Source organism: Corvus hawaiiensis, chromosome 27 (genome assembly GCF_020740725.1).
Source record: "Corvus hawaiiensis isolate bCorHaw1 chromosome 27, bCorHaw1.pri.cur, whole genome shotgun sequence".
Lineage (NCBI taxonomy): Eukaryota > Metazoa > Chordata > Aves > Passeriformes > Corvidae > Corvus > Corvus hawaiiensis.
Window position 1 is genome coordinate 2,834,820 of NC_063239.1, and position 269,698 is coordinate 3,104,517.

The 269,698-nt window shown below is 56.2% G+C and overlaps 19 protein-coding genes and 3 long non-coding RNA genes across 40 annotated transcripts in view; 11 read left to right on the forward strand and 11 right to left on the reverse strand.

Moving 5' to 3' along the window:
• The first annotated feature begins 42,200 nt into the window (after positions 1-42,200).
• On the forward strand, positions 42,201-51,193 carry LOC125317630. The gene is made up of 3 exons (XR_007200142.1): positions 42,201-42,637; positions 43,460-43,717; positions 50,366-51,193. It is a non-coding gene; the product is annotated as an uncharacterized LOC125317630 (long non-coding RNA).
• Positions 51,194-60,574: 9,381 nt separating this feature from the next.
• On the reverse strand, positions 60,575-63,551 carry LOC125317586. Its single transcript, XR_007200123.1, has 2 exons — positions 62,719-63,551; positions 60,575-62,147 (listed from the first exon to the last, which is right to left on the reverse strand). It is a non-coding gene; the product is annotated as an uncharacterized LOC125317586 (long non-coding RNA).
• Positions 63,552-63,894: 343 nt separating this feature from the next.
• ZNF703 (zinc finger protein 703) lies at positions 63,895-66,032 on the forward strand. Its single transcript, XM_048287442.1, has 2 exons — positions 63,895-64,122; positions 64,533-66,032. Exons 1-2 carry the CDS (start codon positions 63,910-63,912, stop codon positions 65,907-65,909), a joined length of 1,590 nt encoding a protein of 529 aa, XP_048143399.1. The 5' UTR covers positions 63,895-63,909; the 3' UTR covers positions 65,910-66,032.
• Positions 66,033-66,405: 373 nt separating this feature from the next.
• Positions 66,406-74,020, forward strand: LOC125317587. The gene is made up of 2 exons (XR_007200124.1): positions 66,406-66,671; positions 69,338-74,020. It is a non-coding gene; the product is annotated as an uncharacterized LOC125317587 (long non-coding RNA).
• A 4,240-nt stretch (positions 74,021-78,260) lies between these two features.
• On the forward strand, positions 78,261-88,763 carry ERLIN2 (ER lipid raft associated 2). The gene is made up of 11 exons (XM_048287404.1): positions 78,261-78,392; positions 78,491-78,572; positions 78,838-78,884; positions 79,136-79,197; positions 79,799-79,924; positions 81,664-81,737; positions 82,122-82,180; positions 83,160-83,251; positions 83,553-83,642; positions 85,092-85,171; positions 86,179-88,763. Exons 1-11 carry the CDS (start codon positions 78,286-78,288, stop codon positions 86,386-86,388), a joined length of 1,029 nt encoding a protein of 342 aa, XP_048143361.1. The 5' UTR covers positions 78,261-78,285; the 3' UTR covers positions 86,389-88,763.
• Positions 88,764-89,751: 988 nt separating this feature from the next.
• LOC125317556 (pyridoxal phosphate binding protein) lies at positions 89,752-94,669 on the forward strand. The gene is made up of 8 exons (XM_048287405.1): positions 89,752-89,867; positions 90,250-90,357; positions 90,803-90,838; positions 91,393-91,468; positions 91,849-91,983; positions 92,097-92,239; positions 92,709-92,807; positions 93,088-94,669. The coding sequence occupies exons 1-8, from the start codon at positions 89,772-89,774 to the stop codon at positions 93,223-93,225; spliced, it is 831 nt and encodes a 276-aa protein (XP_048143362.1). The 5' UTR covers positions 89,752-89,771; the 3' UTR covers positions 93,226-94,669.
• A 3,786-nt stretch (positions 94,670-98,455) lies between these two features.
• Positions 98,456-117,094, forward strand: ADGRA2 (adhesion G protein-coupled receptor A2). Its single transcript, XM_048287434.1, has 19 exons — positions 98,456-98,676; positions 105,824-105,895; positions 108,805-108,876; positions 108,983-109,054; positions 109,207-109,278; positions 109,387-109,550; positions 109,619-109,832; positions 110,172-110,336; positions 110,903-111,104; positions 111,190-111,339; positions 111,470-111,631; positions 111,779-111,988; positions 112,057-112,258; positions 112,449-112,657; positions 112,814-112,941; positions 113,343-113,466; positions 113,573-113,718; positions 113,856-113,945; positions 114,199-117,094. Exons 1-19 carry the CDS (start codon positions 98,456-98,458, stop codon positions 115,397-115,399), a joined length of 3,876 nt encoding a protein of 1,291 aa, XP_048143391.1. The 3' UTR covers positions 115,400-117,094.
• Positions 117,095-117,187: 93 nt separating this feature from the next.
• Positions 117,188-120,195, reverse strand: BRF2 (BRF2 RNA polymerase III transcription initiation factor subunit). The gene is made up of 4 exons (XM_048287435.1): positions 120,016-120,195; positions 119,377-119,436; positions 118,773-119,094; positions 117,188-118,232 (listed from the first exon to the last, which is right to left on the reverse strand). Exons 1-4 carry the CDS (start codon positions 120,167-120,169, stop codon positions 117,446-117,448), a joined length of 1,323 nt encoding a protein of 440 aa, XP_048143392.1. The 5' UTR covers positions 120,170-120,195; the 3' UTR covers positions 117,188-117,445.
• Positions 120,196-120,877: 682 nt separating this feature from the next.
• RAB11FIP1 (RAB11 family interacting protein 1) lies at positions 120,878-133,934 on the reverse strand. 2 transcript variants are annotated; one of them, XM_048287453.1, is made up of 6 exons: positions 133,552-133,934; positions 130,184-130,626; positions 129,203-129,995; positions 125,973-128,255; positions 124,779-124,884; positions 120,878-123,889 (listed from the first exon to the last, which is right to left on the reverse strand). In XM_048287453.1, the coding sequence occupies exons 1-6, from the start codon at positions 133,872-133,874 to the stop codon at positions 123,671-123,673; spliced, it is 4,167 nt and encodes a 1,388-aa protein (XP_048143410.1). In that variant the 5' UTR covers positions 133,875-133,934; the 3' UTR covers positions 120,878-123,670. The 2 variants fall into 2 exon arrangements, with proteins under 2 accessions (XP_048143410.1, XP_048143411.1); XM_048287454.1 differs by lacking the exon at positions 125,973-128,255.
• A 1,600-nt stretch (positions 133,935-135,534) lies between these two features.
• LOC125317634 (nucleoplasmin-like) lies at positions 135,535-137,206 on the reverse strand. The gene is made up of 5 exons (XM_048287509.1): positions 136,879-137,206; positions 136,583-136,665; positions 136,381-136,500; positions 136,196-136,289; positions 135,535-135,886 (listed from the first exon to the last, which is right to left on the reverse strand). The coding sequence occupies exons 1-5, from the start codon at positions 136,940-136,942 to the stop codon at positions 135,801-135,803; spliced, it is 447 nt and encodes a 148-aa protein (XP_048143466.1). The 5' UTR covers positions 136,943-137,206; the 3' UTR covers positions 135,535-135,800.
• A 497-nt stretch (positions 137,207-137,703) lies between these two features.
• Positions 137,704-141,102, reverse strand: ADRB3 (adrenoceptor beta 3). 3 transcript variants are annotated; one of them, XR_007200143.1, is made up of 3 exons: positions 139,769-141,102; positions 138,683-138,866; positions 137,704-138,460 (listed from the first exon to the last, which is right to left on the reverse strand). XR_007200143.1 is itself a non-coding variant. In XM_048287507.1 (2 exons), exons 1-2 carry the CDS (start codon positions 141,022-141,024, stop codon positions 138,827-138,829), a joined length of 1,296 nt encoding a protein of 431 aa, XP_048143464.1. In that variant the 5' UTR covers positions 141,025-141,102; the 3' UTR covers positions 137,704-138,826. The 3 variants fall into 3 exon arrangements, 2 of the variants coding, with proteins under 2 accessions (XP_048143464.1, XP_048143465.1); XM_048287507.1 differs by having other exon boundaries at positions 137,704-138,866; XM_048287508.1 differs by having other exon boundaries at positions 137,704-138,866; positions 139,765-141,102.
• Positions 141,103-148,848: 7,746 nt separating this feature from the next.
• Positions 148,849-153,461, forward strand: EIF4EBP1 (eukaryotic translation initiation factor 4E binding protein 1). 2 transcript variants are annotated; one of them, XM_048287498.1, is made up of 3 exons: positions 148,849-149,065; positions 151,791-151,961; positions 153,108-153,461. In XM_048287498.1, the coding sequence occupies exons 1-3, from the start codon at positions 148,918-148,920 to the stop codon at positions 153,137-153,139; spliced, it is 351 nt and encodes a 116-aa protein (XP_048143455.1). In that variant the 5' UTR covers positions 148,849-148,917; the 3' UTR covers positions 153,140-153,461. The 2 variants fall into 2 exon arrangements, with proteins under 2 accessions (XP_048143455.1, XP_048143454.1); XM_048287497.1 differs by having other exon boundaries at positions 148,850-149,065; positions 153,105-153,461.
• Positions 153,462-157,829: 4,368 nt separating this feature from the next.
• Positions 157,830-160,477, reverse strand: NODAL (nodal growth differentiation factor). The gene is made up of 3 exons (XM_048287460.1): positions 160,135-160,477; positions 158,812-159,584; positions 157,830-158,712 (listed from the first exon to the last, which is right to left on the reverse strand). The coding sequence occupies exons 1-3, from the start codon at positions 160,421-160,423 to the stop codon at positions 158,560-158,562; spliced, it is 1,215 nt and encodes a 404-aa protein (XP_048143417.1). The 5' UTR covers positions 160,424-160,477; the 3' UTR covers positions 157,830-158,559.
• An 849-nt stretch (positions 160,478-161,326) lies between these two features.
• ASH2L (ASH2 like, histone lysine methyltransferase complex subunit) lies at positions 161,327-168,935 on the forward strand. Of its 2 annotated transcripts, XM_048287458.1 has the most exons (17): positions 161,327-161,401; positions 161,638-161,707; positions 161,988-162,133; positions 162,393-162,481; positions 162,797-162,891; positions 162,979-163,074; positions 163,297-163,392; positions 163,603-163,678; positions 164,326-164,343; positions 165,674-165,767; positions 166,094-166,311; positions 166,508-166,675; positions 166,757-166,950; positions 167,301-167,393; positions 167,515-167,613; positions 167,917-167,976; positions 168,363-168,935. In XM_048287458.1, the coding sequence occupies exons 2-17, from the start codon at positions 161,651-161,653 to the stop codon at positions 168,468-168,470; spliced, it is 1,707 nt and encodes a 568-aa protein (XP_048143415.1). In that variant the 5' UTR covers positions 161,327-161,401; positions 161,638-161,650; the 3' UTR covers positions 168,471-168,935. The 2 variants fall into 2 exon arrangements, with proteins under 2 accessions (XP_048143415.1, XP_048143416.1); XM_048287459.1 differs by lacking the exon at positions 164,326-164,343 and having other exon boundaries at positions 161,328-161,401.
• A 355-nt stretch (positions 168,936-169,290) lies between these two features.
• On the reverse strand, positions 169,291-172,177 carry STAR (steroidogenic acute regulatory protein). The gene is made up of 7 exons (XM_048287461.1): positions 171,890-172,177; positions 171,290-171,403; positions 170,915-171,042; positions 170,676-170,834; positions 170,065-170,249; positions 169,776-169,869; positions 169,291-169,688 (listed from the first exon to the last, which is right to left on the reverse strand). The coding sequence occupies exons 1-7, from the start codon at positions 171,951-171,953 to the stop codon at positions 169,581-169,583; spliced, it is 852 nt and encodes a 283-aa protein (XP_048143418.1). The 5' UTR covers positions 171,954-172,177; the 3' UTR covers positions 169,291-169,580.
• Positions 172,178-175,328: 3,151 nt separating this feature from the next.
• On the reverse strand, positions 175,329-177,040 carry LSM1 (LSM1 homolog, mRNA degradation associated). Its single transcript, XM_048287501.1, has 4 exons — positions 176,923-177,040; positions 176,602-176,670; positions 175,933-176,048; positions 175,329-175,801 (listed from the first exon to the last, which is right to left on the reverse strand). The coding sequence occupies exons 1-4, from the start codon at positions 176,966-176,968 to the stop codon at positions 175,631-175,633; spliced, it is 402 nt and encodes a 133-aa protein (XP_048143458.1). The 5' UTR covers positions 176,969-177,040; the 3' UTR covers positions 175,329-175,630.
• Positions 177,041-177,176: 136 nt separating this feature from the next.
• Positions 177,177-181,230, forward strand: BAG4 (BAG cochaperone 4). 2 transcript variants are annotated; one of them, XM_048287492.1, is made up of 4 exons: positions 177,177-177,251; positions 178,370-178,609; positions 179,239-179,487; positions 179,987-181,230. In XM_048287492.1, the coding sequence occupies exons 1-4, from the start codon at positions 177,177-177,179 to the stop codon at positions 180,473-180,475; spliced, it is 1,053 nt and encodes a 350-aa protein (XP_048143449.1). In that variant the 3' UTR covers positions 180,476-181,230. The 2 variants fall into 2 exon arrangements, with proteins under 2 accessions (XP_048143449.1, XP_048143450.1); XM_048287493.1 differs by lacking the exon at positions 177,177-177,251 and adding an exon at positions 177,351-177,756.
• A 2,255-nt stretch (positions 181,231-183,485) lies between these two features.
• Positions 183,486-192,053, forward strand: DDHD2 (DDHD domain containing 2). 2 transcript variants are annotated; one of them, XM_048287457.1, is made up of 17 exons: positions 183,486-183,684; positions 184,864-185,054; positions 185,624-185,713; positions 185,997-186,117; positions 187,080-187,169; positions 187,693-187,828; positions 188,385-188,593; positions 188,952-189,022; positions 189,140-189,259; positions 189,448-189,543; positions 189,632-189,751; positions 189,845-190,000; positions 190,079-190,181; positions 190,267-190,431; positions 190,821-190,983; positions 191,272-191,383; positions 191,654-192,053. In XM_048287457.1, exons 1-16 carry the CDS (start codon positions 183,501-183,503, stop codon positions 191,360-191,362), a joined length of 2,106 nt encoding a protein of 701 aa, XP_048143414.1. In that variant the 5' UTR covers positions 183,486-183,500; the 3' UTR covers positions 191,363-191,383; positions 191,654-192,053. The 2 variants fall into 2 exon arrangements, with proteins under 2 accessions (XP_048143414.1, XP_048143412.1); XM_048287455.1 differs by having other exon boundaries at positions 188,952-189,259.
• Positions 192,054-193,749: 1,696 nt separating this feature from the next.
• PLPP5 (phospholipid phosphatase 5) lies at positions 193,750-203,294 on the reverse strand. Of its 2 annotated transcripts, none has more exons than XM_048287272.1 (7): positions 203,110-203,294; positions 197,929-198,037; positions 196,310-196,400; positions 196,136-196,199; positions 195,701-195,825; positions 194,679-194,849; positions 193,750-194,352 (listed from the first exon to the last, which is right to left on the reverse strand). In XM_048287272.1, the coding sequence occupies exons 2-7, from the start codon at positions 198,031-198,033 to the stop codon at positions 194,183-194,185; spliced, it is 726 nt and encodes a 241-aa protein (XP_048143229.1). In that variant the 5' UTR covers positions 198,034-198,037; positions 203,110-203,294; the 3' UTR covers positions 193,750-194,182. The 2 variants fall into 2 exon arrangements, with proteins under 2 accessions (XP_048143229.1, XP_048143228.1); XM_048287271.1 differs by lacking the exon at positions 203,110-203,294 and adding an exon at positions 198,112-198,493.
• A 97-nt stretch (positions 203,295-203,391) lies between these two features.
• NSD3 (nuclear receptor binding SET domain protein 3) lies at positions 203,392-235,991 on the reverse strand. Of its 5 annotated transcripts, none has more exons than XM_048287267.1 (24): positions 235,969-235,991; positions 228,634-229,361; positions 225,648-225,716; positions 225,032-225,191; positions 224,465-224,619; positions 223,693-224,199; positions 222,787-222,913; positions 219,448-219,548; positions 217,014-217,059; positions 216,356-216,486; positions 215,681-215,809; positions 214,930-215,056; positions 214,340-214,537; positions 213,536-213,706; positions 210,885-211,034; positions 208,528-208,684; positions 207,765-207,967; positions 207,195-207,307; positions 206,476-206,745; positions 205,800-205,916; positions 205,560-205,701; positions 205,190-205,296; positions 204,670-204,874; positions 203,392-203,909 (listed from the first exon to the last, which is right to left on the reverse strand). In XM_048287267.1, exons 2-24 carry the CDS (start codon positions 229,315-229,317, stop codon positions 203,668-203,670), a joined length of 4,311 nt encoding a protein of 1,436 aa, XP_048143224.1. In that variant the 5' UTR covers positions 229,318-229,361; positions 235,969-235,991; the 3' UTR covers positions 203,392-203,667. The 5 variants fall into 5 exon arrangements, with proteins under 5 accessions (XP_048143224.1, XP_048143223.1, XP_048143225.1 ...); XM_048287266.1 differs by lacking the exon at positions 235,969-235,991 and adding an exon at positions 234,978-235,140; XM_048287268.1 differs by lacking the exons at positions 225,648-225,716; positions 235,969-235,991 and adding an exon at positions 234,978-235,141.
• An 839-nt stretch (positions 235,992-236,830) lies between these two features.
• LETM2 (leucine zipper and EF-hand containing transmembrane protein 2) lies at positions 236,831-242,940 on the forward strand. 3 transcript variants are annotated; one of them, XM_048287479.1, is made up of 10 exons: positions 236,831-237,183; positions 237,499-237,934; positions 238,060-238,203; positions 238,456-238,590; positions 238,972-239,175; positions 239,763-239,882; positions 240,268-240,378; positions 240,512-240,598; positions 241,308-241,382; positions 241,640-242,940. In XM_048287479.1, exons 1-10 carry the CDS (start codon positions 237,137-237,139, stop codon positions 241,688-241,690), a joined length of 1,410 nt encoding a protein of 469 aa, XP_048143436.1. In that variant the 5' UTR covers positions 236,831-237,136; the 3' UTR covers positions 241,691-242,940. The 3 variants fall into 3 exon arrangements, 2 of the variants coding, with proteins under 2 accessions (XP_048143436.1, XP_048143434.1); XR_007200129.1 differs by lacking the exon at positions 236,831-237,183 and having other exon boundaries at positions 237,206-237,934; positions 241,640-242,429; positions 242,704-242,940; XM_048287477.1 differs by lacking the exon at positions 236,831-237,183 and having other exon boundaries at positions 237,206-237,934.
• Positions 242,941-246,106: 3,166 nt separating this feature from the next.
• FGFR1 (fibroblast growth factor receptor 1) overlaps positions 246,107-269,698 on the reverse strand; it is a 26,651-nt gene continuing 3,059 nt past the window's right edge. The window contains exons 2-19 of one of the 5 annotated variants that reach the window (XM_048287400.1): positions 267,827-267,940; positions 266,340-266,547; positions 258,009-258,272; positions 257,188-257,271; positions 256,577-256,752; positions 255,270-255,393; positions 254,288-254,478; positions 252,575-252,719; positions 251,051-251,253; positions 250,375-250,520; positions 250,155-250,276; positions 249,935-250,045; positions 249,622-249,812; positions 249,354-249,476; positions 249,133-249,203; positions 248,740-248,877; positions 248,177-248,282; positions 246,107-248,090 (exon numbers count right to left, since the gene is read on the reverse strand). In XM_048287400.1, the coding sequence (XP_048143357.1) occupies positions 247,914-248,090; positions 248,177-248,282; positions 248,740-248,877; positions 249,133-249,203; positions 249,354-249,476; positions 249,622-249,812; positions 249,935-250,045; positions 250,155-250,276; positions 250,375-250,520; positions 251,051-251,253; positions 252,575-252,719; positions 254,288-254,478; positions 255,270-255,393; positions 256,577-256,752; positions 257,188-257,271; positions 258,009-258,272; positions 266,340-266,430 (2,463 nt within the window). In that variant the 5' untranslated portion in view covers positions 266,431-266,547; positions 267,827-267,940 and the 3' untranslated portion in view covers positions 246,107-247,913. Of the gene's footprint in view, positions 248,091-248,176; positions 248,283-248,739; positions 248,878-249,132; positions 249,204-249,353; positions 249,477-249,621; positions 249,813-249,934; positions 250,046-250,154; positions 250,277-250,374; positions 250,521-251,050; positions 251,254-252,574; positions 252,720-254,287; positions 254,479-255,269; positions 255,394-256,576; positions 256,753-257,187; positions 257,272-258,008; positions 258,273-266,339; positions 266,548-267,826; positions 268,218-269,698 lie in introns of those variants that run through there. The other 4 variants (XM_048287401.1, XM_048287399.1, XM_048287403.1 and 1 more) reach the window with 4 other exon arrangements.

Below are 269,698 nucleotides of genomic sequence, written 5' to 3' on the forward strand. Positions count from 1 at the left end.
GGGCAGGGGATGGCACAGCCCTGGAGCAGGACAGGCAATGGCACAGCTCTGGGGCAGGACAGGGGATGGCACAGCCCTGGGGCAGGGCAGGGGACGGCACAGCCCTGGAGCAGGACAGGCAATGGCACACCTCTGGCACGAGGTCTGGCACAGCAGGGTGACCCCGTGTTCCTGCCAGAGGGTCACACAGCGGTGGAACAGTTGGGGGAGCAGGACTGGGTTCCCCCTCCTGTTACCCCAGGGCTCTCCCTGGGCACTGGTGCCCAGAGGGGGTCAGGTCTGAGCTGCTGCAGGTCCTTGGGGTCTGTCAGAGCAAGACCTTAAGGCTCAGCCATGGAGTTTTTAATTTGCAGATCAATAACTAGATAATACTAATGACAGTGTCAATGCAGCTCAAACCCCTCGAGGTGCAGTGGGCTCCCGGAATCACTGGGAAATGCAGAAAACACAAAACCTTCAGTTGAAACACACCTGCAACCCTAGGCCACCTCCCACCTCCCACTGAACACCCCTGGTCTGCCAGGGCCCAAGGCCAGCCTGGACCGGGGGGAAGAGCTGAAGGGTTCTCTGGTTTAAAAAAAAGATAAAGCTTTAAACAATGGCCATTTCAGATTTATAAACAAAAGCTGAAGCTGTCCAGAGCTGAGAGTCCCAAACTGGTTTGTGCTTAGAAGGACGACACCAATCCCTTGGCTGTTGTCAGCAAGCACAAATGGATGGAAAGAGCAGCTGGCTCAGGGCTCCTGACAGGGCCGGGACACCCCAGGGAGTGCAGGGGGGTGATGACAGTGGGATTAGCCCTGTCCCCTGTCCCACTGCAGGGGGGTCAGCAAGCCCGGGCTCCCACAGCGCTGGCACCGGCACAGGGTGCGTTTGGCACGGAAAGGGGAACCCCTGAAACCAAACCCTCAGCTGTGCCCGCAGCTCTGCGGGAGGGACACGGTGACAGGGGCACAGCGAGGGGTGGCACCACACTGTGACATGGGGGGGTCACAGCGAGGGTGGCACTGCTCTGTGTCACAGGGGGCACTGAGGGGGGCACTGCTCTGTGTCACGGGGGGCACTGAGGGGGGCACTGAGGGTGGCACTGCTCTGTGTCACAGGGGGCACAGTGAGGGTGCCTCACGCTGTCTCACGGGTCACCCAAGAGGTGACATTGCAGCACAGCCCAGGGCTCACAGCAGTGGGTGACACAGCGCTGTGTCCATCAGGCAGGGGCTGAAGCCGAGCTTTGGGGTGCTCTGTGTCCCCCAGCCACCAGAGCGGGGCCCCTCTGCCCCCCGGCCCAGCCTGAGTGCATTAGGTGGCCAATCACGCTGCGTTACGAGCCCAAGTAATGCTTATCATTAAACCTGTAATTTATTTCTGCTGTATTTCATAAAAAGTGAAATATTGCGGCTCGTCGGGGGCCCAGAGAGAGCGGGGATGCTCCATTAAGTTCAACACTGCTCCTCCATAAGATGCAGTAATTATATGCAGCTTTTTTTACTGCTAAGTTCCTACTTGCAGATGCTAACAAAAGAAATAAGCTTTTAATCCAAACATAATTAATATGAATTACCTCCACAGTACACCCTGGCTTTGCACCATTAAACTTAATTTTTGTTTTGCATGATAATTGTGTTATCATTACCATTTATAGGAGAACTCAGGGACCTTCACTTTGTTTCCAGCCAAGACCAAAGGCACTGGAAAGGGCTATCGACGGGCTCAGTGCCACGGAGTCCGGGGAGTTATGGGCCTTGTCTGGCCTTGGTTTGTCTTTGCCACGGTCGGTGTGGGGTCACTCTCTGCCTCATACCGTCCCTCTGGCAGGAGGGGGATCCACGTTGGACCCCCCTGAGCCATGTCAGGGCAGGAGGATGGGCAGTGGCACAGCTGGGAATGCTGCATGGACAGGGAATAAAATTCCCATCCTCAGGACACAGGAGCTGGTGCTTGGAGCATGGCCCAGGGTGTCAAAGCATCCCGAGCACACCCCAAAATCACCCAGCATGGGGTCTGGGCACTGCAAAAGCAGCACCAGTGACCCCAGAGAAGAGCAGGGTCTGTGCCCTGGGGTCCCAGGGGCCACCGTGGAGCCCCACCCTGGAGCCCATTATCTGCCTGGGCCCACGGGATGAGTTTGTGCAGTCACATTTCAGGGAAGTGGGAGATGAAATCAAGTCCTGTAATTATTTATTGAAATTACAGCCCTGTCGAGGAGGACTGAATTACTGCAGACTCCATTAGCTGGCTCGCTGTGAATGGGAGAGAGGGAATGAGAAAATGATGGATGAGAAAGACAGAGAGAAATTTTAAAAATAAAATGGAATGAAATGAGAAGAAGAAGAAGGGGCAAAGAGGGGGGAGAGAAGGGCCCTTCCCCACCCTGCTTTCTCCTTGCCAGAGCAGCTCTGGAGCCGCAGTGCCCGGGGGGTTCTGGGTCACTCTGGAGGCTCAGACCCTGCAGCAGCAGCAGCAGCAGAGCATGTGGGGCTGGGGGGAACTGGGCAGCTGGCTTGGGAAAAACCTGCGGAGCAGCCTCGCTGCCAAGGGCAGGGAGAGCCTCCTCCGAGGGGGACCTGGTCCTGCTGGCAGCTCTGGGTCTGGGGTTTAAACATGTCTGGGAAGTCGGTGGAGAATGAGACTTGTCTGAGGCAGGGGTGGGCAGGGACCCCTCTGTGCCTCTCCTCACCTGCCTGACCTCGCTCAGCACCTTCAGCACGGGCTCGGGGAGCTCAGTCAGCTTTGGGTGCTGCTGGAATGAGGGTGGTCCCTGCCAGGGAGCCCAGGAAGGGTGCTGGGAAGAAACAGGAGGGAATGGGGGATGAAGGAGGACACAGTTGATGGCACTGAAGGAGCTGACCGAGAGCAGAGATAAAACAATGAAATCCCACTACTGAGCCCTGGGAAGAGGTGGCTGCCACTGTTGAAAGTTTCCTCTGCAGTTGTTTGTGATCAGCACTTTGAATGATTGCATAAATATATTAATTACACTAATTTTCCCAGGAAAGAGGCTTCAGTAGCTGGAGACAGCAGGTATCTAAGGACGAGCACCACTTTGCAGGCTGCAAATTCCCTCATTAGGTCTGTTCCCTGCCGCTGTGCTCGGGCCAGGGACTGAGCTTGAAAACATTTTAGGAAACATGGAGAGGTCGAACAGGAGCCTCAGGATGGGGCAGTCTGGCAGCAGCTGCTGCTGCCGAGCCCATCCAGCCCGTGCTGGGTCCTGGGGTCCTGCAGGACCAGGGCACGGGGTAGCACCAGGGGTGAAGCCTCAGGGATGTGCCAAACTCCTGGTGGTCCCCTGAGCCCCCCAGCACTCGTGTCCCCAAGGTGGAGGTGCTGGGAAAGGACTTGGAAACATCCCCTGATGTCTTTGGTTCCCACAGTGTCACAAAGTCACCGTCATTCTGCACAAACCCTGCAGAGCTCTCCTGCCCTGGCTGAGGGCAAACCCAAACCCTCTGCTCCCTCCCTGCCCCCTCTGTGCCCACCTCTCTCCCCTGACTTCCTCCCCACTCCACAGCACCTTTCCAAGGGCCATTTTCAGCTGGAGCGAGCGATGCACCAGCGCCGTGCCCCTCATCCCCTTCCCAACCTGCCTCCTGATAATAATGAGCCCAGACACTTTTATTATCATTATTAATTAGCACTTTCAAGCAATGGAATTAAATCAATATGGTGGACTGAAACTAATTTTAACAAGCCATTGAGATCAATCATCAGGACTTTTATCTACATAAATGCCACTAAACTCAGCTCGTTAGTGTAACATTAGCTGGGAAAGGGGGGGCAGGGAAGGGAGACTGGCGGGGTTTTAATTAGGAAGACATAAACCATGCCACGATTTTTCTTCTTTGATTTGCTTTTAATCTCGTCCATGAGCTCTCCTGGTGCCCCAGCTGATTATCACTCTCTTCACCTCCTCTCAGGAAGGAAAGGCAGCGGGAAGGAGAACGGGGGGAGCGGGAGAGGGCAAACCCAAGGAGAGGGGCTTGGCCGTGGTGGCTCCACGGGGCCGCTCGACCCGCGTGGGATGCAGCAGGAGGAGGGATGCTGCGGGATGCAGGACACTGTGGAGCACCTGCAGCATCCCCGGCACTGGGGAGCCCCCCATGGCACTTCCCCCGACTGTCCCTTCCCTGACCCACATCTCCCCCAGCGCCTCTGGAGTGTGACTTCCATCCCCTTGCTGTCCCCTGCACCCAGGGCTTGCTCCTGATGCAGCTCCAGCCCAGGATTTTTGGGGCTGGGGAGGTCATGGGGGTCCTGTTTAAAGCCAGGGGAGGCTGACGATGCTTTGAAGGGAGGAGAGGAAGGGGAGGCACCTTGTGGAAGGGCAGATTCAAGCCCACGATCAAAGCAGCCCAGATTTCTCCACCACAGACTGATTATTGTTTTCTTCTTCCACTTAACTGTTGTTAGGAAATAAATCCAGGGTTTCTGAGATGGCAAGTGGGTTTCTGGCTTTTTAAAGCCACCTTTAGGTCATCTTTGGTCTTCCTAGGATGGCCCAACCTGCCAATCTGGGGTCTGAGGTAATGCAGGAGACCTTTGGCTCCCCAGGCCTACCTTTGCCCCTCACCTCTGGCATCGCTCCAGCCTGGCTGTGTCTGGCATGACCAAAACCATGGCTGCAAACACAGCGTGGGTGGGGGCCAGGCTTCAGAACCTCTGAAACTTGTCCTCGAGAGACTGAAGGAAGGCCCAGCCTCCAGGGGGGCTGAGCTGCTCTGCACCACACACGATCAGTCCCCCGGTGTCATCTTCCCTGATATCTCTGCCAAACCCTCCCGTGAAATAGGACAGATGCACTAGGAAATATTTCCTTTTTGTTTGCTGGATGGGTAATAACTTGCCTCGGAGACAGTCTTTATAGTCAGCACAAAAGTAATTTACCTACATGCAGCACAGCCAGGTTGCCATCAATCCTTCGCTCCCCGGTCCCGGGAACGCCACGCCCGGAGCTGTGGGTCCCGTGCCCCTCACTGTCCCCTCTGCCACTGCCCCCGGCCAGCTCCAGCTAGGGGTAATGTTTGTAAGCACCAAAAAAATAAATAACTGAGCTGGCGGTGGCAGCAGGGCCCTGAATCACAGCCCCTCGCTGTCAGCCCATTTCTCTGCAGAAAGCTCTTAGCAGTTAATTTCTGGCTAATTTATTATCCTTCGGCTTAGCCCTCCAGCACCATTAGCAGCACACTGACACAACTGAGTGAAATATTGTCTAATTTATTATCTTATTACTCCTCTGGAACAGGATCAATTAATTACCCATTAAAGTATTTCAGCTGCAGAGATTTATTAGGGGCCTCGGTGTTTTAACAGATGATTAGTTATACATGTTTGTTTGCCTGAGGAGCACAGACTGGCAAATGACTGGAGGGGAAGGGGAAAGACACCGTCGGGAGGTAGCTAATGGATCTTTTCTTGACTCTCTGAAAATGGAGCAGTCAATGACAAGAATTATCGACTCATTCACTTGCGGTTTGGAGATAACCATATGTACAGGGAGAGAGAGGGGGCGAGGGGAACCGGCAGAAAAAAAGCCTCACTCAACTGCTTTTTCCATTCAATAAATTTGCTTCAGAATATATTGGATTGGGGTTTGATGGCTATTTCGTGTTTTGCAGAGTGCTGACACTGGTATGATTCAGTAATTATTGTTTCTTTTAAGTTATTGCTGTAATTTTGCTTTCTAAGATCCCAATCAATTCCCGCCTCTCAAGGGCACGCTTGAAAAGCGATATTTGAAAACAGCCCTCTGATAGATTGTGCCGTTAGACAGTGGCTGAGACAAATAGCCTAATCTGGCACAAATTAGCTTGGCTTCCACAGATAGTTTTATACAGCAATGTAAATTATATTGTCAGGGCCAGTCACTTTCCTGCTTAGAGTGCAGCTAACAAGAAGCCATGGAGACATTACCGGGGCTGCCACGCGCTCCCGGGGCTGCTGCGGAGCCATTTGCCAGCCGGGATGTGCGGGGCAGCATTCCCTGGGCCCCTGCCCCCGGCACCACGCCCACGCCGACCCCCTCCCAGCTGGGATCCCCGTGCTGGGATGCTGGGGGGGCACAGCGTGCTGCCACTGGGCGCTGGCAGTGGCTGCTGCCACGCGCAGCCGGATCAATACTCCCTGATTTGCTTTCCACGGTTGTCTGGCCGGGCGGAGAAGGGTGTCAGCCCCAGGCAGGAGCTGATGGGATGGAGATGGGGTGCCCAGCCCCGAGGGAGGGGGGGGTCTGTCTGTCTCTTGCCTCTCCTCTGTGCCTGCCCGCAGCCCCCACGGGGCCAGGGCCTCTTGGGCATCAGTGGCTGGGGAAGGCTCTTGATGCCCATCTCCACCCTGCTCTCTCTCTCTCTCCTCAGCAGAATCAGCCCCAGAGCAGGTGACCTGGCCAGAGGGACAGCTCCAGCCACAGGCACAGGGACGGGAGGGCACATCCCTGCCCAAGCTGACCAGTGCAGGAAAGCTGCATCAGAGCTCTCCTCCTGCAAGCCCAGCACAAAGTGCCCCCCATAAGGCCACAGAACCCTTGTAGGTTCTCCACATGAGAGCCTGGGAGCATCTGTGGGAGCAGCCAAAGCCGAATTTCCCCTCTGTCAGCAGAAACTCAGTTTTGATCCTCCTGGCTCCTCAGCTTGATCCTGAATGGAATTAGGATGGGCTTAAGCGAGAGAGGAAAGCAAGCCGAGCACATCTAAATGGAGGGAGAAGGCGAGTAATCCGGAACTGCTGTCACAGCACAAGAGCCATGTCAGGTGCAAACAGGCTGAAAAGCATCACAAAAAGATGTATTTTCATGCAGCTGTTGGCTAACCCATGGAATTCATCACTGTGAGGTACCACAGGCGCCCTGAGCAGCATGAAAATGGGATGTTGAGACAAGAAGTGGGTACGGAGCCATTTAATGAGCCAGGTTCAATTTAAGCTGAGCTGTGAGGGATCAAATCTCAGTGTAAGGCAGGAGCAAACTGCAGGCAAGTGAGACAGGAGGCTCTGCCAGCTGCAGCACTCGGTCCCCAGGCCTTGCTCCCAGGGCTCCCCTCACCCCCACGGTGGGATCCTGGATTTTAAAATCCTGATGGAGAAAAGCAGATGGAAATGCAGCCTGGAAGCAGCGAGCTGAGGTGGAGAGACCTTCCCGGGCACTCGCTCCTGTCTGAGGACAGCCTTGGCCTCGGATCCTGTGTGCCACAGCCAGCCCGCGGCGTGCCCGAGCTGACCTAGAGCAGTTGTCTCATCCCGTAACAGAGAGAGGGCTGTGTCGGGAGCGAATCTGTGACTTTAGGGAAGGAAAAAGGCGAGGAACAGCTCCTGCCAGGCTCTGCGGGAGCAGATGGAGGATGCGCTCGGCCGCGGCGAGAGCCGCAGGCCCTTCTTAACCTTGCGAATGGCTCCTGCACCAGAGGAGCCTCCTGAGGAACGCCTTACCCGGGCCTGGAGGGCTCTGTATCCTGAGGAAAAGCTGCTTAATTCTCACTCCGTCCTCTTCAGACCAGCAGTTTAGCGTGGAGGCTTGGAGGCGGAGTTGAGGACTGCAGTGACGAGGCTTGGGCAGAGCAGGGGAGCAGCCACCGAGCCCATCTGGTCAGCAATTATCCCATAATATTGGAATGATGCTTATTTGGAAATACAGCCCCAAGGGCTGCAGAGGAATTCATCAAAAACAAGGAGCAGGGAGGAGAGAGTGGCTTTGGGGACCTTTTAGCTCTGCTGAGCTGCTCTGAATTCCTGCACAGTCCCATGGTTCCCTCAGTCACCCCCATGACGTGAGTTTGTGTGTGCTCAGCCCACTGCCCACAGGAGGAGGTGCTGGCTGTAGGAGACACAGCAGGATCTGTGATGGCATGTTCTGCCCGCTGAGTCCATGTGCTCCTTAAACCTCTTCCCAGAGTCTCCAGGAATGATCCAAGCTCAGCAGAGGAATGGCAGAAATGGGCTTAGTCTGGTGTCTCCTGAAAGCTCCGGTGATTTAGGAGGACAAATTACCCTCCACGGGAGGAACAGGGGACGTATCTCAGCCTCCATCCCCCGGAGTCCCCACCCTGGAGCACCCGGGGGGAAAGCCATTTTCTCCCCATTTGCTGAGGCTGTGTCTCAGCCCACTGGGACGTGCAGGCAGTGCCAGCACTAAGGACTAAGCTGGGCTTAACCCAGCACAGGGTTAGTCAGAGGCATTTGCTTTCAAGTGCTGCCAGCGTGGTGCTGTGCTGGGTGAGCCCCGGGAGAAGCTGGCGTTGCCTCCTGCCGCAAAGGGCGTTCCAGCAGTTTGGTGCCGCGTTCCTCTGGCTCTCGTGGGAACACCGTGGGTTCCTGTCGGGACAGGCACCCCCAGCCCAGAGCCTTGCTCCAAACTGCAGCCACTTGGACACCCTCAGTGAACACCTCTGGATGTGAAGCCAGTGGCAACAAGCCCTGTGCTTCCAGCTGGAGAGCAGCACAGGCCCAGGACTGTTTGCTCTGGAATGGAGCTGGGCAAGGTCCTGTTTAGCTCAGTGTCACTCGGGGGGTCGGTCTCTGCAGGTCACCTTCTCCTCCCCTCCTGGCCCTTCCAAAAATCAATGCTCTGATTTGCCAGAGCACAACAAAACTGTGATGCCTGGAACAGAAACAGGATCCCATTCCTAAAGGCTCTGTGCTGAAAGTGGTGCCAGCTGTGGCACAGAGCTTCCCTCTGGCAAGCCAGGATGCTCCTGCTCGGCTTGGGGGTGTTGCGAGGCACAGGCTGATTCTCTGTGCCCAGCCTGTGCCATGCCTGTCGCAGGGACAGCTGCTGCCTGGCAGGAGCAGCTCAGTCAGGCTGGAGGAGGGGGCCAGTGGTCCCAGCCCAGCTCCCAAACCTCATCAGGTGAGCAGCCCCTGCCCAGCACAGGCACTGCTCTGCTGGAGGTTCTGACACCGGCGTGCAGAGGTTCCCATCACACCAGACTCCCGGAGGAGGGGAGGAGCATCCTCAGCAGGAAATCAGGACACCTCATCCCCCAGAGCCTTGGCCAAGGTTGGCCCAGGAGCCGTGGCCAAGCCAGGAGTGACCCTGGACCCACCCCCACGTGCCGCCTGCTCCGCAGAGCTGTCCTCTCCTTCTGCTGGTGCAATTCTCATTCCTGTTCCAGCAGCTGAGTAATGGCTTTGGAAAGATGACACTGCACTGATTTAGGGGCTTGACCTTGGGAGGGCTCCTGAAAAGCTGCGGTTTCCTGAGCATGGCTTCACGTTGCCTTTTATGAACACTTTGCAGTCACATGGATATTTGGGTATGTAACAACCGGGTGGGAAAAAAAAATACGCATGCAGGAGAGAAAGAAGGGATGAAAAAAAATCCCTTTTATATCTCCAGGCTGCCTTCAGCAACAGCATTCCTAAATAGGAGAGGTTAAATATATTGCTGCCATTACACTCTACAAGGAACACATTCCATAAAAACGAAGGTGCCGTAAATTATACAAATATGATGCTAACAAGCCAGGAAATGCACTGCTAATGAGGTCAGCTATAGAACTCCCGCAGTGCTGCAAATCATGTGCCAATCCGGCGCAGGAGGTGCAGGAGCAGCCCTGGGTCAGCATTTTCTGAGCGCATTTGTAACCCGCTGTTCGGCGAGCAGTTATCCAGGTAGATAAAACCCTCCTCCTCTCCTTGTTTATGTGTCACGGAGCCTCGGCACCAGGCAGGCCCGCTCTGCGTTAATGCACTTCGCTGTTGTGCCCATTGTTCTGCGGCGCAGAGCGGAGAATCAGTCACTGCGATGTGCAAATATTGGTTACACTTTGGAAGTCTGCGTGCTTTTGTGTTCCTGTGAGACTCGCTCCCGGAGGAATTATACTTGCTGGCACCGGGGGTTTTTTCTTTCCCTGTTCATACTGTATTTGCTAAAGCTCTTAGAAAAGAAAATGATTCAAATAAACACGTTGGCGGCGGTGAAGTTACTCACTCATTCACCTTCCTCCCTGTTGGGCAGTGGGACAACAAACAGAACCAAGTGTTGCATTTAGGAGCCAGAGCAAGAAACCGGCACAAAACCTGTGAGCTTCAAAAACAAGCTCAAAGCCCTTTGGACTGCTTCATATTCCTTCATCAGGAAGAATTTCTTCATGGAAAGGGTGGCCAGGCCTTGGAAGGGGCTGCCCAGGGAGGTTGGGAGTGCCCATCCCTGGAGGTGTCTGAGGAAGGCCTGGACATGGCACTCAGTGCTCTGGGCTGGGTGACGAGGTGGGACACACGCTGAGGTGCTGCTCAGGGACAGGGGTCCCACCACGGGCACTGCCTGTGCCCCAGGCAGGGGCACCCACTGCAGCTCACCCAGAGGTGGGTGTCCCTAAGTGCCCAAAATGCTCCTGGGCCGGCCAGTGGGAGATGCTGGGGGGGATCAGGAGGTGCTGGAGGGGATCAGGAGGTGCTGGGGGGGGGATCAGGAGGTGCTGGGGGGGATCAGGAGGTGCTGGGGGGGGATCAGGAGGTGCTGGGGGGGGATCAGGAGGTGCTGAGGGGATCAGGAGGTGCTGGAGGGGGATCAGAAGGTGCTGGGGGGGATCAGGAGGTGCTGGGGGGGGATCAGGAGGTGCTGAGGGGATCAGGAGGTGCTGGAGGGGGATCAGAAGGTGCTGGGGGGGATCAGGAGGTGCTGGGGGATCAGGAGGTGCTGGGGGGGGATCAGGAGGTGCTGGGGGGATCAGGAGGTGCTGGAGGGGGATCAGGAGGTGCTGGGGGGGGATCAGGAGGTGCTGGGGGGATCAGGAGGTGCTGGGGGGGGATCAGGAGGTGCTGGGGGGATCAGGAGGTGCTGGGGGGGGGATCAGGAGGTGCTGGGTGGGATCAGGAGGTGCTGGGGGGATCAGGAGGTGCTGGGGGGGATCAGGAGGTGTTGGGGGGATCAGGAGGTGCTGGGGGGATCAGGAGGTGCTGGGGGGGATCAGGAGGTGTTGGGGGGATCAGGAGGTGCTGGGGGGATCAGGAGATGCTGGGGGGGATCAGGAGGTGCTGGGGGGGATCAGGAGGTGCTGGGGGGATCAGGAGGTGTTGGGGGGATCAGGTGCCTCTCACAGATGAACCCCAACGCTCCCGAGCTGTGGGCCCGGCGCAGGCACAGTGTGAAATGTGCATTTCTGCCTCCCATTTCCATATGGTTTTTATGGGTGTTCCAAGCAGAAAGAAGAGCAAACGCCTCATTCAGGAGCCTCCTGGCTCAGCAGATTTATGACCAAATTAAGGGAGGAGGAAGCACATCAGCTGCCTGGCCCAGGTGAGGGGATTAGCTCTGCTTGAGAGGAACCAGACAAAGCCACGGCTCGGACTCGGGCTCCCATCACCTCCAACGAGTGGGAAGTTTGGAGTGCCTGGGGTGAGCTCTGTGGCAGAGCAGCCTTTTTGTGCTCACAGTTTCAGTGGCCTCAGGGCCACCAGAAAGTCCCCCAGGGAGGGTCCCTGCCCTCCCACTGCTCCCAGGGCAGGCACCAGCCCATGTGGTTTCTTCTCATGCAAATAACTGCTCCGGCAGAAATGCATTTCTATATTTAATAAGCTGAATATTTACGTTAACTAAATAGCAGCTAATTATGAAAACATACTTAAGAGTCTGAGCAATTAAGCAATAATATATTACATAGTTATCAAGCCTCCAATACACATGTCCTTAATAATCAAAATATTAATATGCAGCTCCTCTTCCATTGCACAGCAACTCTGCTATTACACAGAGAGTGTCCTATTACTGCCAAATTAAATGCATAGTTAGGCGAATTTAGGACACTTAATTTAATGTGTTCCCAAGAGTTCACTGTGGCAGATTCTCCCAGACAGGCCTGTATCGAGGTAGTGCAGAATTCCTGGAACTGCTCTTTGCTCCACAGCCACATGGCTTTATTGGCTCATGGTTAACCCATTCTTGGCTGCCAATCACAGCCCCCAGCAGGAGTGAAAGGTGACATTTTTCATGGTTGCAATGGAAATGAGGTAAAGAGCCACTGGAAAGCAGAGCAGGAGCTGGAGATGGATGGTGCCCAGAGCACCTGCCTCTGTCTGGGTGTTAAACTGGTACAAACTGGTCCCTTAGCGAGCAAAGCTGGTGCTTCCAAGCTGTGTCTGAGTCCCAGGTGCCCTGTGTGGTTGTGCCTCGGTTTCCCCGTCAAGGTGGCTGTTTCTATCAGAGGTTTGAAACCATCTTTCAGAGGTTTTTCACTTCTATTCGGGAGTGAAATCCCTGGGGAGCTGCAGTCTGGCTTTTATTCCGCAGGGAGATAATTCCTGCTTCTGAGCTGCTGGCGTTGGTTTGGAAAGGCACAGAATGCCTTCTCCTCCTGCTCCCAGGCCAGCACAGACCCCACCGAGGGCAGGGGGGTGCTTGGCATGGGCAGATGTGGGACCTGCACACCCAGAGGTGTCCCCCGACAGCAAAGGTGCCCTTCTCCCCATGCCCTGCCCCAGGGGAGCTGCCTGCTCCCCCTCGTGTGTTTTTAAGGCCTTATCTGCCATATGGCCTCCAGTTGGGATGATTTATGGGGTGAGGAAAGCGCACTGATAAATTTTACAGCCGGGCCCGTGCAGACTGGGGGTATCAACAGCCCGATCCAGACAGCCCTAATGGAAAGTGCCGGCACCGCCGAGCGAGGCCTTATTTATGACTGTCTGTAATGCCACTGCTGGGGATTTATGATCCCTTCTGCCGGGCAGGCGGGAGCTGCGGCACGGCAGGGAGGAGCGGGAACGTGGGGGGAGAGGGTGGGATGGGCACCGGGGGGCACAGAGGGAACCGAGGGAGCCCAGCTGGTCCTTGGGACCAGGCAAAAGGGGGTGCAGCCAGGGCTTGGGGTGCAGGTGCCTTCCCAGCCTCTGGGAGTGTGACATTCCCATCTGGAAGAGTGCAGCCTTGGGGTGGCTGTGCCTGTCCCCTGGAAGGGGGTCTGGGGAGTGATCCCTGGTCCCCAGCCTGGCTCCGATGCTGTGAGCAGCACTGAGGGGACACCGAGGCCCAAGGTCACCCAGCAGATCCACGGGGAAAAGCAGCCCCAAGAGGAGAACTTGGAAAGCTGAACCCCTAATGGCCGCTGCTGCGCTGGAAATGCAGGGATAAATCATGGAGACAGCATGGAGAGGTGTGGGATGCTGGTCCCCCCTCTTCTCAGCCAATGCTATATTTGCTGGAGGAATGAAAAAAAATAATAAATTTTAAAAAAATTAAAAGGGAGCAGCTATAAAATCCAGATACTAATAAAATGTTCCAGGAAGATGAATTCTTCCGATATAATGGTGATCCCTGATACTGAAATGTTCCACAAATACATTTTCATAGCCCCACTCAGTATTATTTGTAGATCTTTTTGCAACCCTTGTCAACAAATTCCTGATAAAAAGGAGACACTTTGCTGTGTGCTAAAGCTATGAATTTAAGAAGTGTCAACTGGTCCTTATTTATGGCGCAATCTTTGGCTTTCTCATTTTACTGATGTGGTTTGGAGCAGACTTTCTTCCTCACTCACACGCTCTCCCTCCTCGCTCCTCACTCCGGGACATTAATCCTGCGGCTGTCTCGGGCAGAGCGCTGACTTTCTCAAGGTGCACAGAAGTTGTGCTCTGCAGACAAATCTCTCCAAGTAGGAAAATCCAGCGGGGGGGGGGGGGGGGGGGGGAGGGGGGAAGCACCACCTTGGCAAACACTGGAATTCTCCCGGTGTCGCTGGGCAATGCCGGTGTTTGCTCAAGCTGCGTCTCCCCGGGCAGGATGATCCTGGCTGGGGACACCTGGGGACAATGGGCGAGGAAAACGCTGCTAAATGGACACTAATCCCTGGGGAATGGGAAGGAGGGAGCGGGAAGGGGGAAGCAGGGAGGGGAGAGCCAGGGGCTCCTCCCCTGTGCGAGCCCAGGGCTGAGCGCTCGGTGATGCTCCCTGTGCCTTCCCTTCCGTGCCCAGGCTGGAATGGGTGAAACGGCTCGAAATCCTGCCTGGGAATGTGGGTGCTGCCCACGGGTGCTCTGGAGTGCCAGGGGAAGAAAGGAATGGGTTAGAGGGAAGCAAAAACCCCATGTGAGCAAGGTGGGAAGCAGTGGCTGCCCTGGAATTCAGTGGAGAGGAGCAGGGTAAGGGCCTTCCTAGGGGGAAAGGGCATCTCCAGCAGCACGTGGCAGAGGATGAAGTCATCACATAAACTCATTCTTTGCTGAGTTTGCCCAGAAGTTTCCAGTTCAAAACTGGGTTTGGTGCCCAGCTGACCAGCAAACACTGGTTTGTCTCAGGAGAGCCGCCTCTCCTGGCAAGAAATCCCCCTGGGAGCCCACATTTCCCATAGAAGATCCAGCTGAGGGTGGATTTTGGTTCCTCAGGTGAGGCTGAGAGGTTGAGCAATGTCTGGCACTCCCGGCTCACCCTCCCACCAGAGCTGCATCCAGAACTAATAAAGGAGCCTCTGTAAAGCCGGGGGTTCTGGGAAAATCCTTTCCGGTACAAATCCACGACAAATCAGCAACAGATTACTCCAAGTGAGTGCTTGGAGGGGTGGTGACAGTGGTGACTAAATAATGGCTAATGGCAGTTCTGCTTTGAGTTTGCCATCAGAAGGGAGGAGAGGCCATGGGGAGCAGGGCAAAGGTCTGGATCTCTGTCCCACAGCCTGGGGAGGGGGTCCTGCTGTCCCTGGCAGTCCCTGAGCCTGTGCTGGCTCCAGCTGGGGCACAGCCCTGTGCCAGTGCCCCTGTCTGTGTCCAAGGCTCCAGCTCTCCCTGCCCCAGCTGGAGAGCTAAAGGCAGGAGCCACTTGTGGAGATCAGCTCAGGGTGCCCAAGGAATGAACCTGGCTCAGGGAGGAACGTCCTACATGGAAATTGGAGACAAAAAGATCTTTTTTGGGTTGCTGGGTCCTTTGCTCTCACAAACAGCTGCTCTTTCATGCACCTCTCACTCTTCCCCAGAAGGAGACCGGTCTTTTGCTGGTCTCTGGGGTGGAGATCCCTGCTCACACTCCCTGTGCCTGCCCAAGGAGGCTCCAAGCATCCCGGGGCATGTGGAGCTGGGGCACTGCTTTCCCCACTTGCTCTGCAGCCACAGCCGTGGGCTTCGCACTCCCACAGATGAATTGGAGCACTGGGATTCCCCAGGACAAAGGACCAGTGAGCGTGGCCTGGCTTCTCCCGCGCTTGCAGAGATGCTTGGGCTCCTGAGGGACAATTAGCTCCCAGTTTGCAGATCCTGCTTTAACTATGGCACATGTTCATAATTTAAGTTCTTTACAGCGGTGCTTGGTTAAGGCCGGAGCCTGCTTCCCGCTGCCCGTCCCTTTTGTTTGGGTGATTTACTGTTCCTCTGTGCCCCTCTGCCCACCGAAATTCATAACAGCTCTCACACAGCAATCGAGAGCTCGTAATTATAGCTGTGTCTGGTAGTGCCATTGGAGCTAAAGGGCCTGCTGGCACTTTCTTTTAACAGGAATCCAGCTCCCAGCTGGAATGAAATTTGCCCTGCTGATGGGGGTTTTTTATTGGTTTGTTTGAGCCCTTATTAAAAAAATACTCCAGCTTTTGGCAGCAGTGGTTCGGTGCTCAGCACCTTCCCGTCTCCTGCGCTCAGACTCGGAGCTTTCAAAGGAGCCTTGGGAGTTGGGTTCGGCAGCGCCCGAGTGCTTCACCCCAGCCAGGAAGCCTTGCCCCGGGGCTGGGGCTGCCTGGGACAGTGACACCGTTTGTTTGGGTTTTATAAGGGAGTTTATTTTTAATTATTCAAAGTCGCCCGAGCAAATGTGCAAGAAATCAGGTATAACCCAATAAAAGCCGCGCCGGTGAGGTGCTGGTGATCCCCAGCCCTCGCCATCCACTGAGGCTTTGTTTTGCCTTCAGCTCCATTTGTGTTTCTGAAAAGGAGGCGGGAGTTCACCTTCCTGCAGTGAAATATCTCCTTGGGGTGACAGAGCTGTGGGGCACCAGTGTCCCCCAGCAGCAGGGGGGGGGTCACAAGGACACTCGCCCCTGGGAAGGGATTATCCTCTGCCCTCAGCAGCTCCTGCAAGGGGTCCCTCAAACACATGGTAGGTTTGGGGTTTTATTCCTCCCGTGCCTCTCTGAGTGTGTGGGGTGTCATGGACGGTACCTGTGTGGGGCACAGGTGTCCCACAGGGACCCTCCTGGCTTTGGGAAGAAGAAGGATCTCCTCCGGGATGTTGAGCCTCGAGATGCTGGAGGTGCCCTGTGCTCCCGTCTCCTTCCAGTCCCACATGCCCCTGCTCAGACATTCACTGGCAGCCAGAGGGTCCCCGTGCCTGAGTTCCAGCCCCTCTGTGCTGCCTCCAGCCGGTCCTTGCAGGATCCTTGGCCCAGGCACCCCCAGAGGGTTTAACTGCACCGGAGCCATCGAGCCAAGGGGACATGGAGAATCCAGTTACAGGGAATGACATGGAACCATGAGACAACTTCCAGAAATAGAGAGCAGGACTGAAATAGGGGGTCATGAATCTCAGAGGCAGAGAGCAGGCCCAGCCTCGCAGCAGGGGACACATTTCTGCTGTGCCAGCGCCGCTGCCGGCGCAGCGGGCTCAGAATGCACGGACGGGCTGCGGCCCCACTCACGGTCCCCAGCGGGTCTCGAGGTGTAAATTCCCATCAAGGGACTGGCTGAAAGGACAAACACATCACCTGATCCCTGCACAGCACAGTTACAGGGAGGGATCACACAGGCCCGGTGGGATCACTTCCCCAAGTCCAGAGGGTATTCCTGGGAGCAGGCACTCTGCCGGGAGGCAGCAGCTCCCGGGATTGCCCCTTCCCTGCTCCTGCACCACTGAGTGCTGCAGCCTTTCCTGGTGCCGTGAGGGGCAGAGGGGGGCTCCTTGTGCAGACACAGTTTCCTCATCAGCCCAGTTTGTGGAGAGTTAGTCCCAGATCATGCCCCAGGATGCCACAGACACATCACTTACAGCAGTGTTGGGACAGGGCCTTTAATCCTCGCTACCAGAGGGGTTCTTTAGCCAAAATGCTTTGTGTTTAAGAACTTGATCCTGTATTGTTTTCTCAGCTTATTTGTATACACTGAGGAAAAGCAGAGACCAATAGTTCTGTGAATTCCTCCTTGGATTGGGAATGCTGGGTCTTTGTTAGTCCTTGCAGTTGAAGGCAATTGCGATGTGTTAACCAGGGACTACAGCGAGTATTTATTTACCTCTAAAGGGTTTTATTGCTTCCACACACACATTCTTTGCTGATTTGAACATCCTGAAAGCCCAGCTATGTGTGTGCCAATGCTCTGCAAACTCCAGGGCCGGTTCTTGCAGGGTTTTCTTCAGAGGGTCAGCTCACAAAAAGAAGGTCATTCAAAAGACAAGTGATGTTTAGAAACTGATAACCACGGGTCCTGCTGAAAGGGATTTGATTTCCCCATCTAAAAGGAGATCTTTGATTAGTGACTGATGGGGCAACTTCAAAAGCTCGCGGGGTCTGGCTGAGATAAGCATTCAAACCTGGGATGCTCCTTCCCAAAGCCTCTTTGATCTGGAATTAGAGCTAGAAATCTTGCAGGCTTTATTGTGCGATTTCCAGTGGTTTTAATGATGTACCAGGCACAATAGGATCCACCTGGATTTCCCTCTCCAGCAGGGAAGGGTTTTAGCTATGGCTTTCTGGGGCTGTGGAGGACTCCAGGTCCTCACAGCATGATGAAGCCCATTCTGGAGTTGGAGGGGCAGTAAATCCACTGAACCCCCCCTGTTTTGGGGTGAACGGCACCGAGCAGGGGTCTGACCCTCGTGGCTCGTGTACGAGGTTTGCTCCCAGTCACAGCAGCGGCACAGAGGGACTTCCATGTCCTGGGTCAGTCTGAACCACGGCCTTTGCTGCTGGTCAAAGGCACTGCGTGTTACTGGGGCCCCACCAGTTTGCTGCAGCCGGCCTCAGTCAGGCAGGTCTGGAAAGGGACCCCCGCTCCTGGCTCCCCATCCAAGCATTTCCTTGGGGTCTGTTCCCACTCCCTCTGCAGCCACGGCTCCCACGGGCACGGGCTGAGAGCGGAGTGTGTTCCCACCCTGCCGAGGCAGAGGGGCACCGCCGGCCCCCTCCCGGCATTTGAGTGTAGAATGTGTCACACCTGGAAGTAATTAGAACGAATTTTTACTCATTCATAGCTAATTGCACAATTACTCTCCTATGAAAGCTTCAGCTCTCAAAAGACACTTCAACACATGAAATGAGTTTCTCTGAATCCGGCTCGAGGAATCGCATGAAAGCTTAGGCTGGAAGGCGTTAGGCTGGATCCTAAACAACCTTTTCTTTTCAGATTGAGTCATTCCTTCCCAGCACAGTTCAAAACGCTGGCGGGGAGAGTTTCCACAGTAACCCCCACAGCGGAGGGGCGAGCTGTGTCCCCAGGAGCCGCTGGCTGTCCCCAGTGTGTGACATCCCCAGCTCCACTGGACGGGCAGCAGGAGCTCTGCTTGCGCTCCCTGCTCCGTGTCGGGGACCAGCCGAGCTGCCAGGAGCCGTCCCCCTGCTGCGGGTGGTGTCCCCGTGCCCCAGGGGCCGTGGTGGGAGCCCCGGCGGGCGCAGGAGCCGTGCCTGCCTGCAAACCTCCCCGACCCACTTCGCCGAGGCGCCTGACGCGGCGTCGAAATCTCCTGCGCGCTTGCAAATGATGTTTACTATTTAATAAGATGTGATGAGACTGTTCTGATACTTCAAAGGCAGCTGACAGTTTTGTTAGAAATAATCAAGGAACTTTTGGACAATTACGGTGAAGGCTTTGACAGTGAGAAAACGCACAAGCCTTGTAACTGTAACCAGCACCAAAGTCAGAGACTCTTCCCTGGAAACAACTTGAATATTCATTTTATCCATTAGGCGTCACTTTTTTATTTATTTATTTTCATTCCATGCTTTTTATGTCACTTTGCTTCCTTCATGCCCGGGAGAGCTCTTTTCTTGTTACAAGATGTGAATCTTCCCACTCTCTTGAACCTCCTCGTCTCCAAGCAGGCAAAGGCTTTCGGAGCTCTGCTGTCTCCCTGCCTGGCCGCCGCTGCTCCGGCACATCCCTGCTCCGGTGGGGAGTGGGGGGACACACTGAGGTCCCCATTTTGCAGGTTTTTAAGGGACCAAGAAGCTCCAAGATTTCTGCAAGGTCCCCCATAGCCACGGCAGCCAGGCCATGGGCTGAGTCAAGCCAGCAGAAAAAATCCTGAACGAATTCTGAGGGATGGGGCTGGATATGGGAAATAAAAAGTATCAGAAATTCAGCCAGGGTCAGTAAAACTTAAATATCCCCTGAAAGCATCCAACAGAGCAGGTGAATAGGAATGAAAAGCAGCTGAGCTCTTCCTCTGGGTCATCCAGGATGCTGATTTCCCCTAATATTGATTGATGTTCAGCCCACAGACACATTGTCAAGCAGCCACACAGGGCTGTTCTCCAGCTGATGTGCAGGGAGAGCATTTCATTTAATCACAAACCTTCCATCACTCAAGCCAGCAAGAAGGATATTTGATAACAGGGATGTAAAACTAAAGCCTCTGATTTAATAAGACTTTTGGGTGGAATTAGCGGGGACACGCAGTGGCACCAACGTACCCGGGTGAGAATCACAGGGATGACAAGACCGCGGCAGCAGAACCAGCACCTCGTTATCCCATTAGCAAAGCTGGGAAGGCAAAATTGCTGATGGGAGAGAACTTTTGGGTGGTGTTAGATCAGCCCTGCCTGCACCCTGAGGCAGATGGACATGAGGAGAGGATGCCCTGGGGTGTCCCTGCCTCTTCCTGGGGGTCAAGCCCCATCTCCAGGTGCACTCCAAGCTGGGGGGGTTCACTGGGTGCTCTGTGCTCTGTGGAGTCCTTGGTTTTGCCAGCCCAAGTCCATTTTCCATTTCCATCCCCATCACACCCTGCACCCTGTTGAGCTGGACCCCTCCAGCCCCTCTGGCTGTCCTTGGCCCCCCTCTGCGGCTGCTCCAACCCCACACTCCTCACCACAGCCCCAGTAGTCGCTGGGAGAAGTAATTGGCCAAAGATTAGTGTGTGTAACTGAATGGCAGAGGCTTTGTGTACCAAACAGGGGCTTGTCTTTGTCAAAAAGTCTTTACAAAGTATCCGGCGCCGGGTGTCAGGGAGGACAAGTTTTTTAATCATGTTAAAATGATTTATTTAAACGTCAAGCCATGTCACCTCACTTCCTTTCATTTTTCAAACTGTTTGTGTTTTTTCTGGATGATAAATTTATCTTCAGACAGCCTCAATATGACTAATTAACTTTGAAATATAAGAACCAGATGTGTGAGCTGGAGAGCTTTCTGAACTCATGCCAGGCGTTTTTTTCCCTCTCCTCTTTCCCTCTCCTCTCCCTTTCCCTGCACCGAAATTGCTTTGCAGACACTCAGGGCACATGGGAAAACCCAGTCAGAGGGGTGGACAGGCCCTCGCCCCCCTCCTGCCCCAGCCCAGGGGATGTTTGCTGCCCGGGACAGTCCTGCCCTGGCCAGAGAGGGGCAGGACATCCCTGCCCGGGTGACCCTGGATGTGGGAATCAGGCTGCCACTGTTCCTCTGCCACATGAAAGGGAATCAAGGCTGGATGTGACACAAAGTGATTTCTTTGAAGGAAAATCCTGCCGTGTGAAGTGGGTTTTCCCCTTCTCCTCTTTTCATGCAAGGATTGCTCGGAGCCACTCGAAGAGGGAAACACTTATGTACCGATTAATTAAGCAAAGCCTCCCAGCCTAATTTCTCTCTTCATAACGCGCCTTCTCATCCCTGCTGCAGGAATCCTCCTGAGAGCAGCCCCAAACCCACAGCCAGAGCCCACGGTGCCAGAGCAGCCCCCGGTCCCGGGGAGAGGATGGATGAAGGGACAAGGACTCGGGAACAGGGAACAACGTCCCGGCCCCTCTGCTCCCCTGGGCCTGAGCAAACACTAATCAATCCCCGAGCGTGAGGAAGGCGATGGCAGCGGGGGCTGGCGAGGATCCCATCCCACACTGGGGCCTGTCCCACCTCGGGAGCAATGGACAAACACACCAGCCTTACCTGGATGCTCGTGTCACACCTCAGTGGATGGAACAAGGGGAAAGGTGCAAAGGGTGGAACGGGAATGAGCACCAGGATGAGCTCTGGATCAGGGAGAGGAAGGCCCAGCTGCCCAAGCTCTGCCCAGCTCAGGAAGGGAAATGAGTTTTCCTGGTCATGAGAAAAGCCTTCCCTGGGCTGGGGCAGCACCTGGGGCAGTTCCAAAGGGCTCTTCAACCACAGCAACAGTGTGAGATCCGCGGGACACATTGGAGAGGTGCGGGGAAAACCCCAGGATGGGCGGAAATGTCTGAGCAGCTCTGCCCAGGCACAGGGAGCCTGCAGGAGAGGCTGTCTCTGTGGGAAGCTTCTGGGTTGACATCAACCCCAGCATCTCCAGAGGAGGGAGGGTGACAGGACAGGACCTTTTCCACCCCTTTTTGTGGATCTGGTGTTTGGAGAGGCCCAACAGGAGCCACAGCTCTGCTCCCATGACCCCGCTGGGGCACAGCACCACGATCCTGCCCCACACCGGGTCCCCGTGCCAGGTCCCCACACCAGGTCCCCACGTCACTGGGGAGCGACACCGCCTGCCAAGCAAACATCAACAAACGTCTTTTCAGCCAAAACAGATTTTTCAAACAAAGTGTAAATATTCATGAAAAAATGTTGGTTTCGGTGGAGATTTTCCTGATCTTCTTGGAACTGGTAATCAAAATAATGTTTTTTAAATTGCGGGTTTTTTTAAAGAACTTCTTTTAAGTTTTCATTTCAACAACTCTAAATTTATTCCATGAAAAACCTTCAGTTAGAATTATTGGGTTGGAGTGGTGAAGGAGATGGCTGCTCTTCCTTAGCCACTTCCAGCGAGTGGCCTTTCAGGAGCTGCTCCCGCCTCATTTACAGAGCCCACGGGCTGGGAGGTCACTTCTGTTGCCTGCAGCTTTCCAGGGCTGGTTGAGCAGAGTGTGTCCGTGTGTCTGGCACCAGGTGCCATCCCTGCTCCGTCTGTCCGAGTGCAGCGCTGGGAGCGTGGGTGGTGCCGACCGAGCGTTCCCAGGGCTCCACCGGCTCAATCCCACCCGGGTTTGCACACCCAGGTCCGTGGAGACTCCACACTCTGGGCAGCATCAGGGCCCAGGCTGCAGCTGCATCACGTCCCCATGCAGGGAAGGATGGAAGGGATACCCCAGAAGGACACAGGCCGGAGCAGCGGTTCACGCAAGCAAACTCCCAAGGCCACAAGGAGAAATGCCTGGATAAAAGACATTGCCTGGTGCGGGGCAGCCCAGGGACGTTTGCTCTGGACTTCCTCCAGCCACACAAGACACTGGAGGCTCTCCAAAGGCTGTCAGGGCTGGAGAGGGGCGGGCAGGGGGTGCTGGTGGCGGGTCCCCACTCCCCTGGACAGAGCTGCCGCACACCCAGCCGGAGACCTCGCGAGGATCTCGCCTCGTTAGGGCGATAATGGAGCATTTCAAACGCTGCAGCGTTAAAACCAAGCTGAACTTTCCCCTCCCCACGCCTCACCCCTGCCCTAAATATCCACAACAAGCTGCGGAAGGCGGCGGGAGCGCCAGAGCCGTCAGCGGATGTTGACAGCCTTGATGTCTTGGCGGGCAGGATCCAGCAGCATCTCCCACTGTATGGCGCTAGATATTTAATAAAGTAAAACCCCCAGGATCAAGCAGGCTGCAATCCCTCCCAGCTTCTTTCTTCTGCCTTGCTCGAGCTCTTTCAAGCCTGCCTCCCGTCTCTCTCCAGAAAATCCTTTCATGCCTCCCTCACCAGACTGACATTTTGACAAGTTGCCATGAGTGACATCTGATTTGTACAAATTTCAAGACTAATAAATCTACCTGTCAAAGCGGAAACTTTAAAAGGAGCTAAGCCCAGCGGGTATAGTTTAACAGAACTCAAGTTGATGAAACTGTAGGATGGAGAAATTATATCTGTCACAATCCACCCACATTAGTTCTGTAAAGATGTTGGCAACTGAAACAAACGTCTTTCACAGCCTTGAAAAAAAAGGGGGAAAAAAAATAAAAGGAGACTGTTAATACTGTGAGTAACAAGTAACAGTTCTATTTGTAAACTAGCAAATTTATTTATTTAATTTTTAATTTGCCTGTAGACACGCGAGGAAGGGAGCGACCCTCCCTTACCCCACACCCCCGGCCCCCTGGCCCCTGGTCAGCCCCAGCCTGAGGTCTGGGGGCTTTGGGCCCCCCATACTCGCCAGCTGCTCACGACACTGTAGTTACGACACTGTGGGGATGTGCTGGTGCAGATGCTCAGGAGGCTGCAGCACCCACTGGGGCCGTGGGACTCGGTGCTGTCCCGCTGGATCCAGCCACAAAACCCTCTCGGTGAAACCCCCTCCTCACCCCGAGCCCGGTGGGATGTGCCACCCCCAGCCCTTTATTTTTTTTGCTGGTGTTTTGGTGGTATTTCCCCTTTTTTGCCGGTATTTTCTCCTGTTCCCTCTGCTGTGGTTCCCCCCGTGCTGGGGGCCTGGCACACCCAGGGAATGCGCTGCCTCTGCCAGACTCGCCCCCATCCACAACTCCGAAACTTCCCAAGGGCTCTGCTGGACTTTGTTCCCTGTTTGTGGCTGTTCTCCCCAGGAGCTCTGAGCACCCGTGGCCGAGCAGAGCAGGGCTCCCCTGGGGGCTCCATCCCCGTGGGGCTGTGCAGAGGCAGCCGAGGGATCGCAGGGAAGGAAACACAAACCCTTCCCGTTCCCTGACTTGGATACAGGGACTTGGACCCCTGGTTGAAACTTTTTGATGGGTGTTTGAAGAGGCGATTGGAATGGCATCCAGGGCCTCCAAGGGAAGGAGACATGGCCTTGTACCCAGCTGAATTCTCTTTTTTATTGCATCTCCTCTCTGAGACACACAGACATGAGCAGCCAGTTCATTCTGCCTGCTGGAAGGAGATTGATTTGGAAGTCACACATTGCATGAAACTCCTGTAGCCACGTTTGCAGCACTGAGAGCGTCTTCAGGTGGATCCAAAGGCTGAGTGAAACCTCGGAGCTGAAGATTTGTGACAGCTGGTGTGGTTAGAACTTGCCCATCTCCCTTCATTCCAGGGGAGGCTGCAATGTGAGCTCTTTCCATTCGATTCCCAGCTGAGGGGGACTCCCTGCCTTCTCCCCAGCCATCAGCACTGCTGCCTCACCCAGCGAGGATGTGCTGGCTCTGCAGGAGAGGAGAGCAGAGGAGGGAAGTGCCGCTGGTCTCCACTGCCTGGCGTGGGCTCAGTCCTGCTGCCCTGAGCTCTGCCCTGGTGTCACCCAAAATATCGGTGCCCTTTGGCACAGCACCATGCCAGGCAGGCCCAGGGCAGGCCCCCACCCTGCCAGAGCTCCATGAAATCCCTCTCCAAGTGATGACCAAACAGCAAAGCCAAGCCAGGCCGTGGCTCCCAGGCTTCCCAGCACAGGGCACTTGGGCCCAGGTTTGGCCCTGCTCCTGGAGAAATGAGCAGCAGCTCTCCCGTTTTGCAGACCAGCATTTCCAGAGGATGAAGGAATTACCACCCAGTTAGCAAATCCCACCCCTCATCCCCCTGACCACCGGAGCATCTCACAGCGCCGTGAATCTCTGGGAGGTTTCTGAAACCTCAGCTCTGCTCAAGTGTTTTCCAGCCCGGTAACAGCCACGCTGGGATCATCCTGGGCCATTCCTCACTTCCAACAAGTCTTATTTAGCGATGTGCTTCCATGGAGAGCCAGTCAATATATTTGTTTTCCTGTAGATGTGCAGCTGCAGCAGCGAGCTGTGCAGGAAGTTTATTAAGCTTGGTTAATTTTCTAATGGCCGCAGTGCTGATGGATGTGAGCCACGCCGGCTTCCTGCTCGACTTAAAAGTCAAATAAAAATAATCACGCTGATGGGAAAATATACTTCTTGTAGCTGCAGCAGATAATATACGAGATGTGAGTACCTGCCAAGCGTCTCGTCTCTGATAACACTCCCAGGGTCAGGGTTCGGCTTGTGCTGCTCCATCCCAGCCTCCAGATACCGGGGATTTCGGTGTAAACAACCCGCCGAGGGGGTTTTTCAACACCTGTATTGTTTCTAATGTAATTCCTACTGCGAGGCTCTGTTGTGATGAAGGTGGGACAGAGAGGGTCTCTGGCATTGGTGCCCAGGGTGGGCACCCTGTGGATGGCATTGGCTGCTGCCTGCTGGCTTTGGGGGTCTTACCTGCAGCTCTTCCACCTGGAGAGGAGGCCCCAGGGTGAGGGGCTGGGTGAGGGGCTGGGTGAGACAAGCACTGCCTGTCTGTCCCAGTCTGTCCCAGCCCTCAGAGATGGCCATGCTGGAGCCCTTGGTCCTCTCTCACTGTGGCTCAGCCCCAGTTTGAGCAGTCTCTGGAGTGGTGGGACCTGCAGCCCTCTCCCTCGGGCCAGGCCCAGCCTTCATCACCCTCCGGCCCAGAGCCACCCACTTACATCGAAAGGCATCCCAAAATCTCCTGCTCAGAAAAGCACAACAGGCAGGGATTTTCCAAGAGGAATTTAAGTCACTTCTCTGCGATAAACTCTGGCTAGGGAGATTACGACTGTTTACCCAAGAAGTAAATATTGCTCAGTGCTCAACTGCTGCCAGACACCAGGGAACGGGCTCGTGACAGGGCCAGGCTGCCGGGGATCCTGCAGCACCCCGGTCCTTCTGCACCCCAAGGACTGGTGTCAAGCACCTGTCATCCTTGTTAATTCCTGGTCACCCCTGCTCTTGGCTGCTGCACCCTTCTCCTTAGGACAGAGCTGGCACATTAACTCCACTTTGGGAGAAAAATATTGTAAACTTGTAAACTTGTGCACTGCCCCATGCCTAGAAGTGTCTAAGGCCAAGGATGGGGCCTGGAGCAGCCTGGGCTGAGGGTCGAAACGGGACGGACTTTAAGATCCCTTCCAACCCAAACCATTCCGGGGTTCTCTGATATGCTCAGAGCTTTCTGAACAAAGCCCTGTACAACTGAAAATCAGCCCAAGCTACCGCATCCAGCACTACCAACACCCCCGGTGCTGCTCTGAAGCCACCAGAGCTCCTCGGCTGTGGTGATGGGGACACACCAAGGCACGCCTTTGGTGAAGAACACTTGCAGCCCCTCAGGCCCTTCCTAGAGGACTGATGCTGGGCTTTGTCCCAGCAGGGAGTGCAGTGGGTGCTGCAGAGTGGCTGGGGGGCCCTCACAGGCAGCAGCTCTGCAGGGGTGGCAGGAAAAGACAGACCCCGTTGTCTTTCTAATTCCCCTTTTCTTTGTGCCGTGGGGGCTCCCCTCCCTGCCTGGTGTTCTTATCTCCCCTCCAGGTTTCAAAGCCCCACTAATCAGATCCATCACAGGACTCACATTAGCCAGGCCAGCTAACAGGCCAGCTCCAGGCTGTCACCGCCCCGCGTGTGCAGATGTTCCCGCGCGCGGGGCCGGGTGATTTAGAGGGGACCATTCACATTCACAGTCATCGCTTCAAATAAACAGGCTGAGAGTTTAATGATTTCAAGGTAAAGCTCTTTTATTAAGACAACACAGAGAACTTTTTTCAACCACAGCTGACATCACTATAATAAATCACCATCATGTCTTGTGGGATTGAAAAAGCCAAAATACTGTCAGAACTGATTTTTCTGGCTACTCGTGCCTCCAGAACAAACCATGTGTTTTTAATCAACAAATCTTTGTTTTGCATTTCTAAGACCCTAGCACTCTTTAAATAGTTAGCATTTACCAGAGGGATATTTTAAATTCAACACACTGCTTCCTTACTGGAGAGATTAGGAAACAGGACACCACATTACAGCCTTACCGCGCTTGTCCGGGGTTCTTGGAAATTTGTTTTTGTTACATCCATGCAGCATGGAGATGGGCTTTCCCATGCTTGTCTCTAGCTTCATTAGACCTTTTCTCTCCCCAAAATCAGGACATTTACTGCTTGTATGAACCAAACCATCTACTGAGACTTCATGAAAACCCTCTCTGTGCGAAGCTGCGAGAAAAAGTCATGGGAATACCACCAGATCCAGGGAGTCTCCAGAAGCTGGGAGCCAGCGGCAGTGAGCACCTCTTTGCCCACCATCCCTTGGGCATCCTCGCCCCTGCTACCCCTCGCCCACAAAAGCTCCTGCAGAGCAGGTTCTGGGCAGGTCTGAGCACTGCTCGGGCCATCCCCGCTGTCACCCAGCGCCAGCGCCAGCGCTGCTTGCCCGTGCCTGGGATGTGTCAGGCCTTCCCACTGTGCTTCCCCCCACACCGGCAGTGTGATCCTGAGCAGCTCAGCTCCCTGCTCTGGTTTCAAGGTCAGGCTGAAAGTGGAGACGTTGGGATCCTCTTTCACAGACCCCTCCCGCTCCAGCAATAGGGACATGCTCTGCCTGCTTGGTACAAGCGTCAGGGCTGAGAATAACCCAGGCCGGGCCCCGGGTGAAGGTGCCCACGCCAATCACAGGCAGAGGCAGCCGGCAGTGCCCACAGGGAATGACCACAACCCACAGGGAGCAGCCATCAGAGCCCTGGGGGTGCAGCAAGAGGCCAATCTGGACCCGATCCCCTGCCTGTTTCCCAGTGGGTTTGGTCTGGAATCCTGCTGGGAGGCGGCTGGGTGATCCTTGTCCCCACAGAGGACACCTCATAGTGCTGCTGCCTGCTCTCCTCCTGGTGGCACTTGGGGTCAGGGTGTGGCACTCAGGGACGTGGCTTAGGGGTGATTATGGTGGTGCTGGGGTGATGCTTGGACTGGATGATCCTGGAGATCTCCTCCAACCCTGATGATTCTGTGCCTCCAGTTGTGCCAGGCTGGTGACAAATGGCCGTGGGGCCACCGGTGCAGGCTCTCAGCAGGACAGAGAGAGCAGGGCAAGGTGGGGACACCACCCAGGGTACCCCCTTGTCTGCCCCAACCTCAGCCCACCAAGAGCCCTTTGGGCTGGAGCCGGTCAAGGGGGACAAGGTGACCTCCTCCGAGCCAGCTCCACTCGGCGGCGGTGACAGGGCCAAGCATCCCCACTGCTCTCTTGGACACTTTCCCACCAGGACAGCAGCAAGCCCCTCATGCCCCTCGGATTGGGGATGAACTTTCCCCTTCAGACGAACTCAGGTTGGCCTCGGCACCTCCTGGGCTGACCCCGGGCCGGCGGCCGAGCCCCCCTCCCACCCCACAGACCCCCTGCAGGCGGCATAAAAGCGACCTGGGCCCAGGGATTGCTCCGACACCCTCCCACGCAGCCGGGCGAGATCAAAGCCTGTGCCGGGAATCAAAGCATGTGACGGGCAGGTGTCCGTCCCCTCGACAGGGCCGCGATTAATCACAGGGTCTGTCCCACAAGGAGATCAAACCGGCCCTCCTGCGGCTGCTGGTTAAAGCCTGCCTTCAAGTTACCCTAATTAAAGTTTTCCCCCGGCCTCCCCCGTGCTCGCCCGGCTGACTGCTGTCCCATGACCGCCCCTTTCACTCCCTAAAACAAAGGCTGCACTCAGGAGCTCCGGGCAGCCGGAGCGTCCGGCCCCGGCCATGCTTGGCCGGCCCTTTCTTCTGGAGCTGCGGCAAAGCCGGAGCCTGGCAGGGGACCCTTCCCCACCGCACCGAGCCCTGCGCCCACCCGGGCACCCCGGCACAGCCAGGGCCGCCTCCCCCACCTTTAAGTTCCCGAAATTCAGACTGTTTATTCCACGTCTGGAACTCCCCGCTTTTCCTCCTGCTGAACTGGGAGAATCAGCTGAAAAGCATCATTCAAAATACTTTCAGAACCCACGGAACAGCGGTGGGACCTCATGTTCTCCCCGCCCCTCCCCGAGATTCTCCTCTTGCCATGACATCAATAGCGGCATTTTGATGAGTAGCAAAGGAATTGCTCCTCTCCAGCAAGGCTTAGCTTTGAAATGCTGCAGGGCTGCATAAAAGCAATCCAGCGGAGAACCAAACTGTTTCTGTAACCAAAAACTCGGGGGGGGGGGGGGGGGGTTAAATGCACATTTTAGACACTTCACATAATGAAGAAGTTTTCAAGTTTTGTTTTCCCCTTAAACGTGCGCATTAGTTCGCTCACGCAGGGGGAAAAAGAAAGGGGGGAATCACAGGGTTCCAGGGAGAGGCCACTCACAGCTGGGAAATCAATCATTTCCATGGCAAAAGCCGCTCCAAACAGCTCTGGCACGGCCAGGGCTCATCCCTGCCTGCACCCGGGGTTGTCCCCGCGGAAGGACCGTGCCGGCTCCGGAGGGACGGCTGTCCCTTGGCCGGCGCACCCGGGGCTGCTCGCTGGTGCTCAGCGGGGTCGCAGCCCCCCGGAGCAGCTCCTCACTCTTGCCCTCGGTGTTCGCTCCCCCCGGGGCAGCGGGGCCGGGCCGGGCTGTCGGAGCCGCGGAGATGGATGGCGATGACGCGGGGCAGGACGCGGCCGCCGGCACAGGTTGACTCTGGCAGCGGGACAAACCACCTTTCACAGCCTCCCTGCGCCCGCTCGCCCTCCCCGGCATCGCTCAAATGCCTGCCCCAAACCTGACCTTTTTTTTCCACAGGAGCGTTTCTAAAAGCAGCGTTTCTTCCCCGAGCCCCAGCACAGGAATGTCGCGGCTGTGGCGGGGACAGGGCTCGGCCCCGGTGCCGGCCGCGCTCCGCGGGGCTCCAGCGAGCCCCGGGCCGGTCTGGCGGAGCCGCGGCTCCCCAGCCCGCGCGGCTCCTCGCACGGATTTGTCAATTTGCACAGCTGCTTCTAATCCCCGCTTTGAAGTCCCCCCTCTCTGTTTTCCTGGCTGACGGCCTCGACGCGGGGTTCCCGGGGTCAGGGCAGCAAAAAGGGTTCACCGGCGGGTTCAGGGCAGCATCCGAAAGTTCAGGCTCTTCCCAGTCCCCGGCATCAGCATCCTCCTGCCACAGACTTACCAGCAAGGCCGCTTGGAAATCTGGGCAGGGGAGTCCCCTGTTAAGAAAAGCTGGGTAAACCAAGGCAGGGTTGTGGTACAGGTCCGACAGCCTCACGCACACACGCGGCCCAACGCAGTGTTGTTCTGGTCTTGGCCTTACATTGTTAATAATAATAACTGTAAAATTCTGTTACCCACAACGCGGATTTAAGTAGCCAGATAAAGGCCTGTGAGCACCACAATCTGCTGCTGGGGGAGACTGTTATCTAAATAAGATTTTTTTTTTTAAAGCCCAAGATAATAATGATAATGCTAATAATAATAATAGTAATAATTCCTCTTTTTAGCCTGCTTCAAGATCTAGATCTTATCCTAAAGAAGAAAGTCATTCTAAACCCTAGAGAATGCATTGAGAATTAATATTGATTATTAGGAATGATATTCTTACTAGGAATGGCTTTGCAGTGTCTAGGGGAAAGGATTCCTCCAGGGCCAGGTAATAATCGCAATCGTATTTAGTGCCTGCACTGTACTTTGTGTCCTCAAACCTGATTAACCTCTTCTGCATCACCTTAATTACGCAGTGTTGGAGGCAGCAGCTGTGCCACTGGAACACCTCTAACAGGAGAACCCTCCCAACTTGAAACACCTGACGCTGCCCCACACACGGCCCAGGGATGGCCGTGAGGCTCCCCAGGAGCCAGCAGGGTCCTGCTGCCCCTCCAGCCACCCCAACCCCTCCGAGCTCGGCCCCCTCCCCTGCTCCGCAGCTCCAGCTGTGCCAGGTTCTCCAGGAGACCACACAATGTGCCTGACATGCCACTTAATACAACACAATGAAATATTGAAAAGGCTTTCAAAACTCAACATGTTGAGGCAGAAATCTATGGAAGATGTTTAATACTAATTCTATTAGGCATCTGAGTTAATGAATCACAACTGTAAGAAATCATGATAATCCAGCAGGCATTAGTGACAGATTAGCTTCAAAGCTACCATAAAAGTGCCGTAATGCTTACCTAGTGGGGTGATTAATGCCAGCAATACATAATGGCATTATGAGGGATGGAGCAGCATGGGCTGACAGCCCCTCTGCTCCGGCCATCGCCCCGAGGGCTGCTTCCCCCTCACCACGCACGTCACAGCCCCAGCAGGGTCTGCCTGAAGGAGAAACCCCCCAGGTGTGGCCCTCACACCTCTGCTCTCCCCCATCCCAGTGAGGGGATGCTGCAGGCGTTGGCACTCAGGCAGTGGCAGGGAGGTCATCAACAGGAGCTCAGCAGCACCGGTCCTGGTGTGGGAGCTGCTCTGGGGCAGGGCTGGGGGGCTCTGAGGGTTGGAACTGCAGAATGGGGTAAGGGAGGTGCTTGCAGGTGGCAAGAGAAGGTCCTGTGCTGTGGGCATTTCAGCTGTTCCTTCCTCCAAGGCATTCCCAGCTGAGACTTCAAAGTTTGGATTTGATGATCTTGGAGGCCTTTTACACCCTAAATGATCCTGTGATTTGGCAAACCCTGCTGCTGCCTCCTCAGGAGCACACCTGGCCCCAGGGCTGGGGCTGCCAAACCTGGGCTCGTTCTCTACTGGGGATCACACCAGCAGAGCTTGGATGGCTGCTCTCGGCTCCACTGGCACCTGCCTGGGCACTGGACGTGCCTTCCTGGCCGGGCACTGACCGCACCGCCGTCCTGAGTGTCAGCACAAAGGTAAGAGGAACAAGTTGCTGTTGAATGGAACTCGACGTCTCATTATGGCTTTTCAGGATTGTTTTCCTACATCTTTATTGCTCAGGTTTGCTTAATTCTAGAGTGGATGTCTGCCAAATTGTCTATCAAATTACTTACTGGCAGGTAAACCAAGATTAGTTCACTTGAGTGCGGCCCTCTTATATTTGACTTATAGCCAAGCAAAATATGGGTTTAATCAAGGGATAAATTGGACATGATGTTTCAATGAAAGATAGCAGGGTACGCTCTGCTCAGCGGAAACAGGGGAAGACAGGACCTGAGGCAGGAGCAGAGGAGGCTCCACAAGAATCAGCTGAGGATGATGGCTCTGAGGCTGTGAGCAGCTTGGGGATGCTGAGAAACTCATCCCTCACCCAGCAAACTGCTCAGCTCTGTCCTTCTTCTTGCTTTCAGGAGCTCCTCTCCTTGGTGGAGATGAAATGATGTAGGGACCCCAGCTGGGCTCCCCCCTCACTTGTTCCCCACAGTCACGTGCCCTTCTGAGAGCCCTGTGATGCTGCACAGCTCCAGCTATTGCAGTTCCATCCTGTGCAGATCTGTCTTCCACAAAAAAATCCTCTTGTCCCAGAGGGAAATGGGTCGGGAGCAGATCCTGTGGCGAGTGTGGGGCTTGCACGAGGCAGAGCTCAAGCAGACAGGAGTTGGTGAACTCGCACTGACTCAGCCTCAGCTGTTGTGATTTAGTGTCTGAGGGAACAACAAACAGCTTCACCCTGTCCCTGCAGACGCAGATCCCCGGTGGGGTGGGGTTGGCTGGGAACTCAGGAGGAAGCTGGAGCTGCAGAGGTCTGTGAGGAGCAGGTATGGGCGAGCATTTGGTGTTTGCCCGGGACGTGGGGCTGGCACGTTGGCATGTTTGCGTAAAATCTCCGTCCAGTTCCTTGTGCTTCGCTTTGAGCTTCCTGGCTGGAACCAGAGTGAGGCACGGGGGTGTTTCTGTACCCCAAAAGCCGTTGGCTCTGGGATGGTTCTCGTATGGTGTCACTTTAAATGCCCAGCTCCTGGCAAGAGGAATGCAGGCACATTCCTCTTCTTTTCTTCCTCCTCCCCTCTTTAATTTTAAGCTGTTCCCAACAAGCTCAAAAATTTGATTCCTGAAGGCTAAAAACTGGAAGGTAAATAAAAATAACCCCACAGTTAATTATATTCTTAACAAGTCATGATTTTTTCAAACCCGTCCTGTTCCTTGTGGGGGTCTGACTCATGGCTCTGAGCACTTGCAGTTGGCGATAATATCTTGCTGTAATTTGAATTAAACCACTTGTAGCAGCACTCTGTTCTCTAATTTCATTTAGGCCCAGTGGGTGTCCTGTCTTCCTGGAATTTGTTGGCCATCTAATGAGAAGCAGCCCGGCAAACCCAGCTAATGAACCAAGTCAGGCGTCTCGCAGGGGGGAGAGGGATGGGCAGAGGGGCCGGTGGGGACCAATGGAGGGGTGTGTGGGGCTGTTGATGGGGGCTCCTCGGGCATCAGGTGCCGGGTGAGCTGTCCCTGCATCCCCACGGTCCCCCCAGCAACCTCTTGACCCAGTGCTGAACTCGGGCTGAGCCCCAAGCTCGTCGCTCGTGGCCCCCTGGCTCCTGAGGTGTGTTTGATCCGTGCCATCTGCCCCAGTTTCCCTGTGAAAGGGGCTCTTGGCTCTTCAGGGCCGTCCCTGCCATGGTGCCGAGGAGTCGCTGTGCCTGAGGTGCCACCAAGCCTGGGTGAGCAGGAGGGCACACGGTCCCCCCTGCCACCCCCGTGACGGGTTTGTGACGCTGTGGGAGGGGGTGTGTGACACTGTGGGACAGTGTGGGACAGGGGTGTGTGACACTGCGGGACAGTGGGGGGACAGGGGTGTGGGACAGGGGTGTGTGACACTGCGGGAGAGTGGGGGGACAGGGGTGTGGGACAGGGGTGTGTGACACTGCGGGACAGTGGGGGGACAGGGGTGTGGGAGAGGGGTGTGTGACACCATGGGACAGTGGGGGGACAGGGGTGTGTGACACTATGGGACAGTGGGGGGACAGGGGTGTGGGAGAGGGGTGTGTGACACTGCGGGACAGTGGGGGGACAGGGGTGTGGGAGAGGGGTGTGTGACACTATGGGACAGTGGGGGGACAGGGGTGTGTGACACTATGGGACAGTGGGGGGACAGGGGTGTGGGAGAGGGGTGTGTGACACCATGGGACAGTGGGGGGACAGGGGTGTGTGACAACGGTAGAACAGGGGTGTGTGATGCTGTGGGACAGTGGGGGGACAGGGGTGTGTGACAACGGTAGAACAGGGGTGTGTGACACTATGGGACAGTGAGGGGACAGGGGTGTGTGACACTGTGGGACAGTGGGGGGACAGGGGTGTGTGACAACGGTAGAACAGGGGTGTGTGATGCTGTGGGACAGTGGGGGGACAGGGGTCTGTGATGCTGTGGGACAGTGAGGGGACAGGCCTCCCTGCCCTGCCCTGCCTCCCCAGCCCTGGCTTTCCCCCACCCCACTGTGCCCCAACCCCACTGCTGAGCCCCAGCCCCGCAGTGCTGCCAGTTCCCCGTTACCTTGGAGAAAGCAAAGGGAGGCAACAGCGATACAGCCAGTGCTGTTCCTTCAGGGGGAAAAAAGGAAAAAGAAGGAAAAACATTTGGGTTTTTATATGTTAAAAAGAGCAAGGGGAAAAAAAAAAAAAAAGTAACAGGCTTCCAGAGAGTTGCTGAGTTGAATTACGGGGGCTGGGGTCGGATGATTAACAACCCTCCCGCATTTCGGCATCGCAGTCATTACTCACTCCAAACCTGAGGCTTCTCAGTTACATACCCCGGCACAGCCCGACCATTTTTTCCATTGACTGAAAACACATTCTGACTGAAAACAAACTTTCGATCCCCGAGGCTTGGCACGCTGCGGGTCCTTCACCGTGTTTAATCAACGGGAAGCTAAACACTTTCAATCTGTGATGGCTCATTTGGAGAGGGAGCTCTGGGCCCTCGGTAGGTGCCAGATATAATAACTCTCCCCTTTTCTTTTCTGAGGCCTACTTTTATAATTTTGCTATTTTTCAATGTCAGACCCATCTTTTGAAGAAATTTTATTGGATTTCCTGCTAGACTTCAGCAAGGATTTTTCTTTCTTTGGCAGAAATATCAAGCAGAACAGGGGAAAAACTCAATCATAACCTTGGAACAAGGATTATTATTAGTTGGGATTTCTTTGTCTGTTTGCACAAACACATTATTTAAGAGCCCAGCAGGTCAGCAGGCCCCCAGCCCTGGGGCTCCAGGCCCTGGTGCTGGTCTCTGCTGGCTCTCTGGGAGGGAGGCAGTGCCAGCGTGCACAGAGCACAGCAAGGGAAGGCTTGGGGGCTGTTTCCCCCCCTCAGCCAGGGTATTCCTAAAATCTTTCCAAGGCTGGAAATCTTTGCCCAGTCATTCAGGTCTTTGAAAAGCAGGCTCTGGGGGCAGCCAGGTGGCTGAGGGGCTTCTCTCTGGGCCAAACTCCAGGCAGGTCCTGGTGGGTGCAGGCTCAGCAGGTGTCTGTGCAGGAGTTGGTGCTAGCCCTCCACTCCCGAGGAGGGGATTCAGGCTGGATAAAGCACAGGGCATCTGCAGGGATGAGCTCATTTCTTCCCACACCTCTCTAGTTCTGCAAGTGCCTCTGGTGACTGGACACTTCTCTGCCTCCATCCCAGTCCCCTGCCTGCCCTGGTTCCCTGCCCATCCTGGTCTGGGGTGTCCTGGAAGTCAGGGCAGCTTTGGAACTGGAGCTGGTGTGAGTTGGCAAACGGGCACCAGCCCCATCCCTGAGCTCTGGGGGTGTGAAACCCAACATCCCACTCCTGCTCCCACCTCTTCCTGGCAAGCCCAAAGCGAGTCCCTGCTGCTGGAGAGAGCTCGTGCCCTCTGAGCTGAGCAGCTTTTGCTGCCTCAAGGTTTTCCAGGGGCTCTCAAGGCTTTCCTTCTTTTTTTCTCCCGGTGTTTGAGGTTAAGAAGAATGCTACAGGATTCAATAAATCGCCTGGCATGGCGTAGGCCAAAACAAGAAAATGTAATTCAGATTAAAGTCACCCTCTGGCTAAACTGATAGTTTATTAAATAAACTGCAGTGCTGCCAATCAACTCTGCTGGCAAGCAATCCTCTGACATTAATCTTTTTTGATGTGATTTAGGGTACACCTGGGCCTTTGTAGAGTATCTCCCATAATTTCTTTCCCATCTCTCTGGATCAAGCTGCTGTGCTTGGCTCCGTTGACAAATTCCCCAAGTAATCCCTCAAAAGATTGGAGAAATGCTCCAAACGCTCCATTAAATTTATTTTCCGTGCTTTAAGAGCCCCAAAACTATGTCCAATAAATAAGTGTTCGCAGTGATTTATTGAAATGCTGCTCTGATTTAGAGTTATAGGCGGGGGAAATATGTCACCCCTGGGAACTGGAAGCCCAGCCCTGCAAGCGAGACCAGATGTGCTGGTGCTGGGCGGGGGGAGCCGGCCAGGCCGGGGGTGCTGCACAGCCCAGAGCTGGACCCTGCTCCCAAAGCCTGGCCCAAAAGGTCCCCGGGTGAGTCTTCTTGCCTGAAAAATTTATTGTGGTTGTAGTTATTGGGGGAACCATCAAAAGAGTAATTCTGGCCCTTGTTTTTGCACAGGCCTTTTGATAAATATGATACTTAGAAATATGCCTCCCCCAAGACGGGAAAGCCATAGAGTTAAAATGAAGTAATCTGTCAGTAAACTCACTGGAATCGAGGCCAAACCGAAACCTGCGAGAGCAGGAGGGGGAGAAGGGAGCCCGTGCTCGGTGGATTTGTATCACTGCAGATAAAAGTGAGGATTTATTGCCACAGGGCTCTGTTCTGGCTGCTCTGCTGCTGCACGGGCTCGTGCTCCGCACCCTGGGGGCCCCCCAGTCCTCCCCGGATCCTCCGAGGGTTCTGGGGCACGGGGCCCCCCTGGGTGCCCCCTCACTTTGGGGGGGCTCAGCCTCGGGGATGTCCCAGCTGGGTTCCCATGCAGGGTCCAGAGCCCCCTGGACCCGGGGCAGGAGGGAGGCAGGGCCCGTCCTGCTGCCCCGCACTGGCCCGGCCGGGCTGGCTGCAGTGAGGTGCCCTGCACCAGCTGTGTTTACAGCGGGGAGCTGCAGTTCACTGGAACAAAATCATTTAATGCAGCCAGAGCGCTTTTGGCAAGGGGAGCACTGGGGAGCGGAGCTGCCTGACAGCGATGGAGCCGATAACTCCCGACAGGGCCGCTCCCAGCAGGAGGCAACACGAAAATCCAGTCTGGAGCTCCTGCTCCAGTGCTGGGAGAAGGCAGAGAGCGCCTCTGATCCACGGCCAAGCTCCCTGGGTGGGAGGCACAGGCTGCCTGGGTGCTCCCCGGGCGATGGGCTGTGCCAGGAGAGCCTGTGGCTCTGCTGTGAGAGCCGGGGTCAGGGATGTGGGATTGGCTCTCCAGGCTGGCCCCCGATGCTGCCCGGGACCCCTGGTGTGGGGCACAGTGAGGTCTGTGCCCACCTGCAGCCCCCCGTGCTCAGGAGGTGCCCCTGGGGTACCTGTCCCCCAAAATCAGTGTCGTGCCCGGCACGTGGCTTGTTCCGCTCTTCCAGCAGCCAAACCAAAGGTGACATCCACGAGTGATGAGGCCGTAGATGCAGAGGGTGACCTGACCCCAGCCTGGCACCCAAAATGCCCCCAAACGCTGCACCCCCAGGTTGTGCATCTGGCAGAACAGAGGACAGTGGGTGCTCTGGGCACCCTGACCCTGCAGAGGCCAACCAGGAAGAGGGAAGAATTTATTATCACAGGCCTGAAAGACCACAGCTGCCACATGGCCCCGGGATGCTGCAGAGCAGAGAGGGCAGGGAAGGGGACCGGGGGTTTTGTGGGGGTGCTGGGACCCTCTCCAGGGGAGAGGGGAAGGCAACCAGAGAGGGTGAGCAGGGAGAAGGGGGAAGGGAAGGAGCGAGGAGGCGTGTGTGTGACTGTTCAGAGAAACAGGATTCATGGTAATTTCCTGCCAGATGCCTGAGCTCCTCCGGCACGCAGACGTTTCACATGAGAAATATCAAAGCGTTCCCAGTAACAAATGTACTTCCTGCAGCTCCTCAGATCTGCCTCCGTGCCAGGGAGCGGGGACGCCCGAGGAGCAGCGCTGCCGCCGCGTTGGGGTCCGGCCCCACGATGGGATGTGGGTGCTCGCGGCGTGGGGGGGTGGGAAGTGCAAGCCTCGAGTTTTGGGAAGCGCTGCCTGCACCTCCCCGGGTGCTTGTGCGCAGATTGGTCCTGACAGCTCGAATTAATACGTCAGGGTGTGTGATCTGCGCTGGCGACGGCCCCTGACCCTATCAGCGCTGTGCTTCCCCGGCTGAGCGTCTCCCGGCCTCAAATTGATTCCGAGTTTTATAAACATCCTGATGTCGGGGCAGGGAAGAGAGAAGGAGGGGAAAAGAGCCCTCACCACCAAGCAGGGATGGGATGGGCTCCCCTATCCCCTCCGTGTCCCCTCAAAGCCGCCCCTGGAGCTGCGGGTGCTGCTCACTGCTCCCCACCAGCTCGGCCTCAAGATGTCATCTCTGTCCCTGCTCGCTGGGGTATTTTTCAGCAATGTCTCTCTCCCAGTTTCCCAATTTTCTTCCCAATCCTCTTTAATGCCTTCAAAAGTTGGTTCACGATCCCAGTGTATATAACCCCCACCCATGAACTTGATCCAATGCTGTTTTTCAAGCTCTTCCTAGTCACTGCTCATGAGGAAGTGGAAGATTTCATTTGATTTAACATTTTTAGTGTGTTTTAAGAGCTGGAAGATGCTTCCGGTGTTCTCCAAGCAGTCAGAGGGCCCTGCCAGGTGCCTCAGCATTTTGGACCTTGCAGCAAACCTCTCTTGCTCCTGTTTGTGTTTCTTAGAGGGAGTCTTGTGGGCACAGAGCTGCTGTGCCTGCGAGAAACTCATGGAAAAGACCCAAATAATCATAAATCAATATTAACTCTGCATTGCTTATTATTTTCTGTTTATTGTCTCTTGGCCCGAGAAGTTGGTATTGACCTGGTCAGAACAAAATGTCAATAACTGCAACCCTTGAAGGTTGGGGAAGATTGATGCCAATTAAACTCCCTGGCTACCGGTGTGGGCTGGGGCAGGGATGAGCCATGGTGGGACAGAGGCAGCTCCTGATGGGAGAGGTCCAGGCAGGGAGGAACTTGCCATGCCAGAGCCCAGGAATCCTCCTCTTGGCCCTCTTTAGCTGTTTCAGGGAAGCAGAAAACCTTCCCCGGGAGAACGCAGCAGCAAGAGCTGTTTGTGCCCCTCCTCTCCCAGAACTGTGTGGGACAAGGCCATCACCCATCACCTGCCCTGGGAGGGTGTCCCCAAGGTTCCAGCTCTCCCACGGAGACTTGGCCTGCAAAGGGCCACCAAACTGGGGGGCATTCAGGGTGAAAACTTCACTCCTTCCCTGCAGCCAGTCGTTCTTCTCCTTCCCTGCTCGCTCCTTCGTGTCCCCCTGCCCCCGCCATCCCCCTGCCAGATTTCCCAGATTTCCGCCGGTCCTCACAGCGACAGGATCACAACAAAGCGATGTGACTTCAAACGCGTCCCGCCCTCCTTCCCATTCATCCCGTCAAGCGCAGCTCCACACGGGAGCTGCCCGGGGGGCATCGCCACTGCTGGGCAGCCCCCACCCCTGTGCGGTTTCTCAGGCAGGAGCCCCCAGCCCTCCACCACCACGGGAGGGCTCAGCCGCGGGTGCATTTCCTGGTTTGACCCTGATTCCAAGCTCTGACGACAAAAGCAGGTGGCTCCCCACGGGCTCCCCACGGCCACCCGGCCCTGGCTGCGGGTCCCGGGTCCCCAGGCCGGTCCCACCGCCCCGGCACGGAGCAGAGCCCCCGGCAAAGCCTCCTGCCTTCGGCCAGCCAGAGCACGGAGCTGGCGCCGAGCCGCTCCGGGAAGGGGGGGACGTGTCCCTGAGGACTGCGGTGTCGTTCCTGGAGCCTGCCCGCTCCCTGTCACGTCTGTCACTTCTCGTTAGTGCCCGTCAGCCGGGTAACACGACCTGACTGATGTAATCGGGGCCGACACACCGGCATGGAGGGGCTCTGGAAACTTTGCACCACGCGCTTTCCCAGCCTGCGCCCGCCCGGCTCGTTCCTGGAAGCCGCGTTCGGAGGTGCCGCTCTGCCCGGCGCAGGGAGCGACGCTCAGCGATGCCACCCTCCCAAAATGGGCACCTCAGACCAGCCAAGGGCGCTTCGGCGGGGCCGGGCTGCGCTGGACTCAGCCAAGTCGCTTCTGACTCAGAGGGAAGGTGCAGGCAGAGCCCCGGCAGTGCCGGCCCCGCTGCCAGGCGGGCGGGTGCGACGGAGCTCGGAGCGCCCTTTGAAGCCGGAGCTGGGGCTCGCACCTCGCTGGCTCGCGGCGCTTTGGCCCCGGGAGCTCCTGACGCACCGTCTGCACCATCCCGGCCCCGCGGCGCACCTGGGGCTGCCAGCACGTCTGGATTTGGGGTGTTTCTAGTGCGGGTCTGGCGGGGAGGGGGGATGATAAACTGGGAGTGCTACCATCCCTCTCACCCCTTCTGCAACCCCGGGCCACGGCACCGGCTCGGACCCTGGGAACCCCAGCACTGCTTCAGCAGGATTTCGCTGGAAGGAGGAATAAAGGCATTGGGGTCTGGGCTGAGTCCCACGTGTGTGGCAAAAGAAGGTGGGAGAAAACCTCCTCCAGCTGTGCCAGGCACCATGGCAGGGCCTCCCGGCTGACTCCAGTCAGAGCCATGCACAGAGACGGGCTGGGGCCAGCACGGGCTATGGGAATGGATCTGGGGGCAGGGGGAGAAGTACAAAAAGGGGCTGAGTCACCTGAGAGTTTCTGTGGGGTGGGGAATGGCAGCGCTGAGGTCTCCCCTGCTCCCTCCTCCCCACCCAGGGCTGACAGCCGCGGTTCCCAGTGGGAGCAAAGGGCCAAAAGCCGGGATGGCAGCCAGGGTGGGTGGTGGAGACAGCACTGGCACTTCCCCCAGCCTTTCTGGATCAATTCACATCGCAGGTTTTGGTGGTTTGTTTGCCAAAAATCCTCGATCGCTGCAAGTGTCACAGGTGAGGAGCGAGCACATCCGGCACTTCGGGGAGATCGAGATCTCTGCGGTTGTAAATATCCCAGGAAATCAATGGGGGATGTAAAATGGATTTCGTCCATTTTCACTTTTAACATCTCTTTGTAATAAAAACGCTATTTTAATAAATGGAAATGGGGAGATTCACTGCTGGGCCGCTGCGGGTTTCAGCAGCGCTGGGTTTTTGTCGTTCCCACTGCCATTCCCTGAGCTCTGCCAGTGCAAAACCCCTGGATGAGGCTGAACTGTTCCATTTCATCCTCTGTGCCTCTGCTGCTCCGGGGCAGTTCTCTCCTGTGAAGCCTCCATGTTTCCAAACCTCCCAATCCCTCGGAGCAGGTATCCAGCCCCGTGCACAGATGTGTGGGAGTCAGCCCGAGGCACAGGGTGGGGTTTATTCTCTCTGATCCCACCAGCTTTTCCCTTCCTTTCCATGTGGGTCCTGACCCCACGGAATGAGGTGCACCAAGGGGGGATGGGCCTAAACAAAATTCTTGCATCCAGGATGGAAAAAAGCCCCTCACTGCACCCTGGGCAGTGCTGGAAATGGAATTTTCACCTCTTTGTGACTGCTGTGCAACAGCCACTTGTTAATTACAACATAAAACCTCTTACCATGTGAGAGACGGATTTATGGATGAAATTCCCTGATCAATATTCACAGCAGCGCCAGGAAGAAACGTGTGGGGTAGCAGGGAATATTTTTTAATTCTTTTTGGTAATTATTTCTCTCTGGTTTAATATTGGCTGACCTTGGAGAATGTAAAAGGAAAACAGAGATGCTGAACATGGAGCCTGTCCCACGGGGACCTGCTGAGGGAGATGCCAGTTGCCCGTGAAAGAACAAGACACCAAAAATCCCTTGTGGCACTGCAAAATCCTCTCTCACTGCCCAAGCACATGGGACTGTGGGAGAGCGGCCAGTGCAGGGCAGCTCCAGGGCCCAGCGGCAGCTCCAGGGTCCAGCAGCACCTGGTGTTGCCTCATTCCCTCTCCAGGAAGGATGGCAAGAGCTGTGCTCCACCACAAGGCTGGATTTGGGAGAAGAGGTCGGGAAGAAGGAATCCCAACGGAGCAGCCAGCCCTCTGGCATTGCCCAGGGTGGGTTTGGCATCGTCCCTGGCAGACCTGCCGGCGCTCTGCCGCAGGGCCGGGGCACAGCAGCCGCCGGACTGAGCCGCCGCCGCAGCTCCTGCGGTGCAGCTCCTGTTTGCCCGGATAATGGTCGGGTATTGAGCGGATCCAGGGGTTTAACCTCTTCCAAAATGTTTGTTAACCGGATTTATCCGGTGGCTCGGCGTCAGCAGAGCACGGGCAGGCTGCTGGAGCAGGGCAGGAAGCGAGGCCGGAGCGTCTCCATTTGTCTGGGAACGCGGTGCCGCTGTCCGGGCTGGTGCCCGCAGAGCCCCACCCTCCCCGGGGAGGGCACGGACGTGTCTGGGCAGGGTCCCAGACATTCCTGGGAGACGCGCACCTGAGTTCTGGGAGTTCCCAAGGCAATTAGCATCTCTGTGCTAACCGTGGTTTCTCCTCTGTCTAGGCAGCTCCTCCATCAAGGTGTGGATCTGCCGTGTCTGGGCGCTGGCGGTGACGCTCGGGGAGTTTAATTAGAGCATGGCTACGACAGCAGTGCTTGTGCAGCCATCCCACCGGCCAGGTCGGGACCCTGCACTGCCTCAGTGCTTCCTCCCCTGGAGAAGAGATCTTGGGATACCTTCAGCGTGTGCAATGTTCCCGTTCCTGCCGCTAAATCAGACAGGGATTGCTGGTGTCAGGACCGGGCTGGACGCACCCCAGGACACCGCTCCAAGCACCATCCCAGCTCTCCAGACACCAGCCAGTGGTGCAGCAGCCTGGCCCCCTTCACCGGCGAGCCAGTGGCACCTGGCAGAGACACCTTTCATGTCTCCAAGAGTGGAAGTCAGCACATGGATAATTACAAGGCAGCGCATCTCCGTGCCCTGTGACTAAGGCACCATGTAGAGCAAAGGTAGGAACAAACCACCAGAAGAGCAAATAAATAAAGAAGGCAGCTTTAATAATGGGGTAATTACCCAGCTTAAGTACACAATCATCTCGCATTTTGCTAAACTTCATGACACATGATGACAAGTTAATAAATGAGATGTCTTACCAGCAGTAAAACAGCTGTTACCAGCCACCTTGTATGTCTGGGTAGCCCAGAGCAAAAAAACCCACCAAGCCAAATGAAAAGAAACTGGTTATTTCTGTTTGTGAAATAGCCCGGGTAATAAATCACCATTAATGATGCTGTCACTTATCAAAGGGAAAGCTCTTGTTGCAAAAGCCTTTGAACTCATGGCACCTATAATTTCCTAACTATAAAAAGGTACCTTTGTGTGTGTGTCATACCTGGAACCGGCGGCAACCAGGAGGTGCCAAGAGTTCAGCACCGCCCAGCCCCACACGAGCGCGGCAGTGAGGAGGGGGTGCCCGGGCTCGGGCTGGGCTGCACAGGCCGTCATGAAGCCCCAGATCTGGCAGGGATCGATTAGTGATGGTTTAAAGGTGGTTTTCCTCTCCTCCCTGCACCTAATAGCTTGTTTGCCCAGGAATATTAGGGTGGTTAATTCATATTAATTAACAGGGATCCAATGTGGTTAAAATAATCAACTTGACATCTGCAGTGGCAGGATGGGCTGGGAGCAGGACTCAGAACTGCTGGCAGAGCGGAGCCCCCTCACTGCCCCGGCCCTCACTGAGCCTCGCGGGGCAGCCCGGCCCTCCTGCCCTCCCGTCCTCGTGGGGAAGCACAAACTGTATTAATGGTGGCACAATTATCACATTTCAGTGAGAATCTTCATCCGCAGCGTGTCCTGGAGACACAGCAGCAGCATCTGCCGGGCTCCAGCTCCACTCTCCTCCTGCCCCAGCCCTTCACTGCACAACTGCTGAGCCCGGGGACGAGTCGGGGCGACAGTGACAAATGCGGCCCTGAAGAGGAGCAGTCTGGCTGTCACTCGAGATTAAGTCCTCTGTCACCAGAGAGCAGGAGGTACCAGGTGCTTGAGCTCAAGGAACCTCTCCCTCAGGTGTGAGGAAGCAGCAGGTAACGGGAGGCACGAGCACGGGTGACAATCCTGTGTGTGTGTTCAGGAGCACAGAGGGGCCGTGGGGACACTCGGGACTCTGTCCAAGGGTGCAGAGAGGTGGTGCAGAGCAGGGCAGCCCCACTCCCCCCCACCTCGATGCTCTCACAGACGGGGAAATGGGTTTCATGGCAAGATCTCACCGACCTCAAAGCCGCCAAAGCTGAGCTCGCCCCAGCATTGTGTGCAACAGCCTCCAGCCAAGCCCAGCCGATGGAGGGTGAGGTACATCCATGGGTTTGAATGCCCCAGGGTTTTTTGGCATTGCCAGGGCCCGCCAAGCAAAGTGGGGCAAGCCCTCGGGAGGGGCAGGGTCACAGCACAGCCCTGCCCTCGGTACCTCCGGCACATCCCCTGAACAAAGAGGGGAGGGTTCTGCTCCCCACCACATCCATCTCTTGAGCAGGAATGTGTTTCTTTTCTGGAGACCTAAGGAGGGTTTTTTTCCTCCTCCTTGACTACTAAATGAGGCAGCTCCTATGTAGCTTTGTCATTTCTCTCCTGCTGAAGACACTTTCTTTTCTTCTCATCTGAGCGGCAGGCACCTCACCCGCCTCATAAGCATCTGCTGCAAGAAGTCTTCACCTGTCACCTCTTCCCAACTGACTTGAGAAAACAGGATAGGAAAGCTATAAATAATTAAGGCCCATCCAACACAGGTGCAGCACTAAATATCAAACCTGCCTGAGCATCTCCAACACTCCCTTGATAGCCAAGGGGAAACTAACCTAGTTTGGAAATAGGAGGAGAAGAGAGGCAGGAGCCACGTGTTAAAATTGTGGCCAAACTGGTTTCAGCCCTTGTCAAGGACTCCTGACCCAGGAATAACCCACTTGTGCTGGCGCAGTGTGGTGCACTGGGCCAAGGGTTCACATCATCATCCCAAAACACCTGGACAAGGCATCCAGGAGAGAAGAGGGCGGCCCAGGGGAGGCAGCCTGCCCTTTCCCCTTGTGTTTGTGGGGAGAGAGGAACCTCGTGCCTCCCTGTCGTTTGTCCCTATTAACATGCACGATTCCCCAAGCCGATCCTCCAGCCGTCTCCGAGCTTGTAAGAAGTTAACATCAAAGCCGTGGAAGGGAGGGAATGGCAAGTGCTGGTGAGAGATGTCACATTAGTGTCTGGGTCTCCCAGAGCTGCTGCATTTAAATTTTGTTCATCAAGGCTTCGACTCCGTGGCCCTGCTTCAGGGAGGGAGGAGAGGCCACATATAGAGAACTCTGCTCCTGCACCCGGAGCAGCTTTGGGGCAGCCCTGGGATGGTCCAGCCCTGAGAGAGCTGCAGCGAGAGCAGCAGTGCCCAGCCGGGGCTCCTGGGCGCCTCGGAGGCTGTAAATCTGCTGCCATCAGGGCATGACGAGGCTGAGGGCAAGATAGAAACTTCCCCTTTGGGCACTTCTGTAATTGTTGGTGAGGGCAGCAGCTCAGCAGAGCGTGATTACAGTCCCAAGTGAGCAACCAGGGAGATAATTAACTTTTGGAACAACTTACCTGTGAGACGAAGTATCCATCACTCAAGGACTTTACGGAGCAACCGATACCCTGCTGAAAGCTCCTGGAGGTGACCCCGCAGCCCAACCAGTGGGAAATATCCCCCTGGGACTGGAAAACACTGATTTACCTGAATCTAAACGATCTGCAGGAATACTCCTGGCTCCGACTGGCAACAAAAGATAGGCGAGCTGCATAATGTGCTGTCAGCCTGCCCGGGCCTGGGGACAGCAGGGTCACCCCGAGCCAGCAGTTGGGCACACTCTGCTCCCCATCCCAGGTGCCACTCCCGCTGCCTGGGAAGTGGCATTTCAGCTCTCCCACCATTCCAGCTTCCCACAGGGCTTTCTCCACCCACACACACGCATGCCTGATATTTTATTTATTTTTTATGTTTGATTTTACCCTGGTTCAGGTTGAAATAATGAGCATTTTGGGGGCAGAGTGTGCTGGGAAGAGCTGGGACGTCTCCTGTCGCTTCTGAATCCTGGGAGCTTGGAGGCAGCCTGGATTGGTGGGATTTGTCTCCCCATGTGTGCCAAGCACCGAACCAGTAACGTTCTGCCCCGGGATGAAATGCCCAGGTCCATCTGTGTCTTGGTGACTGAGGTCCGGCAGAGGGGCAGGAGGAGGCAAAGCACCCCAAAAACATTTCCAAGTTCTACTGCAAAACTGTCCCAAGAAACGAGCTCGGGGCTCTCCCCACACCCAGAGGCCTTCTCCAATTGCCTTCTCCAATCGCTGGTCTGTGCAGGAAGGTGACCCCAGCCTGAGCCCCCTGCCCTGCCCGCGGGGACCCTCAGCTGCCCAGGGAGCTGCTTTTATTTGGGCTCCATGGCACAGCCCCGGGAGATTTACGGCCGGAGCTCCTTTGATGTGGGCCCCTGATAAGCGTCAGGAATATTTTCGTTTCATGACAATGTCAGCTCGTGGCTCTCACTGGGGGGGTTTATGGGCAGAGATGTTTCCTGCAGCTATTGAGGCTGCCACATTCCTCGGGCAGGCCAGCCAGTAAAAGAGAATCGTAAAACCCCCTCTGGAAGGGTTTATAAACAGAGGGAAGCTTCTCCTTTAAGGGAGAGGAGCGGGGAGTATTTCCATTTCAATCAGGGGCGTCTCTGGAACCAGACCACAGCCGGGGCTGCAGAATTTGTCAGGGGATTAGCTCAGGAACAGAGCAAGTGCAGGGTTTTTCCCCTTCGCACTCACTCGCCTGTTATTCCAAATTAGGCTCTTGGTGCTGGGCTTGGAGGAGGGTAATGAAAACCAGAAGGGAGCTGGGAGAGCCTGGCTGGGGAACAGGGACAGGCGCTGGAGGGGCCCAGGTGTGCGCAGGGCAGCCAGACACCCCTCGGGCCCTGCTGCTGGTGGGGTCTGGCACACGAGAAGGACACTGTGACTCAGCTCCTCTCCTTCCCTCCTCGCTCCACTGGGAGCTCCTGATGGCAGGAGAAGCCTCCACCGCGGGCATTCACGACGGGACGGCTGTGGGGTCCCCACATCACCCCCACCGAGCGGGGTCCCGCCTGCGGGGAAGCTGCTGTGCCCCGGCGTTCCCCCCGCCGCAACCTCTGCTCCCTGTCAGCTGCTCCCGTGATTTATTGGAGGTTTCGGCTCAAATCTGTAAGGCAAAACCACCGAGCACATTTCCTCCTCCTCGCGGTTCCGCCCCCGCGCCGCCGCAGCGCGCACCTGGTACAAACAACCATAAAAACACGTCTGCAGCGCGGGGCTGGGGCCAGCAACGCCGCCGGGTACCCCAGGGTGACAGGAGACAGGGCTGCATCAGGCCTCATGCAGCCTCCAAAGCTGAGTTCCAGTTTCCCAAGGGTTTGGGGGATGTATTTTGGGGCAGAAATAGGGATCCCTTCCTCACGCACCCCTCCTGGATATCCTAGGGAGCTGTTTTCCTCCAAAGGTGATAATCCCAGGGCTGAGTTCTGGGCTTTAAAGACAAATGATTAATGCCGGAGAGGTTTGAACTGGGAGATTTATGCAGTGATGGTTTTCCTGAGCTTCTCTGAAGTACCACGGGGTGAAGGCGGTGGGAGTATCAATCTTTGGAGGCAGCGAGAGCCCCTTGGCCAGGTGGTCGGGGAGAAGGAGAGCAGCAGCTGCAGGAGTGCAGGTCACCCACCGAGAAAGGGACTGGGCCCCATCCTGGAAGCACTGGAAGCTTCACCCCTCCATGCCCTTGCTCTGGAGGCTCTTCCAGAACCTCTCTCTCCTTATGATCTTCAGCTTTCTTGTCATTTCCAGCCTAAATCTTCTTCATGGCTAATTTATCCCCTTCGTCCTTGTGCCAGCACTGTCCTTTAACTTAAACAGCTCATCCCGTGCCTGTTGTTTACCCCATGTGTTTATAGGAGCCATCAGTTCCCTGCTCGGCCTCTGCACTCGTGGATAAACAACCTGAGCTTGGATGGTTTGCAGTTGCTCTTCCCTGGCACCGGCAGCTGCTGTCCTGCCACCTCCAACCCCACTGCCCCCAGCCCAACAAGCCCCCATCCCTGCATCCTCTGGGACCTCCAGCCCTCATCCCTGCAGCTCCAGCAGCAAGAGGAGGCAGGTTTAGGGTGGGAAGGACACCCAGCAGGGCGGTGTGCCAGCTCCTGCCAGCACCAGCACGAACCCCGGCACAAAGGCCGGCACAAGGAGGAGATGGGACGCTCTGTGCTCAGAGCTTGGGAAGTTTCTTGGCTCCCCAGCAGCACGGCAGGACAAACAGGTTTGGTGGGTGGCATGGAAAAGAAGGGAAGGTTGGCCCAGCGCGCTGTGCCGGGATAAAAGAGTCCCAGCCCAGCACTGGGGCAATCGCCAGCCATCCTCTCCTCTGTCCCCAGAGATGCCCCCGGTGACATTACTTTCTACCAGGGCTTTCCATGACTCCCACGGCCACAGGAGCAGGACAAGGAGGGGCAGAGCTCCCAGCCCAGCCTCCTCCTGCCTTGGCCCATATTTCACAGGAGAGCAGACACCCATCGGCCGTGTCACGGCGCAAAAACCAAGAACTCAAAGCAATTTTAAATGAACTTTCAAAATGATGAACAAAGAGCCCTTGTCCGTGTTATACAGGAAATAAATCACACCAGAATGATAGTTGTAATTCCCAAAAGTACACAGAGAATTGATTTTGCGATGACATTTATCATGATAAACCGGTACGGCAGCATACAGGCACATCTTAAGCTGCAGCTGGGTGACTCCATCCCATTTATCACCTGTCCCATCTTCGCCAGCCACATTTGCACAGTTGCACAAGTGATGATTGCTGCTCAGGACAGCAGTCCTGGGCCGGTTTCAGCTCACCCTGCACAAGGCCAGGGCTGGCTTCAGCTCTCGCCCTGCGCTGACTCGGGCCTGGCCTCAGTGGGAGCAGGGCAGAGAGGCACTGCCAAGCTCCTGAGCCATGGAAACTCTGCCTGGGTGGACACGAGGCACCTTGGAATTGCAGATCAAAAACCAGGTTGAGTCTGAGTTGGTTTAAGCCGCCCTCCAGCCCCGGGCACTGGAGAAACCTCCCTGGGTGAAGCTCCTGGAGCAGCTGATCTGGACGTGGGGCGAGGGGCTGGAGGGTCCTGCTGTGCCAGGAGCAGGGATGTGCCAGGTCCTTCCTGGCAGAGTTGGTGAGTGAGGATGCCAGAGTGCCCCTATTGCAGCAGGCAGGGCTGTGCCCTCCGGAGATCACAGAATCATGGATTCATTCATGTTGGAAAAGCTCTCTAAGATCATCAAGTCCAGCCGCTAACGTCACACTGCCACCTTCACCACTAATCCCTGTCCCCAGGTGCCACACCCACACGTTTTTTGAACGCTCCCAGGGATGGTGACACCACCACTGCCTTCCGCAGCCTGTTCCAGTGCTAACCACCCTTTCCATGAAGAAATTTTTCCTAATATCCAACTCACATCAGCTGGGCTGATCCCAGTGTGAAACTGCCTTGGTTTGGCTTTGGCTCTGCCCAGGAAACCCCCGAGGAATGTGCTGCTGGGGGAGCACAGCCAGTGCCAGGCCCCAGGCACCCCAAAAGAGAGCTGGAGGTGCAGCTGGGCTTCATAATGAAAGCCAAAACCCTTGCCAAAAGCAGGGACATTGCCCCAGAAAGGAAACCAGCTCGATTAGGGTAACGCTGGATCCTCAGTCAGGTTTTTAAGTTCTCAGGGCCGTGTATCTCCCTTTGTCAGAGCCTCACCAGCCTCCCCCGCTCACCTTTATTTGTCTTGCTGCTGTTGCAGCGAAAATGTATTGGCTTTGCAGTTAGTGATTACACGTCATCACATGCCCAATTTATAACCCCATACCCCAAAGAACAGATGTAATAAAGCCAGGGCAGGAAACAGGGATGTTATAAAGCTGAGCAGCCAGCACAGAGCTCCTCGTCTGTGTGCAGGGAACAAAATATTACAGACCTGCTTTGGGGAGGGGGGAAAGGAGGGGGAAGGGAGCTGCTGTGCCAGGGATGGAGCAGTGTCTGTGTCCCACAGGGATGGGAGGGCCGGGGGGGTTCAGGCCAAAAGCTGCTGCCTGGGCAGGAGGTTGTGGGTGGGTTTGAGGGGTCACAGGATCCAGGTCTGGCTGGGGAGAGTGGGCACAGCTCAGCCTCTTACCAAACGAGTGTTTCTTCCAGAGCAAAGTCAGCATTTCCTTGGTGTTCGTGCTGCACTGAGCCCTTGGCCCTCCTCTCCGAGGGGAGGAAAGGAGAGGGGGGCTGTTAATCTCCAAAACCTTTGGACCCCCTGAAGCCCCCCGAGCCCTGAGCTGTTGTGCCAGAAGATGCTCGCCAAGAAGACTCGCCCAAAGCAAAGATTTCTCCTCTGTTACTGGCGGGCCGGGGAGATGCGAAGCCTCGCAGGGGGCAGGATAATCACGGGCAGAGATAGAGGCAGCGCGGCCCCGGGGCTGATAACCGCGGCAGCGCTGGGTGGGGGCTCCCCCGTCCCCCGAAGGCGACCGCGGAGATCAACTCGCCTCATTATCGGAAAGTTTTTGTTTAATAACCCAGGGTAATAAAATGCGCCTCTGGAGGGCTTTGCCCAGATAAAGGAATGTTTGTGGTGATAAAGAGTTTTGAATTTAGCTGCCACAAAGAACGTATTAAAGCCCTTTGTTCCCCCAGGCTCTGCGGGTGACCTTGGCCGTGACTGTGGCGCAGCTGGGCCAGGATGGCTGGACAGAGAGCTTGGAGTCCAGCTGGAAGGACTCCAGGATTTCCCTGGAGGTCCCAAGGAGCTGGGGTCGGTTGGTGGTGACAGCAGGATGCAGGTGAGCATTTTCCAGGCCGATGCGATTTTCCAGCAATGGCAGAGCCAGAGCTTTGGGAAAGGACTGCAGAAATCCCGTATGCCCTAAAACTGGGTACGCCAGAGCCTGGAGCGCTGGAGATACCAAAGGGCAGGAGCAGAGCCTCATCCAGGGTCCAAAACCAGAGCCTGGCTGCTGTTAGAAAAGAAGAAAAAGAAAAAAGGACTGAACAGCAACAACAAAAAGTCTGATCCCAGATTGTAGATGTAGTTTGGAAACCGATGTTATGCAAATGAGTTCACTTCGAAAGCTAATCACTTTGAAAGGTCAAAACTTACAGTCATAATCGGACTAAACAAAAAGCTAATTAGAGGTCTTTTGTGTGCCTAAATGAGGCCGGGGAGTTCCCCCTGCTCCCAGGGGTGAGGGGTGCTCAGGAGGGCCCTTGGCAGGATTAGTTCTTCGCGAGGTATTTGCTGGTGAAAGCCTCTCGCCGAGTGAATGGAAATAATGACCCGGGAGCGGCCGCGGAGCGGAGCCGTGGGTTGGAGCCACATCAAACTGAAGGATAAACCGAGGGTGGCCGGGGCTGGAGCGTGGTGCTCGCGGGGTGCAGCTGACACGGGAATGACGGTGCTCCACCCTCAGCGCCATGCTGAGCTCCACCCTCAGCACCGTCCTCAGCTCCATCCTCAGCGCCATCCTCAGCTCCATCCTCAGCGCCATGCTCAGCTCCATCCCCCGTTCCATCCCCAGCTCCATCCTCAGTTCCATTCCCAGCTCCATCCCCAGTTCCATCTGCCATTCCATCCCCAGTTCCATCCCCATCTCCATCCCCAGTTCCATCCCCAGTTCCATCCTCACCTCCATCCCCAGTTCCATCCGCCATTCCATCCCCAGTTCCATCCCCATCTCCATCCCCAGTTCCATCCCCAGTTCCATTCCCAGTTCCATCCCCACCTCCATCCTCAGCTCCATCCCCAGTTCCATCCCCAGTTCCATCCTCACCTCCATCCCCAGTTCCATCCTCACCTCCATCCCCAGTTCCATCCGCCATTCCATCCCCAGTTCCATCCCCAGCTCCATCCCCAGTTCCATCCTCACCTCCATCCCCAGTTCCATCCTCATCTCCATCCCCAGCTCCATTCCCAGTTCCATCCCCAGTTCCATTCCCAGCTCCATTCCCAGCTCCATCCTCAGCTTCATCCCCAGCTCCATCCCCAGTTCCATTCCCAGCACCATCCTGAGCTCCATCCCCATCTCCATCCCCATCTCCATCCCCAGCTCCATCCCCAGCTCCATCCCCAGTTCCATCCCCAGCTCCATCCCCGGTTCCATCCTCACCTCCATCCCCAGTTCCATCCCCAGCTCCATCCCCAGCTCCATCCCCAGCTCCATCCCCAGCTCCATCCTCAGCTTCATCCCCAGCTCCATCCCCAGTTCCATCCCCAGCTCCATCCCTGGTTCCATCCCCAGCTCCATCCCCAGTTCCATCCCCAGCTCCATCCTCATCTTCATCCCCAGCTCCATCCCCAGCTCCATCCCCACTTCCATCCCCAGCTCCATCCCTGGTTCCATCCCCAGCTCCATCCCCAGTTCCATCCCCAGCTCCATCCCCAGCTCCATCCTCCCTTCCCCACCTCTCGGTGCTGTTTGGTGCCAGGGTGAGGCTCAGTTCCAGGACTCCACACCCATCACAGGTGTGGTCCCTGGGCTCTGCCGGTCCTGGGAGCACCGCACCGGCCCCGGTGCTGCCCCACAGGAGCCCCTGGCCCTCCCAGTGCCTTTTGATGCTTCCCCAGGAGCAGCCCCCGGGCTCGCCCTGGCTGTCAGCGGCACCGTCACTCCAGCTGGAGTCCTGTTGCCAAGATATGGATTTGGTTTTAATAACAGTTAGAGCAAACATTGTAAATTTACTGCTGCTAGAGAGAGTTTTTGAAAATGTCCAACTCTGGCCATATTTTTTCACTCGCTCCAGCTGTTTGTGCTCTGCTCATACCTGACGTGCTGCTTTGAAATAGCAATCACTGTATTTATAAGAAGGGAAGGACTCATAAATATGTCAGGAGTGGAATATACAACGCCATATTTCACCATTTTCTATTTTAAAATTGTGAGTTATGGCTACAGAAATGTGGTCCCATTAAAGGTGATATGATGTATTTTGTGTCTTGTTCAGGAGCCCATCCATCACCCAGACAATAAAGAAAACCGCACTTACTTTTTTTCCCCTGTCGTCTGTAATTTATGATGCCCAAAAAGCTGTAACCTTTTGGCAGGCTTTGCAGAAACTGCTGCACTGTTAGCAACTAAATAACCTTTTATAAGGTTTTAAATGTGTTGCTACAGTCTCAATGCACTTGCTGTATTGATCCAGAAGATCCTGCAAAAAAGGGGAAAGGAACATGATCTATAACAGGATCGATAACGGTGTATAGATCGTTGAAAGATGCTTCTAATGATTTTTGCCAGCCATCATCTTTCAACGTGCTGCTCCCCATCTTTGGGGCTTCAGTCTCTGCTCAAATTAATTAACCTCGCTCAGCCTGGCTGTGCCAGGGCTCCAGACAGGGCCGGGGAGGATGCACCGTGCTCCCAGCCTGGTCAGTCAGAGAGGGTGGTGACAATGGGTGTCCCTGGCAGGGAACCGACCCCAAACCCAACCGCAGGCCCCAGTCCCTCCTCAGAGGATGGGGAGGATGGGAAGGTGGGATGTGCAGGAGAAGCTCTCCCACAGCTCTCACTGCCCCTCCCCACTTTAAGGACGGATATTTCTGTTTTTTCCCCTGGCAAAACACTGTCCCTTCATGGGAAGCATCCATCCTCCTTCGGGCATCAGAACCTCCGGAACGCCCCCAAACCTGGGGACACCCTGGACCCAGGGCCCGCTGGCATGTGCCGGCTGCCAATGCTCTGGCTGGTGGGTGCAGAACTCAATCATTAATCCTCATCCCAGCTTTAAAAGTGCTGAGTGGAAAGCAATTCCATGGAGAAGTCGCTGTGTGCAGAGGGGGATTTAATGGAAAATCAAAGGGGAGGGAACAGAGGCGGGAGGGGCATGGCCGGGCTCCGGAGAGCCCAGCAGAGCTTCCCTCCCGCCCGGCCACCTCGCTCTGTCATTGCTGTTTCCCCCCAAAGCAGCCACCAAATCATTATTAACGTTATAAATAAAATGAGAGGGCAAGTTATTAAATGTAAAATATGTGGAGTCCTCCTCGAACTCACTGCGTAGTTCATAAATATGATGGCTTAATTTCATCTGTAATCCGAGCGGCTGATGAAGCATTACACAGCTCCCTGTTAATTGAAGTTGTTAACAAAGCTGAAGAGGGAGATTATTATGTATAGACTTTTATCCTTCAGGGGTATCATCATAACAGATCATAAATGGAAATGAATTCATCGCTCCCACATGCCATCGCCGCATCCCGGCACACAGTTTAATGCCAGGCGGGTGGCCAGTGCAGCGGTGGGGATGGGATACAGGATGGATCCCACCTGGGAGGGTCCCCTGTCCCATTCCACAGCCCCAGCACTGAACCCCAAGCCCCGGGCAGCCTGGCCGAGGCCCTGGCTCTCCTCGCAGCACCTTTGGGATGAGATTCCTGGAGCCCGGCTGTCGGTTTGCAGAGCCTTTGGAAGCCTTTCGCTGTGATGTGTGGTCATTGCCATCGGCTGGGGCGTGCCATTCCTCAGGGAAGATGGAAAATCCATTCCCTGGGCTGCTGCATCCCAGACAGAGCGCTCAGGTGCAGGAGGATCCTCTGAGCTCAGCCCAGTTATTTACTGTGGGGCACAAAACAGCTCCTGCGAGGGCACCTGGGGCTCCATTTATTTCCCAGCTCCACGGACAAAGGGTCGTTACCATCCCAGACAGGAGCACCCATGTTTCCAGCACATTGCTCAAAGCAATATTTTTCTTTGGCCTCCAGCTGGCAATGGGTTGTTTGTTACATGGAGAAGTGGCTGCCTGGTGTTAGAAGTTGTCTGGGAGGAGAATCTCCCTTCCCGTGGCATTCCATGGTCGCTCCTTACACCCCACAGAGCCCTGGGAGATGTTTCCACAGCAAGTGGGTGCCCAGGCCCCCGAATCACCCTCTCCACAGCGAGGGGAGCTGGTCCAGCCAGGGGCTGCAGCCTGCATTTCGGGGCTGTGCTGCTTCCAGGTGGAGTTATGAAAACACACAACGGCGTTTCCTTCTCCTGGACCCCATCGGCTTTTTCCATCCAGCACATTATCCAGGAAATTCTCTTCTATACCTTAGAGGAGTTACTGTGATTATCTGGAACACATTACTTGCACACAGCAAATGCAAATTAATGTAGTCTTCACATTTCGCCGTGGCAATAAAGGGGAATGTTGACATCAGCCTGAAAGTAGAATTAACTTTTGCATGATGTGGTGTGAGCGCGAGGTGTTGAAACCTGCGGCCGAGACTTTCCAAGTCACAGTAAAGAACTGCTCTGGCAGCGTTTCCAGGAGCAGAGGTGAGCTGAGTGCTCTCTCTGTTCCAGCCTGGATTATTGCTTTGCCGGGCTTTCCAAACCCTGCCATTTTGTCTCGTTACCTCTAATGTGCTCCTTGCTTTATTGCAAGCTCATCTCCTTAGGAGGAGAGAGTTACAGCGCTGTCAGGCTCTGCTACTCTCCGATAAAGAGCCGGCTGCTCCCGGCAGCTCCGGCCTCCCCTCCCCGGCTAATCCCTCCAGCATCGCTGCTTTCATCGCGGCCTTGGGGACCCTCTGAACCAGAGCAGACAGGGCTGGAGGGTGGGATCCTGCCAGCCCCCTCGCAGCCCCTGCCCCTCCGGATCGGTGTTAACACCTTGTCCGCGGCGGCAGCGCCGCGTCACCGGAGCCCCTTAAATCACCGCTGAGGCTCAATAGGAAGGGACACGGCTAAGAGCTGTATCGATCCCTTCTGCAGTGCACGGGCTCCCAAATCCCACGGCCAGCAAAAAACCTGGCGTGGAACATGGGCTGCTGCCCCGGGAAGGGTGTCCCTGGGCTTCTCAGGGCTGGTCTGACCGTGGGTGCTTCGCGTCTGGGGGTTTCAGGAGGTGCCACGACCCAGGTACCCAGAGAGCAGCCACAGCAACCCCACCCGTGGGGGGCCAAGGGGAGGGGGCATGCAGAGCATCCCAGCACCTTTCCACGGGATGGGGGAGAGGTGCGAGCAGCTCTGGCTGCCCTGGGGGCTCACTGTGGCCCTTCGAGGGGTCAGCTCCCTCCCTGGCCGGGCTCCAGGACAATTCGGGCTGAGTGGGCTGTAAATGAGGAAGAAGGGAAAACAAATGATGCCAGCAGCAAGTGAAGGAAGTGTAGGAGCATTATGTAAAATATTAAATTTAATGCTATTCCACTTTCCATCTCAGTTATTAAATTAACTGAGAACTATGCTTGCACTTAAAAGATTCCTGTCATATTTTATGCACACGATGATCTCAGAGTAATTCGTGTTAGAAATATGTCATGTTAAATTACAGATACCAATAAACCTTACTTAAACTCAGCATTGATCATGTGTGGGAGATAAACTCCTCAGGGCCCGATCCCCCCGGCCGTGCACCCCCGGCACTTCTCCCCACACTGGGATGGGACAGTGGGTGACAGAGGGGGGAATTTCCTTTCTTCCCTCCCCACCAGCTCAAGCATCTCCCACCGCAGGGCTGGGGCCAGGCAGAGCCAGCAGGGCATGGCAGGGACACAGGGGACACGGTGGGGTTTATCTCCCGGGGAGAGCGGGTGTTGCTTGACGTGCCGGGTGGGTGCGCAGAGCGGGTGAGGGGTGATGGCTCTCCCTGCCGAGGTGGCACCACTTATCGGCAAAGATTTGGTGTCACCGTCTCAAACGTGGCACGGTGACACTGTCTCCTATGTGGTGTCACCTCTGCTGGCACTGGCCCATTGTCCCAGCTGCCCCCTCGGCGTGCGGGTGGAGGCAGCGATGGACGATTTCCATTTCTTTGCTGAGACACATAAAGCCCCTCTCCTCCTCCAGTGCTGAGTGTGCTGCTTTTAGGGGTGCCAGGATTGCACCCGCTCAGAGACATATGTAAATGGGGACACAGGGGCAGGGAGGGCAGCCCTGGGGATGCTGCCCCCATGGCACCCCCAAAACGCAGCCCATCACTGCAGGGTGAGCTCCCGGAGCCCTCAGGGCCGGCATCTGTCCTTGGCACGGTAGGGCAGCCCCGGCTCACAGCTCCCGCCGAGAGAGCGAGCCAGAGCTGCATTACGAGGCGCCAGGCTCGGCGGGAGAGGGAAAATGCTAATAATAGGCCTGGGCAGAAGGGGAGCACAGTCCCTCCCTCCTGCACAGCCTCCTGCAGCCTCCGGCCACCACTCACCCAGGGGATGCTCCTGGTCTGGGACCACCTGGGCAGGGCTGCCCCTGTGCCCCCCACAGCCGCAGAGGACAGATCCCGTCCCCACTGGGGCAATGCCAGCACATGGGGCCAGCAGAGCCCTCGGTGGGACAGGAGCACCGAACCCTTTCCCAAATCCCAGCCTGCAGCCTGCCCAGGGCTCGCTCTACTCCCACATGGCACAGCCCTCATGTGATCCAAGACTTGGCTTTTCCTTTATGAAAATCCTCTGCCTGTGTGCAGGAATCACAAGCTCTGGCTGCCCCGGGGCTGCTCCCACCGCAGCTCTGAGGCTTTTCTGGCAAGTTTGGCTTCTGCCTGCCCTTGAATAGCCCCGCTTGTTCTCGGAGGAGGGCCCGGCCGCCTCCCACCCAGCGCCGGCCCCAGCGCCCTCCTCCCTCCAGCCCAGCCCGGCGCCCCGCAGCCCCGGCGCCAGGACAGGGTGCACCCAGCGGGTGAGGGCTGGAGTCCCCCAGCTGTCTTCACCTTCAGGGACCCAATGGGAAGACCCAGTGTCCCCGGGACTGCTGCTGCTAATCCAGACCCAAGGAGCATCTGAAAGCTCAACCTGTTGGTTCCTTTCACTTTGAGAGTTACCCAGAGGCTCCCCAAGGTCAGTCCCTGCTCGGGTCATGGGTGGAAATGTGACCTGCCCAGAGCACGTCAGGGTTTGGACCAGCCCGGTGTGACTGCCCACCCCCAAGGTGTGATTGAGGGGCTGTGTGCCACCATCCTTGGGGACAACAACTTCCCAGAACAGCCAGGAGCCCTCGGAGCTGCTCCCGTGTTATCTCGGTGCTGGCAACTCCCGGCGCTGAGCACCCCTAAACCGGGTGCTGAGCTCTCCCTTCCCCACAGCCGAGCATCCCCAGAACCAACACAACCCAACCTGTGCCACGGGGGCCACACGGCGCCACCAAACCACGGGGACACCGGCCGTGACCTTGCAAAACTGAGCTCGGGTGGGGACCCCAGCCCCGCGCCGGCCACCCCACACCCACGGGTGCCCCCGAGCGCAGCCTCCTGCCGCCGGGGAGTAATTGGGTGCAGCAGCACATGCTGCGGGGCTGCTTTAATCCTGCTCCAGGTGGCTGCAATCCAGTGCAGGATTTACAGTGCCCTGACCCCGAGCTGTCAAGAAGGAACAGCCAGATTAATGGGGTGGGCGGGTTCGTGCAATAATCGTTTGTTTGATGTGACAAGCCTGATAGGCGTTGATTTACTTACAGACTGATAGGCTTTTAATTGAGCACCTCCGTCCCAGTCACATCAAAGGCAGAGGTTGACAAGGGGCCCCTTTTACCAAAAGCTCCTGGTGACTGACAGATCCTGGATGCTAATTCTCCCGGGGAGGGGGTTCCCTCTTTTCTCTTCTCGATGGTTTTTTATTCTCAGGCTGGGCCAGGCTGGCGCAGAGAAAGCTCCAATTCCTGCAGGAGAGGGTGCCTCTCCTCACCCAGAGCCCTCCGGCAAAGCCGAGCCCCGAGCACAACCCAGACAGGCTTTTGTTTCCCTCACAAGAGTTTTGGGGTGCCCCTGCCTCCTCCTGCTGCCAGGTGGCTGTGGCCACGATGCCCAGGATGTCGCAGGCAGGAGGGCACCCAGGGACAGGGCTTCCCCCCGTGCTGTCTCCAGCACTGTCCCCACCAGGGAGATGCTGTCCCTGGCACCCACCTCGTCCCTGGAGTGCCCTTCCTCCACCTCTCCCTTGGCTCCTGGGCCTTTGGGGTTGCTCTGGGTAATTCCCCTCCTAAAGAAGAGGAGGGACATGGCCCTCTGGTTGTCACACAGGTCTGGGGGGTTGGGTGTGCTCACAGCACTTTTTCCCTGTCCCCAGAGCCAGCAAGGTCCAGCCTCAGAGGGAACCACTGGGACACCCACAGGAGCATCCCAGGCCGGTCCAGGTGGTCAGTGAGTACCTGCCCTGGTGTGTAGCCCATGCCCATCACCAAACTCACCTCTGGGTCCAGCTGTGCCACTCAATGGACAGAGATGGTAGAAATGAGCTGGAAAGTAGAGGCAGAACCAACCCAGAGCTGGTTTGTGGGCAATTTTTGGTGTCGGGGTGTGTTACCTGCCCCACCTGCTCGGTCTCCTCGCAGGGACTCCGTTACACACCGAGATTTGTGGATTACCCTGGATGGGCAGAGAAAGTCACCTGGAGGTGCGTGCGTGGGCACAGGCGTGTGACAGAGCAGGTGCACAGCCCCCGACCCACCAAAGGGTCTGGAAAAGCAAAAGCAAACCCAAGTGGCTCAGACATTTTGTGAAAGACTTATAGGGGATTATGTTCTTAATGGGAAATTTAAGGATGTGGGTATAAATCACAGCCTTTTCCTCTAACCTGTGGGGTAGCATTCTCCTGAGCCTTTGGGCTGGATTAGCTCTGTCTATTTATGTTTTAAAGACGGATGTGTTTTTCAGTATCAAAATATAAATTATTTTTACTGTATCAATGATTAAATATTTTTCTTTGAGATCATAGAGTCCAAAAAAATAAATGTTTCTGAAAAGGCATTCAAAAAATTTAAAAGAAGAAAAAAATCCCTCTGAGAACCCCTTTTGTCATTTGCAACCAATAAAAATGCCTATTGTTATGAAGGGCTCATAAATAATCTGATTTTGGCATGCTTTCATACCATACAGAAAATGAATAAATTAAACTTGATTTACAGCCTTTTTCATTTTTATTAGAGTTGCTCCAAACATTTTCTGTGACGTACGTGCCAGATGAGCTGCACTGAATGGTTTGAGGCTCTGGCCCTGGTGTTACAGAAATTAAGTTGGTTTAATTTGCATAGTTTAATTAACTAATACTGGCAAAGAAAAAAAGGAAACTGGGGGTGAAGGTGAATTTTTTTGTGGGTGTCTGAAGACTCAATGAACCCACTGAGGCTGATCCCCCAAAGTGCCAGCACAGGGAAACACTGGCATCCCCACAGCGATTTTGGGGGGTGCCAGTGCTGACAGTGATGGAGACTGGGGGGTCACCATCACCCCCCCCCTCCCGCTTTAGAGATGGGGAAACTGAGGCACGGGAGCTTGGCTGCTTGGCACAGCTCTCTACAGCCCCAGCATGGGGTTACCATGGGGGTCAGCAGGGAGAACACCCCAAACTATCCTGGCTACATTCCGTGGCTGTGCGAACCCTCACTCTGATGGCACGGCCGGAAACTTGGAGACAAACAGGCAAAAACCCCTAAAAAGCCTCAGTTAAGTGACTGTGACCCCGGGCCAGCCCTGACCACCCGAGCTCCCTCCCTCCCTCCAAAGCTCTTTGGTGAGTGTGGGATGTTCTCCTCCCCCTTCTGCAATTTATCCCATAGAATTTCCCACCAGGAAACAGCTTCATTACATCAACAACAGGAAGACCCCACTGATTTGTCACACAGAAAAGCAGCTGTTAGTCACACATCAAGGGAACAGGGGAGGGGAAAAAACCCTTCACCTTTTTTTGCTTTAATGTTTGCAGCGTTAATGGCTCTGCGGAGGGAAGCGAGTCCCGGCCATTCCATAACTAACCATCACCAGCCAGGATCAGTTAATATCCAAGTGTCTTCCTGCTTTTCCTGCTACATGATTGCTTTGGAAAGAAAGATTAATTCCAACTTTAAAAAAGAAAACACTATTTTTATCATTGCCAGGAGTCTATACGGGCTTAAAAAAGAAAAAGCACTTGCTTGTCGTTTTACATCTTGCAATTTTGTCAGTTGTTTTAAAACATGTCTCCTGTAATAAATAAGATCATTTTTATGCACTTGTTCTGCAGCTAAAAGCAAGGCCTGGGCTGGTGCTGCGTGGGGAGTGGAGGGACTCTGGGATGGAGCAGGGCAGGGAAAACGCTGATTCCGAAGGTTTTGCTTCCAGGGAGCAGCTGGAGGGGCTGCGGGGTGGGCGAGGGAGGATTTACCTGGGAAGCAGCAGGTGTACAACAGGCACCGAGGCGCAGAGAAAGGCTCAGATTTAGGATGTGCCCTGGATCCTCATCCTGCAGTGGGGGCTGGAGCCATCCCCCAGCTCCCCCCACACTGACTGGAACCCCCGTGGGACCCGTCCGGGGACCCACCGAGCACGGGCTGTCCCTCTGCCCGGTCCCTCACGGCAGATGTCCCCTCAGCGCCCTGCAGAGGTGGGAGATGGTGCCTGGCCCCCCGCACCCCACACAACCCCCAGCTCCACTTATCCTGTTTTCCCTTAAACTGTGTCCCACAGCAATGAAACAGGAGAGATTTATTCCAGAGTCAAAGCACAGCAGAGGAGAGTTACAGCGATTTAAATTCATGTCTTATCTTATCCCACCACAATTTTCCGTGCAGGTTGCAGCGCTCGGAGGCCTCTCTCCGTCCTGCCTGCTCTGCACCCCCTGGCACTCAGGATGCCAGTGCCATGGGACAGCAAACTCCCTGCTCAGACTCATCCCAAGTTACTGAAACATCTTGAACTTAAAGAAAAACTCACTTCCCTCTTCCCTAGCCTCACTTCACAGGTCACAAAGATGTCGGAGTCCCTGGGCTTCATTAGGGCTCTGCACAGGAACTCATCCTTGGCAAAATCTAACCTCCTTCATGGAAGCCCAGGTGGGGCAAGTCCTGCTTAGGGACAAAAACATCATCAGTCATTGGTGAAAGTGCTCCCCGAGGATTCTTCAGCTTTGCTTCTCTTCCAAATATTTTGCTTTTCCTTTGGTGCTGGTGTTATTTTTGCTGGGCAAGGGTCTTGCTTTTATTTGAACTTGTGCAATCTCTGAGCAGAGAGGGGCTCATCATGGAGCAGAACTGGACATGGAACAGGGAAGTTTAACTTTCTCCCCTCTGGTTACTGCTCTCCTTAAATAAATCCTCGTGGATTTTAGAGCAGAGGATCCAACGGGCTCCAGGAAGGGCACCAGCATGGAGCAAGATTCACCATTACCCATGACATCCCTCTGATGAAGCTTTAATCCAGCAAGCACAAGCTGACCCAGAAATGGTCTCTGTGTGCCAGCACCGGGGCTGGATCAGGCCTTGGGCATGACCCGAGGTTCGGGGAAGGACAAACAGCCCCGGGGGCATCGCTGCTCCGTGCCCTTGCTCCGCTCCGGCGGCATCGCTGCTGCTCTTACGCACTCGTCTCACCTGATTTTGGGTTGCTCTGTTAAGGCCGTGTTGTTGTTGGCGAACAACTCGAGTGACTTTGAGGAAAGCCTTTTTTTCTGTTTCCTCCTTTTCCTCCTTCCTTGAATGGCTCCTTTGAACGGCAGCGCCTCTCTGCTTACATCCCGCTGTCCGGATTGAATCAATCTTGCGGTCAGCTTTGGGAGAGTGAAAAAAAGAGAAGAAAAAAGCTTCACAAAGAGGGGAAATTGACAGGCCTGACCCTGGGTGTGATTGATAGTGGTTGGACAAGCGGGACTGGATGTGGGGCTGCGCTAGGCAATGCCAGCACTCACCAGGGAAATCCAGCAAAGCCTTTTTTCCCAGAACCCGGAGCAGCGGGCTCGGAGAGGGGTGGGCACATAAACTTAATAATAGCAACATTGTTGGAACATAAAGCATCTGTCAGGAGTTAATATGATTAATTAGAGGTGTCTGCCTCTCCCCCTTTCACCTCTCCCTCGCTGGGTAGGCAGGAGGGACCTGAAACACAAACCCAGGGAGGGCAGAGATGGGGCCAGAGTGGGCACCCAGCCCCACATTGCCTTTCTTCAGGCCAAAGGTCCTCAGTTCTCATTCCCTCCTGGCCCTCACGATTTTCTCCTCATTCCCCCACCCCCATCCCATTGCACATCTCCCCCCAAGCCCCCATTCTCCCACCAGCTCCCACCTGAAGCCCAGGAGAGCTAGGGAAGCAGCACTCGCCCCACCCGGACCCCAGAGGCTCACATGCACAACGTCGCTTGGGTAAAGCTCCAGGATTTATCCATGTGCCTTGGCTCCTCATGGATAGAGCCTGGCTGAGCTTCGTTGGTTTTCAGCCCCCCCCCCCCTCAAAACTGAAGCCCCAGGGGTTTGTGAAATTAATTCAAGAATGTCTGGAAAAGGTAACTAGAAATAGGAAGTTAATTGTTGGAAGTTAATTAGTTATACAGCAGCCTGCACTGGCACCTGAAGACTTTTAAGACTCAGCAAACCAAAGAAAGGAGAAAATGCTCAGAAAAAAGGAGTTGTAGGTTCACAAGGGAATTGTCACTTTGTGAGAGCTCTGAGTTAAGGCCCAGCTGGCTGCTGGGGCAGGGCGGTGGCAGGGCACAGGCACTGGGCGCAGGTTTGGGTGCAGGAGCCACTGGCACAGGGGTCCTGAGCTGTGCCATGCCAAGCTGTGCCAGGCTGATCCTATCTAAGCCGTGCCAGGGCAGCAGTGCCATGCCATGGTGTGCCAGCTGAGCCATGCCATGATCAGCCAGGCTGGGCATGCCATGCCATCCTAAGCTGTGCCAGCAGTGCCATGTCAGCTGAGCCATGCCATGCTGAGGTGTGCTAAGCAGTGCCGTGCCATCCAAGCTGTGCCATCTCGTGTCAGCCGTGCCAAGGTGCGTTAGCAGTGCCATGCTGTGCCCTGCTAAGGCGTTCCAGCCAAGCTATGCCACGCTGTGCCACCAGTGTCATGCCATATCATGCCATGCCATGCCATGTCACGCAAGCCATGCCATCCAAGCCGCGCCAGCAGCGCCATGCCGTGCCGAGCCGTGCCAAGCGGCATCATGCCGTGCCGTGCCGTGCCGTGCCGTGCCGTGCCGTGCCGTGCCCTCCGCGCCGCGCCAGCCGCCGCCGCGCTCGGGCCGGTGCCGCGGTTCTCCCCCGCGCGGCGGCGCGGGGCGGTGGCGGCGGAGCGGCGGCGGCTCGCCCCCCCCACCGGCGGCTCTCCCCGCCCCGGGGGCCCGGCCGGGCGCGGATTGGTGCGCGGCGCCGGCCCCCTCGGAGCGCGGCTGCCATCGGGGCTATTTGACGTGTCGGTGGGGCCGGGGAAGGGCTTCGTCTCGCCGGGGCCGCCGCCGCCGCCGCTCCGCCGCCCGCCCGGCCCGGCCCGGCCCGGCCCCGCGGAGCCCGGGCACCCCCCCCTTTCCCCCGCCCCAAATGAGCGGCGCTCCCGGCGGGCCCCGGCCGAGGACCCCGCCGAGCCGCGGAGCCGCGGCCGCCCCGTCGCCCCGGCCGCCCCCCGCCGACCCGCTGCGTCAGGCCAGCCGGCTGCCCATCCGCGTCCTGAAGATGCTCAGCGCCCACGGCGGCCACCTCCTGCACCCCGAGTACCTCCAGCCGCTCTCCTCCACGCCCGTCAGCCCCATCGAGGTCAGTGCCCGCCGCCCCCGACCGCGACTCGGACCGGACCCGCGCTCCCGGTTCTCGCGGCCGGGCTCTTCCCAGCCCGGCTCTCCCGGTTCTCGCGGCCGGGCTCTTCCCAGCCCGGTGCTCCCAGCATTCTCGGCCGGCTCTCCCGGTTCTCCCGGCCGGGCTCTGCCCTGCCTGGCGTCCCCGCTCCCCCCACCCCGTTCCTTCCCTCCCCTGCTGCCGCCGCAGCCCCGCTCCCCCCACCCCACCCCGTCCCTCTTCTCCGCGGCCGGGCGCGTCCCCCGCCCCGTCCCCCCCATCCCCGCGCCCTGGCTCGGCGCCGGGCCCGGCCCCGGGGTTTCGGGGGTGGGGGGAGGCCGGTGCGGGGGCGCCGTCGGGGTCCCCCCTGACCGGCTCCGCTCCGCCCGCAGCTGGACGCCAAGAAGAGCCCGCTGGCGCTGCTGGCCCAGACCTGCTCGCAGATCGGGAAGCCCGACCCGCCGCCCTCCTCCAAGCTGAACGCCGTGGCCGCCGCCGCGCCCGCCGCCGAGAAGGAGCCCTCCGCCCGCCCCGCCGCGCTGAAGCCGCCGGGCAGCGGGGACGTGCCCGCCGAGGACAAGTCGAGCTTCAAGCCCTACTCGAAGGGCGGCGGGGAGCCGCGCAAGGAGGGCGGCGCGGACAAGGCCGGCTTTCGGGTGCCCAGCGCCGCGTGCCCGCCGTTCCCCCCGCACGCCGCCGCCTCGCCCGGCGGCTCCCGCGGGGCCTCGCCGCAGCACCCCGACCCCAAGGGCGCCGAGGAGAAGAAAGAGCCCGAGGGGGGCAAGCCCAGCCCCGAGGGTACGGGCGGGGCGCTGGGGCGCGGGGCGGTGGAGCCCGGGGCGCACGGCGAGCCCCCCTCGGGCCGCAAGTCGGAGCCCCCCGCCCTGCCGCCCGCCGGCCATGTGGCCCCCGTCTCGCCCTACAAGCCGGGCCACTCCGTCTTCCCCCTGCCGCCCTCCAGCATCGGCTACCACGGCTCCATCGTCGGTGCATACGCCGGCTACCCGTCCCAGTTCGTGCCCGGGCTGGACCCCACCAAGCCGGGGCTGGTGAGCAGCCAGCTGCCGGGGGCGCTGGGGCTGCCGGGCAAACCGCCCAGCTCCAGCCCGCTCACCGGGGCCTCGCCGCCCTCCTTCATGCAGGGATTATGCCGGGACCCGTATTGCCTGAGCTACCACAGCGCCTCGCACCTGGGCTCCAGCAACTGCTCCAGCTGCGTGCACGACCCTGGCAGCCTCAAGAGCGGATACCCCTTGGTGTACCCCACGCACCCCCTGCACTCGGTGCACACCACGCTCTCCTCCAGCGGCACCCCCAGCCTGCCCGGCCACCCCCTCTACACCTACGGCTTCATGCTGCAGAACGACCCCCTGCCCCACATATGCAACTGGGTGTCTGCCAGCGGACCCTGCGACAAGAGGTTTGCCACCTCGGAGGAGCTGCTCACCCACCTACGGACCCACACGGCCCTGCCGGGGGCCGAGAAACTCTTGGCGGGTTACCCTACCTCCGGGCTGGGCTCCGCGGCCTCCTGCCACCTCCACCTCCCGCCCGCCGCCCCCGGGAGCCCCAACACGTTACCGGCCTCCCTCTCCTTGAGGAGCCCACACACTTTGGGACTAAACAGGTACCACCCCTATGGCAAGAGCCACTTGCCCACGGCCGGCGCCCTGCCCGTGCCCTCCTTGCCGGCCGCCGGACCTTACTACTCCCCGTACGCGCTCTACGGCCAAAGACTCACGTCAGCTTCCGCACTGGGATATCAGTAGCCACCGCGGCCCCGGCCCGGCTCAGCCCCCGAGCCCCAGCCCCCCGCGCCCTCCTTGGACTCTGTATTTATTACTGTATGTTAGCTTAAAGCTGGGAATATAAGTGCATTATACACCAATGAATCAATGGTATGCAAAAGTCTGTGTCCAAAAAAAAAAAAAACTCGAAAAAAAGAAAAAAAAAAAATCCCTCTTTACTTTGCAGGTGTGGGGCTTTGATTTTCCCCTTCTGTTTCTTTTGAATTTTTTTTCCTTCCCCTTCTTAATTTCCCCCATGAGAAATTCTTGCATGACTCCTGCCACACATGGAAAAGCAAAAAAAAAAAAAAAAAAAAAAAAGGCATTTTCCTCCTCCCCCTCTGCGTTTATCGTTTATCGCTCTGGGATTCTGTTCTCTGCGTTTGTAACTCGCAGATGTAATTTTTTTTTTGTAATTTTTTTCTTATTTTTAATTTTTGGGGTTTTAATTTTTTTTTTCCCTTTTAAAATTTTTGTTTCTTTTTTTTTTTAATTCTTTTTTCCTTTTTTTTGTTGGCTTTTGTTGTTGTTGGTTTTTTTATTTTCTTTTTTTTTGCGCTGTGTCCGGAGCCCGGGGGCTGCGGACGCCAGCCGGGTGATGGTCACCCCCGGCCGTGCTCCCCCCGCGGCCGTGCCCCGCCGTGGGCTGCAGGACCCCGCGTGTCCCCCCCATCCCGGGGGGGCCCGGAGGAGCGGCGGGCGCAGCGGCAGGACCGGCGGCCTCGGGCGGGCGGACGAGCCCCGGTAAGTCTGATTTTGTTAATAAACGGCTCTTGGTTGTACCCACGCTCTGGTCTGGTCTCGTCCCTGCCCGGGGGTCCGGCGGGGGCCGCGGGGTCCCAGCACCATCTAGCGGCGGCGGCGGCGGCGGCGGGACCGGCACCGGAGCCCTACGGGACCGGCACCGGAGCCCCGGGTGCGGTCCTGGCGGGGCCCTGCGGGCTCCGCGCCCCCGTCCCCCTCCCCGCGTGTCCGTGCCCACGGTGTTCCCACGCGTGGCGGCGGAGGGAAGGTTCTAGAAGGCGTTTGAGCGGGATGAGAGCGAGAGCCCCGGTGCCCCCGGGGAGCTGCGGGGAGCGGGTGGTCACCCCTTCCTGGGGGTGCTGTATTAGGGGTGGAATTGCAGTAGAAGCAGGGTCCCAGACCTCGGTGTGAGGGTGGCGAGGAGCTGGGGGGTCCTGTCTGCTCCCATTCGATCTTTGTGCCGGGAGAGGAGGGTGATGAATGGCTCTGACACCGTCTGGCTCCATCCCCGCCATGTTGGGGGCTCAGCCGGGCAGGGGGCTCTGCCCGCTCCATGCCCCAAGGAAAGTGCTTTTCCTCCAGCAGTGGGACCCCTGGCCAAGTCCCTGCTCCCCTTTGAAACCCTGCATGCTCCATTGCCCCACACCATTTGTATTTTTCTGCCTTGCTCCTGTTGCATTTCAGTGAGTCACGCAATTAATCCCTGTTAATTGCCTTCTCGATATTGCTTTCTGCCCCGTGTTTAAATTCCTTTGTGTCCTTTGAGCTGAGAAATAATGTGCTGAGAACAGGGACTACTTTTACCGAAGGGATTTTTATTTCCCTGCTTGTGCCTCGCGCGTGGCTGCGGGCGTGCGGCCGGTGGGAGGGCCCTCTGGCAGTGGGAGAGGTTGGTGGTCCAGGAGCCAGTTTGGCTCCGTTCCGAGCTCCCCAAGGCTGGGGGAGGCTGGTTTCGGGGGTTTGTGGCTGCCCCTTGCCCTGTGTGGATGCAGCTGGGGTCCGGTTGTGCCCGTGGTGGTGTTGCTCCTTCCAGGTGGGATGTTTGCTGGATGAGGGCCTGGGGTTTGCAGGACTGGCGTTGGAGCAGGGGGACTTTGCTGCGGGTGTTTGCTCTGTCCCGTGGGCACAGCAGGAAGGGGGTGCCAGGCCCAGGCTGGTGCAGCCACTCCAGTGTCTCCTGCTGGGTGCTGAGCCCTTTGGCAGCTGATGCAGGCCGTGGAGCAGGGTGCCAGGGGCGGTGGGCAGAGCAGCTCCAGTGCGTTCCCTCGGGTGGCATGGGAGGCATCCAGACCCCCCGTCCCTCGGGAGCATTGCTTCTCCCTGGACGTGGCGCCCACTCCCACCCGTGATGCTGCTCGGTGTCGGCCTCGCTCGGGCACTGCCAGTCCCCATCATAAATCTTGGCTCTTCAGCTGTGCCTTTGTGATGCCAGGCCTGTCACAGGTTCTTGCACTGGAATTTTGTCGCACCGCGCGAGTCTCCGGCCACGGCCGGGCACCTCGTGCCGTGGGGTGGGAGGGCGATGCCGCAGAACCTCGAGGCGCGGTAGCCCAGTGCCAAAATCAGCACACCCAGGGCTGTCAGGGCTGCCGGGGCTGTGCCATGTCCCAGCCATGGAGCAGCCTGGGCAGGGGGCTGCACAGCCCTCGTCCTGCCAGAGCCTTCTCCCAGAGATGCGGGTGCATCCTCCTTACGGCGAAGCTCCATCCCCCTCTCCCCCAAACCCTCCCCGCACCAGAATGGTCCCCGCTCCAAAAACGAGCCCGTGCACCTTCCCTTCACCCACGGTAGGGCTGGATGCTGCTTGGATGCATCCTGCCGTGCAGGAGGCTCCCTGAGGAATATTTTTCCCTTCCCTAAGGACTGCAGCAGCGGGGTCAGACCGTGTAAACACTGCGAGTATCATCTGATAGCGGCGGCACTTGGGCTGGAGCTGCTGGGGAACAGTTGCATTGCCAATATATTAAATAACTCCCTGTGTAATGTATGCCCAGGTTATTGCAGAATTCATTTTATAATAAGAGTACTGGGATGCACTTTATTAATCATTCTGTCTAACAACCTGCACTCCACAGTTTCGGTTTGATTTGATTCAATCCTGTCTTTCTGCAAAATATATGGCTGAGTGGGTCGGATAATGTATGGCTTAATTTAGAGTTGTATGGGTTTGAATTACCATTTTCATAATGTGCTCTGCATTAATGTGTTGCATCATTTATACAGAAAAATGTGCGAGGTTTCAAACCTCTCCAGGAGGCAAAAGTCACCTAAAGGGAACACGGAGAGACAGAAAAAGACCTTTTCAAATCCAGCTGGGGCTGGGAGGACAGCGGTGGGTGTCAGACATGGGGACAGCAGTGTTGGGGCTGTGCTGGTGGCTCCTTTCCCCATGGCACAGCAGCACCTTCTCCAGCTCGCCCCGAGCTGCTGGGGACCTGCAGCGCTTGACTCGCCGGTGACCCCGGTGCCGGTGCTCGCCGAAGTCGCGCCCACCGTCACTCACCCCGCGCCGCGAGGAAAAAGCTCTGATTATCCAAATACAGTCATTAAAGGGGAAATGTGTTTTTAGGACTGTCAGAGTGATTAATGAGGGTTAGCAATCCTTGCAAATGCACTTGTTTAGTCTAACTGGCAGCCTCTCCTTTCCTATTGATTTATCGTGGCAGTTGCCGGGGCCGTGGTGTGTGTGGAAGGAGCGGGGCTGCGCCGGGACTGTCGGAGCACGGCGAGGGGCCCGGCCGAGCGGCACGGCACGCTCTGCTGTGCCGGAGGCAGCCGAACAAAGGCAACATTATACCCTGTGCCGGGGAAGGAATGACTTGGACGCACACGCCGAGCCACTCCGCGTGCCTTATAAATATCCCCGTCTGTAAAGCCCGAAGCCCAGCTGACCACAGCCACGCTGTCCGCCCAATAAATACGTGAATGAAAGAGCCAGGCCCTATTTTTTCTTGTTGTTTTCCTTCCTCTCCTGCACAAAAATCCCCGATGTCTTTTAGGTGATGCAGAGGTGGCTGCCCGCAGACGTACAAGGCGTTTCAGAGTCCAGAGCGGAGCACAGCGTCCTCGAGGGCTGGAGCCTGCCAAGGGGTCAGGTCGGGATGCAGAGGCATGGGCCAGAGCAGAGCCATGGTGGGTGGATGAGAAGTTCCTCAGCTGCATAAAGCAGCTTTTCTTTCCACGTGAGCACTGGTGGATGCCACGGAGAACACGAGCTCTGTTTGTCCTCAAAGCCAGAGTGGCGTGGACACCTCCTGTCCCCCCACCAGCATCCCTGTGCCCAGTCTGGGGTCAGGGGTTTGCTTTGGGACACGCTTCGTGCTGCACAAGCTGAAAGCAGACCCGGAGGGACAGAGCCGTGCTTGGAGATGGCAGCGGAGGTGCTGTGCCAGGGCTGTGTGCTGGAGCCCTGCAGGAAGGGAGCAGCTGGAGCAGCCGGCAGTGATGTGGAGCGGCCGGGGCAGCACCAGGGTGTAGAGCTGCCCCTGGGTTGGCACCGTGAGCGCAGCCCCTGGCCTGGTGTTCGCCTCCAGCCACTCCAAGCAGTGGGACAGCATAAGTGACAAGAGGACCTGGGCGAGGTGAGTGGAGAAGGGCAAAGACCTCAAGGCGCCAAAGCCAGAAGAGCGTGGGCAAGCACCCGGGCACCGCAGTGGCCAGGAGTACCATGGATAGGAGTGGACTTTCCTCTGGCTCTGGATAACAACTGAAGAGCTGCTGCCGCCTCTGCCCTGGCTATGAATCGACGTGTGATACAAATCCTCCAGCAGCTCCGGTTCCAGCTTCCAGCAGCGATACGCTGGCATCTTCTTTGCCACACCAGGACACCCAGCCTTGGCTGGTCACCAGTGACCCCATGGGAAGTTCCCAGTGTGACCCGTGGCCATGGTTTCCCTCTTCTGCAGTGTCTGATCAGCGTGACGATCCAGCACAGGGTGACAAAGCTCTGGTCCTGAGGCTGGCCCCGCTCTGGGCACGGCCGTTCCCTGCAGGGCACAGCCGCTCGCACAGGTTGACACCGCGGTGTGGGAGGGATCCTGCTCGTGCTGTGGGGCCCGGTTCAGTTACCGCTCTGTTTATTGTGATGAATAACTGGAGAATGCTGATCCCTTACACACCAACATTTCAGCTGGACCTCGCCGGGGAGCGCAGGGGAAGGCGCTCAGCTGACAGCTCCGTGCACAGAGCGTGGTCCTGTAGCTCGAGTCCCAGTAACAGATTGACACAGACCGTTGTGTTTTCTAAAGGTGTTTATGGAAATCTCCGGGAGCAGCTTTGCCATGGTTTCATCCCACCTTCCAGCGTGGTGCAGGAGACAGGACAGGAGGATGTGACCTGCACGAGGATGGACCCACAGGGGAGATGCCTTTGCCAAAAGTGACAATGGAATGCTGACACCCACGGGCTGAGCAGAGCTGGACAGGACACCTGATACTGGGCAGGGTGCAACGTGACCTCTTCCAACACCTTGTGGTCCCAGAATTCACGGATCATCCCTCCTGGCCTGGCAAAATTTGGGAGCGGAGAAAGGACATGCAGCATCCCGGGCATCTGGTGGCTTTGGGGGCTTGACAGACCTCTCCTGCAGACACCTCAGTGGAACAGAGAACCGAAATGGCCTTTTTTGTGTCCCCCACATCTGCAAAGGGTGGCTCCCAGCAGCACTTGGGGCTGTGCTGGTGCCCACCACAGCAGCCCCTGCATCTCCACTGGTGCATCTGTGGGACAGGGAGATGCTGCTGTACCAAAGAAAAAGGGACCAGTGGGAGCCTGAGGTCCCAGCGCCACCTCTCCTTGAGCAGCTCCTACAGGAGGGGTGGCTGGGGGGCTCCGAGAGTGAAGGACAGGAGAGAGATGGGGACTGTCAAAGATGTTCTGGATGTTTCTTGCTGAACCCTCACCATCTTCTCTGCACTTCCTGGAGGGAGGAGAGGGGAGAGTGAAGCACCCAAAAGATTTGCTGTATTTTTCTCTCTGGATGAGAAGGATGGGGCTGCTCATCACCGAGGACGGCAGCAAGGCCAGGAGCTCTTGGTCCTCTGGGCAGAGCTCCCATAAAAGTGACTCCTTGTTTCTGCTGGAGCAGTGTTGCCTTTGTGGGGTTTTGTTCCCGTTCCCTGCACAGTCCTGGTAACATCCAACAGGCTGGAGAAGGACAGTCCTCCTTGGAGGTGAGAAGAGCCGTGTTCTGGGCAAAAATGGAAGTGGAGCCAAGAGCCCTTCATTCCTTCTGGGGTTCCCACAGTCTCTGCTTGTGTTTTGTTTTGGGATCAACTGGGACAGAGGGGCTGGCTGGGTGTGCACCATGTCTGCTCCTCTGGCTGCAGAGATGCGCTCTGTCCCCGCTGCTGCCTCCATAATTCCCAAACTTTTCCAAGTTGCTGCACTGGCTCAGAAACCCTGCATCACTGAGGGGTTCCTACCTAGGGAACCCTCCAAAGGGAGCACCAGGATTTGGCAGCCGCTCACCTGCTTTTGGGATATCCTGGTGTGTGGCAGACCCTGAGCTCTCCTGGCCACGGGGGAAGCTCTCAGGGCGCTGGGTCTGTCGTGCTGGGTTTGGGGTCTGGCTCTGAGCACTGGGGGTGCGCACAGCACCCGCATGCTCCAGGTGAGTTTGGGGGACATGGAGGCCAGGGCAGGGCTGGCAGCTCTGGGTTCTCTGTGCCAGCAGGGCACAGGGAGAGCTCAGCACCACAGCCAGGGGTGGGCAATGGGCACAGACCCCCGGCCTTTGATCACACCCCGGGGCAGCGATGGGCTCCTGGGGAGAGGGGCGTTCTCCCCGTGGAGCCAGCGCGGTGCCAGGGACGCTGCTGGCAGCCCGGGGTGCCCCTGCTCACCCTCTTCCCGTGCCCTTCTCCCGCCGCCGGGAGCAGCCCTTTCATCTCCCGGGGAGGTACAAATGGAGCTGTCAGATGCCATCAGCCCCGCGATATGACAGGTTGTGGGGCCGGGGCCCCTCGAACAGAGCAGCCTTGTCTGTCAGAGCCGCCTGACACTCCCCATAATGGCCAGATGGATGAGACTCTGAAAGTAGGGCCCGGCGCGTTTTCAACTCTATTTTGGGTGAAAACACTTCTTGAAAGATCTTGAAAGGAGCTGGCAGTTTAGTAGTTCAAATGATTAATGAGCACTGGCTCTGCCGGGTGGATTTCTCGCGCTGTGCCAGCAGCTGGGCTGCTCCAGCGGGCCAAGACACGCCGCGCTCCCCCCGCGCCCCCCGCGCCCCCGGCTCCCCCCGAGCCCCCCTGGTTTTCCCGGAAATGACACCAACGCGACAGGCCCTGCATATGGAAAAAGTTAAATATAAATTACTGCTGAAAGAGGCCTCGCTGAGCGGAGTTAGTTAAAGATGTTTATGGATTCAGAAACACGGGCCTGCATATGTATTTAGGGATGACAAATGTGATTCAATAAGTCAGGAATTTCTCCGTGGGCTGAGGCGGGACCCGCGCGGCGCGGGCGCTGCTCTGGGCTCTCCGGCTCAGCGCCGTAAATCCTGCAGACAGGCTCCTTGTTCCTTCCTGGCCTGCTTGGGACTGATTTCTGCGTTTTCCCTGGATCAGACCAAGTCGCTGCACCTCCTGTGCTTGGGATGTGACAGCCCTGCTCCCTCCGTGGGGCGGGCTTGGGGGTGCTGGATGCTCCGTGGGGGTCACTGGGGACCGCGCCGTCCACACCGCCAGCCACGTCCCTGTCCCTGAGCTCTCCAACCCGCCCCCCCCAGAGCCGCCGGACCCTTCGGGACTGTCAGCAGATGATTAATGACCAACAACTCCAGAACTGCCCCAATCACCAGTTTGGGGTTTGACCCGGCGCTTAATGAGTTCAGCCCTAATTCTGCAGCCCCTTCACGTGGGCAGCTGGGGGGGTCTCACGGAGCCTGGGGAGCACCCCCAAACTGCCTCACGTTCCCGCTGCTCTGTGGTGCCTTGCTTGGGGCGCACATCAGGGACCACAACACACTGAAGCAGGAAACCCCTAAACTAAACTCCAGCTGCTGTGGTGGGAGCCAGGGAGGGATGCCAGGTCTGTGGCAGGGATGCCAGGTCGTGGCAGGGATGCTGGGTTTGGGGTGACAACCCCCAGCAAATCTGCAGCAATGGGCAGTGCAGGAGCCACCCCCTTGGCTCCCCTCATCCCACACCTCCGTGAGGCTCAGAGGGAAGTGCCTTTCGGGGGGTCAGCGCCCAGCCAGGCCTTGGACCCACATCCACATTCCTTTGTCCTGATTTTATTCGTTAGCAGCGTTTGGCCTGGATATGGAGACAGCTAATGAGGGACAGAGTTTATTGCAGTTTGATTTTTCTGTTAAAACAATACAATAAAATAAATGCACTTGGAAATCTGGTCTGTGTTTGTACATAGGAGATTTATGGCTCTGAAGGCTTCCAGAGAGACACAGCCTTTCATTCCCTTCCTTATTGGAACAGATCATGTTGCAGAGTTTAAAGGCCTCTGGAGTTGTGATTTATTTGAAGGGAGAAATAAGGGAAATCCAACTATCTGTTCCCTGGCTCAGATCATCCAGTAACTCCCAGCCAAGGGGACGGATCTGCACCTCCTCCACGGACTTTTTATTTTTTTCCCTCCTGTTGCTTACATTATCCCGCTCTAAATATATCCCCGAACCAGGGATGACTCCTGACCTGGGCTTCAGCACCTCGCTGAGGTTTCCCCAACCCTTCCCGGAATCCCACAAATAAATCTCTCTCCTGGAGCCCTGTCCGAGCTCCTCCACGCCGCTGATGGGACGGGACCTGCGTGGGGCCGGCTGCTGCCTTGATCCAGGGCTGAGATAAAGGCAAGGATCTTGGGGTTATCTCTGGAATCGGGTGATAAATTCATGTCACCTGTCCCTGCTTCCTTTCAAGGGAGCCCTTTCCCCTCCCTTGCTGCTCTCCTGGCCAGAGAAGAGCAGGGCAGCTTGGATCCAGGTCAGGATTTGTGCCTGAAAACCTTTTCCATGAACTTCCTAACCCGCCAGCCCCTGCCTTGTTTCCCCAGCTCAGCAGGATGAGGCTGCAGCTCCCACATCCCCGCAGGACTGTGCTCCAGGCCGGGGCTGCCACGGCTGCCTCTCTCTCACCCTCACGGAGGAAAACTGTGTTCTTCCCTTCTCTGAGGTTTCCTGCTCCCCAGGGATGAAGCACCTGGATGGCTCCGTGCTGCTGTGCTGCACCCCAGCCCATCCCAGTTACCCCAGTGGATGCCACCAGCAGGAGCAAGGTGAGATCATTCCCTGAGCCTAAAACAGACGTTTTTGAAGCATTTGGTGTTTCCAGGCCGGAGCTTCGTGGGTTCTGGTGCAACTCCTGCTTCTCCCAGGTATCTCTTGGACTCTCAGGAATGATGAATTTTGGTCTCATCAGCACTGTCCATCCTTTGCTGTGCTGTTGGGACACACATGGGAGGGGAATTCCGTTCTCCATCGTGACCATCTCACTGCGGGTCAGGGAAGGAGCGACTGAGGTTTCCAGATGGGGAGGGGGACCTGGCTCTGAGGGCCACTCTCCTCCTCCTGTCCCAGCTCCATCCCAGCTCCTCCAGCCCATGTTTTTGGCGGGGTATTCTCTCCCCCTGCGCACAGACGGGCTCTGTTTGCCATTAGCTTCCCCCCCTCTGCCCTAGGAGCCGATCCCAGCACTAATTCTCACGCATGTTTCGGGTAAATCTACTTTCTTTCCCGGGATGAATTGTGGTTTCCAAGCACCATTAATCATTCCCCTTTAGAAAACAACATCGGGGGGCTGGAAACACATTGCTCCTTTCTTTACTGGGGGATGACCTGGCACGCTGGCACCCGGCCACGGGACTGGCGCCTGCGGGACGACGAGGGGCGCGGAGAGAAGCCTCGGGGAGAGCTCCCCTCCTGTGCCAAGAGTTGGCTCCCACCGGGATCACCTCCCCCAGGACAAACCCCAGCTCCTGATCAGGGGCTCATGGAGCGAGAGGCTGGGGATGGAGAGGAAAACACTGGGAATGCCACATGCTTAAAGGCTTTTCCCAAGAGCCTCTCCCAGCAGGGCTGTTCCCTGGGAGCTTGGTTGCCCCATGGCAAAGGCAGGAATGTCTCCCCACTCTCCTCCTGCCCCACACAGCCCTCCCAAGGGGACGTGGATTGAGGACTCTCAGCTCATAGCCCGCAGTGGGTTTGGGTGGGCCCAAGGCAGAGGAAGCCCCCCCTGCCCCGCCGGCCATGGGGAGGGGGCACCGTGACCACATGTGAGCGGTTCCCTCCCTTCCAGCTCCGGACTGTCAGGGGATGATTAATGGCCAACGCCACACAACTGCCTGGACTGCCAAGTGCTGTATTGTTAGAGCTGACACGGACAGACTCGAACACAATTCTGCCCCGTAATCGGCAAATAACGTCCGATGGACGGAATTCGGGAAGTGTTCCCCCCACACAGCCCCTCTCCCACCCCCTTCCCTTCCCTTCCAGAGCCAGAGCAGAGCAAGAAAGGGCCCAGCCAAGCACCCTGAACCCTCCCAGCTCCTTCCAGGAGCCCTTCCTGGGCTCCACTGCTCCTTTAGGTTTCAGCTAGGGAACAGCTGGGATGGGACGGGATGGGACGGGATGGGATGGCATGGGATGGCATGGGATGGGGATGTGAACAAGGATGGGATGGGGATAGGAATGGTGTGGAAATGGAGATGGAGGCAGAATTGGGGATGGGGATGGGGATGGGGACAGGATAGAAATGGAGATGGAGATGGGAGTGGGGCTGGGGCAGGACTGGTGAGCAGAGCTTTCCGCCCCACCGCTGCAGCTGCAGAGGTAACCTTAAACGCCAAAGCAGGAGCGGCAGGGACAGAGTTTTTCCAGCCCTATTCCCAGCTGTCAGGCAGTGATTAATGGCCAACAGCCTCGGAATTGCCTTTATTGCCAGCCCGGCATTGTTACTTGTGACAGCTAATGAGGGCAGACAGACTTTACACCGCGCCGCGCTCCGGCCCCACCGGACCCTCCCCGCCCCGCAGGGACCGAGTGGGGCACGTCCCACCCGGGGCTGCCCGTGCCTGTCCTGGCCCTGCCCACAGCAGCCCCATCTCTGCCCGCATCCCGACCCAGGGCCTGCCCAGGTCCCATCCCGGCTCCATCCCCACGAGTCCGGAGCCACAAGCACCCAGAGACCCTCAAATTGTCTCACTTAGCTCTGCAGAAAACCCCACAGAATATTTTGACAGGGGCAGAGGGATGAGGTAGGGATGAAGAAGTCTTCAAGTGCTGGAGAGAACTGGGTGCAATAAACCATTTATTCCTACAAAAAGCCCTGTTAAAATCCCGAGCGCCACGGCACAGACACCACTGAATGTTCCTGGCCTCGGGTCCAGCAGTAATGATTTTTTTTGGCTTTTAGGTTTTTTTAGGATTATTACAAATAATATTTACCTTTGTGCTGGTTCACATCTTGATGCTGTTAAACACGTGGCCACAGCTGGTTTCCCGTTCAGGGCAGTGATATAGTGCCGGTGTTATGAAGCAAAACCTCTCCTGCGAGCCAGAACACCCCACATTTAAAAATCTATTACTTTTCAATATTCCATGGATGCATTTTGCTCCAGCTCAGAGCAATTTCCTAGTTTACCCTTATTAAACTGAGAGGGGCTGAGCAGAGGCTTGTGATTTATGAAACACATACTAGATTCATTAAAATCTTTAAAGATTTAATACATTTTATCAAGGCCCTAAATCTGGGCAAACGCCTTTAAAAAAACACCAACTACAGGGTGTTTTTCATCTCTGGCGCCCTTTTGCGCTTATTTAAGAGCTGTAAAATTTGGATTGACAAATATCGTGGATATTTCATTCCTTATTCCTAAATGGCGCTGAACCCTCCTGACAGGGTTGTTATATATAACCTCGGAGATCTATCACGAGTAAAGATCAAATCATTCTCCTTTATTGACGTTTTATACATCTCTCACATGGTTTTTAGGTCCGTTTCCACGATTACAGAGCTGGATGATTCCATGGTTCCTGGCCCATCCCGTTTCCTGCAATTGCCCGAACAAGGTCCGGACAGGGAACGGGGGGTTCCATGCGGGGGGCGTGGGGCTATGCCGGGGCGGTCAGAGAGGGGAGAACCCTTTGTGCGTGACAGAAAGAATTGAAAGAGGGGAAATTTAGGCTGGACATTGGGAGTCAGATCTCCAGGAGCGTTTGGACAATGCTCTCAGGGACACGGGGGAGTTGTTAGGGTGTCTGTGCTGGGCCAGGAGCTGGACTGGATGATCCCGTGGGCCCTTTCCAGCTGAGGATCCTCTGTGGTCCTGCTGGGAAATGTCCCAGCCCGTGGATGGAACGGGATGAATCTCGATGTCCCTTCCGACGCTTAACATTCTACGATCTGTGACTCCGTGGGTGCGGCACACCCCTCCACACCGCCGTCCCGCTCTGTCCCCCCCGCCTGCACGGGGAGCGGGCTCTGGGGGGCCCCGCACCCCCAAACCCCTGCGGGGGTCGCGCTGCGGGAGCGAGAGGGTCTCGAACCTGCGACCTCCAGCACCACATCCCCCGCTCCTCCATCGCCCTCTGGCGGCGGCGGCGCGGTCGCGCTGTGATGACGTCAGTGGCGCGCCGCCGGTGCCGCCGCCGGTGCCGGGCATGGCCCAGCTCGGTGCCATCGCCGCCCTCGCCCTCGGCGTCGCGGCCGCCGCGCTCCTGTCGGCCGTGCACAAGATCGACGAGGGGCACATCGGCGTCTACTATCGGTGAGACGGGCCCTGCGGGGAGAGAGCCGGGCCCCGGCCAGCCGCCGCTCACGGTTCTCTCTCTCTCTCTCTCTCTCCCCCTCTCGTTCCCTCCGCAGCGGCGGCGCGTTGCTGACCTCCACCAGCGGGCCCGGCTTCCACCTCATGCTGCCCTTCATCACGTCCTACAAGTCAGTGCAGGTGCTGCTGGGCCCGGGCCCGGGCGGGGCGGGCACCGGGGGAGCCCGGCTGGTCCCACGGGGCTGGGGGCGGCCGTGCCCGGTACCGGGGACGGGGGGCTCTCGGGCCGGTCCCGCTGAGCCTCGAACGAGGGACTGAGCGAGGCGGGTGCAGCTCCTGCTTTGGAGGGTCCCGGGGGGACGTGGCTGTGTCAGAGCCCCGTGGGCTGCAGGATTTGTGCCGGGAAAATCCCTCTCTTAAGCCTCTTTCCTTCGATCTCCTCCAGACCACGCTGCAGACGGACGAGGTGAAAAATGTCCCGTGTGGCACCAGGTGAGATGTTCAGCTCTTACCCCCCTACAGCCCTTCATCCCAGCTGGAAGCTTCTCAGAGACTGAACTTCTCTGCAGCCCCCAAACTGGGGTCACTGGGAGGCTCTGCAGGGCCTCCCCAGGACAGGGAGCCCACCCCGGGCGGGGGGGTCTGGGACGGTGCTGAGCAGGCTGGGGTGGATCCCACACTCATCCCACAGGAGCAAACTCAGCCTCCAGCAAACGTAACTTTTTGTTTTTCTCGCTTTGCAGTGGAGGAGTGATGATTTATTTCGACAGGATCGAGGTGGTGAATTTCCTCATCCAGAGTGCGGGTGAGTCACCAGTCCTGCCCCGGACACTCCCCGGGGGCTGTGCTGCAGGAACAGGAGGTGAAGAGGTTGTGGCTGTGTTTGGTTGGAGCCAGGCTGTACCACAGGTGTGCCCTGAGCTCCGGGTGTCACCTCTGACCCCGCTCTCCCGAGAATTTGGGGTGTTTATTGTTTCTTGCCTTTCTGATCTGCGTTAACCCAGCTCCCCCAAGCTTTGTGCAGCATCGGGTTGGAGTAACGGGGTGTGCAGGGGGAGCCAAGGGGGCTGTGAGCACAGGCTCCTGGAGCCCAGGGAGAACAACCTGTGCAGCCTTTTCCCAAATCCTTGGGTGTTTAATGTGGGAGTGCCTGGCTCGGCAGGGAGCTCTGTGTGTGTGTGTGTGCAGCCCCAGCACAGCCTGAGGGTGCTTCAAACCCTTCTATTGACAGAGCAGAGGACAGATATTGGTGGAGGCGTCGCAAAATGTCAGCAGTAAATAAACCTGCCCTGAGCAGAGGGTTTGAGGGCATTTCACAGCCCCTCAAGGTTTTCCCTGAGAGTGCTCAGCCTCCTTTCCCCGCTTCCCTTCCCTCCCTCCTCCATCCCCTCTCTCTCCTCTGCCAGTGTACGACATCGTGAAGAACTACACGGCCGACTACGACAAGGCCCTCATCTTCAACAAGATCCACCACGAGCTGAACCAGTTCTGCAGTGTCCACACGCTGCAGGAGGTTTACATCGAGCTGTTTGGTGAGCTGCCCCTGGGACTGGTGGTTCTGAGGGTTCTCCCCGTGGGCTGTTGGTGCAGAACCCGCAGCTGGTGGGCTTTTATCCATTAATCCCGTGTTTGCTCTGCTCAGAGGCGGGGTTGGTATCCAGCTGCCATCGTTTATCCGTGTTATCTTTTGGAGCTGAGTGCTTCAATATGTTGTAACAATAAACTCCAGCCCCAGCCCTGCCAGTAGCCTCCCTGTAGGGAAGGGAGCAGGAATTCTGTGGCATTCTCTGTGTGATTGAATCAGTCACAGGATTCTCTAATCCAGATGGAAGAGCCAGGCTGTGGCTCTTTGCTGTTACAGAAAGCCTGAGCAAGCACTCCCTGGCCAGAGGGTTCCATGAGCTCTGGGCTGTGCCCGTGGCTGCGGTGCCCATAAACCAGGAGTGCTGGCAGGAGCCTGCTGACCTTCCCAACGGGAAACCGGGCAGCACAGGGAGACACACAGCAGGAGAGGCTGAGGAGAAGCTGGGGTTTCTTGGTAGAATTCGTGCAGTGGCTGCCAATGCTGAGTGTTTTGTTTCTGGCTCTGGACTGACAGGAAATCCTTGCAGCCTTTCAGCACTCGGCAGTGCTGGCTGTGGGCGCAGAGCTGCTGGGAATGGTTTGGGACAGGATTTGTGCCTGAGAGAACAGGGGGCCTGAGAGAGCAGACTCCTGCTCTCTGTTCAGCCTGGGCTTTCCAAGGAGCCTGGCTTCCCCTTCCCACACAGGCTGCAGGCCTGGGGCTCGGACCCCCCCCCGGTTCCCAGTCCCTGCTGGCGCTGGACAGGTTCCTGGCCAATGGAGACTCCAGATGTCGGCAGCTGCTGCTGACGGCTGCTTGAAATGGGCTGAAAGCACCCGCTCTGCACAGAAGGAACTTGCACAAACTCCCCTGGAACTCCTGCTCTGAGCTGCCTGGGTCTGGCTCAGGCTCTGCAATGGGGCACAGCCCCTTTGAGCAGCCTCACGTCACCCTCTGCCCCCACATCTGCCAGCAGGTGCAGGGAACTGATAACAGCTGCTTCCCAAACTCCTGGCTGGACTTCATTAGGAGCCTGAGTTCCAGATAGGAAACTGGGACCAAAGCAAACAATCCAGGAGTGTGATGTGATCCCTCTTAAGGCCATTACAGTTTGATTTTCCCTCTGCACTTCCCAGCAGGCCCCAGCTGGAAGCGCTGCCCTCCTTGGAGCTTTCATCAGAGCAGGGTTTTAGGTTGTGTATCCCTTTGAAATCCTCAGCTACGCTGGAGTTCTGGGACTCCCTGAGCCAGAGAGACATTACTGATGATTTTTGCAGCCTGTTAAAGTAACTGATGCTGCCATTTCCCATTCCTGCCTTTCCATTTCCTTTTTGTCCTCCTGGCACAGGTGCAGGCCAGAGTCGGTCAGGATTTACCACGTTACTTCAGGATCCAATTGGGAAGTTCAGTGGGGAAGGGGGTTAGAGCACGGACTCCTTGTTGTAAAGATTCAGGAAGATTCCAAACCGCAGGTTTGGGGAAACTGGAGGGTTTCCTTTTATGCCTGCCATGTTCCTGTGGTGCATCCCAAGGGTTGTTGCTGGGAGAGCTGGGAACCTGCCTCGGGGTCAGGCCAGCACTTCTACATCCAACTCCCATTTGTACTTTCCAGGGATAAGAAATGTGAGCCCTCCCAGCTCACTCTGGGTGCTGACAGCAAACTGCCCTGGGGGATGTTTCATTCCCTTTTCTTTTTCCCCCAATCAGATCAAATTGATGAAAACCTTAAACTGGCCTTGCAGCAAGACCTAACCACGATGGCCCCTGGATTAATTATACAGGTAATCAGGATTTGATTGAGATATTGAAGGTGCAGATTGTGAAGAGGGGAAAGGGCTAAAAGGAAACAAGAAACTGAGATTTGTTTAGGAAATTGCTTTACAGCACAGATTTCATTGAACCTGAGGAGTGGGAACAGTGTCCTTCCTGTCTCCTCTCAGTTTTGATGTGTTGAGTTTCCTCCTGAAGTTATTCTGGGTGCTGGTTTGCCCAGGTTACAATCTCTGTTATGTCAGGAGATCCTTCAGTGCTGTTTCTCTGTGGATTTTGGGCCTGGTCACAGTTTGTGCAGCTCTGGTGGCAGAGCGTGCCCCAAGTGCCACCCCTGCAGTCCCAGGGGCCACTTGGCTGTTGGCCCATGTCCTCTTCTGTCTCCCTCTCTCCAGGCAGTTCGAGTTACAAAGCCAAACATCCCTGAAACAATCCGGAGGAATTATGAGCTCATGTAAGTGGCTTTGTGTTCCCAGAAGGATCCAGAAGGGCAGATTACCTTGGGATCTGGGGATTGGGGTGCCCTTGGCTCCTGGCCTCATGCTGCCCCTCGGGAAGGGGCTGCCGAGGAGCAGCACTGAGCCCTGGCTGGGCTGGCAGGGCCCTCACTTGGAGCCCTTGAGCACAGGAATGCTTTGCCCTGGGGCTCCTTCCCCTGGGCACTGGCCCTGTGTTCCAGAGCCCTCCTGGAGCTGTGGGTGACTGGCAGAGGGACGGATTTCAGCACTAATCCTGTTGTTTGACTGGGATGGAGAAACTGTTGATTCAACAGGCTGAAGACTCGCAAAGCTTTGAAATAACTTTCTTTGGCAGCACTTGACATGCTGATCCCTTTGCAACGCCCTGAGCCAGCTGCCTTCTCCTGCACTTGGTCAGTCAGACACGCCCGTGCTCCCTGAGCACGCTGCCAGCACTCTGTGCCGGCCAGGATGGGATCCCTCTCATCCATTCTGCTTCCCTGGCATTGCATGTCACCTTTGGGCTTGTGGTAAATCCTGTGTGGCGTGGTCATGGCAGGGGGTCCCAAATCAGCCTGTGTTCTGTTGCCATAAATACAGCAGGACGTGTTGAGAGAGACTCAGTTCCAGTGTCTCTTCCCTGGCTGGGAGCAGGGGCAGAGTTTTTTATTTATGTTCACTCTTTAAAAACTCATTAATGTAAATAAAAACCATTAAGATAGAAAAGGCAATAGGGCAGCCTGCAGGGAGTGTGTCACAGGGACTCACTGGAAAATCTTCCTGCTATGGAGGGGAGGAAAGAATGCTTTGGTTTAGGCAAGACGCTCTGTGCAGGTACCTGCCCTCACACTGCTGATCCCACCTGCCCTGGACACGTGCTGGAAGGAGGGGAGAGCCAGCAGCTCGTGCTGGGGATGTGCTGTGAATCCCACACCAGTGAGCCCCTGTTTTTAACTGGTTTCTCTTGCTCCCCAGGGAGAGCGAGAAGACAAAGCTGCTGATCGCGGCACAGAAGCAGAAGGTGGTGGAGAAGGAGGCAGAGACAGAGAGGAAGAAAGCCCTGATCGGTCTGTATGGGTGGGCTGGGAGAGGGAACGGGGGGGACAGGCAGCAAAGAGACCCCAGGCTCCAGAGAGGGGGAAGGGGTGCACTGGTTCGCTTTGGGACCTTCTCTGATCTGAAACTCCCTGAGAAGCTCAGGAGTGTTTCAGGTGGATTCCAGCTTTGTTTTCTGCAGGCTGGAAATTCTTCCCACCGTTTATTTCCACCTGAAGTAGGTGATGAGTGAGGATTTTCCAGGGTGAGGCTGCTTCTGGCGTTAGGAAGATGTGTGATGACAGTGTGGGTGTATTCTTGTTTTCATTTCAGAGGCAGAAAAGATTGCACAAGTTGCTGAAATAACTTATGGACAGAAAGTGATGGAAAAGGAAACAGAGAAGCGAATTTCAGAGATTGAAGGTGAGTGGGGGGTGAGCTTTCCAGTAAGTAACTCCTGAAGCAGTTCACCAGGGAGCTCTTGAAGTGTGTGTTGGCTGTGTTCTTCAGTCCAGGCTGATGCTCCCAGGGGTGAAGTTCCTGACCAGAGGCAAGAACGGGAATTTCTTTGACAGCTGTGCTTCTTGAAACTCCCTTTCTCAAGGTGATCTTTGTAGGAGTTTGAACTCAAGGAGGTGTTCCCTCACCCATCTGATACGATGCTTTGCCAAGGAGACTCCAGGGCGTGGAGAGGGCTCTGCAATTCCAGCTCAGAAGTGGCAAGGCCTTTTTTCCCCTTACATTCATTATAGGCCCTGCCAAGCTTTGCAGAAGCCACTGAGGAGCCAATTAAGAGTTTTACAGATCAGCAGCTTCCCAGGAAGAAGTTCTTCGCAGAAATACAGTGAGGTTTATTTCCTATAACTTTGTCAGCCCGTCAGTCTGGGTCTGTGCTGGCAGAGGATTCCTGCCTCTCTCTTTTTTCCTGGTGTCTGTGACTGGGCCCAGCCTCTCCTTTTAGCCCAAAGAGAGGAAGCTGTGGGCCAGACCATCCAGCTGTTTACATGATCTTTAAGTGCAGCAGCTCACAGGACTCCCTGCTAGGGGAAGTAAACAAATGGTTTATGCAGCTATGCAGCTCTCCAACCCAGACTGAGTGCTGCAATCGTGTGGCTCCATGCCTTGGGAGGAATGTCAGGAGAGGGGCAGGATTACACTCACTGGTACCCATCGTTATCACTGGACGGATACAGAGTCCGAGGGGGAAAAGGAGTGCAGTACAGAAACAGGAAGCATTGCTTTCCTTAAGTGTCTCTGCCAGGAGTCAGGAATTTCAGTATCCACAGAATCAGAGCCTTTGAGCAATTGTTGACAGAGCAGAGAAAAGCTCTCCAGCATCTGTCCAAGGGGCAGAGCCTGTAGAGGTTAAAATCCCCTGCTCTGCGTGCCAGAACCTTCATCTGCATATCCCAGACCAAATCCCATCTGGGAATCACATCCACAGGCACAGACCTCATCTGCAGAGAGTGCTGGGCTGCTCAGGCTGTTCCTGGAGTCCTGGGCAAAGGCTGTGGGTAAATCCCACGTCTGCAGGAGAGCAGTTCTGCATTTCAGCACGAGAGTCAGCCCTGGCTCAAGAAGAAAGGCTGAGCTTGGCCCACGTGATGGGGATAATCAAACCCTGATGTGTGAGAAATTCTTTGAGCTCTGCAGTTGCAGATGCAATTCACTTATTAATGCTCTCGTCCTGCAGCCATTTAGCTGTAAATTGAGCTCCCATTTCTGGGTTTCCCATTTTGTTCCCTCTTCCCCTTGTTGCACCCCGTGCAGTTTAGATGTGGCACTGGCCCCTTTCTGAAGAGTTTCCAGCTGCAAACGGTGCTAACGTGGCTGGAAATAAAAATGTGACTCAGAGCATGTCTTTGCTTCCAGATGCTGCATTTCTTGCACGAGAGAAGGCGAGAGCTGATGCTGAGTGTTACACTGCTATGAAGGTGGCCGAGGCCAACAAGGTACTGTGCTTTCCTTTGCGGTGCCTCAGAGCAGGGCCCCGGGCTGTGGGGGAATGCTCAGCACAAGAGCAGGCAGTGATCATTGTTTAAGTCAAAAAGCACAACAGAGGCCATCTCCTCTCAGCAAAGCTTTTATCTGACTGAAACAATTAGATCCTTATTTGCAAGTTCCTTTTGTTCTCTGGACAGATCAGTGTCAGGGTATGTGAAGTCTCTGCTCTGCCAGGTGCTCACGGGCCGTGGCTCTCCGTAGATGGAATATCAGTTTCAGTGTTGCCCTTTCACGCTGTTGTGATGAGAAATGTGGTTTCATTCCAGTCTCAAGTTGGCAGGCAGTCAGAACAGGGAGATCTCCGGGGTGACAGGCAGGGGTAGAATAAACCACAGTGCAGGGAAAGAACAAATGGAGCTGGTCTCAGACACCCTGGAAGAGCCTCAGTACTGCAAAAGTAAAAACAACAAAAAGTCCAGCCTGGAAACAGAAAAATGGCATGGATAGAATTGCCAGGTGAGCAAGTTCCCAGGACACTCCAGCAGGAAGAGTTTCAGTTCTGTGGTGGTCTGTGAGAAGGGCCAGAGGGCTGGGGTGTTTGTACACAGGTTTTGTGCCAGTTGTTCTGTCCTCTCTGTGACAATGTCGTTATCCTGAACGAATGAGCTCCTCTCACCCAGACACGCTCGTGGATCTGCTCCCTGGAAAACAGCCAGGGATATTTCCCTCCTCAGTAGTTCTCGTTGCAAGGGCTGCAGTGAGTGATGTGCTCTTGAGCATCTCCATCACGTTTGGATTGAGCGTTTTCCCCAGCTGGTCCCATCACTTTTCATTTTGCCATTTAGTCACTGGGATTTAGAGCTGCACTCAGCCTGGCTCTGGGCACTCTGTGTTTTCCCTGTGGAGGGCTGGCCATGCCTGCTGTGCTTGTGGAAAGTATGTGCCTCATGTGCTCATGGCAGGAATCTCCTTTTCCCGTATCTGAGCTGTTGTGACCCGTTTTCTCTCTGTGCAGCTCAAGTTAACTCCCGAGTACTTGCAGCTGATGAAGTACAAGGCAATCGCAGCCAACAGCAAGATCTACTTTGGCAAAGATATTCCCAACATGTTCATGGACTCTGCAGGGAGCCAGAGAAAATCTGCAGAGGGACTGGCAGAGGGAATCCAAGATGAGGACGGGGCAGGAACCAGCGAGGACACAAAACTACTTCATAACATCAACTGAAAAGAAAGATTTCTATTCGTTTTATATCAAAACAACATGAACTGGGAAATTCCTTTTTGTTTTCCCCCTTTCCTGTGCTGAAAGAGATGAATCAGATTTAATCCTTTCAATCTTTTGTATGACAATTAGACACAAGGACTTTGGTATTTGTGGGGTGGGTTTTCTGGTAATTTCTAAGCTCCAGGTATGTTCTGTAGCTGCACCTCCCCAGCTCTTGGTCACACAGACCAAGGATTTGGGAGAGGCTGTCAGGGCTATCAGCTGGATGGGAACCTGATTTGGGATTGAGGTGGTTCATAGCTGTTGCAGGTAAAGAAATGTTGAGGGTTTGGAGGGAGGGGAATTGCTGCTACAACTTGTTTTGGGTTTTTTTCTTATTGAAAATTCCAAGTACTTTATTTCAGTCCCCTTTGAAAATAAGGTGCTAGATTTTGTACACTACAAGTGGCTGCTCGAGGCTGGGGCCAGTGGCAGGTGGCTGCCGAGCCCATGTGAGGTGACCCTATGAGGGACAGAGGCTCAGCTGGAGTCCTGCAGGTTCCCACTCACCGGGGGGATCGAAGCCTTAGACCACAAGTCACGCAGGGAGTGACCCAAACTCTTCATTTTCTATGTCCTAACACGGCTTTGTTTTCTGTTTTTCATGTTTCTGTGGGGCACAGGAGAGTTTTCCCAGCAGTTCAGCTGCTGGGGGAGGGCGTGGGCAGCGTCCTGGAGTGCAGAGCTGGGTGGGATTTTCAGTGGAATGAGGCCACAGGCGTGGAAGTTGTCACAGTCATAGAAAACCAGGGAGGAAAGAATTTTTGTCTCAGGGACCCTGACTTTACAAAAGGCCGTGCTGGGGAGGAGCTGCTGGAGTGACCTGATGGTTTTTCAGCTCGTTACCTGCTCTGCAGGAGCAACTGGATCTCGGTGTTTACAGTGTCTGACTAGAAAAAGGACCTTCAGGTGAGCTGAAACGAGCAGAACTGAGCTCCTGTGGGATTGGGTCTGAATGGACCTTGTGGAAGGAAGGTTTTGTACTGGCCAAGGACAAACTGTGATTCTGAAAGGTCACGGGGCAGAGAAAAGCAGCTCTTCCTGAACTACCCAAAGATGGATTCCCCTTTTTCTCTCAGAACAATGTACCAGACCTTCCCCTCCAGAGAGCTGACCAGTTCCTCACATCCCAGATGCAAGGAGGAAACAGGGTTTTGTTTTCCACACATGCAAAATTTGAAGATAAAAATTCATGCCTAGAGAGAACATTTTTTTTTTTTCCTACCTAATCCATCTGCATTTGGCAGCAGAGCCTGGTGCTTAATTGCTGATAAAATTTGAGGCCAATATCCTCATCTGAGGTGATGGCAGTGCTCGTTGTCAGAGACCAGCCTGGTGCATTTACAGGCTCGTGCCCCGAATTCTTGCTCCCCCCTACCCCTGGTCTCACTCTTCAGCGTTTAAATCTTCATCAATCTGTGTTACACTAAGAGAGCTCAGATGAATCTCAGCTCCTGGTTCCAGGGTTTTTACAGCAGTTTTCTCTTCCCTGTTGATGCTTGAAAATGCAAAATAGAAATTAAGCATCGGTTTCTGCTGGAGAAAAGTCCCCTCCTCTTTGTATTTCTTGGAAAATAGGAGCTAAGGGAAGTCCCATCTCCAGACCTCCATCAGACCCACAGTAGTCAACAACAGCATCCCCAGGGAGGCTGTGATATTCCTGACTCATAAATTGGTCTGTGCAGGGAGATTGTAACAGGGAATAGCAGAAGTTCAGCAATGAGGATGAGCTCATTTGAGATTGTTCTACGTTCGTGCTCAAGGTTTCCATCAGCAACTAACACCTCCTTTTACGCAAGTATTTTTCACTAATGGAAGGATGCAACTAAGCCAAAGTGGTATTATAAAGGCTTTTTTTTGTGTGTGATTTCATAGCAAGACAATAGCTTGGGATAAAGAGCTCTTAATGATTTTTTTTTTTAATTAAAACCCTGACTGCTAAAGTATTAGTGTAATTTAGTTAAATTGTACTAAGAGTGCAGAAGCAAAGTTGAGAGTGTATCAGTCTTCACAAGCCAAAATCTGTTGTTGTGTCTTCATTCAGGTTTCTCCACTCTGTAAAATGTCCTGAATTTTCCAGAGTGGATCTGTCTCTCCATATAAACCTTTATTCCCTCTGTCTCTTTAACAGGCAAATTGTCCTGTTTCTCTAATCTTGAGATGAATATCTGAACTTTAAACCCACTCTACAGCAAAGGGAACAGAGGTTTGTGGCACTGCTGATACCTGGGAATGGCTGCGGGGAGCATGGAAATGCAGTCTTTGATCTTATGTACTGAATTCAAAGCCTTTTTATTTTGGTATTTGCTATGGCAATAAAATAGCCTTCAATTTTAGAATCTTCCAGTTTTAATATCAGGATGAACTTTAGTATCACGTGTAGATGTATTTGCAGGGGAGGATTTTCAAGCGAGGGGACGTGAAGGCCGCCGGTGGGCATGGGGAGCGGTGGGGTGCTGGGGGTCGGCGCTGTGCCCCTGCACGGGACGGTTCCCCCTTTCCAGTGAGGAGGAGGAGGAGGAGGAGGAAAGTGGAAGAAGAAAGGTCAGAGGTGTCCATGTCCAAGGAATCCCGTGTCTGTCAACCCCTGCTTTGCTATGGAATGAGTGAAAAACACAGGAACAAGACTGGAGCGGCAAACACCTCGGATTTGGTAAAGTTTGCAGAAAATCCTTGTCGTGTTTTACCAGACAAAGGGCAGGAACCTTCTGGGTGTTTTTACCCAGCTGTGTAAACACTGAATCTGCAGAGGGACAGTGAAGTTCTGCACATTAAGACAAATATTTGAGTTAATGCGTTCCAGCTGGCAGTTTCCCGTTCTTCCCCCGTCAGTGGCCGCGATGAAGCCGGGCATTGTCCCGGCCCCTCCAGCTGCTCTCGGGCTCTGTGGCCGCGCTCCAAGCGCTCCCCAGCACTGCCCGCCCTCAGACTGGGCCTGCAGGACAAGCACCGGTCCCTGCCTTGTTTTTATAACGCTTTTTTCTCCCCGAAATAATTGAAATTCACACCCTTGGGAGGCTGCTCCTCATGCAGGGATAAGAACCTAATTTTGGAGGGTGGAGGGTGGCCGGGACTGGAACAGTGGGGCGGGCTGGGTGGCAGCGCTCGCGCCCGTTACTCAGGCCGTGATTTGGATTTGTGGCCAGAACGCGGAGAACGGGGGAGCCCCGGGGGAGCCCCGGCCGGGCCCCGCTGTCCCCCGGCGCCGCCATGGCGCCCGCGACCTTCCCAATATGGCGCCCCCGCCCCTCCCATTGGCCGGCGGCGGCCGGCGGAGCGATCTGATTGGCGGCGGGGCGGGGGCGGGGCGCGTGTGTGGCGGAAGCGGCCGCGGGCGGGCGGGGATGTGGAGAGCGGGCATGGCCGCCGGGGACGGGCTGGGCCCGGCGCTCCGCGCCGTCACCGAGCAGGTGCAGCAAGCGGCGGCGCGGCGGCCGCAGGTGAGGGGGGCACGGGGGGCAACCCGGGGAGGTCCGCGGGTCGCTGCCGTGGCGACAGGGCCTCCGTCACCGTAGGGACGGGCCCGCGCCTTGGGGACAGGTTACCGGTGACCGTGGGGACAGACCCGCGGTGCGGCCGGGACAGGTCCCACCGTGGGAACAGACCCTCAGTGCCCCAGGGACGAGCACACCACGGATCTGGGTGTTTGAAACCCCCAGCAAAGGAGCCAGCACCCCACTATCGCGACAGGCCTCCCTTCTGCTCGTCCCGGCGCTCCCCCAATAGGGCCGGGCCCCCTTCGTCCCCCCCTCAGCGGCCCCGGCCGGGGGTGCCCGGAGCTGGGCCCGGGGTCCCCGTGCTCACCCCGCCGTGCTCCCGCAGGGGCTCCCGGCCGTGCAGCCGCGGCTCGTGGCCGTCAGCAAGACCAAGCCGGCGGAGATGGTGATGGAGGCCTACAGCCACGGGCAGCGCAGCTTCGGGGAGAACTACGTGAGTCGGGGGTCTGAGGGGCTGGGAGAGGGTCAGCAGGGTTGGGAAAGGGCCCCCTGTTGAGGGCATGGAATCCCAGCATCATTCCAGGTGGAAAAGCCCTCCAAGGTCATGGAGTGCAACCCGTGCCCGATCCCCACGTTGTCACCCAGCCCAGAGCACTAAGTGCCACAGCCAGTCTTTCCTTGGACACCTCCAGGGATGGACGCTCCAACACCTCCCTGGGCAGCCCCTTCCCGTGTTTAATGACCCTTTCTGCGAAGAAATTCCTCCTGGTGGCTCGGGGCGGGCTCGGGGCAGCCCGGTTTAGGTGGCTCTGTGGGTGACAGCATTATTCCCTGGCCCCGTGTTTTTGAGGCTCAGGTTGGCCCCAGGAACACACATCCCAAGGACACCAATCCAATGCCTGCTGTGGGTTTAACGGAATTCTCCTTCATTCTCCCAGGTTCAGGAGCTGCTGGAAAAGGCTTCAGACTCCAGAGTAAGCACACAGTTCCCTTTGTGTTTTCTCTCCATGTATAGCTGTGTCCTAAGAGCTGTTCAGTCAAAGTCCTGGGGTTTGTTAGGGATTTGGTTGGATCCTTATCTTTGCAGATAAATGGTGGGTTATTCTTGGCTCACTGCCTCTGCCCCCTTCCCCCTCCTGCCTTGCTGGCTCCAGAGGAGTCTGGGAATACATGAGCCTTAGTCATGGTTTGTCTGCACAGTGCTTTGCCTTTTGTGCTCTCTTTAGGAGAAGCACAGCCCTTGCTGAAAAAGAAACGTTAACACTCAGTTTGGGGAAAATATTATTTAATGACTGTTGCAAAAGAGCTTTGCCTTCGCTGTTCCCATGGACAGCATTCCCTGCAGCCACAGCCCCATCCCTCTCCAGGCTGTGCAGCAACCTCAGCACAACCACAAGCTGAGTCTTTCAGGGTCAACAAACAAAGAAATTGGGCGTCTGGTATTTGGTTGTGGGCAAACTAAGACTGAAGTGTTGTATGGGGGAAGAGGGAATTGCTGTTCCAACCTGAGCGTTCTCTCTGCTTTCAGATTCTGTCGTCTTGTCCAGACATCAAGTGGCATTTTATTGGCCACCTGCAGAAGAACAATGTCAACAAGCTGATCGGTAAATCCTGGTTGATTTTATGTGGGCAATGGTCTTCCAGTGTTCAGATGTGTCAGGGGAGGGTTAGGGTGGATATCAGGAAAAGGTTCTTCCCCCAGAGGGTGGTCAGGAGCTGCCCAGGCTGCCCAGGGAATGGGCACGGCCCCGAGGCTGCCGGAGCTCCAGGAGTGTTGGGACAGCGCTGCCAGGGATGCCCAGGCTGGGATTGTTGGGGTGTCTGTGCTGGGCCAGGGGTTGGACTCAATCATCCCTGGGAGTCCCTTCCAGCTCAGGATATTCCGTGATTCTCTGAAACAATAACCGTGAACTCACAAATGCCTGCTGTTGGTACAAACAATCCCATGCCAGCAGAGCTCTTTCAGCCTGTGTTTTCTCCCCAGCTGTCCCAAACCTGTTCATGTTGGAAACGGTGGATTCTGTGAAACTGGCAGACAGAGTCAACAGCTCGTGGCAGAAAAAAGGGTCATCCCAGAAGCTGAAGGTCATGGTGCAAGTTAACACCAGTGGGGAGGACAGTAAGTGGCTCTTTGTGACATTTGTCCTGCTGGCTTGACAGGGAACTTGACCAGGACGGGCTGAAAGCGTTTCTCTGGCAGAGCTGGGCACAGATCTCCCTGGTTTTTTCCAGGCAAGCATGGCCTTCCCCCCGGAGACACCACAGCTGCCGTGGAACATGTCATCAACAAGTGCCCCAGCCTGGAATTTGTGGGGCTGATGACCATTGGCAGCATCGGGCATGACCTCAGTAAGGGGCCAAATCCTGACTTCCAGGTAAGATTTTCTCAGAGAAAATGTCACTGTGGGCCGGTTTCCTGTTACAGCTTGTCTGTCCCAGTCAAACCAGTCTGAGTCAAGCTGTAGGGAGGTAGGAACACCTTGTGCAGGATAGCACAGAGCCCTCAGTACCAGTGTCAGTGCAGGTGTGAGGCTTCTTTCTGCAGAGTATTTCTCCCATCCCTCCTCTGAAGCTGCAGCCAGGATGTTGGCAGGGCTACCTGTGCAGCAGTTGCTGTCCTGGAGCCCCTGGTCCAGGTGAGAGTTCAGCCTCCTCTGTGTTGTCAGGAAATCTGGGAAATCTCCAGATGCTGTTCCGGTGCTTCTGTGGGAAGTGTGGGAATTGCACATCCCGTGTGAAGGACGCTTCAGGGACGGGCAGGAATCGGGATCTGTGTCACCCTGGAAGGGAGCTGGCGTGGCTGTCCAGGTGTGTGACCCTGTCCTGTCCCCTCGTGCGCTGCAGGTGCTGCTGTCCCTGCGGCAGGAGGTGTGTGAGAAGCTCAGTCTGCCCGTGGAGAAGGTGGAGCTGAGCATGGGCATGTCCACGGACTTCCAGCACGCAGTAAGTGCATTCCTGCCCCTTCCCTCAGGGAACAAACATGCCTGCACCCCAAATTCCAGCCCAGGTGCCACCCAAACAGGCCTCTAAGGCTTCCCCTTGGATGGAGATCCCAGTGCAGCTCTCCCGGTCCTGGGGGAGATTCCTGGGATCAAACCAACCCCTGGGTGTAGCTGTGGGTGATGAGTCTGTGGAGAACCATCCTGTGGTGTGGTGAGCGTCCAGGCTAGGCCATGGGGCGGTGGCAGCCCTGCCCTGACCTCCTCCTCTCTGTCTCTTCCAGATAGAGGTTGGCTCTACAAACGTCAGGATTGGGAGCACTATTTTTGGAGAGCGGGATTATTCCAACAAAGCCATCGGGGGCAAGGCCCCTGCTGGAAGTAAAGGCCAAACAGAGGCCGTGACAGTGCAGGGGCACTAAAGGGAAAACAAGTGGCCTCACCAGAGGAGAGACCTCGCTGCGGGAGACCTCACTATGCATTTTACCTCCCTCCGTGTCAGCACCCGATCCTGGTGGTGAGAGGGAATTCCTCGGAACAGAGGCCAGAAATGCCTCAAATCATTGTGATTGTAGAGTACCCCTAGAAACTGGAAATCTTTATAACCAACAAATGACAAGGAAATTGAGGGTTGGAAGTGGCTGTGGTGTCTTGGTTCCTCAGGGTCATCAAGGACAGAGACTTTGGGGTAACTGGGTTGGACAAACAAGTGTTTGTCAGGCTGGAGCTGCTGCTGAGCAAGGTAGGTGTCACTGCAGCAGTGCTGGTGTTTTCACTAAAGACTAAAAACTTCATTGAACACGTTGTGATCTTGCCAGAAACCTGTAAATGTTTCCCCAAATACAAGTTTTGCACGTGGGGTGGTTACGTAGGAGCTGAGGTAGGGCTGTGCTGTGACACAGGAGAGGCCGTGGCCATGGCAAGGGGGTGACTGACAGGCACAGGGGACTGTGAGGAGCTCAGCTGCCACTGTGGGTCCACGGTGTGATGTTTTGGCTGCACATCACCAGTGTGGGAGTGTCTTTTCGGCTCAGTTTTGTCCTTTTCAGGCTGACACTAACTTTTCCCATGGCTCTGTGGCTGCCCAGATCTGGGATGCTTTCCCCCTTCCCTTCCTTTCCCCTCCTCTGTTGCTGGGAATTATTTTCATCCTGCCTAATAGTTTTGATGCTGTTTTTTGGTCAGAATGGGGGTTTTCTGCCAGGCCTCTGCTTTGCCACCAGCTTGCTGCTGCTTTCCAAGGTGAGTCCCTGATGGTTTGGTGCCTGTGCCATCCCCTCTACACCTGTGTGAGGATAATGCTTGGCGCAGGGCAGCAGGGAGATTTCCTTGGGAAAATACTTCAGAAAAGGAAGTATTATTGTCCCACTGCATTCTGGGTTCCTGAAAAAAATTTGTTTGGCCACTGAGAGCTGCTGGGCTGTGTCCTCTAACATCCTTTCCTGCACTTGGAAGAGGGAAATGGGACTGTCACTGCAGTAACTTTCCTTCAGGTGTGAGCAGAAGCTCCTGCGTCGTCCTGTGTTGTTTGGCCAGTCTCACAACCTGTGTTACAGCTGATTTTTGGGCTTTGTATCTGCTAAGAGGAGGAGAGCTCGGCTGCCAGCAGGAACATCCTCCCCAGGCTTTGCTCTGTGTGCGTGTGGTTAAATCTCGCTGTTGGTTTCACTCTATAAAAGCTGAATGTAAATGAAAAGAGTCAACTCCAACACCAACCTGTCGTAGCTCCGTGGCTTAGAAGCGACGTGGGGTTGGAGCCGCCCTCCTCACGCTGCACCGTGTGTGGTTCCATAGTCTAGTAATAAACAGTGGTGAGTTTTAATGCCATCTGTGCCAACTCTAAAGCTATTAAAGATGTTATTTTTATGTTCCAGCGTGGTGAATAAATGCCCCGAGCTGCCCCTGGAGCTGTTTCCCCAACCTGGAGCCGCTGTTGGAGCTGGGGCGGAGAGAGGAGGGTGGTTGAAAGGCAACTGAGACGGAGCTGGCAAAGAAAGTGAAGCGGGTTTTGATCGGGAAGGTCGGGAAGTCGCTGCCGCGCTGGGCGGGATGTCGTGTGTCGCGAGCTGCCCCCGGAGGAGCCTCTGGGTGGCGCTGCCGGGTCACGGGTCCCAAAATCGCCTGGAGCGTACCTGGCTCAGGTGCACAGCGCCTGCCGAAACCTTCGGGGCTCCCGCGGCTCTGGCGGCCTCCGTGCGCGGGGCTGCGGCAGGGCAGGGGTCTCGGTGGCCCTGGGGATGCACTTTGCCACAGGACACCTCTCTCGTCCCGCCGGGCTGGTCCAGGTGGCCATCGGGGAGCAGCCCAGGTGCTGTGCTGGGGACAGCCCGAGCTGGGCTGTGACAAGGCTCTGGAGAGGAGGGGGGATCTGCGAGAGCTTCTGCTCCTTCCCCTGCAGCTGCTTCTCCCACCCATGGAGCTTCCAACTGACTTTTCTCATCATGTCCAGAAGGTTTGCTAGGCTTCCCACGTGTCCGAGCCTCCCCGAGGCCGGAGCAGAGGGCACTGCCCACAGGCACCTCCCGAGGCACCCACCTGGAGCCTGAGGCGGGAGGGTGCGGGAATGCGGCGTCAGTGACACCGGACACCTGTCCGGGGGCGTGGGGCGCAGACCACCCGCTCCGTCCGCAGAGGTCACCCGGCAGATGGGAGCTGTTGGTCGCTGGAGTGGAGCCAACGGGCCGCAGATGAAAGACTCCCCGGCCTCTTAATGAACCGCGCGGAGCCTCAGCCCCCCGCGCCCCCGGCTTGGTTTACATCCATCAAAGCCCCGGGCCAGGCTGGGAGCAGCAGCGCTCGGGCTCCCCCCGCCCGCCACTGTCACTGTCAATATTTGCCTTGGAGGACGGCGTCCGGCAGACGGTCCGGTGGCCGATGGCGCAGGCGTCGTCCCCTCTGAAGCAAAGGCATGGCCCCAGGATTCCCAGCAGTCCCCTGAGGTCACCCTTGTTTCCACACTGGCCCTTGGATGTGAGCTGACCAGGATGAGCCCCCAGAGCCTCAGGACTTCGCATGCACTATGGTGAAAAACTTCCTGGGGGCTTGGAGCGCATCCATGGGCAGACTTGGCTGCCTCTAAGAGGAGTAAACCCGTTGATGGTGCTGGACAGGGTGATCTGCTGCTGCTCCTTCTTCTCTGGCTCCTGGGAAATGGGTCATCCTCATCCTCGGCGAAGCACCAGTGCCAAAGCAGCAAAGATCAGGAGCTGTGGGTCAGCTCCCGGGTGCTGCGGGCAGGTGGGAGCCCGGGACACCCAGAGCAGCTCGGCCGAGGCGGATCCCACTACAGCCCTTCAAAGTGGAAAGTGTGTTTATTTCTGGGATATCGGCTTTCCGGCAGGAAGGACGGCCACTGCCAAGGTTTTTATTGGATCCCAGTGAAAGGAATTGAGAGAGTCTCGTGCTTGTTGTCTTTCCCTGCGCCTGCAGTAGTTAAGGTTTTTTACCTTTGAGTGGGAGGGAGGGACACAGGGATTTGGCATCCAGCACTGTGGTGATGGAGTTTCAAATGGGTTGCTTTGTCTCCTGGGCCAGAGGCATCAGGAGGGGTCAGGGCTGGAAAAGCATGGAGAGGGGCTTGGAAGCAGTTGAAAGAACCTGAACTCCATCGGGCTCAAAGCATGTGGAAAGTGTTGCTTGAGCTCCTCTTCTCCAAGCAGGGCTGGGGCAGGGTATTCCACACGTCCTGATTTGGACAAAGTTCTCACTGTTCTTGGAGGGAATTTAGAGACTGAAATTCTGAAGAGCAGGCACAACAGTTTGATTGCTTCAGCGTGTCATGGATGCAACTCCTGTGCTGGTACTGGAGCTCCTGGAGATGAGGATTTCTTAATTTAGGGTTCATCCAGTGAAAGGAGGTGGCTGAGCCCTGTACCCTGACATGTTTTGGGGTGTCCCTGTGTGGTGCTGTTGTGAGCGCCTGAGACAAGGAGTCTCTTCTCCCTTGTGGGAATGCCCAGGGAGAGCAGCAGGCTCCAGCTGGAGGCTCATCCCCTCCAGAAGGAGGGAAGCCACTCTTGCTCTGCAGTGCTGGAAGCGGGAGGCCCCACTCACCACGCGGGGGTTTGGGAGGGTTCCGTGCTGTGCTGATGCTCACAGGATCTCAGAGCGGATACTGGACACAAGCAGTTTCCTGTTGCTCTTCCAGCTTCAGCTGCAGGATCTGGGACCAGCAGAGAATCAGAGAATATTTTGAGTTGGAAGCGACCCACAAGGATCATTGAGCCCAACTCTCGGCCCTGCACAGGACAATCCCTACCCTGTCCCTGAGACCCTTCTGCAGAGGCTCCTTGAGCCAGGAGTGTCATGGGCTGGGACTCGCTCCTGGGGCAGCACTGTTCCACAGTGTGGGGGGACGGGGGCGGCCCCACAAGCAACGGGACCGGTGGGTACAGATCCGGAAAGGGAAAATTCTGCTCAGTGGAAAAAGGGGAGGGGGGAGGTAAAAAGACGGAAATATGTGGGACACCTCATTGTCTCTTTTACTCGAGGATGATGCCGGTCTCCAGGGCTCTGGGGTCCTGCAGCTGACCCCCCGTGCCAAGGTGGAAGGTCTGTGGGAGTGTGACTGGCCATGGAAGAGCCCTTGGGGACACAGTCCTTGTCCCTGCCTGGGTGGAGGCAGCGGGTGCCCGGGCTCGGAGCTCTGAGGGCACCAGGCTCTTATGCTCCCAACCAAGAGCACACGTGGGAGCAGCCTGGAGTGCGAGCTGAGCAGCATCTCTGCTCCCCGGTGCCCACTGCCACGGCGAGTTGCATTTATTTGGAGAGAGGAGTAAATTTCTTTTCCCCTCCAGGAACTATTGGTCCTGGAGAGAAACCGCACTCCCAGCGAGGTCTTGTTGTCCTTCCATGACCCTTTTTGTCCTCTCCCTGGTACGAGGTCCCACAGACTTCATTGCCGGCTTTTGATCCCTTTTGATTTGACGCTGCAGCTAGCCGTGGCCTCGGAGAAGCCGAGCCCCGGGCAGACGAGAGGGAGCGGGGACGTGGGAGGGGGGAGCGGGAAGAAAAATATTGAACTTAGTGTGAAAAGCAGTGAAGCAAACAGGGAAGCCGAGGGGGACGAGTGCTCACTGCAGAGCAGAGGCTGGGAGTGAACTGTGTGAGTTTCTGCAGGGAGTTCCTCCGCGGCGCGGGGTCCCGGGGAGCAGCGGGAGACCGCAGAACTCCCGTATGCAGAGGATCTGCTGGGCCCGCGTGTGTGTCCCCACTCTGGACACGGTACCCTGTGCTTGTCACGGCCGGGATGTCACAGCGAGGCACCGCAGGCTGTCCGCGTGGACCGCGTGGGCTCTGACCCACGCAGGGCTCCAGCTCGGCCCCGGGGTGGGGAGCAGCCGGAGCCCTCCGGGGGGAGCGCAGATCCCCAGCTCTGGTCCGTGGAGACCCCACGGGGCTCCGGCCCCTGCCCGCGGCAGTCCCGCTCTGCTCCTTGTGGGTCTCCCCCGCTCCTCCACGCCGGTGCCGTCGGGGGGGCCGAGCCGCTGCCCTCGGCGGGGCCGGGGCGGGCCGGGGCGGGCCGGGGGAGGTGCCAGGGCCGGCGGCGGAGCGCGGCGAGCGGGGGAGGCGGCGCCGCCGGAGCCGCCCCGGGGAGCGGGGCGGCGGCGGGCGCGGAGCCGGAGCCCGTAGCCGTGGCCCGGGGCCGGGGCCATGCGGCGGGCGGCGGCGCTGGTGCTGCTGGCGGCGGCACTGAGCGGCCCCGGGGCCGGTGCGCGGAGCTGCCCCGCGCTCAGCCTGGGCTGCAAGTGCGCGGCCGAGCGGGCCAAGGCGGGCGGCGGCCCCGGCGCGCCCCGGCGGAGGGTGGTCTGCAGCGGCGGGGGGCTCCCCGTGCCGCCCGAGCCGCGCCTGCTGCCCGAGGGCACCGTCACGCTGTGAGTACCGCGACCGGCACCGTCAGGGGCATCGCACCCGGCCCCGGGCATCCCCCAGTCCCCGGCGTCTCCCCGGGCATCTCCCTCCGGCCCGGCATTGCCCCGCGCCGCCCCGGCCGGGCGCTGCTGCCCCGGGGCCCCCTGAGCGGGACGAGAACCCACGCGTGGATCGCGCTGAGCCCTTTCCGTGCTGGAGCTGCGCGGCGGGGGATCCCCGGGTCGCCCCGTGGCGGGCAGGTGCTGGCGGGGACACGGGAACCGGGGACACGGAGACCGGGGGTGAAGCCCCGTGGGGTCGGGAGCGCGACGAAGTTACTTTTTTCTCTCAATAAGCTGCTCTGCACCAGCGGAAGCGTCGCTCGGTGCTGTGTAACGTGGCTCAAATCGCGTTATAGGGGTGTTGTGGCGCTGGACTCCGAGGGGACCCCGCTGTCCCTACGGCGCGGCGGCAGCGCGGGGCTGGTGTGTGGACGTGAGCTGGAAATCCAGGAAACGGGCTCCTTCTCCTGCTTCCCTCCGCAGCGTTTCTGAGTGCTGGGAAGCCTGTTTTTGTTTGAAAGTGACTGTTGTCCCTGGAAATATTTACTGAGCAGCGCTCAGGAGCGGTTAATGGGTTCGGGGTTTGTGCAAAGGGTCTAAAGCTGCTGCTTGATCCGTGAAGGCTCCTCTTCCTCGCGGCCCCCGTGCAGGGGGTTGGGGTTCGGCTGGAGCTGGCAGCCGCGCGCTGCTCGCTGCAGGGTTTATTTATAACTCCAGAGGAGATGTTTGAATTAAAATCTGGATTGAAGACTGGGCTGGCAGCGCTGCAGCCGGGGGGAACGTCGCTTTCACCCGGAGTGTTGTCCCGTCGGGGTGGCTGTGCTTCCTGCCCATGCCAGCCTGCCCATGGTCGTGGCTCCCACCTTCCCCTCCTCGGGTGGGTTTGGTTGGACGCTGCAGAGGATTGGGGTTGGGGGCTGCCTCGTCCTGTCTGCTCTCACATCCTCGAACCCGCTGGGGCGTGTTGCCGCTGCTCTGGTTTGGGGTGATGGTGGCAGCGAAGGTGACACCGCTGGCACCAGCGTCCCCATGAGGAGTGCAGGCATGGAACACGCCGAGGCTACAGGATGGTGCCGTGAGCAGGGTCTGAGTGCAACGGTCACATTAAAAGCATAAATTGTCCCAGAACAGCAGCACTGAGGGGTGTCCTGGGCTTCCCTCGGTGGGGGACACTGGGGGGCCTCAGGCAGGTGACAGCTGGGCTCTCCATCACACTCGTGAGCTTTGCTCTTCGTGTCTTTCCTCATATGGCCCTTCCTCGTATGTCAGCCCCGCGCAAACGCTCGCAGGGATGTTTAGTCCTTTGTCAGTTTGCATTTGGGAAAAGCATCCCATCCCATGCCTGCTCCAGTGCCCTCCCCAGCTGTTCCCAGTGGGGGCTGTGCCGAGGGCCCCCTCGGAGGGGCCGGGATGACCGTGCAGAAGCATTAGGGCATTACACGATCCCACTAAAACGTGACATGAAACCTACAGGCGTAGGCAGAAACCTACAAATATGCGGTGACCCTGGCTCTGCTCTCGCGCAGTAAACATGATTTATTCCAAACCCTTTCCAGATGGAACAATCAAAACCAGAGGCTCCGACTTTGGGAGCGTCTCCTGGAGCCACTGGGGTGCGAGCAGGGAGTGGAGGGGCCCGGGAATGTGGCAAGGGCTGCACGTGCCTTGGGGACGTCCTGCTGGGGACAGCCGAATCTTGAATTCTGCGGCTGAGCTGGGTCTGAGCAGGGCTCCTACACGTGCCCCGGGGTGCCAGGTCCTGTCTGTGCCCCGGCGTGCTCAGGTCCCCTCTGTCCCCCCGGGTGCTCGGCACTGCTGTTGCCTGTGCTGCAGGAAATGTGTTTGGGGCAGTAACGCTTCAAAGCAGAGCCGTGTTCCAGCGCTCATCCGGTCCAGCCTGGAATCGGGCGTGCCTGAGTGCTGTGCACCGGGGAGGCTCTTCCCAGCAGCCGCCAGCGCGGGAGGGACCCTGGCTTGGTCGCAGGTCCAGCTGTCCAGGCAGTGGCTGGGGACAGGCAGGTGGCCAGAGAAGCTTCAGTGGCTGGAGCTCTGTCACCCTGTGGGTCCCTCATCCCGCCTCTCATTTGGCTTTTTCCCACACTCTCGCTTTATTTATCTTTAATTATTAGGCCTGTGCTGAGGAATCCTGCGCTGCCTCCGCGGCAGCTGCTGCACATTTACCCCCCACGCCTGAGAAATGCGCGCTGGCACCGCAGCCCACGGACAGGCAGAGCAGGGATGAGGGACAAAGGACAAGGGATGAGGGATGCCTGTGGCCCCAGGACCTGCCCTGCAGCCACTGCTGGGCTCGGCCATGGTCCCAGAGTCCCGGGGACACGTTGGTGTCTGATGGGGAGTGTCTGCTGAGCGGAGCTGTGTCTCCTTGCTCTTCCCTTGGGCCCTCGCAGGGATCTCCAGCGATGGCTGTGGGTGTGGGGAGGGGGTGATGCTCACAACCCCCTGCAGCCCCAGCAGACGTTACACGGTGTGTGCCCTCCAACACCCGCCCCAGTTCACACCCAGGTTAATTCCTGTGCCCAGCTCCCTGCAGGGAGGAAGGAGGGGTGCCAGCCTTGGTGCACGGGGTTCTCACCCCGCTCTGACTCGTGGCCCTGGAGAGGTGGCCTGGCTGTTTTGGCAGGACTGGCACCAGTGCAGCCTGGGGCGCAGTGTGGCCCCCAGCCCCACATCCTGCTCCAGTTAGGACCAGGGGATTTGGCACCTCTCGGGGCTGTCCCTCCAGCGTGGCTGTGAGGTGCCGGGGTGCTGCAGACAGGGATTAACAAGGCTTTAATCCCCCCCAGCTGACCCCTGTGCTAATCGCCTGATGGAAAAAGCGCCATATCCCTAACGAGAGCTGGAGAGCCTCGGCCAGCCCCGCTGTCACACGGGCGGGAGCCCAAACCTCTTCCAGATGTGGAATCCCAGCACAGGCCTCATTTATGTGCACAGCTTGATTGCACTGAAATTACAGATTGTCTGCAGGGAATAGAGGGCTTTGACTTATGACCAATTTCCAGTTCTACTTGAACTCCCCGCTCCAAGGCCGCTCTATCCCGGGCCCTGCAGATGGTTCCTTTCTCAAGCCTTCTTCAGCTTTTTATTTGTTGTTTATTGGGCTGCAGCTCCATCAGGTTTGGGTTTTCCAGGGGCTGCAGGTCATGGTGCTACCTGGTGAGTCGGAGCATCCCGGCCCAGGCCAGCTCTGGAGGCTTTGCCCTCTCTCCGGGGCTTATTTTTCCTGTGCTAACAAAAGCCGAGGCTTGGAACAATAATTTTCACCATCCGAAATAGCCCAGCGTGACGTGAGGCTGGAGGAAACGCCCAGGCATGGCACAGGGAGGGGAAGAGCCCCTGAGCACCCAAACAAAGCAGGGAGGGGGGATCCCTGCCAGGTCTTTGGTTCTCCAGCCCCATTGGGTTGGAAGATGCGAGGTCCCCTCCGGGATGCTGTGGGGTCCCCTCTGGGACGCTGTAGGGTTCCCCTCGGAACGCAAGGTTCTTTCTGGGAACTGTGGGGTCCTTCCTGGAATGTGGGTTCCCCCCTGGGATGTTGTGGGTCCCTCTGGGACGCTGCATAGTCCCGCTGGGATTCTGTGGGGTCCCTCTGGGTTGCTGCGTGCCCCCCCTGTGATACTGCCACCTCCAGAACCTTTCTCATTGCCAGAGCCTTCAGCACCTCTCGCCAGCCCCGGGGCCCCTCTTTTCTCTTCCCGAAATCCCTGTGCAGAGCAGCGAGCCATGCTCGGGGCGCAGCCTGTGCCGTATCTGCTCCGGGCATATGCTTTGAATTAATGCACTTGGAGAGCAGAGCCGGGCCGGGCTCCCACCCCCACCGCGGCCCCCCCAGGAACCCCCGCGCCGCTGCCTGCCCTGCCCAGGCTGGGGAGCCACCGTCTCCCCGCGTCCTTTTTTGGTTGGGTCCAGAGGAAGTTTATTGTTTCAGCAGCCCAGTTTCTGGAGCTGTTATTTATCCAAGTGGATTCCAGCACGCTTGAAAAAACAATCTTGTTTTTTTCACTTTTGGCTCCTCTTTTTGAGATGAAAAAAGAGGAGAAGAAGAAGAAGAAGGGAACTGTATCTCCCTGCCGGCAGCCTCGCGGGCTCCAAGCCCCCACAGTCCTGGAGCACGGATGCTGCACCCCTTCCAGGCCTAGATCCCCCGGGATGGGAGGGTGTTCCTTGGGGCTCCCCCTGCCATCCCCACCACGCATCCCCCATCGTTTCCGTTTGACTTCATGCTCCAGTCCTTAATCCCCGCATTGTCCAGAGGGACTTTTCCAGCCACCGCTCAATTAGCCGATTATTGTCCCCGTGGCGGGGCTGTCCCCGGCAGGAGCCCCCCGCCCGCCCACGCTCCGTGCGGCCGGAGGGTCTCAGGGCACCGGGCAGGATGGAGGTGCCGTTCCAGGCGGGAGGATTCTGGAGTGGCATGGAGACAGCTGGGTTGGTGAGAGGGATCCCCAGCCCTCCCTCCAGGCACATCGCTCCAAGCCTGGACTGGGGGTTCTCTTGCTGAGCTGAGGGGTCCCAGCCTGGGGCCGGAGCTGAGTAACAGCTCCAAAGGCCACAGCTCTGTTTCCATGGCCTGCCAAGCCTGCTGATGGGTGGGATGTGAGGGCACTGGGTCCCCTCTGCACCCCCGGGCCTCGGTGAGCATATGGGAAGCCACTGCAACCCCTGCCCGGATCTCCCAGCCCACCGACAGCTGCTTGGCCTCGGTGAGCTGGGGGCAGTAGCTTGGCTTACAGCCCTCCATCCCCTTCGCCCCGGCTGATCCCTCCTCCCAGGGACAGCTCTCGGAGTTTGAAATGCAGTGGGGGGCTCCGGGTCCATCCCCACATGCCGACAGCTGGGCTCCCAGTGTGGCTCAGGGGCTGCTGGCCCATGACCCCCGTGTGCTGGGCTGGGGTGGCCTCGTGGGCACACTGATCCCATTGTATTTTGGGGGTTCTCAGTTAATATCCTGCAAAGGGACAGTGCCAAGGACCCACACACGGCTCTGCTGCCTGTGGACATGTGGGAATGGAAAGTGCCGTGAAGCTTGATGAGAACTTCCTGGGGAAAAAAAGAAAAAAAAAAAAAAACAAACCAAAAAAAACCCCCAAAAACCCAAATAGAAAACAATTTGGAACATAATATCCATGAAACTAGAGAAAACAAAACAAACCCGTGTTGGAGGATGTGGGTTGTAACTGGGGAGTGCGACCCAGATGGCTTCTGTGGGACAGGGAAGAAAAGAGCCAGGATCCCTACCCAGGAAGAATTCTGCCAGGAAGAAAAGTTTTGGGCAAACTGTCACTGTCAGCACAGCCTTTTTGTGCCAACCCCTCCTTTTAGTCAAGGATCTCTTCTCCTTGAGAAAGGACAGACCTGGGCAGCACCCACAGCTCAGGGTGCCCTGAACCGTGCGGGGTCCCGGCCTTTTTCTGGAGGGGCTCCAGGGGTGGCTTTGCCCTCGGCCGGGGTACCCCCGGGGAGGGTGTCGCTGGCTGCAGATCACGGGGGCAGCCGCTCCTGCTGGAAGCCAGGAGCGTTGCCTTTTAAGGCTGGAGCTGTGGTGTTAGGGCAGAGGTGCGGATGGTGCCGGGGGTCTGTGAGGAGAGCGACCGTCCCCGGGGGTCAGCCGAGGGCCGCGTTCCCAGTGCGGTGCAGGTCTGGTGCTCCGGCCCTGCCGGCTCTGCCACCACGCTGGAGCCACAGCTGCATCTCCCCGCACAGCCCGTGCTGTGGGTTGTGAAATCTCCTGCCGCTGGAATGAAAACCTCCTGGAGCCCTTGGGGCCTGCACGGCCTTGAGCAACAGCCCCCACCGACGGCCGTGACGGGGAACTGGGGCGCGCCATGGGCTGCTGGGGCTTTGCCAGGAGCGATGGAAACATCCCTGGAAGCTGTCCCCTGCTCTGGGAAGGGTCCTGGGCTGAGCCGGCACCGGTGCTCGCTGCTGGGGAGAGCCGAGCCTTGGCAAAGAATGCTCCCGGCAGGGAGGAGAGGGTCAGACATGGCCCTGGCCGTGGCAGCTCCGGCCGCCGGCGTGTGGAAGCAATTTGCAGCTGTCGGGGCCGCCGGACGTTTCCGCTCCCCGCCGGCCGGGTCGAGGGCCCCGCGGGCGCGCCGGTGCCCGGTGGCGGCTCCTCATTAGCACAGGATACGGGGGCTGCGCTGCCAGACCCCGGCCCTTCCCTCCCACCCGGCCTGCGGGGGGCTGCACGTCCCGGTCGCGGTCCTGCCCCGAACCGAGCGCGGCGGCGGCTCCGCGGGCAGCGCGTCCGGAGGGGCCGGGCTGCAGCACACAGCGGCCATTCAGCCCGGCCGCCGAGCCCGCCCGTGTGTAAACAGCCCCGGCCCGGCCCTCAATGAGCCCTTTTTTCCCGCGGCTCCCCCCGGCCAGGGCTCCAGGATGCCCTCCCGGCCCGGCTGCCGCCTGCCCCCGCTCCGTCTCCGGGTCGCTTTGCCGGCGCTGGCGTCGCCGGTGCCCACGGGGCCGTACGGGAGCTCCGGGGAGCCAACGCTGGTCCCCGGGAGCTGGGTCTGGCTCTGCTAATTGCACTGATGAGCTTTAATGAGCTCCTGGCTGAATCGTCGGGTGCTGGCGCCCTCCGTCCTCTCCCATTACCCCACAAGGGGCCCTTTGGTCAGCAAAGCTGTTCATTTTGGGATAAAATGTCCTTGCTGGGATAGCCACAATGCCATGACCATCAGGAGCAGGCGGCCCCCTCCTGGCTGCAGGTCCTTGGGGTGTCCTCTTGGTGCTGGGGCGGGGGTCATCTCCTGCACGTGTAATTCCTTGCACCAAGGTGATGCCCCAGGAGCCAGCACGGGGATCCCGTGGCAGTCAGTCCAGGTGGTGCATGGCATGGAGACCACGCAGAGCATCCCAGCACAGCTTCTGCGTCCCAACACGGCCATTGCATTCCATGCTCCCACCTGGCCACGCAAGCCTGTCCCTGGAGTTCTCCACAGCCACCACCGCAGTGGCACCGCCGGGGCAGTGGCGTCTTGTGGGGGTCTGCCTGTCCTTACTCCCCTCCTGGGTCACCAGGGCACGGCTGGGGGTCTGTGACAGGTCAGGTAACGGGGCTGCCCCTCTCCCTCTGCTCTTCCCACAGGCTGCTGAGCAACAACAAGATCACGGTGCTGGAGAACGGCTCTTTCTTCGGGCTGCGGGCTCTGGAGAAGCTGTGAGTGAGGGTCGGGCAGGAGGGTAGAGGGCAGTGGGATGCAGACAGGGCTTCCACGGTGGATGGCAGCACCATCACTCGCTTTCGACTCCTGATGTGCTGCAGCAGGACCAGCACTACAGCGCAGAATTTGCCACTGGCACCCACGGGCATCGCAGGGACCCCGGGAGCTGCCGTGGGGCGGGAGGCACCGGGGGGGCCGCGCTCCGTGAGGGCCGGTATGAAAAGCGACATTGTCCCCCCGAACAAAGTCAACTTTCTTATCTCTCCGTGAAAGGCATCTCTATGGAGGGAGCTGTGAGGAGGGGAGATTTATGGCCCCCATATGGGTTTGATCTGTAGGTATGCAGGCACAGGGACCGGCACTGAGGGTGTTTTGTTCCCTGCCATGGCCCTGCGAGGGTCTCGCGCATTCCTGCGCTGTGTGGGCTCCCGTGGAAATCCCCACGGGACTGTTTTTGGGGTGAGTGAAAAGCAGTCACCTTAGGGACACCATCCCACACAGCTGAGTCCTCCCCAGCACGGGTCGAGGTGTGGGGTCACCTCCTGCTCCGGGCACTGCACCCTCATGAACGGGAGGGATCATAGGACACAAGGGACGAGTCGTGGCGCAGCCGGGGGGCCACAGCTGGGGAGGGCCATGGATCTGCAGCCCCCGTGTGCCCCTAAAGGTCGCCATGTCCTGGGAGAGCAACCACCCCAGGTCACCTCCTGCTCACCACGGGGTCAGAGGAGGCCTGGGGGGGGGGGGGGGTGGGCAGCATTCCCCCACCCCGGCCGGCCACATTGCACTGTGCCGCGCCTGACTGCCCTCGACAGGAGCCATAATTGTTTTCATCGGGTCGGTTTGGGGCCGCAGCACAGACGTGCCCCATGGGGAGCCCGTGCTGGCATGGCGGGGACACCGTGGGGGCTGAGGGGCCCCTCGCTTCTCATCCTGGGGCTGGCAAGGCCCCCACCCACCCTGGCTACCCACCGTGGGTGCTTTGGAGTCCCAGCATAATGGGGAGAACCCATTCCCTGGATGTCAGCGGTGCCCCCAAGGACCACCTCCCCTCGGGCTTGGCATCTCCAGTGATTTGTAGCGGCGTAATGAGATTAATGAGTCTGAGTGGGGACGGTATGCGGCGGCGGCCTCGAGCGCTCATTAGCAGGGCCCCTCTTGGGAACGGCCCCGGGGAGATGCGAGGAGGCTCGGTGGGTGACAGCAGGGACAAGGATGGACTCAGTCCATCTGTCTGTCTGTCTGCTGGGCTGCAGCGGGTGCAGCCCAGCGTGCTCTGGGCGGTGAATCAGGATGGCTCAGGTCCTTGGTTTGCTGCAGTGGGGATCTCAGTGCACTCGTGGTCATTGGGGTCTCCATGCACGTGTGGTGGCGGGGTGTCCCCATGCACACGTGGCACTGAGCCACTGCTGGCTCTCACGCCTGCAGCTCACCCCGCCGGGGCTGGGGGAGGAGGGGGCTCGGGACGGGAGGAAATGCAAAGGCAAATGCGCAGAGCAGAGAAAGAGAGGAGCCTTATCGGAAATCAGCAGCAGCCCCGGCCGTGGCCCGCGGGAGGAAGTGCCTGAGTGAGGAAGGCTGCCCCTGGCCAAGCGCCGGGCTGGCTGCAAACCCCTGGGCCCCAGCACGGTCCCCGGTGGGTCCCATCCCCGTCTGGTGGTCCCTGCAGCACCCAGACCCCCCCAGACCTGAGCCAGGGGCCGCAAGTTTTGTCAGTGGATGCGTTTTGGCTGGCAGGGTGTGCTGGGGGTGTTCTGGGGCGTGGGAGTCCTTGGGACACGCAGCGGGGCAGGGGGCTGGTGCCGATGGTCTCTCCTGGCGCAAACAGGCGGGGTTTGCGGGACGGGTGTGTGTGGGGTGGATGTCGGCAGCGGGACTGCCGTCGGTGCGGCGGGTGCTGGCGGGGGCGGTGCAGGTGAGCGGAGCTGTTCCTTCAGCACCGGCGCTCACCTGTGCACACCTGCCCGCACGCCTGCCTGCACCGCCGGCCGCTGCCAGGACCTGCGTTTGTCCGTCAGGAACGCTGGGAAAGGCAGGCGTGGGCAGGGCCGTTGCATCAGCCGAGAAGGGCCGGGATGACGCCGGCTGCGTTTCCTCTCCCTGAGGGGCCCCTCTCGCCTCTCCGGCGGGACTCCCCCCCGCACCCCGGGCCTGCTGGAAGGGGCTGCTCCGCTCCCCATCCTGGGCACTGGTTTGTGGCCCTCCACCGGGGCTGTGGTTCACGGGGTGTCCCGAGGGCCGCAGGCAGAGCAGCGGGAGACCCAGCGACGAGCCCATGGAGACTGCTATAAATAAACACGGATCCATATGGATCCCATTTCCTCTCACGGACAGCGCCGGTGCTCAGCAGAAGTTGCCTCGGGTCTCAGGGGCTGGACAGAGTGGCCGATGCCACCAGCGCTCCCCGTTCTGTCGGCAGCCACCCCGCGCGGCTGTGCCAGGCGAGCCCCTGATCAGGCTAATTGCTCAAACGAGCTTCCCGAGGGCCGCAGAGCCCTGCTCTTATCCCGCAACAGGAGATAACCCGCCGGGATACCGCTGTTCTGGAAGCAATGCGGGGCCAATGCCAGCAGCCAGTGCCAGCGTGCAGGGACCCTCGGTGCTCCGCAGGGCACCCAGGGTGTGCCGAGGGGCTGGCATCCCCCCGGGAGCAGCGGGGAGCCTCGCGCCTTCCCTGCATCCCTCGGAGAGATAACGAGAGAGAAATGGGATGGAAAAGTGTTAATGAGGCCCTCGCAGGGGGTTGGCAGTACCTGGGGGGGGGGGGGGGGGGGGGGGGGCAAGGAAGGAGACGGGGGCTGGGGGTGGAACGGGTGTGCTCGTGGCCTCGGCCTCCCCGTGCTGCGTCTCCTGGGGACGGGGCTCCCCACAGCGCACCCCAAGATCTGTGTCTGTCTCCCCACAGGGACCTGAAGAACAACCTGATCAGCACAGTTCAGCCCGGTGCCTTCCTCGGCCTCCCCGAGCTGAAGCGGCTGTAAGTGCCGGTGCAGCCCCTCGGACCACACCGGGCTGGCCCTGGGGACGACAACGGGGACAGTGGGGCAGTGCCAGCCCTGATGGCCCCTTCACTCGCCTTGCAGGGACCTCTCCAACAACCGCATCGGCTGCCTGAGTGCCAGCGTCTTCCAGGGGCTCCCCAACCTCCTCCGACTGTAAGTAGCTCCCTGGGGACATCTTGGCCAGCCCTGTCCCCTGTCTCCTGACAGTGAGGGGGTGTGTGGGCACAACAAGGGGCCTGGGAGGTGTCCCCTCTCCCAGCAGCTCCCTGGCCCCCTCCATGCCATCTTTCTCTCTTGTCCCACAGGAACATGTCCGGAAACATCTTCTCCAGCCTCCCGCCCGGTGTTTTTGACGAGCTCCCCTCCCTTAAAGTTGTGTGAGTTGGTGCCCTGGGATTTCAGCGCTCAGGGAGGCCCCTGCCGGGGGTCTCAGGGCTGGTGGGTGCCCCAGCCCTGCAGGTGCCCCGTGACACCATCCCTTGCAGGGACTTTGCCACCGAGTACCTGACGTGCGACTGCAACCTGCGCTGGGTGCTGCCCTGGGCCCGCGAGCGCCTGGCGCAGATCTCGGAGCGGACGGCGTGCGCGTTCCCCCGGCAGCTGCGCGGCATCGCCCTGCGCGGGGCGCGGGACGGGCAGCTCCGCTGCGGTGAGCCGGGGCCGGGGCGGGGGGCGGCGGCGGCGGCGGCGGCGTGGGCTCACCTGTGTCCCCTGCAGCGGGAGCCCCGGAGCTGCACACCCACCACCTCATCCCGTCGCTGCGCCAGGTGGTTTTCCAGGGCGACCGGCTGCCCTTCCAGTGCACGGCCACGTACCTGGACAACAGCACCCAGATCCGGTGGTTCCACAACCGCGAGCCCGTGGAGGAGGATGAGCAGACGGGCATCATCGTGGAGGAGAGCCTCATCCATGACTGCACCTTCATCACCAGGTAAGGGATAGGGATGGGAATGGGAATGGGAATGGGAATGAGATTGGGATGGAGATGGAATTGGGATAGAGATGGGGACAGAGATTGGGATGGGATGGGGATGAGATGGGGACAGGGATGGAAATGAGATGGGGATGGCAATAGAGACCACATGGGGATGGGGACAGGGACGGACACTCGTGGGCACAGGGCTCACAGGTTTGTCGGTACCAAGTGCCGTGGGTGGGCTGCCGAGTGTGGGTACCTGCGGTGCTTCATGGCGTGTGTCCCCACGCCCCCAAGCTTGGGTGATCGCCGTGGGGTAGCCCCGCCGCGCCAGCCCGTCTCCTCTGCCCGCAGCGAGCTCATCCTCTCCAACATCCACGTCTCCGCCAACGGCGAGTGGGAATGCGCCGTCTCCACCTCCCAGGGTAACGTCAGCAAGAAGGTGGAGATCGTGGTGCTGGAGACCTCCGCATCCTACTGCCCTGCCGAGCGGGTCACCAACAACCGCGGGGACTTCAGGTGGGGACCGCGGTGGCGCAAGTGCTGTGGCGGGGGGGACACCCGTGGCCGGTGCCGCATGGACAGCGAGCGGTGCGTGCGGGGGCCTCTCCTCGCCGCAGGTGACCGCGCGTCTGGTAGCGATTATCGGCCGCGGGGAGCGCGGGCGCTTTTGAAGGGCTTCCCGTGCCGGCGGCGCAGCCTGGCTCCAGCAGCAGAGGTGTTGGAATTTCTCTGGCACGAGACGAAAGGCTCCGGGCGCCCGCCGTAACCCCGGCGGGGCCCTTACGGAATAGAAATTACTGGCACAGTCAATGTGGCTTAAATTAGCGGTACCACCCCCCCCCCCCCCCCCCCCCCCGCCCGCTGCTTCCCCCTGCGCTGCCGGAGCCGAGTGGGATTCGGGATTGGAGAGAATGGGGGCTTTTGGGGGAGCATCACACGAGCGTCCCCAGAGCCCGGCGGCGGCGGCGGCTTGCGGAGGGGGTGCGGGGTGGCGCTGCGCAGGGGCCGCACGGGGGGAGCAGGCTCGGGGCGGGGCTGCTGGTGGCGGGTGCCCCGCGGTCACTGTGCGCTGGTGCCCGCAGGTGGCCCCGCACCCTGGCAGGGATCACGGCCTATCAGCCCTGCCTGCAGCACCCGTTCGCCGCGGGGCCGGCGGGCGCGGGCTCGGCGGGCGAGAAGCAGGCGTGGCGGCGCTGCGACCGCACCGGGCGCTGGGAGGAGGGCGACTACTCCCACTGCCTCTACACCAACGACATCACCCGAGTGCTCTACACCTTCGTGCTGGTGAGTGGGGGGCCCGGGGGCTCGGCTGGGCCGGAGGGGGCACAGCCGGTGACCGTGGCCCCGCCGTGGCCGTGCCGCCCTGCAGATGCCCATCAACGCCTCCAACGCCCTGACCCTGGCCCACCAGCTCCGCGTCTACACGGCCGAGGCAGCCAACTTCTCAGACATGGTTGATGTTCTCTATGTGGCCCAGATGATAGAGAAGTTTATTGGCTACGTGGACCAGATCAAGCAGGTAATGAGCACTGCGGGTGTCCCCTGCTTGCCCCAGTGCAGCCTGGTGCTTTTGGGGTGGAAAAGCATGAATTGGGGGATTTCCACGGGGGACGGCGGTAGCTCTTTGCAGAGCCGCTTGCTGTCCCCAGCTGACAGACGTGATTGTGGAGATGGCCAGCAACATCATGCTGGTGGACGACCACATCCTGTGGATGTCTCAGAAGGAGGAGAAGGCCTGCTCCAGCATCGTGCGCTCCCTGGAGAGGATCGCAGCCCACACACTGGGCAGCAACTCCCAGCACATGGCAGTGGTGAGGGGGAACATGGGGTGGGGCTGGGTACGGGGAGGATGCAGAGGGAGGAGTGGGTGGGATGCTGGTGTGGGGTCTCTGGCAATGCCAGGGGGGTCTCTGCCCGTGCCAGGGCTGATGACCACCCCACGGTGCTGTGCCTGGCAGAACTCTCGCAACATCGCCTTCGAGGCTTACGTGGTAAAGCCCGAGAGCTACGTGGGGCTGAGCTGCGTGGCATTCCAGCGGCGGGAGGGGGTCCCCCCAGGACGTCCCCCCTCGGCCGAGCCGGGGGCCGAGCCCATGCCCGACCAGCAGCTCAGACTCCGCTGCACCACGGGGCGGCCCAACGTCTCCCTGACCAGCTTCCACATCAAGGTACAGGAATGCCGGGGGTTGGGGGGCTGGGGGTTGGCCCCTGCTCACCAGTGACCGTGCACCCGCAGAACAGCATCGCCCTGGCCTCCATCCAGCTGCCCCCCAGCCTCTTCGCCAGCCCAGTCCCAGCCATGCCGGGGGCCGACTGCAAGCTCCAGCTGCTGGTCTTCCGCAACGGGAAACTCTTCTGCAGCACCGGGAACTCCTCCCGCCTGGCCGACGATGGCAAACGCCGCAGCGTGGCCACCCCCGTCATCTACGCTGGAACCTGTAAGGGCGGCATGGGGGGTGCCCTCTGGGGCTCCCTGGGGCATTGTGCTGGTGCCCCCGCAGTGCAGCGGCATCCCCGGGGTCCTCATGGGGAGATGGCAGTGTGCCTGTGGGATGTGGAGGGTCCCCTGTGCCCAGCCCCTCTGGGGGCGTCACTTGTCCTGCTGACCAGGTTTCTCTGTGGCTGCAGATGGCTGTGGAGTGGGGAACCTGTCAGAGCCAGTGGCTGTGTCCCTGCGACACCCCGGGGAGGGCACGGACCCCGTGGCTGCGTACTGGAACTTCGAGGTGCTGGGAGGCATGGGGGGCTGGAGCGCCGAGGGGTGCCAGCTGGCCGCCCGCGAGCCCAATGTCACCTCCCTGCACTGCCGGCACCTCAGCAACGTGGCCGTGCTCATGGTAGGTGCCCGGCAAGCAGCAGGGTGGGAGTGTTGCTGCGGTGGGGAGTGGGGGAGCTGCAGGAGGGTGGTGGGGTGGGTCAGGGGCACAGGGAGGGTGCTGTGGGGTCTGACGGGCTGTGCTGTGGGGTCTGACGGGCTGTGCTGTGCTGTGCAGGAGCTCAGTGGGTTCCCCAGCGAGGCACAAAGTGCTGCCGAGGTGCTGCACCCGGCCATGTACACCTGCACGGCCGTGCTGCTGCTCTGCCTCTTCACCACCATCATCACCTACATCGTCCACCATGGGTGAGGGAGCATCTCGGTGCCTGTGGTGGGGGTCTGCGGGCTGTGCTGGGGTGGGTATCTCTTTGGGCAGCGGGAGGAGCTCCCCAGGTGCCAACAGCCAGGAGAAGGTGTGCGGGGATGGCTGTCCAGTGACACAGCCCTTTAGGACATGGGTTCTCAGGCGATGACCCTCCAGGAATGTGCTGCCCGGCAAGTGGCACTGCCCCAGGTGCCCTGGGTCCTGGTCCTTCGCCCATGTGCAGACACGCACCTGTACATCTCCTCCTCCAGCCACGCTCCATGGCCAGGGACAGGCTGTTGGTGCATCCCCCCAGATGCAGGATTTGTGCCGAAGGGAGCCGTGGCTCTCCCGGGGTCGGGCTGGAGCTTATAGGTGCCCACTGTGCCTCTTGCTCTTCCAGCACCATCCTCATCCCGCGGAAGGGCTGGCACATGCTGCTTAACCTCTGCTTCCACATCGCCATGACGGCCGCCGTCTTCGCAGGAGGCATCACCCTCACCGGCTACCGGGCCGTGTGCCAGGCCGTGGGTACCGGGCAGAGCCCAGCACCGCGGGGTCCTGTGGGACAGGGACTGGGGGGCACGGCCATGTCTGCAGCATCCCCTCCCCAACCGAGGCCTCCTCCCGCAGGTCGGCATCATCTTGCACTACTCGTCCCTCTCCACGCTGCTCTGGATGGCAGTGAAAGCCCGAGTGCTCTACAAGGAGGTGACCTGGAAGGCGCCGCAGCAGCCGGACGGGGACACGTCCCAGGCAGCCCCTAGACCCATGCTGCGGTATGGACTCCCCTTGCCCTTGCTCCGGCCCCGCGGGGGCATCTCCAGGGGCTGGGGCGGGACTTGCTCTTCTGGACAAGCCCATCCTGCGCTCTCCCACGGGCTCCAGGTGTGCAGTGACGCTTCCCCCCCCCCAGGTTCTACCTGATCGCTGGCGGGATCCCCCTCATCATCTGTGGGATCACAGCAGCTGTCAACATCCAAAACTACCATGACAACAACCCCTAGTAAGTGCCGCTGCTTGATCCTTCATTCCTCCCACATGGGTGGCCTCCCTCTGCTGGGGCAGGGGAACTGGTGGCACTGGGAATCTGGAGAAGTTTGGGAAATGGTCGGTGAGGTTTTTCCCGAGAGTTACCCGTATACTGGGAAAAAATCATCCAGACAGCGAGCACGGCTCCACAGAGCCCGTGCCATCAGGGCAGGGGTGCCAAGCAGCTCCACACCACGACCCCTCAGAGCCCCTCTCCTCCCGCACAGCTGCTGGCTGGTGTGGCGGCCCAGCCTGGGCGCTTTCTACGTCCCCGTGGCTTTCATCCTGCTCGTCACCTGGATTTATTTCCTCTGTGCCGGGCTCAGCCTCCAGTGCCGACCCTCACACCGGAAAGACATCCCAGAGCCGCTGGAACCACCGCCACGGCTGGGGGGGACCAGCGACCTCCTGACAGACTCTGGGTCCATCTCGGTGACGCTGCACTCGGGGCCGCCCTGCCCCGAGGGGGACGGTGTCTACTCTCTGCGGGTGCAGTTCTGGGCACTGGTGGCCACCCACGCCCTGTACGTGGCCCTGTGGACGTTCGGCGCCATGGCCGTGTCCCAGCGCTGGTACCTGAACATCGTCTTCAGCTGCCTCTACGGCGTCACCGCCGTGGCGCTGGGGCTCTTCATCTTCGTCCATCACTGCCTGCGGCGCCGGGACGTGCTCAGCTCCTGGTTCTCCTGCTGCCCGTCGTACCGGAACGCGCTGCCCATGCAGGCCTACGTCCACCCCGGGCTGGGGCCAGAGGACGGCTCGCAGGTCTTCATCGGCTGCGACCCAGACGCCGCTCGCTCCGGCGCCTCCTCCTCCTCCTCGCCCAGCAGCGCCGGCTCTGCCGGGGGCCGCTGCAAGCTCACCAACCTGCAGGTAGCCCAGAGCCAGGCGGACGCTCGCCCGGCGCCCTGCCCGGAGCCGGACCCTGCCGACGGGAAGCCCGTCAGGCACACCAGCAACCTCCACGGCCGCAGGAGCCACCGGGGCAGAACTAAGCCGTGCCGGGACGGGAAGCACCACCGCTTGAAAATGCTGCGGGGCCCCTCGGACCACCCGTCCAGCGAGAGCGGGAGCCTCCACAACAGCCACTCCGAGAGCTACCCCAGCGGCAGGACCAGCCCGGCCAGCGGCGGCCGCGCGGGGCCGCGGGCGGCGCAGGATGGGGAGGCGGTGCCCAGCCCCTCGGAGGGCAGCGACGGCGGGCGGCGGGTGCCCGACTTCGCCGAGGCTCGCCGGAGGAGCGGCAGCCGGAACAACCTGCGGCCGGGCGGCAGCGCCGAGAGGGAGGCGAAGCGCCGCTCGTACCCCCTCAACGTGGGCAGCCACAACGGCGGCCTCAAGGGCAGCAAGTACGACATCAACCTGGCCAGCGCCGACAGCGTGGCCGGCATGAAGACAGGCCTGTGGAAGAGCGAAACCACCGTGTGAAGGTGGGGAAGGACCAACGGCCGCAGCGTTTTCCTGCGGGAGCCGCGGCCGGAGCTGCTCGGGCCATGGCGGTGGCAGCGCTGCGGGAATCACCACATGCACTAGCAGGGGTGGGCGGCACGGCCGGCGGCTCCGGCTCCCCCGGGCACAGCGCGATCCATCTCCCCGAGGAGGCTCCGAGCTTCCCGCCGCGGTGCCGGCGGCTCCAGGCAATCCTTGCCCGTCAGCAGCCAGAATTGCAGCCGTGCTTTAATCACTCCTGCATGTCACTTGAGATTGATCCTAAATGCTATTTTATATTATACAGAGGAAACGTCTATTTTTCAAAGCTATATTATTGAATGTATATATGTATAGACAGAGCCGTAAGTGACGCGAGGGCCCCGCTCCCGCCCCTGTGCCCTGGGAGCGGGCGCTGGGCCAGGGCCCACTCGTGCCACGACTGCAATATTCCCGCTGAGGGACCACTCCAAGTGCCCTTTACGTCCAGGCACCGCAGCCCCAGCCTGAGCAAACTGCTTCTGGAGAGCAGCTGCTCCCTCTGGAATGTTCCTACCCGCGTGTCAGCCCTGGGGGTTGGGCGGTGCTGAAGCCATATCGAAAAGCCAAGCACAAGGTAAGAGGAGCCTCAGCTCCAAGGTGAGGCGATTGTCTGCACTGCTTTAATGCCAGACACTAAAATAACGGCCAGAAAAGGCTCCAGACACTAAAATCACAGCCAGAAAATGCTCCCAGCCCCTCAGAGGCTCAAGCCATGCAGTGGGGTGGGCTGGCAGAGCTGTGCTGCTGCTGGAGCCAGGACTGACCCTCTGTGCCAAAGCACCAAAGAACCAAGATGTGGGAGAGACCCAGAGCAGCTCTGTGTCCTTAATCCAGGGGCTCAAGCTCAGAAAAGACCTAGGCTTGCTCTTAAGAAGGCAGAGACCATTCTGGGGAGCAGGGACCATTCCTGGGAATGCAGGAGAATGATGCCAAGGAATTGGGGACCTTCCTTGGACAGTTCCCATGGTGCAAAGGGCTGGAACCTGGATAAGCACTTATTGTTCCCACTGAAAAACAAGTCTCTCCTTTTTCCCAGCACACAGGTAAAGCAGCCAGGCCGCAGAGAGGCTGCAGCAAAGCACAGGAGGAAGGTGGGAGCCTGGTGCCTCCCCTGCTTCAGTTTCCCCTCCATGCAAATGAGTTTAATTATGTAGCTACCTCCGAGGGGTCGTGGGGCTGGCAGGGCCACGAGGGGGGGAGGAAAAAGCACTTAGTGGGGATCGGTCTCCCCTGGGAACCACTCACCCCACAGGGCTGGGGCACCCCTGGGCTTAACATGCCACTGTCTGCCTGCCTCGGCTTCTCTGCCCAATTAAATGTTTAAATATTTCATTGTCCCTGGTATTTAACACAGTTCAAACCCTTGCTGTGGCTCCTGCAGCCTCCCCAGCCTGGCTGATGCGCCATGGTTCTATCGCTTGCTGCATTGTGACAGTATTAGAGAAAAAGCTTTGTATTCTTAATTACATTTTGTTTTGTCTGTTTACAAGCGAATGACATATCAACAGAGCTTCCTGCAATATCCGGGGGGAGGGAAGGGAAATATGCCAAAGAAATGCCTTTAAGGGGGTCTTTTTGCATTTTTATATGAATAGAATGTTTCTAGCAGATATGTTTTGTTTAATATATTAAAGATATGCCAATCTGCCAAGATCTGCTGTTATTTCTCTCAGACTTCATGTTCAAATACAGCCTGGCCTGCAGTTTTTTGACCCTCACAAAGTCATTCTGCTGAAGAATGAGAAGTTCGTGCCTGCCCTGGAAAACCTGGCACCTGCACCTTTATTTATTTATAACAGAAATGTAACATGACCTGAAGCAGTCACTCCATAAAAAGCTCCATTTTGGTCCAGCATATTGAGGAGGACCCAGCCTGCTCCCTCCCCACGGCCTCATTCCCTGGGTGACTGTCACTGCAGCACACTCACTCTGTCCCTGGTGGGCTTCACACTTTTAGTCCCAAAACTCTCCCTGGCAGCACCATCCTCTGGGCCATGGCCACCCTCACAGCCAGGCCTTGGCCTTCCTGAAGGCCCGGATCTCCTCAGGGCTCCGCAGGTACTGCTCGATCTCAGTGTCCGAGATGGGCTCATCGCCCGTGGCAGCCGAGTCCGGAGCGCTCGGAGCTGCCGGACGCAGTCTCTTCCTCGGGTGGATGAGGCAGGGTGGGAGCAGGGGCCTCAGGGTGCCCCCACGCTGGCGTTTCCCTGCCACGGGACAGCCTTTCTGTGCCACCGGAGGAGAGCTGGGAGAGCCCTGGCCTGGGGAATCCTGGCCTGGGGAGTCCTTATCCGGGGAGTTCTTATCCAGGGAGCCCTGGCCCACGGAGTCCTGGCCTGGGGAGCTGTGGCCCGGGGCTGTGTCGTGCTGCTCCTCCCCGTCCTGCTGGCTGAAGGCGTTTTTCAGCAGGAACACCCGGTGCTGCAGCAGGTCCCCAATGTGCTTCACCACCGTTTTCTTGTCCAAGGTGAAGCCGCGCAGCCAGGAGAGCTGGGAGGCCATTCCCAGCAGGATCTCCAGCAGCTCCTTCAGCCTGAGGTGGGCTGGCGGGGGCAGATCCACCCCTGCCAGGCGGCAGAACCGCGCCAAGGGGCAGGAGAGGCGCGGGCCGGGCCGCAGCGACTGCCACGCCAGGAACACTGCGGCCGTGACGATGGGCACGGGGTGCCGGCCGGTGACCAGCCACGTCTCGCTGGCCAGCTCCACAATGCCCATGGTCCGGGCCAACAGCTTCTCCTTGTCCTCCAGGAACGGCGCAGGGACGTTGGCCGCGGGCTGGAACAGCCGGAAGCTGCGGGAGCAAAGAGGCCACGGTCAGGGGAAACCTGAGACACCAGGCTCCAGGGGGGCCTTTGGGACAAACACACCCTGCTCCTGCCACGGGCTGCTGCTCATGGACATCAGGAGGAATTTCTTTATGGAAAGGCTTCTCAGGCATTGGAATTGCTGTCAGGGAGGTGTTGGAGTGCCCATTCCTGGAGGTGTCCAAGGAAGGCCTGGACATGGCACTCAGTGCTCTGGGCTGGGTGACAAGGTGGGCATCGGGCACGGGTTGGACTCGATGGCCTCAGAGATCTTTTCCAACCTCAGTGACTCTGGGATTCTGTGATTCATGGTGCCTCCCTGAGCATCTCTCTGCCCTCTCCAAACTGAGGAGAACGGGGAAGGATGAGGATGACAGCCCAGGTGTGACAAGGGAGGGACAAAAGGCAGCCCAGCTTGAGCACACACATCTGTGTCACACCTCAGCCCTGCCCACAGCCACATTTCGGCCTCTCCACCCACCCAAGACAAACAAGGGCTGCGAAATGGTTGGAAGGGGCCCCATCACCTGTTCAGGTGCGTTGTCACCAGGTCTGCCAGGCTCAGGGCGGGCACGGAGAGCCCCAGCTCCTTCTGCAGGCTCAGGTAGACGCTGGCGAACAGGTCCTGCTTCGCGTACAGGAGGGAACAGATGGTGCCCATGGTCAGGGGCCAGTTGTGCTGGCGGCACGTCACGAACACGCAGCAGCCCCCCAGCAGCTCCTTCTTCTCCAGGCTGACCAGGTGGAAGGCGGGGAGCTGCAGAGCCCTCTGGAAGTAGGACACGGCCGTTTCCTCAAACACTGCTGGGAGCTGCAGGACTTTGCAGAGGTCCTGGACCCGCCGGATCCCTGCGGGAAGACGCTGCCCTCAGACATCGGATCAAGCAATTTCTCCTCAGAACTGCAGCAGGCAGCGTTCACCCAGCCCCGGCACGGGCACAAGCAGCCCCACAGATGGCACTAAAACACCTCCCAGGCCCTCAGGGCAGGGGAGGCACCGGCTGGATGCAGCACCGACTGCCCTCCCCCCACTCTGCCGCCAGCTCCGAAGGGTTTTTAACACTTTTTTACCATTAGAAACAAATTGGAGCAGCAGCCAGGAGGATCGGGGTGTGGAGGAACTGCTCTTACCTCGCTGCAGGCAGCGGCTCAGCTGCTCCTTTTGGCCAGTGCTCTGGGAATAGGCCACCTCTGGAAAACAGGGTTGGATCAGTCAGTCTTGCAGGGAATCCAGGGGACAGAGTCGTTTGGCTCTGCGGCAACCAGATGCCCACAGAACCGGATTCCAACAATCAGAACTGTTTGAGGGCCCTGAGTTAGAGCAGCACAGGCAACACTGAGCTGTGGGATCTCCTCCGAGCCATGCCTTCTCCACAGACAGAGCCAGGCAATGGCCTCGGGGCTGCTCCACTGCACTTAAAGCTCTTCTAAGAGGTTTAAATGAGATGTTAATAATTTCATTTAATAATAAGCGATTCCACACTTTAAATTAAAAGTTCATCACCGGCTCCAAGCCTAAACCCTGGCAGGGAAGTGCTGCGGGTGTGCCCCATGATGGAAAACCCTGATGGTGTTCGGGGGGACGGAGGGAGAGGAAGCGGCCTCTCTGACCCGACAGTGCCCAGCGGGCACCGGGAGAGCCCCGTGCACCGAGACACAGCTCAGGAAAGCGCTTCGCTTCCCGGACCGACTCAGAGAGGCCCAAACGCGCTTCGCACGGTCGGTTCTGCACCACCCCGCGCCCGGACGCTCCCGGTTCCAGTGCCGCACCCCGCAGATGCTCCTCCTCGGTGTAGGTGGTGGTGAGGAGCCCCTCGGCGAGGACGCAGCCGCAGGCGGCGCAGACCAGCTGCTGCTGCGCGTAGTGCGCGTCCTCCACCAGCGCCGCCGACCCGCATTCGGGGCACCGGCCCCGCGCCGCCATCGCCGCCGCCGCCGCGCTGGGGGAGCGCCGGGGCGGGCGCACCACCAACAGCCAATAGCGGCGCCGCCCGGCCCCAGCCCACCAATAGCGGCACAGCCCGCGGTGCCTCCCCTCGCCCGCCCGGCCGAGGCGCCGCCCGCGCTCGCTGCGTTCCGCCCCCGCGAGTTCCGCCGGGCAGGAGGCCCCGGGGCCTGCGGAGGGCGGCGGCTCCGAGGGGACGGCGCGTCCTCCTCGGCGGGGAACCGCACATCAGCCCGGCTCGGGGGCCCCCGGCGCCTGTCGCCGCGGAGGATCAGGGCGGCAACCGCGCTCAGGGCTCCTGCAGCCAAGGCAGGCTGGAGGCGGAGTGGCCCCGCCTGCGGGAGGCTGATTGCCTCCTCCGCCTCCTCCTCCTCTTTCCATCATCCCCGCAATCTGAGGCCAGTGCTGCCATCAGGGACCAGCGCCGGGGTCACTTCGCTGCGGGCCGAGAATGTTTCACACGGTCACTGTTTGTGCTTTACAGAAACTCTCGATTCTACAGATGCGGACGAGCCCGTCCGTCAGGTTTCCCCACCCTGCGAGGTGCTCACCAGGAAGTTCCTGCATGGATCGCTGCAGGGATGAAACCAGCCCCAAAATAGCTGGAGGATGAGCGGAGCTGGTCACAAGGAGGGGACGAGGCCCTTTTGAAACTATTTCAGAACAAAGACACAGTGATCAGAACACTGGATTTAAGGTATTTTTATTGTAGTGTTCCGTAAAACCAAAAGGTGTTTAAAAACAAACAGTACCTGGGCTAAAAGCAGAGAGTACAAACAGGGAACATGCACTCAGATCCTTCAATAATAAAACAATATATTTGATTCTTAAGGCCCTTGAGGATGTAAAATGGCAGTCCCCCCACACTGAAGGAAGGCTTTAACAAGTATTGCCAATAAAAACGAGGTATGAGGGTTGTGCAATGCTTTTGGAGCTGGGGAAGTCAAGGACTGTGACCCCCCTGTGGCCCCCCTGTGTCCCCCCCAGCGCTGGGTCTGCTCGGGAAGAGGCTCCACAGCTGCAGCCACTGGAGAGAACAACCCCAGGACAAGAGCCTTGCACAGCTCGGAGTCCATCCCAACAGACACGGCTGGAGCTGGCAGAAAAAGGCTGCCAGGGGAGGGTGTTAGAGGTTTTAAGGCTTCATCTCTGCTACAAGCACACGTTATTGCTTTGGTTCTGTGCAGCGGTGATGCACACGAGGCCAGTTCCGTGAGACCCAGGCTCCAAAAGCGTCGCACACCCCGAGGTGCCACCAGCAGCCGGCAGCCATCGGACCCGGACTGTCCTAGAGCGAGCCCAGTCCTGCTCCCCTGTGCCCAGTTACAGTGACCAGTAACACCAGTGTGGGTTTCTTACCCGCTGAGTCGCTGTTCCAGGGCACAACAGGGTTTCCTCTCTGACCCAGAACATCGGAAAGCTGTGGAATAAAGTCTAAAATACAAATTTATCAGTGAGGTACAGGATCCTCTGTCCAGAGATCCCCCGAGGCACAAGGAGGAAACAAATCAATCCTTCATCTTCCTCACTCGGGAAGGCACAAGAAGCAACAGCAGCAGTTTCAGCAAGGCCAAGCAGCACCACTCAGGATTTCACCACCACCACCAGGGCCGCCTGCGTTTCGGACCCTTTGTTCAGAGCAGAGGGGACAGGAGAAAAGAGAGAATGCCTCCACTGCTCAAATAACACTAAAATGAGATAGAAGTACCTGAAGTCTTGGAAGACTCTCAACTCCTAAGGCTTGTTTGAGGTCAGCCTGCCCCTGAGGGACAGCTCTGCCAGAAAAGCTCTGGACTTTGGTAGCAGGTCAGTTTACAGGAATAAAAATGTCATTAACAGCATTTTTTTGATTTTTCTAATAAATGTTTACATCTCCGTGAAAATATATTAAACTGCTCTTTGCTACAAAAATACAGTATTGAGGTCTCCAGTCGCTTCCAGTGGTTTATGACAATTGTAAGCAGACTGCTCACAGGGTGAGAGTCCATCCAGCTGCTCCAGTCCCTCCATAAAGTGCTTTGCTGTAGGAAAACTGAGTTGGAACTCACCCCTGAGCCAGAAGTGACCCAATAAAACTTCCAAAGGTAGGAGTGTTTATTTCCACAGAACTCAGGCTGGAAAGCTTTAAGCTTTGGTCCTCATGAAGCTTTGGTCCTTTGCTTCCACTCTGTTGGTATTCCAACTTCCTTCTAAGCCTTTTATGGACTCTCCCTACCCTGGTAAATCCCAGAGGTGCAAAAAGGCATCTGATTTTTTTTTAGGTCTTTGCCAAGAGCTCACCAAAACAAAGCCCCATGTAGTTTTCAGTGGGGGAAGCCGTGGTGGCTGCTCACCAGCAAAGAGCTGTTCCCGCTGTCTGACGGGATGGGGAGGAGAAATCCCTGAATCCACTGAGACCCTACCAAAGGTATCGATTCTCCAGCAACACCAGCACCCCTCAGCTACACGAGGTTTTCCTCCCACTGTGAGCAGCCAGCCCCAAGGAGCCAGAGCAGATGGGAGCCCCAGCGCTCCCTCCCCTCTCTGGGCTGTGCAAGGAATGACAGAAAAAAGCACTGCAAGACTGATCACCTTTGGAGGGCATTCAAGGTGAGCCCCAGCTCCAAAATCCAAGGGGTTTATATTTAATGAATTCAATGTAAAAGGGAAATGGTCACAGAACTCCCACACGGCACAAGATGTGAGACCCAGGCCTGCTGCAGAGCACCGAGCAGAGCCAGGGGGCCTTTGCCTCCTCTGAACGACCTCCAAAGCAGAAATTTTAAGACACCAAGAGAACAACTTCTGATTTAAAATGTACCTTTGGCCCAAATTCATTGATGCCATTTCTATGGTAGAAACGTACCGTGAACCTCAACGTCTCCTACTCCAAAAAACCTGTAAACTTGCCCTTGGAGAACTCTTGGGAATGTCCACTTGGTGAGATGAACTGAGATTTGGTCAACTTATGGTCAACATTCAGGGCATTAATTCCTTTTAAATTACAGCCCAGGTCTGAAGCTGGGACATCTTTGGACTTCTCCAGTGTAGTTAATTATTACTTTAGAAGCAATCAAATCCTCAAGCTCTACTGTACAAGGATTTATATTGCACTACAACTTCAGATGTGGAAAGAAAAGTAACTGATCTATCAAAGCTGCTACAAAACAAAACCAGTTAAAAACATCTTCCTAAAGGATCATCAGCGCCTTGCTGGGAAGCAAAACACATCAAAAACCCTCCTCCTTCACATCACAACCAGCCTTTGGATTAATGCCTGATCTTCCCAAATAATGGGAAGAAAACAAAAAATAAATATGATAAGGCAACTTCATTACAACACCTGATGGAACTATTAATCAATCTGAGAGTTGCTCAAGGCAGAAACAGGAAAAAGGTCATTTTCTGTGGGCAGCACAACCGGTACCACCTGCTCCACACCAGCTCCTCACACTCCTCTGGTGGGAATTCAGTCCTTGTTCACCGACATCCCGAGACCCTTCACATCTTCCCAGCCTTTTTGTTCCCAGACATGGAAACACGGAGGATGTTTGGGGTTTCTTCCATGACTCTGACAAGCAGGTTGTCGATGTAGTCCTCGAGCTCCCGCACTTGGAGGTCCTTCCTGGTAATGGTATCCTTCTGTTTCAGCACCAGCTGGATCAGCTCATCGTGTGTCAGCTGAGCATACGCATAGGCAGGGTCTGAGGGATCGTATTTCTTGGGGAGGGAGGGAGGGAAAGCAGGGTCAGTGCAGACACAGGGCATTCCAAAGCAGCAACAGAACACACAGAGCAGCACTGTGACAGCTGCTGCTTCAACAAACCTCCTAAAGCTTAAACCAGCTGCTTAAATACAGACTGGTAAAGCCAAATTAAGGTTAAACAGCAAGAAACACCCACCCAGGCCTTTGGTGTTTCCTCCTATTTCTTTGAAAAGTCTGTTTTTAACCCTTAAGGAACTTGAGAGGTACTGGGCAACTTCCGTTGATTCCTGCAGCTCCCAGAACACTGCCCAGGCAGGGAGTGTGAGCACAAGAGGCTCCTGTGGTGCATCACACAGTTTAGGTGGAACCAGAGCACCACGACACCCACTGCAAGTTTTCAACTCCCCTGAAACAGCAGCGTGTCAGTTTGAATCCCTTAACTCACATCCTCTCCCCTCACACCAGAAGGAGGCACTGCCATTATTTCAGTTCTAACTTCTCTATTTCCCCAAAAAAACCCCAAGGGACAATAAGGGGACCCGGGATTTTCCCTGCTGACCAGGGGATGCTCCCAGCCATTCAGATCAACGTGGCAGGTAAGCTATGCCTCAAGCCTGGAGGTCTCCTCTGAGGCCAGGATTATGCTGAAAGCTCCTCTCAGTCCCAGTGCTGGTCCCAACTGCACGACTACACTCCGAGGAAGTGGCTGTGCCTGAGAACCTCCTCCACAAAACACCAGCACCAACTCTATTAGAGACCAGTCTGCAAGAAAATGAGCATTTAAGGACTGTCCCCACACTTGGGAGCTGACCAAAAGAAAGTTCATGTCCCAGCTATCCGGAATACACAAACTCTTCAATTAAATCAAAGCTTAGGCAGTGGAAGTGCCACTTCCCTCCATACCTTCACACTCATTTCCAGCAGCTTTTCATTCATGGTGCTGATGACATTCAGGTTCTTACTCTGAGGCTTGTTTGCCATGGCATTCATTGGCTTCACGGGATGGAGTCTGCAACAGGAAAAGAAATGTTTCTGTTGTTTATGCAGGACGTAACACCAGCATGACACAGATCTTTACACTAAAACAAATACAGCAAGAAATTGGGGGAGATTCCCTCCCTGCTCTATCTCCTGAGAGAAAAGAGATTCAGCTTCAGGAAGACAAGGTATTTCTAAGCCACAGGGGTTTTGTAAGTATTTTCCAGTTCTCTACTATCTTTATTGACTTAAGGCATTGGAGATAAAGCAGCAGCAGGAAGGGAAATACATCCCGTGTGTGTCATGGAAGAAAAGCCGTGTCGGGCTACACGAGCAGACAGAGCACAGGGCAGCTACTCTGATCCCTCAGGCACTGGTATTTCAGCCCGACTTTCCTAATCAGAACATATTTGTGGTCTTACAACAGATCAAATACTTCTGCTATCCCAAGACAAGCATTAGGCCTTTTCCAGTCTGAACTGACACCACGAGCTGCGAAGAAGTGCTGTCGTTACTTGCCTGAGCAGGACTTACAACACCAATTTTAACACAGGAAGAAAATTTTACTTCTGTTTCAGCAAACACTGGCCCAGAGGTGTCCTAGATCCCAGGCAGAGTTGTGCAGGTGAAGTCTCAAGGGCTGAAAGGTCAGTGGCAGCACTCCCACACAGCAGGAGCTGCATCTTCAGGAGCAGCCTGAGCTGTATCACTTGTGGTGATCACGCTGAGGAGCCCAACTCAGCCAGGAAATGAAGCAGCCCCATTTATCAGGGTGACCATTCTCCCGTGTCTGACAAACAGCTCAATCCCAGTCCATTTTCCCAACTGGTATTCATGACTCTATTCCACCTGCCCTTTCCCTAATGGCTCCCCTAAGAGCTCTGATGAGCACCCACTCCGCTCAGCACCCTGAGGAGCTGCACAGATCCTCCTGGAGCCAGCAGCAACCCCGCACTGGGGGACAGGACCCAGGCCCTGACAAATCCAGGCCCCGAAGGAAGTCAGGGCTGTCTGATCCCGGTCAGATCCAGCAGCTGCAGAGACAGATCTGCACCCACAAAGCAAAGCAAAGCTCACCCCTGCACAGAGGTACCTGCTGGGATCCCCACATGGTCTCACCTGTGCTTGGGAGACACGGTTTCACCACCCCATGGGGTTTGGTTAGGGAACGTTTCAGAGGGTGAAACCCGTGCCTGGAGAAGTTTCTTCTTGCCCGAATTTCCCGCTTTATCTGCGAAGCCCTCGGCTGCTGGCTTTTTCGGAGACTCTGCTCTACGATTTGGGGTGTCAGAGAGAAGGGAATGAGAGGAAGAGTAGGGCTGGCAAGGACTTGACAGGGAGGAAGAGGAAGCAGAAGGCTCAGAGAAGTCACACTCTGCACGCTCCTCAACACCTGCACTCCTTTCCAGCTCTTGTTTCTCAAAATGACCACTGCACTCCCTGGAATGAGACGTCACACCTAAGCCTGAGTCAGCTCCCTGGACACAGACCCTGGGAGCACCCACTCCAGCAGGCAGCACGGCTGAACTCCCTGGCTTACAGGCACCAGGAACAGCTCCTCCTCCTCCCAGAGCAGCCGGGATCACCAGGGCTGCAGCGGAGCTATCAGAGAGCTCTCTTTGTTCTCCGTGCAAAGGTGTCAGACCTCGGGGCTGCTCTCCAGTCTGTAAAGCACCTTTACCACCTGCAGTGACCCCACAGCCCTCCTGACAGTCCCCCAGCAGCTCGTCATCAGAGCCTCCCTCTGGGATCGCTGGAAGATTGGCCAGTCTCGAGCCCCGGTCTCCGGGAACAGGAATGGCAGACTTGAGATTTGTGAGACTGACAGATAAATGGTCATCACCTTCCTGTTTTAAAGGCCTGTCACTGCTGTTACCTCTGGGTGTCACTGGAGGGGTGACAGTCTCCAAGGAGCCGCTTTGAGGGAGGCACCCACGAGCAGCTGAGGCTTCATCACCCAGTAACAGAAGCCCTGGTGTGGATTTCACACCATCACCTGAAGCAGGGACATCACCCCTTAGCTCAGCCTGGGAAATGGGTGGGCATTTCCTCAGCAGTGCAGCGAGCCGTGGGGCTGGCCTTGGTGGGACAAGGATCTCGCTGCCAGCCCCTCCTGTACCCGAGTCCCGAGGGGACACCGGGCAGGCTCTCTGGGTTGGTTTGACTGGAGAAAGTGACTCATTTCCAGCAAGTGGAGTTGCCTGGGGCTCTACCATGGGCACACATTCCACCCATCGCTCTCCACCACAGCTCTCCTGCTTCTCCCTGAGCTCGCTCTTGGGGGACGGTGCCTGGTCAGCCTCTGGCACGAGGCTGTCACTGGACTTGGAGAGAGACACAAAACCTTTGTCACCCCTCGTGCAGGGCTCCGTGTTTACACCAGTGACCTCCACAGCTGTTCCATCCCTGCTCCAGGTGGGATGTGTGCTGTCACCAGAGAGCTCTGTCGATGGGTAACCCCCTGCTCCCAGCTCGCCCCCAAACCCTGCTCCCTCTCCTGCTGCCCCTGAACCCGTCCGTAACCTTCCACTGGAACCCGAGTGCTGCTCTCCCCCTTCCTGCCCACCCAAACCTGCATCACCTGATGTAACACCCTGCCATCCACCAAGGACAAAGGACTTAGATTTCGCATTGCCTGGCTCACTGCTTTCCAAAGAATCCTCAGGCTGAAGCTGGGGAGAATCACAGTGCAGCTCTGGAGCCAGCCCAGGGAGGCCAGCAGGGGGGTCAGACAAGGTGCCAAGAGGGTCTGGCACAGCTGTGACATCCCTGGTTAAAGCCACATCCGAAGAGCCCCCTGAAGCACCAGGACCAGGGCGTCCTGCAGAGGAACAGTCCTCACCACCAGGAAGGCAGGAAGGGGAAGAACCAGCGACAGCCTGGGAACCTGGCACTGGCTGTCCCCCACGCTTGGACACGAAGGGATTATTGTCATTGAAATGACAGCCAGAGGGGACAGAAGGTGTGGGTGGGCCAGAGAGACCCCGGGAAGCCTCTGTGTCAGAGCCCTCGGGACCTTGCCCCCAGTCAGCAGCAAAAGGATTATTGCCCCTAGCAGAGACTGGCCCAGGACGAGGAGCTTTGGGAACAGACGCTGCAGGATGATGGGATGAAGGGAAACGGGTGATGCTGTTGGGATCCAGGGCTCTGGATGCCCTGTCCCACTCAGGAGTAAAGGGGTTCTTGTCATTCCAAAGCTCTGCAGCGAAAGCAGGAGCAGCGAGAGAGGCAGGAGAACTGGTGATGTTTTTAGAGTCTGGCACTTGGACTGTCTGCCCCACTTTAGAAATAAAAGGATTATTTGCACTGCTGATACGGTGCACAGAGAGAAAAGCAGGGAGAGGGTCAGGTGCAAGAGTAGGAAGTGTGGCTTTGGGTTCGTCCTCTGGAGACAGGCCCAGTCTGCAAAAAGGGACAAAAAACTCGGATGTCACTTGCAGATGCAACACGAGGCAGGAACAGACAAGCTTCAGCACCAGCCTCCATCAGCTCTGCCACTGGAGATGAACCATACTTTAAAGAGACCTCAGAGAGAGGTCCCCCTGTCTGCGAGACTTTATATCCTGAACTGCATCTTTACCAAGCACTGGACTTATGTCAGAACTCTTCTGCTGCAGAGCTTGGTTTTGCTGCTTTAAGCACCGTCTCTTTGCACCCCAAGCAGGTTTGTTAGTACGGAAAACACTGCACAGGCAAGAAATTTAAACTTGAGAAGCACTGAAAATGAGGAGTTAGGGACATACACAAAACACAGCCTTATTAGTAGGGCACACCTATATATATATATATATATATATATATATATAAAACTCCAAACACAATTTATATATATGTGTGTATGAAGGAAAAAGGAGCAGAATTTCCGAAAAAGCCTTGTGTACAAATCCACACAAAATCCCTTTGTGCTGCTGTGAACGATGCCAAAAGCAGAAGGGCTCCAAGGGCTCCAAGGCTACCCTCTGGAAGACCACAGCCAAGTAGAGAAGAGGAAAGCAGAGATGTTAGAACGGGCATTTCAGACCCTGGGGAGGCTGCAGTCACACAGCTCAGACAGAGTTAGTTTGTGCAAGAGATCCAGCAAGAAAAATCACCCTACAGTACCTGCACAGGTGCCTGCACTAGAGAACCACTATTTCAGCATCACTTACAAGGAGCTCCCCATATCCATCTTTTTTTCACATTGAGAAAGAACCTGGGAGTTGTTATTTGCTATCAAAGCGCCCAACGCCAGCGTAAAACCTGCAGGTATGCACAGAGCAGCACCTGAGCTCAGGTGTGGCAGGACACAGCCCACTGCCACCTGCCACCACCACTGCCCCTCCTGCCCCCTGGCAGCAGCTGGGACTCACCTGGGTTTCACAGCTTTGGTCTTGGCTGGCGCAGCTTTCTCGGGTTTCCGTTCCTCCTCACGAGGGCTGAGCAGCTGCTTGGTTGTGACGGCGTCCTCCCCATGGTGAGCGTCTCCTGACGGGCTCCCTCCTCCCCCATCTGCTGGGGGTTCGGGGCATTTGGCCTCCTCTTCACTCTTCTCCTCTGGAATTGTGTTTTCCTCACTCTGCAGGGTCCTGTCGGGAATAATCTCAGCATCGCTGGGCTTCAGCGTTTCCTTCTTCCCAGTGACCAGGGACAGCAAGGCAGACTTTTTGTGGTCTGGTTTTTTGGTCTCTCTAACAGCCTCGACGCTCGGTGGAACGCTGGTGTCCAGGTGCTCCTCGCTGCTGAGGAGTTTGTATGATGGCAAAGTCATGGATTTGAAGGTCTCCAAGGATGTGCACCCAGAGAAAGCCTGACCAGGAGAGGTTCTTCCCATCTCTTCAGGTGATTTAGTGGACCTGGAGGACAGGTTCTCCTCTGAGGCAAAGAGCTGCTTCCTCCTGAGGTTGTGAGGAGAGGGGGAGGAGGTTGGAGTCTTGTCCTTTGTCGTGGTCTCTTCCATATAAACGTGACTGCCATTGATGCACAGACTGGACTTGGAGACGGGATCGCTTTTGGATTTAAGGCCGCTGAACAAAGAGAGCCCATCCTTTTTGGTGTGGTTAGTGGTTCCTTGGGTGAGCTGCCTACTGTCCAAAAACGCTGGTTTACGAGATTTGAACAGAGGAGAAGGAGCTGGCTTCTCTTCCAGGGCATTTTCAAAGGATCCTGGAAAAAAAAAACCAGGGAGAAATTCAAGATGCAAGAACAACCTTTTCCCTGACACTACTGACAGCCTCAGTACCAGGAGGGACTTCCTACAAATTTGTTCAGAAAGAAGAATTTAACGAGTGCTGTGGAAAGCGTGAACGACCCTTTGGAGGAAGGCTCTGTGCCCAGCGAGTGCCAATACTCACGTTCTGAGGTCGGAGAGGTCTCGGACTCCTCCTCGTCCCACTGCGGCTGGAAGTCGCTGGGCCGCAGCCGAACCCTCGGGGTGACGGGCTGCTGCGTGGGCAGCACCGACAGCGACTGCGACAGGGACGTCTTCTGCAGGCCGGGCTTGGAGAACAGCGCTTTGAACTTGGATTTCTTCTTCTCCTTCTCGACGGCCTCATCCTCGCTGTCAGCGGGGGAGTGGGTTGTGCTGGGGACGATCGCCGACGCCGTGTCCGAGAGGCCGCTGCTCCTCTTGCCCTTGAGCTTGTCTTTGAGCTTCCCAAAGGGAGAGCGGGGCTTGTCCTTCATGGACAGATCAAACATGCTGGCTGTCATGTTGCTCCTCATAAACTGGATATCCACCTCGATCTCCCCTCTCTCTTTTTCCTTCTTCCCCGGTTTGGAGCGAAGCTTGTACCACCTGCAGCAACAAGGAGGTTTCTTTTACCACCAGTAATTGAGAGCACAGAGGGTGCTTATGGCTGAAAAATCAAATCAGCCCACAGTGTAGGAAAAGAACACCTTTAATCTTATGACGACGTCATGGTCACAGCCCCAGGTGCCAAGGAAAACATTCCTTATCGTAAACAGAAAGTTATTTGTAAGATTTGATTTAAAACCCAGATCAGGAAGGGTTAAAAAAAAGGAGAAAAAACAGAAACACGACATGGAATTCCTGTATTTCAGCTCAGCCACTCTCCTCTGCCCTTTCATCTCTCCTCCTGACACTCGCAGAGGCCACGGCTTTGAAGTGGGAGCGAGAGCAGCAGCCTCGGAGCTGCACACGGTCCCACGCCCTCATACCTTTCATTCCAGCTCCTTAATGCCTCTTAAGCCAAGGAACCCCTAATCAGCACCAGAGAGCCAACCCAAGCCTTACAGACTGCGGGGGATTTCCACTCACCCCTCCAGGCTCGTGACTGGCACGCACCAGGAAGGGCATTGCTCAGACAGAGCCCTCTCCCTCCCCAAACACGGCTCCAGAACGTCAAGCTCTGTGTGAGGCGTGCCCAGGGCATCCCAAACCACAATCCCACCACCCACATGCCCTCAACCACCACTCAGTGACATTCAAACCACATTTGAGCCAGCAAAGAGAATTATCAGCACTGCACACCAGTATGGTTTTGTTTGTTGATGGAACTGCAGAATTCCCGACTCCACAGAACCCATAGGAAAGGCTGCCTGGAGACTGCTGGTTTCTTCCTCCTCACCAGCTGCAACGGGAAAATAAAGGAAGCAAACAGAGCATGCAAATGCGCCCTTGCCATCAAATTTGTGCTTCAACCTCCAAGGATGTACTGAGAGCAACAAATGAGAACAGGAAAAGGCAATTTGCTCCAGAGGAAATTCAAAACTAATGGGGATAACTGAAGGAGATGGATTCAGGAATCTGCTACAGACACTTCAGATGGAAATGTGGAAGAAATTCTTCCCTGTGAGGGTGCTGATCCTGGAGAAGCTGTGCCTGTCCTGTCCCTCAAAACGTTCAAGGGCAAGTTTGGAGCAATGGGTCTGGTGGAAGTTGTCCCTGCCTGGGGCAGGGGGTGGAACAAGATGAGCTTAAAGGTCCATTCTGGGATTCTCAATGAACGCTTGAGCTACAGTCAGACGCTCTGACCTGGAGTTAGAAGACACCCAGGGAAGGGGTTTTATCAGGAGACTGAGGCTTTGCCCGGTCCCTGAAGCTGCAGCAGCCTGGCAATCACAACCCCTTTAACACGAGCCAGCACTGGGCACTTTTGTTCCCAACCCGTGATTTCCAGGAGCATCCTGTGCTCGCAGGGCTTCGGTGCCACAATTGATCCCGTGTGCCCTGGGAGCCACGGGCAAACAACGTGTTCAGCAAAGGCAGCTCAGTCCCGGCTGAACACGGCACCCCTGGGGGCGGCTGGAAGGCAATCATGGACTGACAACCCCCCAGTCCACAAAAAATCTCATTAATGGCATTTATTGTGTTAGCGAGCACCTGTCAATCAACGTGCATCTATCTGCCAAATAAAACTAATCCTTTATGGCTACACATCACCATGGCAGCAAGAACAAAACAGGCTGCAAACCGGAAATCAAGGGCTGGAAACAACTGAAAATATGAGAAATTTCCCCAGGAGTACCAAAGCTGTGTTTTCATTTTTTCTCCCCCTCAATTTTCCTTTGCCCAGACACAAAGGAACGCGCTCGGGAGCCTGAGGCACCGGCCCTGAGCTCTGCTGACCAAGGGGCTCCGCAGTGTAAACACAGCAGTGTCTGACACAGCCTTAATGAACCCACGGCCTAATTAAGCCTTGACAAGCGGCTCCATCCCGGTGCTCAGGTGAGCCAGAGGAGGAAGGTGAGTCACCAGCACATTACAAGGCTGCTGACTCCCAGTAAAACCCCCGGGAACCACCCCCGGGTTTCACCGCCCCAGTGTTTATGTTCAAAGCAGCGAGTGTGACACAGAGCTGGTGCTGGGCAGGAACGTCCCGGCTCCGAGTCCTGCTGACAGCAGCGGGGTCAGTCCATGGAACACGGAATTATCCCCCTGACACGTGCTAAGCATTTATTAAGGAAAATAAATAAACGGCTGGCGGAGCCCAGGCTCATTCCCTGCTGGAAGGAGGCGGCATTCCGAGGACAGCAGGTTTCAGGGGTCAGGCTGGCTGTTTTCTCTGTACGGTGTCAGCACTCACACGGAAACATTTAAAAGTCAAACCCAAGGACCAGGCAGGACTGGCTGGAAAAGCTTTCTGCGGGCCTCCAGCTATGGGGGCTCACCCACACCAGGAGGGACCCTGCCCCGAGGGGTCACCCCGTGGGCACTTACGGGGCTTCAGGGGGCCCTGTGGGGAACAAGAGTCCCCACCACGACCCCCCCACTCCTCTGGGGCACAGGGTGACCCCCAGTCTGAGGGACACACAGATTCCCATGGGGGCACAGGGGTCTCCCACCAGATCCACACATGCCTGTGGCACACAGAGGTTTCCATGAGGAATAGGAACAGCCCATGGGGAACTGGGGCTCCTCACACAACTTCACACCCTTGAAGAGCACAGAGCCCCCTCTCAGCTTCCTCCCCAGCCCCCGTGGGGCACAGAAGCCCCCTCATCACTCTCCCTGACCTCCGAGGGGTGCACAGGTCCCCTCCAAACCTCTTCCTGGCCCTCGTGGGGCTGAGAGAACCCCCCCCCCCCCCCCCAAAACCTCCTCTCCAGCCTCCGTAGGACCCACTCCATCCTTCTCCCCAGCTCCCGTGGGACACAGAAGCCCTCGCATCCCTCTCCCTGGTGCCGGTGGGGCGCTCAGGTTTCCCCCCAAACCTCTCCCCGGTCCCCACCGCACACTGAGGGTCCCCCTCGGTCGCACCTCGTGTGCCGCCGGTCGCCGTCGTCCCGCAGCGCCGCCAGATCCACCTCGGCGCGGCCCAGGAACTTGTCGGCGCCGGCCAGGGCGCGGTGCAGCACCGTGAGGCGCAGCGCGGCGGGGCGCGCGGGCAGCTCGAACGTGGCCTCCTCCCGCCACAGCGGCTCCCCCCGGCACCGCTCGGCCACCGACGTGCGGAACTTGTCGCGGCCCAGCGCCATCACCGCGTACGCGTCGCTGCCGCCCGCCGCCGCCTTGGCGCGGAGCCCCCGCGCCCGCAGCACCGTCACCCGCGCGTGGGTGGGCGCCCAGCCCGCGGCCGCCATGGCAGCGAGGGCAGCGGCGGCGCCGGGAGCGCGCCGGGAACGGCGGCGGCACCGGGCAGGCACCGGGGAGGCACCGGGCAGGCACCGGCCCGCCCCTCTCGCGAGAGCGCGGGGAGGGCGCGGCCTGCGGCGGGCGGGGCCCGGGCGCACAGGTGTGTGCAGGTGTGCATGAGGGGGTATACATGTGTGCACAGGTAAGTACAGGTGTGTGCGAGGGTGTATACATGTGTGCACAGGTGTACAGGTGTGTGCATGAGGGTGTATACATGTGTGCACAGGTAAGTACACGTGTGTGCATGAGGGTGTATACATGTGTGCACAGGTGTGTGCGAGGGTGTATACATGTGTGCACAGGTGTACAGGTGTGTGAGGGTGTATACATGCGTGCACAGGTCTGTACAGGTGTGTGAGGGTGTATACATGTGTGCACAGGTGTGTGTGAGGGTGTATACATGTGTGCACAGGTGTACAGGTGTGTGCATGAGGGGGTATACATGTGTGAACAGGTAAGTACACGTGTGTGCGAGGGTGTATACATGTGTGCACAGGTGTACAGGTGTGTGAGGGTGTATACATGCGTGCACAGGTGTGTGTGAGGGTGTATACATATGTGCACAGGTGTACAGGTAAGTACAGGTGTGTGTGAGGGTGTATACCTGTGTGCACAGGTGTGCAGGTGTGCATGAGGGTGTATACATGCATGCACAGGTGTGCGTGAGGGTGTATACATGTGTGCACAGGTGTACATGCACATGCAGGTGAGTACAGATGTGCACGGGTGTGTACAGGTGTAGGTACAGCTGAGTACAGCTGTGTGTGGTTTGGTGCAGGGCTGTGTGCGGGCATTCCAGGCTGCACAGGTGCCTGTGAGAGCAGACAGGTGCACGTCCAGGTGTGGGGGTACAGTCTGTGGGGTGTACAGAGACTGTGAGGCCGAGGGGGTTGACGTGTGCTGGAAGCCCCTAGGTGAGCTGATGCAGCCACGCTTTCACCACACGTCCCAACAGCTCCTTAAAAGCTCCACGATCCAAATTTGCATCAATTGGGTTTTTAGACCAACTTCCACACCCTGTCTGCTTCACCCCGGTGTCTGCAAGGGGTGTGCACACCCACCTCAGAGGCGGCACTCAGAGACAGACTTGGAATAAAGGTCTTTTGGTCAAACATTTGCTGCTGAATGCAAACCACACAACCAGCCAGACCCGCTCTTTTTTCTGCTCCAGGAGGGACTTCAGCAGCCCAGCATCAGCAGAGAAACAACCCCCCACACCCAATAAATAAATTCCCATTTGCCGGAACCTCCTCCCAAGCTACATCCTCAGATCCCACCTCAACTGGGGGAAGTTTTACTTATTTTAAGCTGTTGCCATTAACACAGTTATTATGTTATTTATCATGGTATAGGTGCGGAGACAGCAGAAGACGTAAATAATTAAAAGGTAGTTAAGGAAATGCTTCCTCCTGCCCTTTCTTTGCCCCTCAGATAACAGGGCCTCAACCAGGCACCCGAGGACCTCACTGGGGCCCTCACACCTGTGCTCACTGACTGAGTGCTCAAGTCTGTGCTGTTTAACCCTCACGGGATGAAGTGGGTGCTTGTGGAGGAGCTGATGGGGTGCTCATGCATCAAATAATTGGTCACTTATGCACAAAAGGGCATTCCTGCATTTATTAATTGGAATTTGCCTGCGCAAAAAGGCAGGAGAGGCTGAGCTGTGCCTGGGGGAGCTGAGGGGACCAGCCCGAGCAGGGGGAGGCACAAGCAGAGAGGAGACAAGGGGTGACACCCAAACCCGGGCAGTTTGTGTCCCTTTGCAAGGATCCACCGCCCTTGGCACAGGGCATTGGCAGCTCCCAGCACAGGCTGTTCCCACCACCACACCAGCTCCACTCCAGAGCCAAAGTCTTCTCCAGGCTGCCCCTGTCCTATGAAGCTCCATCATCGTCCTCATCACCCACATCTTCCTCCAAGAGCTCTTCCTCGTGGGTTTCAGACATGGCATCATCTTCCACTGGGGAGAGGAGAGGCAGGGCTGCAGCAGGGGTGGCCCTGGCCCGCCAAGAGGGGGTGAAGTCCCCCGGCTGCAAATCCCACCCCACACCGAGAGTGGGAACACTGCCACCCTCCCGCTCCATGGCAGCAGACCAGGAGCCGGCACTGATCTGTCCAGCCTGCAACTGCAAACAGGCGCTGATCCCCCCCGAGCAGCCCTCCCTCCATCCCCGGGGCAAAGCAGCGAGCACGAGCTACCAGCAGAGACGCTGGGGGACCCCGGAGCACCCCCGAGTGATCCCAGAGCCCACAGCTTGATGACACTCACGAGTGACGAGCTGCCCGCTGAGATAGACTGGCCCAGCTCCACACTGGAGCACGAAGGTGACGGGAGGGACGAGCTCCAGGCCTTTGAGGCTGATCTGCAAAGAGCCGGAGCTCAGAGACCCGCGGCCCCAGCCTGAGATGACGCCGTCACCCCTGGGCAGGGGCTGTGAGTGGGGCTGCCCTTACCATGGGGAGCAGCGAGCTCCGCAGCGCCGCGATGGGCACCGGCTTGTGCTCCCCGGAGGCGTTTTTGGAATCCACAGCCACCACATGCAGCTCGTCCCTGGCGTCAGCTCCCAGGCAGATCTGCAGGGCCGAGCAGAGAGCCCATGGCAGGGAGCCGCCGGCCCGAGCGCCAGCAGGTCCCGGGGCGGGGCTCGGCTCTCACCGTTCTCAGCAGCACCAGGTGATCCAAGAAGTCGTCATCCTCCTTCACCACGCAGCTCCGGGAGCCTGTGCCTAGCTGGCAGCCTGGGAAACACGGCGGGATCTGTGCACGCACAAGCTGCCCCCTCCCAAAAGCAAAGAAAGGTCCTCCCCCACCCCAAAACACAAGGGGGGCTTTCCCGGGTGCGCGCTCAGTGCAAAAGGGGCAGGCGCACCCAGCCTGGCTGCCCGCAGAGCGGAGCCACCATGCCCAGCTCACTCCCACCAGGTCTCGCCCTGGGGCTCACAGCTCCGTACCCCACAGCGCAGCCACGGGCCGATCCTCTGACAGTGACCGGGAGAAATCAAACGAGCTGTTCATCCTCCGCAGCAAATCCAACACCAGAGACAGCAGCACCCACCGAGCAACAAGCCCCTACCCTCTCACCGACTGCTAATAAAGGAAAGAGGGGTCCCGGGAGGTGCAGGTTGGGAATGCACTGCAGGTGTGGGGGGGTGGAGGTGGCATCAAAGCACCCACCACCCCCTCACACCCCCAGCAGCACCTACAGCCCACCTGAGCACACTTTAGCTTGATTAGAGACGAGGCCACCAGCCCTGGCAGTGAGACCACCGGTCCCTGGGACCCCTGTTCCCTGGGCCAGCCCCACCCTACCCTCCACTGCTTGGGAAGTTACTCATTAGCTGCTGGGATCGGGGACGAGCCCCCCGAGTGTCACTGGACAGGGATCTGAGGCTCTGAATTGGGAACACTCCCCGAGCTGCATTTTCTCTCTTTATTTAGTTATTTCATCACTGCGGGGTGTTAAAAGCAAAACACTAAGGAAGGATCCCAGCAGGGCAGACCCTGCAGCATCCCAGGTCCCATTCCTGTGCAGCAGCTGGGATTCCCCTGCACCAGAAGGTGGCACTTGGCACCTCTGACAGTTCTGCCTGCCCTTTTGGGGTGTGGGAACATGCGGCAGGGCTTAGGGGCTAGCACCAAGGCACACCCAGCGCCCGGCTTTTCTCCGGTAGCCACAGCCCCGGGAGGGGGGATGGACCCCCCGAACCTCAGGCAGGCACCCAGGAACAGCACATGGAGCAGCACCCTCTGCTCGGGACAGATTTGGAGGCACCACAGAGATTCGGAGGTTTATTTCACACGGCAGGAGGGACAAAAACCAGGACAAAAACTGTACAGTCACTGCACATACTGACACCAACTTAGGCCCAAAGGTGCTGCGTGGCAGCGCGGTGTGGGGAGAGCACGTCTGCACACGTGTGAGATGAGAATCCACCTCCCGTCCCCGAGCGGCACGGACACAGACATCTGTCCCAAACGAGAGGGAGAAACTGCCAGAGATCTGACAAGACCGTAATTCCCTGGCTTTGGAAGTCCTCCGGGCTCGGAGCTCCCCTCATTCCTCTGAGCTTTTCCTTTGCTGAAGGCATCACTGCAGCTCCTGGAATTGCACCCACCCCTGGAATGCAGCAGCTGGGGCAGGGATGGAAATCCTGGGAAGGGCTTGAGCGTGCAGGAGGCTCTTCTCTCCTTCTCAACAGACGATCCAAAACTGGCCAAGCCTGGGACGACAGGGTCCTTCGTCCTTCAAGAAAACAGAACTGGCAGTCTCCACATCCCACTGCCAGCCAGGAGCACCCCAGATGGGAGTTTGTTCCCTGTCCGCACATCCCTGAGGCTGTGCTGCCCCTTGGCGAGCAGCTCCAGAGCTTTTCCCCAGCTCCAGGTCTCCAGCACCAACGGCACGAAGGAGCTGGTGCTGTCCCAAAACCACCAGCGTTCCCAAGGGAGATCCTCCTCCTCTCTGGGTCAGTGTGTGCACTGGAGGGTCCTGCCAGCACCGGCACCCCTGGTGCTGCTTCTCCAACCCTGGCCCTGCAAGAAGAGGGTGGGAGGTGACACAGTGTCACCCAGCAGGCTCAGCTGGGGACAGGGACCCGCAGCCACCGCCCCGGCAGGCACAGAAGGGATCCAGGAGCACCATGCACAAGGTGTAGAGCTCCAGTGAGCCACCGAGGCAGCAGCCCAAGGAGGGTTAAAGCTCTCGGGGCAGCGGGGAGGTGTCAGCAGCTGTAGCCGGGCTGACACCGGACTCACGTGCCCGAACCCGGGCAGCAGCCTGGGGCTGGCCACGGGCTGTGGTCCCCGGGGAAGGCGGCGGCCAGCGCGGGCAGAGGAGAGGCCGGAGGGATGATGACCCGGCCGGGAAACACTCTCCTCCCAGCTCTCGGCTGCTCCCAGTCAGTCGGACGGACCCGCGGGCGTCTCTCCGCCAGCAAACCTGAAAGAGGGGAGCACAGGGGGTGAGAGGCCAGATCCTCCCACCATTCACAGCCCCGTGTTCCCAGCACGGGTGAATCCTTCACAGGGAATACCTCTGGCACCTCTATCTGGCTGCCCGCGCAGTCTGGCAGGAAACCTCTCCTCCCCTCAGCCGTCAGGAGGGAAACGCGGTTAAAACCCACAGTAACCAGAGTAACTCCAATTTTGTCATACTAATAAAAAAACCTCAGTGTGGAAAAAGCCCACCCTACAATTTGGAGGTGTAAATCGGTGTCAGGGTGCCGGCAGGGCAGAGCCACAGCATGGACGTCCCCTGCCACCCCTGCCAGCCCCCTGCACCCTGTGGGCTGCCAGCTCCGGGAGCGCATTTCCCATCACGGGACGGAGCAGGATGAAATTAATTCCATTCCCAGATTTACACCGCTGGAGGGCAAAGCAACCTGCTGAGCCCGGACTGGTGACGGCAGCCGCAGTGCCTCGCTCCGGAGAGGGTCCCCGCCTTTTCCTTCTTTAGCAGCACAAAGTGGGACCGGCAGGAGAAGGGGGAATCCCAGGCTTTGGAACACATTCCTGCTCAGCTGGTTTGCTTCACCACCCGTGTTTCCTTTACCCAGGAACAGCAGACCCGGTCCTGGCGGGCTGGAGTGGGACTGGTAGCGACCCCAGTTTTGCAGCCCAGTGGAGGGGCCAGAGTTTTAGGGGAACATAAAGGAAGAGGGCGGTGGTTCCCAGTCCCACACCCCAGAGCCTCTGCCATGCACCTCGGAGTCTGCCTGCTCCCCCAGCTCTGAACTCCGCTGTCAGAGCACCGTCCCACCACTGACACCCCCCCCCGCCACGCACACCCCAAAGGGCTGGACCCCCCTAGCCGCTCCCGAGCAAATGCCTACAGGTACCTACTCAGGCTGTGAGCACAGTGCGGGCTGCGCGCCCTGCAGCCGGGACTCGCCCAGGGGCCGCTGCCGGTGGCCACTGCCCTGGGGCAGAGGAGTCTCCTCTGTTCTGCTGCCGCTGCCCCGAGCCTCGCCGTCCTCCCCGGGGCGCCCGGGGGCCGCCTTGCTGTCCTCTGCAGGGCCCCCCTGAGGGCTGAAGGCACAGGGACAGCGCTGCAGGTCCTGTGAGACGGCGTGGAGCCGGCGGTCGGCACGGCGTGGGCAGCACAGCAGCTTGCGGAAGGCGCTCCTGAAGTCGGGGCTGCGGCAGTAGATGATGGGGTTGAAGGCTGAGTTGATGTAGCCCAGCCAGTTGAGGAAGAGAAAGAGCTGGTCTGGCACCAGTGACCGGCAGAAGACCTTGATGATGTTGGCCACAAAGAAGGGCAGCCAGCAGAGGGTGAAGATGCCCATGATGATGCCCAGGGTCTTGAGTGCCTTGTGCTCCTTGATGGCCAGCAGACGGGACGGCCGCCTGCGCCGGCTGCTCCTGGACGTGGGGCTGGGGGGCTCCTGCAGGAACCTCACCTTGTCCTTGCCGATGAGCTGGACGTGCCGCGTAGCCACGGCAAAGACTCGGACATAGACGAAGATCATGACGAGCAGGGGCACGTAGAAGGAGATGGTGGAGGAGATGATGGCGTAGGTCATGTTGGTGACAAAGTCGCAGCAGCGCGGGTCGTCGTAGCAGCGCGCCGCCTGCTCGTCTGCCCCGTCCCGCCACCAGTGGTTCATGATGGGCAGGAAGGAGATGAAGGCAGAGATGGCCCACACCAGGCACACCACAGCCCGTGCCCGGCCCTTGGTCACCAGCGCCTCGTACTGCAGCGGGAAGGTGATGGCGAGGTAGCGATCCACGGCGATGGCACACAGCGTCTCGATGCTGGCCGTGACACACAGCACGTCCAGCGAGGTCCACAGCTCGCACACCATCGTGCCGTAGGGCCAGTGGCCGCTCAGCAGGATGGTGGCCCCTGGTGGCACCACCAGCAAGCCCATGATGAGGTCGGCGCACGCCAGCGAGGTGATGAAGACGTTGGTCATGGTCTGCAGCCGCGGCGTCTTGGCGATGGCCACGATCACCAGCAAGTTACCGGCCACGATGACCAGGACAGTGAGGCTGATGGCGGTCCCCAGCAGCCACTGCCGGCCCAGGCTGCCGGCCCCGCTGCAGTTCCCGGAGCCCCCCCAGGCGCTGCCGTTGCCCGCGGGGAGGGGGCTCATCTCGGCCGGGCTGGGGGCGCCGGCCCCGCGCCCGCCGTGCGCTCCCCGCCGCGCTCCCGGCGCAGCCCTTGGGGAGGACCGGCGGGGCCGGGTCCCCTCCGCGCCGGAGGAGGAGCCTTTAAAGGCGCGGGGCGGCCCCGGGCTGCCCGCTCCGGAGGGCGAGGGAAGGGGAGCGGGCGGCGGCACCTCCTCCCCCGGACGCGCTGCTCCGGCCCGCCCCGCTCCCCTCGGCATCCCCGCCGGACGCCTCAGCCCCTCGCCGTGCGCCCCTCGCCGTGCGCCCCTCGCCGTGCGCCCCTCGCCGTGCCCTCCCGCCCTTCTCCGTGCTCTCCATCCCCTCACTGTGCCCTCCAGCCCCCCTCCGTGTCCCCAGTCCCACACACCTGTCCCTGTTCTCCACGCACCCTGCACCCTGCCGTGCACACCATTCCCGCACTGTCCCCTGGTCCTTCCCTGTGGACCCTCACCCCTTTGTGCCACCCTCACCGTGCCCGTCCCCATGTGTCCCTCTCCGTGCACCCCTCGCTGTGCTCAGACTCTCCCTGGGCAGGACAGACTGTCCCTGGTGGGGACAGTGACACCCCTGTCATCCCCCTGCCCCAACATCAGCACAGGGCTGGCAAGGCGACACCCCGCTTCCAAAGATGACACCCAGGGCCACAGTCACCATTTCACTTCCATATTTATTGCCTGAACCTCCTTCCCAGTGAATGGGGGAGACCTTTCTTGCTCCCCCTCCTGAATTTGGGTGGGTGCTGGTGTTTGGAGACCCCCACCCGCACTTCCTGCCCCTCTCCCTTGGCACTGGGGAACCACCCAATCTCTGGAGGGCTCCACAGCCTATCACTGTTCCCAGGGCCCCTGGGCAGACTCCAGAGTGGATCATCTTTCCCTATCAGTTATTTATACAAATACTGGAACTTCTAAGACAGACAGTCTCCAAATGTGGCAGTTTGAAGTTTCAGCCAAATGGGGGAATGTTGACAAAGACGGAAAAAATATGTGTAAAAATGATCTGGTTGGCATTTCTTCCCATTCATGAGCTATGAAAGCAGAGTCCTGGTTTTATGAGCTTGATCTTTACAAGGCTGTTTTGGATTTTGTAAGCCCTCAGCCAAGGGCTTGATCCAATCTCACTCAGCTCCCCGCCCCGGCATTTGCTGCTGGCTGGGTCCAAGCAGGGAATTGCTGTTCACAGGGCAGTTTGTCCTGGCCCCGGAATGGCACATGGCACAGGCACGGCGTGTGCAGGGAGGCTGTCGTCTGTCCAGTGTGGCTGCACCCCCAGCTCCAGAGGGCACATGGAGCTGGATTTGTGTCTGAAAGTAAAGATCTGAGGGGAGGTCCCTGGATAATGAGGGCTTTGGGCTTGGCTGTGTGGAGTCGCCAAAGGCCAGGCATGGGGCAGGATGCCCAGCTCTGCCCCTACCCTCCTGAGTGACCAGGGGCTGCTGGCTTCCCGTCCTTCCCTCCGCTTTCCATCCTCACCTCTGCTTCCCATCCTTGCCTCCACTTCCCATCCTTGCCTCCACTTCCCTTGCAGCCCCACCTGCCCTGCAGAGCTGGGCTCTGTGCTGGCTCCCAGACACAAGAGGGGCTGCAAGACCCTCCCTAGGCATTTTACAGCCTGTTTTCCTGCAGACAGTCCCTCATGGCCTTTTTGGGCCCTGGAGGGAGCTCCCCCTGCATTCCGAGCCACGGACAGGCACACTGCCCACGGCAGGACAGACAGCCAGGCACTCCCGAGGGGCCAAGCAGGCATCCAGCCCCATCCTGGTGTCTTCTCTCTGGAACTTAAATCAGCACCACACCCGGACAGGAGGGCTCAAAGCCCTGCCCCATTCCCAGGGAGCAGACAGGACTGGGGAGAGGAAGGGAGAGTCCCAGGCCTTTCATCACCGCAGGGGAAGTAACGTGGCTCCGTATCTTTGTCCCAGTTTTACAGCTGGAAAAGCTGAAGCAGAGATGCTGGGTCTCATCCAGCCCTGACCCCCATCCCTGCTGCTCCAGAGCCTTGATCCAAGCCCCCACAGGGATGGAGACCATCCAGCCCAGGGCTGCCACCAGGGGAAGCATCCTCTTCCCTTTCCCACCACAGCCACGGGCCAGGACTGCTGGCCCAGCTCTACCTGCACAGCCACTGGCAGTGGGGGAGGCAGAGCCAGCCCTGGCAAAACGCCACAGGAAGCCAATGGGTCAAGTGTTGCTTAGAAAACTCTGGGAAAATATGTTTATGCCATGGATCAGAGCAGCTCCTCTGGCTGTTGCTACAGAATAAACAATGGGTATTTAAAACTACTTCTTTACACATAGAGAATTGGGATGAATTAGGGGAGATCCCTACTTGGGGAGAGCTGGGATGCAGGTGGGAACTGGCACCTCCTTGCTGGGCAGCACATGAAGTTCCTGGTGCCCACAGATGTGTTCAGAGAGAGGAAACAGATGCCTGAGCTGATCCCAGACACATCTGAGGGCACACGGGCTCTGCTTGGTCACAGAGAGTGAGGGGTGAGAGCTCAAGTAGCAGCTACGGATAAAACAAAAGCTTTTTATAGCTGGGAGCTCGCTCCCTCCCTGGCACGTGGCCACATACTCGCCGGTACAGGACATGAGATAAACCCATCACACGGTGGAGTCACAGTGCTGTCACTGCCCGTGGCCACACCAGCGTCCCCCTCTCCCCTCTGCTTCAGCTTCGAGCAGAGGGTCCAAAACCAGCCCCAGTGCAGCAGGTGATGGTACCAAAACTGCCCACGAGCCCTCAAGGGGTTTCACCTGTCCATCGCAAGGGAGGACACCTGGGGATAGCACAGGACATGGATGAGGACCATGGGATGCTCTTCCCTCTGCCTAAGAAGGAGATGCCCAAGGAGAACCATTTTACCCCAAATTCCCTCCCCAGGGAGGGAGCTCTGGACTCGCTGGGATGGGCACAGGGCCAGGCTGGGCTTTGGGAATGGGTCCTGCTCTGGCTGTGTGTCCACAGAAGCGATAGACTCCCCTGGACTTTCAGAATAGTTTCCATATCAGATCCACAAATCTTGCTTTGAAGTTGTTTGGGATTCTCTGTCACCACATTTCCTCATCAGCACATAAACAGGCTGTGATGAAGCTTTAACCCCTGGGTACTGCCTGTCCCAGGAAGCCTGCAGGAAGCTCCACATAAACTCTGGTCTCCATATAAACCCTCCTCCCCCGGCACAGGCGGGCACAGCTCTGGGAGCTGCAGCACTGTCAGCCAGGGCTTGGGCAGGAAGTGAAAAATCTCTGTGTCAGAATAATAAAAGGCACTAAAAACGTGCTGTTTCACGGACTCTAATACAAGCTGCTGTTTTTAGCGTGTGGGTTACCCAAGGCATGCTCAATATCCCATGGCAAATATCCCACGGGCAGCGTGTATTCACATTCACGGGGTTCAGGCAGGGTCTGTGCTGTGCGTCGGGGGTGCTTTACCCCCTGTTGCACGTCCAGTAGCTCCCCTGAGCCGGCTGCGGTCCCAGCACAGCTTCCCCATCACCCAGGGGAAGATCCCTGTGCCACCCCGGCGCTGCCATCCCAGCCCGGGGTGAGCCCTGGATCCTGAGGAGCTCCAAGCTCCCACGTCTCAAACACTCACATCCTGTTTTCCAGGCGAAGCTCCTGGGAGCTCCTGCCTCGGTGGTGATGAAAGAGGCAGCGCGGGCACCCGGGAGGTCGGAGCCGGCCCAGCCGGGGCTGAGGTCACTCTGCTCCCTGTTTATCAGCCCGTTCCCACAGGGTTTTGCCCTACGGACACATAGCTCGGCAGAAGGAGCCGTGGGGTCCTTCAGAGGCCGGGCAGGGCTGGTGGGACCCCTGTCCTCGCCTGGGGCACCCTGGGGTGAACAGATGGGGGCTGGAGGGGTGGGAAATCCGCCACGGAGAATGCAGCTTATGGCCACCGGCATCGCTTCCGAGGAGAGGAGATGGAGGCACGGATCTGGCTCCGGGGCCATCCTGCCGTGCCCAGAGCAGGCAGTCCGAGACCAGGCACAGCCACTCGTCACCCCGGGGCTGCAACTCTTCCCGAGGCCACGGCAGCAGTGAGAGAATGAGGGAAAGGGGCATCGAGATCCTGAAACCCAGCCAGTGACAAAGGCTGCGCTAAGGCAACCCCAGGTCCTGCTCCTGCCCCCCAGATCCCTGCGCAATTATGTTTTCAAATTAAAAAATAAATCATAGTAAAGCTGTTTTCTTTCCGGTGTTGTTGAGAAGAAAGCCTCCTACAGCAACAGCAGCAGCAGGGCAGTGCCTGCAGGCAGTTATTCCCAATTTCTGACATTTTTATCACGCCTTGCACCATGGTTTCATTTCTGACAGGTCCCATCTCCCTCCAGCTGCAAGTACCCAGAGAAAGGAGAGTCCTCATGCTGCCATCACGACCTACAAAGGTTTTACAGATGTTTTCACAGCTCCTTTCCCATTGTTTCTGGTTTTCCTTCAGCTGTTGCTAAAGCAAACTGGGGTGGGGGAAGGAGGGAGAAGTTTGCAATAACACGGGTCCAGATTTCACAAAAAGTGTGGGAAGTGTCGAGAAAAAACGTCAACAACAGAAATGACCTCAGGGAGAGCCGAGCTTTCAGGCAGGGCTTTCGGAGGGAGAGAGGAGCACCCTGCCCGTGGGATTCCCAGCTCTGCCCCAAAGCGAGGTGGGAGGGAGAGGGTCCAGCCCCGCTTTGGGGAGAGAAGCTGCTTTGGGGAAGCTGGCAGGGATGAGGGAGTGAGTGCCAGCAGCCCTGCGTGGAGCCCCCTGCCAGCCCCCCCACCACGGACACCGGGCCGCCCGCTGCCTCCCCCTGCCCCTCCTCTGCCCCCTGCATGCCCGGGCACCCTCTGCCAAAGCTCCCGGCTGTGCCCCCACTGCCCAACAGCACCCATCCCTGGGCCCCTCCTGGGGCTGACACCAAGCTGTGTTTGCTTCCAGCCCAGTGTTTGCAGGGAGGAAAACCAACAACAACGAGGAGGAGGAGAAAGAGGAAGAGGAGGAGGAAGTCAAACACTCCCCCTCCGGCTCTGGGTATGGGTGCCACGGTGAATCCCATGCCACAGAGGCTGTTGCTAGCAGGTGTCAAGAGCAGGACCCAAAGAGCACATCCCAGGGTTGCGTTTTGGGGTGCTGAGCACCCCCGGCAATGCCAGGGGCGTCCCAGTCAGGGTTTCCTGCCGAGGGCTGGGGCCAGCGGAGATGGCCTTCCCAAAGGCAGGATGGGCTTGTTTATGGGGCAACTTTTATCTGCACAAACAGCCCTTGGGCGGGCAGCGGGGATGTGGCTTTGTCCGGGTTTGTCCTTATCGCCCGCCGCGATCGGAGGGGAATGTAAACACAGACGGATGGGGTGGAAATGCCGCGGCACCGGGACATCCTCACTGAGATGGGGTCCATCATCATCCCGTCCTTCATGGGGCTGCGGTGGGGTCCCCAGGCCTCCATGGGAGGGGTGGGGTGCAGAGAGGGCTGGGGATGAGCCTTCCCACGCGGGAGCCACACGGACAGGAGGTGATGGATGGGGCAAGATGAAAGCTGCCAGCCCCCCACTGCCCACCAGGCAGGAGTTTATCCTTCCCTCGGGTTACCTTTTTCCTGTCTCAGCAAACTCTCCTGTAATCACAGCCCAGTCGGGATTGGTGGGGCCGGTGATGGCAGGGCCAGGCAGGAGCTGCCCCTGCTGCCATCCCCCGGGGCTGCTCTCACACCAGGGACAGGGGCATTTCATGACTTATAAAACACGTTTTCTTCCCCAGGACCCTGCCAGGGGAGTGAGTCCTTCACCAAAAGCCACCCTGGCTCAGCTACCAGTGATTCAAAGCAGGTCAGAAGCAAAGACAGTGCTGGTGGAGAGACGGACACCTCGGAGAGGCACTTCTGCTCCCGATTTAGAAGGCAATAATGCGATAACCTCGTGTCACATGAAGATGACGAAGGGCTATCCAGCCCTGGGAGCTGCCCATGGAATGGGCAGATAAAATGCCCTGGAGAGGAACATGCTGTAATCGGAGGGTGCTGGTAGCAGGAGAACACCCAACGCCTCTTCCCTGCCTGCAGCAGCTCCCGGGCAGTTGGAGCTGGGCAGGAGAATCCTGTTCCCTGTGTGCTGCCGGGAGCACCGAACTCCAGCAGGCACTGCGATGGTGACACCGTGGTAGGGCCGGCCCTGCTCTGCCCCAGCCGGGATGTGCCCTTAAACCCTGACCTTCCCCCAGTCCTTGACCCCATAACGGTCCATTCTCCAGCAGAAGGAGGAGGAGGAAATGGCAGCGGCTGCCTCGCTGGGTTGGGGGTCACTGCTGATGTCATTTCATGCCGGAAATGTTGTTTTCCTGCCCCAGTGCCCAGTAATCGATTCAGCAGCTGGCACAGGGCGAGGGCTGCCTGCCAGGCACCACAGCCTGCCTGGGCTCCCGAGGGGTACCACAGCCTGCCTGGAGTCCCACAGGACCCTGGGGGGCAGAAACACCCCTGTCCATACCCCAACCTGGCAGGAGACCACTGCCCTGGACACCGAAATGCTGCCCCATAGGAAATGCTCAGAGATGCCCTGGGGACACCCAGCACCCCGGAGCGGGACCGTGGCTCCGCAGGGATGAGGCTGGCCCTGGCCACGGTTCGGAGCAGTGCGTGGCTGCCGAGCTCCATCTGTCGGAGCCGGGCTGTTGGTTTGGGCAGGACGGGGCTGGCTGTGTCCCACCACCGCCCGGAGCAGGAGAGCAGCCTCAGGCCCCGGCCCAGGGACAGGCACTGCCACAGCCTCGGTGACCCCGCCGTGCTGCAACACAGGCGGAGCGCTGCCGAAATGCTGCTGGCATCTGCTGGTGTCTGTGCCGTCATCCGTGCTGGAATCCAGCCTGGCTCCCGGCATCCCGGCCGTCAGCAGATGTCAGCACCGGACCGGTGTCCGGTGAGGGTCAGCAGAGCCCTGTGGCCACGGCTGGGGGACCAGGGAAGGGATGAAGGGCTTCTTCTAGAGGGTACTCGTGAGCAGGGTGGTCCCAAGGATGCTCTGAGGGGTTTCATGCCCGGGTTTCATCCCTGCGTTCCCCAGCCTCCCCCGTGCCCAGCCCAGGGGTCCCGCCCAGCCGACCCTGCGCCCCTCCCACCACAATTCAGCCTCTCTTTAAAACTTTTCTTTTATAAGGTATTAAGACAAACCCTATTTTTCCACAGCTCCAGGCCCGGCAGCCCCACCGGAGCATCCCCGGGCACACGGCGTGGGGGATGCCGGACCCGTGTGTGGCCCCCCGGCTCCTCCCGCATTTGTTCCCGGCTCCTCGGGGGAGGCAAAGCCATTTGGGATGGGGGTCTGCCACCCAGCCGGGCGGACATCTGTCCCCGCAGCGTTCCCACGGGGACCACTCGGACCTCCCAGGGCGGCCACCCCGCGTGGGCAGGGGAGGGCACGAAGGGGCAGCGCTGCCAGCACCCCCGAGGGCTCTGTGGGCTCCCCGCGTGGCGAAGGGCCCGCGGCACGGGAAGCGCGACCCTAGAATGGGGGGCACGGCCCGAGGGTGCCCCGGGGGCAACGGAGCACAAAAAGGGGACCCGGGGTCCCTTCGGGGGTCCCGCCCAGGCCCCGCCCAGGCCCCGCCCAGGCCCCGCCCAGGCCCCCGTCCAGGCCCCCGCCCAGGCCCCGCCCAGGCCCCGCCCAGGCCCCGCCCAGGCCCCGCCCAGGCCCCGCCCAGGCCCCGCCCATTTAACGCGAAACCCCGCCCCGCCTGCTTTGCATAGCCCCGCCCACTCCCGGGCCCGCCCCGCCCCCGTCACTGCGTGGCCCCGCCCACTCCCGGGCCCGCCCCGCCCGCCGGAAGGGGCGTGGCGCTGCCCGGAAGCGGCGGGCGGGCGGCGGCAGCGCCGGTCCCGCTCCCGGTCCCGCTCCCGTCATGTCGGGCCGCTGCTGCCAGGGGCAGACGCCCAGTCGCGACATCCCGGGCCCCGGCAAATGCCTCGCCCTGCCCGACGGGGCCCCGCTGCCGCCCGGCGACTACAGCACCACGCCGGGGGGCACCGTGTTCGGGACCACGCCGGGCGGTGAGCGCCGGGCCGGGCGGGGTCCCTGCGAGGGGGGACTGGGCGGGCCCTTGTGGGGGGAGAGCGGGGAGGTCTCACCTGGGGAGGGGGCTCGGTTGGAGCGGAGAGGGGAGCTCTCCCCTTCTGTCTCAGCAGGAGAACGGGGAGTCCCCGCTTTGTCCCGGGACGCAGCGGAGGTTTGGGGGGGCTGGGGCAGCAGGACAGCACCTGCCCAGGTGTCCGTGCTGGGGAAACACGGCAGCGCCTCGGGAGCCTCGCAGGGAACAGCCTCGGCCTCCCCGTGGTTACTGATTAATTCTAATCTCTAATATTTGCTGTTTTCTTTGGCAGTCAGCAAACCCTGGGGCCTTTTTCTTTATTTCTAATCCCAAATTGCTCCAAATTCTGGAGGCACAGCGCTCCGCTGCTGCAAACAGGCCGTGGGCTTGTTCCCTCTTTGTCTGCTGCGACGTCCTGTGCAGCCTCAGGAAGCTGCCGGGAGAGGAATCTGTGGGGATTTCATCCTCAAGTAAGAGTAACAAACCGATTATGCTAAGGGCTCCTCCATCAGAGAGGTTTTGTGTCCCCATCTCCTCCTTGGGTGTTTAATTTTGGCAGTTTGGCCCCGAGAGAAGTGGCCGCGGTTCCAGGTGATGGCACCTGGCACAGGGTCAGTGTGGGGAATTCCAGCTGCCTCTGGTGCCCCTGAGCCGGGGCTTGGGGTGATTTTTTTTCCACGCCCTGTAGAATGCAGGTCACTGCCTCCCTGCCCAGGTGGATGTGAGCAGCAGGAATGATGAAGCCGTGCCTGAAGTTCAGCCAAAAGAACAAACTGTGGGAGGGGATGGAGGTTTTGTTGGTCCCTCGGATCTACCACAGGATTCCAGGGGTTAAAATTCGGAGAGAAGGGGAAGTGACACTGCTGACTGACTCACCGAGGTTTGTGTGTGCAGAAAAGCTGAGGTTTGGGGTTGTTTTGGCCATGTGTTCCCTCTGAAAGCAGGAGATCGCTGCAGGGATTGTGTTGGGGTGTAGGAGACTTCCCCAGCGTGGGTAGCACAGCAGAAATGAGCAATTAGCGGCGCGCAGTAATGAGCCCTCCGGGGCTGTCAGCTCTTGTTCCCCGGGGAGTTGCCGAGTGTCGGCAGCGAGAGGAGAGGCTGGACCGTGTTTGTGGCCGGGGTGTGCCCACCTGGCAGCGCTCGAGGCTGTCCCGGCCCGTTTGGGGACAGCGTGTGCTGCCCGGCCCTGCTGCGGCATCACCCCGCTGCTGGAGGGAGGGAGGATTCGGAGCTGCTGGAGGACAGACACGCAGGGCTGCGTGTCTGCCTTGTGGTGCTCTCAGGGAGCCGAGCATCCCGTGGTGGGTGGGTTTTCCTGCTAAATACACCCTGGCCTCCCTGACAGCACCGGGGAGCTGCTGGGAACGTGGCTTTGGGCGTGTGAAGGAGCCTCTTTGTGCCTGGGGCAGCCCAGGCTGGGTGTCCTGCCCAGGGTGTCCTGCTCCAGCTGTCCACAGGCCCTTTGCTTTCGGGAGCTCTGGGCATGAGGCTGTTGGAGGAACGTGGAAGCTCCGTGCTCCCGGTGCTGGTACATGAGCCGCAGTTCCAGGAATCCCTGTCCTAGTCCTGCTCCCTGAGCTTCCCAGGAATTTAACACCCCTCTCCCAGCCAGCTGACTGTTGGGTTGGATCCTCCTCCTGAAACAACTCAAGTTCAGAATCATCAGTGAAAAGTTTTTCAGTGTTTTGAGAACTCCCTGGCAGAACTTGGTTGGAACACAACACCCGGACATGTTGTTTTATGTATTTATTTTATATTTATAGTGTTCAAACCAAAGGGAGTTGATTGTTCCAGGACAGATGGTGACGGGAGCTGTTTGCCCACATGTGTGTACTTTAGTTAACGCTTTTGGGGAGGGCACAAGGACAAGTTCCTTTCCCTCTGGCTGGAACAGGAGCAGAGCAGGACCTACCTGATCCAGAGGGGTGTGCAAACACTGTTTTGGGAAGCAAACACTGTTTTCCAGCACTTCCTGGGTTAAGGCTGTGGGCTGTTTGGAGGGATCCCTTTTCTGCCTGTGGTTTTTGAGCTTTTTCCATGAAATTCCTTTATAAGGAACAGGGTGTTCCGTGGTGTTCCTAGAAATCCATGCCCAGAGGCTCGATGTGGTAGGCTGGAGCTGGGTGGTTCCTGGTTAACCCTTGGAGCATTAGCAATCTGTGTAAGCCTTGAGCAAGGTGTGTGTAGCTGCTGCTCTGCCAAGGGACATGTCCGTGCAGGAATTCCCGCTGGGCAGCGCTCAGAGGGACACGGCCCTGCCACGTCCTGTCCCCTGGTGTGTATTCACCTGCAGGTTCAGGTGGGATGTGGGTTCTGGTCGTGAGTGGAAAATAAATTCAGTTTTCTGTTTGCTTTGTGGGCTGGTGTGACCTTGAGCAAGGTGGAAGGGGCTGGATCTGCTGCTTCCAGCCCCTGCCTGGGGTTTGGAGTCCTGTGTTGCTCTGGGCAGCAGCTGGCAGCGTTTGGGTACCTGATGCCTCACCTTTAGTGGCAGAAATGGTGACAATGTACCTGGCTTTGGGGTGAGGTGATGTAGACTGAGCAGTGAAGCACTACATCACAGCTATCGCTTAGATACCCGAGAATCCCTGAGTGGTTTGGATTGCAAGGGACCTTAAAGATCATCCAGTTCCCCACCCTGCCCTGGGCAGGGACACCTGACCATGTTCCTGTCCCCCCCCCAGGTACCAGGATTATTTATGACCGTAAGTTCTTGATGGAATGCCGCAATTCTCCGGTTGCCAAAACGCCCCCCTCCGACCTTCCGGACATTCCAGGCGTTACCAGCCCGAACGTGGAGGAGTTGAAGCTTGAAAACCACCATGTCCAAAACTGTGAGGAGAAAGTGAGCACAGGTAAGCGCAGGCAGCAAAACCCCAACAACCCGTGAGGTGCGCTGCTGGTTCCTAGAAATTCCAGAGCTGGAGTGGAGCCAGGAGATTCCCGTGAACTGTGGTCAATTCTCCAATGACTTCTTGGAAAGTCAGACTGGGCTCGGTGTTACAGGGTAACAAGGTTCTCGTAGTTGTTTGATCCTGCTGTGGGCCCCAGCAATGTGACTTTTGCAGTTATTAGGTGTAATTTGATATAATTCCCATTAATTCAGCATTTGGGAAGCTGCTGTTGGATTAGGAGCCCTGTGGAGAGCAGAGGGGCAGCTGCTGCTGCCTCTCCCTGTGCTGGGCAGTGCTGCAGCTGCTTGGAGTTTCAGGTTACAATTCAGAGCAGGATTTACTTGGGTTTTTAATATCAGCCTGAGTTGTAAATTCCTCCTGCCTGTTTCTGACCCCATTTTGTGACAGGGACACTTCACTGAGGCCCTGCTGCAGCAACACAAGCCAATGTTGCCTTTGAAGAATTGTTTTAAAGTTATTTGAGGTTATTTCTTGAAGCAACCAGAACCCACCAAGTGCAAGTATTTATCTTCTCTCTAAAAACAAAGATCTGAAGGCTCTTATTCTGTGCTCACTCCAAGTAAAATCTTTCTAGAGTCAGGATTGCCTTGTGCCTGACACACTGTTGTGACCTGAAGTGGCTCACTGGGCTCCCTGGCACCCTGACATGCAGGCTGGGTGCTGGGTTGTGGCTCCCAGAGAATCCCTGTCCTCGGGAACAGCTCCTGGCTGCCCTCACTGGTTCCTGTCTGGCTGTGGGAGCAGCTCTTGGGATGATGAGTGTGAAATGTGCCTGTCTGGGTTGTCCCAGCGACTGTCCTCATGGTGGTTCTCTACATTCCTTGTTATGAGGAAATCCAGGTTAACAATAAATTATTTAAAGGGCATTTTCTCTACCTCTGCTCTGGTGGATCCCCCAGAGCTGACACCTTTACCAGAGCTTCACAAGATGGTTTTCACACCAACCCTGATGCCTGAATGCCGATTTTAAGCCCAAACGACCCCATTTCTGAAGCACAGCCAGCTGCCAGTCACTCCTTCACTAAAATCTTCGGTATTTAATGTGGAACTCTGAGGACTCACCTGTGCTTTTGTCCCTCCCAGCAGGTGAGGAAGAGCAGTTCGACATGGACATCTAACGCACCTGCCCGGAGAGTGCTGATCCAGTGAAGCACCAGGAGTTGTCTTGAGGATTCCCACCAGCCAGGCTTACAGCAGCCGATGCCTTGAGTGCCTTCCTGCTCCTGGGAAAGGCAGATGATTCCCTCGGGAGAGCAGAGCGTGTCCTGTTCCAGGGGCCGGGTCTCGGAATGCTGGAGGAGACACTCTCACCCCTTGGTTTTGGTTCCAGTTTTATGCTTTTGTTAATCATTTTAATACTGTAACAGTTACAGAAATGCAATATAAGGGAGAAATAAAAAATCATGTGGAGTCTCCTCGTGTGGAGATGAATGCAATAAATGTGGCTTCTGTCCCTTATTCCATCAAGAAGCTGCTGACCTGAGGCATTAAAATGGGTCAGGTGCTTCTGTGCCTCACCCTCAGGTACCCCCTGTGCTGCTGGGGCTGGGCTGAACACCCCTGTGTCCCACCTGGTCCCTGGGGCAAGTTTTGGTCTGCCAGATCTGTGACAGAAACTGTCCCCTGAGTGTTTCCAGAAGGCTCTGTCACAAGGTGCGTTCTCTTGCCTGCCTGGCAGGGGGCCGGGCTCAGGCTGCAGGTGGGAATATTTGGGATCAGTTCAGCTGGAGGCACTTGGAGGGTCCCTGACTCTGAGCTGCCTTCTGCCCTGCCAGGGAAAGGAAGGAGCCTCCAGCTTCTCTGCTGCAATTCCTTCTTCCTGGCATGTGTTTGCCTAGGTTTGTGATCCATGCTGAAATTTCCATGCTGCTTTACCCTCACTTCTCTTTTCCATCATGTGGTGGGCAGGGAGAAGAGCTTTGGGGAAGAGGGTTTCACAGGGAGGTTAGAAACAAAGTCTGTCAGGGTTCGAGAGGGGCGTTTTCAACCAATAAAGTTAATTTTGCTGTGGGAATGTTCAGATTGGGTCCCCAGAGCAAATATCTTCATTTTTAGCCTCAGTGAGGTTTGATAAATGCGGTCTGGACAGTCTGTAAGACACATTGCTGTGCTACTGCTGGGGGGTGGGGGCAACCTCAAAGGAAGAGAATCCGGGGCACAGCCTGAACTTCAGACTTCCTAAACCACAAGGAGCGTCTGTGCAAATCAGGTTTGGTAGATAGCATTTAAATACCTGCTAATGAAGCTCAGTGGTGACATTATGATATGCAAACCCTCAATAATGAGTAACAGAACAAAGCAATTGCTGCAGATAAACATGCATTTCTCTAGGATAAGATTTAAGGGTTTCTCTGAAACCTTAATGGGAGCAAATCCAAATTTATTGCCCTCAGGTGTGACTTTATCAGTTTCAGCTGCACCAGTTACGTTCTGATGAGGGTTTAGAGAGGAGCTGCTGTAGCTGGGACAGACCTTTTTCTGTGTTAAAGTGGTGGTTTTGATTAAAAATGGCACTGCTGGGCTGTGGTGCAGCTGCAGTCCAGCTCCTCATGTCCTCAGAGCCCTCCTGCTCCGGTCACTGCTGGCGCAGCAACCCCCAGCTGCAATTTCCGCAGGGGCAGCATCAGTTTTTGGTTTAGGAAAACTTCCCATGTTGATGGCAATTTCCCCAAAGCTCCCCTCCTTCGGGGGAGACTGAAATAGCCGTGACAGGCTGGGGAGGGTGTGCAGGGACTGAATCCGGGCGCTTGTGCTGGGGCTCGTTCTCCTGCTCTGTCCGGAATTCTTGCTCCAGCGTGGGTTTACAGTGGGAAGGGTTGGATCGATGGAACCCCTCGGTGGGCAGGTTTCCTGGACAGGGACCTCTCTCGGCAGCGTTGGGTGTCGCCGTCCCCTGAGCTGTGTGTCTGGGCAGTGTCCCACTCTGTCACCCGGGACTGTGGTTTCGGTGGGAGACACGGTGCTGGTGGCCCTGGGACCGCCCGGAGGTGCCATCCCAAGCTGAGGGCTGCACATTCAGGCAGTTTGGGGTAGAAAAGAGCCGATTTCAGCCTCGACCTGCCATGGCTGTTGCAGGAGCAGGAGTCTTGTGGCGTTGAGATTTGGTGCCGGTACGAAAGTGGCTGCCTGGTTTTTGGGGGTGTCAGGTATTGCAGGTAATGCTCCTAAGCGCCATTCCCTCCCACCTGTAGGAGAGGTAACACGTGCTGGAGGTGTTAAGTGCTTTGTCTATGCCCCGGCAGCTTTGCATCGGTATCTGCTGCTTATGCAGATCTGGGGAACATCAAAGCACCAGGTGCCTCCGACAGCGATTCGTGGCTGATAATTCGGAGGGAGGACACCCCGTGAAACACCTGGCCAGGTGTGACCAAGGGTCCGGCCGAAATGGTCAGAGCTCCTGCTGGGTTCTCGGTGCAGGGCCCTGGGGCCATGGGCACATCAGGGCAGTTGTGGGGGGCAGAGAGAACCGTGACCAAAGCAGTGGATGTGATGAGGTGATGTGACACCCGTGGACATCTGCTCTGATGCAATTTGTCCTAAGCCCATTCCTTAAACCTTTCGTGGTGTGGGACCAAGTGGTCTCAGCATCCCATTGCTCTGGTCCTTCACTCCCTCCCTCCCTCCCTCCCTCACATCCCCAGCTGCTGCATCCTTCAGCCAGACAGTTTTAGATCCATCTCCTGCCTGCATTCATATTTGCAGCTCTCCAAGCTTGCCTGAGCCTTGTGAGGAGCAGCTCAGCATTCCAGGGCAGATCCCTGCTTCACCAGGGTCTGTTCCTCACCCCACACTTGCGCTCCCAGACCGAGGAGCTGCTTTTTCCACGGGCTGAGCCCAGTTGTGCACAGTGGGAGGGAGGGAGGGAGGGAAGGAGGCAGTCGTGGGTGGCTGAGGCACAGCTGGGATGCTCCGGGGAGGTCCAGGGACAAGTTGGCTTTGTCGTTGCATTTCCCATCCCAGCCCCTTTTTGTCTCAAGCAGGCACAGCAGCACAGCCGGTGTCCCTGTGTCCTGCCCCACATCCCTGTGTCCTACTCCGTGGCCCTGTGTCCTGCTCTGTGTCCCAGTCACGGGACGAACACCACCTGCCCGACCCAGCTCGTGCTTTAATGCACCATTTGTACAAACATCACCCTGGGCCTGTGATAAGACCCCTCGGTCTGTTTGTTCTCGCTCTTTCCTTTTTGTGTGTCCAAAGTAATCTGTGGCTGCTGTCCCCGCGGCCAAGCCAGCCCTTCCCCTTCCCTGCCAGCTCTCCCCCAGCCCTGGGGTGCTGAGGGGTCGCGGGCAGGACCCCGTGGCAGGACTGGGGCTGTCCCCCCACTTTATCGTCCTGCGTGTCTGGGCTCCCTCTGTCCCTCAGCCGATGTGGATTGGGGCAGGAGCAGGGCCAGAGCTCTCCCTGCTCAGCTCAGGTTCCCCCTCACAGCCCGCGCCTGGCAGAGCCCGGCTCACCAGCAGATCCTTGCCTAAACCCGACTTTATTGTCATTGTCCACACTTTGATGTTTTCCTTACAGCCCTGGAATCTCAGCCTTTATTTTTCCACCCTGCTCTTCCCAGGGAACGGCTGTTGCCTCCCCCTGCCCCGCCACAACTTTTGAACCCGCTGCTGGATTCCAGGCAGGCGTGACGGAGGGGCAGAGATGGCAGAGATACAGCATCCTGCCGGGGCTGGGGGGCAGGGGGTCCAGCGTGGGCGCTGGGGGAGTGAATCCTCCTGCTTTGGAACCGTTTTTGAGCAGGAGTAGCAAAACTGTGGAGAAAGAGGCAAAATAATGTAATTTTACATCACGCAGAGCACAAATGTGCAGGTTCCTGCTTGCCTTTGCCTCCTGCCGGGGGTCAGCCCCGCGCCCCCGGCCCACCCTTGACAGCTCCTGCAAATGACCCTCTAATGACGGGATGGTCCCAGTGTGAAAGCTGTTGGAATATGTAAGCGGCCCCGGGGAGGGGCTGCGGGGGCGGGGGAACACCAGACACGCTTTGTTTACCCGCCGGCCGGGATGTGGATTGGGGATAATCAGGCTGGCCTGGGATGTGGAGTCGGGGCCGCTGGTCCCAGGAGGGGCGGGGTGGAGGTGGCCCCTGTCCCGTCCTGCGCAGCCACCGGGGCCACCCGCCGCCAGCCCCGACGCTTGAGGTTCAGCCCGTCCCCTCTGCTGCGTGGGGGCCACCAGTGGGTCCCCACGCGTGTGTCGTGTCCCCATCCGTGGGGGCAGCTGTGAACCTGGGGGATCCCAGACCCGCGGCCGGGGCTGCAGCGGGGACAGCTCGGTCAAACGCGGGGACTGATGCAGGAGGAGCAGCCCCTCCCCAGCGCTGCCGTGAGGGAGGGCACGGTCACCCCGGGGCACTCGAGACCCCGGGCATCGCCCCCATCACTCCTCCGGATGGGTGACCCAGAGGAGTTGGCTTGGAATTCACTGTTCTGACAGGGCACAGCCCTTCCCTTATCTCCGAGGGGTAAAAAAGGAGGAAAATCCCTTTAGCCTCCCCTTCCACGCCTGCAGGTGCCTCCCTTGCTCTTGAGCAACCCCCCATCAGGGTGGGAACAGCTTCGTCCTTATCTCACGTGAGCTTTGGAGCTTTCGAGCATCTTTTGCACTGTCGGAGGGACCCCATTGCTCTGGTAGTTTCAGGAGCAGCCAGCGCCCACCTGCTCTCGGAGCAGGCTGCAGCCAGAGCAGGGAGAAGCTCTGGATGCAATAGATGGAACACAGAGAAGGGGAGACACCCTGGCAGACCATTAGCAGCAAAAATCAGCAGAATCCAACGGGCAATTTTATCATATATATAATTTATTGATGAATTGTACAGCTTTTGTGTGACCTTTTCGCTACCACCTCATCCAGCAAGGGGAGGAAAAGGCTTGAGTAGAGCTGTGGTTACTTGTTTGTAACAGCTGCCCACCTAGATCTGCCAGCTGGGGCTCTGGACATTGGGTAATACACTCACTTGTCTGAGTTGTAATAGAAATCTGATCGTTTTAATAGAAATATAATAGAATTCTTAGGAGAAATGCCTAAACCCCCGGGGAGATTGAAAATCCCAGTGGTGTGGATGCTCAGCATGGCCAGACACTGCAGCTGCAGGGTCCTCAGAACCTGTGGCCACTGGTGATTCCCGTGGCTGGGAAAAGCGGCATTGCCTGGGCCGTGTCGTGGCAGGGAGCGATGCTGCTGCGCTCCAGTCCTGCTCCTGCTCCTCAGCTCCTGCTTCTGTCCCAGACACAGCGGCCGCCAGCGCCGCAGCTCCCTGGTGAACACAGCGCGGGGCACCCACCACACCAGAGCTGCCCCTGGGGCCACAGGGAGGTGGCTGGTGGCCTTTTCCACACGGAGCCTGGATCCAGCCAGGCACTGTGGCCACGCAGTGCTGCAGAACTGCTGGGCACCTCACTCCTCCCCAGGTCTAGCCAGGGGTTTGCCAACCCACGGGTGTGTGAGCTTCAGAGATGCCCTGGTCTGTGCAGCGGTCGTGGTCCTTTGGGCACTTTTGGGCAGAGATGTGCACCTTCGTACAGGCTACGAGGTGGCCTCAGTTGCAGCCACACTCCTCGATGATCATGTCCTCGTGGTGACGGACAACGATCTCGCCCTTCTCGTAGTAGAGCATGGAGAGGGGACTCATCTTGACCGGGGAGCAGGCAGGACACGGCACCTGGTTGGGCTTGTAGAGCTGCAGCAAACTCTGTGGGAGACACGGGAAGGGCAGAACATCCCCCTGCTGCGGGCAGGGCCTGGGGGTGTGGGGGGCACGGGGCATGCAGGGGCAGCCACCCCCTCTTACCTGTATGTACGCGTGGTTGGTGGGCTTGAAGGTCTCATCCACGGGCGAGGGGCACAGCCCTTCGCAGCGGTAGGCGTTGTACTTCTTGGGGTAGACAATCCAGCTGCCCCAGCCCGTCTGCTCGAAGTCCACCACCATGTCCACCCGCCTGCACAGGGCCCTGCCCTGCTCCCGCGCGGTGGCCGCGGCAGGGTCGCTCACTTTGATCCTCTGCTTCTCCATCCTGTTCCTGCGGTGCCGGCGCGTCCCCACGCCCTGCGAGCTGTCACGCATGATGTACTTGGAGGTCTCCGCGGTCCTGATGAGGCTGTGGTCTCCTGGAGACTTGTCTTTGGAGAAGACGAGCAGCAGGACTCTATCTGCCACATCCTGGGGCAGGACTGGGTCCCCGTGGCCGGTGTCCCTCGGGGCAGTGGTGGCCGGGGCAGCCGACCCTCTCACCTCCCACTGCCCCCTTCCCGTGGGACTGTGGTGCCCAGCAACCACAGCTTGGTGGAGCCAGGACCGGAGCAGGTTGGTGACCTCAAAGACTTTCCAGGAGGCCTGGGTGGCAGAGGGGCTGCCAGCCACGGTGCCCAGGAAGAGCTGGTGGGCACAGGTCCCATCTCCCCGGCACCTGTGCCGCTGGCTGTGGTAGATGTCCAGGGAGACGTTGTGGGCACGGGAGGGGCCAGGCAGGCGGACGCGGAGCTGAGCCAGACTCACCTCCTGGCTTCTGGAGAGGGAGGACATGTCGAAGGAGAGCGCCCAGCGGGAGCCGTTCTGCAGGGAACCTGAAAGCCAAGGGCAGGGTGAGGGGACATGGTGCCAGGGGTGCCAGAGCTGGGGGGGACGGTGCCCTCGCGTACTGCCAGGGAACCAGCCTTGCGGTGGGAACCCGAGGGGCGGGAGAAAGCTGCTGGATCCACCTGAGAGCCAGCGAGAGCCTCAGGCAGGGCTGGTCCTGGGAACGGGGCTGGTCCTGGGAACGGGGCTGGTCCTGGGAACGGGGATGCTCGGGACAGCGGGGATCCCTGGACAGGCATGCATGGGGACGGTGCAGGTCCCGGGGATGGTGCTGGTCCCAGGACAGGGAGGCTCGGGGACAGTGGCAGTCCCGGGAAGAGGGACGGTGCTGATCCCGGGAACAGGGTTGCCCGGGAACCGTAAGGGACCCAGGGACAGTGCCGGTCCCACGACAGAGATGCCCGGGAGCGGCGCCGGTCCTGGAAACAGTGCGGGAAACAGTGTGGGTCCCAGGACAGGGATGCTCGGGGACACTGAGAGTCCCGGGGACGGTGCCGGTCCCAGGATAGGGATGCCCGGGACCGCGGCCTCACTCACCGTGTGGGGAGAGGCTGAGAGCGGCGGCGGCGGCGGCGGCGGCGGCGCGGAGCGGGGCGGGAGGGGCGCGGAGCAGCTGCAGCATCAGCGGGGGGCAGCGCGGCGGGGCGCGGGCCGGGGCGCGGGTCGGTGCCCAGGTGAGCGCCCGGGTGGATGCTCCGGTCGGTGCCCAGGTGAGCGCCCGTGTGGATGCGGTCGGTGCCCAGGTGAGCGCCCGGGTCGGTGCGCAGCCCAGGCGGAGCAGGGCGAGGGCGCAGAGCGCGAGCGCGGAGCGGAGCGGGACCCGCATGTCTGCCCCGGCCACCCGCGGCCGCCCTATTTGTACAGCGGCCCCGAGCGCCGCCCCGGGCGGCCCGGCACCCCCCTCCCCGACAGCCCCCTCCCCTCTTCTCCCCGTCTCTCCGTCCCTATCTCTATCCTCCCTCCCCTCCACCCCATCTACCTCCCGGCCATCCCTCCCCGTTTCCATCTCCCTCGTCCCTCGCCCTACTCTTTCTCCCTCTCTCCTTCTCCCCATCCTTCCCCCGCTGCCTCCAGCCTCATCCATCCTTCCATCCATCCCTGCCTCATCCCTGCATTCCTCCAGTTCTTCTCTTTCTCCCCGTCCCTCTCTCCTTCCGTCCCTCCTGGGCTCGTCCCGATCACCGTCCCCCTCTCCCTCCGTCCCTGTGGCTGGGGGTGGGGGGCGGTCACCCCCGCGCTGTGCGAGGACACGGCCCGGGACTGGGGACGAGTGACGCAGGCACATCCCCACCCCAGTCCATCCTGCCCTGCTCCTTGGAGAAGGGAGCAGCACCTGGGGCACCCGTGAGCCCCAATCTCTCCGGGGTGGGGGTGACAACGGGGGTCCTACCCCTCGCCACCCTCCCGGAGAGGCGACACTCGTCCTTTCCGGGGGGAAACGTGCTCAGTCCTCCCGCGGGGCACCGGGAACCTGGGGGCTGCTCCCGGTTTATTCCCCCGCTCTCAGCCCCGCACCTCGCGCCCAGACGGTGGCTGGGTGACGTCACGGCCGTGCACGGTGACGTCACGGCTCCCGGCGGCCGTCGGCAGGGGGCGCCGCTCGGCCGCGCTGGGGCGCCCCGGGCCCGCCGCCCTTTCAAGCGCTGAGTCTCGCGAGAGCCGCGCGCGCCTCTCGCGGGAGCGGGGTGGCGGGGAACATGGCGGCGGCAGCGGCGGCCGAGGGCGCCGAGCCCCCCCCGGAGCCTCCCCCGGCCCCGGAGCCCCCGGCCCCGCCAGAGCCGCCCGCCACCGACGCCGAGACCGGGTATGTCCCTCCCTGGGCGGGCCCGAGGGACCCCCGTACTCCCCCGTACCGTAAGGGCTCCGCGGGACCTGGCCTCGTTGCCATGGGAACGGGGATTGGGGTCCCGGCCCTCCCCGGGGGTGTCGGGGGGGTCCTGCGGCCCGAGCGACACCGGGGACCAGGCCCCGGGTCCGGGCTGTGCCCCGCGGTGCGGGGTCGGGGGTGGGCGCTCCGCTCTGACCGCTCTGCCCCGGCAGGGGGGACGCCGCCATGGTCGATGTCAGCGCGGCCCTGGAGACCGAGTCGGCCAACGGGAAGGAGCCCCTGGTAGGTGCTGTGGGCACGGAGGGGGCTGGCTTGGCCCGAAGGGCAGCATCCCCTAGCGCCAGCATTGGTTCCTTAAAGGGTTGTTTTGGAAGTTAAATCTTCACCCGCGTGGCTCATCCTCACGAACTGAGTGCACAAAACAGCTCCAGCCTGCTCGCAGTGCGGCCGTGGATTAGGGGAATGGATTTATTCCCTCTAAACTCCTGTCGTGGCAGATTCCTGCCCAAAGCCCCTGTGCTGTCTGCCCCGGGCGTTGTTTGATTCCTGGCTCTGGTTCCAGGATGCTGCCGGGGACGGCGCCGAAGCCATGGATGTCCAGGGGGGCTCGGGGGACGAGGAGAACGTGCGGCAGCTTGGCGAGATCGAGCTGCAGTGTGGGATCTGCACCAAGTGGTTCACAGCTGACACCTTCGGCATCGACACCACGTATGTGAGCTGGGCCAGCACAGGGCTTTGGTGGCAAAAGTGGAGTGTTTGGAGTCTGAGTTCCCAAGGACCAAGGCCCTGTCTATGTCCTTGAACACTTGGGAACTGGTGTGTTGTGTAAATAAAGCTTTGTCTGTGATAAAAGCACTCCCATGAAACACCACTGAGCCTCTAAGATGTTTGTGGTTTTAGGAGGGGGAGGAATAATTGGGTTTTAACTTGGAATAATTAGTTTCTTAACGCAGCTGCTTTTTCGCAGGTCTTGTTTGCCCTTCATGACCAACTACAGCTTCCACTGCAACGTGTGCCACCACAGTGGGAACACCTACTTCCTGAGGAAACAAGCGAGTGAGTTTGGGAAAAGGACATTGGGAGATGTTTTGTGCAAGGTCAACCTGGAGGTTTGGTTTTGTCTGAAGTCGGTGGGTGGGCTCTGCTGAGGCTTTTGGAATATGACCCGAAATCCAGTATTAATACCCATGTGTGACTTCTTCTAAAAATGTTTTGCTACTGATTTATGAAGGTAGTGTAAATGGTTCAGCGAGGCCTGGGTCAGCACAGAGTTTGGGAGGTTTTGCAGTTACTTGGGGTGATCACTGTGTACATGGGTGTCTGATCTTCCCACCAAGTGTAATTGTAGCCCTGGGGTGTTTTGTTTCTCAGATCTCAAGGAAATGTGCCTTAGTGCTCTGGCCAACCTCACGTGGCAGTCGAGGACGCAAGATGAGCACCCCAAAACGATGTTCTCCAAGGATAAGGTTTGGCTGTTGCGGAACTGCCGCGGGCTCACGTCAGGGCTGGTGTCAGTGAGGAGCAGCTCACACAAATGTTTTCTGTTCTTACAGGATATTATCCCTTTTATTGATAAATACTGGGAGTGTATGACAACACGGCAGAGGCCTGGAAAAATGACTTGGCCCAATAATATTGTCAAAACCATGGTAAGAATTGAGGGTAAATCTGTGAAAGAATTCCTGCAAATTTTGGTTTTCTGATGTCGGTGTGTGCTGAGGGCTGGGCTTGGAGCTACAGGGTGAAGATGCTGGTGCTTCTTAGGCAGCTGATGTACCTAACACATATTAGTAGGAACTACTGGGGTTTAAACACTTGTTAATGAATTTGTTACGATATTACCCTGTGTAACTAAAACTACTTTGCTTTAGTGTAAAGAGAGAGACGTGTTCCTGGTGAAAGAGCATCCAGACCCAGGCAGTAAAGACCCAGAGGAAGATTACCCCAAGTTTGGGCTTCTAGACCAGGTATGTAATGAGAGACAGGAGGAAGGCGGGGAGCTGAGAGGAGGGGTGGGGGGTCCTGGTACCTTTCTGCTCAGTCAGTGGGCAGATCTCTGCCACGAGCCTGTGTTGTGCCAGCAGTGGGTGGGAGCTCCAGCACCTGGAGTGCCCTGCCCAGGCTCGGAGTGGTCCCTTTGACCAAGTCTGTACAGCAGATTATTTAATCTCTTGCAGGATCTTGCCAATATTGGTCCAGCCTATGATAACCAGAAACAGAACAACGCCGTGTCCACAAGTGGAAGCTTAAATGGCAAGTTCTTTACTCGGGAGGGCTTTGGGTATTTGGGACTAAGATGCATTTCCAGTCCTCTGGGCATCTGTGCAGTTAAACTGTCGTGTGAACTGAGCTTATGCTTGTGCTCAGAACAGTCTCACTGTGCATTTTTATGGAAAGATTAACTTTACTTCTTGGGAAGGTTCAGCCGTTTCTTTGCGGTGACCAGATAAATCGAGATGTTCACTGAAAGCTGAGCTTGTCACTTTTCTCCTAGAGTGGTTTTAATTTATCTCCTTGAGTTATTCAGATTTCCTGTTGCTCTCCCTCTAAGAGTTGAAAGTAGCTGGAGGAAGTATAAATATGTATGTGTATGTTTAATTCCCTGTGTTCACTGCTTGTGTTTTGCTGTTCCTTTCTGTGGATGACTTCTGTGCTGTCAGCTTTCTCATCTTGATGAGAGTACTCAGGGCAACCTTGCTGCAGTAAATGAACTGCTAATGGGTTTATATATTAATAATCTTTATTAAGCACATCCCAGTAGTACAGACAGGAGTTATTTGGGGCTTTTTAAAGCAGGTTATAGATATCTGAGGTGTGTTGTTTCCATGTCATGCACTGGTTTTTTTCTATTTAATTTCTGGGAGACTGACAAACATGTGGTGCCACTTCTGTTCTTGCAGGTGGAGCCTCTCTGGGAGGTGAATATTTACCTTTCAGCTTCTAAAACTTAAGTATTGCTGTTTGCAAAGCTTTTTTTGCTCGATTCTCTTAGAAGCCGAAGTCAATCAAAAATGAAAGTGTGCCCTGATGTGATTGCAGTTGGACTTCAATACAAACCAGCAATTCCATTCTTTAATCTTTGGTAGTTCGAAGCTTTTAATTGCCATATTCTGCCCTACTTGACTGGTTTACAGGTTTTATTTATTTATTTTACACTTATGTTTATTTTTTATTTTGCATCAGTTGACCTGATGTAGTTTTAATGCTTGAATAATTGGTCTGAGATTTACAGTGCAATGGTTTGGGCAAGTAACTGTTGACAAACCGGAGAGCCTGAATGTTTGTCTGCACTGAAATCAGTGAGTGCAGCTGGATCAGGTCATGTTTGTGCAGAATATGGTATTCCCTGGATGGTTTGGATCCCTTACACTGTAAGGGAATGCTGGTAATGGAAGAGCTGACTGGATTTTTAGTTACCACACGAATGCGGTTCATGAAGGTGTTTATCTACAGTACATGAAATTTCCATCATTTTCCTTACAAATCAGCAGCAATACCTTTGGAAATAGCAGGATGATGAACTGCATGTATGATTTAATTTATTAAAACATACCGATATTAGTTTGATTAAATTTGACATGTAGCTTTTCCTGTACTACAGTTTTATAACTGATTGCTGAGTTCAGACTGATTTGCTGTTCAATCATGGAGCTGGCTTTAGTAGTACTGAAGAGAAACACCTCTTGCTTTTCATTTTTCCTCAACTTAGGTGTATTTTATTTTGTAGATGGAAACTGAACATTAAGTGCTTATTGCTGGTTGGTGTCAGTGTTCCTCCAGCACAGGGTCACTGGGTTGGTGGCTGTGCTGTAGGGTGGGTTTCTGCTGCTTCTGCAGAAATAGATTTGAGCTGTAACTGGAATCTCCATGAATAATAATAATAATAATAATAATAATGCCCCTGGAATGGATCCCATTGCTGTTGCCTGTAAATCTTCTGATGACAGAAAAGATTCTTAATTCTCACCTGAAAAGCTCAGGTTGAGCTTGTTTTGCTGCTCAATCTCCTTTAGCTTCTACTCCAAATTTAGACACCTCAAAAGCTGACCAGAAGCCAGCTGGCAAATGAAAGTTGTGGATTTTGCTGTGCTCGTTGGCAGTGAAGCCTGGTTCACATTAACTGTGGACAAAGGCACCTGAGCCCACGAGCTGATTTTGGTTTGGCTGCTCTGCCCCTTTCTCCCTGGAGATTCCGTGCGTGCGGGCGCTGCCGAGCAGCTCCTTACTGTGCCTGGTTTGTGTGTCCAGGGGGAATGGCTGCTGGGGGCAGCGGGAAGGGCCGAGGAGCCAAGCGCAAGCAGCAGGACGGAGGGACCACAGGAACAGCCAAGAAAACACGGAGGTGAGAGCAGAGGCGCCATGAGGGTGCAGGGATGGGCACAGGGGTGGACGCAGGGATGGCCAGCAGTCAGGGACAGTGGCACTTGTGGTACTTTAAGCTGCCTCCCAGCTGCCTCTGCCCTGGGTGGGTGTCTGGGGTCACTCCAGAGCCCTGTGATGTCACTGATGAGCCACAGGCTGTAAATGATTTGCAGTGGGTAAGTGTGTGCTTGTTTCACGCAGGCACGGGTGTGCAGCCCCTGAGTACAGGGACAGCTCTGCAGGGGTGTCCTGGGGTGACCTGTGACAGCACCTGGGAGATGCCAGCGTGGAGTTTCTGTGTTTCAGTGACCCGTTGTTTTCGGCTCAGCGCCTGCCCCCCCATGGGTACCCTCTGGAGCACCCCTTCAACAAGGACGGGTATCGCTACATCCTGGCCGAGCCCGACCCCCACGCACCCGACCCAGAAAAGCTGGAGCTGGACTGTTGGGCAGGAAAACCCATTCCTGGGGATCTGTACAGAGCCTGCCTGTATGAACGAGTGCTCCTGGCCCTGCATGACCGAGGTACAGAGCTCGTGAATCTGTCCAGGTGGTGTTTCCTTGCAGAGGCATCTGGGCAAGCTCTTGTTACCAGTCAGTAATGTTCCAGGTGCCGCTGCTCTCAGAGGTGCAGAGGTTAAATCCACCTCTGCGTGGTCACTTGCCTTTTGACATCACCACGTTAGAAACCACAAATAAGTGCTCGTGTGCTCCCCTGCAGCTCCCCAGCTGAAGATCTCTGACGACAGACTGACTGTTATTGGGGAGAAGGGCTATTCCATGGTGAGAGCCTCACACGGTGTGCGGAAAGGAGCCTGGTACTTTGAAATCTCCATGGATGAGATGCCTCCAGACACAGCTGCCAGATTAGGCTGGTCACAGCCCTTGGGTAAATAATTTTACAAAATATTTCTTAGCAGGTGCTCCTGCTACACTCTGTGTGTTCATGACGAAGCGTTTGTCTCCGCAGGGAACCTCCAGGCCCCTCTGGGATACGACAAGTTCAGTTACTCCTGGCGCAGCAAAAAGGGAACCAAGTTTCACCAGTCCATAGGGAAACACTATTCCTCTGGCTACGGACAGGGTGATGTCCTGGGATTTTACATCAGCCTTCCAGAGGATACTGAGACAGCCAAATCCCTGCCTGACACCTACAAAGACAAGGTGAGGTGCGAGTTCACTGTTGGATTAAGCATTGGCAGGTGGAGAACTGGAAAACGAGTTGCTGTGGCCTCACTCGCACCCCTGTCCGTGCATCCTTCCCACCCTGCCTCTGGGTACCTCCGTGGTTCATAGGGGAGAGGTCCAAAGTGTTGGTCTCAAGAAAGCAAAATCCTCCTGGATGAGATTGCCCACATCTCCTTTCACCTTCCCCTCCTGGCTCTCTAGCCTTTGAGCTGTAGGAATCGCTCCTCACAGGTACTCTGACACCAGGCACACCTGTCCCTGAGCAGGGCAGGTGGCAGGTAACAGCTTTTCAGGCTTGTTTCTGACGTCATTTGCTGCTATTTCAGGCTTTGATCAAATTCAAAAGCTACTTGTACTTTGAAGAGAAGGATTTTGTGGACAAAGCAGAGAAGAGCCTAAAGCAAGCCCCTGGAAGCCAGGTGAGTTGTTGCTGTCACTTCAGCACGTGCCTGGCTCGAGTGAAAGGGAGCAGAGATTAATCTTGTCAGGGCTGCTGTATCCTGACAGCCACCATCAGTGGGAAAACCCTTCGTTTTTCAGATCATATTCTTCAAGAATGGTGTCAGCCAAGGAGTTGCCTTTAAGGACATCTTTGAGGGGGTTTATTTTCCTGCTATTTCTTTGTACAAAGGCTGCACGGTAAGTGAGGAGTCTTTGAAAGAGAATTCCTAGATACATCAATTTCAGTAATGCACAAAGTGTGGGCACTCTGGGAGTGTGCCAAGTGAAAAGGAAAGATGGGAATTATTTTAGTGGCTCTGGAACAACGTTGCTGTTCGTATGTGTAATGGGATTATCAAATTGCTGTAGGAACATCAGCAGTGTTTGTTCCTGTGGGTTTGCACAAGGTGTGGGTAGGCTCAGGAGTAGGAAGGGACAAGGACGGAGGACTAAAGAAATTTTCCTGGCTTTTTAGATGTAATGAAAATGCATATTCCACAGGTTTCTATAAACTTTGGGCCATATTTCAAGTATCCACCGAGAGACATCACTTACCATCCTGTAAGTAAAACTGAAGCTTCCCCCCCCCCCATTTGAGAGCCTCGTTGTTTAAATCAAAGATGTTTTGGTGTGATTCATACCACACCTGTACCTGTCCTTCAGTCTCAGTACCTGGATAGTGTAGCCAAAAGGATTGTGTTTAAAAATATGTAAGGACAGATATCTCAATAAATCATTAAATTTTAATTAAATAATAGGTGCTGTTATCTCGTTCCTTTTGACAGACTGTTGCCTGTGTTGGCCTCATTTGTCAGTAAGGGGGCTGAATTGTTTAAGGAAACACTTGGAATTTCCCCCCCATACTACTGTTGTGAGGAGGGAAACAGCCCTGGGATGTGTGGTCACTCTTTGTCCAGGAGTGGAGCTAACTGTGCTTCCCTCTGCAGATGAGTGACATGGGCTGGGGGGCCGTGGTGGAGCACACGCTGGCCGATGTCCTGTACCACGTGGAGACAGAGGTGGATGGCAGGAGGAGCCCGCCCTGGGAGCCATAAACCCCCAACACCGTGGAGTTACTGCAGAGGAACATCCATCTCTCTCTCAGTGATCAGCCAAGGACCCAACAGGCTGAGGCGGATGCAGCCCTGGCTGGCAGGTGTTGTGTGTGTGTTCACACCCCTCTCCCCTGCCACTGTGAGGCAGTTCTGGGGTGTTTTGTGCTAGTTTGGGGCCTCTCTTGGAGCCCCCAGGACCATTAGACTGTCACTCGCTGGAGAAGGGGGTGTTGAACCTTCTCCTGGGCTGTGACAGGTCAGGGTGCAGCTGGACCTGCCAGGTGTAGGTACAGTGACCCCTGAGCTCAGGTGTGTTTGGCTGATGGTGACCAACAGCTCCCAGCCAGGACGGCTCTGTCAGAACAAGACGGCTGCATGTAAGGCTGAAATTTGGGCTTCTGTCCAAACTGTATTTTTTTTCCCCACAGACTGGAAACCAGTTTAAAAATAAAGGCTTTAACTCTTCTTTTTATTCTTGTCTTGTAAATTGTTACAAGTGACATTTAAACTCAAAGTAGCTACACTTGGAGATCTTTTGAGCTGAAGATCTGTGCACAGGAGTTACATGGGGCCTCCTGCTAATAATCATCATTGCAGAGCTTTGGGTGAATAAATAATTTGACACTTCTTATGTGTTCGTACAGGAAAAAATAAATTAGAACTGCTTTGAGGGGGAGAGAAAACAAAATTGTTGGTTAAGTAAGTGCTGTGTTTGAATTTTGGGAGAGTAAAATTTGACATTCAGTCAGGCCTATGTTTGCCTCACTGAGGATGTAACTTCTCAGTCATCTGTCTCCTTAATAACTAATTAGCCGAGACCTTTAACTGTAGACAGCACTAATTAAAGCTTTATTTATTCACTGAAAGTAATTAGGGAGGGTGGGGTTGGCTGACTGGGCCAGCATGTGCTCAGTTAAGCAACTGCAGGAATTAAATTTTTGTTCCTGCACTTACACAATGAGCTTCAACAAATAAACCTTTATATTTATTGATTGTAACTATGTATTAATTAGTGGAGTCTGCTATTAAAGGCCTTGGCTAATTGAAGCGAAAAGATTCCCTACTTTGCCCCTGAACAAAGCCCTGCACTGGGTGGTCAGCAGGTCGTGGTCAGCAGGTCACAGGCACTGGCCGGGCCAGGCGCTGCCGGAGGTGTTTGGCGAAGTCCACCTGTGTCTGGGACAGGACCTGGTTGATGATGGTCTTGGGCAGCCACCCCTGGAGAGGAGCAGACAGGGCCTGTGAGCAGAATCTGCCTCCCCCACAGCCCCTGGCTCCCCCCAGAGCCCTCCCAGCCCCGGGTACCTTGAGGTCGATGCTGAGCAGCCAGGTGAGCCGGGTCTGGGAGGGGCTGCCGGGCAGCGGGCGCAGGACCATGCAGGTGGGACCGTTCTCAGCCCTGGGATGGGAGAGAGGCCCAGGTCAGACCCAGCCTTGGACTTTCAGCCTCAAAAACACACTTTGGGATTTGGGGTTCCCGCAGCAGCTCCTGCTGCCCACACAAACCCAGCGACTCTGAGCCCACAGTAAATCCCTCCTGCCCTGTGGGGATCTCCCTCCCTGCACGCCCGTGAACAGACTGAGCAGGAGTTACCTGATGAACCCCTCCTGCTCGGGCATCGGCCCGTAGGTCGTGGACATTCCGGCCAGGACACAGGTGGAGCCACGTCTCTTGGAGCACCGGACGCTCACGAAGTCCCGGGGCCCAACAATGTTCCCGGGGGTCGCGGCCGCCTTCTCATGGGTGATCACCGTGTCCTTCCCAATCTTCTCCAGAATCTGCAGTTTAGAATTAAAACTTCCATTTGAAGTGTTTACTGCAAGCACAGCTGAGAGCTGCCTTTGGTTACCAGGTGTTCAGATACAGGGTCTGACAAAATCTTGGTATTTACAGTGACAATAATTCCAAATACTTGCCCGCCCCCAGGTGCAGAACTGTTTTCAGTTCCTGGGTGAAAATCTATTCCCTTACTGCTTCTGTGCTTCCTTGTACCTTGGGGCTATTTCTTCAGATCAGCCCCAATTTACAGCAGAACTGGCTGCTCCTTGCAGGAAAGCGCCTTTCCTGCAGAATTAGTCACACAGAAGCTGCTCCAGACTCGCCTCTGCTGCAGCAGCAACACAGATACTGCAAAACCCCTCTACATCTTCAGCAGGAAAATGGACAAAACACAGGCTGTGACATGTCTGACACACATTTCCTACCCTGACTTCTTTGACGTTGGGGTTCCAGTCTCCCATCTGCTCCATGTTGTCCACCAGCTCTCTGTACACCGTGTCCAGAGGCTGGTCCACCACCACCTCCAGCCGGAACACCTTCCCCACGTCCGGCAGCACCTTGCTCAGCACTTTATCTCCATTACCCTGGAGAGGGGATGGCAGAATTACCACCAGAGCTGCTCACAGGAGGGCTGCAGGGCAGCACCACAGGGCAGAGCACCCACCGCCACCGTCTCTGTCTTCCAGTCGTCCTGGTCCTCGAGGATTCTGAGGGATTTCTGCAGGGCTTCCTCTCCTTGCTTGATGTAAGACATTTCCATCTCGCTGAAGGGTTTCTCCTCCAGCCTTGAGCCTGCCAGCACCAGACAAAGGCAGGGTTGAGTGCAAGAACAGCGTTGTGCGAGATGAGCTTTATCTACACCAAATGCCCTTCTCTGTGCCCAGGGAATGGGGATTAAACCCAGTTCCCGCTCTGCCTTTGGTTCAGCAGAAGCACAGCCCACCCTCAAGCAGATCTTTCCCCAGCTGCTCTCTGGAGCCCCAGCCTGTGACGGTCTCCTCACAGCAGGAAGGAACAGCCCCCCTTAGGTGTCACTTACTGAGCAAGGAGCTTCTCCTGCGCACCTGATGGATCCAGGTGCTGGGTCCTGGGCTGCGGCAGGCGAGTCTGCTCAGCTCCTGGCTGATGGCCACGGCAGCTTGTCTCCTCAGACCTGAGAGAGAGAAGAGAGCGTGTCACCCGCTGGCACCGCACTGCTGGGGCCTTGCCGTGGGCTTGTCCCCAGTTTAAACACACAACATGGAACAGTCCCTTCTTGTCACCATCTCGGAGCCCCTACAGGGACAAGGAGTAGCTGGTTGCTGTTGCATTGCCCTGGCAGAGATTGTCCTAAACAATCCTGAGCTTGGCTCCAGCTCCAAGCCACGCAGCAGTAAAAATACTGAGGAGCATCGTGCAGTTGCCCAGGAAAGAGCATGGAAATGGATCACAGAGGAACAAAACCCTCACAGCCAGAGGGAGCATCACCCAGAGCTGGTCACAGGGACATGAGCCAGCCCCTCAGGCCCCAGTGACAGGTCTGGTGGCAAAAAAGGGTTGCAGGGACAGTAAATCACAAACCCCAACATGGTACAGAGCGGGGAGAGAATCCCCGAGGCCCAGCCGGGCAGGGGCTGCCCCGGCCTGGAGCCGGACTCACCGGTCATGTTGCGCAGGTGGCGGTAGGAGATGGCGGCGCAGAGCTTGGACGTGGCTGGCAGCATCTCCACGCAGGGTCGGAGCCGTGGGCTGGGCGCTGGCTGCGGTGGTGGCCGCGGTGTGGCTGCGGTGGTGGCCGCGGTGTCTGTCCGTCTCTGCCGAGTGCTGCTCTGCCCGGCCCCGCCGTGCACGGCCTTAAGTACGTGGGGCTGAAGGATTCTGCCCCGTCAGCCGGGAGATAAGAGCCGTCACGCCAGGCTGGGCCCCGCGGGCCAAGGCCAGAGCCGGCTCCCCACGCATCTGCCGGGGCTGCGGGTCAGCGCCGTGCGCACGGGGCTGGGAGCGTGCTGGGACAGGGCAGCGGCGACAGCCCGGCCACGGTCCGGCCACCTGCAGCCCCGAGGGGCAGGAGGGAGGCAGAGCTCCCCTGACCAGTTCCTGCTGTGCCTTGCCATGGACAGGCCCCGCAGCACACGGACCTGGGGCCCATGGCATGGATCATCAGCTGTGACAGAAAACAGATAATCACAGATCACACAACCATTGAGGATGGAAAAGACCTCCAAGGTCATCGAGTTCAACCTTTGATGGGTAAAAATGGATAATAATGGATAATAAGGGATAATGATGGATGAGACCATCTCACAGCACAACCATTGTGGAGTAACGAGTCAGGCTGAGCCTCTGCAAACACTGCACAAGAACCAGGACAGCCCATAGAATGCTGAATATTAAATACATTGAGCTGCTGAGCCTGGGACTGGAAGTGAGGGCAGCCCCAGGCAGCCCCCCTATTCCCCAGGCCCTGTTATCCTCCCCAGGGCTGGGAGCAGTGGGACACGGCGGAGCAGCGATAACGCTCAAGGCTGAAATGACATTTCTGGGATGAATTACGGCCTGGAGCCCAGCACTCCCAGGAACCCGTGAATTACAGCTGCTTCCTTTGACGTCAGCCCCTGCATCCTCCTGCAGGCAGCCTGACCTTCCTCCCCCCTATTTCAACAGCTTGGCCCAGGGGGAGGTCACCCCCTCACTGTGCCGGCAGCCGGCCCGGGGAGCCCTATGTCTTCCCCTGCCTGTCCCCAGCTTTCCCGAGATGATTTGGGTCCCACCTGTCATCCAGAATGGTGCTGCTGCTCCCCAGGATGTTCTTCTCCATCGTCAGGGCTGCCATTCTCCATTGTGTGCCAGAAAACACCTCCTGCTCAGGTCAGCGATGTGGGATTAGTTGGAGGTGCTGCAGGGACCGGGAGGAAGCCAGGAGCTGCACTGTCCCTTTCCAAAACTGGGAAACTTTACTGGGAAATCCTTTTTGCAGCTGAGCTCCCTCAAGTGTGTTTCCCAGGTCATGCCACAGCTCTCCCCATCTCCAGGCTTCACCCACCTGCTTCCACCTCCTCTCAGGTGCGGAGGGAAACCCAGGAGGGTTTGAAATCCCCAAGTCACAGCCAGGAGCATCCAGCCCAGAGCTCCAGCCAAGCACACACAGAGCACTGACAGCTCTGGGTGCTCAGGGACACCAGAGACACCCCAATATTGTGCACTGCCCCCAGCCCCCACAGCCCCCCTGCCCTGCCAGCGAGGGGGACACAGCTCCAGGGACCGGAGAGCCCCGGCTGCGAGGCATCCAGGACTGCTATCCCAGACGGAGCAGCCGCTCCCAGCACAAGGCCTCAGCACAAGGACACACAGTTGTTTGTGAGAAGAACCAAAACACCCCACGCAGAGCTGCCCCTCTGGCTCCAGGCTGGGGGGGCTGGAGGGGCACGACCCCCCCCATCAGTGCCCCTCAGGAGGGAGCACAGGCACAGTCACACTGTGTCACAGCACATGAGGAAATGTTCCAGGTGACCAGTCCCCAGAGCAGGACACAGACCCCAAAAAGGCACCCAGAACCCTCAGGGGGATCTGGTTAACTGGGACACCCCAGCCCCCACAGCCCCCTGAGACACCCCCCAGGCCCCTGCACAAAGTCACCACACAGCTCCATTTGCAGCTTTTCACCTAAAAAACAACAGGGCTTGAAGTACCAACATGCACAAATGCGCAAAATGCACAAAACCAAAATGATGCTAAGCAAAGGCACTGGAAATTCACCAGGACCTGAAGGCTGAGGGACCCAAGAATCCCGAGGCTGCCCTGAGCCCCCCACCCTGCCCAGCCGAGACACCTTCGAGAACATTCCCCTCTTCCAGCCCGTTTCCCACTGCAGTGACAGGAGCAGGGGAGGCTCTGTCGGGGTGACCCTGTCCCTCCTGCTGCAGCACGGCCGGGGGTGTCCCTCCCATCCCAAGGCTGCCCGTGTTGCTATTTGGAGAGCGCAGACGAACCACAGCCCCCGATGCCCACAGAGGTCACACACCGACGCCGTGAGAATGGGCTCAAGTGCAGCAAGAATAGGTCCCTGTCTTGACCCCCACCAGCTCCTTACACCCCCCAAAGCCCCGGGCTGGAGGGCTGGGACCCCACCACCGGGGCTGGGCAGCCCCTTGCCTCCCCCCAGCCACCACAGGCATTGCTGCCCTGCTCGCCCTTCACCCCAAAACACCCCCAAACAAACAGGGACAGCAAAAATACCCCCGAAGAGCCATCCCTCCTGCCACAGATTTTCTAGCCACAGGAGCCAGCTCCATAAATGCTTTTTATTAAATTTTGTTAGAACAAGAAATTGTGTTTTCTTATTTAAACCTTTGCTACCCCCAAACCCACAACCCCAACGGGGCAGAAATATTTCCCCCCAAAGCAAATGGTCCCTGGGCCAGTGAGAGGGGGCCGGCACTGGCCACAGCAGCTGTCAGCTCTCCAGGACAGTTGTGCTCAGCCCCAGCAAGCAGAGCTGGGCTTGTCCTCTGTCCCCCCAGCACGGACTCTTCCCCCAGAGAACTCCCCCACTGCCCAGGAGAGTGGCCTGAGGTTCCGCAGGGATTGTCCCTGCCAAGCTTTGCCCTTCCCTGCCCACACCCAGGAGGCTCCTGGAGCCTGGCATCTGCCCAAAGCCAGCCCTGATGCCAAGGACTCTCCTCCCTATGGAAGTGCCAGGACACACAGGGGGCACAGAACTCTCCAACCTGACACACACGGCTGCACCAGCTCCCCCTGAGCACCGAGGTGAGGAGGTGCAGGCTCCGTGGAGCCCCAGCTGCAGCAGCTCTTTATCAGCAGGTAACGAGTGGGTTCAGCTGCAGGGGAGTGGCACAGCCTGGCTGGGGGGTACAGGTAGTCTGTGTTGGGGTACAGGGGGTACCCAGGTTCTGCTCCCCGGCCCAGAGAGGATCTTGCCACAGGCTCCAGCATTCCCTCAGAGTGAGCCCAGCCTGTGGCAGGACCAAGGGTCCCAGCTCTCCCTGCACAGCACACAGAGGGCACAAGAGGTGGCCTGAGGGGTGCTCATCCTGAGAGAGGGGAACTGTCAGGACCAGAATACTGGAAAACCATCGATGTCAGGATCAAGGATTTATTTACAGGTCAAGGAAAACTCTCACCCAGAGTCATGTGAGGAGGAAAAAGCAAACAAACCCAAGGAGCAGTGATTTGCCTCCCAAACACTAACGCTTGCACGCCCAGTGCACCGGGCCCTCCTCGTCTCCTTCTCCACAAGGAGACTAAAGGCATGATTTGTGTACAGTTACCAGCACCACAGAAATACAATCTGAAAACAAAACCCGCCTTTCCAGGGAAATCTGTCCCTGCTCAGGCGGATCATGGAGCAGCCCTCGCTCCTTGCAGGAAAGGGGCAGCAGCTTCAGTACTCATCCAGCGTGTCCGCCCGCGGGACGGAGAGGCCCCGCTCCTTCAGCGCCTGCACCTTCAGCTTCTCCGACTCCTGCTTGGCCTGCTGCTCCACCCGCTGCTCCTCCAGGATCTCCTCGATGGACACCTGCTGCAGAGGTGTGTCACTCTCCTTCTCCAGGTCCTGCAGGAGAAACGACTGGTTCAGCTCTGCACAGCATCCCCGGACCGCAGGGCACCTGTCACAGCAAACAGGCAGACAAACCACAAACACCCCGGCGCAGGCCCAGAGTGCAGCGGGAGCTGTGCACTTACGATTTCCCCCAGCAGCACCACATTCTCGCCCCTCACCACGAAGATGCCCCGAGGGATGTCTCCATACTTCTTGCCCACGTGGATGCGCTCCACAGTCTGGTGCAACACCAAGTTCGCTGCAGCAAAGAGAGAGACGGAAAACCAGCGATGTTCCAGGGTGAATTCCGGCTGAACAGTGTCCTGTCCCACCAGGCAGAGCCCCAGAGCAGGGACAGCGCTGGTCCCATCACTCGGTGGGTGCTCCGAGCCGGGTCACTGAAGGCGCCGACGCTGTCCCCAGCTCTCTGCACCTCAGCAGCTCCTGCCCTCAGCTCCCCCCGGGCAGGGCACGCAGTGAGCTCAGACCCCCGCGCTGAGCCCACCCGAGCCCCCCGTGCCGACGCGAGCAGAGGAGAGGATGGCGATGTTGGTGCTGCAAGTTCTGGGCAAGGAGGATGAACATCACCGGGCTGTTTCTGCTCAAAAAGCGACGCCAGAGCATCAGCGCTGGATGCAATCGCGGGAGGGGAAGGTCCCCGGTGCGGGAGAAACCTCCGTGAAGCACCAAGTCCAGGGGGATGCGACACACGGGCAGATGTTTAACCCACAGCACGAACCCACTCGAAAAACACACCGCGGGTCCCTCCTCCCCCCCTGCCCAGCTGCCCGCAGGCCCCGGCGCGGCCGTACCGAACTGGTCGATGCTGCGCAGGTACCCGATGAGCGTCCGGCCGTCCCGCAGCAGCACCAGGTGCTTCTCTGCGGGGAGAGGAGAGCGGGGGGTCGGCCACGGCCCGCGGGGGCTCCGGGACCCCCGCCCGGGGCAGCAGCACGCCGGGCCGGAGCCCACGGGGGGGGCGGCTCCCTACGGGAAGAGGGGTCCGGGCGTCCCACGGGGAACCGCGGGGCAGGACCCAGGGGGAGCGGGAGCCCAGACCCCGCGGCGGGGCGGCACCGACACGGCACGGAGGGGACGGGCCGCTGCTGGAGCGGCGGCCCGGCCGCACTCACTGTCGATGTCCTGGATGAGGCTGGCCGTGCCGGGCATGTAGTTCATGGTGCCGCCGCGCCCGCAGCGGAAGCGCCGCCATGCGCCGGTGCCGCCGCCGCCCCGGAACCGCCCGCGCCGGGCGGGGCCCACCCGCCGCTGCCCTTTTAAGCCGCGCCAGCCGTGCGCGCGGGGCCACCGCCGATTGGCCGGCGCCGGCAGGGGGCGGCCGCCGATTGGGCGCCGAGCGGGCGGGGGCGGGGCGCTGGCGGCGGCCATGGAGCCCCGCGCGGCCGGGCCGGGCCCGCCTCGCCCCGCAGGGTCCCCGCGCCCGCCCGCGGCGGCCGCGCAGGTAACGGGGCCGCGCAGGGAGCGGGGCCGCGCAGGGAACGGGGGCGGGCGGGCACGGCCCCGCGGGACGGGCGGGGACTGCTCAGCCTGGCCCTGCTCCGGTAACGGGCGCGCCAGCCCCGACCCCTGTCCGGAGCCTCCCACGCCCCGCCGGGTTCTCGTGGCTCCGCTCGCGGACCGCCGCCCGCGGGGAAGCGCTGCCTGCGGAGCCGGCTCACGGGGACGTTTCTGGGGCACGTGTGTTAGTGCAGAGATCCCGGGAATGCAGCGGTCCCGGAGCGGTTTGGGGAGCGGGAGGGCCCCGGTCCCGCGGCTGGGCATTGCCGGATCCCTCACCGGCGGCGTTTGTCGCACCTGCGTCTCGGGCTACTGTTGAAATTCGGTGTGACGGGAGAGGCTTTGCCCTGCCAAAGCAGGGTCTGCTCTCCGGCCACGGCTGTGGTTGGGTTTATCCTCCGGGATGTTGTCGGGGCTGATCCGGCTCTTCCATGGATCCCGGCACACAGGTTGTACAGCCTGCGCTCCGTGAAGCAGCTCAGGGACAAAATACTGCTTTGCCCGAAGCTACAGGGAGTCATTCCCTGAGCTCCTGAAATCCTGTGCTTCATTATCCCCTCTGCAGTTAGGTGGAAATTCGCGTTCCGTACACGTTAATTATGGGATGGATCCAGGTAAATCCTCAGGCGGATCCTGGATGTGCAGACTTTCCATACACAGACGCACAGGACCTGCAGCTCAAGGAGCTGAACACTGGCGGGCAGAGCTGGTCTGTTTGCGTCGTGTCTGTGCGAGAATGAGTAGGGAAATGAACTTTCTGGAGTGTTTCCCTTCCTCCTGTCAGTGATGCAGTGCTGGCATTGAATCCTGCAGGAGCTGCTTACTGTGAGGGGCTGCACAACTCTCCCTGAGCCCAGCTCGGCTGAGTGAGACCTGGTTAAGCTCGGTGTTAGACCTGGTACAGCCAGGTTAGACCTGGAAGGCCTAAAACTGGGGCAGATCAGCTGAGAGCAAAGGAACCCCCTGGTTAAATGCTGCAGGGAGGGCCAGTCCTCATTCCCGGAGCAGCTCTGCCTGTGCCCATGTCCCATCACCTTCCCTGTGCTCTTCCCTTGTCCCCAGGCAATGGATTCTCCCTATGCCAACGGAGCCTACAGCCCCCCATACCCGCATTATGCCAGCCTGCCGCAGGCACGGGGCTTCTACTGCTCGGGGCCCCCGCGGAGCCCCTACGCCACGGAGCCCACGGGCCTCTACCGGCCCCCGTCGCCCGCTCCCGCCTGGAGCTACGTCCCCCCAGAGTGTCCCAGCGAGGGCTCCGCGCTCCGCAGGCAGCAGGTCCCTGGCTACTCCCCGCCACAGGTAAGGGACACTCTCAGCCCTGGGTCGGAGCGTGCGGTTCCTGGGATGTTGGGTCTTGGGGCTGTGGCAGGGGCAAGCGGCGGGGCCTGCTCTGGTGGAGCTGGGGATCCCTGTGGCTCTTGAGCATCTTGTCCTGCCTGGTCTTACTCTTACAAAAACTGGTGGTCACCCTGTTCTCTTGACACCCTGAGCTTTTGGGCTAGGAAAGCAGAAATTGGGCAGCCAGCCTGAGCTGCAGCCGCTTCGCAGAATCCCAGAATTGCTGACGTTGGAAAAGATCTCCAAGATCATAGAGTCCAACCTGTGACTGATCCCCACCTTGTCACCCAGACCAGAGCACTGAGTGCCACATCCAGTTGTTCCTTGGACACCTCCAGGGATGGGGACTCCATCACCTCCCTGGGTGTTACGTACCAATGCTTTACAACCCTTTCCATGGAGAACTTCCTCCTGATGTCCAACCTGAGCCTCCCCTGGCACAGCTTGAGGCCGTTTCCTCTTGTCCTGTCCCTGTTCCCTGGGAGCAGAGCCCGACCCCGCTGGCTGCCCCCTCCAGTTCCCAGGGCTGTCTGAGGGAGCAGTGCTGGGAGTGACCCCAGTTGTAATGCCTGTTCCCCCTGTCCTTGCAGACCCCGGGAATGCCGATCCCGCAGTATCCGTACGGAGACAGCAGTGCAGGGGTCACGGGGCAGGGCCCTGTGCCACAGCCCAGAGCCCCGGAGGACGCCTGGGGCCCCCCCTCTGTCTATGGGGTGCAGCCACGTTACGCCTGGCCCGCGGCCTCGGGGCACGGCAGCTTCTACGCCTCCGATTCACACCCGTCCTGGACCGGCAGTGGGGCTCCTTCCCACCCTCCCACCTGGGAGTCACAGGGACAGGTGAGGTCCTGTTTGCATACAGAAGACTAAAATCCATGGCTGTGATTCCATAAAGTACTGGAAGGACAAGATGCCCTGGGGCAGGTCTTGAAATGGGTCAGACAGGCTTTCTCTGGGTTGGATCAGGAATTAAGTGACTCTCCACATTTTTGGTTCCCGGGCAGTAGCAGCCCTGATGGGGGGACTTGGGGATGGGGCTGCTGATCCTTGGGAGCAGCTCTGAAATGTGCTGCCTGTGGAGAAGGATCCTCTGGTCTATCCAAACAGGACCGTGCTGAAATCTGTTCAGCATCTCCCCTGTTCTTGGGTAAAGAATGCTCAGGGGCTCACACTCCTCCTCTGGCCAGGTGCCCCTTGCTGGGGTGTTGCTTTCTGACAGCTGGGGACCAGAGCACAGGTCCCTGTCCCCAGCCCTGTCCCCTGTTGGTGCAGGATGAGAGCGCAAACCTCTGGGTTTAAGGGAAATGCACTTAGAGATGTTTTCTCCCTCTGACTGCAGGACTCTGTCTACGACAGATCTGAGCAAAGCCCAAACCAACACAGTTACTATTCTGATGTCAACCACCGGCACTCGGGGACAGTGAACGAGCACAGGATGGCCAAGCCCGCGCCGTCCCAGCCCCGGGTGCAGTACAGTGCCCAGCCCCAGCTCTATGACCTCGCTCCACGGAAGCCCGTGGCCGGGAGCCGGGAGCTGGGCTTCAAACCTGCTGAGCAGCCTTCCACAAATCCTGCAGCCATCCAGCCGGAGATTCAGAGGATCCTCCACGTGATGGGGGAGGCTGAACAGCTGGAGGAAGAGGTGGATGAATTTGTAGGGAAAAAGACAGATAAATCCTACCGGCTCCTGGAGGAGATGTTGACCAAGCTGCTGCTGGAGCTGGATTCCATTGAGACTGGGGGCCAGGACAGTGTCCGGCAGGCCAGGAAAGAGTCCGTCCACAGAATTCAGGCCATACTGGAAAAACTGGAAAGAAAGGGATTGTGAAAGTACATGAGCCACAACACACAGCCTGTTGTTGAGGTTCCAAAGAGTTTCAGTTCTCTTAAATCTCAGCTCTTTCTGCTACGCACTATTGACAATGGAATAGCAATAAGCCCTGAGTTAAATCAAACCCACCAAAAAGCCACCCCAGAAGCCCAGCCCTGACAAACAACTCAGCAAAGGACAAATTGAGAGAGGTTTGAAGCAGGAACAGTATTTAATGAAGATGTTGAAGAGAACTGGGCCAAGGATGGAGCCCTGTGGGGTTATGTACAGAGTTCCCCAGACTAGGCCCAGTCTCTGGGTGCCTCCTACAGCCACAGTCAGTCTTTAAACACTTGTCAGATGTGCTGCAATGTGCAGCCATCAACCGAGACTCTCGGCTTGTCCTCACTGCCTGTATTTTCAGCTTCAGCTCCCTTGCCATAAACCCCGTGTGTCCTCATGGGGGTTGTTTGGGTTTAGTGCACTCAAGGAGTAACACTGAAGTGCTGGAGGTAGGGACTGCGCTGGCACATCTCACGTCATGCTGTTCTTCTTCTGTGGTGCAGAGCCAGTGTGGGGTGTCCCTGTGGGCATGGGAACAGACTGGAAATCCCAGTTCTGCCACTGGAAAGGAGAAGTGCAAGTCGAGGAAAGAACAGATGCAGAATGCTTGGAAGTGATTTCCAGGTCACTTGGGTCAAAATCCCCTGTTCAACTCACTGCTGTGTGTGACACTTAATAAACTCTGACAAGTTTTAAATGTTATTTTGTAATTGAGAAGTCTCAAAGTCTCTTTTTTCTTTAAAGAGAAGTGGTGGGGAAGGTTTTGTAACTCAGACCAAAGCTCCAATACAGCTGTGCCAGTGCTGAGGTCAGGGGTGAATGGAACATCCGAGAAGGCTGGTTTGGGGTGCCAGGGTGCCCCGTTGCCTCCCAGGCAGTGCAGATGCTCCAGGAGCCTCTAGCTGTGGCTCTAGGGCCAGTGGCTGAGTTGTGGAAGGGGTCTGGAAGGGATTTAAGATGCTTGAGGCTGGGAGTGCCCTGACCATGTGCTCTGTTCACTGACAGCCAGTCGAGGCCCTGGAGGCACCCAGCAGATCCCACATTCCCAGACAGGGCTGTGGGCACAGGACTGACCTTTGGAGCTTGCTGGGTGTGTCCATGATCACACGTGGTCGGCCTGCACAGCTGGCCACGTCCGGGGTGAGGCAGGAGGGAGCTGGATGTCCTGGGACAGGGAAAGGCTCAGCTGCTGTTTCATTTTGTGTCGGGCAGGAGGCAGCCAGGCGGAGCTACACCATGCTTCCAGCCTGGAATCTCCCTCCTGGGCATCGCTGGCTGTACTGGGAGATCAAAGTAATTCACAGTATCCAGAGTGCTGCCCTGTCAGTGTGCTGGTGAAGCAGTGGCCCAGCCCCTGAGTGCCACCTCTTCCCCGATCAGCTGAGCCCATCCAGGTAACACATTCCTGAACAATATTTCCTGTCCCTGCCTCTTTGGCAGAGGGTTATGTAAATCCCTAGAGAAAAGCACACGAGAGAACATGGAGAAATGGGCTGAAATGTCAGGTTATCATTGCAGGGCGTGGGGATCTGAGCAGTTCTGTGGGACGGCATGGCTGCGTGTGATGTTCTGGAATCACTGGGTGGGTTTTGTGTGTTTCCCCCAAAGCTGAGCCGAGCTGGGATCAGGGAGCAGGGCACACGTCCCACACCTCAGCCTGAAGGAAACTGCTGTAACCGCATCCCTACCTGCTGCCTCTGCCTCCTTCACACAGGACCAAAGTGGGTCATGGCTCAGCCGGATGATCCGAATGGAGACATTCTGACACGGGCAGGAGCTGTGTCAGCACCGACTGGTGCGGGCTCTGCACAGACAAGGTTCGCAGGCATTTGCTCTCCAGCCGCAGAACTGGGGATTTTAGCACTCCTGACCCTTCAGTTTTCCTCACCAGCCCCTGCTGTGGCAGCAGTGAGCAATGGCAGAGCAGCTCCTGGCAACTGGTTTATCTTGCAGCATCCACCCACATCACAAACCCCAAATTAGAAAGTCTCTCTCTGTTTATCGCTGGACTCATCTCTACAGAAACCAAACGCTTACTCTGGGGTGGCCCATTGCTTCTCCAGCAGCGCTCGCCCTCAGCAGAGGGTTTCTCAATCGCCACAGACGCTAAAGGGACTGAAAAACAAACATTAAATCAGCACCTCGTGGTTTCTGCTGCAATCACCCCATGCTTGAGTGTTTGTTCCTGCCGCAGGCAGGAGGCAGCTGGGTGGTGTTTCCCTGCACCCCAGTGCCCCGCATCCAGCTCGGGGCCACAATGACCCACCCGGGCTGCTGCCAGCGGCCGGGGGCAGGGAACACGGGCAGGGGTCACAGGCAGGGAACAGGGGCAGGGATCATGGGCAGGGAACACGGGCAGGGGTCACAGGCAGGGATCATGGGCAGGGAACACGGGCAGGGATCACAGGCAGGGATCATGGGCAGGGAACACGGGCAGGGGTCACAGGCAGGGATCATGGGCAGGGAACACGGGCAGGGGTCACAGGCAGGGATCATGGGCAGGGAACACGGGCAGGGATCATAGGCAAAGGTCATGGGCAAGGATCGCGGGCAGGAGCTGCAGGCAGAGGCAGCGATTGCGGGGCTGCAGGGCAGGGCTGAGGGCAAAGGTAGCGGGCAGGGATCACGGGCAGGGGCCGCAGGCAAGAGCTACAGGCAGGGACTGGGGGCAGGGATTGCGGGCAGGGATTGCGGGCAGGGATTGCGGGCAGGGATTGCGGGCAGTCCCCGCTCCTCCCCGCGCTGACGGCAGGGGCGGGCCGCGGGCAGCACCGCCCCGGGCTGGGCGGGCGCCGGGGCCGGGGCCGGAGCGGGGCCTGCGCTGCAGCAGCCGCCGGGGCGGCGGGGTCGGAGCCGCTCGGGGCCGGAGCCGCTCGGGGCCGGGGCTGGGTCCCCGCGGCGCAGGGCGCGACCCGCGGAGCCCCCGGTGGCGGCGGAACCGGCGCTCCCGGGGTGGCCGCGCTCCCCCCGCAGCGGCCCCATGGCGGCGCAGGAGCCGCCGCGGCCGCCCCCGGCCCCCGCCGAGCCCCCGGAGCCGGAGCCCGGCGGGCGGTACGAGGCCGTGGTGCCGCACTGGTTCTACTGCAAGGTCACGGACACGCGGGAGCGCTGGGTCCCGTTCAGCGCGCAGGACTCGGAGCGGCTGGAGGAGGCGCACGGCGCAGGTGGGGCGGGATGCGCCGGGGGCAGCGCGGGCAGAGCGCGGCCGCCGCGGGCGGGGGTCCCACGGCACCGCCGGCCCCCAGCTACCACCGCCGCTGTTCGTCCGTCGCCCTTTGCTTTTACATCCCGCGTCCTTGCTCTTAAATCACCGTAAGGGATGGGCCTGGTGAGGGTGACGGGTGAGCATCAGGTGTGTGCTTGGGGGAAGCGCTGTCTGGGTACCAGGGAAAAATTCCCCGGACACATCCATGGCTTCCACCTGGCATGCTAGATTCTCCCTCAAGGAATTTTAAATTGAGACTTTTTTTGGCCATGCGCCTGCTCCCAATAACTGAGCTGTTTGGATGCATCAAATGGTCTGACCCCATTCAACTGATACTGCTCTAAATTATATATAATCATACTGCGAAGCATCCTCTGGTGAGGCGGGGAGAATGCCAGCAGGATGGCAGGAATTCCAGTGGGACATTCACCGTGGCATGGGGCTGTCCCTCCTATGGTAGCAAGGTTTGGGGGTCAGCTCCGAGCCCTGTGCTGAAGCCCTGGTGTGCCAAATGTCACCATCTGTGCCACCTGCTGCTGCCACAGGCAGAGCTCCGATTGCCCAAGGGTTGGCTCCCATCCTCCCTCGCCCAGGAAGTTTCGGATTAGAGGCTGCACTGCCCATCCCCAGTGCTGCTGCCTGGCCCAGCCTGGCACGGGGTGCTGTGCCACCAGCCCAGCCCGCAGGCAGACCCAAAAGGCAGCGAAATTCACAGAATTTGAGGTCTGTGTTGGGGTCTGTAGAGAGTTCTCTGTTTCGAAGAGGAATGGCTTAGAGACAGGGACCCTGGTGCACCCCCACGGTTACACAACGCACTTCCCAGGGCCACAGATTCTCTTTTACCCTGCAGGCGAGGCAGGAAAAGGACATGTAAGCATGTGCCTGAACTAGAGAGAAGGACAGTGTCGTGTAATGTTTTCATCTTACCTTCTGCCTCTGGGGGAAGTCTGACTTGGGGCATCTCGCCCACGATACCCCGACACCGCTCCCTGAACTTGGGAGCAGAGAACGTTGGCATCTGCTGCCGTGGCTCTGACCTGCTCCGCTGTGCTGCCCAAGGGAATGATCCAGCCTCATGCCTCTGGGAACTTGCCATTCCAGGCCTCTCATGATTAATTCCAGGCCTCGGTTCCCACAGGGAAAGACCAGGATGACGTGGTTGTCCCGACGTCAGGAGGCAGGTACGATGTGCACCTGCGGACGCGGCAGCGCGTTGCCGTGTACTGGGAGGAGGAGGCGTCTGAAGTGCGTCGCTGCACCTGGTTTTACAAAGGAGACAAGGACAATAAGTTTATTCCCTACTCAGAGTCCTTCAGCGAGGAACTGGAGGTAAACACACCTTTCCCATTGGTTTCCATCCCAGCTTCTCCTTGTCACACACTGTCTCTGATGTCCCAAACCCCATACAAGGCCACTGGCACCGCAGTCAGGCCTGAGGACGTGAACTCCAAAGAGGCTTTGGCACGGCATTCCTGCGGCTGATTGATGTAGCTGTGAGCACTGCCACGGCCTCCCCTTCCCCTGCCCTCGTCCGGCCTCAGTGCATCCTTCCACGGCACCTTAAAGTGCCAGGCTTTCCTTTGGGAAGATGCAAATGTAGAGATATGTAGACAGATGTATAAAAATACACATCCTTGCAATAATTCTATTCTGATGTACCAAAACCACAGTTCGAAGTTGATGGGGAAGTCTGATGCTGCTGCTGTCAAAGCGGCGAGTTCTTAAACACTCTCAGCAGGTGATCCTGGGATGACCCTGCTGCTCCTCCAGCTGATTTCTCTGCTTCTTTTACAAAGTGTTGATAAAAGATTCTGAAAACTGAGTGGGGAATGTCCCAGAAGGTTGAACATTCATGGGCATACTTCCAGCTGACTCACAGAGGGTGTTCTCTTCTGTAGGAAGCTTACATGATTGCCGTGACCCTGGATGAGTGGAAGAAGAAGCTGGAGTCCCCCAACAGAGAAGTCATTATCCTGCACAACCCAAAGGTGAGCAGGCCTGGTGATTTCTGTGGTGACCAGTGAGGACATCCCCTTGGGTCTCTTTGTGCTGTTCCCTTCAAATGGGTTTGTCCCAATGGCATTGCACTCACTTGCCTGTACCAGAGGCGAGGGCAATGGCTCTCTGTCTGCCACCAGCTTCACATTTCTTTTCAACACCCCTTTGGGCAAAGGGCAGCACAGTCTGGTACCACCCCGTGTCACCCGGCAGCTGCTGTAGCCAGAGCTGTCTCTGCTCTCGGGTCACTGACAGGCTCTCCTTGTTCCCAAGCTGATGGTTCACTACCATCCCGTCGCCAGCTCCGACGACTGGGTCTCCACCCCCACGGAACAAGGTCGGCCCCGGACTGTGAAGAGAGGAGTGGAGAACATCGCTGTCGAGATCCCCAGTGGTGAGCTTGCTTCTCCCTTCCACCCATCCAAAACCCTGTGGAGTGTTTTCCAACCTGTTCGCTCAGAAAGACTGGCAGAAGCTCCCTTGATCCTTTAAGTGAAGTGCACATCAAAAGATTTTGTGCCAAAAGGATCCAAATGGTTTCAGAGACCTCCCCAGCCCCAGCGAGCTGCAGATCCAGGGGAGGGTGGTGAGCTTCCAGCTCCTGTACAGAGACAGAGCTGTTGGGAGCTCTACAGTGCCTGAAACTACCCCCGAGGTCTCGATGTCTGTTTGCACAGGAGGAGAGTTTCTTTCCCTGGTAGGGACACAGCGGTTTATCACTTACCTATGTGCTGGTGGCTCTCTGGAGCACATGCTCTCCCCATCGATACAGCCAAGTGTCAGCTCTGTCCCCTCCCAGCTGCGCTGAGCCCCCAGTCAGGCCTCAGGACTTGTCCCCGTGGGGAGGTCAGGCAGTTACTCCATTTTCCATGTGTGCCTGCCCTCAGGAAGGCACGTATGCAAACTAAGGTGTGCGGGAAGTAGAGAACAAGCCCTGACTCCACCTGGGGCCTACATGGGAGGTGCAGCTCCGTGGGGCTGGGGTGGCTCGTCAGGGTGGGCTGGGCAGCTGGACTGAGACCTCCTGGCCCTGTGCTTCTCTGTGCTGAACGCTCCCCATGGCTGGACAAGGGTGAACTGCCCGGAGCAGTGAGTGAGGGTGGTGGCAGAATGGGGACGAACCACTGCGCCTTCCTCTACTGTCCCGTTGGTCCAGATCCATTCCAGGGCAGGCGGCTGAATTTAGCAGGACCAAGAAACCCCACCACCCCTGAGGTGCAAATCCAGGCACCAGTAAGGGTTTTCATGGGCTGAGGTGAGGGTGGGAGGCTCCAGTCCCGCACAGCGGTGCTTCCAGCAGGTCGATTCCCTGCTAGGCACCGTCTCCGCAGCCCTGAGCCCCTCTCCCCTCCTCAGGAGAGCCGCTGCAGATCGACCACCTGGTGTTCGTGGTGCACGGGATCGGCCCCGCCTGCGACATCCGCTTCCGCAGCATCGTGCAGTGCGGTAGGTGTGAGAGCTGGGAGCCCAGGGGCGCTCCCGCCGGGAGAAACCTCATCCTGGGCGACGGGAAACGCTGTCACGGTGCATCAAACCATCCCCACGCACTGGCCGGCTGCACGGCCAAACCTGCTGACTGTGGGGAGTGTGAATGGAACGCTCACTAACCCACCAAATCCCCCCTTCTGAAAAGGTTTAGGCAGCTGCTGTTCATCCCTTTTGCTTCACAACAGAGTTATTTTTTATAAATTTCTAAATGTGCCTTATCCTGACTGCCAGACTAAAGCCCTGCCCATGTGAAGGAGGCACAGATGGGGCAGTGAAATCCAGTAAACACACGTGGCAGGACTTGGAGCCTCCCCTGATCTCTAGTTAAAGATTCAGGGACTTAGGGGAGCAGCAGCAGCAGCAGATTAAAGACCCCAGTGGGATTTCCCTCTAATGATCTTTCGTGGTATTAAGTGTTGTTGGTGCCACGAGCTGGCCCCAGAGCCCGGTGGATCTCCATAAGAGCTCTTCTCTTTTCCAGTGAACGATTTCAGGAATGTCTCGCTAAGCATGCTGCAAGCACACTTCAAGAAGGCCCAGGAGCAGCAGCAGGTTGGCCGGGTGGAGTTCCTGCCCGTGAACTGGCACAGCTCCCTCCACTCCACTGGCGTGGATGTGTAAGTGTCTGCAGGGATGGCAAAGTGCACAGGCAGCCTCCTCCCCTGGAAACTCCACTTTTTCTGTCCAAAAAGCAAAGGGGAAGCTGTGAGCTTTTAGGGTAGGGGTGAGCAGGTGAGACAGGGACCCCCAGAGCACTTCCCACTGCCATTCTGTAGCACACAGCAGGCGCCTGCTCCGATCAGCATCCAGAGAGCAGAGGCTTCTGCCTTTCCATGGCTGATCTGGGGAGGGGCCGTGGATGCCCAAACCTTGCTAAAGGCCTCTGAGAACTGAGTACCCAGTTCCTGCACTGCAGCACTGCTCTGCAGTGCCCCAGGAAGGACAGAAAGCAGGCCACGCTCCTGGGGAAGAAAGGGCAGGCTCTTCATTCTTGGAATATAAGAGCACAGGCTGTGCTTTGCCTTTGGTCTGGGCATAAGCCGAGGGTCTGGATTACAATGTACACCCTTGGGGACAGCGTCAGTCCTGCTCTGAACTTCTCTTTTGCTTTAGAAACATGGTGGGGTTCCGTGGCTTCCTCAGCTGCAGCCCCCTCTCCCCTTTCCCCCGCAGTGACCTGGAGCGGATCACGCTGCCCAGCATCAACCGCCTGCGTCACTTCATCAATGACACCATCCTGGACGTGTTCTTCTACAACAGCTCCACCTATTGCCAGACCATCGTGGACACGGTGGCCTCGGAGATGAACCGCCTGCACCAGCTCTTCCTGCAGAGGAACCCGCAGTTCAAGGGCGGGGTGTCCATCGCGGGGCACAGCCTGGGTAAGGGCTCACCCGCGGCTCCTGCGAGCGCCAGGGGAGGGAACAGCCACAGAATGCTTTGGGTTGGAAGGGACACCTTCCACTAAGACCAGGTTGCTCCAAGCCCCATCCCAACTTCCAGGGGTGTGGCAGCCACAGCTTTGCTGGGCAGCCTGTGCTACTGCTTCACCACTGAGTAAAATAATTTCTTCCTGACATCTAATGTAGCCTGTCCTCTGTCAGTTTAAAGCCATTGTCCCTTGTTCTGTCACTGTCTGCCTGTGAAAAAGTTCAGGGTGCAGCTCTTCCATCCCAAAAAGGAGGTGGCTCGGGCTCTTCCCCTCCGGCTGCTGATGCTCTGCCCATGCCTGGTTTCTAGGGTCACTCATTTTGTTTGATCTCCTGACGAACCAGAAGGCTGATCCTGAGGAGGACAAGCACTGTGCACAGGTAATGGAGGCCCCTGACCTCACTCCTGCAGCTGTGTGGGGATGGGGGAGAGAACCCAATATGCACAGGAGCAAACTGGTGAGCAGAAAGCACAATCCCTTCTGGATCTGTTCACAGGGGTCCAGGACAACCTCAAGCACAGGGGGTATTGAGGAAGTAAAAGAAATCCTGAGGAAGCTGGAGCTGTCTGAGTATTGTGATGTTTTTGAGAAGGAGAAAATGGACAGGCAAGCACTGGTGAGAAGTTCCCCTGTTTTACTGGCTCTTGTGGCTCTTCTTTGCTTTTCTTCCCCACCATCCCACCAGTGCACATCTTCTGGTACTGAGTCACACGTGAAACGTCTCTGAGGAGGAACAGTCTCATAGAACAGACACCTCACCACACCTTTGCTCCTGAACTAACACCAGCCTTGCTTATTTTCCAGTTCTTGTGCACAGAGACAAACCTTAAAGAAATGGGAATTCCCTTAGGGCCAAGAATGAAAATACTCCATTACCTCAGCTCCAAGACAGAGATGAAGGTTTGTTTTCTGCATGGCTTGTGCTCATCCCATCACATCTCATCCCATTCCATCCCTCTGACACAAGGACCCCTTTGTGCTGCTGCAGGATCAGAGCTCAGCAGCTCCCGGGCACAGCAAACGCGGAGCCGAGGCAGGGGGGTCCCAGCACGGGGACAGCACGGAGGATGGCAGGAATTGCCAATACCGGGACATTGGCTTAGGACAGGTAACAGCTGAGCTCTGGCTGCACCCATGAAGCCCTCGTAACACCAGCACAGAGATTGTCTCGTGAACAAATCTGAACATCCCCCTCTCCCAGGTCTCAGCAAACTACCCCCAGCTGAACTACAAGCCCACCATCTTCTTTGCCTTTGGCTCTCCCATTGGGATGTTTCTCACAGTGCGAGGAGTGAAGCGCATCGACCCAAACTACAGCCTGCCCACCTGCAAAGGCTTCTTCAACATCTTCCACCCCGTAGGTATAAGAACCAGAGCTGTCCTGCGTGAGACACGTGGAGCAGGAGCCCTGCCACTGTCCCCCTCTTCTGTGCAGTTTGACCCCGTGGCGTACCGGATCGAGCCCATGATCGTCCCGGACCTGGAGTTCGAGCCGATGCTGCTGCCCCACCACAAGGGCAGGAAGAGGATGCACCTCGGTACGGCACAGGCAGCCCCTGTCCCCCGGCCTGGGGCCGCTGCTGCAGCCCCCAGCCCCACACCCACCCCCCTCCTGCCTTGCAGAACTGAAGGAAGGGCTGACACGCATGAGCGTGGACCTGAAGAACAACCTGCTGGGGTCACTGCGCGTGGCCTGGCAGTCCTTCACCCGCGCCCCGGTGCCGGCCCTGGAGGCAGGGAGCACCGAGGCCGAAGCAGAGGCAGAGGCTGGCACAGAGAAGCAGCCAGGTCAGTGGTGGGGGGCAGGGGGGAGCCAAGGATGCAGCCTTAGGAGCTGCCAATGAAGCAGCTTGCCTGGATTCCTGCAGCCACACTGCCCATCATCTGTGCCCAGCAAAGGGATCGCCTTCAGGCTATGGATGCACCTGGCTCCCCCCAAATGCTGTGGCCTTTTAGCATCTGATGAAGGGATTTTCTGGGGGGTCTCAGCACACCACACCACGTTTTAAGCCTGTCCCCCTCCTCTGGCTGCTCCTTGCACTGCTGTTTCTGAGCACTTCAGCTGCCCCTTCCCTGTGTGAGCCACAGAGGTGTGAAAGGAGGGCCTGGCCCTGCTGTTGTACTGTCATGGTTGCTGGTGCCCTGTGCCTGAACCACGCTGCTCTTCCTCTCTCCAGACACAAAGCCAGAGGAGCCCCCCACAGCAGTGAAGGAAGAGACCCCCCTCATCAACGTGGGGAGGCTGAATGGAGGGAACCGCATCGACTACGTGCTGCAGGAGAAGCCAATAGAGAGCTTCAACGAATATTTGTTTGCACTCCAGGGGCATCTCTGCTATTGGTAAGTGTCTGTGTAATGCTCAGGGCTTCAAATTTGCATGTGGTGGAAGCAGAATGACATCAGTTTCACAGCCAGTGTAGTAAGAAAAGCCGTAACTGATCAAGGGAACAAGATCTTCTCCTGTCTGTGACACGGAGGCTGGGCAGGGACAGAGGAAGGAGACTTGTGGTTCTCCTTGCCTTGTGCTGCCTGCATCTGCAGAGCACTGCATCTACTCCAGCCATCACAGATGTGCTGATAGAGTGCAGGGAAGCCTTCCCTTCTGATGCCCATGTCCTCCTCCTCCAGGGAGTCAGAAGACACCGTTCTGCTGGTTCTGAAGGAGATCTACCAGACACAAGGCATCACACTGGATCAACCTTTACCAGGAAGCCAGTGACCAACCTGTGCTGTTCTGGCTGTAAGTCACCTTTGCCTAAACCCCTTCTGGATTTCCTAGGACACCTCAGAGGAGATCTGGTTTGTTTGAGGGAATAATATCCATTAGCTAAGGCAGGGAGCTTTCGCCAGCCTTTTTCTTTGGCCTCTCAGCACCTCTGGTTTCTTTCCTCTTCCCTGGACACAATCAGGCATGAGGAGAGAACCAAGGAGGGTCCAGGAGGCTGTGCTGGGTGGATTCTGGCTGCCTCACTGCAGCCAGAATTCCTGTCTTCTCCTTTTGCTTTCTTAGGTCCAGTTCCACTGAGTACTCACCCGGAAAGTCCAGATCTCTTCTCTGCCTTCCTCTCTCCTCTGCTGCCGTGTCCTGCATGCTGCTTCCCAAGTACTTGCTGCTACCTGGAGATAAGGATGGATTTTTCTCCATTTTGGGTAGGGCTAGGGGGGAAACTGTCAAGGGAAAACCACTTCTGCTCAAACACACACAACACCTGTACAGTGACTCCTGTGGCAACGTGTACTTTTAACCCTCCACCCTGCGAGTCCCCACCCCAGCTCCTCCAGCACTGCAGCAGATGAGCTGTCCAGGCTCAGAACCCACCGAGGGCCTGACCCTGCGCCTGGCTCGGTGAGGACACTCACAGCCTGGGACCTTGAGGAGAAAAAGCCTTAAATACAGAGCGTGGAAAGAGCTACAGCAGCCTTGGAGCAAGGGAGATTGCTGACTGCTGACACAAACACCCACGCCAGCACTGCAGGCCTGGGAGGCGAAGCCCAGGGCACAGGCTGCTGCTGAGCCAGCAGGGTCTGTCCACCAGCCACCTTCATGTCCCTGCACTGCTGCTGCATGTTTGTGCAGCCCTGGGCCGTGCCAGGCAGGGCTGCCCCATAAAGCACCTCGTGAGAGCGGCATGTTTGTGCTCCTTCCTGCTCTGATGTGTTGGTAGTGACGTCTCAGCACCCTCACCCAGCCCGCGCTGGCAGACCAAGGGCCTCCCCACGGCACTGACCAAGCCAGTGCCCAGCTGTACCTGCTCCGAGGAAAGCTTCACCTCCAGCTCCAGCCAGCCTGGGGACCAGCAGCTGCTCCTGGCAGTGTCAGGGCAGCGTGAGCCCTCTGTGCCCTGCAGGGGCACAGAGCAGCGCTGCCGTCCCGCGGGGCTCTCAGGTGGTGACGGAGATCTTGCGCCTGCCGCACTCCCGTCCTTGTTTTTAGCTTTAAATATACAAAATGCAGCCAGCAAAGGTGGAGCCCAGATCCAGTAGGGCCTGGACACTGCAGGAATGACACCAGCTCTGTAGGCAGCTCAGTCTGCAGCTGCCTTGGAGCTCTGTTCTGAGGGGGACAGGGCTAGAGAGCCTCTGTGATCCTTCCCTGGCCACCGAAGCCCCCAGGCTGGCTCAGTGCCTAGGCTGGGGCTCCAGTGCTGTGTGAGGTGTTGCTGTGCAGCCTTTGGAAAAGCCAAACCACTTTCCTTCCTGCTGACTTTTACCCTGCATGGGGTAAGGAGCCTTTTTCCCCCACAGCCTGTTGGTTTGTTTTTCCTCCATTGTCTGTTATTTGCACTATTGGAAGGGTTTTGTTTGCAGCCTCCATCCCTCCTCCCCTCCCAAGGAACAGAAGCTGTTCTTTACCTGACTGCAGGAACAGCCAAGCTGCTCAGTTGGCACCTGAACTACTGCTGGCTAAAGTCTCCTACGGGAGTAGGAGAAGGGACAGTTTTAACGTGGAACACTAACGATCAGCTTTTTAAGTTATGCACTTTGTTAAAAAAAAAGAAGTTAAATACATTTTAAATGTTATTTAATGTCTTTTCCAGTAAAAGCCAAAATAAATAAGTAGATGACTGTGGTGTGTGCATGTCTGGGGGAAGAGGGAAGGGCTGGAGAATTCCATGAGCCATTTTAGGGGAAAGTGAAGCTATTTCTGTAATTCTGTTGAAGCTGCAGAGCCATTGAGGGTTCCAACTGCAGCTGATGGGCTGGTGTTTCATTACTGACGCACCTGCCTTGCTCTGCTGCAGCCTCACCTGTGCTGTTTACATGTACACACACACCCGATGAAACTACACCTGTCTGTGAAGGGACCAGTGACAAACAGCTGCTCACAGAGCTCCTGCCAGCCCTGGATCTCGGCAGCACTCTGCCCTTCCTTGTCTGAGAGACAGACCATGGGCAGGGAAACGAGCACCTGTGCAGGATGCTCTCACAGAGGTGCAGGGATGCCCTCAGACACCATTTCATTTTCTGCTGTCATCTCCTTAAAACTATACTAAAGCTGCAAGGAAAGATACAAAATGAGCACCCACCAGAAACCCCTTCAGACACCTGAGGAAATGGCTTATAAAGCAACAACCCAAGCCTCGAAGTAAAGTTTTAGTACCACAGTTCAGTACAAAAATTAAACTTTATTTGGGAAATTAGAAAAAACTCAAAGCTGGCAGGTCCTGCACTTCATTTCTCAGGAGAAGGGCTGGGACAGCTCAGCTGGATTGCAGGGAGGTGACCAATGGTGCTTCCTGGGCTGGACACAAGAATTCCCACAGACTGGGCACACCGGGTTGTCACATTTTCCCAGCTCTTGTTCAGGACCTTCGTACTGCAATTGTCTTTCCGCCCTGAGTGCCTCCCTCGCCTCACAGTGGGCCTGAAGAGGGGGTGGCCTACAAAATCCAATTAACCGAAGCAACACAAGGGCCTGGGCAGGAAACTCACCGGCTCTGCAGGGAACACCTGCCCAGGGGTTCATCCTCATCAGAGCCACTTCTCATGAGCAGCCTCCCCAAAGGCATCCAGGGGCCAGGCAGGACAGAGCCCATCTCTATATGTTCAGGTGGAAGCTGGGAGCTGGAGGCTTCTCCTCATGCACCGGCAGCGGTTTGGGCTTGGCCAGAGATGGTTTGTGGCACGTGGGGTCTGCCAGGGGAGGGTAGTACTGCCTGTAGCACAGGTACGCGAGCGCCAAGCCCATCGCTGAGCCAACCAACACATCTGTGGGCGAGAGCAGAGGGAAGTTAACGGCCCTTCACCCTCGCAAGCCTCGTGATGGAATTCCCCAGCAGCAGCAGCTTTTCTGCTGGATCCATAACCTGACTTGGCTGTAAACCCAAGCTTGGCATGTATTTCAGAAAGGCATCAGTTCCCTGCAGGTGGCACCAAAATTGCCACTGGAGGAGTTAAAAAAAAAAAAAAACCAAAAAACCCAAATTGCTGTTGGGGGCTCTGAACCTCTGTGGCACCACAGCCCTCCCTGCCTGGAGTGCCCACTCAGGCACCTGCTGAGCCCCGTCCAGGCGCACTGGCAGACGCTGACCCACCTTCCCAGTGGTGCTTGTAGTCGCATGTGCGGGACACGGCGATGAGGGTGGCCACGAAGAGCGGGAGGAGGAAGGCACAGAAGTGCAGGGCCCGGCCCCCCCGGCCTGGGACGAAGGTGTGCAGCTTTCCCGCCAGGTAGAAGGCTGAGAAGGCAAGACCAGCGAAGGCAACTGGAAGAGAATAGAACAGTGTTAGCTCAGAACATCTCCAGGCTTTGCAGCCAGACCCTCACTCTCTGCTGCTGCAGTGGAAGGGCTGTGAGAGGCATCTGTCCTGTCCCTGTGTGTTGAAAAATGGTTAGAGGATCAGGGGCATGGGTCATTGATAGAATTATGGGATCAATAAAAGAACTGTATAAGCAAAAGGCCTGCAAGCAAAGGTTAGTGTGAGAAACTGTCTCCATGAGAAAGCACCTGTGTGAGAAACAAGCCTGAGAACAAAAAGGGAGTTTTGAGGATGTGCAGCTGTGCAGATAAGATGTACTGACCATGAGAAGGGAGGGTGAACTCTGAATTCTTTAATCATAACATAACAAGTAGAAGCTTGCCAATGTAGTCTAATTATGTAGAAGCAAAAATGCGCTTTGATAGGTTTAAGCCAATAAAGAGTTAACAAGCTGGTATACGATATAAGTGCCTCTGGATTGCTGATAAACGGAGCTTGCTTTATCAATCACATTGGTTGTCTGCAATGTCTTCCCCCGCCAAAGTCGTCGAACAGTTTCAACACCTGTGAGCCGAGGGAAGTACCGGCTGGGAGTGAGGGATCATCTGGGAGTGATGGATCCTAGGACCTGGTACCTGGCACACATCCCTCCTCCCGGCGTTACAGACAGCATTGGACCGCATTTCTCACCCCACTGCTTTGCAGAGGGAAACCTGAGTCCCCCGACCAGGTCAACAAATGCAGCCAAAGCTGTGGGGTGTGGGAAAGCAAATCCAAGCTCCCTCCCCCGCCATGGGTCCTCCTCCCCACAGCTGCTGATCAGGGCTGCAGCAGGAAGGAGACGCGGAAAACTCACAGGAAGCGTGTCCGCTGGGGAAGCTTTTCCGTCCCTCTGTCACTCTGCGGGCGTCCCCTGTGCACACCAGCTCCGCGTTGGCTTGGCCGTCCGGGAAGCAGCGGTAAAAGAAGTCGGGCCGCAGCCTGGGACAGGGAAGTGAAGCTCAGGGCCCCCAGGCGTGGGCACGCCCAGCACCCGCGGAGCAGCATCGAGCTGCCCTTGCCAATGCGATTCTCTGCAGTGTGGGCCTAAATGAGCCCATCTGAATAATGGACAGAGACAGCAGCTCCCCAGTGTTTTTTCTAATACTGAATTGTCTTTACAGCTAGAAAAAACCACATTCTTTCCAGGCTGGGCACGTCCAAGTTCAGCTCCTGGCCCTGATCTGGCTATTGCAGACCTGCCTCCCCTGCCCTCCCCGCACGGCGCAGTTGGGAACCAGCCAGTCCTCACCTCCCCACAACGAGCTTCAGGGCATTTGTAAAAACCCCATTCAAGGCAAGAGCAAGGCTGGCAGCTGGGAGAGAGCAAAAGGGTCACATCAGCATCATCCCCACCTGAAAGTGCAGCACATTCAGGCATGGGCAGGGCTCAAGCTGCCTTTCTCTGGGACAAGGAGGAGCTCACCAAGGCAGGCTTCCCGCGTGTCCTCGCGGTCGGCGCTCATGAACAGCCTCGCCAGGATGATGAGCAACAAGGGAGACAGAAATGCGATGAACTGCACAAAACAGGGAGAATTTTAGGTGTCAGTGAAGGAGGTTTAAATTCTCACCAGAACACAGCAGCATTTACTCCAGAACTCCAAGTACACTTCCCTTCCTCAAAGCCAAGCAGCGATTTGTCCTCTCCAACCACTGCAGTTCCAACAGAACACAATCCCCACCAGCTGGATTTGCAGCAGGTCCTGATCAGCCCAGCATATCCTTCGGCTCTCAGACTGCTCTTCTGGCACAGAGTGCTGCTCTGGCTGGTTATTGGGGGTGTCCCCAGCCACGGCACCTCAGCTCTCCCCTCCCTGCAAGCCCCAGCATTAGCACTCTGTCAGCAGCACCCGTGCCTGTCAGCAAAACCACAGGAGCTGCTGATTCAGAGAAACCAGTTATCATCATCCCCATCTCAGCCCTGGGGGATTTCATCCTGGGACATCCACACCACGGCTCCCATGGAGTCTGTTCCCACCTGAACTCTGGCACACGTCCTGCTTTACACTGTCTGTTCCAAATGCTATCCCGAGGTTTTATCCTTAATGCTTAGTGGCCACCTCTTGCAGAAAATCCCACCTGCCATTTGCCAAATCAAGAGCCACAGCCCCTCACCTCACACCTGTGACAGAGGAAGTCAATCCCTCTGGCACATTGCTGTCTCCTGGAAATCCAACACAGAGTTAGTCACTCTTCTAACCAAGCCTGAAGCCCTTGGGAAAACATTTGACAATAAAATCGTAATAAATCTCTGCTAAAAATAGCTGCCTGCAAGGAAAACATTCCCTGATAGAGAGAGCTATGCTATCTTCTATGTGCCTGATAACTTAGACGTGGAATGGATTATGGACAACAGTACAAAGTCCCCACTAGTTTATGAACTTCAAATCCCAAAGGCAACCCTGCATGGTAAAGCCTCAAAATACGACAAAAATCACTGTAAGTTTGGCCTAGTTGGTACTAATCTCACAGGATGGGGACCACCGGGGACCATCAAGTCCAACCGCTCTGCTCAGGGTCCTCAGAGCACATCACCCAGGATTGTGTCCAGATGGATTTTGAGTATCTCCAGGTAAGGAGAACTCCCACTGTCTGGGCAGCCCGTGTCAGTGCTCAATCACCCACACAGGAAAGTTGAGGTGGAAATCCCCATGTTCCAGCTTGTGCCTCTTGCCCCATTGAGCAGAGCCTGGCTCCATCCTCACAGCCCCTCCCTTCAGCTGTTTATCCACATGGATACAATATCCAGCACTTCCAGCGACGTGCACCAGGAGCTGCAGGTACTGCAGTGCAAGCCTTTAGCCAGCAGCTCTGCTTTAAAAGGAGAGCTTGTAATTTGAGAATAAGTCAAAGTAAATGCGGGAAACACCGGCACAGGCTGCCCAGAGAAGCTGTGGATGCCCCATCCCTGGAACTGGTCACAGCCAGGTTGCGTAGGGCTTGGTCTGGTGGAAGGGGGGCGGGCATCCCCCATAGTGGGAGGGACGAAATGATCTTTTAAGGTGCCTTCCGACCCAAAGCACTCCACGAACCCAGTGAACTTACAAACATAAGCACTGTGGGAACATGGTCCGCTTCAACGTAGGGGTTTTTGTAGAGCCACATCTCCTCGGGCTGCACCACGCGCTGGAAGGGCGGCAGGAACTCCATGATCCTGGAACAACAAGACAAGCGAATGAGCCCCGGGGCGGGGGCGGGGAGGGCGGCGGGCGGGGGTCCCGCACCCACCCGAAGGTGGCGAGGAGCAGCGCCCGCAGCGCGCTCTCGGCCGCCAGCTCCGCTCGCCGCATGGCCACTGCCCGCCCGCGGAGCCGCCGGGGCGGGGCGAGCGCAGCCTCCGCGCCCGGCCCGGAGGAGGGACCCGCAGCCGGAGTCCCGTTATCCCCCCGCCCCGCCCCGAGACGGAACTGACTCATCTCATCATTGGAACATTCAGAACGATTTATTGAAGTCAACCTCAAGCAAAAATTTCAGATCAGTGGAATGTCATTAAAAACCTTTCCAAAGGAATCCTCACGGAAAAGCCAAAAAAACAAACAACCAAAAAAAAAAAAAAACAAAAAACCAACCAAAAAAAACCCCCCAAAAAAACAACCAAAACCCCCCCCCAAACAAACAAACAAACAAACAAAAAAAACACCAAAAAAAAAACCCAAACAAAAAACCAAACAAAAAAACCCCAAACAAACCAAAAAAACAAACCAAAACCAAAAAATCCCACATCTGAATTCCAGAGTATTTGTAAAATAAAATAAAAAAAAAAGGCAACATCTCAGTAAATAGAATGTACAAAAATTATATGTTCTACCATCACACACAGTCAGTAAGAAGCTAAAATATTACAGGCAAGTCTCAATACGCTCTACCTAGAGGACAGGAGCTATCTATGTACAGGGAACCAGCTTTACAGGCTTCACACTATGCAAGAGGACAGAGGCCAACACAAACCCCCCAAAATATTGGATATCTCAAAGTCTATGCGGCAACATCAAGTCATGATACAGTAATGCCCCGTGGAATCAGACACTCCTCGTTAGTGCCAGGGCTGCGTCAGCGTCCAAAAACTCTTCGATACCGACTTCGGTGAATATCGATGCTTTGCTATTAAAGACTCGAGTGATTTCGTTAAAATAACATTTCACAGAATCTACAAAGTTTGTTACAGATAAACAAAGTCTACAGAAATAACGACTCTACAAAGGTCCATCTTACAGAGCACGTGGGGATGGAGACGGATCCGCGGGGATCTGTGTTGTGCAACATCACTCGTGTGGAGACAAACGGGTTGGGGTCCTCACAGCACCCGGAATGCAAACCCCCAACCCCCCCAAGCCCCCGGCTCAAACGGGACATGATCCCCCCGGGGGCTGCGGCAACGCCGTTGGCTTGTTGGAAAAGGAAAAGTGACACCAGAAATGAGATACAGATCCACCTGGGAATAGGGAGCGTAGGGGTTCATCCAGTCTGTTTATGACCCAAAAGCGAGAGAGAACTGCAAGGTGCGGGGTTCCCACAGACCCCACACAGCTGGGATCTCCCGAGGAACCCCAGGCAGCCACCTGCCCCTGGAGCTGGCGGTGGCACAGGGAGGGCACAGCCCCGGGGAACAGGGAGTGGTGAATGGCTTTGGCAAATTCATACATGTTTTCCCTTTTTTATTCACATTAATCACAGAAATCCTCTACACAAAGCACAGTTCCAGCTCCCTACCTCCCACTCTGGAGCAGCAAGACCCCTCCCAGGGGAACACAGACCTGAGCTGCTCACTCAGAAATACAGTATCACAGGGAACAGCTTTTCTTTTCTTCCTGTTTTGCCTTTTGTTTCTTTCTCCTTTTTCCCCTCAGAACAACACTGGGACTACATCCAACGTGTAGGAGTGTATCATAAGTGCAAATGTTTTTGCTACACAAAGAGAAATGGTGGGGAAAGCTGATGGGAATGGGAAGCAAAGGGACAGCATTGCTCCAAGGTCGCCGTCTCCCACGCGACACCTGGTGAACACACACCTCCGAGACGGCTGCTTCCAAACCCTCCCGTTTGCCATGGATCCACTGTACAGCGGGAGCAGGAAGGAACTTGGGGGAAGTCAAGGACATTTTCAATGCAGTATACAAAAAATTATGTATAAATAAAAAAGCTGTAAAAGGAACCGCAGAGCTTCAAGTACATTAAACCCTGAATTCAATGAGGCAGAGGTTTCCATGTTAAAGTGACTTCTCCGTACCAGCATCGGACACCCCCATCCCACCCTCCCCCCTCCCCGCCCACATAATTCTGTAAAGTTTCAATATATACAGATTTTATGCTCATTGATAATTATGTCTAGTAATTGTGTCTTTCCCATTCTATCCTGAAATTAAGATAAAAGAAGGGAGAAGGGTTTTTTTTAGAAGAAAGGCCAAAAATCCACATTCCGGCCCTATTACTCCATTTGAACTGATTCTTCAAGACCATGTGGTGACCAGAGAAGGTGATTTGCCCACAAAATCGCCTTCCTGAGCTGCAAATGCCTTCAACAGTCTATGGACAGGACAAGTCTATACAATAACCTGACAGCTACAGCAGCTAATGCTTGCACCATGTGTTCAGGAATGGTGGAACCAGCCTCCGTACCACCGGAATCACAGAATCATGGAATTCTTGCGTCTAGACTCATCTGGCCACGGGCTGCAGGATGCCTGCACTGTGCTCAGGTGCAGCTGCAGAGGAAAAGTTCCAGTAAACCACAAACCCTGTTCCCTGGGCAGGCCAGCTCAGGCACTGCCCAGGTGCCAGAACTGGAGGCAGCAGGTCACCAGAAGTGTGGGGCCACCCCAAAAATTTAACACAAAAGTAAGGGGAAAATGTGCTGGTGTGTTCCCATGAAGGAACAACAATGTGCTGGGACAGCACACTGCAGTTCTCCACCAAAATCACCAGCTCTGTGGATTTCCTCTAGGTCTCAGCATGAAATGACCAAACTATCCAAGATTCCTTGTTTTGGAGCCCACACAAATCAATTCAGCAGCTGCCTCCCGCCCTGCTGAAGCCAATCCATCAGAACAGCTGCAGAATCTTTTCCTTACAAAGGAACGGCACTAAGAAACTACATTCTGGTTACTCACTTTACAAAGACATGATTAAAATGTGCATTTTAACATCTGAGTCTGGCACTCAGAACAGCCCCTCCAGCCACCAAGATCCTCTGAACCGGCTTTTCCTCATCTAACAATGTTAAAGCTTTTTGAAAGATTTACCTTCTCTTCAGTTCAGATTTTGTTCACAAACTGAACAACCTCACAAACCACCTCCTGTTTTGCCTTCTGAGTCCAAGCCCAGCTGTTGGCTGCTATGAATCTCTTTTTTGGTGGAAAAAAAGCATCTCTAAGAAGTTTGAACACAAAGTGAACCAAGACATTGAGTGGCACAGGAGGAGCAGCAGCCTCCATCACAGCATTTGAGAAGTTCTAAGCCTTCTGTGCCCTCCCTGTGTCCTGTGCCCTGGCACAGCACTGTGGCACAGCCCAGGTGGCCACTGACAGCCGTGGCTCCCATCCAATGCTCCCAAGGTGTCCTGGTGCTGCCACACCACGTCCCTCTGCTCAGCAGGTCACCACTGACACGGAATGAAAGGAGCAGGCCAGTGCACTCACACAGCAGCACGATATCAACATATCTGATATATATATATATATATAAAATATATCAGCTGATATCTGCAATATCAGAATGCTTTGACTTCCCAAGAGAAAATCACTGAACATTATCCAGCCTAATAAATCATGTAAAGTGAACACCTCAGGCCCTACAGATGTGGTAGCAAGAGCTGTGTTTGGAATTTCTGAGAAGGTTAAACATCCTCAATAAGAGCTTAAAAAGAGACATTTCTCACACAAAACCTTAAGAAAAATAAAATCCTTTTTGTAATTTTTTTTTTCTTTAAAAATACCAAAATCCAGCAGTGCTTTCCAGCAGGGTTAGTGTCGGACCCTCACTGGAGCACGGCCCACAGCAGGAAGTGCTTTAGGAATCCCAAGAGCTGCTGCCCCAGCACTGCCCCAACACCTGTGGGTTCTGTCACCCCAGGGAGGTGTGGGCAGGGGCTCTGGGCCGAGTCCACGACACAGCAGCTGTAGTGTATCTATCACTCTATCATTGCACACACACAAAAACCTCCCCCTGTACATAAATTTGAGGATGAGAAGGACACCAGGCAGAGGCAAGACACGCTCTAAATTCCACATAGACCTTTTCAGCCTATTTTCTTGATCTGAGAAGTCTCTGTGTTCCCGTAGGTTTGTGTAAGCAGTTTTACAGAGACAAGGTTCTTAATTCTTCAATTCAGCCAGATGCCAGCAACACTTGATTATTTTCAGTACCCACGAGCAAAGGCTGGAAGGGAGTAGCTATTATCAGCACACAAGTCAGAAGTACTCGCTGTACCAGAGCGGGGGGAGGGACACACAGTGCTTGGTGAGATCGTGGGCTGGGGGGGAAGAGTCACCAAAACTAGTTCCAGCCTGGGGACACCAGTGCCCCATGGCTCCTTGCACAAAAGAATGGGGGATAGGTTTTCTAAAGAAAGTCTGGAGCAAGAGCCAACCTAAGCCACTTCGAAAGTCTCACTGAAGGAGTTTGTCTCTCTGATTAACAGAGGAAATCCAAGAGAGAACCATCTCCTGAGGCTTCAGCTGGCTGCTGGGATATGGCCCCTTACCCAGACACAAAATACCCTGTTCATTGAGGAAGTGCTGAGATGTTCCTCAGCTCCATTGACAATGAAGATTAAAGTCAGAAGATCTCTCTCAACAAAAAAATCTTAACATCCCATCAAAACCAACACACACGGGTCAGGTCCCTCATGTGCCCAAGTCTCCCTGAAGCCAAGGGGAGCCTGAGAAGGCAGGACTGAAGAATCACACTCAGTAACTGCCACCAAACCAGCACAGATGTGGCAGATGACCTCACTGGCAGGACTGACTTCAGCTCTGACTGAGGCTGGGAGCCTCACCTGCCTGGGAAGGGCTTCCAGAATAGGTGGGATAAAGAAATGACCACTGTGCAATTAAACTCTGAATTTCCACCTGTGTGCAAACACCCAAGACAACTCTGGAGCAAGGAACCACCATTTCTTCCCCACTACCAGACCTTGTGCTACGAGCACTCCCCAGAAGTCACACACCTGATTTCTCACAGGAAAAGCTTCACAAAAATATTTGTAAGTAAACATGAGAGACAACCTACCTTCTCCAATGCCTTTAACAATAAGTACTGGAACAGAGGCATTTCAGAGTCACCTGGTCTGACACCCACACCTGTCTGTTTGGCATCTCAGTGTTACAGAGGAGAGAAGCTTTGCTCTTTCCATAAACTAGACACAAAAGTTACGTTGGCTTCGCTGTTTTGTTTTTAAAGACACGTTGACTGATCAAAGCCAGATCTTCAACACCCTTTCAAAATTAAATAAATAAATATGTGGCTATGCTTTGCTTTCTACACTCAAAGAACATTATTTTAAACAGAATATTCTTTTCACTGTCAAAAGGTTTACGGTTTTCTTCAAAGGCCAAGATGTTCCTGGTTTCCAACAGTAAGAGCTGCTGTAGCACATTCAAGGGTAAAAGAAAGACCAAACAATAAAAACCAAACACCACTGCCTGGTCCTTCTCACTCGGGTCAATGGTCCCGTTCCAGCTCACACGCGACAGTTCCGAGGACAAAGCCGAGTGTGGCATCACAATCTCTCTGAGTTCATCGCCTGCTGCCCCTCTTCTCCCCTCCCGCGTTTGTTTTTAACCAAATTCACTCCTTTGCCTCTTCCACAGCATTCTGTGCTTCCAATTTGCACTTGATCTTGCTCCAGTACTCGGGTGCCACGGGAGATTTGGGGTCGTGTGCGGAGCAGCAGAGGCGGCTGTCCAGCGCCGACGGCACCAGGGCTCCCTTCTCGTGATCCTTACAGAAGGAATGGGGGCAAAACTCACAGAAGGAAACGGCAGGATTGCTACAGATGTCGCACTGATGCCATGGACATTCCCACTTTCCTGAGGATGGGAGGAGAGAGAGAAAGGAAGCTGGAATTAGTGCACTTCGGAGACAGCACCAGCCTTTAACCCTCACTCCGTGTTGGAATTGCTCAGATGAATGCAAAGAAAGTTCAGAAAAATCAGCCCTTACTTCTGCTTCTCATGTACAAGAATCTGACTGAACACAGTTCTATTTGCATTTTTTTAGGCCTCTCTTGGCCCAGAACATTACTGCACGCAAAATCAGAGCCTAAAATGGTCAGATCTATCCCTTTGGGCATCAAGGCACTGAATGTCCTAGCAAGGCTGAGTTTTTTTCCCACCTTTTCCTGATTTCTGAGCATCTCACATTGCCCTGGACACTGTGCTCCTCAGAGGGTACCTCCAAAGGAAGCTTCAGGTCAGCCCTACAAGTTCTGCTGGCTTTGCCAGTTTGAACTGTCATCTGACTTGTGCTAGGATACCAAGATGATGCTCATGTTTCAATCAAAATAAGAGGAAGTTTGATTCAAGGAGAGGAACAAGAATAACATTAAAAACTATGACAAAGCCTCTGCCCACTGGTTCTGTGTAGCAACAGCCACATGATATACTGCTAAAAGTGAGTGGTATTGCAAAAGCAAATTTGGTGCACTTAGTGCAAATGAACATTGCATTTAATGCATTTAATGTAAATGAACACTGTATTCTATGTACATGCATGCTGCATTTCAGCTCCAACGCTATCTTACAGCAGGAAGGAAAAGTTGAGCAGGAGGAGCCATGTGACTGCTCTTACCAAAAGGTGGTTGAGTCAGGTTAAGGCATAGGAGGTGGTATGCTTTGGGACAGTCCTTCTTATCACACATGACCAGCTCTCCCCCATCTCCACACTGGAAACAGTTATCTTCATGCATCTGCTTCTGTTCCATTTTTATTTTCCGTTTCTTCTGCTTTAATTTTGCATTTTTCACCTTCTCTTCATTTGCTGTTGCAAATGCTGTCTAAGAAGGAGAAAATCACAACACAGAGTCACTTATAAACCCCTGGCACTAAAATCAATTTTGGGTTATTATTTGCATGAACTTTTCTTAAATGAGATCCCTTTAAAATAGTTTTTAAGCTCTAAAAGCCAGAAATGCTCATTCAGGTGTTTCCCACCAGATACAACAGCATGGCAGGGCACACTTATCAAATCTTTTAGAGACTTTCAAGGGTAAAAGGTATTAGATAGGATAAAGAGGGAAATAAATCAAACCCCTCTTTGCCCTACAAAATTTCTGGATTTGGGAGGAGAAGCTTCAGTTTCATCCATGTACCTTCGGGCGCACACCCAGGAAGCCGCTGCAGTTTTCTGCTCCGCAGTGACACTCAGTCCTGCCATTGCCCAGGCAATCCAGATTGTAATTGAACGTTAACTCCATTCCTAAAATTTAAAGAAAAACAATTCACCCAGATGGACACTGAGGGAAGACAGGCCTGTGACAATGACACTTCACCAGCATTTGTTACCATAAGACCCCTGCTAAAACTGGAACCTTAAGCATCATCTCCACTCCAGTGAATGACAAAGTTCCTAAACACTTCACTGGTATTAATAACTTCAAAGACAAAAAAACGTGATTCCAAGTGAGGATCTTGGCCATTGCAAGACAAAAGCAAACATGCCAAATAGTGCCATCCTTTTACCTGCAGGAATGTCACAAAGAGCAAACAGTCCAACTCTAATGTCACCATTCACTGTCCACTTCTGTGTTTCACAGTTTGGATTACAACTATGGTTCATAAAACGAGAGTAGTTCCCCTTTGGGCCAGCATCTATTATTCGGTCCTTCAAGGAAAAAGACAAAGATGTGTTTAGTACTTACAAAGCAAAGAGGTTTCCTGGTGATCAGTGACATTTGCTATCAAACAGGACATAATATTCACCTTGGTTACAGTTAGCATATAAAAATTGGTGACGCTGTTCTCGTGAGCACGTTTGATCCGCAGCCGGCACTCCTCCTCGTCAATCAGCTCCCCAACATATTCATTCACAAATTCACCCTGCAAAGGAAAGGAGAACAAGCATAAGGAATCTATGCATGCTAATCATGATGATAAAGGGAAGCAGCACAGAAAAAAGCATTTCTTATAAAAAAGGCTCTAATCATCACAAAAAGTGTTACACTTTACTGGTCTAGTAGGCACAATGTGAATACCTGCACCACATACTTGCTGTCCAAGCAATAAACCCACGCAGAATAAAAGGCAGCCCTGTTCCTGCATTCAATACACAAGACAGCTGTCAAGTCTGTAAAACCCTTTCAATTTTCCTGCTTTCTTTCAAAGAGGACAAAGTGACAATTTGAAATTTAATAAAATTAATGACTAAACCCCATGTTTAAAAGCAGTCCTCCAGGCCAATAGTGTTTTCTAAGGAAAACCAGAAGAGCTGGGACGTGACCAACACCTCAATACAGGAGTCACCATTGGGCATTGCTCTGAGCAGCCAGGCAGCTGCTGAGGGGTTAAAACACAATTCATTCACTGGAGGTACAGAGTGCAATGTTTTCACCTAGACCCACCCTGACGGCTGTCACAGCCTTGTCCTGGGTCCCTCTACCTTTTTAATGCTCCTTTTGGTCCTGAGGCCCCACCCGCGGCGCTCCGTTTTGATGATCTCGGCGTCGGGGTAGAGCCTCTTGGTGAAGCATTGGTTCTGGCAGCGCTCCCCGGCTGGGCACACCTGGGGGTGGCACTCGTACTGCAGCATCCTGTTGAGGCACTCCGACTCCAGCCCGCACGGGTTCTCGTCCGACGGCTTGCAGTTACACCGGGGAATCTCGGACAGGTCGGCCACCTGGATCTGAACCTTCCCGATAACCTTGTTGGACTGGGGAACAAAGGGGGAGAACAAAGGATGAAGACATTGCACCGGGAACACAGAGTCAACAACTGACATGAAAAGGCAAAACCAAAAAATATTATTTTATCCTGTGTTTTACCGTACTATACAATAGGACAAGAGATTCGTGAGAAGACCAGCAAAATGATTTGCATGAATTTCTTTAAGCTTCCATTGTTGAAAACCTTGGTGTAAGTACATAACTTACAATCACAAAACAGCTTGGGTTGGAAGGGACCTTAAAGACCATCCAGTCCCAACCCCTTCCATGGGCAGGGACACCTTCCACTAGACCAGGTTGCTCCAATCCCCATCCAACCCATCCTTGAACACTGCCAGGGACTGGGCAGTCACACCTTCTCTAGGCATCCTTACTCATGCACAGGGCAACTTCCTCATACATAGAATGAAAATAAAAAAGAAAGAGGCCAACTCACTTTAATGTGTTTATAGGGTGGAGGTTTCCTTGAATTCCTTTCAATTTCCAATGCCTCTTTGCTTTCTCTTTGTGCTTTCAGTTCCTGGAAACGCTTTGCTGCTTCTTCAAGTGCTGTGCAAAGAATTCAGAACAGAAAGCAATCAGCCCCAGCTGCTGCTAACCAAACATGTACATGTACATGTATCTATTTAAATTTATTTTTCTTAAGGCTAGGAACAGAACTCTATTATCAAACAGACAAGCTAAAAATCAGTTATGCAATTTATCATGAATTTATCATCAGGTACTTTCAGCAGGTACCAAGATACTGAACAATGATCCCATGCAGCAGAGCCCAATCTTAACATTTCCCCCGTTTGTGGAAGCACTGAACTGGCCCACAACAACACACAATGAGTAGGCACTTAAACACATTTTTATCTGCAGTCAAGGGATCAACACAATGCTTGGAGTTCACGTGAACACAGAACACTAGTCACATAATATTCCCATGCAGGTTAAGTGGTGATGGAGACACAAACACGTGGAATTTTTGTCATAAACCACTATAAACTTTGTTTGATTTTACCTTTCTTGAAGGTCTTGTTAATACTAGTTTGCCCCTCAGCAAAGCTTTTATCTCCTTCAACATAAGGGAAAACTCTGCCCTGGTGTACCCAATAGTAGTCATGTGAACCAAAGAAAAATACTGGGAAGTCCCCGATATCATGTTTGAGGCCCTGTATGTTGAGAGGCACAGACCTGGGATTGCAGATCTCTGCTGGCCACCACCTGCAGAGTAGGAGAAAAAAGAAGAATATAAGTTCCCTAAACCAGAGCTTCCCAGTTTCCCTAATGGGATTGAGAAATAAAAGCCAGTTTTCCTTTCTTAAGGAAATGAATTCCTTTCTCACGCAGCCAAGGCTCCCGCTGGCAATACCTGGGAAGCTCCATGTAAAACACGAGCAAAGCTCTCGCTCCAAATTTTGGAAAAGCCTTCTAAGAATATCCGTGGCCTGAGAGTGGGTTTCTAGGAGCACCTGTGAACACCTTTATTGCTGCAGCTGACTAAAGCAAACACCAGCAAGGACAGCTGGGCTCTGAGCCAGCCTCTCCTTTCCCACATCGTGATCACCCTCTGCAGAGCAAAGGTGTGCGCAATCCAGAGCCCAGCACTGCCTGGGAAAAGCAGGAGCGCTGCATTTCAAGGGTGACATCCGTGCTTGACACCAAGCAGAGGAATTATTGTATTTCTAACTCTTGTTCATGATGATTGAGCTGCTTTATCTTCCTGAAATTCCAGAGTACATGAAAACATCCAAAGCATCAAAACCCCCAAAAGGTGAACTTGCCTGTAATTCCCAAGCTTGACCCAAACGATCTGCTTGTACCGCAGCTTCTTGCCAGCTTTACAGTCATTGCAATTCCAGCATCCCTCAGGCATTTCTATGCTGAGACACTCGGGGTGGAAGGAAGCTGGGCAGGACTCACAGCACAACAGTTTGCCACCTTGAAACAAAGAAGCCCGCCTTGGTTTGTAGAAGCCAGGATTTGCTCCCCCCATGCACAGCAATCAACATTCATTTAAAATCATCCACTCGAGATTCCCACTGCCCCACAGAAAAATGGCAAAAGAAAGGGATCAAGTCAAACTTAACAATGTTGGTTAAAAAGGACTGTGCAGTGCTTAACCTAAGTTGGGACTCTTAACTGCATCAGACAAAAAAGCAGCTGAGGACTTAAACACAAGGTGAGTTGGCAGGAGCAGCACCATTCCCGAGGGAAGCACTGCAGCTGGGAACAGTGCTGCCAGCTTTTAGTTCTTTGGTGATGGCCAAAGCAACCACAAAACTCCGCATTTTTAAAGAATCCTTTTTCAATCAACATTGCTCTGACTGAATCCCCAGCAATCATTAGCGAGCACCAACCCCACAGCCTATAGGTTGATCAATACTTTTCTGCTGCAAGGACAGGAAAAAGAATTGTAGTGTGTTTATTCCACAAAAAGTTTACCAGGATAAGCCCAGTACATAAAGCAGAATGAGACACACATGAGTTGTCCCTATCCCGACAATTCCTGGTGCACAGAGGGAACCTCAGCACTGGGCTTCACATGAATTTCTGAAGTTTACACTTATTTGGGCAAAAGTTGTTTTGGTTGGCTCACATTTTGGACAATCTATTACACGTGGAGAGCCACAGCACAGCTCTAAGCCACCCTCAGCAAAGCAGCTCATATAAGATGACTTGATACATTACACATACTGTAAGATTTTATACATGTAGGTATATAAAATATATATATATATGTTCTTATATGTGTATATATATTTAAAAATTAACAAGATTTTGTGTCCCAGATGGAAAATCTGGGAGAGACTTGAGAGTATTCAAACCAATTTTCAATCACAGTATCAAAAGAAGTGTGAATAATCACTTTTCAAACCTTTATCAGAAAATCTTGTCCACCTATAGACTTCCCAGAATATCATTGCATTAATTGATTGTTGCATGTTACAATGAGCATTCCTTAAACAATCCAGTTGCATGACCAACACTGTATTTCCTCTGCTAAAACCAGTAAAATACAGTCATATGGATCCTCCAGAGCTCCCCAAACCCATAATGAAATTTTAAAGTATTTTTTGCAAATGTAATTTCAGAGGAAATACAGACAAATTACTGAAACATTATCCAAGATGAGAAAATGCCAAGAGATGCAAAAATCAAACAAAATCAAACACAAAACTGTCAATGCTAAGCAAGAAAAAACCCAACATTGCTCTCGGGATGCATTAGGCAGATATGGCTCAAGCTAAGCACAGGGCTCAAAATAATTCTTGTTTTCAGGAATTACAGGACTACTGCAAGCCATCGATGTCACAACGCTCAAAGCGACCTAACTTGGGCTGGGCAATGGGGCACCGGCTCTGAACGCTCCTGGGGAACCAAATTTCTGTGGGGAACGAAACATTACATCTGAGCATTGCACACAGACAGCAGGAATCGCCCCAGGAGGGATCTGGGGAGGCTCAGCCCCCCTCGGCAGCAGGAAGTGACCCCTGTCCGGAGCTGCGGGGTCCCTGCGGGGTCAGAGCCCGGCTGTGGCAAGGACCCATCCCGACGGGAGGGGATGGGGATGGGGCACTGCTGTCTCAGTGGTGGAGGTGGGACACGAGGCCCAGGGACTAGTGGGGACACACAGAGGCCAAACCTCACTGCCTTCCCCCTCTGGCACCCTCCAGAAGGACACGGCACCCACCCTCGTCCAGCCCCAAACGCCCTCTCTTCTCTCAGGATCCGCACAAGATCCGAAGCAGCACATCCCCCTCTGCTTCAAATCAGTTTAAGAAGTGGTTTTACATCATCCAGGTAAATACTGAACTGCAACAATATCGAGATCCATCTGCTTCCTCTTCACATTGCTGTGCAAACAGCTCCCCGAACCTGGAACAGCCCAGGCCAGGTAGAGAGTGACCAAATCTCTTCCAAGGAGAATTTAGTGACAGCAATTATTTTAAGCCCTTTTATATAAAAAAAAAAAAAAAAAAAAAATTGCCAACAACACGAACACAGGCTCACAATAACCATGAGTGAAGGTCACTGAAAGCAGTCAGTGTGGGGACAAGCAGACATTTCTCCGTTGATTTAGAGAGAAAAAATAGAAAAAGCGAAAGTAAATTAAAGAGAAAGAAACTATTTTGGTTACCTTTCTCACATTTCTTTTTGGAAGCTGACGAAGGAGGAGGAATCATAGGTAATTTCATCAACTCAGCACGATTTGACTCATTCAGTAGGTAGTGGGACTTATAGGCATAGGAACTGAACAGGGGGTCTGAATGGTCCTGCACTACCAGCCCTATACGAAACAAACAGAAAGAGATGAGTTGCAATGAAACTACCCATGATTCCGTGAAGGAAAAATCAAATAAACCCAATGAACACCTCTAATGCGTTATGTGGGAATGAAAAAAGGATAAAATGAAGAAAAAGGAAAGTCTGACAAAGTTTCTGCGCTAACAAAGAGGTTGTGCTGGAGAGACTCAAACTTATCTAGAAAATCTTGCAATGAAATAAGCTGCTTCTAAGTGGAATTTCAATTGGCTTTTTACCCTTCATTTGTGCATTTATAGACAAGCACAAGAAAAGCAAAAAAGTTTGAATCAGTGGGATCCCCTCTCCTTCCCACAGGGCAAAAGGAATCTCCTCTGCAGACCCGGGGTGATGGTCACCGCAGCAGGGTCGTGCTCTGAGCTGGGGCTACAGACAGAACGGACGCTGGGAATGAGAACTCACCGTCCCACTCACTACAAATCTACCCCTGAGATCTTGCCTACAGAAGTGTTTTGCCTCTATAGTTGTGCTGGAAAGCAAGGAGGGGTCAGTGTTCTGCAAGGCACCAAGGGGGAAGCACAGATGCAGGTTCTGCCCTAGGCCATGGTGGCAAAGCTGCCCCACCCAGCCCTCCCAGGGCTGCTCCAGAACAGTCCAGAACTCTGTTCCCTACATAACTCCATTCCAAACCAGGCCTTGGCAATTCTCTGTCCTGCACCAAGAAGAGCTTTTCCTTGTTAATCCAGAGAGCCAGGCAGCCCAGGTGAGAGCCCAGAGCTGCGGAGCAGAAGCGCTTGGCCAGTAACTCATGGGAAGAGCAGAGCAACTAAGCCCCAAAGAAACAGGAAAGATGAGCTACCAAGAGAGCCCCCAGTTCTCTCCCTGAGGGACACAGCTGAGGGCTGTAGAGAAGCTCTTGGATGGTGCTAAAACACTGCTGTAAGAAGACTGAGGTCAGCCCATCTGGACACACATCCCTGGGAGGATGCCTAGAACAAGGGAACCTACACATGGAATCAGGTGAACTGTAACAGGCTGACTGGAGGGTACTGCAGGGTGGTGAACAAGAAGCCTTTAAATATTTCACATTTCAAGTACCTCACTGTAAGCAAGTTTGTATATTTTGTAGATTGTCTCTCATCTACATTTCTCACTTCAGTAACTGCATCTAAGTATGAAGTCTCTGCTTCTGATAGCGACTAACACTAATTAAATAACCATTCTCATAGAAGTGCCCGAGGATTTCTAAAGCATGCAGTTCCCCATTTCTTTCTGAGCAGGTGCTCAGTGCTCCAGCCCCAGGTACTGTCCTCAGCACTCTGGCTCCCGATTCCAGCCAGGCCTGGCAGAAACAAGGCCCACAAGAATGTCCTAGATGAACAAGTCCAGAGTTGCTCCAAGACACGGAGGATTCAAGCAGTGGCAGTGGTTTGTAACTGTTCAAGTTCTCCTAATTAAGATCTGGGGAATACGCAGGACAGGGAATTCCATCTGCCAGGGCTCAAGAGGTTATTTAGATTGCCAGGAGAAAATACAGACTCGTGCAGTTTCATCTCTGATGGAGCCAGATTCAGGTATAAAGAGAATTACTAAAGAAATGTAAAATGGAAAAAAAAAAAGCATGAAAATTTCCTTCCGCATTTCTTGCCATTCTGAGATCTGTAATTATTAGTCTGCTCTTGCCAAGTCAAGGCAAACTAAACTTCCACCTGAATGAACACCAAGTGAAAACAAAACTTCAGGATCCAGTTCACTTTCATTTCCCTATTAGTGACTCACAGAACTGCTGAAGAAAACACATCCACTATAAACTGCTGGGATTCTGTAGAAGCTACATATTAATGTTATTCCAATGCCTAAGAATAATGGTACTTTTGAATCTTGAGACCAAAGCAGCTGCTGCACCTGCTCTCTGGCAGAACCCTGGTGACTGACGAGCCATAAAAGTAACAAGTGGGGAAAAAAAAAAGTTAAAAAGAAAAAGAAAAAAAAGAGAACTTTGACATATGGAAAAGCCCAGCATGAAACCTGTTCATACAGTACCGCTAAAGGTTTTCTTTCAAAGTTCTCAAATGTGATGGCAATTATAAACTGAGTTTTTCTAGTTCATGAATAAATCCCACCTTTTAGCCTTAAAACTTAAACAGTTTTAAGTTTGTAGTAGTGGAAGAATCCCCATATAAGTCTGCTTAATACAGTGATTAATAACACAGCAGCCATTCTCAGCATGCAAAGGCTGGAATTGGGGGATTGGGATCTGTTTTTCCCTACTGGCAGAACAAGCCAGCCTGAGTGCCTATTGCTGCTTCTGGCTATTAAATGTTATGGACCAACACAGCAAGTGGAATCTCATGAGGACTGCTGACCAAAATAAAATTAAATTAAATTAAACTAGATAAAAAATCCCAGGCAGCATTTAATCCCAGCAAGCCCTAAGGGAGGAGTTCCTCATGAAACACTATTTTTATCACTAAACTGCACAAGTGACAACAGAACTACAAAACAGGGAAAAACCAAGTGTCTCACCTCTTGCACAAACGAAACAAAAGCCTACATTTACAGCAGATGAGGAGTGAGTCCTTTTGGAATGGTTACTACAGATGAGGATGTGGGATGACACAAACAAGCTTCCTGCAGCGATGCAGCCGTCTCCCGAGTGATAGGCAACGGGGCAGCGCAGACATCTCGCCATGCGACCTGCTCAACAGAACACAGCGAAAGGCACACGTCACCCAGGGGCACAGCATCATTTGGGTTGGAAAAGACCTCCAAGACCATCGAGGACAACCAATGCTTGGGTCAGGATAGGGCAGACTTCCCCAGAGGCAAAGGCAAGGCTGGGTCTATCCCAATGGCAGTACTGGGTTAAGAAAAGAAACACCTGCATCTTTTTTCTAAGGAAAGTTTCACAAATATTACCCCTTAACTTTCACTTTAAAATTGTTAAGAAAAATTTCCATTCTACAGTCTTATTTGTTTGGTTTAAACATTTTGGTTCATTTCTAAAAGAGAACTTCATTTCTTTTTCCTTGAAAAATAATTGTTCACAAGGCCATTACAAACTATCTTTAAAACCCGACCTCGTACTATGAACCCTTGGCTTCCACTAAACCCAGCACCAAGAGCTGACCAGGTGTGTGGATCCAGGTACACTGCACAGTGTCAAGGTGCCAGCTGCTTCCCACCCATGAGATATTTCAGTTGACGACCTCACTGAGGAGGAAACCCTCGTTCCTTGCTGCGTAGTGTGTTACAGAGAGTGGAACTGGATGAATTGTTACTGTGACGATGCCGTTGAGCCTCCTCCCTGCTCAGAGCAGCTGCCCTCACCTTTGCTGGCTTTATGCATGTCCTTGTCCATGGAGCAGGCAGTGCAGCAGTGCTGCGGGCAGCGGAAGCCCCGGGACTCGAACAGGGCCGTGGCAAACTTGCGCACACAGGCCTCGTGGTAGAACTTCCCGCAGGTGCTGACGGAGCAGCGCTTCACATCTTTGCCAGGGAGCTTGCAGGAAAAGCACGTGTGCTCTCCTTGTAAAAGAAGGAATAAGGAATCCTGATCGTAAAAGCCAACTCTGAGATACAGATATTGTCCAAACAAATTCTGAAGCCAACAGACTGCGAGCAATACAGGATCCTTCCCAGCCAACAGGCACGCTGGTTACCATGATCCACAAAAACATTGGAGCTGTTGCTCACATAAAAATCTCTTATTCCAAGTAAAACCCTAAGCAGTTCATTATTTTTTTTCTTATGAGGCACTTGCTAAATGGAAAATGACAATTTAGTCTCAGAGGTTAAAAAACTAGTGGAATAACCCCAACTTACTCACAAACTCTTGGAAAGCACCATCTGACCAGAATGTGGCTCCTGAGAAAAGGGGGAAATCCCTCCCAGTTTTCCAGGCACAGGAACACACTCACCATTCTTACACTCGGTGCAGATGAACTTTTCCTCAGGCATGGCCTTCAGGCCGAGACACTCCAGGTGGAACACGCTGCAGCACTCGCCCTCGCAGGCCAGCAGCGACTCGCCAGTGCTCTCGCAGATCTGCAACAGGCAGAGGGCTCAGCAGGGAACGGGGCACCCCAAAATGCCAGTGACTGCCAGGTGGTAACAAGAGGAACTGCCTGGAATTGCTTCAGAATTAGGGTAAGGCAAGAGAACTGAACCTGGCAAGTCTCCGGGCCGAAGACAACCCCAGCACTCCCCACACCCTGCTCTGGGGTACCAGTGTGAGCCAGGACAGAGCCAGGAAAGGCACTACAGCATCCACCTGCACTCCTCCATTTCTCAGGGAACAAGCTGCTCTTGCTCTTCAGGTCCTTTACAACCAGGAAACTGGCCAGAAGATTCCAGGATTTTTTTTTTTTTTCAAAATACTGAAAAATTCTCACTCTGCCCTATCCCGATCAACCATCTGGAATCTTCAAATGGAGCAGAAAATGGCATTTATTTTTCTACTGATGCTGGCAGGTATAGATTAGACACCACCTTCCAGCTGCTGAGCTTTCTGGCCTGCAGGAGGGCTTAGGAATCATTTAACATGAATCATTTCCAGAGCATAAAAACTCCTAAAAGACTGGGTGTTTTATCTGAGAGGTTGAATTAAGAGAACTAACAGAAACAGGGGATAGATATTTAGTATCCATCACTTCAGGTATCACCAGTTACCTGACAAACAGTGTCTTTTTTACTTGTTCCAGTTCCTCTCCTGGACAGGCTGGAGTCCACCGACTGCACATCCGAGGCATCGGCGTCGGCAGTGGCTGAGGGGCTGTCTGAACGCTTCCCAAAACTGCCCTACAAACAGGAAAAATCCACGGCACTCAAACCAGACAATTCCAAAGGACAACCACACTGGGAAAAGTATTTCTGTCACTGTTGATCAAAAGACCATTTTGTAGGTCAAGAGACACAAAGGTCCTCCTGGAAAGGTGCTGAACTTCACTGGGATGACACAAGTGCTGCCTTCTTGATATATTTCACCTGCACAAGCCAAACACCATAAGGAGCTCTCTTACTTTTCCAGACACTCCTTGGAGTTACACCAGATACAGCAGCATTTCCCAATTCTCCAAAAATTTCAAACCTTCCACAGAGCAAACCATGATCTAAACCAATGCTTTGCCAGACAAAGTAGCAGGAAAATTTGTAAGTAAACATTGTATTTGCATAACAAACCCATGGAGGGGATTAGAAGGAAAAAGACTGGACTTTATGTTTTCAGACAATAAAAAGACTCAAAATGTGTAGAAAAGTGTTCATATATTTAGCAATAATCAACTGAAAAGCATCTTGTACACTGACAGCTTAATCAGGTCCCTGTGAGAACCAACACACCTTTACCTGTAAATCATTGAGTCCTCTGGAATCAGAGTCAGACGTGTCCCTGTAGGCTGAGCTGGTCAGTTCCATGTCCGTGGAGGCACGACTTCTCTTCTTTAAGGGTTTACAGGAGTCTGAAATCTCACTGGCACCTTAACACAACATGCTAAAATTAGCTTTAATATATGTTCTCAACTTTTTGCTTAAAATTAATAGAGGAAAGAAAGATGAGAGCCTGGATTACATTATCTGCCTTAATTTTCAGTTTGCAGTTTTGTTACTAGTTGAATTCTCCCTGAAACTCATTAACTGAAAACCAGCTTAGGCAGAGTTTTTGACAAACTTCTTAACATGGCAACACAGTGCAGGAAGGTAATAAATTGTCTCTAAGGGAGGATAAGTCCTTAGGAGATTTCCTCGTCATCATCCATCTTTAACTTTGGCTAAGCAGAGACTTTTAAGAAATGCCCAGAAGGACTTAGCTGCTTACAGCATACGAACAAACACCATCCTTGCCTCAGCAATGCACAAGGACCAGAACCCCAAACACAGCCCGTCCCCAGGCAAGTCCAGCTTAGCCCCACAGAGCACCAACACTGTGGCTCACATGGAACAAAGCTGCTGCCCAAGGGTGATGAGCCACCAAGTTCAGTTGAGTTCACTTTCACCTGCCACTCACCTTTCTGCAACCCCGTCTTCACTGCTGCCAGTGGAACCGTTTCAACCTGTTTGAAAGGAAAATCCACAGTTAACACCAGAGGAAAGTTCCTCCCTAGTACCAAAAAGCAAACAGGTCAGTTCAAGGGGTTAGAATTCGGGCGGGAGCTGCCATCCCCTCCTCAGCCCGAGCCTCCGCATCCCGCTGGCTTCACTCCTGCCTACGCTGGTGCCCGGAGCCGTGGCAGCCACGGGGCACCAGCCGGGTCCTTGCACTCTCTCCCTGTGGGCATGAAGGTGACGGGAGCGCTGCATCCGTGTCCAGCAGGCAGGAGCGGGGGCCTTTGGGCAGCCACCCCTGATGCTGTGCAAACCCCACACCTGTGTGAGCACACGTTCCCCTGGGCAGGGGTGACACTGGGCTAGTGAGACACAGTGCGGGGCCACTCGGGTGCTCCCAGCAGCATTCCCTGGAGCTCCTGGAGCCCTTCCTCCCCGTCTAGAGCTCTGCACGGGCCCCCCCGGGTGCCGTGGTGCAGGGCTCTACACAGCTGGAACTCGAGGGCACAGGCACTTCAGCAGACAAAGGTACAAGCTTACAATCTTGCAAAAGCACTTCCAGTCCTTGACCCTATGGAGAAGTTTAGGAACTGTTCTGCCAACATACATGGAAGATGTGGGAATTTGGTGACAGGGTAATATTTACAGAAGAAAGCTGTTGCCTAACATCCTGTTTTTAAGGTTAAGAATTACAAGTTATTTCTTTGCAATGTGGTTACATATGCATGGAGAAACACATTTAGTAAATATTTAAGGATTATTCTATAATTTTTTTAAAAAATATTTTATTTTGTTGTACAATAGGTAAAAACATACAGTAGAAGGATTTGTATAGGATACATTTTGTAATACAAATATAAAATCTAAACAATCACTTTTATTTCTCCACTAGTCACTGTAACAGTAGCATCAACATTTTGTTTTTCCCATTAATTGTACTCGTTCCAGTTATAATTTTATACCAAGTTGTTGCAGACTAACTGGGGAATCAAGAAAACTTGACTTTGGGTAACAAATATTGTTGCATAATTGTAAGAAGTTAGTAAGTTTTTTTTTTTAAATATAACTTAATACATTCAAGGTTTTGAGCATTACAGTGCCCCTGGGTTTCACTCTCGTCAGATACTTCTCCTGAGAAAAGCACTTTAATTAATGTCCACAGACTGAGTCAGCCAGGTAAGAGAAGCACATGAAGCTACCTGGCATCCATGAAGTTCATCTTGTTGGTTCTTATACCTTTGTTAAATTAAGAAACCTTTACAAACATAAAATAACTCTTTTGAACAGGGGAGGCTGCAACACCTCATGCCAAGAGGCTCCATGGACCACATCGGGTGTCACACACCCAATATTTAAAACGCTTTAAAGTTTCAGCAAGAAACTGCCTCGAGCTGGAGCACCCCTCTGCTGCACAGCAGTGCAGAAATGCTGCAGCATCAAAGGAAAAATAAGGAAAAAACACCCAGAAAAAGGAAGTGGGTTCACTTTCAGTCTCTGAAGTGAAGAAGTGCAAAACAAAGCGCAAAGGGCAAAGAATAAATTAAAGAGATAAAAATATTTTTTCCCCTTCCCATATGGGTCCGTAAATCTTCATCCTGACTGTCCCTCTTTAAAAATTCTCATTGGGAAAAGCTAAACTATGAAACATTTATATAAAATTCTCAGCTTTCAGACAGAGGCCCTTGAAGGAAAAATCAACCATGCAAGGAGAAGAACCAACAACTTTGACAAACTTGTTAAAAGTGTATGCAGGTTTTAATATTTCTGTCCATCCACTGCACTCTGCTACTCATTTCCATGCAGAAATTTCTTATCATTAATTTTTTTTTAAAGCAACAACATTTGTCTATCTGACATCCAGATTAAAGGAATGCCCTGTACACGTTAGAACTATTTCAGGAAAAAATGGTATATCCCAGAACTGTTTTGCTGATGTCTGCCAACATGAAAGTCTGACTATTCATCTTTAAGTGAAATCATCCTTGAAGTCCATTTTCAGAAGTGGTCAAATTAATCACTCTAACTTCATTTGAAAAACAAAACCTCAACACAAACCAGCAGCTAAATCAAGAGCCAAAGGAAGGAACCTGGTGGCAATTCCATCCAAGAGAAATCACTGAAACAAACCCATTTTGCTCAGAACAGAAATCTCAAAGGAAACATGGCAGGTTCATTAGGAGTCATCCATCACTGCGTTCCCACTTCCATAGCCTGACTGATACTGAGAAGATGCCAGTAGCAGAGTCACAGCAATGGCATTGACAGGGGGATTTCATGGAGGATAGTCCAAACCGAAACCCGATGGGGAAAAATGGAGAAAAATAAAAAGGCACCAATATAAGCCACAACATTTATGAATACGATATATTTTAACTCTCTACATGGAGGAAGCCAACCTGCTCCTTTTTGATCTTCTTCTTTGGCACAACTTCGGTGGATTTCTCAGACTCGGAGCGGGTTCGAATCGATCTTCTCTGTTGCTTCTTTTCTACAGAACCTGAAGAAGGAAAAAGGTTTCCATTACATGATTCCTTGTATTTCTGAGGAACACCAAGATGTGCAACACCAAACCAACAGGTAAAGGAATGAAACCAAGACTTTGTCCTCTTTTGAATGTTTTATTTTTAAATTCAGTTCCAAGCTATTGACCAGCTGGTGCTGTGGCTGCAGACACACATTCTGATTCCAGAGACAGATCAGCTTCAGAAAACAGACACCAGGAACAGAGTGGAACAAAAGGCTGGACCTCAGCTTAGGGCAAACAGATTTCCACAATCCATAATACACCTCTCAGGCACAGTCTTCACTTGGTTAATTTTGAACCAAACAGTCCATCTTTGGTGTTTTGGGAAGGTAGCCACAACCAACTCCTTGAACAAAAACAAACTAGAAATTTCGGATGCAAAGCACAGCTTCAGGATCTCCCCCAAAACACCAGTTCTGTGCCCCCCTCTGTGGGGTGACGGCCTCTGTCACACAACTACAGCCAGCCCCCCGCTGCACCACCTGCAGCCACACCAGACCTCAATGCTCACCTGAAGGTTTCAAGGTGAAGAAAAACCTCAGTGCAAACAGAAGCATCGACCACGATGTGTTATCGTCATTAATGAATGTGAAAAACAAGTTTTTAAAGTATTACCATACAAAACAAACTCAGATTAATGAAGGATATCGTGACATTTCAACAGAAGAAGAGGGAGCTACTGGGTTTTTGGCAACTACGGCTGGCAAAATCAAAAGACCTTTCTGTGCTCCAGCACCTCCCAAACAGGCATATCGAGAACCATGGACACGATACTCAACACCATGGGCAGCTGTTGGAATAAGCACACACTCAGAGCTGACAGGAAACTGGCACCCAAGGATTTACAAACACCTGCTGGGAAGCATTATTCTGGGTTTTCAGTCTGGGAGGTTTCACCTAAGAAGACACAACTGTGAAATACTTTGTTTTCTTCCAAGCAAAACTGCAAACATTTGGGAGCTGACTGTGCCAGCCAGATGTACTGTTAGGAGCTGTAAACCTGCCTGGTCTTGTCAGGAGATCACGTATCTAGAGACACACACAGGCTTGAACCAGACTGAAACACAGCCTTGCAAAGGACTTTGGAGAAAAAAATTAAAATTCCTCTTGATCCATTGGATGAGCATTTTTCCCATGGCTGCATGGCTCAGGAGTGTCTCAGTAACTGAACTATCCAGCTGGAAAAGTTATCATGTTACAATAATTGGATTTCTGAGGGGAAAAAATTGTTGTTCTTCAAGGGAAAAAACTTTTACAGCACATTAATTAATGAATAATAGCAGTTAGTTATTAATAATTTAGAAGTTAATGACTCAGGTCAACATCCATCATGTCCATCCACGTGTAACTTCTGGTTCCAATAGGCCCCATCCCTTGAGGGACTCCCACAGCTGCAGTGGGTCTCCACATCAGAGCTGGGCAACATCTTTTGTCACTTTGCTGTGTGACCAAAATCCCCTGAACCAGCTTCAGGTAAATTTGAGCAGATGTGACCAACAGTTACGTAAACCAAGAATGGATTTTCTCCTTGTGCTGCCCTGCTGAAGGAAATAAGATCAAGCCCTGGATCAGAGAACTCCAGAACTGGAGTGCCTAATGTTGGCTGACGGCAACACTGATCACTGCAACGGGCAGTTCTCCTCTTCCCGCTCTCCAAGGATCCAGCCATCACCTTCACAATGCTCCTATTCTATCTTCAGGCATATTTTCATCCAAAGTTTCAGGACAGATGTTGGACCAGCCCTCCACCTTGCTGGAGATAAGTCCTAGTTCAGTGTCTGCAGACCAGAGGCACCAGGGATTCTCAGGGCTGCTCTTGCAGTAGCAGATTTCAAACAGAATTATCTTCCCGGCATTATTGAATTCTGTGAATCTAACTGCAGGTTATCAATAAGGACTCCCAGGCTCAGCCTGGGAAATACTTTACCGTAAAGGGATTCTGAAGTTCCGGTGACCTTACATTTGAAAAAAGGACTTGGCAGTTATGTACCACAAGAGGGGACCAATAACTGGACTTTGGAAATGGCTTTGAGAGTGACTGTTTGGAGCGTGCACTGCAGGAAAGCTCAGGCACTTACAGGGTGTTAGCAGGTGGAGTGTTACGTATCCAAAAAGCCTAAGAAAACGAAAAAAGAGAGGCTCAGAATTCTCACCCCCTACGTCTTGAAGAGCCATAGGGAAGCTGAAGCCTTTAGACCCCAGGTGAGAGAAGCAGAACAGCGATGGCCTCTCCCGCTGCAAGGCAATTCAAGTATCCACAGCAACCACAGCTGGAAAGAACCACCACTGCCAACAGCAGGGGAAACCTCATTCACACCAGGAAATCTGGAGTACCTGGCCTGTGTGCTGCAGTCCCAAACACGCTCCATAAACCAGCGTATCAAATAACCCTGCCTAAACACTGCACACGGACAGAACCTGAAATGCGTTTGCAGAGGACTCATGGATGCTGACCACTGAGATTTCTGACTCTGGTTCTCATTCACTTCATGTTTGGAAAGGGAGAAATAATCAAACAGATGGATAGTTAAAGCAGAAGTGACGCCTGGCAACATTATGAGATTCAAATAGCTCATTCAAGGTTTTCCCATTTCAGGCCCAGGTTCCATTATTTGCTTCAGTGGTTCTTTTCCCTCAGACCTGATACTTCAAAACTCACTGCTTTATGATGCGGCCCCTGAGACAGCTTCAGAAGGCAAGCACCACCTCCCCTGGTCGATGAAGTTAGTTAAAGTGGTTTTTTTAAAATCCCTGTTCTTTAACAGGCCATGCAAGAACGCAACAACAAAGGCTAGGGAGTTTCCATCCTGAATCAGACATTCCCTACTGAAATGTGCCACTTCCTGACTCTTTTCCTTTCATGACAGTTCTTGTATTTTACATTTGGGGCCAAAAGCCATGGCAATACCTTGCTAACACACATCCACTGTGTTGTCTTCTAAACCAACTTGCTGTCTGCTCTGCACAGGACATCACCCCTCGAGTATGTTGGCTCAGGCTGTAAGATGCAGAGGCCAAACCACCAATCCCACCCCACAGCCATGCTGTGTATGTTGGCTCAGCATGTGTAACATTAGCCATGCTCACTATAATTATTATGTAAACAGAAAGATGTTAATAATAATTTTTAAGTAATGAGAAAATGCTGGGTTTGGTATTTGAATTTTCATGCTGAGGGCTCAGGTTCAGACCAGGAGTGCAGTTTCCCTACCTGCTGCCCCAGAAGTTGTCTCAGGAGAGGACACGTTTTGCACCACTGCTTTTTCACTTCTCTGAGCTGATGAAGAATTAAGTTTCTCTTGTCCTTTGATGCTTATTTCTGTTTTGTTACCAACTCCCTTAAAAAGAAAAAAGGAAAAGATTGTCTTCCCCTGATATAAATGTGTGTTGCTACCAGGTAATAAACCTGCCCCTGAATCTCAGAACAGAAACAATCAATGCTCTCCAACCCAACACATAAACAGGATTAATCTACTACGGAGTTACTTCCCTGCAGAACTTTCCACCCCTCTCGATCTCCCCTTACACACAAGGAAAAAACAATTCCAGTGACTTTTCTAAACATTACCTTCTCTATAGGGCTTAGGATGAAATAAACACTCTCCAGGTAGAGAGGCAGAAGAAGGAGGCTGAGAAATAGTCCTAAGCCTTTTCCTTACACTGACTGTGGGAAGCTGCTGTGCACCTGAAGGAAGCTCAGAGGCAGAACTCAATTTAAAAGTCTGTTACACAAAATGTAGTTATTACTTTTTAGTACATTATTAACAATTTTGTCATCTGTTTCCCACAAAACCACTGATTTTATCACGAATTTTTGGATTATTTCAACTAGGAAGCTGAAGTTAAAACAGCTTTAATATTTTTAATGTGTTACAAACAAAAATATGGCCACCTGTAGGGAGCTGCTCTGCCACCAGCAAAATAGCTACTGCCAGAGCTGCACTGAAAGTGGGGTTCAGTGCACTGAAAGGTTCTGTTGTCACAGCTGTCTGTTAATCTCTCCAACGAAAGGAACATGGATGGTGTGAAAGCTTGGTGGACACAGTTCGAGCTCCCCAGTAAGGCAGGCTCGGGATAACTCAAGAGCAAAAGAGGGGTCACTGTGCCAAGCACGTACCTTGGTGGAATAAACAAACTGATCGATGAGTTTTCCATCCCCAGCAGCATTCTGAAGGGCAAAAACCTGTTCAATTTTAACAACTGGAGACATGTTACACTTTTGCAGATCCAAGTTGTGCATGGTTATCGAAGCTGGTAGGGACTTCCTAGCTGCAGCTGTTTTCCATGCGATTTTCACGGGCGGTGCCTCCTCCTCCTCCACGCTGGACTGCCTCCGCTGGCCCTGCCTCCGCGCCTCGGCGCTGGAAGGTGACGACCCTGCCGCCACGCTGGCGTGTTCCGGCTGCGCGTTCGGCACCGGCTTCGGCCGGCGGTTCTTCTTGGCCTCCGATTTGGAAGCAGCAGTCTTTTTGGCTTTGGCCAAAGCCTCCTCTGGCTCTTGGTCTACGTAAATGAAGGTGTACTGTTCTATCCTCTCTTCCCGGGTCATTTTCAGCGCCTTCTCGGCGTGGGCAATGCCAATGTCCCACTGGGCTCGCTCCCTCTGCGGCCGGGGCTTGCGAATCTTAAGGGACAAAGACAAGCAGTTGAAGACACTGAAGATTTTGCCACTACAGCACTTAAAACACAATCCTGAGGGTCTCTACATCTCTCAGGCAGCAGATTGAAGTCTGCTCTCCATTTACAGGGTATTTTTGACACTGAATGTGGACACTGAATTCCCTGCCAGCAAGATGCAGCCAGTCCTTCTCAGGGTAAAGCCCTGCAGAGTTCTAGACCAGCCCCAGAGCATCTCCCTTACAGAGATGATCCCCCCAGTGCCCCTGTACCTTCTGTTTTTCGGAGTGGTTGCTGGCTTGCTTGGCTGCCTCAGCCAGTAACTGCTCATATTGTTTGTGCCCTTGGTACTCCCGAACGCGCTTCTCGTGCACCCAGGCCCGCTCCGGCTGGTTGCTGAAGAACTGGACGTGGTATTCCCGGGCACCTGAAAGGGAGAACACCAGTCAGCAGTTGTATCAACACTGCTCTGCCTGTTCAGCTTACGCTTTCCTCCTCCCCAACGCTCCATTCCTGCAAGTGGAGGTACCTGGCTCAAGTGCAGAAATACAACAGGCCAGATCCAGAACAGTTTAAGATGGAAGCTCAGTACACCCTGCCCGCACCGAACACTCTCACACTGACTTGAGAAAAGCAGAAACGCCTGTGCACAAGCCCATTCCCACAGGCCCACCTGCAGAGGTCACGTACCAGGTACTAGTTCTGTGCGAGTCAGGACTGTCCTGCTCAGCACACACACAGCAGAATTCACCCCGCAAAGGCAGTTCAGAACTAAGATATTTTTAATAAAGGAACATCTACAGACACCTGACACTCTGGCAAAGAGCTTCTTCCCTCACCTCTTGTATTAATTTTGGTATGCACGTCAAGCTGTGGATCACACGACACCATGCAAGGCCACCACGGGTACGTCCCCACCTTGGACCAAACGAGATCCCCAACCTGGAACTTGACGTCGTGGGTGACCTGCGTTGGAAGGGATGGCAAGAGCTGCTGGACCTGCAAAGGAAACACCAGATTAAAGCCACAGGAGAGGATTTAGAGCACTTGGAGATGACACACCATCCACAGGGACTTGTTGTTGTTGTTCTCTCAGATATCCCTGAGGTTTGATAATCCAAGATGAGAAAAACATTTCTCAGAAACATGACAGAAATGAGCTGCACACAGCTGGGATTTACGTAACATCACTGACAAACCAAGATGCAAAAGAGCAACTGTCACCCCCCCAAAACGATTCTGCTTCCTAAGTTGATTAGAAATAATGCTTTTAGGATAAAATAAAGCAATAAATCCAGTACAATAAGAGATGCATTGATGCAGTAATGATTAGTAAGAGTTTAAAAGAAATGACAACTGATTTATCAGACAAATTAAAAGAAGCAATGGAAGAAACAGTCCAAAAATAGTAACATTCTGTATGTTCCAAAAGCGTTAATTGGTGTATGTACTAACCGGGGCTTCCTCCAGCACTGCATCTTCTCTTGGTCTCTCAGAGAGTGTGCTAAGCCTCTCGTTTGGTCTCTAGGAAATGGGTAACAATGAAGAGAAAAAAGGAAAACAAACACAAACAAGGTAAGGGGACAGTAAAACAACAGAAGATAATAGTGAAACCAGGCAGAAAAAAATAATTCGCAGAGAAAGGCAACCAAGAACCCAGAAAACAGGAATATGACTGCTCCTTGTACTCAATTAACATAGTAACATCACAGTAAAGAAATACCTGGTTTCCCCTACGCTATTTACATTACGATTGCACCTGACTATAACTACGTTCTCCTGTAACAGGTGGCAGAAGAACATACATTTAGAAACAGTGAATCCAAATAACTTTCCACCTAAAATAATACACAATTTCCAAAAACCAGAGAACCCCATGTGAGGCTATCCATAGTAATGCGGTGAGTCTCACTGTACACCAGTTATCTGCAAGAACAGCAGTACATAAATCATGTTAAATACACAACATGATCATTGTAAAATCGATGTTAAATTGCACAGAGTTGACAAATATATTTGGAGGATCAAACATGTCTGGAACACAGAGCAGAATCAGCCCCAACCAGAAGCTGACACTGACGTGGGGTGGCCATGCCAGACAGTGTGAGGGGACGGGCTGAGATAAGGGTTGGCTGGGAACTATCTCAGGAGACAGATCCCACACACTTGCTTTTCCTGCAGCAGAGAAGTCGGAAGTCAAAGGACTCAAAGAGCAGCAAAAGGAGCCGTCAGACACAAGCAGTGAGAAACTAATAATGCAGACAATCCCCATTATTTGCAGGCCACTCCAAGCACAGACCCCACATCAGTCCATGCTGTGTGCTCCAGAGAGCCGGGGACACAAGGAAAGGGACAGAGCAGCTCAGGTCAGGGGTGGCATGGCCCAGTGTCTCATTTGGAGCTGTGTACATAACCACCATTTAAGACTGATCACATTGCTATCTGCTGTGCAGAAATCCTTCCTCCCTGTACTGCAGGAAGCACAGCACTGATTCCTGCCTTTCCTTCACTACAGGGAGTTAGTGAAACCTCCCCTCTGCCAGAAGAGTCAAGCTGAGTTCACACACTGCAAACTCCCAGTTCCTCACAGAACATAACTACCGAGCAGAGAGGCTGATTCTTAAAACAAGGATTCAGAGCTTGACGTTCATCCGTGTATTCACAACATTTCAACTTCAAATCAGGCTCTCCAGTATGGGCATACCCTCATAGTCAGTGGATTCCCACTGAGATTACAGTGCCAGAACAAGGAACAACTAGCAGATCATCCGACTTGCCGCAGCCTTGTTGAGTGTAAAACTATAAAACAAGCATAGTTGTACAAAAAGTTGCTTGTTCCTATGAAGACGATCCCAAGTCACAAGTCTCACACCATTAACACTGAAGATGACAAAAGCGTACATGATGAACATACATGAAGATGAAATTGTGCAGAGGAAGGCAAAGCGATGGGAGGATGGACCTGAGACTGCCCTGGCAAACTCATACCGAAAACCACCAGCACAAAATCCTGTTTCTGTCAGAGCAGGCCGTGTCTGAAACAGGGCTGGGTAACACGAAACATTAATTGCAACACCACCTTTAGAAAGGGAAATGGAAGCAACAAGGAGGACAACAGCAAGACCAAGATTTCTGGTGAACTCTGGATGACACATACGACTAGGAACTTGGAATTCAAGATGCAAGTTCAGTCTGTGAGACAGAAGATTCCATTCTCGCGGTAAGCAGGTAACAGAGCCAGAGGGACAGGCAGATCTGAAGCTTCAGGAGCAGAACAGGAGTCACTGGTAAGAGGGGAAACAAACTGACAGCCTGATGTGGGGGTGATGGAGTCTGGAGAAGAGGCCAGAAAGTTGGTACAGTGCAATGGAGACACTGCTCAGGGAGTGCCAGCAGGACACAGCAGCTCCTACAGCCACCTCACAGGGGCTCCAACAGCACCTCCATGGGGCACAGAACCCACTCTACTAGATCAGAGCTGATCCCTGCAGGACAGGATCTTCTCCCTGAAAGCACCAAGGGCTTTCACAGACTTTACAAGAAGCCCAGCTACATTCTGTAACAGCCCAGCCCAGCCTGCACTGGGCAATTTCTGTCCTGGCCAGATACAGCAACTTCCCCATTCCTGGCACTTACCAGCCTCTCTGCCACCCATTCTCTCAACTGGGAGAGGCAGAAACCAGCACCACAGAGGCGGCAGTAACAAGCATGAGAAAAGGAAACAGAAGTACTGGAGTGGCTTATGAAACTGAAAGAAAAAGAATGAGGGGGCAGCAACGTAATCTGGGTCTTTGCTTCCCGGAATCTCAGTTACCACCACCTGATGTACATCCTCTGGATATGGACAATATCATACAAAATCTGACATAAATGGGAACAGACAGCAATACTAAATCTTTCCAAAATGTGCTGTGTCAGCTGGTACTTCTCATTCCCCTGCTGATTTAGAATACTCATTTTTACTGGTTCTACCTATGCTACACAGCTCCTGGGTTTTGTAAATCACAGTATTTTAAATATCCTTCAAAGATCAATTAAATATTTCACTGCTGAATATCCCAAGTAACCTGACCTTCCACTCAACAATCCAGCACTATTTTGAGAGGCAATTTTAGGAACGTGTGAGCTTTTATCCAGAAGTTCCATCTTCAACACTGGCCGGAGTGCAGCAAACTCTAAACATGCTATAACACTAAATAATATTTAAAAAACAGTAATAAATAAGACCCTTTCTAAAATTTATTTTTCATATGAGCCTTTTAACCAGCATTGTGTTGTCCTACAGACACAGCTCCCGGCAACTTCATCCTGAGGCTGTGACAAGTAACTAAAGCCTGGTGACTCAGAGCGCACACAGCCAGAACAAGGACAAACCCTGCTGGACAAGCTCTCCATCAACAATACCAGGTGTACAGATGGCTGAAATTACCATTCCACTTACATTTTGCTCCTCTGGTTCTAATTTTGGAATTTTGTGCGACTTGCGCTCTTCCGATCGGGAAGAGTCATGCTTGCTACTTTTTTTCCTTTTCTCTTTCCTCCCTTCATGTTTTGCCTTAGCGTACTCCCTCGCTTGGACTTCATTCAACAGGTCCCCACACAGGGAGGACTCAAACAATTCCCTGCCGTTCTGGATAGTTTTGGTTATTTTGAGTTTGATCTCTGGTGAGCCAGTCTTCTTTGGAATCCCCACTTGTGGAGCTGAAGGTGGTGGTGGAGGTGGCGGCTGGGGAGGGGAAGGTTTTTCCAGAACTTCATGCGGCCTCGCGTTAGAGTTCTCCATTTGGTAATACTCCGGGGGACTGAAGTTCCTGACTGTTCCAAAGCCATTGGCCGATCCATTGGGATACTGAGCGTACGTCTGGTATTTGGCTTGGGGTTCGTACATGCTGATGGCCGGGGGATACCCGTTGGTGAGGGGGGGCAGCTCCTCTGCCGTGGGCGTGGGGTACTGGAAGCCTTGCTGCAGCGCGGCCTCGTACGGCGTCCGGCCCCCATCCTCAGCAATGTCACTGCTGCCATCAAAGGCCTCCTCTTGGCGGATGTTGGCGGAGTCAATGAGTTGAGGTGGTTGCTGAATTGTGTTTCCCATGATCCCTTGCATGAAAGAGAAAGAGAAATCCATTGTTCTGCTCCAGCATCCTTAGCTTTCCCTTTTTCTCATAGGGCCTAGAGGCAGGGGAAGGGAAATAAGAAGTCAGTGTAAATTAAAAGACAGTAATTAAGCAAATTAAACAGTTGAGGAAAAAAGGGATCTCAAGACCAATTTCCCCCTCTCTATTCAGCAGCCACCCTCGCCTGGATTTAGACTGGTGTTACTGAGCCTTTACAAAGGGCTACTGAAGTGTCTTTCATATGGCAAATGTCTTCCTTTCCAAGACATTTCAAAAAATATCAGAAGCACCTACAAGTGCTTAAGAACTATAAGCCCTAGTCATGCAGGAGGAAGGGTTACTCCAACCCCAAACAGCTGGACAGCATTTCACCCTGCAGCATATAAGAGATACCAAGTTCTCCTGACACAGTCACTGTAAACTGCATGACCCAGGAACACCACAGAAGAACAAACAACAAGAACAACAAACAAGAAACCTCTCCTCCTGCCTCCCTACCTTCTTGCCAAAATTCAAGACATGAGCAGCCCTTAGGAGAGCAGGGCCCTGAGCCATGGGATGCTCTGAACAACAGCACAATGAAAGCAAGTGGGTCATTCCACCTTGGCCACTGAGAAACCAGTGCCCTGCAGCAGCCTCAGAGGGGGCTTCCCAACCTCCACCCTCGCCTGAGAAGCAGAGTACAGCTGGCATGCACTGGCTCTCAGCAGCTGTGTGAGCAGGGTTATTCTCCTGCCCCTCACACCTTATTTTAATATTAAGCGCTGCATGGGTCTGAGCCTCAGCACCAACAGACCCCCAAACCCTGAGGTTACTCACTGAATGAGATTCCAGCTGAGCACTGGCATACACACCTTCAGCTTTCCAGTGCATATTAAAACACCAAAACCAGACTAAATCAGTATTAGACATCCAAAACTGAACAGCAGGCTCAGAGAAGGCTTTGCCATTCACGTAAGCAGCTCAATGTTCAACAAGAAGCAACACACAGTGACCTGACCTGCAGGTAAGAAACACCAGTTTGCTTCCCACAAGGTTAGTTCAGCCCTTCCAAAGCAAACACGGCCCCATGGTATTTGTTCTGCCTGTGTGGGCACGCAGGCGGGTTACTGTGCCCTTTTGGTCCGGGTTTGAAATGACATTAATGCATCCCACAGACACTTCTTCGAATAGGAACCTCAATTAAACCCTGCCCACATGAAATTCTCACCCTCCCAAAGCAATGCTTCTCAATACCTTAGCTAAGAGCTTTCCTAACACTGAGAACTTCCCTCCTCCAAGACTGCAAAAAGTAACCAAAGTTCCAACAGGAACAAGAACTTGATCGGATTTGTGCTGGATGTTTGGGGTGATGCTTTTGGATGACCTTCACACCCAGATTAAATTGATGTTTGTCTTATTTTCACTGCCCTGTGAGATCGACTCAGGCACGTTTGTCACCATAATTAAGCAATTCAGGGCAGTAACAGCACAAGGCTCTGCAGCAGAATTTTCTCATTGCAGGAACTTTCAAACCTCGGGGCCATGAAACCGTCCCTTCCTCTACAGCTCTGCACATCAGCCAGCAAACCAACACACCTGCCACTGTCAGGGGGCACAGATCTGAGGAGCAGCACGTGGGATTGTACAGCAAGATCAGAAACCCCAAACCACCCCTGTTCTGGGAAGAGGAAGTGGGACTGTTTGTACTATTTACCACCAAATTGTTACTTTGCATCTGCCAAACTGAAGAGCAAACAGCAGATTCTCACACTAGGCTGGGCTTTATTTTTTACTAAAACCAGGTTAAATCTTCTTTTTCTTCTGAATACTTGAAAAGAACTCTTGGGAAGCTGTGGCAGCACTTCAGGAACATCCACAGCTGGAAGGGCACAGTCCCAGCTGCCGATGCAGCTCCCGCAGGCTCTGCAGTGGTGGCTGCCATTGTGCTTTGTTTTGTTACATGACAGAAGTGTGGCTTAATGAACTTCAAAGCACTGCATTTACACTGGATTTAGGAGCTACCAGTGAAAGAATAGTTATGATTTCTTTCTTTTTCATTAGTTCTGGAGCTCACCTGTGTCACTCAGCCTGGGTGCCAGCCTGTTCTGCACAGCTGGGACACCCCATCCCAAATTCGTGCCTCAGTAATTCTGTGCAGGCTGAGAACCAGGGTCAGGGCTCCACAGAACTGCTCTCAGCAGCCCCAAAGCATTTGAGGCTGTTCTCTGCTCTCCCACAGCACTGACATTACTGCCAGCTCCTTCCTGCCCAGTCTCTCACTGTCATCACTGTTAACACACCCAGACTTTCCCACCCTCCTCCTTGCCCAAAATTCTGCATCAGTGGATCAGTCCCCAGATGCTGCCCAGTGAAGTGGCATCTGGGCAGGCTTACAGTGAGAGGACAGGCCCTGCAGTGACCCACAGTAACAGAACACAACGAGGAATCCTAAGCACACAGGAATCTCAACATCCAAGCCTAAGGAAGGATCACTTTGTGTACGTGCCTGAAGAACACCCCACTGTCACCGAAGAGAGCCATCCCTGCCGCACAGCAACACCACCCAAACCACAGGGCAACGGGATTTCCAGCTGATCTTGCAGAAATGTATTCCAGAATGAATTCTTCTCACTATGCTAGTGATTACTCTATTAACCCACCCTGTGAGCCTCCCGTGAGCGGCACAATTTTAATTCCAAACATGAGCTAGAACAGATCCTGCACAACACTGTGATACAGTGATACAACACTGGCAATCAACAGATAAAGAAACAGTTTCATCATTTCAAGGTTTATAGGAAATGGGCACTTCACAGGCTGCAAACAACTTGAAATCAGCACTTTCAAAAGTGCAAGTGAATTTCCTAATGAGAGAAAGAGTTTCCTCTTTAAAAGTGAGTGTCCGCCATTCTGTTCTAGTCCTTTCCCAGGGTAGACACAAGGCCATTTAAAAACACTGGGACTCTACACACCTTCAGCAAATATTTTCCTGTTGTCCATGGGAGAGTCACAATTCAAAGTACCAGAGGAAAAGGTAAATGAAAAAATACAAGCCATACAGAATAAGGCAGGTCAGCCTAGTAGAAATCTTTCTTAAGTGAACACTGTTTCAGTTCCCATCCCAAGCTTCTCAGCTCAACTGAGCATAACTCAAAAAATCAGTTCCACTCCAAGAGTGAGTGCTCAGTGAGGGCAAGGTTTTGCACAGATTATGGATCCTCCAGGTTCACGTTTTCACCAACAACTGCAGTTATCTAAAGCCAGTTTTAACATGAGTATTTTTCAACTTTGCTCTCAGAAAACAAGACTTAAAGTTCTCAAATCTTGCTTCCATGCTGCATTAGACTAAATAACAACTGACCTCAGATTCTCACACAATTCCAATCCCATGTGATCACAGCTTTTCTTCTTCCGAACCAGGGAGTTCTGTAGGTTTGGCTGAGGCTGGCTGTGGCCACAGCAGGGAGAGATACAGGAGCTACTGATAAAAGTCTAGCATACACATATTTCAAACAGAAGTTTCACAAAACCTTTTTCCACCTTTTTCTGTTGACAATCCCCACATGGGGTTAGCACAGTCAGAGGTAAGGTGGTTTATGGATGGAAAGTTTGCTGTGAGACAGGACCTGGCTTGCTGGCTCCCTAAGGGAGCTGGAAGCACTGCTGTGAGTCAGCCGTGTGTGCTCAGAATGGTGTCACTGCCTTGTCAGCCTGAGCTGGGCTTTCTATCAACAGGCTCAAAAGCAGAAGTTCCAGGACATCTTTATGTACAAATACCAACCCAGTTCCTGTCCACACAGACCTAAATCAGAGAGATTCAAAGCTCTGCTCACATCCTACCAACCCCTCCTTACCCCACAGATGTTTACTGCCATTTTCTGTGCTGTTTCGTTCCGAAGTATCCAACCTGCACTGGTGCTGGGCCCCTCAAGTATCCAACCAATGCAGCAACTGCTCTCAGTAGCTCTTCACTACTGCAGGTGTTAGACAGACAGACAGAGCCGCCTGGCTTGACAGGCCGGGTGTCTGAAGTGATGCAATCATTCCTGACCTCTCAAAACCTTAAGCCTGCAGTTCACACACACACTCCTGCATCTCACTCCTCTCCAGAGCTGAGCACACCCACAGTTTCTAGTCACTTTACCCATGACCCAGAGGGACACCTTTTTCACCTGGAACATCATCCAGGCAGATCAGAACTGTACGAACTGCAGACTGAAATAAAATAAAACAATTGTTTCTACTAATCCCTGCATTCAGTCTGCACAATCTGCTTTGTCCCGTTCTTCTCTTCATGTCCTTAACAAAAAATCCCCCAGGCAAAGCTCTGTTTGCACACGTTAAGACAACTCCAAATTTTCACCTGCACGTGAGTCTTTAACAGGAAACCCGGCCTGTGGATTTTCCTGACTCCAGCTGGACTGAGCTGTTCCTCCTGGCAGACAGCAGTGGTGAATCAGAGGCCTCTTGACAAACTTTAAAGAATTGAGGTGAGGCTGCTTCCCTGAGCACCTTTGCAAAGGTGTTTTGTGTTTGGTTTCTGAATGCCAGAAAAAACAGTCACGTCTCTACCTGGGTTTGATAAGGGCATTTGGAAGGAGTTTCCCACGGTGCTGTGGAAAGAAACAACTTGGACAGCAGAGAAAAGGGTTTTGTCTGAAAAAGGAGCTCAGAGACTCATTTGGTTAGAGAGCCACAGGATTCAAACAGGAAACATGGAGCAAAATCTTTGGATCTTCAGGAAAGGTCATGGGCTGGTCCCGACATGAAGCCAGAAGTCAGATCTCTGGCAATACCAAACACAGTAACGTCGTGACAGGCAGTCACGTATCACAACCAGGGCAAGAACCACAACGTGTGTCACACGAACCACCTCAAGCTCAGGCAAAGTCGCGAAACTGGAAAATGCAAAATATGTTTGTATTAAACAAAACATACAGTCTTTGACCACCATCCTCCACTCTTACCCTGTACCTTCATAAAGCACGTGCTCAGGTTTTGGAACAAAATCTTTTCAAGCAGTTCATAAAAATAATTAATTTAAAAAAAAAAATCTAACTACCAAAGCATTCACTGTGCATCTCTGCAAAAGGTCACTGAAAGACCTAAACAGTTATCAAAACACGATACAATTTTTCCTTCAACTGTAACTACTGGCTACTTAATATTGCCCTTTGGGCTAGTTAGTATCTACAGAACTATGTTATCGTTAAGACTTAACAACAAATTGCACTGAAACGACGGAGTGTATTGACAGCGAAATGAAAGCACTGCGAGACCACAACAAAGTGCAGCACAACGCAACAGTACCGCAAAAAAATAACATCGGAGCAACAACAAACCCTTCGCTGATGCGCAGCTCTTCCCGCGCGCAATAAAAGCCTTTTCCTCGGGCTGGGGAGGCCGCGGCACGGTGACACCGACGGCTCCGCTCGGGTGAAACCCCGAGGTTCTCGCCCGCAGCAGGTCGGGGCTCGGCCCCGGTGAGAGCCGCGGGGCCGGAGCGGGGAGCGCGGAGCCGGCCGGGGGTCCCGCGTCACGGCGCCGAGCGCGGCCGAACCCGCGGTCTGCCCTGCCCGGAGTGGGCCCGGCCCGGCCCGGCCCGGCCGCCCCGGTGCCGCCGCAGCTCCCGCAGCAACATGGCGGCCGCGGCCCCTCCACCCCGGGGCCGCCGCGGCCCCGCGCTCACCTTCAGTCAGTTCCATTCTCACGGCCCCGCCGCGTCCGCCCGGCCCCGCGCAGACAAAGGCGGCGGCGGCGGGGGCGGCGCGGGGCCTCCACCTCCTCCTCCCGCAGCACCAGCAAGGCCGCGACGGAGCCCCGGCCTCGATTTCCGCGCCCCCGCCGCTGGCGCCGGCTCCGCCCCGGGGAGGCCGCCCGCCCCCAGCGCCCGCCGCGGCCGAGGGAGGCGCTGGCGGGGCCCGGCGGGCCCGGCGGGTCGGCGGCCGAGGGAGGCGCTGGCGGCGGCGGCGCTGGAGCGGCTGTGCCGGTGCGGCCCCGCCGAGCGCCTCCGCCTCCGCCCGCCCCCCGCCGCCGCCGCCGCACTGCGCAGCCGCGCGCGCACGCGCCGCCATCACCCATTGGCCGCTCGGGCGGTGCCCGCCGCGAGGCACCACGGGAGATGTAGTTCGGTCGGGGGTGGCGTTGGGGTGACCCCCAAGGGGACCCGGGCAGAAGAGAGGAGTGGGCCGGGTCCGCGTCCACTGCTGGGCTCCTCGGACAAGAGAGACAAGAGGATGGTCTGGGAATAGCTGTAGTAAAGGAAATCTAAAAAGTGATTCTGCTCCTCACTTTAGGGACCTTCCTAAAGGCCCTTGCACAGCACAGAACATCCGTAGATCAGTCTCCTCGGGAACACGACTGTCTCCCCTCATTCCCACAGGAAAAACTGTTTTAGAGACATAATCTAAACGTGTTTAAATCCAAGTTTTGTACTGGGAGCTCTGGCAGCAGACTCAGGAGCTCTGTCCGTTTATTCACCCATCTTATCCCATTTTATTTTCTACTTTTAAAAATACTGTTTGGGCATCCATTAGCCAAAGAGTTCCACACCCTTTTATCACTGGGGCAACAAAATGGTTTTTTCCCCCTAGTCTCTCAAAACTAGGTAGTATTTCATGGAATTTCAGAATCGCTCGGGTTGGAAGGGACCTTAAAATGATTTCAAGGGATCAAGTCACCTGTCATCTGCTGAGAATGTTTCTCCGGCTGTCAGTGTGTTCCATCCGCTCCTCAGACACACAGGACTGGGGTGTTTGTCTCACACGTCAGGGCTTCAATCTCCCCTCTGACACCTCATTCCATGCAAAGCTGTTCCCAGAACACAGAGGAGTTTCTGCTCTGCTGTGTCCCGTCACACACAGAGCCGCTCACAGGAGCTCTGTGCTATATGTGGGCATTGTATGGAGAGAGACTATTGACCTGGGCCTGGAGCGACAGGACAAGCGGGAACGGCTTCCACTGCCAGAGCAATCTTGGGAAAAACTCTTCCCTGTGAGGGTGGGGAGGCCCTGGCACAGGCTGCTCAGGGAGGCTGCGGCTGCCCCATCCCTGGAAGTGTCCAAAGCCAGGCTGGACGGGGATAGCGGAAGGTGTCCCTGCCCATGGTGGGGGCTGAGCCTGGGTGCGCTTTAAAGCCCCGTGGCGGGGAGCGGTGGGTGCGCCCCGTGCGGCCCCGCTGCGGCTCCCCCGAGGCCTCACGGCCCCCAGGGCCGCTCCCGAGCGCCTCCCACCCGCATGACGTCATGCGCAACGCCCCCGTCTCGCGATGGCGTCACGCACCGGCCCGTGACGTCACCGCCTGCGCGCCGCCACCGTTCTCGCACCCAATCAGTGGCTTTTCCCGAGGGCTCCTCGGGTCAAGCCCCGCCCCACTCTGCTCCCATTGGGCGGAACTCCAGCAGGACCGGGATTCTGACTTCTGATTGGCTGATGTCGAGGCGGTGCGGCGCGGCCCGAAGGCGTCACGGCTCAGATACCACAGAGCGGCGGCGGGTCAGAGCGGCGCGCGCGGGGCACGACGGGACGGGTGGGAGGGGCGGGAGGAGTGCGGCCGCCGGCGAATCGGTTCCGGGACCGGGATCGGGATCACGGTCAGGGGATTGGGGCGACCGGGACAGGGATCGAGATCACCGGGACTGGGCCGAGGACAGGGAGCGGAGAAGGGCAGCGCAGCCCGACCAGCTCAGCCGAGGACCCGTGGGAGCCCCCGGTCCGGCCCGGCCGCGCCCGGCACCGGGTCGGGGATGGGTCCGGCCGGGCCCCGGCCGCCCCCGCCGCCCCCCGGAGCCGCCGCCGCCCCCCGCCGCTGCCGGGGGTGAGGTGCCGGCGGCCCCGCTCCGCAGCGCCATGGCTGCCCGCGGCTGCAGCGCGCTCCTGGCCGCGGCCAGGGCCAGGTACGGCCGCAGCCCCCGCGCGTGCTCCGCCTGCGGGTGGGGAGGAACCTCTCGGGGCTTGTTTCGGCTCGGTTTACCCCGTTCCTTGGTAAAAGGGCTTCCGGGAGACGCTGCGGAGGCTTGGGTGGTTCTTCCCCAGGAGATGAGTCACTGGCACGGGAGAAGTTCTCAGTATTTCACCCGTTGCTGAAGGATCAGAATCTCAGCCACAAAATGAATTTCACGAGGTTGATTTGGTGCTGAGAGTGTCTATTCGGGTGCGATGCCTCGGTACTTTGGCCTCGCTGCACTGTTCTTACTGACACAACTCTCCAGTTTCAGAGGCTCCCAGCTCCTGGCGCATGCCAGCCCTCTGTACTCTCCAGCCACTGCTCTTGTCCAGCTGGTGGATTCCCAGTTAGCCTGGACTTCAAGAGACTCCAAAAGCCATCCCTGGCCACGCCGTGCCTGCCTGGGCGCTGCCCTGCCTCGCTCACCTGCCCACACCTTGCACACTTCCACCTGCCCACGGCAGCAGCTCCCAGGTGCATCCCCGCCCCACCGAAATCCTGGAACCCAGGGAGCTAAAATTCTGACAAAACAGATCGCAGAGGCTCCTGCAGGAAAAAAGTCCTTGCGACAAAAAGTTGTGGATGAGCTGAAGCATTACTACGATGGATTCCACCTGCTCTGGATTGACACCAAGGTGGCTGCCAGGATGGTGTGGAGGCTGCTCCACGGGCAGGTGCTCACCAGGAGGGAGAGGCGAAGGGTAAGTGCCACAACACATGGATAAAGTGATGCAGTAAGAGGCTTAACCCCTTCTTTGGACACATTTTTTGTGTCTGGCTGGGTGATAATCTCTGGGTAATCTCCGCTGTGCTCTTCTCCGTACAGTTGCTGAGAACTTGTGCAGATCTCTTCCGGCTGGTTCCCTTCCTGGTGTTTGTCATTGTCCCCTTCATGGAGTTTCTCTTACCTGTGTTCCTGAAGCTCTTCCCTGAAATGCTGCCCTCGACGTTTGAGACAGAGTCAAAAAAGGTTTGTGTCCTGTCTGAGGTTGTGGAGTGTCCACAGCTCCTCAGAACATCTGTGCAGAGCTGCTGTTCCCTGTCTGCTGCTGGAAGTGAGGATCAGCCTCACCCAATGCGTGAGGCATTCCCAGCCTATTCCTGAGCTGAGTGGGAGAGTTGGAAGGTTGTGCTATGGACAGGGATCGGAAGGAATGTGCACAGCAATTCCATTTCCTGCATTATATTTTCTAATTTATAATTTTGTATTTCCCAAATGAAGGAAGAAAAGCAGAAGAAGAAGTTAAATGCAAAGCTGGAGTTAGCCAAGTTCCTGCGGGAGACCATTGTAGAGATGGCCAAAAGGAACAAAGCAGACACAGGACAAGGGAAACAATTCTCTTCTTACCTGCACGAGGTAGGATGGGCTGTGCTGGGGATGGCAGCCACAGCAGCGACACACCTTTAGTGCTGCTGGTTTGGGCAGAGAACACGGGATTTGTACCAGGATTGTGCAGATGTTTGACAGCACAGAGCTGCCCTGTCAGGTGCTGTTCCCCGGGTGCCTCCCTGCTGACCCTACTGTCAGAGCTGTGCTCACAGGAATTCCCATCCTGCAAGGGTGCAAGTTTCACCCTGTGAAACTTCCAGTGGCCACTCAGTAACAGTTTCCATTTGACTTTTAACTGCATCGTCCCGTTTCCATCAGAGACAGGAGTTCCAGTGTGAGGAAGGGGAAGGGGGGGAGCGATTCCCAAGCAGTGATCCTGCTCAGGTTTGGGTTTGTCCCTTTGTTTAGATCCGTCACAGCGGCCACCGGCCCAGCACGCAGGAGATCGTCCGCTTCTCCAAGCTCTTTGAGGACGAGCTGACCCTGGAGCACCTGGAGCGGCCGCAGTTGGTGGCTCTGTGCAAGCTGCTGGAGCTGCAGCCCATCGGCACCAACAACCTGCTCCGCTTCCAGCTGCTGCTCCGGCTGCGCAACATCAAGGCCGATGACGAGGTGAGTCTGAAACAGCACCGAGGAACTGCTTGGTGCTTGCAGGTTCTGCACGAGGCTTGTGTCCCTGCCCACAAACCCTCCACAGGGCAGGAGTTTAATATTGATGGGAGTCAGATCCTCCCCCTGAGAGATTCCAGAGGAAAATGGAATGAGAGTTCATCTCCCTGTGCCTTTGTGGTCTTTGGGGAGCTGTAACGAAGGTGGCACTGCAGATATTGGCACTAGAACATTTCATTTTGGAGTCATGCTAACGTACAAAAAAGGGATGTTTCAATGTGCAATGGGGTTATTTGGAAAATGGAACCAGATTTATACGTGCAGAGTGGAGGGACAACATGTAATGGCCATAAGTTGCAGCAAGGGGAATTTCAACTTGGTAAGAAAAAAATTAAAATCAGTGAGTGGATAAACAGTGGAAGAGGTTGTCTGGAGGCTGTGAAATCCCCATCCCCTAAAGAGGCTCAAAGCACAAATGGAAAATTGAATTCTGAACAGGAGATTGGACTGGGGACCTGCAGAAGCCTGCTCAGGTGCAGCAGGGCCTTGGCTACTCTGTGCCTGCATGGGAACGTTGCTGTTCTTTCCAGATGATTGCCAAGGAAGGGGTCAGTGGCCTGAGCGTGTCGGAGCTGCAGAGCGCCTGCAGGGCCAGAGGCATGCGGTCACTGGGGCTCTCTGAGGAGCAGCTGAAGGAGCAGCTCGGGCAGGTGAGTGTGCCCCGGCCTGGGCTGGTGTGGCCACGTTCCTCGGAGGACAGTTTCCAGGCAGTGGTCACGTGCAGCAAGCACAGCTTCCTCAGAATTCATGCACAAGTTTCAAGCTGGATCCTCACCTGCAGAGCTGAGGTCTAAGGCATGAAGGGTCCAGATTATGTCCCAGACCGAAGAGAAAACCAAATAGAACCAGGGCCAGCTAGAAGCAAGGTGAAGTGGGGTGTATTCTAAACTCCTCAGACCCATTTCTTCTCATTTTGGTAAATTAAAACTGTATTAGCCAAACTCAAGATTGCTTTAAGGACAAAGAGTGTTGTATTAATAAATACCCACATAGAGCCAATATGAAATAACTTTCCCTTCTGTTCTCTTCCAACAGTGGCTGGATCTGCATTTAAAGGAGAACGTTCCTTCTTCTCTCCTCCTGCTTTCCCGTGCCTTGTACTTAATAGACATAAAGCCCCAATCTGTTCCCATTCCACAGAACAAGGTGAGTTGTTTGAATAAAACTTCTAGGTTAATAGCTCAACCATTTTACATTATAAAAACGAATGACTGTGACAGGAATCTTGTTTTTTGATCCTACAAGTGGACTGAAGTTATGACTCTGTGTTCTTCTGCAGACAAGTGAAGCTGCTGGAGTGATGACATCCGTGCTTGAAGGTCAGGAGACCCTCCTGGATCCCGCCCCTGTCGTACAGGGAAGAAAGGTTAGAAATAGCAGTCTGCAAGCAGGAAAACGTGCTGAAATCGTTGGGAATTGAGTGTGACCAAACCTTTCCAAAGCTAGACAAAACCAGTCTTTGACACCATGGCACAGAGCACGAGCAGTGTCTGTTCCTGCACTGTGTAGATGTTTCCCCCCAAGAGCCTCACAGTTGCATGTTCTGACTGAAGAGGCAAAGGAAGGGAACAGAGATCTGCTGTGGCACAACTGGTCCTGTTGCTGGAACAGCTGGTTCTTCAGTACCATGGTACTGGCATGGTACGTGTGAGCCAAGGAGGACTCCCAACCTGAATTGCTTCAGACCTCAGCCCAGGTACATTTAGCTCAGAGAAGCCAGCTAAAGAGGACTTGTTTTTAGCCCTCCTACTGAATTTGGGCTCAGTTGTCCAGGACAAAATGAGCCACAGTTATCTAGAGTAAGAAAGCCAGAGCATATGGTTCTCAGCATCACGCTGCAGTGAATTCCTTAGATTAGTCCCAGCTGATAAAAGCAGCAGCAGGAATCAAAGAATATTGTATCAACTGCCAGAAATATTTCCACATAGTTAAATTGTGCTGGGGAAACAATGGAAATGCCAGCACAGCTTTCACAGAGTGAGCGGGGAACAGCCTGACTCAGAAGGGAGAAGGGGCTGTGGGGTTTTGCCCTTTCTGAGAGGGTTCTGTGACTTACAGCTGCTTTTTCCTTAAAGAATGAAGAATTTGTGTCCCAACCAACAGAGAAATTGCCATTCTCAGAAGCGGCAGTGAAGCCTCCCCCACAAGAGGTGAGCTTGTCAGAGTTCTTACACTTCGCAAAAGAGATTGTTCTTCACACAGCTTAAAGCTAAACTGGAAGTTTGTAGTACAGGACACTGTGAACACTGAGTTCAGGGAGCAGCTGGAGAAACTGGATGAGAACTGCACTGAGGGCTTTTCAATACAGAAATACCACAGATGACATGGGAAGGCACCTTCAGAAAAGATTCTGAATTTCAAGAGACATTTGTACTGCCTAAAATCTGCCTTTTTCTCTTGCCCCTAGACCAAAATGGAAGCATCCCAGAGTAGCAAGGCCGGTGCCAATGGAGCCTAACCTGGAGCCAGCACTGGGAGGGAGCAGTTTCCGTCTCCACACCTCCTGCAAATGGAACAGGGATTTCCCAGGAGGCTGCTCTACACAACGAGGCAGTAGCCCTCATGGGCCTCTCTGTCCCAAGCTTGTTAGCAACTAGGCCACTGCTGTCTGGATGGTCCCAGCTTCTCTTTTGCACTGGATCCTTGCCCTGCTACTTTTAACTTACGGTGTAAATACGTTAATAACGGTGCTGCTGTCTGTGCTGTTCCTGAGCAGGTGTTTGTGCTTAGCAAAGGCAGCTTTTCATGTCAGAATGGCCTGTGCACAGAACAAGCTGGGCTGGGGGTCCAGCAAAGCCTGTTCCACAGTGTGAAATCCTCTGCAGGAACATCCCCACACACCCAGGGGCCAGCAGCTTGTCCTGAGTGTCACAGCTCAGGCTCTTGGTCCTGATTAGGGTGGTTTAACCAGTGACCAGCCCACAACGACCCATGTGGCCACAGTTTTACTGAGGAGGGCAACCACAGGGGAAGAAGGAGGGAGCAGCACTTGGTGCTGTGGTGGAACTGATCAGAAGGACTTTAGACCTTGCTGGGCAGGAGTGGAGCAGTGACAGGAACTGCCTCCACCTGTGAGTGTTTGCTTCCCCAGTGAGTGCTGTGCAGGTGCCACACACTGTGACAGAAGCAGACTTGCACTTCGAGGATCCCTCTGGGTCATGTGAGGGAGCAACCCAGGACCTGCACACCTTTCCTAGGTATGGAGATTTGGTTAATCTGTACCAGGCTCAGAATACACACCAAGTGTTCTCCGTACTTGGCAAAGCGACTCCTCACACGCTCCAGTGATGACTCAGTTTTTGCCAGATTCTCAGAGGATACTGAAAAGTTGTTTTTAGCATTTGTTAAATTTTTTACTCTGTCCTATGTAAATGCTCAGAAATTACTCACATTATGGATTTTAAATATGTATATTTATACTTACAGTAAAATTAGATTTGGTGCTAAGTAGGAATGGAATCTCTCTTCCAGATGTCAGATGGCCTTTAGAACAACTCGACTGAAAGCCAGTTCTCCAAGGTCAGGTGTGAGCAGCACTTTATACCTGAGGCCTCAGGCGCCTACAGCACCACAGAGCCAGCTGTCAGGTGTCCTGTGTCCTCAGCTCTGTACCTGAACCTCTCCTTATTCATCCAGCCCGTCTGCAGTGCTGGATCTGTGTTTAATAAATGGGAGCAAACGTTATTTCAATAAAACAACAACACTGTTGCTGCTGTGGAGTCACTGCTGCCTCTTGGCGTGATGATGAGGGAAGGCGTCTCCTCCTGCCTGGTGTTCCAGTCTGTGACTGCTCCTACTCCCAAAACCGGCGGAGGGAGAGGAGGAGGCTGGCGGGTGTCCTGGGCGGGATGAAGGCAGAGCCAGCCTGTGCCGGCTGCCGAGGGAGCAGCACATTCCTCTGCTAAGAGGTTTCACAGATGGAGAGCAAAGAGGGGCTGGCGGGGAGCCTGGACATCACCTGGGCACCGCCCTTCCGTGGGCGAACTCTGGGTGGGCTCTGGTGCTTCCGACGTCCCCGTCCTCCAGCCATGCACCAGCATGGCCACGTCACCCTGGTGTGTGTGAGGGCTCAGGCGGTGTCCATTTGCTTCCTGTGCTTTCAATTTAGAAAGATCTGGAAGCTGGGACTCGCTTTTCCTTGGATTTCCCGCGGTGACCACCCGCCCCAACCCCGTGTTCAGCTTGAAGAGCACAGGCTGTGGCAAAGCCTCCCTCCTCCCGGGGGAGCCGGGCCCTGGAGCAGGCAGAGGGGGATGAACCCGAGGCGACCCCGGGCCGCTTACACACCTCTGAACAAACCCATTTTCAGATCAAAAATCCCCTCCTCCCCCAGCCCTCGCGGGTCACTGCTGCTGCAGGGCTCTCGGGGGGACGTGCCCGAGTCTCACCTCTGCCTGGCACGTCGGGACCCCAGGCACCTCCCCAGGACCGCTGTACCCTGCAAGCACACTGAGGGGAGAGGCAGCAATCCTGCTTCATGACCTTCCGAGCGAGGGGAGGAAACGACCCCCGTGGAGCCCCATAAATCACGGGATTCTGTTCTGCAGCGTTGGGCAAATGAAACGCTGCGGAGATCCAAGGCCGTGTGTGCTTTGGCGCGGGGAGAGCTTTTCCAGCCACGCCGGTGCCAAACACCTTCCAGTCTCCCCTCAGCCTGGAGAACCAGCTCCTCTGCTGTTTATCCTTCCCCCGGGCACCCTCCCGCTATCGCTGCTCCAGCCTGGAGCCGGGGTTGTGGCGCCCGTGTCCGTCCCCCCGCGCCGGGGCCGGGCAGCGCCGGGAGTCGGGGATTTCTGCTGGATGCTGGTCGGGACCGTCTCCTGTGCCAGCGCCAGCCCCGGGCCCTGCGTCAGCCTCTTCCCCAGAAAGCTGCTGGGGAAAGATGCCCCGGTCAGCACTTTTGGAGGAGATTAGTATTCAGAGGGAAAAGCAGTGATTTAGTGCGGCCCAAGCACAACAAAGGCTGGGATTTACAGCTCCCGGATCCCAGCGCCACATTCCTGCAGCCCTTCTGCCTCTGCTATAAACGTGTAACAAAGGAGACGGAGCTTTATCCCGGCCTAAAGTAATGTAGGACAAGGGCTGCATTGTCAAACCTTGCATGGAGGGGGATGGGGTGCAGGTGGCAACGTCCCCGAGGTGTCCCCAGGGATGGTCCCATCCCACTGCCCGACACGTTGCCCATCCTGCTTGTCCTCATGGTGCCCACATGATGCAGGGCAGGGCCCACGACAGCAAGGGTTTGGGGAAGCCACGTGCCCCGGCTGCAGCTGCACACATCTGGCTCTGGCTCTACTCAGCTGTGGGTGGCCAGGGCGGGCTGGAGCTGGACGCTGGGGTCCCACTGACCCCACAGCTGGGTGGGACATGGGGGATGGAGGGCGGCTGAGGGGGCTAGGGGCAGCCATGGCCCCCAGGCTGGGGGGGATCGCTCCCCATGCATCTGCTGAGCCATGCTCCGAGCCGTGGGACCCTGTGCCAAGGTGGAATGGCACAGGAGGTTCCTGCCATGGCTGGCAGTGGGACAAAGCCCAGCTCAGTGCTGGCAGAGCAGCCATGTCCTGGGCTGGGGCCAACAGATTGTCCCAGCCCTGCACAGTCCGAGGGCTTTAAAAGGAGAGAACGAAGAAGGCGAGGAGCAGAGAAGACAAAGGATGCTGTGAGAGCCAAACGTGGTCTAGGCCAAGCACTCGGCAGCCACGGATGCCCAACACGCCCCACCCGCTCAGGGGGCTCCTGAGGGCAGCACCTTTAGATCCTCCATTGCTCTGGAGCCATTTCCTGAGGGACCCTATCCCCATCCCCCTCCTAAGCGGAGACCCTGGTGCCGGGCAGTGCTGGAGGGGCTGCAGGCACCCCCTGGGCAGGGGCCCAGCTGGGGGGTGCTTTGGTCCTGCAGGTCCCCCACAGCCCTGAGTGGGGCCTATTGGGTGCTAAGGCCAGTTTTGGGGTATGCCCATCTCCCGGATTGCCCACACGGAGAGGACGCCTTACCGGGAAGAGTAGAGAGGAGCTGAATCTTCCTGCTGGGGTCCCGCATTCAGGCAGCCCTGTCCCATCGGGATGCACGGTTTCTGCTGGGTGCCAGCCAGGGCAGCACCCCGGGGACCCTCCATGCCTGTGTCCCCGCGTCCCCATGGAATGCAGTGGGCACTCAGCTGCACGTGCCCCTTCCCCAGCCCGGCAGTGAGCACCAGCAGCTCTGCTGCAGCTGCTCTGCTTATTATCATATTTAATTGCCCTCCTGGTAACCCCAGGAAATGAGCAGGAGACGGTGAGAGCTGCAGTTTGGGATGATGTAAACACGAACTCCAGCTCTCCCTGTGCCTTGCCAAGCCGGTCCCAGAGAGAGCAGTGATTTATGGAGCCCCCCAGCCTTGCTCCCCCCGCCTGGGCTGTGAGTTTAATCCAGGGCTGCAAATTCAACATAAATCACTTGATTAAAAGCTCTACTTAATTTAAAGGGGGTGGGCAGAGTGCAGCTGATCGATTTAATTTACACCGGGAAATAGCAACAAGCAGATGCATTTAAAAAGGCCGAGGAGGCCGGTGATGCTGCAGCTGCTTCAGCTGCCTTAGCTTAACCATTTAAGGGCTCTGGAGGGGCTGGCAGCCCCTCTCACCCCCCCTCCCTCCAGGCACGGTCAGCCACCTCCCACACCACTGCCCAGGCCCCGTGGGGTGCAGGGTACTAAAACGTATTTACAGGGAATACTGGAGCCCTGAAAAACAGAATTCCCACAGAACCAGCTGCCATCCCAGCTGCTCCCTGAGCATCATCTTCCCAAACTGCTGCTTGGATGAGCTTGAGCACCCAGAGCCCCGACAGCCCCATCCCCATCGCCCCTCCAGGGACAGGCCGTGGGTGGCGAAGTCGCGGTTAAAGTCTTTAATAATTACAAGAATTCCAGATTCATTACAGAAGAGTTTACAACAAATAATATTTCTCCATACAAAAGCAAAATAAACTTTTCAAGTAACAGCGGCCTGGCTCCAGCGTCGCGACACCAGTGGCAGGGAGGGAGGGGTTACAGGTGGCCCCTGCCCCGGCCAGGGAAGCACCCCGTCCGTGCAGGTGGAGCAGAACTCAGGCAGTGGGACAGCCCGGGGAGCACGGACGGGCAGAGCTGGGATGAGGCTGCTCCCCCGGTAAGGCACTGGCAGGCATCGCCCGGGGAGCGGGGGCTGCAGGGGGGCGCGTCCCCCGGCCGGGGCACAGCGGGGCTGGACCGAGCGGGGCTGGACCGAGCCGGGCTGGACCGAGCCGGGCTGGACCGAGCGGGGCTGGAGACACGCGGCACCGCCCCGCAGCCCAGCGGGACCCGCGGCCCCCTGCTCCTCCCCAAAGGCGGATGGCGGCCGGGCAGGGGCGGCAGCCCTCTTCCCCAGGGCACCGTCCCCATCCCGCAGCGGTGCCCCATCCCCGCACATCAACGTGGTGCCACGGGCACTGGCCGGCCCCAGCCCTGCCGGAGCCCCGGGAGGGAGCGGAGGGGACGCGGGGCCAGGGCAAGGCCAGGCACGTAATGACAACGGATTCCCAAAAGGCATCGACACATTATTATTATTGTTTAATACAACCCCATATAAAACTGAAGCAGCAGCAGCAATTTTTATCGAGGGACCTAAACTGAAATAGGTTTAGAACATAATTTAAAAAAATAAAAACAGCAAAAATAGCAAAATATATGATTTTTTTTTTTATAGCAACTGATATCTACCAGCCACTAGTACCTTCCTACCAAACTGGTATATCTCTGGTAACAACCCTTTTTAAAAAGACATGTAAATATATATTCATATTTATACATATTTTTCGTTATGTACACGGGACTCTGGGTTTAGCACAGGTGGGTTCGGGTGCCTCTGAGCAGTGCTGGGTGCTGCACCCGCTGTGCTTCCTGCCCTGGCTGTGCTGGGCACGGCTCAGCAAAGCCCACTGGCACTGCGGGGCTGCAGGACCAGCCCCGGAGCATCCCGGGCAGAGAGGGAGCCCCACACCAGCGAGGCTCCGGGCACACTGACGCTCCTGGCACACCAAGGCTCCTGGCACACCAGGGCACCCAGCACACCAGGGCTCCTGGCACACCAGTGAGGCTCCCGGCACACCAGGGCACCCAGCACACCAAGGCTCCTGGCACACCAGGGCACCCAGCACACCAAGGCTCCTGGCACACCAGGGCTCCTGGCACACCAGGGCTCCTGGCACACCAGGGCACCCAGCACACCAAGGCTCCTCCGTCGTGCAGCCGCAGGAACCGGGTGCTGCTCCCGGCTTATCAAGTTCTCCAAGTTGCAGACCAGCCCGGCTCTCTGCGCCCTACCAGGATGTGCCATCCCGGGATGCCCAGCTGGCTCTTTGGCCGTGCATTGCCCACGGGAGAGGATTTCAGCTCAACCAAGTGGGAATACTCAAGCACAGAATTCACGGAAAAGAGGTTTAAAAACGGAAGGAGGAAACGCCATAAAAACACTGGAGCCGAACCCTTTGGGCTGTGGAGAGCTGACACGAGGTGGCAGGAGAAGCTGGCAGGAGGTGGGTGGTTTTGGTTATGTGAGATGCTACGGATGTCTCTGAACCCTTTCTGCAACAGCTCAGCATGACCAGGCTGTGCAGGCAGCGTCCACGGGCATGGCACAGTGTGGCACAGCATGGCACAGCACCCCGGGCAGTGCCACCCTCAGTGTCGCTTCAGTCCACCGTTGCTGTGCTGAGGGGGGAACTTGGGAAGGCACGGCTCATCCGGGAGCGGGTCGTGGGAAAAAACAGAGTCCTCTCCCGAGGAGCAGGTGGAGCTGCGGGTGTCTGGGAAGCCGGGAGAATACTGATCCAGCGGCATGGAGAGGTCCAGGTACTCCTGAGAGGGACAAACCCCAAGGATGGGCTCAGGAGGGGACTGGGCAGCCCCCAAGGAGCACCTCCCCCAGGTGCCACTTCTCCTACCTGGTTGGAGGTCATGGCCACGATCCGGTCCAGGTCCTCCACCAGCTGCTTGAAGGTGGGTCTCTGGGAAGGGACGGCGTGCCAGCAATCCCTCATCATCATGTACCTGCGAGGGCAGGGGGAGGCAGGGGCTCAGCCCAGGGCAAGTGGCTGGGGAACCCCACCCATGGGAGCAGAGGAGCACCAGGAATGTGGCCCCGTGCTCAGGCTGGGACCAGTGAAGATGCTGCTCCAGGGATTTAGGGTAATCCCCTGTGTGGAAGGAAGGGAAACTCTCCCGCCTGCCCTCATGACCTAGGGCTGTTTGGGGAGGAGGACGGACACAGTCTGGGCTGGTCCCTGTGCTGGGGTCACTCTGGGATTCCCTCCTGTCAAGGGTTAGTGGAGGGAGATGCTGATTATTGCAAATCTGATGGACTGATGGTTTTGCAGGGCTGGGAACTGCTGGGACTGTAACTCCAAACATCTGCCCATCACCCTCCATGCCCCAGCCCATGATCTGGGCCAGGCAATGGCACTCAGAGACTTCAAGCCCCTCTTCCCCATCCTAGCACTGCACTCACAGCTCGTTGGTGCAGTTGCTGGGCTTGTCCATCCTGTGACCTTCCTTCAGCAGCTTGAAGAGCTCCTCAACGGGCACGCCGGGGTAGGGTGACCCACCCAGCGTGAAAATCTCCCACAGCAGCACCCCGAAGGACCACCTGGGAACACAGGGAGGATGCTGGGGCACCAGCTCCAGGGGGCTGACACCCCGCTGGGCCCCAGTTTGGGTACAGTTAGAGCTTGGTTTGCTGGGAGGAACAACCATCCATGGCTTCAATTGACTTTGCAGGATAAATGAGTCCCAGCACCAAATACAATTTGGATTCAGAATGTTTGGTTGGCTGACACCAATTGTAATTTCATTAAATCAAGACCAATCCCATCCGTGCATCTCCCCAGCAGGCGCTACTCACACGTCACTCTGGTGGGTGTAGATTCGGTCAAAGAGAGCCTCAGGAGCCATCCACTTCACGGGCAGGCGACCCTGAGACACAAAACCCCACATTGGCTCCGTGCCACCAGGCTGTGAGGGAGCCTGGGGCGGGGGTAAGCCCTGCACGCATGTGGCACTCCCAGCACAGACTGGAGCATCCCTGGCATCCCCACCCCACAAAGCCCCTCGCACACCACTCACATTTGTTGTCTTCTTGTAGTAATCGATGTGGTGGATGTCACGGGCCAGCCCAAAGTCAGCGATCTTCATCACATTGTCCTCCGTCACCAGGACGTTCCTGGCTGCCAGGTCCCTGTGGATGCACTGACCGAGCACGGGACCGTCAGCTGGTCCCCCAAGCCACTGACTGCATGGTTCCCCACGACGGGATGGGTGGGGTGGGGAGGGAAGGGTGCATCCCCCAGGCCCAGCTGCCCCATCCCACCACAGCCTCCTGGGAGCTCCTCACCTTCTTGGAGGCCAGGTACTCCATGCCCCGTGCCACCTGGTAGGCACAGGAGACCAGGTCCTTGAAGGAGAGCTGCTCCTCGGGGACGCGGGTGGGGTTGTAGCAGTACTCCATGCCCGGGGGCCGCCGCGCCTGCAGGTACTCCCGTAGGTTGCCCTTGCTGGCATATTCCACGATCACGTAGAGGGGTCCTGAGGGGACGCTGTGATGAGAAGCTGGAGCACAGAGTCGGGTGCCAGGCCAGCCCCTCCCAGCAGACAGCGGCTGGAGGGGTGGCAGAGGGGACACCTCCTCCCTGCTCACGCATCCTCACCATCCTGTGTGCAGGCTCCCAGCAGGTTGATGATGTTCTTGTGCTTGCCAATCATCTTCATCATCTCCATCTCAGAGATGAGGTCAGACAAGTCCTTCTCCGTGGCGTCGGCTGAAGTGGAGAAGGCAGCAGTTAGGGGGTGCCAGGCTGGGTTGCAGACCCCGGGCCCCAGCCAGGGCTGTGGCATCATGCCAGGATCACCCTTCTCACTGCCACTTACACTTGAGCATCTTCACCGCCACCTTGGTCACACGGTTGGGCTTGTCCTTGTCAAGGCCAATGGCTTCTGCCAGCACCACCTGCCCAAAGCACCCTTCTCCCAGAGGCTTGCCCAGGATCAGCCTGGTGGGAGAAGAGCCCGATGCAGGGGCAGCAGGTTGGTCCCAGCACCAGCACCACCATCCTCACCCAGCTCCCACTGGGGCAGGGCTGGACCTCACCTGTCCCGGGGCAGCTCCCAGCGCGGGTCCTCGGGGAGCTCGTACTCGGAGACGCCGGCCAGCATGGGGGTGCCGCTGGAGGAGAGGCGCGAGGGCCGCACCAGCATCACGCCCGAGTTCATGGATGAGCTGGAGTCGGCTGACACCTGCGGGGGGACCGTGGGTTACCTTCACGCAGTGCCCGGGCCCGCGGCTGGCTGCCCCCGGGGGGGAGATGGTGATGGGAGCCCTCACACCCGCCCCTGCCCACAGGCCCCTGCCCACCCTGCCTGTGTGCTCGTCAGTGCTGCTCCCCTCGGTGGAATTTTTAATGACTCTCCACCATGCTGTAGCCCAAAGTGCACAGCCTGGGAGCTCTCCCATCTCCTCAGTGGGTACCGCGCTCTGCTCAAACCTTAAACTGTTGTAAATCCTCCTGGTTCTCCTCATGAGCCCTGTCAAGGGGGGATGAGGAGGAGCTGTGCAGCCCCCCCCCCATCACTGTGCTGCCATCGGAGGCACAGCCCGGGCAGTCCCCATCCCATGCCACACCCTGGTGGGCACGGGGTGCAGTGGGTGGCACGTGCAGCAGGGTGAGACGGTCCCAGGTCATCCCATTCCTCCTCCCCCACATCCCCTGGGAAGGGCTGGGCTCCAGGAGGGGCAGTAGGTGCAAACAAACCCCCTCTCTACTTTCTGTTACCTGTCTGCGCAGGGGGATGCTCTTGGCCAGCTTGTGCACAGCCAGCTGGCTGTTGAAGTCTGTCTTCTTGGTGGTGCTCTTCAGCTTGTAGATGATGATGGTCACCACCATGCAGGAGATAAGGAAGGCCCCGATGCAGTAGATGATGATCTCCAGGTAGAAGGGAGATGTCATCATGGTTGGGGTGTCTTCAATAGCTGGGTCGGCGTGAACAGGGTGTTTTGTTAGCACCCACCAGCCCCAGGGAGTGGCACTGGGGGAGCCCCTGGCTCCTCCCCAAGCTCAGTGCGGACATTGGTGCACCAGGGACTTGGGGCTGCCCACCCATCCTGGCAGGGAAGGAGTGCAAGCAGCCCCCAGCTCATCATCCCCATGGCCAAGCAATGCCTGCATCACATCTGCAGGAGGCCCAGGGTGGGATGGGGTCAATTGGGACAGGCTGGAAGTGGGCAGACAGGGCCTGAGTCACCCCACAGGGACAGGACACCATGAGCACCTCCGGGGACAGGTCTCTGTCCCAGCTACTCTGCCCACGTTTGGGAGCTGCAGGTGCCTCAGGATCTGGGGTCACCCTGTGCACGTGGGATGGGAGGGGGTGTCTGGCAGTGTCCAGGGCTGTGGGAGTCCAGGCCTTACTGGAAATGACTGGGGAGAGCTCGCAACAGAGCAGCCAGTGGCACCCTAGTGGCAGTGACCTGCTGTGGGAGCCTGGGACGGCAGAGAGAATGGACCCCACAGACGCTGCTTTGGTGGCTGAGGTGGTGCTGGAGCCATGAACAGCTCAGAGCCCGCAGCCATGTGCCACGGTCTGTGGGGAATCCGGCAGGATTTATTGCCACTGCACCTTCTGCACCCCCAGCCTGACGCCCCCAAAGAGCAGAGCCTCAGAGAGAGGTGTAAGAGGGAGCTGGAGATTCCTGTCCCACCTCTGAGCACACCTGGCTGACAAAGCAGTGGCTGATAACTGGGAAAGTTTTGGCTGGAAAGCAATGACCACGCAGCACCCCAAAGACTTTCCCACAGCTGTTATCAGGCTTTGGTCCGTGCATTGATACCGAGGAGCAGCATCAATGGGGACGGGGCAGCCGTCCCCACAGCGCAAGCACACACAGCCCCTGGACGGTCCTGCACTGCAGGGCAAGGCCAGGCCCTGTCAGGCAGAAGGGCAGCGCTGCCAGCACCCCCAAACCTCCCTTGGTGCCCCTCTGAGCCCGTAGCACTGGCCTGGCCTGGCCTAGGGGTGCGGGACCGTCCTGCTCCAGGGGAGCAAGCCCTGGTTAAGTTCCCCGGGTATGCATTGCCTGGGCCAGGGAGAGAGCGGGGGGCAGACCCCAACTGGGGTGGAGGGGGGCACAGGGGTGGGGGGACACTGCCCCATCCTGCTCCAGCTGCAGAGCAGCCCCGCAGCACCCATGCTGACCCGCTCTGACAGGGCAGGGGCCGGGAAGGGCTCTCTCCCAGACCACAATGCATACAGTGGAAAGGAAGGAGGAAAGGGAGAGGAAGAGAAGTATATACCTTCGAGAACTGTCAACCATGCAGAGTGATGGGAGATCCCAATAGAATTACCCGCCAAACATGTATACTCCCCAGCATCCTCAAATGAGACATTCCTTAAGTGAAGGACTTCCATTTCTTTGTCTGTCGTGTTAACACCAGCCGTCTGGAAGGAAAAATGGAAGCAAAAAACGGAGAAGCAAAAGACATGAGATCTTCTGGGAGGAGGCCAGAGAGGAGGGAGAGCCCAGTCTCATTTGCCAGACCCCCGGGGAGCAGACAGAGACCACTGCAGACCTGCTAGAGAGACCCTCGGGATGACCACTCATCCCGGCGGACCTACGGAGACGCTGGTTAAAACCCTTCACCACACTGAGTGTCCTGCCCATCCGAACATGCTGGCGATGGGCTGCATGGAGAAATCAGCCCAGGCAGAGCCGGCCGGCTGGCTCGGGGGACGTGGGGAGGCACAAGGACAGGGACGGAAGGATGGAGATGAGAGAATGGGGATGGGAGGACAGAGACAGGACAGAGACGGGAGGACGGAGACGGGAAGGCAGCACAGACAGGGGACGCAGCACTGTGCCAGCCTGTGGTGCCTGGACTGGCCTGACAGCAGAACTCTCAGAGAGCCGGGTTCACTGGTGCCAGGCCCAGCAGGGACCTGGGCAGCTCTGGTGTCTGCATAGTGGGGAGGGCAGCACACAGGAGAGACAGCGGGACACAAGAAAGACATCAGCACACAGCAGAGACACTGAACACATACAGAGCACAGCGCCCAGCCGGCCCCACTGGGTATTTTTCCATGGTTGTTGCACCAGAAACACAGCAGAAACAAGAGAGCCCAGAGTTTTGTTTTCCACCGCCAGGCATTCTTCCGATTACCTGTGGCCAGGGGCCTGGTGACAGTGAGCCACGCAGACTGGTTGGCCTCGCCAATATAATTGGAAACCTTACAAACATACTCCCCGCTCTCCGCCTCTGTCACATTATACAGGGTCAGCACCTCCGCATCAGAGCTATTAATCCCCGAGTGCTGGAACAGACCAACAACATGGAGTCACATGGATGTGCTCAGCAACAGCAGCGCCCGGAGGGTCGGCAGCGGCTCTGGGGGGCAGGGGCTGCTGCCCCCACACCCACAGCTGGGTGGGAGGGATGGGGCTGCTGCACATGGGGCGTCATGGGAGGAAGGAACAGGCAGGCATGGGGGTGTAACCCTGCTCCCCCTGCGTCCCAGCGGGCAGGGGCACAGCTGGGGATGGCTGCATGGAGTCACAGAATGGGCTGGAAGGGACCTTTAAAGGCCACCCAGTGTGACCCCCTGCCACAGCAGGAACACCAGCTGGACTGGTGGCCAGTCCGCCCGCTGAGTGGCACTGCTGGGGTGCAGAGCGGGCTGCTCTCACTGGGACGATCCAGGGCTCAGCTCCCAGCTCCAGCGCCGTGCTCGCTCCCCGGGACAGCCCACCCAGCCCTGTGCTGTGTGCCCTTAGGGCTCCAAAGGGACCACAGAGCCAGCACAGCCGTAGCACAGGACAGCCCTCCCTGCTCCCTGCTCCCTGCTCCCTGCCGGCTGGTGATGGCTCTGGGGCTCCAGCTGCCCCAAGGCCGGTGGTCCCCAGGCCCAGGTGACCCCTCTGGCCCATCCATGCAGCTGCCATCGCCCTGCTCCTGCCCCAGGGACAGGGAAGCCGGGGGCTGTGGCTGGAGCCACTTGGCATGTGGCTTTACCTTCAGGATCTGCACGTAGGGCAGGTTGTCGGGGCCAATCTTGCTGCCGTTCACCTCAATGTGCTTCAGCCACTGGATGTGGGGCTGAGGGTCGCTGTACACCTTGCAGACAAACTCCACGTTGCTGCCCAGGGCCACTGTCTTGTTGGCGGGCAGCCCTGCCTGCAGGATGGGCCGGTGTGGGGACCGCTCTGCGGGACCAGGAGTGGGGCATCTTACAATGGGGTTTGGGGTGCCCTGCTGCCCATCCTCGGGTGCACCCTGCAGCCCCCCATGCCCAGGACCCCTGGCTGAGGTGGACACCAGTGCACCCAGCGCAGCATTGGTGTCCCCTTCCCCAGGAGCCTGCCTGCAGTGGGGTGAGAACATCCAGGATGGGGGGACAGGTGAAACCCCAGTGAGGGGACAGGTGAAACCCCGGGGTGGGGACAGGGACATCAGCACCTATTGGGAGGGGTCAGAGGTCAAACAAACCTATGGAGGGCCCCAGCCCTTAACAAAGTGGCTGCCACCGTGGTGAGTCAGCATTAACAAACCCCTTTGTTCACCTCACTGACTGTTCCCTTCAGTTTGCTCAGTGTAATCAAATTAAATCACATTTTTAATGGTTCATTTACTGGCATTTAGAGCAGCTCCACATGTGGAACTGCTCAGACCAGCCTTCCCAGCTGGGAATTATGGCTAATAAGGCGATTAGAAAAAGTTTCTGTCTGGTCTATGAAATTATTTTCACCACAATTAAAAATCCCCAGAACGGGGTGGGGTGAACCTTCTGCCTGGCCGGCTCATTGCCCGCTGTGGAGCAGACGTGCACACCGGGGCGGGAGGCCACGGGGGTGGGAGGTGGCCTCAGGGATGGTGGGCGAGCCCCTTCCCTGGGAGCACAACCCACCCGTCTCTTCAGGGTGCAACACCCGTTCCTGCTGGGGAAGGTTTGGGGGGACGAGGATGTGGGGTGAGCCCCCAGCCCTATGCTTCTCACCCACGACATCCAGCTGGTAGGTGTGGTTGATGCTCCCGTACTTGTTCTCCACGATGCAGGTGTAGTTGCCCTTATCGGACGGCACCACCGAGTCCATGATGATGCTCCAGGTGGCCTGGCGGACCTGGGGGCAGGGGGAGCACAGAGCCGGTTACGTGCAGCACGCACGAGCCCCAGGTCCTGCTCATGCCGGAGCTGGTTCAACCCCCGGCACGGGCAGGGCATAAATCTCCCTTTGAGGTCACCTTTCTCCTTCCCTACACAGGGGCCGTAATTGCTCCCAGCTGTCCCAGGACAGCCTAGCCATGGAGCCAACTGTGCCGAGAAGCAGATGTTGTGAGCCGAGCGCGATGGGCTCGCCTGGCGTGTGGGGACACCCCTCTCTGGTGGCCCCCGTGTGTGGAGGGAACAGACCAGCATTGTTCCTCCTGCAAGAGCTGCTTCCCCGGCTGGCCCTGGGGTTCGGACCCCCACTGCTCCCCACGGCCAGCTGGCCCTGTGCTGGCCCGTGGGCAGGTGCAGCCTGGGTGTCCTGCACCCGGGACACTCTGTGGGTGCTGCTGACCCAGTACATCCCCTCTGGGAGAGTCTCAGTGGCTCTGCCAGGCAGAGCACTGCCCAGACCCCTCTGGCCACAGGGCACCAGGAGGCTCTCCAAAAGCCAGCCCTGTCACTGCTGGCTCCAGCTGTGGCTCCTTGTGGCATGGATGCTGGTCCTCCCATGGGCCTCGTCTGCAGCAGCAGCAGCCCCACTGCAGGACTGGAGCTGTGAGAAGGGAAAGCTGAGCCACCATCCCACACAGGCAGCATCTGCAGCCTGGCTCCGCTGTGGGTGCTGGGGAAGCAGCACTGAGCTCCTCCTCAGCTCAGGAAGACAATGTGGCCCCCAAATGTGGGCTGGAGCACCCCTGGTGCTGGTGCAGCCTCCACCAACCACTGCTGGGCATGGAGAGGCTCCTCCAGCCCAGGGCTCCTGCGGATGCCCAGACCCCTGTCCCTGCCCAGACCCCTGTCCTCGGCAGGGCATTAGGGGGAGGTGGCCGAGCCAGGCGGGCTCCTCAGCATGAGCCCCCTCCCCCAGGGCTGAGCTGGGACAAACATGACCCAGAAGCAGGTCACTGCTGTAGGGCCACTCCCAAACAGGAATGTCAGAGGGGCCCATCTGCCCCTGCCGGGGTGGTGTGGATGGGGGCTTGGTGCCTCTTAAGCCGCAGAGCCCCTTCCCAGTCCTCCCCCTCCCCACGAGCCCCCAGCCCTCGAGGTGCGCAGAGCCAGGGGCTGCTCCCCCAGTGCCCCGGCCCCCGTACCTTGTACCCCCCGATGCGGTGGTCAGGCTTGAACTCTTTGCCGTTCTTCAGCCAGCGCAGGGTGGGGTTGGGCGTCCCGCTCGACGGACACTTGAATTTCACTGTTTTGGCAGCAGGGACAGCGTGGAGCTTCTTCTCCATCTTCTCGGGATAGGTCCAGTATGGAGCGATGGCCTCTGGGGAGCAGAGGGAGGGCTCAGCACGGCCAAACCCAGCAGCCTCCCGCTCCTGGAGTAACCCCAAGGATGCCCGGGGCAGGGCTGAGACAGGAATTTGGGGAGATGCCAGCAGCCAAGCCTGGCTACAGCAGGGAGGGGAGCCCTGGGACACAGGGCATTATCCACGAGCCACAGCAGCCCTTTCCTCGCGGCGTGGATGTTCGGCTTACGTGGCTCCAGCAGCGGTGACCCCAGTGCAGCCGTGCTAGCACACTCCCTGCTCTGACCCAGCTGCTTCGCCCACTGCACCCAGACCTGCTGTCCCCACTGCGCCCTCACCACCGCCGGGTGCCCTGGGCTGCCTGTCCCACCCCTGGGCGATGCTCGTGTGTGCCCAGCCTCCCGTTGCCTCGCCACAGGGCAGCGCCGTGGGCAAACCCAGCTCGCACGTACGGTTCGGCTTGGTGTTATCTGCCTCCTTCTCCTCCGACGAGGAATCATCTTCATCATCATCATCCTCCGCAGAGGGGAGAGCGTCTGCAAGAGAAGCGACGGCCCTGCTGAGCATCTGTGTGTGAGTGGACCTTTGTGAGCGGGGCTGACAGGGACCGGAGCGTCGTGGGGAGGTGGTGGGGGCTGTGCCTGGTGAGGCAGGAGGGCAGGGTGGTGCTGGTGCCCAGCAGGGGCATGGAGATCTCGGGGAACACTCTGCACAGTCCCCAGCACAGCCAGGGCCAGCAGAGCCCACCATCCCGGTGCCTGCAGCCATGGACATCGTGAAGAGATTTGGTGTCAGAGGTGACCAGAGCTCCTCACCCCGCATGGCCCTACAGCAGTGACCTGCTTCTGGGTCATGTTGGTGCCACCAACACCCCTGGGGTGGCAGCCAAGACCCCGCGAGCACAGACGTGTCCCCACCTCGTGCGTTCCTCCCTCCCCAGCCTCACACTCCATCAACACCAGTGCAGACCGCATCTCCCACCCAGCACATGCCCCTCCTGGGCCACCCTGCAGCCCCCTGCCCCCTCAGATAAACGTGAGATGACCTCCGCTGCTTCTCCCTGCACTGCAGCGGCCAGGAAGCCACGGCACCACACTGGAAACTCCTCCGGGCACCCGCAAGCTGCAGGTCAGCCCCAAACTCACCGCGTGTGGCCAGTGTGTGCTGGCGAGCGCGCAGGGGTGTGCAGGGGCGCGCAGAGGCAGCCTGCTCCTCGCTTCACAGCCCGGCCCCGCGGCTGCCCCTTCCCTGCACAGCCGGGGCTGCTACGAACCTGAGATGTTCACGGAGAAGTAGGTGGTCTCGCTGCCCGAGGGGCTGTTGGTCATGCAGGCATAGAGCCCCGAGTCCTCGGGCACCACGTCCCTGACCTCTACCTCCTCCCCAGTGATGCGCGTCCGGTTGTTCTCAGCCAGCTGGACGCCATCGCGCACCCAGTTGATGCTCTGGACGTCATCCCGCAGCCGGCAGCGCAGCTGGAGGAGGTCACCGGGGTGGGCTGAGTAGGACTCCACTTCGATTTTTGCTTTGGGCAGAGCTGGAGGAGTTAGGGGAGAGAAGAAGAGAAAAAAAAAGGAGAAAAGGAATAGAGACCAAAGAAAAACCATGCTGCTGCTGCTGCTGCTGCTGCTGCGGCCTGGTTAATGAGGCAACATGCGCTGCTGAGATGCTCCCGCTGCTGGGATGCTCCCGCTGCTGGGATGTTCCCACTGTGGCACCGGGGACCCCAGCACCCAGGGGATGGAGCTGGCGGCAGCAGCAGAGCAGAGGAGAGGCAGAGGCAGAGGCTGCGAGCACCCCAAGCAGCACCAAGTGCTCCCCTCCACAGCAGGACCTGCTCAGTGCCTGGGCAGTTCCAAAGCCCTCACCCTTCTCGGCTCTTATGGAGCGTGACAGGGCAGAGGCTTCCTAACGGGGGAGAATCAGGCAACTTGTGACAACTCAGGCAGTGCCGCTGCACGGCAGGATCCAGCCTCTCCCAGAAGCATCCCAAATCCCTGCATGGCTCTGCCACACTGCAGGGGTCTCAGGATCCCTACCACCACAAGCGGGCAGCCAGCAAAGCAGGCCAGGGCCCCCATGGCACCAGGACCCTCACCCTGGTTAGAACACGGCGGGGCAGGGATGAAAGGGCAGGGGCTGGGGGCTGAGGCAGGACAGCAGGCAGGGAGCGAGGCAGGACAGGTCAGCCCAGGGAGCTCTGGCCAGACAGGTGCCGGCCATGGCATTCCCATCCACAGCACTCCCAGGCAGGGGAGCTCAGCTCCCCGAGGTGACACTTGTGTGAGCAGCACAAAGATCCTTTCTCTCCATCCTGCTGTGACACGATCTCATCTCTCTCAGCCCTGAAGTGTCCAGGGCTCTGTCCTCAAGTACCGCCCTCCATGATGGGTGGGTCCTGGTCCCAGGCTTGGGGAAGATGCTGGGTTTCAAATCACCTCTTCCAATTCCACAGCCCAAGGAAGGGTTCAGGCTGCTACAGCTCTGCTGAGGCTCCCTGTGATGACGTGGGTGGATGCAGTGTGATCGTCATCCCAGACTGAGCTCCACGGGTTGGCGGGCACAGCTCCAGAGCCCAACTCTTCAGGCACCCCTTGACCTCTGTCTCCTCCCAGTAATGTGTGTCCAGTTGTTCTTGGCCAGCTGGATGCCATCAGGATGCTGAGGGAGCAGCATGAAGGGGCACAGGGCACTGCTGCAGATGCTGCTCTCAGAGGCAAGAGACTGGGCTGGAAAATCCCAACAAATGCAGCAGAAACAGCCAGGAAACATTCAAGCTTCAGCTGATCTGTAGCTTGAGGGCTGAGCCCCTCAGGATTTCTGGGTGCCCAAGACAAGAACAACCTCTGCTCCTGGCTCTTCACATGTGCCCTGAACAGCCACAGGGCAGCTTGCCCTGGGCCAGTGGCTGTGGAGTGAGTGACACAGGGTCTCTACTGGCATAAAACAGTAGAGGAGCCAGGGTGTGCAGGCAGCGCAGGGCCAGGACCGGCAGTGAGGCCTCGCTCCTCCCTGCTCCTCCCTGCACCCAACAGCCACTCCGTACGGCCAAAAACAAAACCTCGGCTCTCCAGAACTGATTCACCACACCGTGACCTGCACTTCACTTTCTGGCCTCTTCTCTTTGCCTTGGACTGATGAGAAGCTTCATGGGAAAAACATTCACGAGCAGCTCCAGAGTTTCTCCTCTTTCTTTTGCTCAGCACTTGAAGGAAAACAGTGGGATGGGGAAGAATTCCCTTTCCTCAGTTGCTGTAATAGCAATGCCAGGGCTCCAGTTCATCCGTGAGAGGTTACAAAACATTTTAATGTGGAAGGGGAAGACCAATGAGAGCCCCTTTGGTGGTGGGGAAGGGTCTTACTTTGCAACCCTGTTTCCCCCTGATTTTCTCCCACAGGACGGGCACTTCTCACAGCTCTGATTTGTGTTTCAAGTGATTAGTCACAGGCATCTCCGAAGGCTCACAAAGCAGCAGTGACATCCCATCCTGTCTGTCTGAACACCCCGGGTCTGGGTAAGGCCACATCCTCCTGCCTGTCCCAGCTCCCTCCTCACACCGAGCAAGGTCAGTGGGCAACAAACAGCCATGAAAACCCAAACCAGCAGGAATCCAGTGCTGCAGCCATATCTGCTCTTATCTGGCTCCCAGCTCTGCCCCTTCCCACGCACCAACAAAATTCCCTATGGAACGGAATAACCCTGCAGGGAAACGCGGGTGGTGGCTCCTCCTGGCCTCCAGCTCCACCAGCACCCCACAGCTGCACCTGTGGAATGTGCAGAGGCAGCCTGGCATGGAAAAGGTCTTTGGACAGGGGAAAATTTTCGGGGAACCCAGCCTAAGCCAGGGCTTGAGGAAGCAGTGATCCAGGTTCAGGAGGGTCCCTTCCCAATGTCCACAGGTCCTTGGGTACCCTGTGCAAGTCCCACTGCTCTTTCAGACCCCTGGGCATGGGGCCAGATCCCCTTTCAAGGCTTCCAGCCCCCTCCTCCAGCCCCACAGAGCCAGGGCTGGTTTGCATCAACAGCATGACTGGGAGGCACGGAGGTGTCGAGGTGATGGACGGAGAGGGGAGGCAGAGGGCACGGCAGGGCCCTGCTCTCGGTCACCCACGGCACTTCTCTGGCACTTGGGATGAGGCGGAAAACGCGGCATGGTGGGAATGGCCTGGGAAGGAATTCACAGGCTAATGAGCATGTCCAGGTTTGCTCAGCCTCTCGGCGGGAGCGGCGCTTGAACAGCGCCATGGCTGCCGGGATGGCACAGATGGCACCGAGCACCGGGATGGCAGCAGGGGCACTGAGAGCTGCTGGTGTGAGCCGTGGCACTGGTGTGGCCTCCACTTTGGTTAATGATTGCTGGACTCATCAGCCTGATACATCCGTGTCTCATGTTCTGCTTTCCTGGAACCTAAACCACAGCACTGGGTACGGCCCCACAGCACAGCCCCATGGAGACCCCCCATGGCAGAGCCCCTGGCCAGTTGCCCCCCATGGGCACAAGCCAGGCCCACATGGGCCGCCTCTCCAAAGGTTCATCAGCCAGACAAACACTTGGCTCTCATCCCCGAGGCTCTGGGTGCTCCTGGCACTGCACAAAGGTCGGCTAGTGGGAGTCCTCACTCCAGCTGGGAGCTCTGGGGTCGGTCACAGCCCCTTTGAGCAAACAGGGTGACAGCGAGGAGAGCAAAGCAACACCAGTCCCACAGGCCTTGTCCCATCCCAGGGGACAGGAGGGCTCATGCCCGTGGGGAGCCCCAAGGTCCCCAGAGAGGCGAGGGGCAGCCCCAGCTGATGGTGCCTCCGTGAGCACCCCCAGAAGCAGTGCAGTGCCATGGCCGGGACAGTCGCTGCAGGTTTATTACTTTATTCCAGCTTTGAAACAGAACCGAGAGCGGAGCCGAGCCCAGCGAGCACTGGGCAGATGGAGAGTGTCACCAAGGGCATATAACTGTCACTGGCTCCCCCGGGGCTAGCCCCCGACAGGGACAGCAGGGACAGGGACATGGGGCAGCCCTGGGGACAGGAGCTGCACGTGTTCATTGTGCCCCCCAGGCTGGGCACACACAGCGGGGAGCCCGGGGTGCACCCTCCGAGCGGCGAAAGCCACAGGCTGCGCTGGCCATGGCGATGGTGACGATGGCAATAAAGGGGCCAACAAAGCGGCGCGGGGACAATGCGGGCGGGGGGCGCCGAGCCGCAGGCGCCGGTTGCCCTGGAGACCCCAGCGGGGCTTTCCGAAGGTATTTCCTGAAGAAAAAGCACACACATGCCCGGCAGCCCCACTAATCCCAACAGGAAGCGCTCACCGGGACGTGGGGATTGGCTTCTTTTTGATTTAAAAAGCTCCTCACCCTGCCGTGCGCCCCCAGCCCGGGCTGTGCCGGGGGCACGTCCCGAAGGGTAACATCCCAGCACCCCAGTTGCTCCCAGAGCCGTGCAGATCCCTGGATCCCCTGCTCCAGGGAAAGGCTGCAGCACGGAGATGCCAACAGATGAGCATCGCGGGCTCAAGGCACACGCGGCTCTCGGATTGCTCAGGGCACCCCCAGCTCCTCCTGTCCGAGCCAGCCCGGGGGGCCGCGGGCTTCTCCACACCCACCCTCCGCTCCCCGGATGCCTCCTCCTCAGGGAGAGCGGGATTTATGTCCCGCTCCAGGCCCTCCCGCTCTCCCAGCCTGCACTGCAAATGAAGCAGCACTTAATTAACAGGCGTGTTGGGAGTTTGCAAAGCTGTCAGGATAAACCCACCCCTTTTCCCCGGGGCCCCCCCGGCCATGCTCAGAGCTCCGCAGCGGCTCAGAGCCCTGGAGGCAGTGGCTTGGGGCACAGACACCTCTCCACCAGCTCCCACCAGGCATGGGACAGACGGGGGTCACAAGAGAACACCCCAATCCAGTTTTTGGCTGGCTTTGCCTGGCCCTGGCTCACCGCCGGCGCTGGGTGTCCGTTCCTCTGCTCACATCCCTCCTGCACAGCCCCAGGCTGTTGCACAGGGGGGGCTCGACAGCTGGCAGCCCGCAGACACTCGGGGACCCTCCTGCTCCCCCCGGCGTGGCTCCGCTCACCCTGGGACAGCTCCACAGCCCAGGCTCTGGCAGAGCACGGCTGCTTTTCCCAAAGACTCATATTTCTTCTTTTTCTCCTCAATTAAGGGCCAGAGTGACAGCATCCGAGTGGAAAGGCGGGAGGACGGAACAATGCCGGCCCCACAGGCTGGGAGGGGACGGCAGCGGCGTGATGCCCTGGAGGACACAGCCATGCCTCGGGGAGCCGGGACTGGGCGGCTGCAACACCGGGGTCTGGGGGTGCTGCTGGGCCCCCTGAGCTCCGGGAACAGTCCTGGGCTGCTGCCATCAACAGCAGAAGCGCAGGAGGCTGCAGCCTTGGCAGAGAATCTCTGGGCTGCTCTTGGGGCTCCAGCAAGGAGTCAGCACCTTCAAATGGGATCCCCTGGGGCTCCCCGAGGCACTGGGGGGGAGACACCCAGAGCTGCAAAAACAAGGGGAGACTGGACAGCAGGGAAATGGGGAGAGGGACAGAGCCGAGGGTCAGCAGTGCCCTGGGAAGAAGCAGGGACAAGCCAAAGGTGCCGCCTGTGGGGATGCTGGGCTCCCCCAAGCTACCCGGGCTGAGCCCATGGCCTGCCCCGGACTTCTGGCTCCGGCAGGGTGTGGAGCAAGACCCCCTGGACGAGCCGGGGACAACAAAGCCCCGGGAGCCAGGGCCCCTGCTGGCCCCGCAGATGGCCGGGGGGGGGTTAAGCCTGTGGCCAGCTGGGCAGCCAGCAGCCCTGGGAAATGGGGCAGCCATTGGCCCCTGCCCCACGGGGAGAGGGCTGCAGCCAAACCCCCCGTGCTTTGGAGAGCAGATGCACCCCCCGGGGAAATATCTGCTGCACTGGGGCAGCTTTGGGGCTCGGTGTGCCCCAAAACCAGCTGCCCAAGGCAGGAACACCCCCAGCACACGGCTCCCCACAAAAATCTGCTCGGCCACTCGGCAACCCCTGCAGGGCCACAGCAGCCCCCTGTGAGGAGATGCCTGAGCAGCGGCTGGGACAATGGCAGACAAGGAGAGAGGGAAAAAAACCTTGGCAATTTTCTGCAGGTTTCTATTTAACCTGGAGACAAAGAGCAGCTTTGTGCAAGGGAGGGACAGAGGCTGCGCATGGAAATTTCTTGGCTTTTCCCCTTAACCAGGGTTTTTTCACCACCTCCAAATTTAGGTAACTATAAAACGCAGTAAGTGCCCGTTAATATTTTATTTGCTCCAGATTTTTTGGTACCGGGAGGGAGCCCCTGAGAAGCAGAGCTCCCAAACTCCCTCCCACACCACAAGGAGAGGGGGGCCACAGCTGAACCCCCCTCCACATGAGGCCAGGCCGCTGACCGGCCGCGGGGGATTACTCCTCCCTGAGAAGGGAGCTTAGCTGCCTCAGAACCGGGAGTAAACTGAAACCCCATAAACATCCAGAACAAAGTCCGGGAAAGCTGCTGCCTCCACCACGGAGGGGACCGAGTGCGGCCGCTGCTGCCCCCAGGGTGATGGGGGGATGCTCCTGTGTCACAGTGCTATGGGGGAAGGACAGAGATGTTGGCCCCCAGGACACGATGGCCCTTGGCATGGGAGCTGAACCCCATCCACAGCCCACGGGACCCCAGAACCCCTGGGGCGGGGTCGGAGCCTGCCCCTGCGAGATGCTGGTGGCTCAGCCCTGGCTGCAGGTCCTGGCCCAGCACTGGCTCTTCCCATCCCACACATCCCGCTGGGAACATTGTGTTCCCACCAGTCGGCTCCCGAGCCAAGGGACGGATTCTGCCCCAGCCGGGCTCCTGCTGTGGCACTAATTGGGCCGCCCTGGTGAGAACCGTGTCGGGAAATGTTTCCAGAGGTTATTGTTAGCCCTGGCATGAGCTTGGCGAGGAACCAGCACCCTCCTCTCCAACCTCTCCTCCTCCACTGCCACCGCCTGACGCTGCTCCCAAACCCTCCAGGGGCTGTAGGGCTCCTCACGCACCCCAAAATTCACCTGTGCTCAATCAGCTTCCCTCAGCCTGAACACCCCAACACCTTTCCCAGTGCCACAGCTGGGGCTGGGGCTGCAGGTGCTGCTCTCCTAGCAGCACAGAGCCATCCTTACCCCAAACACTGCCAGGAAACCTCTTCCAGGAAGAGCAATCTCCTGAGAAAAACATGTTTACCACTGTCTACCACATTGTTTACAGATGCGGGGAGCAGGCATGCCAGTGGAAAAATGTCAGCAATGGTCCCTGTGAGTGAAGCTCTGCCCAGGCTCCTCTCTGGAGCTGCAGCTCCCCTGGGACCGCTCATGGCTCCAGCTGTCTCCTGGGGTGTCACCTCACAGGGTGTGACCTGTGACCAGGGTACCTGCTGCTCCAGAGGTGCCAACCCTGGGAGCCAAGGGCATCACCCAGGCATCTCCCACTGGGGCTGGTGCGGCTGCAGCAGGGGTCACTTCCCGGCTGCCAGCTCCCACCCCAAGCCCTCAGGGGACCCCAGGGCACCACACACCACCGTGCCCATGCCGGCCACAGCAGCAATCTGCCTCTCAGGGTTCTGCTGGGAGGAAGGGGGAAGGGGGAGCGAGTCTTAAAAAGCAAAGCAGTGCCCACAGACCAGACATTCTTGGGTAATTAGAACCAAAAGGAGCGAGTTGAAGTCCTGCGCAGCACTGCCAGGTCTGGTTATTCTCTGCCTCGCCGAGGGCCGAGGCTCTGACACGCCGGAGCAGGGCTCTCCGCCAGGGCCAACTCTGCCCAGGGCCAGGCGACCCACTTGGCCCATCTGCTGAGCCCTCACACTCCAGAGCTGAGCCAGGCTGAGGCAGGAGCACCCCTGGCCACTGCTACCAGCCCTGCACTACTCCTGGGGGACAGCAGCGATAACGAGGGAGAGCATGTCCTCGTCAGGGGCTATGCACTCCCCAGCCCCAGTGGAGCAGAGATTTGGACTGCAGGAATCACCTGAGCCAGCCCCGGCTTTGAGCCCCACCTTGGGCATTCCCAGCTGGGAGCAACACTGGAGCATCCCGAGGGTTTCTGCAGGGTGCATTCATTCTTAGCACTGCCAGCCGACAAAAGCTGAACCAGTACCCTGCACCCCAATCTTCGACCCCACCAGCTGAGCCCAGGATCACCCCAGTGGAGCCAGGCAGGGTGGGAGCAGCCTCACACACATCCCGGATTATAAATCTTCACAGAGGCACAAAAGCCATGACATGGAGTGACCCCAGCAGGGGACACAGCCCCCAGGGCTCTGTATCCTCCTCCAAACCAACAGGTCGGGGCGTGCCATAATTTTTCTCCAGGTTTAAAATGTCTCCAGGCACTGCTGGAGCCACACACCCACTTCTGTGCCCACACAAACCACTCTGGGACAACATGTGCCATGTCCCCAGAGGCACCAGCTCTCAGGCAGCCGGGTGACACCCCAGGTGGCACTGGGGACGTGCTGGTGGCCCCATGGCTGGAGCACACGCCAGCCTCTGCCTCTGCTGCAGGGAGACCAGCTCATGTCGCCCAAGAGGAACACAAAGGATGAGGAGCGGGGGCTCCCGGTGCGGCTGCATCGGGCTGTGCCTCTTACCTTGGTCGGGCAGAGTGGGGGCCGGCCGGGCAGCGGAGAGCGCGGCTGCGACCAGCACAGCCCAAAGGATGAGGCACCGCCAGGTAAACATCCCACTGCTGCAGCTACTGCTCGGCGACTGGGCTCCGCAACTCCCACTCCATGGGGGCCCCAGGCTGGCCCCGGGCGGGCGCAGGGGGGTCTCCACAGGGCTGGCAGCCCCTATGAGCTGTAAAGGAGGAAAGCAGAGTCAGGGCAGGGCCAGCTCCCCCACATCCCACCATCCAGCACGGCTGCACGGTGGGATGCGCTTGCCATGACAGGCGATGTTCCTCCTGCATCCAGCCCAGACAGCAGGATGTCCCTGGGTCACGGGATGTCCCCAGACTGCAGTGGCAGGTCTCCACAGACCCCTCAGCCGCCTGACACGACCTGGCACTGACTGGCAGGGTTATGTTTCCCTGTGCAAAAGCGCTGATGTGTCAAGAGTGAAACTGCTGGTGAAGCAGAACCGAATGCAGCAAAATTTCCCCGAATGGTGAGAGAAACATTAACGCCGGTTAAAGAAAGGGAGATTCCTGCTCTCCTCCTCCTGCACTTTGTCAGGTGTTGCTGACCCATGGCTTCACTGAGGGAAATCCCTTATCCAGAGCAAAATCAGATGTTGTCTGTGCCACCATCCACCCCAGCAAAGCAGATCTCACTGCAAACTCCAGCCCCCTCCATTCCCTATAGGATCTATAGGGCACATAGCAGCCACCCCCACGGAAAGGAGCCGGAGGGTCAGCCAGCTGCGGCCGATCTCTTTCCATCAACAGCTGTTTTTGAAGTGGCTGTTTGGGGAGAAATCCCCCAGCTTCCACGGCCAATTCTGCAACTTGCTCTCGTCCCTGCCAGCTCTCACGCTGGGCTCTCCAGCCCACCCATCCCCTCAGGTCCCCATCCCTTTCCAGGGGACTGCTCCATGCAGAGCAGCTTTGGAGCTGGGTTCTGGTACAGGGAGGCCCAGCAGAGCCTGATCCTGTCTCAGGGTGCTGTGGGGGTGTGCCCTCCATGGCCTTCATTCCTCCTTCCCTCTGACCATCCCTCCTTCTCACCATGCCAGGAGCATGGAGCTCTTCCAAGACACGTTCCAGGAGGACGCTGGAGCCTGAACCCAGCCGCCCCCGGCCAACTGCTCCGAGCCGTGTGGATGGGAACAAGCCCCTGTGCTCCACCCCCGCGCCACATCTGCACCTCGGCAGCAGCCTGGGATGAGGTCCCGACACTGGCCATGGCTAATGGTCCCGCGGGCTCTGCTGGAGCGCTCGCCGATGAGATCCTGCCCAGCATTGCACAACCCGCACAGCCCCGGCCAGGGCGCTGCTGGCAGCAAGAGCTCTGGGAGAATTACAAGGACCAGGATGTGGACAGGACAACACCACCCCACAAACCCTTTCCCAAGGCACCTCCCGGGGTATAGCTGTGCCTCCAGGCCCCACAGCCCTTGCCGAGCATCCCGAGCTCACCCGGTTCCTCTCCCAGGGGACGTGTGCTCCCCGCTGCCGCGTGCGGTGCCGTTCCCAACCTGCCGCGGGAACAGGCGCTTCCTTTCGCCGAAAGGCGTCAGGCTGAAGTACACACTGTTAAAAACAGTGAGTAATAATCGTAGTGAGTAATAAACCGCTACTCATCCTCCCCACGCACTACGGAGCTCTGGCCTCTGCCTCTCCTGCTGTAGTGCGAGAGCGAGACCCTGCGCTCCCTGTGCCCGTAGTGCTGCCTTTTCCCCAGGGATGGGCTGAGCAGCCACAAGCCCCAAAGGGCTCAGATCCTCCAAAGAGCCTCTGCACCCAAAGGAAGCCCAGCTGGGGTGTAGCTGTGGGGGCTCCAGCTGCCTCCTTCCTGCCCAACTGCTCTGGCTCTGGCTCTGGCTGGCACAGGAATATTTGGGACCCAAACTATTGACAGAAGGAGTTGGGCAGGGAAAAGGGTGCCCAGCAAACATTGGCATTATCTCCAACACCAGTGCTCCCAGGCACTGGGTAGTGCTTGGAAATAGTTATCGAATGTTCAGGATTTATCAGGGTTTGGAAGGGGGAGGTGGAATTCTTTGACGGGGGAAAAAAAAAGTCTTTGGTATTTCTGGAAATTATTTTCTGTCTCTCAGTGGCTTTGTTTATCGACAGCACATGCTCCCCGGAACATGCCCTAATGCGGAGCGTCTGCGTGGGCCTCCCGAGCCGGTCCCGCGCCGAGGGGAGGGATGGAGGGATGGAGGGGAGCCCAGTGCCTCCAGTTCCTGAAAAATGAGTCAGTGCTGGCTCGCGCACAGCAGAGCCCTTCTCCAGATACACCTCGGAGCGGGTGCCTTCCAGCTGATTCAGGGGCTTGACAGCAGCATATTTCCATGGCGTAGGGATCACTCGGCAGCACAGAGCTGTCCCGTGGCTGAGAGGGTCACTGGGAGGAAGGGAGGAACAGAGGGAAGTGTGCCAGGACCCAGCAGGAGCACACAGAGATGGTTGGCTTCCCAGGGCAGTGAGGGAGCGCGCAGCAGCCATGGCTTTGCTGGAGGGCAGCAGGACCAGGACACATCCTGCCCGCTCCTCCTGGACAGGTTCAGCAGCACCCAAGGGAATCACAGTGCTCAGAGATGCTGAAGAGGTAGCACAGACCCTTTTCCTCCTTTCCAAGGGAAAAGGGGAGACTGGGGAACCCCAAGACACCTGCCCTCATGACTCCTTGGTGTCCACACGGGAAGGAGGAAAGGAAGTGGGGAGAGTGCTCCTACCTGTGCAAACAACAGCACGGCTCTTCTCCGTGTTTATACAGCTTTTATATAAATCCCAACAGGAAACCATTTGCTCGGGAGGATGGCAGCTTGGGCAGGGTGGGTCTCCAGCTCCTGCCAGGCACTGGGCACTGTCCCCACTCCCCGCGGCCCCGGCACACTGCAATTTACTGCTCTGGGGTGGACTCAAACAACTAAAAATGGAAGCAGTTAGAGAGGAGCCAGGGCTAAGTGCCCCTCAGAGACCTGCCTCCAAAACTGCAATTACCACCAGCCATTACACCCACGGAGCTATTTTGGAGTGGTGATGGACAACCCTGCACCCATCTGTGCACCCTCAGGGGGCACATGCTCCCTGTGGACCACAGAGATGTTCTCACACTGCCTTTGCACACCAGTGTGTCCATGAGGAGTCTTGTGCAACCTGTTCCCCCACTGTCCTCAGGGACCCTGAGGGCTGCACTTTCATTCCTCGCATCTCTCACACCCCTGAGTCACAGGGCTGAGCTGTCCCAGGGACGTGGCACAGACAGGACCTTCCCACTCGAACAGCAGATGGACCCCACGGTTCTGAGCTGAGTGGTTCTGAGTGGGGAAGCCCCTTCCT

Coding starts and splice junctions, on each gene's coding strand:
- LSM1 (XM_048287501.1), bottom strand. CDS start 176,968: ATGAACTACATGCCCGGCACGGCCAGCCTCATCCAGGACATCGACA. Junction 176,049..176,601: donor GCGCAGCATCGACCAGTTCG/GTACGGCCGCGC, acceptor TCTTTGCTGCAG/CGAACTTGGTGTTGCACCAG. Junction 175,802..175,932: donor TGGTGCTGCTGGGGGAAATC/GTAAGTGCACAG, acceptor TTTCTCCTGCAG/GACCTGGAGAAGGAGAGTGA.
- ADGRA2 (XM_048287434.1), top strand. CDS start 98,456: ATGCGGCGGGCGGCGGCGCTGGTGCTGCTGGCGGCGGCACTGAGCGGC. Junction 105,896..108,804: donor CTGCGGGCTCTGGAGAAGCT/GTGAGTGAGGGT, acceptor GTCTCCCCACAG/GGACCTGAAGAACAACCTGA. Junction 112,658..112,813: donor GCAACGTGGCCGTGCTCATG/GTAGGTGCCCGG, acceptor TGTGCTGTGCAG/GAGCTCAGTGGGTTCCCCAG.
- NSD3 (XM_048287267.1), bottom strand. CDS start 229,317: ATGGATTTCTCTTTCTCTTTCATGCAAGGGATCATGGGAAACACAATT. Junction 219,549..222,786: donor GACAACTTCTGGGGCAGCAG/GTAGGGAAACTG, acceptor TTCCTTCTTCAG/GTTCTGTAGAAAAGAAGCAA. Junction 204,875..205,189: donor TCCTGGGTGTGCGCCCGAAG/GTACATGGATGA, acceptor TCTCCTTCTTAG/ACAGCATTTGCAACAGCAAA.
- LETM2 (XM_048287477.1), top strand. CDS start 237,446: ATGCCTCGGTACTTTGGCCTCGCTGCACTGTTCTTACTGACACAACTC. Junction 240,599..241,307: donor CTGTCGTACAGGGAAGAAAG/GTTAGAAATAGC, acceptor TTTTCCTTAAAG/AATGAAGAATTTGTGTCCCA. Junction 241,383..241,639: donor TGAAGCCTCCCCCACAAGAG/GTGAGCTTGTCA, acceptor TCTTGCCCCTAG/ACCAAAATGGAAGCATCCCA.
- ADRB3 (XM_048287507.1), bottom strand. CDS start 141,024: ATGAGCCCCCTCCCCGCGGGCAACGGCAGCGCCTGGGGGGGCTCCGGG. Junction 138,867..139,768: donor GCACTGTGCTCACAGCCTGA/GTAGGTACCTGT, acceptor CCCCTCTTTCAG/GTTTGCTGGCGGAGAGACGC.
- PLPP5 (XM_048287271.1), bottom strand. CDS start 198,299: ATGAGTCAGTTCCGTCTCGGGGCGGGGCGGGGGGATAACGGGACTCCG. Junction 196,200..196,309: donor CACGCGGGAAGCCTGCCTTG/GTGAGCTCCTCC, acceptor GCTCTCTCCCAG/CTGCCAGCCTTGCTCTTGCC. Junction 194,850..195,700: donor CCCCAGCGGACACGCTTCCT/GTGAGTTTTCCG, acceptor ATTCTCTTCCAG/TTGCCTTCGCTGGTCTTGCC.
- RAB11FIP1 (XM_048287453.1), bottom strand. CDS start 133,874: ATGGCGGCCGCGGGCTGGGCGCCCACCCACGCGCGGGTGACGGTGCTG. Junction 129,996..130,183: donor GACCTCTCCGACCTCAGAAC/GTGAGTATTGGC, acceptor TTTTTTTTCCAG/GATCCTTTGAAAATGCCCTG. Junction 123,890..124,778: donor TGCTGGAAATGAGTGTGAAG/GTATGGAGGGAA, acceptor TCCCTCCCCAAG/AAATACGATCCCTCAGACCC.
- ZNF703 (XM_048287442.1), top strand. CDS start 63,910: ATGAGCGGCGCTCCCGGCGGGCCCCGGCCGAGGACCCCGCCGAGCCGC. Junction 64,123..64,532: donor CGCCCGTCAGCCCCATCGAG/GTCAGTGCCCGC, acceptor CTCCGCCCGCAG/CTGGACGCCAAGAAGAGCCC.
- BAG4 (XM_048287492.1), top strand. CDS start 177,177: ATGGAGCCCCGCGCGGCCGGGCCGGGCCCGCCTCGCCCCGCAGGGTCC. Junction 177,252..178,369: donor CGCCCGCGGCGGCCGCGCAG/GTAACGGGGCCG, acceptor CCTTGTCCCCAG/GCAATGGATTCTCCCTATGC. Junction 179,488..179,986: donor CCTGGGAGTCACAGGGACAG/GTGAGGTCCTGT, acceptor CTCTGACTGCAG/GACTCTGTCTACGACAGATC.
- STAR (XM_048287461.1), bottom strand. CDS start 171,953: ATGCTGCCAGCCACGTCCAAGCTCTGCGCCGCCATCTCCTACCGCCAC. Junction 170,835..170,914: donor GGAAGACAGAGACGGTGGCG/GTGGGTGCTCTG, acceptor TCCCCTCTCCAG/GGTAATGGAGATAAAGTGCT. Junction 169,689..169,775: donor TGCTCAGCATCGACCTCAAG/GTACCCGGGGCT, acceptor GCTCCTCTCCAG/GGGTGGCTGCCCAAGACCAT.
- ERLIN2 (XM_048287404.1), top strand. CDS start 78,286: ATGGCCCAGCTCGGTGCCATCGCCGCCCTCGCCCTCGGCGTCGCGGCC. Junction 82,181..83,159: donor CGGAGGAATTATGAGCTCAT/GTAAGTGGCTTT, acceptor CTTGCTCCCCAG/GGAGAGCGAGAAGACAAAGC. Junction 85,172..86,178: donor AGGTGGCCGAGGCCAACAAG/GTACTGTGCTTT, acceptor CTCTCTGTGCAG/CTCAAGTTAACTCCCGAGTA.
- DDHD2 (XM_048287455.1), top strand. CDS start 183,501: ATGGCGGCGCAGGAGCCGCCGCGGCCGCCCCCGGCCCCCGCCGAGCCC. Junction 183,685..184,863: donor GGAGGAGGCGCACGGCGCAG/GTGGGGCGGGAT, acceptor CGGTTCCCACAG/GGAAAGACCAGGATGACGTG. Junction 186,118..187,079: donor CGCTGTCGAGATCCCCAGTG/GTGAGCTTGCTT, acceptor TCCCCTCCTCAG/GAGAGCCGCTGCAGATCGAC.
- BRF2 (XM_048287435.1), bottom strand. CDS start 120,169: ATGGCGGCGCGGGGCCGGTGCCCCGAATGCGGGTCGGCGGCGCTGGTG. Junction 119,437..120,015: donor CGAGGAGGAGCATCTGCGGG/GTGCGGCACTGG, acceptor CCTGTTTTCCAG/AGGTGGCCTATTCCCAGAGC. Junction 119,095..119,376: donor GAGCCGCTGCCTGCAGCGAG/GTAAGAGCAGTT, acceptor GTCTTCCCGCAG/GGATCCGGCGGGTCCAGGAC.
- LOC125317634 (XM_048287509.1), bottom strand. CDS start 136,942: ATGAACAGCTCGTTTGATTTCTCCCGGTCACTGTCAGAGGATCGGCCC. Junction 136,666..136,878: donor GCCCGTGGCTGCGCTGTGGG/GTACGGAGCTGT, acceptor CGTGTTTCCCAG/GCTGCCAGCTAGGCACAGGC. Junction 136,290..136,380: donor GGAGCTCGCTGCTCCCCATG/GTAAGGGCAGCC, acceptor GGCTCTTTGCAG/ATCAGCCTCAAAGGCCTGGA.
- NODAL (XM_048287460.1), bottom strand. CDS start 160,423: ATGCGGGTCCCGCTCCGCTCCGCGCTCGCGCTCTGCGCCCTCGCCCTG. Junction 159,585..160,134: donor TCTCAGCCTCTCCCCACACG/GTGAGTGAGGCC, acceptor CTTGGCTTTCAG/GTTCCCTGCAGAACGGCTCC. Junction 158,713..158,811: donor CCAACCACGCGTACATACAG/GTAAGAGGGGGT, acceptor TGTCTCCCACAG/AGTTTGCTGCAGCTCTACAA.
- LOC125317556 (XM_048287405.1), top strand. CDS start 89,772: ATGTGGAGAGCGGGCATGGCCGCCGGGGACGGGCTGGGCCCGGCGCTC. Junction 91,984..92,096: donor TAACACCAGTGGGGAGGACA/GTAAGTGGCTCT, acceptor GGTTTTTTCCAG/GCAAGCATGGCCTTCCCCCC. Junction 92,240..92,708: donor GGCCAAATCCTGACTTCCAG/GTAAGATTTTCT, acceptor CGTGCGCTGCAG/GTGCTGCTGTCCCTGCGGCA.
- EIF4EBP1 (XM_048287497.1), top strand. CDS start 148,918: ATGTCGGGCCGCTGCTGCCAGGGGCAGACGCCCAGTCGCGACATCCCG. Junction 149,066..151,790: donor GTTCGGGACCACGCCGGGCG/GTGAGCGCCGGG, acceptor TCCCCCCCCCAG/GTACCAGGATTATTTATGAC. Junction 151,962..153,104: donor TGAGGAGAAAGTGAGCACAG/GTAAGCGCAGGC, acceptor TGTCCCTCCCAG/CAGGTGAGGAAGAGCAGTTC.
- ASH2L (XM_048287458.1), top strand. CDS start 161,651: ATGGTCGATGTCAGCGCGGCCCTGGAGACCGAGTCGGCCAACGGGAAG. Junction 163,393..163,602: donor AGTTTGGGCTTCTAGACCAG/GTATGTAATGAG, acceptor AATCTCTTGCAG/GATCTTGCCAATATTGGTCC. Junction 166,676..166,756: donor AGGCTGGTCACAGCCCTTGG/GTAAATAATTTT, acceptor TTGTCTCCGCAG/GGAACCTCCAGGCCCCTCTG.